We start from the raw sequence: 288,358 nt of genomic DNA, 5'->3' as shown, positions 1-288,358 counted from the left end.
GACTCCATCTCAAAAAAAAAAAAAAAAAAAAAAAAGAATATTTTTCACTTTAGTAAAAATTGGAAGTCATTGAAGGATTTAAAGCAAAGGAAAGACAACAAAAGTTGCATTTTTATATGCCTCTTTCAACTCCTGTGTTGGGATTGGTGGGGGATGAGAGACTGCACAAGAATATTCTGGGAAACCATTAGGAGTTTATAGCCATAGATCAGAGATTCAAGCAGCTTCAACTAGAGAGGTGGGAATGGAGAAGAAAAGAAGTAGGTATATTTGATAACACAATATTTAAGAAACAAGACTCATTTTCATGGTTGTTTGGATAGAGGACGTAAGGGAGGGAAAATGTCAAAAATTACTCCCAGTTTTTTCCCTGAGTGGATGTGGATGCCATTCATTCACCACAATAGCAAACCCTGGAGGAAGACTGGTTTGCCAGGGAGCAGCATGATGCTGTTGGGAGATGTTGATTCTGAGGTCCACTTTAAACATTCAAGAGGCAATGTTGAATAGGCAGTGTTATAAATAGTCTGGAGTTTTCAGCAAGGGCGAGAGATTATTATTATTTTTAGTTGGAGCATATAAACATTATTTGAAGCCATAGGTGTGGATGGGATTCCCTAGGTAGAAAAATTGGAGTGAGAAAGTAAAAAGGATAAGGTAGCATTTATCCCAAAGAAAGCCCACCTTTTAATTTTTATTTATTTATTTATTTATTTATTTGAGATAGAATCCCACTCTGTCGCCCAGGCTGGAGTGTAATGGCATGATGTCAGCTCACTGCAGCCTCCGCCTTCCCAGTTCAAGCAACTCTCCTGCCTCAGCCCTCAGAATAACTGTGATTACAGGCGCCCACCACCACACCCGGCTGATTTTTATAGTTTTAGGTTTCACCATATTAGCCAGGCTGATCTCGAACTCCTGGTCTCAAGTGATCCTCTCACCTTGGCTTCCCAAAATGCTGGGATTACAGGCATGATCCACTGCACCTGCCAAGAAAGCCCACTTTTAAATGCTGGGAGAGGAGAAGGAAACGAAGGACGGAATAAGAGAAGGTATTGACAGCAGAGAAAGAATGACAAGAGAACACAGAATGAAACCTAAGTGTGGCATTTCCTTACGAATAACATAGTCAGAAACTAGTGATAAATCCCTGTGATCATCTGATGTTTTCTTCCCTTGCCAAGTTAATGAGATCACTTACTGTCAAGCAAGATTTCAAAAACCCTTTGTTTATCAAGAACTCTATGTATTTTAAATTAACCCTGCTTAAATTGCCTTCAGAAACACCAAAGGAGTTGAACACCAATTTAAACACAAAAGGGGAAGAAAAGACTAACACCAAAAGCATAAAATCCCCTGTCCTGCATGCCACACCCAGCTACCCTCTGTCCTCCCCACCCCTGAGCAAACATATCCTTTTACCATTGGTGGCACAGCTTTTTATGCAGTTGCCTCTGAGTTTTACTAGTAAGTATGGGAATTTCAGCTGACTCCTCTTCAGCTGTTCCAAGAGTCAAAAGAGAATAATTATTTTCTTTGTGTCTCTGCTCAGTTCTCAGGAGACAGAACTAAAAATTTCTTGCCAGATGGCACCTGAGGATGTGCTTCTGAGGATTTTGCTGTTATCAAGTTATTATGGCGGGATGGCTGAGAAGTCAGTCATTGAATCAGGGCCAACTTTTGTCCATTTGTGGCCCTTGAAGATAAATATTTAGTCTAATTTTCACAAGGTCTCTAGCAAAGGCTTATTCTTTGGGCAAAAATAGATAAAAGTATTAGGGCAGACTTTTAGAGAGAAGTTTTCTTTGTCTCCAGAACATTAGAATAGGAGTCAGTAAACTTTTTCTGTAAAGGACCAGATGGTAAATATATTAGCTTTTGCTGGCTAACACAACAGTCTCAGTTGCAACTACTAGGGTGAAAGCAGCAATAGACAATACATGAATGCAACTGTGTTCCAATTAAACCTTATTTATAGCCATGGAAATTGGAGTTTCATATACTTTTCATGTGAAATTATAATTTTTTATGATTTTCATGTTGTTATTCTTTTGATTTACTCCCTATGCACTTAAAAAATGCATAAACCATTGGAACTTGTGGACTTCGTAAAAACAGATGGTGGATTGACCCCTGCCCTGGAGGAAGACCATCATGGCAGCTTTTCTCCTAAGTTGTCACCACCTGCTTCCCTCCCCTAATAAGTAATTCAGAAAATTCAATTCCAGTTGTTGAAAATGAAAATGTTAAACCTTAGGGGTAAAAAAATCCCTAGCCATATTGGAGTTCGGTTTCTCCAGCATTCTTATTTAAGGCAATCTTAGTAGTCTGCACCATCCGGAGATAGCCATTTGCTTGTGGTTGATAAGACATAATGGTGACAGCTCAGATAAGGCTCCCAACTACAAATTCTCACAACTCAAGCTGAGGTTGAATCAGAACTGTTGTCAGTAAAGATGGTGTCTGTCAATCTTTGGGCTGCAAAAACTAGGACAGAGCTGTGATTGTTGCTGCAGATGTTTGAAATGTAATTAAAAGCACTTAGAGCCATTTTGAGCGGGAATCTAACCCAAGAAGTTTTTCTTTTGGTATCAGCCTGTAAAATCAATATGAATTCTTGAAATTCATTTTGAATGCTCAGGAGCCCTTAGCCTGAAATGACCTTAGGCCAATAATGTCTAGTAGGATAGAATGTGGTACAACATTTTTACAGTTTTTTCATTCTCTGTATTTGTTCCTGGCTGCCTGTCATAAATTTAAATATTGGTGGGAATGCCTCAAGCCCTCATATTGAACAGGTAACCTCAACTTGCACCATCTACCAGAAACACAATCCTGGTAAAAATGTAAAGATAAGGATGAGAACCAGCTCCCTTGGGAGTCTTTCTTCATTGGCAAATGGATTTAATTCACATCTTAAAGTTTCATAACAGGAATATATTCCAACAAGAGTCTGCATGTTTTCAGAATTTTTAGAAGTTTTTCCTTGCAAACAGGCTGCCACCACCGTTATTGCTAAGAGATAGCACTAGGGCAATGATTTGTTCATCTCTGGTAATAGGGACACTCATTTTACCAGTAAAGTTATCCAAGATATTCAGCAAGTGCATTTAGTCACAAAAATTACATCATCTGTACCCTCTTTAATCCTCTGGAAAAATAGAGTGAGCCAACCAGCCAAACCACTTAGATTCACCTAGGAACGTTAACTGCCTACTCAGAGTCTTGACTTGAGCCCTGATGATCCCTCACTCCTGCCCCTACAGTCAACATTGATTATCCCCTTATGAAATAATTACTGGCAGGCCAGAGAGGATCTATAATCTTTTTGATTTTATAAGACTCTTATTTGATTCCATCCAATATATGTAAGTACTGCCAAGGTTTTATTAAATCCACTTTTGCTTATCACCAGCAGGTCAATTTTATCTTTCCCCTAGACATCCCACCATAGCCCTTACATGAATTTTAGGTGAGAGACCTAGTCTTCTGGAAAAAAACAACTCTGAATCCAGGTTGAAAGGACCTAACTCTGACCTCCTAACCACCAATACTGCTGCAAAGCTATAAAGACTACAACCTTGGATAGATTTAAACAACAAAACTGAAACTGATTTGACAATGGTATAAATTTGGACATTCCTCATTGCCCTGTGTAGTTATTTAAGAATAAGCTTATGGTTGTCTTAAACAAAATGAGGGAGGTGTGATAAGGTGTGATGGTTAATTTTATGTGTCAGTGTAACTGGGTTATGAATGTCCAAATTGCTGGTAAAGCAGTATTTCTGAGTATGTCTGTGAGGGTGTTTCCAGAAGAGGTTATCATTTGAACTGATAGATTAAGTAAAGAAGATCACCCTCACCCATGTTGGTGAATATCATCCAATTTTTTGAGGGCCCAAAGAGAACAAAAAAAGACAGAAGAAAGACAAATTTGCTCTCCCAACTTGAGCTGGGCCATCCATCTTCTCCTGCCCTCAGATACCTGGTTCTCAGGTCTTCAGGCTTGGATTGGAACTAAAACACCAGCTTTCCTGGATAATGTCACAGAAGGAGAACAGGTCTGGCTTGCAGAAAACATATCAAGGGACTTCTCAGCCTTCATAATGACATGAGACAACCCCACTAAATATCTCTTTTTGTCTCTCTTTCTTTCTCTCTTCTGTTCTATTCTATTGGTTCTGTTTCTTTGAGGAACCCTGACTAATACACAAGGCCAAATATGAGGGCAAACATACAACTTTTTCCCATTTTCTCAACCTGCTGACAAGGCCAGACATGTACCGTTCCCCTTTTCCCCTTAGCCAAGGGGAAAAAAAAGAAGAGACTCTTTGTCTCATGAGTGATTAGCTAAGATTAAAACTGTATTTGTCCTGAAATTGACCACAGAGATGAAAATTTCCTCTTTAGCTAATTAACTAAGCCTCTCCTGATTGCAAAACAATTTCAGCTGTAGGTTACTTGTACCTTGTCTATTACCACCATAAAAGCCTAAGGGAAAACCACCCTGCTGAGAAACTCTGATCTTAAGATCTAGGGTATACTCCCTATAGCAACAGTAAGAATAAAATCAATCTCCCTACTTGATCAGCTTGTGTCTTTGACAGATCTAAGGCAGGTAGAAAGGGACATTTCCATCTTCCTTTTGGAATTACTTTACTGGGTTTGGTCTCCAACAAGTCCAGTCATGTGAAAGAGTATATTTCTAGGTAATGAGAAGAATTACCTTAGCTTGATTGAAGCAGATCTGGAACTAGGTATGGAACTAGTAAGAAAGAAGTTCTACAAGGACCTCCCAGTAGATGATAAATAAATTATATAATTGCTGTGGATTGAATGTGTCCCCTCCAAAATTCATGTTGAAACTTAATCCCCTTTGTGGTAGTATTAACAGGTGGGCCCTTAGGGAAGTGATTAAGTCACAAGAGCTCTACTCTCATGAATATATTAGTGCCCTATAAAAGTGCTGGAGGGAACTAGCTCAGGACCCCTTTGCCTTCTGCCAGGTGAGGACAAAACATTAGTGCAGCATCCTGGAAGCAAAGACTGGATCCTCAGCAAATAACAAACCATGATCTTGGACTTTCCAACCCCCATCATAGTGAATACTGAAATTATGTGCTTTATCAATTACTCAGTTTCAGATATTTTGAGCACAAATGGACTAAGAAAATTGCATAAAATTGATCATTTTGTAGCAAGTTACTTTTGGTATGTCTTTCCCCTTTTGTACCTTTTAGCCTTCAGTACTCAGTAAATTACTTTCAATCTTTCAGTCTGCTTCCAGCTGCACCATGAAGAATTAAGAGAAGAGTCCTGTGTTCCTTCTCAGAAGAAAATGTCACGGAGGGAGCCACACCCTCTCTAGTTAGCAGAGAAAACTAATGAAAAATCTCTTAATACAGGACCAGGATCTTTGAGGTCTGACTATCTCTTTCACCAGATATTCTTCCTGAATTGACAATTTCTAAGCTGAAACACTAACAACCTAAAGAAAGCATAACATTTTCTCTCATTTCACAGGCAGGTAGAACATGTATTGTGTGAGCCTTCTTTTGAGTAGGGGTGAACACTAGCCATATAATGACATAAGATACAATGAAATAAGAAAGTATTATTGGAAATTTAACTCTTTGGTTTTTCCCCTCACTTATATAACTAGTACATTTCAATGATTTAGGACCTCCCAAATGTCTCTGTAATTCATCCTCTGCTGATAATATAAATACAGTGTAGACATATGGACTTAAAGCTAAGAAGCAGGCCAGGCGTGGTGGCTCACACCTGTAATCCCAGCACTTTGGGAGGCCAAGGTGGGTGGATCACAAGGTCAGGAGTTTGAGACCAGCTTGGTGAACATGGTGAAACCCCTCTCTACTAAAAATACAAAAATTAGCCAGGTGTGGTGGCACACACCTGTAATCGCAGCTACTTGGGAGGCTGAAGCAGGAGAATTGCCTGAACCCAGGAGGCAGAGGTTGCAGTGAGCTGAGATCACACCACTGCACTCCAGCCTGGGTAACATAGTGAGACTCTGTCCCAAAAATAAATAAATAATAAATAAATAAAATAAAGATAAAGATAAGAAGCAGAAGCATTAAACTCTAAGCCTTCTAAACTCTTGCTCTCAGGGAGGATGTTTAATAGTGTTAATATCCACAACTCATTTTAGGATTACTACAAAATACAGAGAAAGAAAAGAAATTCCTGAGTTCTAAGTAACTAGGAGTATGCATTATGTGGAAAGAAAAGATGAAAGACCTTCCATTTTTACTGGAGATGATGATGTGTCTGCATCAATAATGTAAACTTTGAACAATTACAGATGCAGAGACTGGAAATAATTCTCTACAAGACTGAAAGTTCTCTGCAGCTGGTAATAAGCCTCTGATTAAGGATGAGGAGAATGAAGTAGGGCCACACCTCAGAAGATACAAGAAAGAAGACTGGCAGAATTCAAAAATGAAGAAGAGAAAAGATATCCAATGGATCGTATTTAGAGACCCTTTTTTCTTTTCTTTCTTTTTCTTTTTCTTTTTCTTTTTTTTTTTTTTTTTTGAGATAGGGTCTGGCTCTGTCCCCCAGGTTGGAGTGCAGTGGTACAATCATGGTTCACTGCAGCCTTGACTTTCTGGGCTCAAGTGATCCTCTCACATCAGCCTCTGGAGTAGCTGGTACTATAGGCTCGGGCCATCACACCTGGCTACTTTTTTCCCCCTCTTTCTAAGAGATAGAATCACACTATGTTGCTCAGACGGGTCTTGTACTCCTGGATTCAAGTGATCCTCCCACCTCAGCCTCCTGAAGTGCTGGTATTACAGCATGAGCCCCCATGTCCGGCTCAGAGATGCTTTACTAGCATCTTAATCACAAACCTGCTGGACCAACTAAACACTGTCTATACTACATTACATTAAAAACAAATATATAGAGAGATTATCTATAAGCAGATGTATATACCTTGTCTATGTTATATAATTTATCTACCTATCTACAGCTTATTCAATGACAATCTTTCTGATTTGAATATGAAGGTCAAGAACTAAATCCACCTGCCCTCCCTCATGGCTTGGACACTGAGGAGCCGAAATGCCTGCTCCCCTCACTCCCCGACAATTAACTGTTTACCTTAACATGACTTTATTTTCCCATTGTCTTTATTGGTATGTCTTCATTCCCCAAATGCCCACCAATTCTTCACTGAAAATCATCAACAGATGGTTTGCACTCTATGATTCTTTGAATGTCTCACCTTGCTGCTTTCAGCAGTCCTGGGCTTTTGTATCTTAATCTTTACACAATTCTAACCAAGCTTCCTTGCACTGAAATACCTACCTTGAACTAAACTGATTCTCAATAAATTCTGACTTTGCTTCCCTACTGAGACATTACCAAAACTATGCAGAATGGTATTCTCCCTTAATATAGTGAACAATATACTTAGCTTCATCTTATCAAAAGGTTATGTTAAGTGATATGTGAATAGCTGGCTTTCTACAAGATCTTTTTTAGTTGTTTTGCATAGAGCAAAATTATACATCTGGCTTTCAAGAACATTTATAAATGGCCAATTTGTGCTGTCCTCTTTAAAATATAAATTGTAACTTCACTTAGAAGACAGCTTTCAACAGCAATCGCTCTATTATCATGGTAATCTTGAGAAGTATATAATGGTCTTAGTAACTTTGCTATAAAATCTTGCAAGGAGATATGGCAGGTGAAATATTTATTATTTTTGTTGGCACATCATGACTGAGGTTGTCTTCTTTCTTGCCCTCATGTCATTTATTACAGGGACTCTGTCTTATTCCTGGCACTCTGGGGATTTGCTGCCGGGTGAAGAATGGAGATCATGTGATACCACATGAGATGAACTGCTATGACAGTGCCTGAACTCCTTTCCTAATGGCTTTTGAACAGCATGTTCTCTTAAAGTGATCCTTCCTTTGACAGAAAATGTATTATACAATGCCATTCCTGCAAGCAGAGAATTAGTATAAATATCTGAGTTTGAGCCAGATTACGGGTTTGCCAGTACTGAAGAGTATGCAGCTTCTATGTACTCTTAGTACATGGGAACTCATATCCTATTGGTTTATGTGCCCTAACTCTGTGCTAAAAGGACCTGTAGTATTTAGTACTGAAACCATATATTGTCTGCAATTTATTTCAGACAGTCTGGTGGGGGTTAGGGGAAGATTTATAGATGAAACAAGATTAGCCTTGAAGGCTGGGTGTGGTGGCTCACGCCTGTAATCCCAGCACTTTGGGAGGCCAAGGCGGGTGGATCACGAGGTCAGGCGATCAAGACCATCCTGGCTAACACGGTGAAACCCCGTCTCTACTAAAAATACAAAAAATTAGCTGGGCATGGTAGCAGGCGCCTGTAGTCCCAGCTACTTGAGAGGCTGAGGCAGAAGAATGGCATGAACCTGGGAGTCGGAGCTTGCAGTGAGCTGAGATCGTGCCCCTGCACTCCAGCCTGGGTGACAGAGCGAGACTCCCTCTCAAAAAAAAAAAAAAACATTAGCCTTTAAGTAGATAATTTTGAAGCCAGATAATAGATGCACAGGGATTTAGTACATTGTTCACTCTACTTTTACATATGTTTGAAATTTTTCATAATATAAAGTGAAAAAAATGCCACATATTCAGTTGGGAAGTTGGTTCTAAGAGTTGTATTTGTTAGCAATTGTTTTGGTTCTTTCAAAGGGTCAAATCTGGTATAGTCAAGAGATACAGGCCAGGCGTGGGGGGTCACGCCTGTAATCCCAGCCCTTTGGGAGGCTGAGGCGGGGCAAATCTCTTGAGTCTAGGAGTTTGAGACCAGCCTGGGAAACACGGTAAAAACCCATTGCTACAAAAAGTTCCAAAAAAATTAACCAGGGACGGTAGTGCATGCCTGTATTCTCAGCTGATAGGGAGGCTGGAGTGGGAGGATCGTTTGAGCTCAGGAGGCAGAGGTTGCAGTGAGCCAAGATCACACCACTCCATTCTAGCCTGGTGACAAAGTGAGACTCTAAAACAAAACAAAACAAAACAAAACACCATTAAGGAGCTTGGAATGATTTGAAATCAGTGCTGAATGAAGCTCTAGGAAGAAAAGTAAGTAAAAAAAAGAGAACATTATGGGGCTATCAAAGTATTTTGCTAAATTTCAATTTGTGAAAAAGAAATGAGTATACCTCAAATATTTAAAGGTTTTATCTAGTCTCCCAGTGTTAGGCAAAGGACTAGTTTTGATTCATTTTTATAGCATGAGATAGAATCCCTCAAGATGTTCAAGTGAAAGAACATTACATAATGGTTTAGAGTAAAGCAGAGGTATGCAATTTTTTTCTGAAAAGGCCTAGGTAGTAAATATTTTCAGCTTTGCAAACCATATGGTTTCTGTTGCAAGTGCTCAATTCTTCCATTATAGCACAAAAGTAGCGATGGACAATAAGTATGTAAATGAGCCTGGCTGTGTTCCGATGAAACTGTATTCATAAAAATGGGCAACAAACCACATGAAGTTTTTCGGTTCTTTATCAGAGTACGAATTCTGGAATTAGACAGACCTGTGTTTGTATCCTGACTTTCCTATTTGTTAGCTATGTGACCTTAGGCAAGTCACTTGATCACTTTGAACTCTAGTTTTCTCACTTATAAAATGGGGAATTACAATATCTGCCTCATATGACTGGTGAGAGGAATATGTAAGATGATGCATGTGAAGCATTTAGCTAAGTGCTTGGTGCCAATAATTATTAACTATTATTAGTCAATGCTTTTTTGGGTACTATGTAATGTATTACTTATATAGTTACATGCATTTTACCATTTTCTTAGCAGGCAGCACTAAAAGCTTTTGACATTTAAGAAACTGAGATTCAAGTGTAAAATATCTAAGCAGAATTATCCCAATATACTAGTTTTATCACCATCACCATTGTTATTGTCACCTTGTTGAGGTTCTAGTTGATCTACCTGATAATACTTTTTTCTACTTCTCCCCACAAAATTGACCCCTAATAAAGACATAGAAGTCAGGCTTAGATGGAAATTAGTATATCGGCTTTACTCCTGATAAAACAGAACAGCAAAATGTGGTTTAATCCATGGTCACCAGGGTTTTCAGATATCCTCCTACATTAGATGATTTTACCTACTGAGTCATAGACAGTGTTGGACAACTGTGTTCCTCCCCTTTGCATGATTCAAATCTGACTTAATAAGCTTTGTGCTTGGCAAAAAAAGGTGAGGAGAATGCATGTATCCTTCCTGTAAGCTGGCTCCAAAAGAAAAGAGAAAAGAGTTTGAGCTGGACAGACCCAACTTTCTTCTCCCATGTTTACAAATAAGATAAATAAGAGGAGTAGGAAGAGAATTCATGCGTGTTACTATAGCTAAAGTCTCTCTCCAAGAGAATACAGAGATAGAGAAATGGAGGATTTCCACCAGTCTCTAATACTAAGTCAACCATGTGCTGGGGAACGGTACAAGGAGCACTGTTTTGATTAGCCTGTGGAATCTTTACAACAGCCCTTTGAGGCAGCCTTATGAATAAACAGCCTTAGAGAGGGAGTGATGTGTCTTCTCCAAGGAAGGAAGTAGTAGAGCCAGGATTCAAATCCATGTTCAGTTCCTCGACTCCAAAGCTGAGGGAGCTCTTGCTGCCAAACCTGTGCCTTCTGAAAATAAAACAGACAACAAACCAAATGCAAACCAACAGCAAAGGCAATAGTTCAATTTAGACCTTGTGTTTGTGAGCCCGCATTGATGCAGAACTATCAGTACTTCATTTTCCAGATGTTTACAATATATTTGCTTAATAGATCCTCTCTTGGATTTTGTCTGAGATCTACGGCTGTTGCTTTAAAAAAAACTTCTTTATTTTATTTTTTAAACAGAGCAACATAGAGCTACCTTTAATTTTCTGACTTCTACACTACTCTTCTCTTCATACCAAATAGCAGTGCTGAGATTCCATCTACAAATTCCTTCAGCTTTTGAGGATGTAATTTGCTTGGTCCTAGAGACTTAAATTCACTCAGAGTGACTAAGTTCCCTTTTTACTATCTTTTCAGCTATCTTGGGCTAGAATTCCTTTTTTTCTTTTCCCTAAATTGGACCTTTCTAACTTGAAGGAGACCAAATAGAAATATTTTAGTATTCTATCACCTGTTAACAATTTTTTTTTTTTTTTTTTTTTTTTTTTTTTTGTGAGACGGAGTCTCACTGTTGCCCAGGCTGGAGTGCAATGATGCAACCTAAGCTTTCTGTAACCTCTGCCTCCTGGGTTCAAGTGATTCTCCTGCCTCAGCCTCCGAGTATCTGGGATTACAGGTACCTGCCACCCTACCTGGCTTATTTTTTGTATTTTTAGTAGAGACGAGGTTTCACCATGTTGGCCAGGTGGGTCTCAAACTCCTGACCTCAGGTGATCCACCTGCCTCGCCCTCCCAAAGTGCTGGGATTATAGGCGTGAGCCACTGTGCTGGATCCATTGTTATCCTTGAAAAGTAGGCCTATCCCATCATTTATTTTCTTGCTCCAAACAGTTGAAAAATCCTTATCATCTTTAATGTCTTTAGATATCTAATTCACTTAGCTTTTTGCCTTTCTGGGTATTGTTAGAGGTTCCTATTACTCTCTTATATTCAGCTTCCAGTGTTAAGACATTACATCATAGCATGGATGCGACAGTAATTCCCCATAAGGTCGTATAGCGTACCTTTCAATCTGTTCTCAATACATAGTATTGGTATTGAAAGGCAATTTGAATCAAATTGTTAGGTTCCATTTAAAAAATGAGTAAGATATTCTGACATTTCGATAAAATTGTGTCCTTTAAGATAGTCATACATTTAAAATTTCTATTAAAACAACCAACAAGATTACCTTACAAGGTTTTTTTTTTGTTTTGTTTTGTTTTGTTTGTTTGTTTTTTGTACTTTTAATTCTCTTGTTTTCCCAATTGCTACAAACTTTTTTAAAATGTGAAATCTGTTGTATTGCTGGATAATGCTAGTTTTAGCGAAGACCAGTTATAAAAAATTTGGTGTGTTTTAGGGAATTTGGTTTGGATTGCCCTTCAAATACAAAATTGATGCTACTGACCTGCCATTAGTAGGATACAAAATTTGAGTTATTTCCCCTGTGCTGGTGATGGATTGTGCTGCCTGAGCCACTGGCACTCCCTTTCACATTAGCCATTGTGACTAATCACAGGCATTTGCAAGATGATTAGCCAAGATTAGGGGTACAGTCTGTGATTATGAAACAGATTTTTTTCTTTATGTGAAAAATTGCTAGTTTATAATACCATTAAATTATAATTTTGCTCCATATTCTAGTCCATGGTAGGTTGTTAATAGCAATTTATATTCTTATGACTATTTATGTGCTGTTTCTATGTTAGCTCCTGAGTAGAGCACTGTCTCATCCTTGTTTTTCTCTCCTTAAATGTTTACAACTGTCAAATGTTCCAATTTCGCTGCTAAAGAAACAGTAGTTCATTTATTCCACAAATGTTTATTGAACATTTACATGTTAAACTCTGTTCTAGCACCGGGGATACAGCAGCAAACACATCAGTCCTTTCCTTCCTTGGGCTTTTATTTCGTTAGGGGGAAAATAATACATATAATTACTTATAATATATATGTATATAGGTCAAGGAATAAGTAGATACATAGAGAGAAGAATATATTAGGGAAGGTAAAAGGGCCAGGGAGGAAAATTGTTTATACTTTATAAGGTGATTAGGGAAGGTCTTACTGATAAGGAGACATTTGAGCAGAGATCAAAAAGAGTGAAGGAGCAAACCATATGGTTATACAGAGAAAAGTTTTCAAGCAGATGAAAAAGCAAGAGCAAAGACTCTAAATAAGGTAGCATGCTTGTAGGTTCAAGAACCACCAAGAGGTCCTTGTGAAACAAAACACAAGAGTGAGAATCACAGGAGATAGTCAGAGAACTAATGGCGGCCTGATCAAATATGACCACAACGCCTAGCATAGGATTTTGGCTTTTACCCCAAGTAAGATTGAAAGCTATTGGTTGATTTTAGGTAGAGGAGCAGCTTGATCTGACTTTTACAGTCCTTTTGGCTGCATTTAAGGTTAGACTTCAGTGAGATACATTAGTTAACTATTATTGTGTAACAAATGGCATCAGCATTCAGCAACTTAACATAACACCCATTTTTGTGGGTCAGAAATTGAGCATGGCTTTGCTGGGTCATCTGCTTAAGGGTCTTCACAAATTTGTAATCAAGGTGTTGACTGGGGCCTCATAAATGCAAAGGTTCAACTGGGGCAGAATTTACCACCAACCTCATTCAGTTTTCAGCAGGGTTCAGTTCCTCAAGGGCTGTTGGACTGAGGGCCTTAGCTCCTTGTTGGCTAATGGCCAGAGGCCATTCTCAGTTCTTACTCAGTAGTCCTCTTCCTCAGGACAAGCAAGTATGAAGAGCCAGAGAGGAAATCTCAGTAAGATAAAAGTCAGAGTCTTTTGTAACCTAATCATAGAAGTAACATTCTGTCACTTCTACTGTGTTTGTTTCATTAAAAGCCAAGTATGGAAACAACTGAATTGTCCATTGATGGATTAATGAATAAAGAGGCTGTGGTATACATATACAATGGAATATTATCAGCCTTTAAAAAGAAGGAGGAGGCTGAGGCAGGAGAATCGCTTGAACCTGGGAGGCGGAGGTTGCCATGAGCTGAGATCATGCCGTTGCACTCCAGCCTGAGCAACAAGAATGAAACTCCATCTCAAAAAAATAAAAACAAAAATAAAATAAAAAATAAGGAGAAAAAATAATGCTATTATAGCTTTTGCAGCAATATAAATGGAACTGGAGGTCATTATTTTAAGTGAAACAACTCAGAAACATAAAGTCAAAAATCACATTTTCTCCCTTATATGTGGGAGCCAAATAATGTATATAATTGGACATAGAGTGCAATAATAGGCATTGCAGACTCTGAAGGATGAGAGGGTGAGGGGGTGGTGATGTATGAGAAATTAATTAATAGGTACAATGTACAGTATTCTGGTGATGATTACATTAAAAGCCCAGACTACATTACTACACAACATATCCACATAACAAAACTGCATTTGTACCCTTACATTTATACAAATAACATTTAGAAAAAAGAGAGAGAACAAGATTCTTCCATTTGCCACAACAGAAACTGGAGGATATTATACTAAGTGAATTAAGCCAGACACAGAAAGAAAAATACTGCATTATCTCACTTATACACAAAATCTAAAAAAAATGGGTCAAAACCACAGAGATAGAGTGTTTGCTAGGGGTGGTGGGAGTGATGGGGAGATATAGGTCAAAGGATAGAGTGTTGTAAATATATAGGGTAAGCAAATCCAGAAATCTAATGTACAACATGGGGACTATAGTTAATGTTGTATTTGGGATATTTGCTGTGTGGATTTTAGATGCTTATGACAGACACAAAGGGAATTAAACTATGTGAAATGATAGGTTAATTTGCTTGACTATAGCAGTCATTTTGCTGTACATGTATATGTATATATCAAAACATCATGTTATCCATCTTAAATATATGATTTTTTAAAACAAAAAGTAAGTCATTATGTCCAGCCTACATTCAAGGGGAAGAGATTATATAAAGGCATGGGTACCAGGAGGCAGAATTATTGGGATCCATGTCAGAAGCAAGGAGGCAAGGAAAGACAAGGAGACAATTTAGAGTGTTACTAATATATTGTTAGAGCTATTGATGTTTCCTTGGCTTTGTATATGTGGAATGCTAATGGCTAAATTGTTCCAAAAGCTCTGCTTCCTGTGCAGATTCTGGACATATTTTGAAGTTCAAACTAGTAATATTTAGTGAGGTATTGGATATAGATGTGAGAAGAAAAATAGAGGCAAGAGTAACTACAGCATTCGGGATAAGCCATTGGAAGAATGAAATTGCTGTTTTCTGAAATGACAAAGACTTGGAGGAAAATATTGTGTTAAGTATAGGAAGGAATCAAGTCTTAGGTTTTAACATGTTGACTTTGAGATACCTTTTTGATGCCCAAGCAGAAGAAATGACTTGGTGCTTGGATATATAAGCCTAAGTCTCAGGGAAAAGGTTTGGTTATAAATAAAAATTTGAGAATCATTATTACTTAAATTGCATTTAATGCCTTGATGCTAGATTGAATCACAGTGTATGCCAAAACTTCTAGAGACTGTGCTAAAATGAAAAAGAATATTTTTGTGAGAGATTCATGGATGAAGACCAGTTAACACTATATGGTTTAATTATGTCCCCTCCTGTATTAGTACATTTTCACACTGCTATAAAGACATACCTCAGACTGGGTAATTGATAAAGAAAAGAGGTTTAATTGACTCACAGTTCTGCATGGCTGGGGAGGCTTCAGGAAACTTCCAATCATGGTGGAAGGGGAAGAGACCCATCTTACATGGTGGCACATGAAAGAGAATGAGCAAAAGCTGGGAAACCTGCCTTATGAAACTCTCGGATCTTGTGAGAGCTCACCTACTATCACTAGAACAGCATGGGGGAACCACCCTCGTGATCCAATCACCTCCCATTTGGTCCCTCCCTTGACATGTGGGGATTATGGCGCTTTAGGTGGGTACACAGAGCCAAACCATATTATTCCACCCCTCATTTCTCCAAAAATTTATGTCCTCACATTTCAAAACACAATCATGTTTTCTCAACTGTCCTCCAAAGTCTTAACTCATTTCATCATGAACTCAAAAGTCCACAGTCCAAAGTCTCATCTGAGCTAAAGCAAGTCGTTTCTGCCTAGGAGTCTGTAAAATCAAAAGCAAGTTAGTTAATTCCAAGATACAGTGAGGGTATAGGCATTGGATAAATGCTCCCATTTCAAATCGGCGGAATTGTCTAAAACAAAGGGCCTGCAAGTCCCGTGCAAGTCCAGAATTCAGTGGCACAGTCATTAAATCTTAGAGCTCTTAAATATTGTCCTTTGAGTCCATGCCTCACATCCAGGTCATGTTGATGCAAGAGGTGGGTTCCCACAGTCTTGGGCAGCTCCACCCCTGCGGCTTTGCAGGGTACAGCCCTCTCTTGGCTGGTGTTGAGTGTCTCCAATTTTTCCAGGTGCATTCTGGGGTCTGGAGAACAGTGGCCCTCTTCTCACAGCTCCACTAGAAAGTGCCCCAGTGGGAACACTGTGTGGGTGCTCCAACCCCACATTTCCCTTCCATACTGCCCTAGCAGGGGTTCTCCATGAGGGCTCCACTCTTGCAGCAAACTTCTTCCTGGACATGCAGGCATTTCCATACATCCTCTGAAATCTAGGTGGAGGTTTCCAAACCTCAATTCTGACTTCTATGCACTGGCAGGCCTAACACTACATGGAAGCCACCAAGACTTGGGACTTTCACCCTCTGAAGTAATGGCCTGAACAGTAACTTGGCCCCTTTTAGTCATGGCTGGAATGCAGGGTGCCAAGTCCCAAGGCTGCACAGAGCAACATTGGGGCCCTGGGTCTGGGCCCATGAAACCATTTTTCCCTCCTAGGCTTCCAGGTCTGTGATGGGTGGGTCTGCTGTGAAGTTCTCTGATACACCCTCGAGACTTTTGCCCTGTTGTCTTGGTGATTAACATTCTGCTCCTCGTAACTTATGCAAATTTCTACAGCCAGCCTGAATTCCTCCTAGAAAATGTGTTTCTTGGCTGGGCGCGGTGGCTCAAGCCTGTAATCCCAGCACTTTGGGAGGCCGAGACGGGCGGATCACGAGGTCAGGAGATTGAGACCATCCTGGCTAACATGGTGAAACCCCGTCTCTACTAAAAAATACAAAAATCTAGCCGGGCGAGATGGCGGGCGCCTGTAGTCCCAGCTACTCGGGAAGCTGAGGCAGGAGAATGGCGTAAACCCGGGAGGCGGAGCTTGCAGTGAGCTGAGATCCGGCCACTGCACTCCAGCCTGGGCGACAGAGTGAGACTCCGTCTCAAAAAAAAAAAAAAAAAAAAGAAAGAAAGAAAATGTGTTTCTCTTTTCTATGACATTGTCGGGCTGCAAATATTTCAAACTTTTATCCTCCTCTTCCCTTTTAAACATAAGTTTAAATTTCAGATCTTCTCAATTTAAAGTTCCACAGATTTTTAGGGTAGGGGCAAAATGCAGCCAGTCTCTCTGCTGAAGAGAGTAAGAGTGACCTTTGCTCCATTCCCAACAAGTTCCTCACTGTGATCTGAGACCACCTCAGCCTTGACTTCACTGACTATATCACTATCAGCATTCTGGTCAAAACCATTCAACAACTCTCTAGGAAGTTCCAAACTTTCCCACATCTTCCTGTCTTTTTCTGAGCCCTCCAAACTTTTCCAACCTCTGCCTGTTACACAGTTCCAATGTCACTTCCACATTTTCACATATCTTTATAGCAGTACCCCACTCTTGGTACAAATTTACTGTATTAGTTCACTTTTACACTGCTACAAAGACGTACTCAAGACTGGGTAATTTATAAAGAAAATAGGCTTAATTGATGCACAGTTCTGTATTAGTTCATTTTTACACTGCTACAAAGACATACCCAAGACTGGGTAATTTATAAAGAAAATAGGCTTAATTGATGCACAGTTCTGCATGGCTGGAGAGGCTTCAGGAAACTTACAATCATGGCAGAAGGAGAAGAGGCATGTCTTACATGGTGACAGGCAAGAGAGAGCAAGCAACTCAGGGAAAACTCCCTTATAAAACCATCAGATTTCATGAGAACTCACTCAATATCACTAGAACAGCAAAGAGAAAACCACCCCCATGATCCAATCACCTCCCATCTGGTCCCTCCCTCCACACATGGGGATTGTGGGGATTATTATACAATTCAAGATGACATTTGGGTATTTGGGTGGGGACACAGAGCCAAACCATGTTGTCTCCCAAATTCAAATTCCAAATTCCGAGGTGATGATCTTGAAATGCGGGGCCTTTAGGAGGAGTTGAGATCATAAGAGTGGAGCCCTAATGAATGAGATCAGTGTTCTTATAAAAGAGACATGAGGGAGCTTGTTTGCCCCTTCCACCATGTGAAGACAGCAAAAAGACACCATCTATGAGGAAGCGATCCTCACAAGATACCTAATCTATTGGCACCTTAGTTTTTGATTTGCTAAGCCTCCAAAATTGTGAGAAATAAACTTCTGCTCTTTAAAAACTACCTAGTTTATGCTATTTTATTGTAGCACATAGAATAGACTAAGAGAGTAGTTATCTTTTTGTCTCTAACAAGAACAACTTTTTGCGTTATGCAAATCATTTTAGTTTCTTATAGTCCTGACCTTCCAGAACAAAATTTTGGCTCCATCTACAGGAGGACAAATCTTCAAATAATCTTGGCCAGCTCTGCTCTTTCCCCTCCTGCTTGCAATCTTGTGCAGAATATACTGAGAATGCAACATCCCGAGATAAGAAAAAAAACGTCTAGAACAACCTAGGCTGTGTTCTGATTCTTCCAGAATGGAGTGTTCTGCAATTCTTGTGCTCCATGATCCCCGTACTGCCCAGGGTATAAAACCCAGAGCACAGTGCTTGTGAGGATCCTCAGCTATAAAGACTCCATCCAACCCTATGCATCTTTCAGGAGCCTTGTGGAATGGGCTTGCCATAGATCCTAGGTTTCCGTTGATTCTTGTTGCCTATTTGTGAGAAATGCATTTTCTTTTCCTGACATGTGTGAGTATTCTGTCTCACTGGATTCATACCTTGGAAGCTGGGTTTATGCAAAATCTCTTGCCTGACTTAGGAGTCTTTGTAACACTGCCTTTCCATTTTTTTTCTAGTCAATATTTATCCAAATCAAGAATTTGGATTGCTCAAAGGCAAAAGCAAGGCTATGTTAATACAAAGTGAAAGTTTTCAATTACAGGTCTTTCTTAAAGGAACTTCACCCTCTTGTTGCCCAGGCTTGAGTGCAATGGTGTGATCTCAGCTCACAGCAACCTCCACCTCCCAGGTTCAAGTGATTCTCTTGCCTCAGCCTCCCGAATAGCTGAGATTACAGGCATGCACTACCACACCCAGCTAATTTTGTATTTTTAGTAGAGTTAGGGTTTCTCCATGTTGGTCAGGCTGGTCTCAAACCCCTGACATCAGGTGATCTGCCAGCCTCGTCCTCCAAAAGTGCTGGGATTACAGGTATGAGCCTCAGTGCCCAGCAGATAATTCATTTTTTAAAGGCAAGATTCACTGTCACACATGTTCAGTTCCTGAAATACATTTTTCTAGCTCTTTCTTCTCTCTTTGATGAATCTCATTCATTATTTTTACTTCAAAAGTCATTTGTATACTGACAAGCTCCAAAATCTATATTTTAAACCTCAGCCAGGCGCAGTGGCTCACACCTGTAATCCCAGCACTTTGGGAGGCTGAGGCAGGTGGATCACGAGGTCAGGAGATCAAGACCATCCTGGCTAACATGTTGAAACCCCGTCTCTACTAAAATTACAAAAAAAATTAGCCGGGTGTGGTGGCAGGCACCTGTTGTCCCAGCTACTCGGGAGGCTGAGGCAGGAGAATGGCGTGAACCCAGAAAGCGGAGCTTGCAGTGAGCCCAGATCCCACCACTGCACTCCAGCCTGGGTGACAGAGCGAGACTCCGTCTCAGAAGAAAAACAAAAAAACAAAAAAACAACCAAAAAAAACACCTCAAACTTCTTTCCACAAGTTTCTGTTCCTTATTTTTAACTGTCCTCTGGCCATCTTGACCTGGAGTCCTACAGAGATTAGAAGTGAATTCATGCTGATTTCCAAGAACCTATTCTGTCCCTTTAAGTTTATGGCCTCATCATCTATGTAGCTTCCTAAGTCAAAAATTTAGGGGGCCTTCCAAGATTTCCTTCTCTCTCATGCTCTGAATGTTAATGATAATAAAATTAATGACATAAAGAAGATTTATAAATATTGTATCTATCCTCATTGTATAGCTATGATTGTATCTTATTAATAAGAAGGGGGAAATAATTTGTCCAAGATCAAAAAGCAAATTAATGACGAAATCTAGAGTTGAGCTAACTACCCAGGCTGCAAATTCAGCACTCTTTCTACTTTTCAATGTTGTTTCTTCAATCATTCATTCATCTTGTCAGTTCTATATTCAGAAGCATCTCTGCATTTCAATCTCGCCTTTTCTAATGTGTTGTCAAGAACTTAATCCAGAACTTGATTATTTTTCACCTGGACTGTTAAAACCTTGTCCTATCCGGTCTCCATTCTTATTGTAGTTTGTAGTTAAAGGGTCATATCGGAGTCATCCTTCCAAAACACAAAAATGATTATACCACTCCATTTCTTTTTTTGTTTTGTTTTTCGAGATGCATTTAACTCTTGTTGCCCAGGCTGGAGTGCAATGGCAAGATCTCGGCTTACTGCAACCTCCACCTCCTGGGTTCAAGCGATTCTCCTGCCTCAGACTCCCAAGTAGCTAGGATTACAGGCATGCACCACCATGCCCAGCTAATTTTGTATTTTTAGTAGAGATGAGGTTTCTCCATGTTGGTCAGGCTGGTCTCAAACTCCTGACCTCAAGTGATCTGCCTGCCTCGGCCTCCCGAAGTTCTGGGATTACAGGCATGAGCCACCACGCATGGCCCATTCCATTTCTTATATAGCTTTTTTTTTTTTTTTTTTACTCTCACTAAATGCAAAATCGGGTGCAAGACTTAATTCAATGTTTTCACATTTAAGATCCTTTTCAAATTCCACTCAAATCCAAGTTCAGAAGCCACCATGCACCCTTTGTTCCAGAATTTCCAAACTTTCTTTTTTCATTGCCTGACTTTGATCTTTTTCCTAAAATGCCCTGCCCTCTCTTCTAACTATAAAAGCCTTTCTCGGCTTTAAGGTCTAATTTATTTTTTTATTTATTTTATTTTAGTTTTTGAGAGGAACTATCGCCCTGTCGCCCAGTTTGGAGTGCAGTGGCATGATCTTGGCTCACTGCAACCTCCACCTCCTGGGTCCAAGCAATTCTCCTGTCTCAGCCTCCTGAGTAGCTGGGATTACAGGCATGCGCCACCATGCTTGGCTAATTTTGTATTTTTAGTAGAGATGGGGTTTCACCATTTGGGCCAGGTTGGTCTCAAACTCCTGACCTTGGGTGATCCACCCACTTTGATCTCCCAAAGTGCTGAGATTACAGGCATGAACCATCACATTCAACCTAAGATCTAATTCAAATGGTTCCTCCTCTGTGTGGCTTCCATATTTTTAGGTAAAGCTAATTTCTCTTTCTCCTGGGCCCTCAGAACTAATTTCTGTTTACATCTCTCCCTCTCACAGTAGACTGAGAATATCCTTAAATACAATGACTATCTTGTTTATCTTTGTAGTCCCATTGCTAACCACATTAAGACATCCTGTAAATATCTGTTTTTACAAATAATATAATTATACTTGTACCTAGTTCAGATTTTAAAGAATACGCTGATACATTACTGGTATGCGAAAGGGTTACCTCTTGACTATACTTCGTGTATTTCAGTCACCCAGGTTTATGCACACCTTAGCTATATATATATATATATATATATTTTTTTTTTTTTTTTTTTTTTTTTTTTTTGAGACGGAGTCTTGCTCTGTCGCCCAGGCTGGAGTGCAGTGGCCGGATCGCAGCTCACTGCAAGCTCCGCCTCCCGGGTTCACGCCATTCTCCTGCCTCAGCCCCTCCCGAGTAGGTGGGACTACAGGTGCCCGCCACCACGCCCGGCTAGTTTTTTGTATTTTTTAGTAGAGACGGGGTTTCACTGTGTTAGCCAGGATGGTCTCGATCTCCTGACCTCATGATCCGCCCGTCTCGGCCTCCCAAAGTGCTGGGATTACAGGCTTGAGCCACCGCACCCGGCCACCTTAGCTATATTTAGAAACTTTTTATAAGATGGAAATCCTTTCTAATCTTCTCAATGTGAATGCATTACATAAGTTGAATAAGCATAACCCAATTAAGTTACATATTTTATACTGATGACTATCTAAAAGTTGTTAAATGTCATGTTATCTGCCTTAACTGGAAAATACTCATTTTTTGGAGTTTTACTAAAAACTCATTTTTTAGTAAATTCATTTGTTGGAAGCCAGATTTATTGAAAGTACTTAATGTTTAGAGCCAACTAACAAAGACCATATGAAGGTCTTGGGGCTACTTGCGTAATTTTTCTTGCCTTTTAACATACTGCAAACATGTCATTTGTGTGGGAGACAAAAAATATCTTTTTCTTTTACCCGTTTAGATTTTCAGCTGGAGCCCATGTTACAAAAGACAGATTAATAAGATAAAAAATACATACATGGGTGAAACTCAGGGGTGAGTAAATTCAAATAGGTGGCTAGAATTTGGGCTTAAATACCATTTTTAGGTAAAACAACGGAAAAAGGTGGTGAGAGAGGCAAGTTAAAGGAAGATGACCAGGAAAAGTATGATAACTAGAGTAAAGTTTGTTATGTAGATTTAAGTAAGTGCCCTCTCCATTGATAAGAATTTTTTTGTGATTTACAGTCATCTTCTCTTCCTGGTACAGAGAGAGAGACTGAGAGAGAGAAAGAGAGAGAGAGACCCTTAAAAATGGAAATTTTCTTTTACAAAAGGGTAACATTCTGTTTTCAGAGGTTTTCATGTGTATGCTGTTTCTCAAAATAATGAGCTCCAAATAATACTTACGGCAGAAGGCATATTTAGGGTCTCCTACAGTTGTATTTTGTGGTGATTTTTCTGGTCTCCTACACCTGCTACTTGCTTGTTCAAATCTGTTCAGTGGCTCACCTGAATCTAAACAACACTATCGTCTATTGAGTGTTTTAACTCATCTCTTGTGACCAGCTTATTTTTAGAAATGGCAAAATTGAGTTATTTTTGAAGTTGCTATAGGAAAATTTGTGGTTTGTATGTTGGGCTTACTCTTTTTAAATTACTTTATGTTTTTGATTGATAAATTTTAATGTATTTATTATATACAACATAATTTGTTTGTTTGTTTGTTTTTTATTTTTGAGACAGAGTTTCACTCTCATTGCCCAGTCTGGAGTGCAATGGTGCGATCTCAGCTCACCGCAACCTCTGCTTCCCGGGGTTCAAGTGATTTCCTGCCTCAGCCTCTCGAGTAGCTGGGATTACAGGCACCGGCCATCATCACGCCTGGCTAATTTTTGTATTTTTAGTAGAGATGGGGTTTCCCCATGTTGACCAGGCTGGTCTTGAACTTCTGACCTCAGGTGACTCACCCATCTCAGGCTCCTGAAGAGCTGGGATTACAGGCATGAGCCACTGCTCCCGTAGTGTGTGTCTGTGTGTGTGTGTGTGTGTGTGTGTGTGTGTGTGTGTGTGTGTGTATAAATGACTAAATCTAGCTAACTAACATATACATTACCTAATATAGTTATCATATCTGTGGTGAGGACACTTAACATTCACTCTTTTAGCATTTTTCAAGTATAAAATATATTGTTATTAACTATGTTCACTGTAAAAGGAAAATAAATTTTGGGACCCATAAATCACTAAGCTAAGGGGAAAAGTCAAGCTGGGAACTGCTTAGTGCAAACCTGCCTCCCACTCTGTTCCAAGTCATCTCTTTGCTCACTGAGATAAATGCTTATCTGATTGCTTCCTTTGGAAAAGCTAATCAGAAACTCCAAAGATCGCAACCGTTTGTCTCTTGTCTACCAATGACCTGGAAGACCCACCAAGCTTCAAGTTGTCCTGCCTTTCTGGACAGAACCAATGTACATCTTACACGTGTTGATTGATGTCTCATGTCTCCCTAAAATGTATAATACCAAGCTGTGCCTCAGACACCTTGGGCACATGTTGTCACAACCTCCTGAGGCTGTGTCATGGGTGTGTCCTTAACTTTGGCAAAATAAACTTCCCATATTGACTGAGACCTCTCAGATATTTGGTGTTCACATCACCATGCTGTACAATAGACTTCTTGAACTTATTTCTTCTAACTAAAATTGTGTACTTTTTTATCAACATCTCCCCAAGCCCTGATGCCAGTCCCTGGTAACCATTCTCCAGTTTTATCACTACCCCTGCTTCCTTTACCAATCTCTCTGATTTCCATTTGCATGAAATATCTTTTTCCATCCCTTTACTTTTAGTCTACAGGTTAAGAAAATCTCTTCTAAGTAGTATATATCTAGGTCTTAAAAAGTTAGTTTAGACACTCTATGTCTTTTGATTGGATAATTTAATTCATTTACATTCAAGGTAATTATTTGTAGGTAAGGGCTTACTACCACCTTTTTAAAATGTTTCATAGATCCTTGTTTCTTTCTTTCTCTTTTTCTATCTTCCTTTGTGGTTGAGTGATTTTCTTTAGTGGTATGTTTTGATTCCTTGATTTTTATTTTCTGTATATCAACTGTAGGTTCTGCTTTGTGGTTGCCTTGAGGCTTACAAAAAAGCATCTTACAGTTATGACAGGTTCTTTTAAATTGATAACCACTTAAATTTTATTCCAAAAAAACTCTACATTTTTACTCCATTCTTCCTTCAACATTTTGTATGTTTGATGTCACAATTTCCATCTTTTTATACTACATGTCCCTTAACAAATTATTGTACCTATTATTATTTTTAATAGTTCTGTCTTTTAACCATTATACTAAAGATTTAAGTGATTTACACACCACCATTGCAATATTAGAGTATTCTGAATTTCCCTGTTTACTTAGTTTCACCAATGAGTTTTACACTTTCAGACATTTTTATGTTACTTATTAGTATCCTTTTATTTCAGCTTCAAAAATTTCCTTTAGCATTTCTTGTAAGATGGGTGTGGTAATGATAAACTCCCTCGGCTTTTATTTTCTGGTAAAGTCTTTAAAACTCCTTCATTTCTAAAGGACAGCTTTGCTGGGTACAGTATTCTTGGCTGACAGGTTTTTTTTCTTTAGTGCTCTGAATATATAATCCCACTCTCTCCTGGCCTGTAAGGTTTCTGCTGTGAGCCATATTGAAACCCCCTTATATGTTATTTGCTTCTTTTTTCTTGTTGCATTCAGAATCCTCTCTTTTTCTTTGATTTTTGAAAGGTTAGTTTTGTTTGGATTGAATTTGATTAGTAACTTTCTATACCTAGATATTTACATCCTGGAAAGTTAATCCTCAGTTTGTCACCGCTCTGCAAGTACAGGAGACAAGGCCTAAAGTGGAGACAAATACAGGAGACAAGGCAGCGCAAAGTGAGGAAAATAATAGGAAACATTCTCCTTCAAAGCAAGGGTACCAAAAGAAAAAATATTCAATGATGCTTGTGAAAGCGTGGTAAGGCAGACTTTACTAAGGACCACTGTGAAAGACATAAGGTCCCCTGCAATGGGATTTTTCAGTGGAGGAGAGAGATTGGGTCCAATTCTGAAGACGGCCCAGGCAAGTGGGAATTTATAACCAAGGAGCAAGGTAAGGGTCAGTGGATGGAAAATTACTAAGAGAAAACATCAGGGATAAGGAGGATTCTGGCTAAACCCACCTGCCAGGATGTCTGTGGAAGGCTGTTCATGTGATGACATTACCCCAGGACGTGGGTGGAGGATGAGGCATATGATCAAGAATGATCGGATGTTGGGGGTGGGAGGGTTCTTGCTAAAATGACTTAGTAGGGTTCTTTGCTAAAACTAGATTTGATAAGAGAGTGCACAGACAGGCCTAAGAAAAAGTTCAGAAGTCTGACTGAAGTTTGGCCACACAAAGCATCTTTGCCAGGACTTGTCCTCAAAATAAGGGTATACTAGAAACAACACTTTCATTCTACACTCTCAGACATCTACAAGAAGAAGTAGCTGTCTGAAGTCTATCCTGTAACAAAGGGGGAAAAGTACTCTGAAGAAGTTTTAACACAACCAGTTCTCACACTGATCTGCAGCCTGACTTGGCAGAAACTGGGTGGCCCAAAAAACCTCAAGCAGAGAATTTTGTTTACAAATGTCCTCAAAATGGGCAGAAAGGTCAAAATGGCGGTAGTTGGAAGGAAAAGACTTCATAGTGACTTATATAACCACGGGTTGAGAGCAAAATATGGAAAGAGAAGAAACAACTATGTCATCAAAAGACAGAGGAAGAGTTAGAGAAGGATGAATTTGAGAGGCGGTCTATAAGCAGATGGAGAGTAGGATGGAGAGAGGCAAGAAAAGGAGGACCTTTCTACTGGCAGTCACAAAATTAACTGAGTGGTTTTTTAGTTCGAAGCTGTGGTCCTGAGGTTGCTTGTCCCTCATCTCCCAGATCTTTAAGATTATTTTGTGGCTCACACCTATAATCCCAACACTTTGGGAGGCCAAGGCAGGTGGATCACCTGAGGTCAGGAGTTCGAGACCAGCCTGACCAACATGGCGAAACCCCATCTTTGCTAAAAATACAAAAATTAGCCAGGCATGGTGGTGGGCACCTGTAATCCCAGCTACTCCAGAGGCTGAGGCAGGAGAAACGCTTGAACCCGCGAGGCAGAGGTTGCAGTGAGCCAAGATCGCGCCATTGCAGTGCAGCCTTGGTGACAAGAGTGAAACTCTGTTCTAAAAAAAAAAAAAAAAAAAAAAAAAAAAAAAAAAAAGATTATGTTGTGGACTTCCCTTAGGCAGTGGCTAATGCCCCAAGGCAATTGTGTTTTCCCATTTTAAATCTGAGGCTGCCAGAAAGTGGTAAAATCTAGGAATCCCTTTCTGAGCTTTTCTACTCTTCAGTGGTATCTGCAAATTACAGAAATCCCCCTTGCTTCCATGATTACTTTGATGTAGTTAAGGCCTAGAATTTGCAGGTCCCTGGTTAACATGCAGGAAGACTTAACAATGAGACAGGCACATACATAACAGTGATCTTAAGCATGGTTCAGCAAAGGGATTGAGAGAATTTCACAGGGCACAGCCCATCCAGATACAAGGCTGTTTTAGTCCAAAATTCCTTTACACAGACCATCTCCAGCTGGAAAGAATTCATTGGCGTAGAATATATTATTGAACTGGTAGCCCGTATGTATAGAGAAAAGGAAGTGTAGGCAGAACAAGTGTTTGTAAATGGCATTACCACGTTTTCTGCTTTGGAGAGAAACAGCCGGAATATAAGCTGGAAGCTCTCTGCATTGTTCCTGATTATTTCAGTGGCCTGAAGCCCCAGAATGCAGAATGACTTCTCACATGTATTGATCATTGGAAGATCTCAGCCACTTGCACCCTCATTCACTGAGAAATTACTTAGTGTTTCTTTAATGTCATAGTTTCCTCTCTTTACTTTGCCAGAGTCCTCAGAGTGGGAAAAAATACGAGGTTATTATTTGACATTTAGGATTTTAAACACATGTAGAAAGTATGTCCCATAATATCAGAACCTTGATCTGAGTCTGTGACCCCCTGAAAGAAATCTATTTCTAGAGCAATTTATTTTTGACACTAATACTACTTGGAAACCCTTAGCCATCCAAAGAGCAGATAAGGAACAACCAGGACATGGGCATAACCCCTTTGATGGAAAAGTCAGATACAGTTGACTCTTGAACAATGCAGGGGTTAGAAGAGCTAATCTCCCTCCCAGTTGAAAATCCACGTACAACTTTTGACTCCTCCAAAAACTTAATTCCTAATAGCTACTGTTGGCCTGAAGCCTTACTAATAACATAGTCGATTAACACATATTTTGTACATTATATGTATTATGTACTGTATTCTTACAATAAATTAATCTAGAGAAGAGAAAATGTTATTAAGAAAACCATAAGGAAGACAAAATATGTATACTATTCCTTAAGTGGAAGTGGATCGTCATAAACATTGATTGTCTTCACATTGAGTAGGCTGAAAGGAGAGGAGGAAGAGGAGGGCTTGGTCACGCTATATCAGATGTGGCGTAGGTGGAAGAAAATTCACGCGTAAGTGGATTCATGCAGTTCAAATCCGCATTGTTCAAAGGTCAACTGTGGTCATTTTCTAAATGAGTGCAGAACCCCTACCCACCCAATGGAGCCCTGTATAGTACTGGCCTCCCTGCTTTATAAATGTTATTGGAATGGGAGAGTTCTCTGATTCCCCTCAGAATTAGTCTGAGGGGTGTTGTCTGCTTGCTTTCCCCACAGCTCAAAACCCCAGGGAGAACATGCAGATGGGCAGGTGCAAGGCTGGCCCCACGGCAGCCTCTCAGAGTAGCTATCTGTGACTCCTGAAGCCCTTATGGGTGTGTGTTACCAAGTTCTTTTAGATTTTCCATCTGCAGATGACTTGTATGTTAATCAGCTCAATGGATCCTGTGCCTTACTGCAAGGGCAGGGGGCCAGGGTGACAGCCTTTTGTATCCCAAGTTCTTGCCCAGTGTACCAGAAGAATCAGATTACATGTGGGCTCGAAGGATGAGTGCAAGGTTTTATTGAGTGGTGGAGGTGGCTGTCATTGAGATGGATGGGGAGCCGGAAGGTGGGGAATGGAGTGGGAAGGTGGTTTTCCCATGGAGTCGGGCCTCCCAGCGGCCAGACTCTTCTCCAGTTGCCCCTGCCTGAACTCCCCTAGGTGTCCAGACATCCTTCCTCTTCTCTCTTTCTCTGCCATGCTGTTCTGTCATCACTGGTCTTCTAGTTCTGACATTCAGCTGCTTGTGCTTGTGTCTGTGCCCACTAAGGTCTCGGGTTTATATGGGCACAGGTTGGGGGGCATAGAGGACCAGAGCGGTCTTGAAAAATGCAACATTTGGGCATGAAAACAGGAGTCCCCATTCTCACCTAGGTCCATGGGGAAAAGGTCCAAGGGTGGAGCCCACTCCAGGGACCCCATTCTTCTCTACCCAGCACTTTTCTGCCCACCTCCCGTATCATTATAAATAGAAAAAATGGTCCGGGCACAGTGGCTCATGCCTGTAATCCCAGCATTTTGGGAGGCTGAGGTGAATCACCTGAGGTCAGAAGTTCGAGACCAGCCTGGCCAACATGGTGAAACACCATCTCTACTAGAAATACAAATATTAGCCGGGCATGTTGGCGCCTGCCTATAGCCCCAGCGACTGGGAGGCTGAGGCAGGAGAATCACTTGAACCTGGGAGGCAGAGGTTGCAGTGAGCTGAGGTAGTGCCACTGCACTCCAACCTGGGCAACAGAGCAAGACTCTGTCTCAAAAACAATAAAATAAATAAATAAATAGAAAAATGGAGCAGAACACATGATGAGATACTGTTATTTGAGAAAATCAAAGCACCCTGCTCTTATTGTTATTATTCTATTATACCCCAGTGTGTCACTTTATGAAATAACAAGACTAAGACAGGGAGCAGGGAATTAGGCCATGGGAAGTTTATCGGGATACAGCCGGAGCCTGTGAACAAGGAGACTAAATAGCCTACAGTGTTTAGGTGGCCTTTGAACACTCATATCTCCAATTTGTAGATCAGGTAGTGAGGTGTTGGGGAACAGAATAGGAGTGACAATAGGGAGGAGTGACACTTTGTGATGGAAGAACACTTAGCAGTTGGATCACCTCAAGAATTTGCCTTTTAAATACTACAATTGGCTAATACAGGAAATAAAATTTTCCTGGGTCTTCAATAATTCTTATACATTTAATGAGCAATGCTTGTAAAGAATGTAAACCTAATGTTTTCTTAGATGAGATAAAACTGTATATGATTACTTCTTAAAGTCATAAATTAAATACTGCATATTATTTAAATAGCCATTTTAAATTATTTAAAACTGTGACTCCACTGGCCAATAATATGTTTATCATTAGCATATACAATATCAACAAGGCAGAGCTTCCTTCTTAACATTTCTGTACTTAGTTATAAATATTCTCAGGTTGAAAAACATGCTAATTCATGTGAAGAAAACAATTCCCCTACCTGTTAGTTGATGTTATTGAGGGAAATTTACCTCACAAGGACATTATTTGTTGCTATGGTTGCTGAACCCAATTTTTGTTACACCAGTGATTTCAAAACTCTAAGAGGATCAGTTAGCCTACTTCCATGAATTCAGGTTATCTGTATGATCTAATTCTTTAGTCTCGTAAGAGTTCTTTCACTCAAGTTGGAAAACTTCAATTAATAGAAAGGTGATTCCTCTTCTAATTCTGAAGGTCTTTGCCCTTGATGGGCTCCTGAGAAATGTAACTTTAAGTCCTTTGGGCCTGATGACTCTTAAAATTATTTTATTCTTAGAACTATAAAACTATACAAAAAAGTGAAAAAGCAAAATTACTTTTGCACCAACTTAATGCATATATATCAGCATATGTACTAATATATTATTGGTAATTCATAATTATATATAATAATGACATATATCATATATATCATTATATATAAACATACATATCAAAATTACATATGTTTACATATAATGGTATATTACATATTAATATGATGGTATATATATGTTAATATGTCATGATATATTAATATATAAATATATTAATATAAGATATATTATCACAATATATTAATACATAATCATGATATATGAACATATATCAATATAATATATATCATTATATATCTATATAATGTATACTATTATATATAATACAGCAATATATAATATGTATCATTATATATTACCAATAATATATGAGAACATATGCTTATATATGTATTAAATTGGTGCAAAAGTAATTGTGGTTTTTGCCTTTTTTCTTTTAAATGGCAAAGTCCGCAATTACTTTTGCACCAACCTAATATGTCTATATACACAATCTAATTTGAATATTTTATGTCTGATTTAAGGTCACAACTTGTGGTATCATTCTACTCATATTCCCTTTGAGTCAGAAAATGCATTGAGCTGACACATTTACGCTTTTTGTTTCTACGCTATTTAGCCATACAATAAATTAGTTAATAACACAAACATGATTGAATAACAAGCCTCAACACTTCGTTTATTTTTTTCTCTTTTGCACATTATTATGAACTAATAGTTTTTCAGATTTACAGTGTGTCAACTGACAAAAACTATTATCCTCCTTTTGGTGCTCGAATTGTCTCAAGCACACCTTAAATTGGTTTCTGTGGTCTTTTGACATAACACCATTAATCTTCAAAAGCTTCCCTGCTTCCTGGCACAACCTGATAGTAGAGTTTCACATTGTACTTTCCAGCCCATATACGGAATCAACCATTTTCTAAGAGGTCCTGTGCTCTTGAACACTAGAGTAGATCACAGAATGACCTTGCCCTGGACCTTGTCAGTGCACAGGGCTATAACCAATGTTTTCCAGCCATGGAACACCACAATTTATATTAATCTTTCCAACAGTGCAGCTTTCCTATTTAAACTATTGATTCAGTTATTACATCTCCTTTTTCTTACACTGAAATTGTTGACTTGCAATGAAACAAATTACTTACTTGCTTTACCAACAATACAAAAAAAAAATTCTAAAGTAACAATTTAAAATTTAATCTAAACAAAAAATAGCTAGCAAAGTTCACATGCTTAGGCAGTTTCTTTTGTTTTTAGACTGCATTTCAGGAAGCATTTGAAGTCAAATTAATTTGTTCTAGATTTCTGTGGTTATATAAGCACTTATCTGATGGATAGTTTGGTTTGACTATTTTAGTTCACTTTCACTTTGAGAGTATTGGCATTAGAATGGCTATACTGGAACACTCTATACAAGTGGAGGCTTTCAAACACTCCCATTTTCTTGCAGATTGTTGGTAAAAGGAGAAAAAAGCTACTCTCTACTAGTCCACTGGGAAGTAATAGGAAACCTCAGCTCAGTTTCCAAACTTCTCATGTACAGAAATTTTGTTTCACCACTGGGTTACCCATCTAGAGGAAGTATGAAAGACCATCTATATAATTTATATACACACAAGATATAAATATATGTGTATAAATAATATATACAGGCATATAGTGAATGACCAGATTTTTTAAATTGTTTCTTCTATTTTTTTATTTTCTAGCAATAAGAAACCTACATATTTTCATATATTCATTTCATTTTTGTTAACTCTACAAATTCCTATCTTGGTCTTAAAGCTTTCAAATTTATTTTCTTTCCTTATCTGAGCAACAAGCTCTTCTTTGCTTTATGATATACCTCTTCCCCTTGCCAGTCATGCTATCAATTGTTATATCAAAGCTTAACAACATACAAATTCAAATAAGATTTCAACATTGAACCTCAACGGGAAGTAACTTTTTTGCCTGAGTAATACCCAAACATCTTTAAAAACAAATTCATAATGCTGAATTTATTCATTACTTCAAGATCATTGTGCTGAATTCAGTCATTACTATTGGTCCTATATTGGCTATTTCAGCTATTGCTAAATCCTGAAGGCTGTAAGTTGGCAACTCGTAGGCTGTTCCAGCTCACCAAAATGTTTGGTTCATGTGGTGTTAGCTTGCAAAATAATTGTTTAATAATGACAAAGCACATGTAACACAAAATTTACCCTCTAAATTATTTTTTATTTTATTATTTTATTTTATTTTTGAGACAGAGTCTCACTCTGTTGCCCAGGCTGGAGTGCAGTGGCGTGATCTCAGCTCATTGCACCCTCCACCTCCAAAGTTCAAGAGATTCTCATGCCTCAGTTTCCCAAATAGCTGGGATTATAGGCACCTGCCACCACGCCCAGCTAATTTTTGTATTTTTAATAGAGACAGGCTTTTGCCATGTTGGCCAGGCTGGTCTCGAACTCCTGATCTCAAGTGATCCATCTCCTTTGGCCTCCCACAGTGTTGAGATTATAAGCGTGAGCCATGGTGCCTGGCCATCTTAATCATTTGTAAGAGCACAGTTCAGTGGTATTAAGCACATTCATATTGCTGTGCAGCCGTCACCAGAACTTTTTATCTTACGAAACTGAAACTCTATATCCATTTAAAAATTCCTCATTTTCTCCTCCCCACCCCAGTCCCTGGCAACTACCATTTCACTTTTGGTCTCTATGAATTTCACTGCTCTAGGTACCTTATAGAAGCGAAACTATACGGTATTTATCTTTTTGTGAGTGGTTTATTCCACTTAGCTTAATGTCCTCGAGGTTCATTCATGTTGTAGCATGTGTCAGAATTTCCTTTCTTTTTACGGCAAAATAATGTTTTTATACATATAAATGTGCTATATGTATGTACTACATTTCGTTTAACCATCCATCTGCTGATAGAAAGTTGAGTGGCTTCTGGCTGCTTCTCTCTGGCTCAGGCCCGTCGCTCCGACAGGATGTGCAGGTGTCATGGACATCATACTGCTAGGAAGCTCCGTAGTCACTGACGAGACCAGAAGTGGCATGATAAACAGTACAAGAAAGCCCATTTGGGTACAGCCCTGAAGGCCAACCCTTTTGGAAGTGCTTCTCGTGCAAAAGGAATCGTGCTGGAAAAAGTAGGAGTTGACGCCCAACAGGCAAATTCTGCCATTAGGAAGTGCGTCAGGGTCCAGCTGATCAAGAATGGCAAGAAAATCACAGCTTTTGTACCCAACAGTGGTTGCTTGAACTTAATTCTGGAAAACGATGAAGTTCTGGTTGCTGGATTTGGTCACAAAGGTCATGCTGTTGGTGATATTCCTGGAGTCCGCTTTAAGGTTGTCAAAGTAGCCAGTGTGTCTCTTTTGGCCCTATACAAAGGCAAGAAGTAAAGACCAAGATCATAAATTTTAATGGTGAAAACACTGTAGTAATGAATTTTCATATGCCTAAAAAAAGAAACTTGAGTGGCTTCCACCTGTCGGCTGTTAGGAATAATACCGCTATGAACATAATTGTACAAATATCTCTTTGAGAATCTGGTTTTAATTATTTGGGGTTTATACCCAGAAGTAAAATTGCTTGATCATATGGTAATTCTAGTTTTGATTTTTAGGAGAACTGCCATATTATTTTCCATAGCAATTACACCATTTTATATTTTCACCAACAGACCACAAAAGTTCCAATTTCTCTATACCTTCACCATCACTTGTTACTTTCTTTTTTACATATATAATAGCCATGATAATGAATATGAGATGGTATCTCATTGTGATTTTGATTTGTACTTCCCTACTGATTAGTGATGTTGAATATCTTTTCATGTGCTCTTTGGTCATTTGTATATCTTCTTTGGAGAACTATCTACTCAAAACCACACAATATTTTAAATTGGTTTGAGCTAGGAATCCTAGAGTAGGCTTTGACCCCAGGGCTTCGAAGATTATCAATTCTGTCAGGTTATGAGGGAGAGAGGCATGTGAGGAACCCACTGAGGGCCATGAGCCACCCTCTACCCCAGGTGGTCTGCAAATTTGAAAGGATTACTGTCTCAACTACCCACCTCGCCCTGCACTGAACTTCATGTATATCAGCTCCATTCATTTTAAAAAACACTTTGGCCTAAGGCAAATGAGGACCTTGGAGAGCAGTTTGAGGATAATCTTTCAGAGCCCTGCCTAACCTAGAAGAAGCTATCAATGTCTACCACCACATTTCTTTACGTATATTTCCCTATTCCCTCCCACCAAGCTCAACCTCAATTCACTGGAGCTCAGTAGCATCTGCTCCTTTTGGAAGAGGCTTTTGTGCTCTACTTCAAGACTCTGTCCACCAGTCCCAAATGTATTCTCTACTGCTTGCCCTGTTATACTAAATTTGGTCCATGTATTAGTCTCCTTGGGCTGCCATAATAACATACAAAAGTCTGGGTGTCTTAAAAAAAATAGATATTATTTTCTCACAACTGTGGAGCCTAGAAGTTCATAGTCAAGGTGCTGACAAGCTCAGTTTCTGTTGAAGGCTCTCTTCCTGACTTGCAGACTGCCACCTCCTTGCTGTGTCTTCAATGTCACCTTTCTTCTTTTTATATGTAGATCTCTCTCTCTCTCTCTGTCTCTCTTCCTTATTCTATAAGGCTACTGGTCTTATCAGGTTAGGGTCCCATTCTTATAACTTTTTTCACCTAAGTTACCTCTTAAAGATACTATTTTCAAAACAGTCACATGGGAGGTTAAGGGGGTGAATTTTCAGGGAGCACAATTTAGTCCAGAACAGCCTGCATCCTAATTTATGTTTGCTGCCTAGCCTCTATAGGCTATTAACTTTATAACTTCTGAAACACAGAGTCCAATTTTACTATTTACATTACTATATATTATACTTATGAATCACCCATTTACTAGCTGTGACAACTTAATTTCTTTGCCTACCCATTCAGTTACCTTTTATCATTTGCTGCTGCTCATCAGTATCTATGATTCACTTTCTTTAGTCATCTTCCATATTTTCAATAATAAACTACTGGTTACATTTTCAATCTCTTCATTTCTGTTTAGGTGAATCTCTGAGAAAATCCTAAAAAGTTTAAGGATCTTTAGCCATAAACTCCAAAACTCAGCATACTCATCTTTATGTCCATCTATCCAGTTTCAATAAATGTGCTAATGCTTTTTTTTTTCCTAATATCTGATAAACATCCTTTAATCAGAATGAGATCTCTACCTTGGTCTTTGCACTCATGTCCTCATCTTGGAAAATATCTCAGTATTCCAGCACTTTTAGAACTAGAACTGTTTCCTTGTCTAAGTAACCAGTAGCTAGGGCCTTATTCCCTGTTAATAGACTTTCTGGAGCTCACCCTCTGCTTGCCCAACTCCTAAGCCCTACAAGGCCAGGAACTGCATTGTGTCTTCCCTCATTTCACTAGTGCTTCAGTCCCTGCAGTATAGTGGTCCTCAATATCAGTTTCATTAATTGCCTCTTGGATTTCTGAATATCACCAGTTTTTTATTCCCCTGTTGGGATACCTAGTTATTAAACAGTGAACTGCAGACCAACTAATGTGTAAAACCACCACCTGTTATCTGTTGGCTTACTTTCTGGTTATCATTACCTGTTCTATCTTCTGGATTCCCTACCAGCATCTGTAGCAATGATTCCTGGGTCTATTCCTGTTGGACAATTTCATTTGCAGAAACTGGGCTATTATTTACTGGATCCAAAGCATGACACTAGCCATAGTGTGATTGTAGCAATTTATTTGATCTCTCTACATCCTGGCTTCTTCATCTTTTGAGAGAAATTGTGAGACTAGGTGATCTCTATATTGCCTCCTCCTCTTCAATCTGGGCTCAAGGACTGTTTTGACTAATAGAATATGAGAAAGGTGACAATATGCAGACCTTTAGACCTAGAAGTTGGTAGCTTCCACTTCTGACTCTTGGAGCATTTACTCTTTGAGCCCTGAGTGATGATGTTAAGAAATACAATGATTCTGCTGGAGAGATCATAAAGGTGGGCTGTGAGACTATAGACAGATAGAACAAATCATCTGAGATCAGACTTCCAGCTGTCCCTGCCAAGGCACCAGAAATGTGAGTGAAACCCTCTTGGACCCTCCAAACCAGGCAAGCCTCCAGCTGAAAAACACAAGTGAACAAGCTGATACCATATAGAGCAGAAGAATTACTCAGCTGAGCCCTGTCCAAATTCTTTTTTTTTTTTTTATTTTTTTTTTATTTTTTTTTTTTTGAGACGGAGTCTCGCTCTGTTGCCCAGGCTGGAGTGCAGTGGCCGGATCTCAGCTCACTGCAAGCTCCGCCTCCCGGGTTTACGCCATTCTCCTGCCTCAGCCTCCCGAGTAGCTGGGACTACAGGCGCCCGCCAGCTCACCCGGCTAGTTTTTTTTTTTTGCATTTTTTAGTAGAGACGGGGTTTCACCATGTTAGCCAGGATGGTCTCGATCTCCTGACCTCGTGATCCGCCTGTCTCGGCCTCCCAAAGTGCTGGGATTACAGGCTTGAGCCACCGCGCCCGGCCGCCCTATCCAAATTCTTAACCCACAGATCATAAACATAATTAATTGATTGTTCTTACAAACCCTAAGTTTGTAATATTTGTTATGCAGAGATAGATAACCAGAAAAGGTGCTTAGAGTTTTAGAAATTTAAAATGGAAACTCTGCTTCTAGAAATATTATAGTCTACATATCCTCAAAACCTTTCCATTACAAAACACTTTAAAACACTGGATAAACATTTTTTCAAAATTATTTTAAATGCATAGTTAAGCTCACAAGAGAATAAGAAAGTATTCAGAAGTGAAGGATCCCAGAATGAATCTAGACTAGTAAGCAGGCGCTAAAGCTGGCAGCCACCCCAAGGGTGTTGGCTGACCTCCAAATAGCAAGAGACTTCGGTTTTAATAGCTGAAAGTCTTAGGCCTTCACAAAATATGGAATTGAAGTTGAAATGCTGAACAAAGCCAAGAGCCTAAAGGGCTACACTCTGAAAGGGAGACTGAATAGAAAAATATCAGCCTTGCTAAAGGATATAACTGGGAACTATTTTTGGCCTTGAGTGAAGAAAAATACAAAAAGAACATCTCCTCTGAGAATCTGTTAACAGAAGCAGTCCTCCCACAATGTATACACATATCAAAATATAACATTTTAACCTATAAATATATGCAATTATAGTTATTACTGTCAATTAAAAAAAACATAACAAAAAAGAAGCATTCCTCAAATAAATTTGTGGATCCAACTCAAAACTATCTACATGCTCCAAAAAAACTAAGAAATTAATATAAAGTGGCCTGACATTGGGAACAGTTCCAGGTGCTCAACAAAAGCAAAGGCAAATTCCCTATAAATAATTGATTCTCTTTTAGTAGTAGGATTTCTACATCCTACTAGTAGGATTTCTAGAGATAAAGGTTGTGGTGGGCTGGAGCTGTCTCATGCAGACTTACTTGAGAAAGCCAATTGTGTGTACCTCTTTTCAACTTCACATTCAGTGATGTCAAACTAGCAATACTAACTGGCAGACAGTATCAAAATTGACTATCATGGGAACATTTATACCATAGAAATTGGCTAACAAATTTGGCTTTTTATAATGGGAACCAGTTTATTAACACTACACTAGATAAAGGCCATATATATATATATATATATTATATATATATATAAAATAAGCTTACTACTGCAAACAACACAAAAAAGAGACATTAGAAAGATTTTTTTAAAACAGCATAATTAAACCCCTAAAGGATTCCTGTGTTAAAATATAAGATAAAGAATATAAAGTAGGAGGCTGGACATGGTGGCTCACGCCTATAATCCTAACACTTTGGGAGACCAAAGCAGGTGGATCACTTGAGGTCAGGAGTCTGAAACCAGCCTGGTCAACAGAAATGCAAAAAAGTTAGGCAGGTGTCATGGTGGGCACTTGTAATCCAGGCTACTTGGGAGGCTGAGGCAGGAGAATTGCTTGAACCCAGGAGGCAGAGGTTTCAGTGAGCCAAGATCATACCATTGCACTCCAGCTTGGGTGACAGAGCAAGACTGTAAAAAAAAAATGTGTGTGTGTGTGTGTGTGTGTGTGTGTGTGTATGTGTGTGTGTGTGTGTATGTGTGTGTGTATATATAATATATATATAGTAGTAATCTTAGATATGTTTACACAAAAGAGAAAAACATGGACAAAGAATAAGAGATGACATATAGTGGTACTCAAATACCTGTTTATTTGATCTGTTTATTTGGTACTTAAATATCTGTTCCAGAGAAGTGACTAGAAACACCTAAAGCAAGGAAGGAGAAGGAAGCAAGGCAGCCTGATCATCTGGGATCTGCTAGGAACCTAGGGAAGCTCCTTAATGCAGATAAAGAGTGAGTGGCCCTCAGTGATCCACATTCCCACCACAGACACCTGTAATCCTAGTCATAGGAGAGTTTCTAGATACTAGCAGGCCCAAAACTTACCTAGGCTGCTGCCTGGAGCCTGCATGAAGGCATTGTTCCTGAGAGGGAGCTCCTGCTGGGTCCCACACACCCCTGAGCCCTAAGCAGCTACAGTAAGACACCCTATTGAGAGCCCAGCCCCCACCAGACTACATCCCGGATAAAGAGCCCAACAGCTACTGCATCTCCACATTGCTGGAGCTCCATTGACATTCCTGGCCTGCAGCCATGGCCATGGCTGAAGTGTGAGCCACTGGCAATTCCCTGCTGCTCCCACAGCAAAACAACTGTGCATTTTACATGTACCAAGGAAATACTCCCCTACCAGCAGCAACTGCCACTGTGGCCTACGACCACCTTGAAAAAACAAGAGAAAAACAAGTATTCCCCGTGCACCTAAATATAGCTGCTACCACTGAAAGCAGTCCCAGTCTTGCAAGCAGCAGGACTAGAATACAATCACTGCCACTCAACCCAAGCATTTCTCTAGGGACCTGGAGATCTCCCCCTGACTACCACAGTCAGTGCCTGCACACACCATCATAGGGCTTAAGAACAATCTTCCTGGCCCAGCTTTGATTTTCCAGTGCCTAAGCACACCATTCAGGGGCCTGGGGACCACACAGATCAATCCATCACCATTAGCACCTGAGCATTCCTTTTGAAGGTCTGAAGTTTGTCCCACCCAACTTGCTGCTACCACCACAGCTGGCATCCACCCACACACACCACCAAGCCTGGGAATTGACTCACCCAGCCCATCAGAGTCACCACCAACACCAGCGCAAATTGCTTGGGAGCCAGATAATTATCCTGCCACTGCTACTAACATCACCAAGACCACGCCTGCTGTCCAGTGGTCCAAGAACCTGCCCACTCACCTAGCCCACGCCTGATACCACTGGCACCCAAGTAAGCCTCCTTGAGGAACAAGAATCAGTTTGAACTTGGAACACTAGTGGCAGTACACAACACACTTGGACCCAAAGACAAGAATGTGTGGCCTACTGCTACCACCACTGGGGCCCAAGGAGAGGCCCACCTGGTGTCCAAGTCCCCAGCAAAACTTCACCACAGCCTCCACTAACCACTGCACTCTAAGCCACCGAGGAAATTACAGACATTATTGATGCTTTTTACAACTAAGAAATTATATGGAGACTACATCACTCCACATATCCAGAATCAAAGCCAAGTACCCTACCCAATCAACACCAGAGATATATCTTCAGGAAAAAAGTCCTGCCCTATGATAGCAAAATCAGAAAATTGAAAGACGCAACTGTTACACCAAATGTGCAGATGTCAATGTAGGGACACAGGAAATATTTTTAAAACAAGGAAATATAACGCCTCCAAAGGAACACAATAATTCTTCAGCAACAGTACCCAATCAAAAACAATTTTGAAATCCCAGAAGAATTCAAAATAATATTAGAGAAGCTTAGTGAAATCCAAGATAATTCAGAAAAACAGTACAAAGAAATAAGAAAAATAATTCAGGAAATGGATGATAAAATTACCCAAAAGATGTATATTATTTTAAAAAACTAGGAAAAAATTGGAACTGAAGAATTTATTAAATGATATACAAAATACATTCAAAGTTCCAATAATAGGGTAAATCAAGCAGAAGAAAACATTTCAGAACTTGAAGACAGGTCTTCTGAAATAGCACAGTCAGATAAAAATTTTAAAAAACTAAAAAAAATGAACAAAGCCTATAGGAGATATGGGGTACCATAAAATAAGCAAATGTTCAAATTTCCAGTGTCCAAGAAGGCAAAAAGGAAACACAGAGGATGGAAAAAATTATTTAATGTGTTAATAGCTGAAAACTTTCTAAGTCTAGCAAAAAATTTGGATATCCAGATACAAGAAGCTCAGAGATCTCCAAACAGATACAATTCAAAAAGATCTTATTCAAGACTTGGCACATCATAGTCAAAGACAAGAGATTTCTAAAAACAGTAAGAGAAAGTTATCTACTTACTTATAAGGAAACTCCCATCAGACTAACAGCAGATTTCTCGGCAGAAACCTTACAAGCCAGGAGAAAATGGTGTGTTGTATTCAAAGTGCTGAAAGAAAAGAAAAGCTGTCAGTCAAGGATACTATACCCAGCAAAGTTATCATTTATGAATGAAGGAGAAATAAAATCTTTCTTTCCCAAAAAAGCAAATGCTGTAGGAATTCATTATCACTAGACCTGTCCTATAAAAAATGCTTAAGGGAGTTCTACACCTGTAAACAAAAATACAGTATCTATAATTGTGAAAACACACAAAAGTTAAAAACCCATCACAGAGCAAACACAAAAAGAGCAAGAGAAAGGACTCACATGCTACCAGTATGGAAAACCACCAAACAATATTAAACAATTGTCTGTAAAAGGATTTAAACACTATCACTACAGAATACCATCAGTCATAGTAAACAATAAACTCAAATTGTCCCTTTTTGCAGCTGACATAATCTTTTATCTAGAAAAAACTAAAGATCCAACCAAAAAACTCTTAGACCAAATACATAAACTTAGTAAGTTTTCAGGATACAAAATCAACATACAAAAATCAGTATTTCTATACACAAGTAATGAACTGACTGAGAAAGAAATTAAGAAGGCAGGCTGGGTGCAGTGACTCACGCCTGTAATCCCAACACTTTGGGAGGTCAAAGCAGGTGGATGACCTGAGGTCAGGAGTTTGAGACTAGCATGGCCAAAATAGTGAAACCCTGTCTTTACTAAAAATACAAAAAATTAGTCAGGCCTGGTGGCAAGTGTCTATAATCTCTGCTACTCAGGAGCCTGAGGCAGGAGAATTGCTTGAACCTGGGAGGTGGGGGTTCCAGTGAGCCAGGATTGTGCCACTGCACTCCAGCCTGGGGAACAAGAGCAAATATCTGTCTTAAAAAAAAAAAAAAAAAAAAAAAAAAAAAAAACCCAGAAATTAAAAGGGCAATGTTATTTATGATAATTATAAAAGTAAAAATAAAGTAACTGAGAATAAATTTAACCAAGGAGATGAAAGAACTTTCTACAAGGAAAACTACAAAATACTAATGAAAGAAATTGAACAGGACACAAACAAACGGAAAGACATGCCATACTCATGAATCAGAAGAGTTAAAATCATTAAAATGACCACACTACCCAAAGGAATTATTATATTTATCATTATTTTTCATAGAAATAGAAAAACCAATCCTGAAATTTGTATGGAACCACAAAAGAGCCCAAATAGTCGAAGCAATCCAGAGCATAAAGAACAAAGCTGAAGGCATCACACTATTTGGCTTATTATAAAAGGCTATAATAACCAAAACAGCATGGTATTGGTATAAAGACAGACACAGAGACCATGAAACAGAATAGAGAACCCAGAAATAAACCTACATATTTACAGCCAACAGATTTTCAACAAAAGTGCCAAGAACATATACTGAGGAAATGATACCTTTTCAATAAACGGTGCTGGGAGAGTTGGGTATCTATATGCAAAAGAATGAAACTCTACTCCCGTCTCTCACCATACACAAAAATCTACTGAAGATGGATTACATACTTAAATGTAAACCCCAAAACTTTAAGTCTATAAGAAGAAAGTATAGGAGAAACACTTGGTCTAGGTAACTATTTATAGCTAAAACTTCAAAAGCACAGGCAACAAAAGCAAAATAGGCAAATAGGACTATATAAAACTGAAAAACTTCTGCATAGCAAAGGGTATCCAGAATATACAAGGAACTCAACTCAACAGTAAATAATAATAATAATATTCCCATTAAAAAGTGAGCAAAGGACATGAATAGCTTATTGCTCATAGGCTATAAACCTGTGCAACATGTTACAGTACTAACCACTGTAAGCAATTATATTTCAATGATAACTATTTGTTTACCTAAACACAGCTAAACATAAAGGTATGACTTGAGCTATGATGTTATGACTGCTATGATATCTCACTAGGCAACAGTAATTTTTCATTTTCATTATTATTATTATTATTATTATTATTATTATTATTATTATTTGAGACGAAGTCTCGCTCTGTCGCCCAGGCTGGAGTGCAGTGGTATGATCTCAACTCACTGAAACCTGTGCCTCTCAGGTTCAAGCAATTCTCATCCTCAGCTTCCCGAGTTGCTAGGACTACAGGTGGCCTACCACCAGGCCTGGCTAATTTTTTGTATCTTTAGTAGAGATGGGGTTTCACTATGTTGGCCAGGCTGGTCTTGAACTCCTGACATTGGGAGCCACTCGCCTAAGCTTCCCAAAGTGCTGGGATTACAGGTGTAATCCTCAGATTCATTATATCTTATGAATCTGGCCTCAGATTCATTATTACCTTATGAGACCAGTATTATATATGCAGTCCACTGATCAAAATGTCATTATGCAGCACATGACTGTCTATGCATTGGAAATATTTTCTCCCAGTTCATGGCCTATCTTTTATTTTCTTAACGTTATCTTTCAAAGAAGAAAAGATTTCATTTTTATGAAGCCCAATTAATTTGCCAGGTATTTTTTCTTCTATAGTTCAGGATTTTTGTGGTCTACATAAAATATTTTGCCTATCCCAAGACCAGGAAGTTTTTCTCCTATGATTTTAGTTTTATAGTTTTATATGTAATGTTCACTTTATTTATATTGATAACTTTGTATTTTATGTTTCAAGTAAATTTTTGTGTATGGTATGATATAAAGGTTGTGTTTCATTTCTTTTCTTACGGATATCTGGTTATTCTAGCACCCTTTGTTGAGAAGATTATTCCTCCCCCTAATTCCTTGGCACCTCATTGAAAACTGATTAAATGTGTGTGTGTATGTGTGTTTACATATTTCTGAACTCTATTCGATTGATGTATTTTTACATTCTAATGTTAGAACCACATTGCCTTGATTACTATAGTAAATCTTGATATTGGATAATGTTAAGTCCTACAATGTTGTTCTTTCTCAAAATGCTTTTTGGCTATTCTAACTTCTTTCCAAACACACTTTTTTCTTTTTCTTTTCTTTTTTTGAGAAAGGATCTTATTCCATTGCCTAGGCTGGAGTGTAGTGGCACAATCTCAGCTCATTGTAGCCTCAACATCCTGGGCTTTAGTGATTTTCCCACCTCAGCCTCCTTAGTAACTGAGACTACAGGCATGTACCACCACATGCAGCTAATTTTTGGATTTTTTGTAGAGATGGGTTTTTGTCATGTTGTGCAGGCTGGTCTCAAACTCCCGAGCTCAAGTAATCCTCCTGCCTGCATCTCCCAAAGTGCTGGGATTATAGGCAGGAGTCACCATACCAGCCACAATTTTTAATACTTTTTTTTCATTTTGCTAAAAAATTTTTCTAATTTTGCTTGTGATTTATTATTTAACCCATGGGCTGAATTTCCATATTTGGGAATTTTCCCGATGTCTTCTGTTAGTGGCTTCTAATTTAATTTTGTGTAGTCAGGGAAGATAATATGTATGAACTCTTTTACTCACAATACTTCTAACACTGAATATCTGCCCCACACCAACCAATTCTCCAACACTCTAGACACCAACTAGGTATCCTACAATGGAATTCAATTCTGACTTTGTACACCCAGAGTTAAGGCAGACCCCACAAGACTGCCCCTATTTCAGACACCAGTTGAAATCCTGATCTTCCTATACTTTTGAGCAGCCAGCTATTAATCAGGGAGTCCTATGAACCCCTCTTTCGATTTGATAATTTATTTGAACAGCTCACAGACTTCAAGAAAACCCTTTACTTAGTATTACCAGTTTATCGTAAAGAATATAACTCAGAAAGGGCAAAATGGAAGACACGCATAGGACAATGTATAGAGGGTGTGTGCTGTGGCCCAGAGCTTCCATGCCCTCTCTGGGCATGCCACCATCCCAGCACCTGGATATGTTCACCAACCTAGATGCTCTCAAAACCACATCACTTAGGGGTTTTATGGAGGTTTCATTACGTAGGCATGATTGGTTAAATCATTGAATATTGGCGATTAACTCAACCTCCAGCCCATCTCCCTTCCTTGATGTCAGGGTGTGGAGCTGAAATTCCAAATCTCTAATCATGCCTTGGTCTTTCTGGTGACCCACCACAAACCTGGAGCTATCTGGATGTTCCCAACCACCAATCATCTCATTCACATACTAAAGACACTCTTACCATTCTAAAGATTCCAAGGATTTTAGGAGCTATGTTCCAGGAACTGAGGACAACCACAAATATTTATTTTCCATTATGTTACAATGTATAATTTCAGTTCTTTAAGATGTATTCACACCTGCTTTATGAACCAGTTTATGACGCATTTTAGTGAGTGTTTTGTGTGTATTCAAAAAACATTTGTGTTTTGATTTTGTTGGATGAAGTCTTCCACAAACGTCCACTAGTTTAATTTGGTCAACAGTAGTTAACAGTTGAAGTCTTCTCTATCCTTCCTGATTTTCTGCCTTCTTGCTCCATCAACTAGTGGAAGTAGATCCTTGGAACCTCCAGTTATAATTGTGGATTTGTCTATTTCTCCTTTCACTTCTGGTAGTTATTACTATATGAATTTTAAAGCTCCCTTATTGATATATATTCTTTGAGGATTTTTATGTCTTTTTTGATGGATGAATCCATGTATTATCATTATAAACGGTCACTCTTCATGCCTGGTAGTATTCCTCGCTCTGAAATCTATTTTATGTGATATTCACACACACGCTTCGGTTTTCTAATCTTAGTGTTTGCGTGGCATATCTTTTGTTCATCTGTTTCCTTTAAATTTATATATGTCTTCATATGGAAACTGAGGTTCTCATAGACTCCACATAATCAGGTCTTGTTTTCTTCATCTAGTCTGATAATTGATATCTTGTAATTGGAGTGTATTGAAGATTTACATATAATGTAAGTATTCATATGGTTTTGTTTATATTTACTACTTTGTTATTCGTGTTTTCTTTTATTCATCTTTTTTTACTCATTTTTTCCTTTTTCCCTAACTTCATTTGATATTGTGTATATTTTCTTTTTTTATTATGTACATATATTTTTTTCTTTATTTTTTCAAAAAAAAAAAAACAGGATACATGTGCAGAATGTGCAGGCTTGTTACATAGGTATATGTGTGCCATGATGGTTTGTTGTACCTATTGACTTGTCTTCTAAGTTCCTTCCCTTCACCCTCCACCCCCTCAACAGGCCCTGGTGTGTGCTATTCCCTTCTCTGTGCCCATGTGTTCTTAACGTTCAGCTCCCACTTATGAGTGAGAACATGTGGTGTTTGGTTTTCTGTTCCTGTGTTATTTTTCTGAGGATGATGACTTCCAGCTTCATCTATGTCCCTGCAAAGGACATGATCTCATTCCTTTTTATGGCTGCGTAGTATTCCATGGTGTATATGAACCACATTTTCTTTATCCGGTCTATCATTGATGGGCTTTTGGGTTGGTTCCACATCTTTGCTATTGTAAATAGTGCTGCAATAAACATACATGAGCATGTATCTTTATAGTAGAATAATTTATAATCCTTTGGGTATGTTCCTAGTAATGGGATTGCTTGGTCAAATGGTATTTCTGGTTGTAGATCCTTGAGGGATCACCATACTGTCTCCCACAATGGTTGAACTAATTTACATTCCCATGAAAAGTGTAAAAGTGTTCCTTGCCAGCATCTATTACTTCCTAACTTTTTAATAATCGCCAGTCTAACTGGTGTGAGATGGTATCTCATTGTGGTTTTGATTTGCATTTCTCTGATAATCAGTGTTGTTGAGCTTTTTTATATGTTTGTTGGCTGTGTAACTATCTTCTTTTGAGAAGTGTCTGTTCATATCCTTTGCCCACTTTTCGATGGGGTTGTTTGTTTTTTTCTCTTAAATATGTGTAAGTTTCATGTAAATTCTGGATATTAGACCTTTGTCAGATGGGTAGATTGTAAAAATTTTCTCCTATGTTTTCATATTCCATTTTATCTCCACTGTAGGCTTATTAATTAATAACTATCTCCTTGTTTTTATTTTTTAATGGTTGCTATAGGGTTTTAAATAAGCATGTTTATTGCAACTCAACTTCAAATAATACTATGTTACTCTCATGTATAGTGAAAGACTCTTATAACAATATACTTCTATTTCCCCATTTCTACATTTTGTGCTATTGTTGTCATACCTTAGTCATGTATTAAAATCTATATACATTTTTGAATGCTGTGCTATGTACAGAAAATAATTCTATATACACTCTATACTCCACAATATGTATTTACCCTTTAAATAGATTATATTTTACAGAAATTTTAAAATTTGAAAAAGTATTTGTTTACTTGCATATTTATCACTTTCAGTGCTGTTTATTTCTCTGTGTGGATCCTAATTTCTACCAGATACTATTGTTTTCTTTCACCCCCAAAAATGGGTAATTTAAGATTTCTTTTAGTGCAATTTGTTTGTAATGAATTCTTTCAGCTTTGTTTCTTCAAAAATAATCTTATTTGCCTTCACTTCAAAGAATATTTTCATTCAATATAGATTTCTAGTTTGAAACTTTCTGTCAATACTTTAAAGATGCCAATTTATTTTCTTCTACCTTGCATCGTTTCTGATGATAAAACTTTAATAACTCTTATTTTTGCTCTATTGAATAGACTGTGTCTTTTCTGCTTGTACTGCTTTTAGGATTTTCCCTTTACCACTAGTTTTCAGCAATTTGCCTATGATATGCCTTGGTATAAGGAGTTGATGGAGTGTTTTTATGTTTCTTGTGGTTCATTGAGTTTTTTGTAGCTGTGTGGTTATACTATTCATCATATTTAGACTATTTCAGCCATTCTTTCTTTATGTTTTCTGTCACCTCCTCCAAGATTCCAATTAATAAAGGTTAGACTGGTTGACCCTGTGCATTTATATATATATATATATAATATATATATATATATATATATATATATAATATATATATATATATATATATATATATAATATATATATATATATATATATATATAAAACCAGAATATTACAGTCACTTTCTTCAAGTGTCCCTGTATTAGTTTCCTAAGGCTGTCATAATAAAATACCATAGGCTAGATAGCTTAAACAACAGACATTTATTTTCTCACAGTTCTAGAGGCTAGAAATTCAAGACCAACATGTTAACAGGTTTCACCTGAGCATGATGGCCCACGCCTATAATCCCAGCACTTTGGGAGACCAAGGTGGGTGGATCACTTGAGGTCAGGATTTCAAGTCCAGTCTGACCAACATGGTAAAACTCCATCTCTACTAAAATATAAAAATTAGCCAGGCATGGTGGCAGGTGCCTGTAATCTCCTTGAACTCAGGAGGTGGAGGGGAGATCATGCCACTGCACTCCAGCCTGGACAACAGAGCAAGACTCCATCTTGAAAATAAATAAACAAAAACCTATTGGCAGGTTGGGTTTCTCCTAAGGCCTCTCTCCCTGGCTTGCAGATCACCACCTTCTCACTGTGTCCTCACATGGCTTTTTCTCTGTGTATACACGTATCTAGGACCTTTCTAAGACCATCAGTAATATTACATTAGGGCCCCAGCCTTATGATGTTATTGAACTGTAATTATCACTCTAACAGCGCTAACTCCAAATACAGTTCCACTGGAGTTCAGGACTTTAACATATAGAGATGGAAATCTAAGCTCAGAAAACTGAATTTATGATGCCAGAGAAAAACAAATTTCCGAACTAGTGGAAAAAATAGCCCCCCAAAAAATCCTTAGTTCAGATGTCAATGCTAGAGTAGCTAATTCTTGTTATATAAAAGAAAATATTGTGGCTCAAGCCTGTAATCCCAGCACTTTGGGAGGCCAAGACGGGCGGATCACGAGGTCAGGAGATCGAGACCATCCTGGCTAACACAGTGAAACCCCGTCTCTACTAAAAAATACAAAAAACTAGCCGGGCGACGTGGCGGGCGCCTGTAGTCCCAGCTACTCAGGAGGCTGAGGCAGGAGAATGGCGCGAACCCGGGAGGCGGAGCTTGCAGTGAGCTGAGATCCAGCCACTGCACTCCAGCCTGGGCGGCAGAGCGAGACTCCGTCTCAACCAAAAAAAAAAAAAAAAAAAAAAGAAAATATTATAAGCATACAATAAATATGCACTAAAAACTTAATGTTGGAGTCCATCAGAATATGTGAAAAGCATCCTTGCTCTATTTACAACATCGTGTTCTTATGCAGATGAAAAATAATCAGCTAATACATATTGAATATCGTATATCTTCCTTCATCTTTCATTCTCCAGCAAGAAGCACTGATTTCTAACTAGACACTCTGCCGTGCCTACAAGAAGAAAAAAAACGAAAAGAAAGAAAAATTAATGTCATGGTCTACAAGATTTATTGCACTAAAAATTTAAGTCAAATTGTAAGCTTAAAAAATTATAATAAGGTTCATAAACCTATTATTACCCTGAGTTATTGCCCTGAAGCCTCAAATTTTACTATCTAAAAATCTGTGAGGATGAGGAATATTTTCAAAAACAACCTTAATTTGTTTATAATTTTTTAATGTATATGTTGTATATATCCTAGATTTACTCGTTGTTTTATAAATTATCCACTTATGCATTCCCAATATGCTCATGCCCTGAAGACTGATATTAGCTCTCTGATCTTTACGAACTTCTGAAAGACTCATTTTCAATAGAGATTTTCTTCTGACTAAACGTATAATTTCTATTATGACCAGCCAGGTAATGCCACTGCTTAAGAATGACAAGATAAAAGCAACTCTTAATGTATCTATTAAAAGCAAAGCTTGGGAATACATTATTTCAAAGTCATTTCAAGAAGTTAGTAACTACAATTTTTAAATTAAGTAAATTTACATAGTCTAACATATATTTTCATTTCTTAAAAGAGTTGTATTTTAGAAATGGACTCTGGAGAATATTGGGCTTTGGACAACCATTTAAATTAATGTTCCATAAATCACAATTAATCTTATTTAGAAGATTAGCTCATATAATTAGTTTACATACACATTATTGGAACAATAAAAAGCTCTCAGTTATGTAGTTGTTCATAATTAGAATATTAAGTTACTGCCCTAGTTTTTTAAATTTCCAAACAAGTTGTCTAATAATTATTTGGTATTTACTCAGCTTATGTTTGTATTGCTAAACTTGGATTTCTACTGGCAAAGCTCAAACATGATTTGTTTAATGAGCGGAAGAAGATAAAACATTTAGGTAAATGTCAGTATAGTTGAATAAGTAAATTTTGGAAATAGATGCAAAAGATTTGAATCCTTCTGACAGCACCCTAAAACGTAAAATAGAAAAACTGTTGTATCATCTTAAAAGCTTTATCCATGCAGAACAGAGACTTATTAGAGTTTTGTTTGAATCTGACTTTAAAATCTATGGTAATTCTAAACCATTTGTCTCTGACAGTCATATCACCAGTGAAGAATTAATCTATCAGAGTTGCTGTCTCTTTCTCTTTTTTCTCTACTTTGTCTACTGCTCTTGTTCATTCTGTCTCTCCTACTTTTTCACTTTCCTTTCCTTTCCTTTTTCTTTCTTTCTCTCCCAATGCAACAAAAGTTTACTTACTCAAACCAGAGGTAGTACACCCGACATCCCCTAGAATTCCATTATTACAAGCTTTTTCTTCAAAGAATTATCAGTCCTAACCATAGCAAAGAATAATGGGTGTCAGAACATATGGCAGTTAGTTCTTATTCAGGCTGTTTCTAGTATCAAACAAAAAATTTCAAATATGCAAAAATTAGTATTTTACCTTATTTCGTGAACAAGAATTAAATACTGTGAATATGGAAATATCATTTTTAAGTTTGTTATTTTAAAGCTGCTTTCAAGGGTTTACCAGGAAGCTACAGAAAATAATTTGATTTACTTCTCAGAGGGTACCTGTTTGGGTTGAATTCATATGTTGAAGTCCTAAACTTGAGGAACTCAGAAAGTGGCCTTATTTGGAGATAGTCTTTATGGAGATAATCAAGTTAAAACAAATTCATTAAAGTGAGCTCTAATCCAACATCCACTGGTGTCCTCATAAAAAGGAGAATTTGGACACAGGAAATACCATGTGAAGCTGGAGGCGGATATCGGAGTGAAGCTTCTGTAAGCCAAAGAATACCAAAGATGGCCAGCAAACCACCAGCAGATAGTGCAGAGGCATGGAACAGACTCTTTCTCACAACCCTGAAAAGCAACCTACCCTGTTAACATCTTGATCTCAGACTTTTGGCCTCCAGAACTGTAAGACAATACATTTCTTTTGTGTAAGCCACTCAGTTTGTGGTATTTTGCTACAGCAGCCTTAGCAAACTAATGCAGTAGGCCAACTTTTGCATGATTTCTATTTTTAACTTTGGGGCTTATAATTCTCATCATGTTTTCTTTTGAGTTGAAAATTCATTGCTACATGAGTTAAAAAAGCAATGAAAATGAGAACACAAGTAGGAAAATAAATCTCAATTCACAGTTGGAATATTAAGGTATATCCCATCTTCAGATTGAAAAATCCCAAAAATCCAAGCATCATAGAATTGGTTCCACAATGTTATAACAAGCTATCTGGCATTATTAATATATTTCAGCATTATGTGTCAAAAGAACACTGACTCAGAATTTTACATCAAGATTTGCCTCAGAATGCAAAGTTAACAAAACATTCAGAAGTTAATTAATGTACTATACCATCCACATGGATAGAATAAAGGACAAGATTATCTCCACAGATGTAGGAAAAGCATTGACAAAACCAACAACATTTTGATAAAAAGTATCCACAAACTAGGAATAGAGAAAAACTTTCTCAACTTAAAGGGCATCTACAAAAAAACACAACTACCATCACACTTAGTGTTGGAAGATTGAATAATGCTCACACTCACACTTCCCAAATTCAAACCTACTACAAAGCTATAGTCATCAAGACAGTGTGGTAATATAACAATAGACACATAAGTTCTTGGAATAGAATAGAAAGTCCAGAAATAAATACCCATATTTATGGTCAATTGATTTTTGACAAGTGTGCCAAGACAATTCAATGGGCAATGAGAAGTCTCATGAATCAATGATGCTGGTAAAACTAGATATCTACATATAAAGAATAAAGTTGGAATCATTTCTCACAGTATACACAAAAATTAGTTCAAAAAGGACCATAATACTAATATAAGAGCTAAAACTATAAAACTCTTAGAAGAATAGGCATAAATGTTCATGACTGTGGGTTATGCAAAGCCTGTTAGATATGACACCAAAATTATAAATAACAAAAGAAAAAATAAGTTTTTTTTTTTTTTTTTTTTTTTTTTTTTTTTTTTTAGTGAATTGGCTGACTTAATTATGGAAGCTGAAGTTTCAAGATCTGCAGTCACCAAGCTGAAGACCCAGGAGAGTCACTGCTGTAAGTTCCAGTCTGAAAACCAGCAAGCTTGAGTCTTAAGAAAGCTGATGTTCCAATTCACATGCAAAGACAGGAAAAGGCCAACATTATTGCTCAATCAGCCAGGGAGGAGAGGTGGTCCTCTCTTAGAATCAGTCACTTTGCTTCAGTTTGGCCTTCAGCTGATTGAGTGAGGTCCCCCCACATTAGGGAGGGCAATCTGTTTTACTCGGTTTATCAATCCAAATATAAATCTCATCCAAAAACATTCTCACAGACACACCCAGAATAATGTTTGACCAAATAATGGCACCCTGCAACCCAGTAAAATTGACATATAAAACTAACCACCACATAAACTTTATCAAAATTAATAACTGTTGTGCCGGAAACATTATAATCAGGAAAGTGAAAGACAACCCACAGAATGGGAGAAAATATATCCAAATCATCCAGTAAAGAACTCTTAGAACTCAATAGTAAAAAGATAAATAACCCAATTTAAAGATAAGAAAAAGATCTGAATTGGCTTTTTTCCCAAGGAAGATATGCAAGTGGCCAATAAGCATATGAAAAAAATGATCATCATCTTAGCTTATTTTATGTTTCTATAATAAAATGCCACAGACTAGCTAATTTAAAAGGAAGAGAAATGTATTTGCTTCATAGTTCTGGAGGCTGAGAAGTCCAAGAGCATGGCACCAGCATCTGGTGAGGGCCTTTGTGCTGTATCATTCCATGGCAGAAGGTAGAAGAGCAAGAAAGTAAGAAAGCAAGAGGGGGCCAAACAAAGTAGGTTTTATAAAAACCTACTCTCACAATAAGAAACTCACTCCCATGATAAGGACAGAGCTCTCCTGGACTAATGGGGAGCTAATGGTCCCACCACTTAATACTATGACAAAGGCAATTAAATATCAACATGAGTTTTGAAGGGGACATTCAAATTGTATCATTCCGACCCTGGACCCCTAAAACTCATGTCTTTCTCATATAAAAAATACATTCATTGCATCACAATAACCCTAAAAGTCTTACCTTATTCAAGTATCAACTTAAAAATTCAAAATCTAGTGTCTCATCCAAATCAGATATGGATGAAACTCAAGACACAATTCATTCTGAGGCAGATTTCTCTTCAGCTATGAGCCTGTGAAATTAGTAATATTACATGTTTCCGAAATACAACGATGGGCCAGGTGTAGGACAGACATTCCAGTTGGAAAAGGAAGATATAGGCAATAAAAAAGGAATAACTGGAAGGCTGAGGCATTAGAATTGCTTGAACTGGGGAGGCAGAGGTTGCAGTGAGCCACGATTGCACCACTGCACTCCAGCCTGGGCAACAGAGTGAGACCCCATCTCAAAAAAAAAAAAAAAAGAAAGAAAGAAAAAAACAGGAGTAATAGGCCCCAAGTGAATTCCGAATCCCAATAAGGAAAACAGCATTAAACTTTAGAACTCCAGAATGAATTTTCTTGGACTCTGTGTCCTGCCTTCTGGGTTCATTAAGCTGAAAGTTGGGCCCCTATGGCCTCAAGCAACCATATCCCTATGGCTTTGTGCACAGTGCACCCAGCAGCTCCCACAGATTGGAGTCTCTGTCTGCAGCTCTCCCAGGCTAGTGCTGCATGGTGATAGCTCTACAGTTCTGTGGTCTTGGGGGCTGCCTTGGCACTGCTCCAAGGCTCCACTAGGCATTGTCCTACTGTGGGCTTTCTGCAGCAGTTCTATCTTTGTGGTACGTCTCTGCCTGGGCCCCCAAACTGTCCTTAATACTTTCTGAAATCTAGGTAGAGACTATCATGGTGCCACAGCTCATGAACTCTGTGTGTCTTCAGAGTCAGCACCATATGGACATTGCCAAGGCTTATAGCCTAAAGCCTTTGGAGCTGTGGCATGAGCCATACCTGGGCATGGTTGAGCCATCTCCAAACCAGCCCTGGGCAGCAAATGCTGAGGTCCAACCTGACCTCTCTGGAAACCTTGCCCTCAAGGTTCTAACCTGCCTCCAAGATCTCTAAAATGCCTTCGGAGTCATTTTTCTGTTGTTTTATGAATAGTACTTGGCTCTCTTCTATCCTTGCTAATCTCTTTAGCAAACAGTTGCTTGGCCACACCTTTGGTTTGCTCTCATAAACACACCTTTTTCCTCTTTACATGGCTAGGCTGTGAATTTTCCAAATCTTTCTGTTCTGCTTCTCTTTTAATTATAAATTTCATCTTTAAATAATTTTTCTCTGCTTGCATCTTACTATATGCAGTTAAAATGCATGCAGCACCCTCAATATTTTGCTTAAATATTTCCTCTGCCAGATATCCCAGTTTATCACTTTTTAATTCTGTCTACCATAAAGCCCTCAAGCATGGAAACAATTCAACCAAGTCCTATGAGACTTTATAATAAAGATAGCCTTTTTCAGTTTTCAATTCTTCATTTCTCTCTGAGACCTCATCAGCATGGCCTTTACTGTCCATATTTTTATCAATATTCTCATTATGACCACTTAACTGATCTTTAAAAAGTTTCAAATGTTTCCAAAGCCTTTCTCTTCCTCTAAGCCTATAACAGAATTGCTCTTAATGCTCCATTCATGGCAATCTCTGCTTTTTCTAGTATGCTCCTTCAAATTCTTTTCAGCTTCTACCCGTTTCCCAGTTCCGAAGCCCTTTCTCCATTTTGGGATATTTGTTATAGCAACGCCCACCCTTTGGTACCAACTTTCTGTCTCTGTCCGTTTTGTATTACTATAACAGAGTACTACAGATTGGGTAATTTATTTTTTTTTAATTACTTTTGACAGTTGTGAAAGAACTAAGAAGTCCAATATCAAGGTGCCAGCATGTGGTGAGAGCCTTCTTGCTGCATCATCCATGGCAGAAGGTTGAAAGGCAAAAGAGTGTGCAAGAGCAAGACAGAGCTGAACCTGGTTTTATAACAACCCACTCTCATAATAACAAACCCTCTCCCCCAATATTAACATTAACCCATTCACAGTCCTCAAACTCTAATCATCTCTTAAGAGTTCTACCTCTTAATACCTTCATAATGGCAATTAAATTTCAACATGAGTTTGGCGAAAATATTCAAACCATAGGAACATCATTAACCAATAGGAAAATGCTAATCAAAATCGTCTCATACACACAAAGATGGCTATAATAAAAATGAAAGGCAATAACAAGTGTTAGAGATGTGAAGATATTACTGTTGAGAATGCCTAATGGTGCCATTCCTTTAGAAAACAGTTTGGGGCCGGGCGCGGTGGCTCAAGCCTGTAATCCCAGCACTTTGGGAGGCCGAGACGGGCGGATCACGAGGTCAGGAGATCGAGACCATCCTGGCTAACACGGTGAAACCCCGTCTCTACTCAAAATACAAAAACTAGCCGGGCGAGGTGGCGGGCGCCTGTAGTCCCAGCTACTCGGGAGGCTGAGGCAGGAGAATGGCGTAAACCCGGGAGGCGGAGCTTGCAGTGAGCTGAGATCTGGCCACTGCACTCCAGTCCGGGCGACAGAGCGAGACTCCGCCTCAAAAAAAAAAAAAAAAAAAAAAAATAGAAAACAGTTTGGTACTCTTCAAAATTTTAAACATAGAGTTACCACATGACCAGCAGTTCTACTCTCTTGTACCTCCATACAAAAATTTGTACACAAGTGTTCATAGCAGTATTATTCATAATAGCCAGAAATGAACACAATAAAATTTATATCAACTGATGAATGTATAAATAAATGTATCCATACAATAGAATATTATTCAACAATAAATGGAAATGTATTTGTGCATGCTACAACATAGAGGAATCTTGTAAACATGTTGAGTGAAAGACACCAGACCCAAAAGGTCATGTATTGTCTAATTCTATTCATATGAAATGTCCAGAATAGATAAATCTATAAGGATAGAAAATGAAGTATGTTTTTAGGGCTCGGGTGAATTGCAGGGGGCAATGGGAAGTGACTGTTATTGGGTGAGGGTTTTCTTTTGGGGGCATTGAAATCATTGATAATATTTCAGAGTGCAGGAAGGATTTCAACAGTGGAAATACTTTATGAGCATCAACAAATTAATCTACCAGATCCTTTCTCTCAGGTAGCATAAATGCCACAGATTCATGCTTAAGTATCTTTTACTGTCAGCATGTCAAGATGTGGTTCAGGAGGTATTCAGGAATTAATTAGCATGATATTTAAAATAGTGCACATGGCAGTTGGTGGATATTTTGTAATAGTTATTAATATTATCTCAAATTTGTATTATGTTATCTTGGACATAACATGTGTGAAGCTTAATGACAACCTTTACATTAGCAATTTGGTGGATGAGGAATACAAATAATGTGAATAGTTTTATTTTTGTAAATGTATTTAAAACTAAATGAATTTCAGGTTTAATTAGTAATTTTGAGTTAAAATTTTGATGTCTGTTATTCATATTTATATTTTGAGTAATCCAGGACAGAAACAACTTTTTGAAAATAATTTTGACTTGCTGGTATCTTACATTTAATTTGCATTTTAATGAAAACATTGAAATGCTTTTATTTAGAATAAAATGGAAATTTTTACTCTTTTAGATAATTGCTATGAATAGAGTATAAAATGGGAAAATATTGATTATAACATAATTGTTGATACTGTTGACATAGGGAAAAGAAAATTTTAGAAATCATATACATAAAAATTTACAAATTTATATTTTATCACTCATCCAAGCATCATCACTTTATTAAGAAGACACTAAGGCATATGCAATTAATAATTAAATTGAGTCATGTTCATTATTTTGCTACCAATCATATAAAAACCATAGTGTTACACATATGTTTGTGTTTTGTATTGTGAAAGTGTATTTTCAAAGCAGACAATTAGTATATCTTTTATATAACAGTTTGTTAGTTTGTATTTATAACCTTCAGATATTTAGGCCTATGGTAAATAGACTTCCATTTGCACTTTTGCTCCAGAGCCCACAAAGGTTAGGGGTAAGCCTATTTCCTTCTAGTTTGGACAACTTGAAGGTCATATTTGATTTGTACCTTGTTTTGGTGTTGGTTGTAACGTAATTGGATTCATTGACCATGGGTCTTTGGCTCATTATGCAGAGCAGATATTCTATGAGCTGTGTTTATCTAAGGTCATGGGATGTTGTACCATACAGCTATGGAGGTTTATAGGCCGAGCCAGCTGGGTGCAAGGCAGGTATTTCATTGGAATTCCTTTACATAGACTCTGGTTGCAGATATATATAGATATAAAGTCTTATTGGCTACCCCACACCCATGATAAAAATGAACTTGGATTGGCAGTGCATCTTTGACAGTGACAACCACCTGTCTGCCAGGTGTTGGAGGGAAACAGTGGAAATATGAACTGCAAAATTCATGGCCCATCTAGTAATAATTTCCTATGTTCTAAGCCCCATAGTTCTTTGAATTACAGTTCCCATGTTCACTATGTTAAAAGAAAGTGCTTCAGTCCTCTTATAGTCTGTTTTCTTGCAAAGGTACCGTGGTACTTTCCTAAGGTTACTATAACAAATTAGCACAAATAGTGGCTTCAAACAACAGGAATTGATTATCTTTGATTTTACAGTCCTCTTTTGGGGGGCTAAAAATTCCTTTTAAATTTATAATATATAATATTTTCTTCTCATGTTAATAGTTCATGCTTTGGATTCTTATACTAAGATTTTTGGTATATAAACTTAAGTGATCCTTGGTTGTGGCCCAAATGTTTGTGTACCCTTTCACAAAATTCGTATGTTGAAATCCTGCATTTGGAGGTAGAGCCTTTGGGAGGTCATCAGGTCATGGGAGAAGAGACCTCATGATGAGGTTAGGATCCTTACAAAAGATTTCCCAGAGAGACTTTGGGGAACTAACAGAGCTAGAATTCACTTATTACCACAAGGGGACCTCACTCATGTGAGGTTGTTGTGAGAAGGTACTAACTATGAGCCAGGAAGTCAACCCTCACCTGAAGGCCGACAGTACCTTGGTCTGACAATACCTTGATCGTGGACTTCCCAGACTTCAGAACTGTAAAAAATAAATTTTGGTTGTTTATAAGCCACTCAGCCTAAGGTATTTTGTTACAGCAGTCCAAACAGACTAAGACATCCTCTTAATTAGTATCATCTTGCCCCAAGAACACTGTGCTAGATTTAAGTATTTCTAGAGGCTTCAATTCTTCTTTCTTTGAAAGTTGGAGTTTAATTCCCTTTTGCTTGTGCAAGCCTGAACTTAGTGACTAATTTTTAGCAAATAGAATACTATGGAATGATGTTGTATGACTTCCAAGACTAGACTACACTTTCAAGGCATTGTGGCTTTCTGCCTGCTCTGTCTTGGATCACTTGCTCTGAAGGATGTTAGCTGACATGTTGAGCTGATACTCAAGCAACTCTATGGAGAGGTTCACATGGCCCTGAGACCTCCTGCCATCGGCCGTGAAGAACAAGGCATCCAGCCAACAGCTTCTTGAGTGAGCTGTTTGGAAGTGGATCTTCCATCCTCTGTCAAACCTACAGATGACTGAAGGTCTGATATCTTAGCAGTGAAATGAGTAACTCTGAGACAAAACCACCCACCTAAGCTGATCTCAGATTTCTGACTCTCAGAAACTGTGTGAGATACCAAATGTTTGTTGTCTTTAGGCCTGATGTCTGGGGTAATTTGTTATGCAACCATAACTATTAAAACCAATTAAAATCTTCAAAATTTTCTGAGGGGAAATCAATGATGTACCTTGCATCTTATAATTGCATATGATTAACAGAAAACTATTCATGTAAATAAATGTGAGCTGTTAAGATTTTCCCCGAAATATTGTTTGACTCAGAATCAAATGTAAGACTTAATTTATATAATCAGTATCCTTATTTTAATTATAAATAAATCAAATATAGAATTAAGAAGCCACTTAATATACACAAATATTTATTATTTTCATGTCATATAAATTCATATTTGCCACTAAAATAATGTTATAATGTTATATAATATTAACCACACTATATCAGAACAAAACACAACTCCTCAGACATCATTGTTTCATTCAACAACATTTCGTTTTAACACAGATAAAAAAAAAATCTCTTCCTGGCCATGGCCACTGTCTATATGTAGTTTTCACATTCTTCCCATGTTTGTGGGTTTTCTCCAGTCACTCTGGTTTCCTCCCACATCCAAAGCTGTGAACACTGGGTAACTTGGCATGTCTAAATGGTTCCAGCCTGAGTGAGGGTAGATGTGGATGTGTGTGAGTGTGCCCTGTAATGGGATGGTGTCCTGTCCAGGGCTGGTTCCTGCCTTGTACTCTGACCTGCCTAGACAGGCTGCAAGCACCAGCAACCCTAATCTGAGATAAAAATTGGGTAAATAATAATCATACTTGTTTTTATTAATCTTTCTTAAGTATGTGGGTAGCACATACTTATTTTAATGTTTACTATTAGAAGTCTTTTGGTCTTTATTTAGAAGTTTGGTGATGTTTTTGTGACCAGAAATACACCATAAAAGCTTGATCACCTCGCCTATAGCAAAACTGGCTTTGTGATAAGGCATTTTGCTTAAAGTCACTGTTCCCAAGAACCCACGGATGACTTTAAGTGATTTACTATACAATTAAATTTTTGAAAACTGGATATTATGTGAGATATTATACTTTCATACAATCCTGTTATGTGCACCATTTTGCCCTACTCCTCCCCCAAGTTTCACCTGTTGAAGCATGAACTCCCAGTACTTCAGAATGTGACTGTATTTGGAGATATAGCTTTAAAGAGATAACGAAGGTAAAATGAGGTCATACGGGTGGGCCCTAATACTATCTGACCAATGTCCTTGTCTGAAGAGCAAATCTGGACATAAAAAAAGAGAAACCAGAGATGCATGTGCATAGAGGAAAGACGATATGAGGACATAGAGAGAATGCAGCTGTCTGCAAGCTGAGGAGAAAGGCCTCAGAAGAAACCAAACCTGCCAACTCTTTGATCTTGGACTTCCAGCCCCAGAACAGTGAGAAAATTAATTTCTGTTGTCTAAGCCACCCAGTTCATGGCATTTTGTTGTGGCAGCACCAACAAATTAGTATACCAAACCAAGAAAGATCAAGAGGATACATCTCTATACAGTATTCATTTTTCCAGATTACTTGGTTGCTGCCCAAATTATTCTACATAAGGAATTAATTTTAGGGCAAAGTTTTCAAACATTTCATGGACTCAAATATACAGTGTCCCAATACACAGCATCACATTTTGTAATAACTGTACTTACCACTGTAGAACTGATGAATTTCCCAACTTTTAAAATCACGTTTTGAAACATAAATGAATATTGTTCAAAAGAATCTCCCAATTTGGAATATTTGGTATGGAAAATGAATGAGATTGAAAAATGAGTCTTTCAACCAAGAGGAGAGAGGTTGTTAGTTTGGTTTAATTTTTCTCTTCTTACTGTGCCCCATTATCTTCATTCTAAAATCAGGGATTTTACTATCAAGCAAAGTTTTAAAGTTTAACTTTTTCTTTCCTTTTATGGCCCTCCCTTCAGGCCCAATCTTTTGTCAATTAATTGGCCTATGGTTTGTTCTTATCAGCCTAAAATTAAATGTATTATGTGAGTTTAAAATTCAGTAAGAAAAAAAAAGAATCTTGCTTCAAAAATAGTTTAATTCTTGTACTTTTTGGTAATACCGAGACACTGAGTATCACATCAAGTATGCACTCATCTTATATCCTGTAACTAGTTAACTGCTGCTATTCTCAGGTCTGGGTTGCTCTACATTTCATCAAAAGTACACCAGATTGTTGTAGGAAAAGGCAACAGGCTCAGTATGCAGTGTCAAAAGACAGAATTACAACAAATTTAAAGATCTTAGTTGGCTTTGTGATTCTATAATCGGGCAACACCTCATTCTATAAAATAGAATAAGTATTCCAATAAGCTGAGCAGAGGAGGTTGGTTTCATAGGCAGAAAACACTTAAGAAAGCAGAAACGCAGAACACAATGTAAATTGATCATCTCAAAGTTACTTTCTCTGTAAAGGTTAAAGCAGAGGGTACTTTCTTATTATGCCAGCTAAAACTGGACTGTTTGGGGATTTGGTTATTATCTCTTGCTCTCCTGATTTCTTGGAAGGTCAGATAAACCACTAAGTTCTGGCTTGGTGACATAGAACTTTAGCATGAGTGACTTCATTTTGGTTTGGTCTCTTAGGCCTGGCACAAGAGCTCATCCAAATCAATGGCCTCCTATAAATTTTATTTAATAGTAGTATATAAAAACAATATTGGAGGAAAAAATCCTTTTCACCAGACAGGGGTTGGACATCCCCCAATGTCCATGACACTCCAATTTAAATAATCAAAATTAAAAGCATTTTTTAGTACTCAGTGTACCCCAAAAATCCTATGCCCTTTAACATTTGACTTGTGCTCAGGAGAGAAGATCCTGTGACAGGAAAACTGAGTTATTGTGGCATTCAGCAAGGTATCGGGAAAGTAGGACTTATTGTGAGTTGGTAAACTTCACAACAACATTTAAAAAGCCATTCATAGGCCCGGTGCGGTGGCTCATGCCTATAATCCCATCACTTTGGGAGGCTGAGGTAGATATGTTACTTGAGGTCAGGAGTTCGAGACCAGCCTGGCCAATGTGGTGAAACCCCATCTCTGCTAAAAATATAAATATTAGCCCGGTGGGGTGGTGCATGCCTGTAATCCCAGCTACTTAGGAGTCTGAGGCAGGAGAATCGCTTGAACCCAGGAGGCGGAGGTTGCAGTGAGTCAGGATCGTACCACTGCACTCCAGCCTGGGCAGCAGAGCAAGACTCTGTCTCAAAAATAGAAAAAAGAACTATTGATGTCATATGAATTTGGAAGATTTTAAAAATGCACGTCAGGTATAACATTTAGGATCTAGAAAGTATTGCAGTATTTATCTTCAGAAATAAATTGTTGATAATCTATCAAACAGTCACATGGTTGTCCAGGGAGCCATCATTAGAGATCTCCTTATTCTTCTTTGGTATTTTTAAACTACAGAATATTTGGTATTTTAAACTACAGGATTCAATTAATGCCTTCATGCTGAAGGTCATCACACGTTAAAGTGCTCCTCTGCTCTCTGGGTTATCCACCTCTCTTTGATCTCTGGTCAGAGCATTACTTACTTTCTAGCCAGTCCTTTGATGCTTGTAAGATGACTTTTAAAAATGTTATTTTAATTATTATTATTGGTTTTCTTTTTTTTGAGACAGAGTATCACTCTGTCACTCAGGCTGGAGTGCAGTGGCTCACTGCAACCTCTGCCTCCTGGGTTCAAGCAATTCTCCTGCTTCAGTCCCTGAGAAGGTAGAACTACAGGCTTGCGCCACCACGCCTGGCTAATTTTTGTTTTCTTAGTAGAGACGGGGTTTCATCATGTTGGCCAGGCTGGTCTTGAACTTCTGACCTCAGGTGATCTACCCGTCTCGACCTCTCAAAGCGCTGGGAGTACAGGCATGAGCCACTGCACCCGGACTTATTTTGAACTTTTGTTGGTTTTAGTGGAAGGGTCAGTATGCAAACCCAGCCTACCGTATTACCAGAAATGGTTCATTACAAGATTTTGTAAAGTTGAACCAGACTCCTGTCTTATAAGAAACCCAAACTGGTTATGACCTATTTTCAGTGTTTTTTTTTTTTTTTTTTAACTCATTTCTGGTATTTGGTTTGCCATGATGATATCGTTTTGGGGGTTTTGAGTCTGTGCTCATATGTGAGATGTGTCTATAATTTTCTGTGCTTGTACTGTCCTTGTGGAGTATTTGTGTCAATGTTATATTAACCTTGGGAAATGACTTGGGAATTGTTTCCACACCTTTTATTCTTTCATAGAAATTGTATAATATTGAAATTACAATGTGGCAGATCACAACCATAAAATGAAAGTGGTGCTTTTTGGTGGAAATATTTAAAATGAGTGATTTTATGTCATTAATCATTTATGTTTTCTATTTCTTTTTGAGTCAGCTCCAGTAATTCAGTATTTTTCTAGGAGTTTGTCTTCTCATTTAAGTTTTAAAATTTATTGGCCAAGAGTTTTAAAAACCTTGTGGTGTTTTCATCCCTAATGCATCCTTAGTTGTGTTTCCTTTAAATTTCTAGTATTGTTTCATGTTTCTTTCTTTTTTTCTTGATCCATCTTTCCAGTGGTTCATAATTTTGTTAGTTTGGTTGCATATAACTTACATTTGGCTGGATTGAATGTCAGTATACTTGTTTTCTATTTTATTAATTTCATTTCCTATCTTTGCTATTTTCTTCTTTTTATCCTTTTGAACTTATCATAGTTCTTTCTTTACCTTCTTATTTTGGATGCTTAGAGCTTAATTTTCAAGTTCTTTGTTTTTCTAATACTGACTGAGTCTCTCTAATCTAAAAATTCGAAATCTGAAATGCTCAAAATCTGAAACTTTTTTGAGCACTGACATGACACTCAAAAAAAAAAATGCTCATTGGAGCATTTTGGATTTCAGATTTTTGGTTTAAGAATGCTCTATCAGTAAGTATATAATGCAAATATTCCCAAATGTGAAAAAAATTCTAATTCTGAACCAGTTCTGGTCCCAGGCATTTTGGATAAGGAATACTCAACCTGTATATATACATATTAGGCTATAAATTCCCCCTGTAACCATCACTTTAACTGTCTCTCACAATGTTTGTTACATAGTATTTTTATTGTGAACAGTTTTGCTTATTAATTTCAATTATAATTTATTTTTGTTCTTATGGGTTACTGAAATTTTTTTGTCATTGGTTTACATCTTAATTATATCAAGGAATGTGGTCTGTGTGATGCTTATTATTTAAAAATTGTGGGTATTTGCTTTATGGTCTAGTACACAGTGAAATGTTTATAAACGTTCAATGTCTTCTGTACTTGTCAAGTGCAGCGTTTTACATGTATTCCTTAGATCAAGTTTTCTAAGTGGATTGTTTAAACGCCCTCTATGTATACAGTTGTGTGTGTGTGTGTCTGTTTTAGCTGTCAATTGCTGAGAAGGAGTATGTTAAAATTTCTCACTGTGATGAGGTACTTAGTTGTAAATTTTCTTTTATCAAGTGATTTTACAAATATTCATTTTTTTCCAACTACAACAGCAATATATATTAGTTATAAAAATCTCAGTTATAGTTATAAAAACACAAAAATATATTAATGCTAAGACTGAATAGGCCTTGTATTTCCACAAAATAACCGTGAGCAATTTGGTATATAATTCTTCCACAATATGTTTTCTAGGTAGGGGTGTGGTGTGTGTATGCGTGTGTGTGTGTGTGTGTGTATTCCTAGAAAACGTTATGACAATAGTTTTTAAATTGGGAGACTACATTAGAATGACACTTTAAAAGGAACAGCTGTGACCACCATTTTACTAAGAAGAAGCCATTTTAACACCAAAAAAAAAAAAAAAAAAGTATCTCAGCTGTCAGCTGGATTCTTCCAATTCCTTGAGGACTGGGTAAATTTATCTTAATCTTGACTGAAATCTGTGTGGCAAACTCTATGACCTTATTCTAGGTTTGTTCGAATTCCCAGGTACCTTTATTCTCGTGGCTGCTTCTTCCTCTGAATTTATACTTTCTCTGTTTTGTGCACAAAGGTGACACTCAGCTTCTTGGAAAACAGTCACAACAATAACAATCCCCTCTCTCCATTCATGAATGTAGTAGGCAAAACTGAAGCCTGTGACTGGTGTAGGTAGGATGGTAATGAACGGTGTGTGTGTGTGTGTGGAAGGTGGAAGGAAACAGAGAAGAGTCTATTTGACTAAGAAGACAAAATTCAAATGGCATGTCAGACGGCATGACTCTAAGCAAGTCCTTCAGCTCCCCGAACCCAGCCTCGCTCTTCTCTAGAATTTTGTATCTTGCTGACTTCTCTCTTTTTCCCCTTGTTTCTCTGTCCCCAGTTTACTTCTCATTCCCTTGTTTTCCAAGACAATCAAATTTTTCTTTTTATTTTAGGTAGAATCATTTAACATTCAATTCTTTTGAGGTTTGGTCATGCTCTAATATCGCTTTGGTTCTTAACTTATTACAAGATGTTTTCCCAAAGAGTTTATTCACTAAGAGGGGTTCTGGAACTGTTAAGATAGCAAATCCTTTCCACTTTATATGAAATAATATACCCAGGAGTGGGATTGCTGGATCATATGGTAATTCTATTTTAATTTTTTGTTGAGGAAACTCCATACCATTTTCTGTAGTGGCTGAATGATTTTACATCCCATCAACAGTGCACAAGGGTTCCAATTTCTTTGTATCATGATTGATACTTGTTTTCTATTGATAGTGGCCATCCTACTGGGCTTGAGATAATATGTCATGGTGGTCTTGATTTGCCCACAAGACACTTTTTTTCTACTTGAATTGGAAGTCAGACATAAAGTAGAAGCCATCATCTTTTCCTGAAAGCCAATGCAGTTAGAATTGCCAATAAAATGCAGAATGCCTAATTAAGTTTGAATGGGGATAAACAAAAATAATTTTTTTAGTATAAGCATGTCCCAATACTGCATGACACATATTTATATTAAAAGAATATTTGTATGCAATATTTGGGACACATTTATACGTGCCTAAGAATTATTTGTGTCTTATCTCAAATCTAAATGTAACTGGACATTCTCTATTTTTATTTGCTGAAACTGGCAGCACTAAGTGCAGGGCACCAGGCACTGCTGTGGCTCACGCATGTTGCTGTGGATAAGTGGTTCATCTTTCAGCTCGGGGACGCAGCCAGATCTAGAACACCTCCAGCGATTGCCATATCCTTCAGCTTCAAAAGGTCTCCAGCATGGGCCAGGTGAGTGGGCCAGGCGTGTGTGTAGCTCTGTGATGGAGGGAGCAAGTTACCCAGCAGGTCACCCCTATCATTCATACTGGAGGCTGGGAGATAGTGAGACACCTACATGGCTTCCAGAACATTCTAGTTGATTCTGTTTAGCATTGCAGGTTACAATTTGTCCTTCATGTTCATCTCTTCTGGAGGGCTGGCCCTGATGACTTCAGGCTATAGCCCAACCTCAGCCTCACCTTGATGATCTAATTGGCTCTCACAACTGCATAAGATCAAATCTTTGGAATTAATCATACATAGAATCCTCTCTCTCCTCTCCCCTCTCCACTAATTCACCTTCTCAGAACAAATACTGAATGATACACGCTGGAATGTGCTCATATCCATTTTTATATGAGGACACTAGATCTCAAAGATATTAAGTAACTTGTCCAAGGTTATATAAATAGCAAGTGGCAGAAGGAAGCAATATCTGATCTTGGTCTATCTACCTCCAAAAGGCATGGTCAGATTAATCTGTCTTCAGAAATACAATGGGGTGATCACACATATGTGGAATATTAATTGATCAATGAGTGTCACATTCAAAACAAGCAAGGTAATTAATCTAATTCAGCACTAGTGATTAGGTCTCATTAATACTATATTTAGTAAGTGAGCATCTAATTTCTTTTAAGAGACATAGATAAATTGGAGGAATTTTTAGAAGACCAACCAACCAGAGAGGGATTTGGGAAGAGAAAACGTTAATGAAATAATGCAGGAAATGAAGTATATGGCAAAGAAGAGGAGTTCTAGTTAGAGCATAAGGGATTCAGCAACATGCCCAGAAGTGGGCAGAGAAAGACATAAAAGCCCAGGACACTAACAACAATTTTTTTTGTTGTTGTTGAGACAGAATCTCGCTGTGTCACCCAGTCTGGAGTGCAGTGGCCGGATCTCAGCTCACTATAAGCTCCGCCTCCCGGGTTCACACTGTTCTCCTGCCTCAGCCTCCTGAGTAGCTAGGACTACAGGTGCCCGCCACCTCGCCCGGCTAGTTTTTTGTATTTTTTAATAGAGGCGGGGTTTCACCGTGTTAGCCAGGATGGTCTCAATCTCCAGACCTCGTGATCCGCCCGTCTCGGCCTCCCAAAGTGCTGGGATTACAGGCTTGAGCCACCGTGCCCGGCCACTAACAACAATTTTTAAGACGAGCAAGTTCCTTGCACATCATCTGACATTCTAGAAAACTGTAAAAGGTGCATACAATTCCCAAACTACCAGTTAAATGTTTAAGTATCTTATATTATTTCAAATAAATGAAACTTCCCAACCCAAAGGCCTGGCCCCCACCACTTACTCCCATATTTCATCTGTTCTAAGATGTCCTTTTTTCCCCCACCTTTTTTACATAACAAATTAGATGCTTAAGTATGTCAAATTATTTCAAATAAATGAAACTTCCCAACTCAAAGGGCTAGCCCCCACCACTTACTCCCATATTTCATCTGTTCTAAGATGTCCTTTTTTTCCCCCACTTTTTTTACATAACAAATTAGGATGCATTTTTTTAAGTCTCATTGTTTTTCTTTCTTAGCAGTGTATAACGGTGCATATTATAATCGATGGTATTTTCTCATTTGTAAAATATAGTAACTTTGTGATCTTGGGCAAATTTGTCAATCTCTCTGTGCCATCATTTCCTTGTCTTTAAAGTGGGATGATAATACCTCTTGTATAGGCTGTCATGGGGAGTAAACGAGCAAACTAGATGATGTGTTTAGAGCAGAGCGACAGTTATCTGTTGACACGAGAATGCTGCATTACACGCCTCACCAAAACTTGTGGCTTAGAACCATAACCATTTATTATTTCAGCTTGGTGGTTCTGCTGAAATGTGCTGGGCTTCACAGGCCTTACTCATGCATCTCTGGCCAGCTGGGGTCCAGCTGGGAAGCTCTGCTAATCATGGTGAGGCTCTCTCCCATGTCTGGAGCTATGACTAGAAAAAGCCTCTGCTTCATGTGTTCTTTGATCTCTGGCAGGCTACCCTGGGCTTACTTTCATGGTGGTGGCAGAGTTCCAAAAGCAAGCATGGAGGCCCAGGCTCAGAGCTGGCACGCCATGATGCCCATGGCATCCTATTGACAAAAGCATGCCACAAGGCCAGCCCAGATTCAAAAGGTGGGGAGATAGAGTCCATCTTATAATTTGGAGAGCTGAAAAGAGCCTGGGTATTAAGTTGGGGGTTGGATAATTAGGATAATGACAAAATTTTGTTGGATAATTACAAAAACGTTGGTTTTAAAAGCAATGTACTGCAAATGCTGCCTGGCACATAGTGTGTGCTCAAGAAATCTTAACTGTCATGATCATCATCATTAATAATAAAGTCCCTCAGGAATTATAAATTGATTCAAGCTGGTTTAGTGCAAGTTGGTTAAAGGAAGGATAATAAGTTGACTCTGGGTATGAGGTGTGTTGGGTACACCCAATACACCTGATATGCACATCAAAGTCCCAGAAGCATTGAGTCTTCGAATGTAAAAGTTGGAAAAGCTGAGAGTCCAACTACTCTCAGTGCTTTACCTTATTGGGAAGAAAAATGAGTTCAAGGGAGGTGAAATGACCTGTTCAAATTCGCATAGCAGAAGTACCTGAATGCCCAATTTCCATGCGAACACTCTTTCTACCATAAAACGCTGCTTCTCTTCCAAGTATGACTGAGGGGAAAAAACGATTCTATTTCCTTTTAAGTCCACAGCAAAATAAAACCTCAAATGAATGCAAAATGTAATAAAATACGTTCTTAAATAAACAATCATAAGTACATGTTTATTCATTGTGCCACTTTAAATATAAGCTTTTAGTTTGTTGGAATTTATGAGTCCTTTTTAATGATGTCCAAATACTGTATAATATCAAAATAATTTTTAAATTTAATGAAAGTCATCTATTTCCAATTTTATATATGCATAGAATAAACAGATTTTTATTAGGCTTCGATAAGAATGGGCAGCACGTAAAATTTATATATACTTTTTAAGAAGCAGACAAGGATTTAATTTCTGTTGGTTTAGAGTTAGAATAAAAACAAACCACTTAGTTTTAAATACTTAGTAAACTTGATTTACTATTTCAAAGAACAAAGTCTGTAAGTAGACTTAGTAGAATAATTGGACATCAAAGACACTGAAAACAATGTTTATTTACAAATAAATTGATCTGAAATTCACAAATCGAAGGTAACATTAAAATGCTCAGCAAAATGCGTTTATTTTGTCTGCTAATAAGAACTACACACACTGCGTAAGATCAAATCCTTGGAATTAATTATATATATATGTGTGTATATATATATGTGTGTGTGTGTATATGTGTGTATATATAGTACTTATATTTGTATGATTGTGTAAGTGCTATTTGCTCCCATATACTCAAGGGTATGTTTATTAGAGTGCGATGGAGAGAACACCAGGTTTGAACTCAGAAGAACTGGGTATGAATTTGTCAGTTATACAGCCCTGGGTAGTCTTATAACTTACTTGCATAAAGGAGTGTTATATTTTAAATATTTATATGAAGAAGCTGTATAGATAAGAGACAAGAGAAATTCCTTGTATTTCCACAAAATACTTCCCTGCCTTAATTCTTTTTAAAATTATGATAAAATAAAATTTACTATCTTAACTTTTTTAAGTGTACTGTTTAACAGTGTGAGTGTTTAAGCACACTCACATTTTTGTGCTACCATCACTACTACTATCCACCCACAGAACTCTTCTTATCTATCTTGCAACACTGAGCCTCGATAGCCCTTAAACACTAAATAACTCTCTATTCCATATCCATTAAACATTAAATAACTCCTAATTTCCTGCTACCCCTAACCCTGGCAACCACCGTTCTACTCTCCTATCTCTATGAATTTTACTACTCTAGACCTCTAGACGCCTCATATAAGTGAATCACAGAGTATTTGTCCTTTTGTGACTGGCTAATTTCACTTAATGTAATGTCCTCAAGGTTCATCTATGCTGTAGAATGTGTCAGAATTTCCTCCTTTTTTCAAATGGAATTATATTCTATAGTATATGAGTTGTATATTGATATTGTATATAGATATATGTTGTATATGGATACATTGCATATAGATATACAATGGAATATGTATATACATACGATGGAATATGATTCCACCTGAAAAAGAAAGGATATTTCTGAAAAAGAAATGAATATTTTGCTTATCCATTCATCCACTGGTAGACATTTGGGTTGCTTCTATCTTTTTTGGCTATCGTGAACAATACTATTACAAACGTGGATGTGTTCCACAAAATATTTTTATTTTTGACATACTAAAAATACGCAAGTTGACTTCAGTGTTAGTCAATTGTATGGTTTAAATGTTTATGATCCCTTAAAATTTATATGTTGAAGTCCTAACATCTAAGGTGATGATATTAGAAGACAGAAGCTTGGGAGGTGATTAAGTCATGAGGGCAGAACCTTCATAAATGGAATTAGTGCCTTTTTGAAAGAGTCCTGGCTGGGCACGGTGGCTCACACCTGTAATGCCAGCACTTTGGGAGGCCGAAGCGGGTGGATAACAAGGTCAGGAGTTTGAGACCAGCCTGGTCAACGTGGTGAAAGCCCGTCTTTACTAAAAAAATACAAAAATTAGCTGAGCATGGTGGTGTGTGCGTATAATCCCAGCTACTCGGGAGGCTGAGGTAGGAGAATTGCTTGAACCTGGAAGGCATAGGTTGCAGTGAGCCGAGATTGCGCCACTGTACTCCAGCCCAGGCGACAGAGCAAGACTGTCTCAAAAAAAAAAAAAAAAAAAAAAAGAAAGAAAGGAAGAAAGAGCCCCAAGAGAGCTCATTTCCCTATTCTACGTTCTGAGAACACAGCTCAACAGCACCGTCTATGAATCAGAAGTCAGGTTCTCATCAGATACAAGCACTTTGATCTTGGACTTCCCAGCCGCAAGAGCTGTGAGAAATAAATTCCTGTTGACTCAGTTTATGTTACTTTGTTATAGCAGCCAGATGGACTATTCATTGCAACAAAATTTCCAATTCATTTTGGTGGATGTGGAGAGGCTTAAACAGCTCTTGAATTAAACCCTTTCCACTGTGGAGGGCATAATGGTTTACAGACCATAAAGTTAGGTATAAAAATACATATTTTTTTAACTTTTATTTCAAGTTCTGGGTACAAGTATAGGTTTGTTACTTACACAAACTTGTGTCATGGAGGGTTGTTGTACAGATTATTTGATCAGGTAAGTAATAAGCCTAGTACCCATTAGTTATTTTTCCTGATCCTCTCCCTTTTCCCAACCCAAACCCTCTGAAAGGCCCCAATGTGTGTTGTCGCCTCTATGTGTCCATGTGTTCTCATCATTTAGCTCCCATTTATAAGTGAGAACATGCGGTATTTAGTTTTCTGTTCCTGTGTTAGTTTACTATGGATAATGGCCTCCAGCTCCATCCATGTCCCTGCAAAGGATATGATCTCATTCTTTTTTATGGCTACATAGTATTCTATGGTGTGTATATATCACATTTTCTTTATCCAGTCTATCATTGATGGACATTTGGGTTGATTTCATGTCTTTGCCGTCATGAATAGTGCTGGAATGAACAGATGCATGCATGTGTCTTTATAACAGAATGATTTATATTCCTTTGGCCATATGCTCAATAATAGGATTGCTGTGTTGAACGGTATTTCTGTCTTGAGGAATCACCACATTGTCTTCCACAATGGTTGAACTAATTTACATTCCCACTAAGATGTTCCTTATTTCTTCACAAACTCAACAGTATCTGTTATTTTTTGACTTTTAATAGTTTTTCTGACTGGTGTTAGATGGTATCTCATTGTGGTTTTGATTTGCATTTCTGTAGTGATCAGAGATGTTGAGCTTTTTTTCTTTTTTTTTTTTTTTTTTATTTTTTTGAGGCGGAGTCTTGCTCTGTCGCCCGGACTGGAGTGCAGTGGCCAGATCTCAGCTCACTGCAAGCTCCGCCTCCCGGGTTTACGCCATTCTCCTGCCTCAGCCTCCCGAGTAGCTGGGACTACAGGCGCCCGCCACCTCGCCCGGCTAGTTTTTGTATTTTTAGTAGAAACGGGGTTTCACCGTGTTAGCCAGGATGGTCTCGATCTCCTGACCTCGTGATCCGCCCGTCTCGGCCTCCCAAAGTGCTGGGATTACAGGCTTGAGCCACCGCGCCCGGCCGAGCTTTTTTTCAATATGATTGTTGGCAACATAAAAAAAATTTTAAAGGAAAAAATGACATGTGTGAACACTGTCCTGAACTGCCATTCTACATGAAGAAAAATCTGTGTAGTTCTCCATCCTTGCTAGTAACAGATTAATGCACTTACCGAAGATCTGCTTAATCCAATGCAAGGTCTTTTCTGGTTTGGTGTCTCCTCTCATATACTTCCCTGATCCTCTCAGGATCATGACACACTTATGGATGTTTTTTTTTTCATGGTCCTTGGAGCTGACAAAAGCCTGAGTGTAGGCTTAGGTTCTCTCTGCCTGCATATATCATGCCACTGTTCCTGATACTGCTTCAGGGTATTGGTGCTGCCACTGGTTGTCCTGGTGACATCTTCTTAACACTCTCTACAAACTGTGTTTTATTGGCTGAAGCCCCACTGCTCTTGGATTTCTCCTAAACTCAGCATACTTCCTATTTACCTTCCCCTCATTGCTTACCACATCTCCTTAGAAATGCATACTTCTCTCAGAAGAAAACTGTCATTCAGTAATCCAGATTACATTTTGGTTCCTCAACTATTTAGTCCTTGGTCTTTTGTTTGGAGATACATTTTGTGACCCAATTCCTTTGAAGCTTGGCTTTGCAGACATAAAATCCAACTTTTTTTTTATATAAAGAGAGAGAAAAGGGAAACTAAAAAAAAGAAGAAAAAAAAAGAAAAACCCAGATGCCTATAAGTTAACTGCTAAAACAATTTTGGTACTCCAAAGCCAGTTAACTCATTGTTCTCTCTATTTGATATAATCCCTTCTCTCAAACAATGCCTATAGCTAATTGCACTGGGACAGAATTAAAGGGAAAAAGGATAATGAACTGTAGGTTTTTATTCAGGCCTGGGTGACCCAAAGATAACTATAGATGGGGAGAAGAGAAGTTGAGAAAAAGTGTAGCTTGGAGGATTTGATTTGTGTGACTGAGACTTGAGCATGGAGAGGGATGGCTTTCAACACTTGGATACCATGATTTTCTCTTCCATGCAATGAGGAAGTTAAGTGGGAAGGAGAGCTGATGGTGCTACAGGGGATGGGCAGGAAGGAAGGAGGAACTGACACCTGCCAGGTGTCACATTGGATGCATTATCTTATTGATCCACACATTGACAGAAGGCAGTAAGAATGTTGATTTCCAATTTTATAATAAGAAAAAAGTAGGACCTGGGGTTAGAATCTTAAAACCTTAATCAAGCATCGTATCTTTTATTAATATCATACAATTTCAACTCAAGATTATTTAGGAATAAACCAAGAAGAGCTCCTGATTCTTTAAACTCTGTTGATTGCTTCGCTCTATCTGCATCTCTATTTACCAAAGGGATAAACAAAAAGATAGGAAAGGGGAGAAGAAAAGGCTTGCAACCTTTTCGTAGGGCCTTGGATCATTTGGTGTTGACTGGAGAAACTGCTGCCCACTGAGGGTGACTATGGAATTAGAGACCAAAACCTGAGCTCTTGGTCTCCGGTCTGGATCCTACACTTAGTGGACTCCCATGTGCCTCCTCTCTCCAGCTTCTTGGTCCACTGGATCCCACCTTGCCATGTGGTTCTTTAAGTGGAAATCATTTCCTGGTCATTAGCTGAGCAGCTAATGCATGCTTGATGTTTTTAGCTAACATCGTTTCTTTTTTTGTTAGATTTTTGGTCTTCATATAAGGGAACTTACACTAAACTTAGAATATTTAAACACATAAACGTATATGTATATTTCTACCAGTGCAAATATCTTCCTACTTAGTAATTTTTATGTTCGATTTGTGCTTATTAAAAACCTTTTTATAGCACCCCTGAAAAACAAGTGAAGTCAGGTGGCTGGGTTCAAACTGGGGGAGAAGGGAGGGGAAAGTGAAGTAGTGAGGAGCAATTAAAAATCAAAGGTCACCAGCTACTTAGTGGGAAGACTCAACCTGTCTGTTCATACCTGTGCCCAAAGACCATGTATTCTGATATCAGTCCTGTAAATTTCTAAGTGACTATATACTGGTCCAGTGACCCTTGAGCAAATTATTCAATTAGAATTGTTTGTCAGTATGTAGTATCTAATACAGAGTATCTAACAATAGGACTGTGGTGAGATTAAGTAAGAAAACCTATGTAAAGTGCTAAAACAGGGCATGGTTTGATAAAGGATAATAAGGAAGTTAGGAACATGGATCCTGAAACCAGATTTTCTGGATTCAAATACTAGACATACTGTTTACCAGCTGGAAAGACATTTCGCTTCTCATAGAAATTTCTGAGGAGTAAATGAGTTAATCTATGTAAAATACTTAGCGAAGTGGCAAATAGAGGTGTCCAATAAATGTTAGCTACTAATATTCATACTGTGAGCATTGTAATCTATTCTCAAGATGCTTTCAGATTTTTTTTTTAGTATCTATAATTTATTGTAGTAGTTTGTTCTTGCATTGCTATAAAGAAATTACATGAGACTGGGTAACTTGTAAAAGAAAAGGTTTAATTGGCTCACCATTCTGCATGCTTTTCAGGAAGCATGGCTCTCTCTTCTACTTGGCTTCAGGGGAGGCCTCAGGAAACCTGTAATCATGGTGGGAGATGAAGGGGGAGCAGGTACATCACATGGTAAAAGCAGGATCAAGAGACGGGGGGATATGCCATACACTTTTAAACAACCAGATCTCAGGAGAACTCACTATCCTGAGGACAGAACCAAAAAGATGGGACTAAACCATTCATGAGAAATCTGCCCCCATGACCCAGTCACCTCCCACCAGGTCCCACCTCCAACACTGGGGATTACATTTGGGCGGGGCAATATCCCAACTCCATCATCTCTATTATATCATGCACATAACATTCATCACGTGCATGACCAAAGGTCATGTACCCTGCCCTGTACAGTGGGTTAAAGGAAAATCCTTGGCCAAATTAAATTTAACAGAGTTTAACTGAGCAAAGAACAATTTGCTAATTCGACAGCCTCCTTAACCAGAGTAGGCTCGGAGAGACTCCAGAACAGCCACATGGTGGAAGGAGATTCATGGACAGGAAAAAGAAAATGAGATAGAGAAAATGGAAGTGCGGTACAGAAACAGCTGGGTTGGTTACAGCTCAGCCATTGCCTTATTTGAATGCAGTTGGAACAGTTGGCCCCCTTTGCCCAAAACTCGGTGATTGGCGCAAGTGTGGGCTATAGTCGGCTTATGCCTTTATTTAGGTTATAGTTCACTACATACAGAGAAATCTTTAGGCTGAACTTAAAATATTGTAAGGAGACAGCTTTAGGCTAAACTTGATTTAACAAGTGAAAATATAGAATTAGGGAATACAATGTAATTAGAAGAATTCTTAGCATCTTTGTATGTTCATTTCTCTTTATTTAGTTCATTTCCTGCAATTAAACACATTTTAATCACAAGTCTGTCAGTCTCAAACCTGTCCTTTTGCTTTTGGTAAATGTCTGTTATTTCTAATAGATATTTGCATCATTTTATTATTTTTCCTATTTACTTTTCTAATATTCTTCATGAAATTAGTTGGTTTCTTGAAGTGCTCCCCAGAGTTTTATTAGTTGATAATTTCTTTGTTGATGATAGTAGCTTTTTTATCCTTGGAGAAAGTTTTCTACAATATTAATGGGAGTCTAAACTGATTTTCTAACCTTCCTAGATGCCTAGAAACAAGCTTTTTGTAGAAGGATAGTGATTATAGAACCTTTCTCAATTTTGCCAGTCAGACACCTTGAAGAAATCAATTAGTAGGCAAATTATTAACTAATTGAGCATTTAAAGTGTTCTTACTTTTGAAAAATCAATTAGGCCTTTGCCCTTAGTATTCAAGCATTATTTCATTACTAATTGTTTTCAACAGCAGTTCATCTGCTGTGGATCCAGATCAGCTGACAGTTGTTTTTTGTTTATATTCTGTGTTTAATTGATTAATACAATGAGCTGGAAACCTTTAACATCATTGATCATGTCATGGAATGCTGAGTAATTGGCTGGCAAAATGTGATTTTTAAAAATTAATGATTCAATGGTTCAAAGGTTCAATTCAGTAGCAGATTGCAGTCAGCAGAAAAAGAGGATCTTCAGTATTTCTTCAACATGGATGATCTGAATGATAGTTCCACCTCATTCTTGGGGCCAATATTATTTTTTTTATCTTCATTAGTGATAATTTCTTCTACTATATTAAGCACAGTAGGTCACATTTTTTATTTTAATGACACTTTTATTTCCACTGTGTAAACACAGAATTCAAATTTTCAATGAAAATTTGAAAAGATTGCCATTTGTTGTCAAACTGTTGTCAGAACTATAAAAAGAAAATTAAATTTATAGGATGCAGTTTCATGCTTTATAAGATCATCGAGTGGAAGCAATGGTGGGAACTGGATGGAACAGGAGTTAGAGGTCTTAGCTCAGGAATTTGCTCTTCTAAGAAACCTTTCCTGAACCTCGTCTCTGTAAGCTCTGAGTCCCTTTCTAGGCTCCCATGGCTCTTTAGATGTAGCTCTGTCCCTACAGTTGTCATAGTATTATTGGGTTTATTTGCATGGCTTGCTTGTCAATGAAACTAAAATTTCAGAGGTCATGGACTTACCTAAGCACTTTTGTATGTTTAGTATGTTTAGTATGGCACCTCTTTTTGGAACAGAACTGATGCTGAATAAATATTGGTTGACCAAATGAAAGGAAATGTGCACACACACACACGCGTGCGCGCACACACACACACAACATTTCATTTAGTCAGGAAAATGTATTTTGGTTATACATGTGAAAAATCCATTATCATTATGATTATGTACGTATGTATCTATCTGTCTATGTATCTAATTTACCTACCTTTCCTTAACATTTAAAATCAAAGTCCCTGAGTTTCCAAGCTATATCTGGCAATGAATGCAAACAATTTTACATATTTTTTCCTTTGGCGAAACCTCAGAGTTCAGCCAAGGTCTTAGGTCAACTGCTGAAAAGCGTTTTAATCCATGTTATCCCCGTGTTTTCAAACACTTCTCCAGCTAAAATTGTAAATCAGTGTTCTCCAACCTGATTTTGATAGAAAAAAGTAACTCAGGGTATTACTAACACAAGGATCAAATACATTTGATAAAACACAGTAAATCTGTCCCTTTTGGAAATGCACAATGTGCATCACAATATTAAAGTTTCTGAGATGTCCAGTCACAACTTTGCACATCCCAAATGTTTTTTACACTGAAATTCTTTTTTGTGAAAGTTTCACTAATATCTCTGGGAACTAATGGTCTATAGAGTCTACTTCGAAAATGCTGCTCTAACGACAAATAGGTCAGAGATTGTGAATTTTCCTGGACTTCAGGTATGGAAAAAATGTGATGAGGAAAATCCGGGTCTTACGGACTGCTCACAGGCGTTCTAGTCTATTAATATGGCAATTTTAACTCTTGCATTTTCCACGCATGTGTTGCTTTCTTTTTTAGTATTAGTTGTTTATTGCAGAAGCTTGAAAAACAGATAAGAGGAAAGAGGAAAAAGTCTTTCTGGCTGTTTTCTTTAAAAGGTAGCATGCTCAAATACATTTAGGAAGTGTGGGGTTAAACAAAGTTAGACTGTTTTATGCCTTTTCAGGACTTTAACATGGTCACTGATGTACCACTTGCTTCTCCACAGGGGCTATGGTATTCAGTTTTTCCCAATTTTGTGACCACAGGCTGCTCTTATTTCTAAGCATTTTGGGGAACAAGACTTGTGGGAACTCTGTGTATAATGAGAAGACATTTGGAAGGCCTCCATTGATTGCTACCCAGTATTACTCACTGGGAGGTCAAGATCTCCCAAGGTTACACAATCTGAGACCCTGGAAACCCATTTCAAGACCTGACAAGTTGTCACAGATATTTTTACCCAAGGACTGAGCTATGACTCAGGACACACAGACCCAGATGGAGAGAGCTAAAAATAATAAAATTAAAATTAATAGGCATTTGGGAAACAATTGCTCAGGCAAACCAACATGCACAGATAATGGATTCTGTCCGAAGCTTCATTTTCCAAACTGAAGAGCAATAATATGCATCTTAACCCAGGTGAATGTCTAAACAGATTCTTGGCAGCCTGTGATTAGATAAAGGAGCTCATGCATCCTGAATGCAATTTATGTAGTTAAAATTAAGCACCATCACAAAGGGACAAAGATGAGATGCAGTGAAGTTCAACTGATTGTTGCTTTCAAATTTTCTTTCTCACGTTCTTAATTCCAAGTAACTTTGAAGTTTAAACATAATTTTATATTCTTTCCAAAATGATTGTCTGAGTTTTACTTTAATTGTTGGGTGTTCAGGAGGCTGTGGTACAAGATGTTTATTTCTTAGAAACAAAATTGTTCACACAGCAGCTCAAGGAAACCTGCCTGTCTCTGTAGACTCCACCTCTGGGGACAGGGCACAGCTAAATAACAACAACAAAAAAAGCAGCAGAAACCTATGCAGACGCAAACGACTCTGTCTGACAGCTTTGAAGAGAGCAGTGGATCTCCCAACACGGAGGTTGAGATCTGAGAAGGGACAGACTGCGGGCTCAAGTGGGTCCCTGACCCCTGAGTAGCCTAGCTGGGAGACATCCCCCACTAGGGGCAGTCTGACACCCCACACCTCACAGGGTGGAGTACACCCCTGAGAGGAAGCTTCCAAAGTAAGAATCAGACAGGTACACTCGCTGTTCGGCAATATTCTATCTTCTGCGACCTCTGCTGCTGATACCCAGGCAAACAGGGTCTGGAGTGGACCTCAAGCAATCTCCAACAGACCTACAGCTGAGGGTCCTGACTGTTAGAAGGAAAACTATCAAACAGGAAGGACACCTATACCAAAACCCCATCAGTACGTCACCATCATCAAAGACCAGAGGCAGATAAAACCACAAAGATGGGGAAAAAGCAGGGCAGAAAAGCTGGAAATTCAAAAAATAAGAGCGCATCTCCCCCTGCAAAGGAGCGCAGCCCATTGCCAGGAACGGATCAAAGCTGGTCAGAGAATGACTTTGACGAGATGAGAGAAGAAGGCTTCAGTCTATCAGACTTCTCAGAGCTAAAGGAGGAATTACGTACCCAGCACAAAGAAACTAAAAATCTTGAAAAAAGAGTGGAAGAATTGACAGCTAGACTAATTAATGCAGAGAAGGTCATAAACAAAATGACAGAGATGAAAACCATGACACGAGAAATACGTGACAAATGCACAAGCTTCAGTAACCGACTCGATCAACTGGAAGTTGATCAAGTATCAGCGATTGAGGATCAAATGAATGAAATGAAGTGAGAAGAGAAACCAAAAGAAAAAAGAAGAAAAAGAAATGAACAAAGCCTGCAAGAAGTATGGGATTATGTAGAAAGACCAAATCTACATCTGATTGGGGTGCCTGAAAGTGAGGGGGAAAATGGAACCAAGTTGGAAAACACTCTTCAGGATATCATCCAGGAGAACTTCCCCAACCTAGTAGGGCAGGCCAACATTCAAATTCAGGAAATACAGAGAACGCCACAAAGATACTCCTCGAGAAGAGCAACTCCAAGACACATAATTGCCAGATTCACCAAAGTTGAAATGAAGGAAAAAATCTTAAGGGCAGCCAGAGAGAAAGGTCGGGTTACCCACAAAGGGAAGCCCATCAGACTAACAGCAGATCTTTTGGCAGAAACTCTACAAGCCAGAAGAGAGTGGGAGCCAATATTCAACGTTCTTAAAGAAAATAATTTTAAACCCAGAATTTCATATCCAGCCAAACTAAGTTTCATAAGTGAAGGAGAAATAAAATCCTTTACAGATAAGCAAATGCTTAGAGATTTTGTCACCACCAGGCCTGCCTTACAAAAGACCCTGAAAGAAGCCCTAAACATGGAAAGGAACAACTGGTACCAGCCATTGCAAAAACATGCCAAAATGTAAAGACCATCGAGGCTAGGAAGAAACTGCATCAACTAACGAGCAAAATAACCAGTTAATATCATAATGGCAGGATCAAGTTCACACATAACAATATTAACCTTAAATGTAAATGGAGTAAATGCTCCAATTAAAAGACACAGACTGGCAAACTGGATAAAGAGTCAAGACCCATCAGTCTGCTGTATTCAGGAAACCCATCTCACATGCAGAGACATACACAGGCTCAAAATAAAGGGATGGAGGAAGATCTACCAAGCAAATGGAGAGCAAAAAAAAGCAGGGGTTGTAATACTAGTCTCTGATAAAACAGACTTTAAACCATCAAAGATCAAAAGAGACAAGGCCATTACATAATGGTAAAGGGATCAATTCAACAAGAAGAGCTAACTATCCTAAATATATATGCACCCAATACAGGAGCACCCAGATTCATAAAGCAAGTCCTTAGAGACTTACAAAGAGACTTAGACTCCCATACAATAATAATGGGAGAGTTCAACACCCCACTGTCAACATTAGACAGATCAACGAGACAGAAAGTTAACAAGGATATCCAGGAATTGAACTCATCTCTGCACCAAGTGGACCTAATAGACATCTATAGAACTCTCCACACCAAATCAACAGAATATACATTCTTCTCAGCACCACATCGCACTTATTCCAAAATTGACCACATAATTGGAAGTAAAGCACTCCTCAGCAAATGTAAAAGAACAGAAATTATAACAAACTGTCTCTCAGACCACAGTGCAATCAAACTAGAACTCAGGACTAAGAAACTCAATCAAAACCGCTCAACTACATGGAAACTGAACAACCTGCTCCTGAATGACTACTGGGTACATAACGAAATGAAGGCAGAAATAAAGATGTTCTTTGAAACGAATGAGAACAAAGATACAACATACCAGAACCTCTGGGACACATTTAAAGCAGTGTGTAGAGGGAAATTTATAGCACTAAATGCCCACAAGAGAAAGCAGGAAAGATCTAAAATTGACACTCTAACATCACAATTAAAAGAACCAGAGAGGCAAGAGCAAACACATTCAAAAGCTAGCAGAAGGCAAGAAATGACTAAGATCAGAGCAGAACTGAAGGAGATAGAGACACAAAAAACCCTCCAAAAAATCAATGAATCCAGGAGTTGGTTTTTTGAAAAGATCAACAAAATTGACAGACTGCTAGCAAGAAGAAAAGAGAGAGGAATCAAATAGACGCAATAAAAAATGATAAAGGGGATATCACCACCGACCCCACAGAAATACAAACTACCATCAGAGAATACTATAAACACCTCTATGCAAATCAACTAGAAAATCTAGAAGAAATGGATAATTTCCTGGACACTTACACTCTTCCAAGACTAAACCAGGAAGAAGTTGAATCCCTGAATAGACCAATAGCAGGCTCTGAAATTGAGGCAATAATTAATAGCCTACCCACCAAAAAAAAGTCCAGGACCAGATGGATTCACAGCTGAATTCTACCAGAGGTACAAGGAGGAGCTAGTACCATTCCTTCTGAAACTATTCCAATCAATAGAAAAAGAGGGAATCCTCCCTAACTCATTTTATGAGGCCAACATCATCCTGATACCAAAGCCTGGCAGAGACACAACAAAAAAAGAGAATTTTAGACCAATATCCCTGATGAACATCAATGCAAAAATCCTCAATAAAATACTGGCAAACCGGATTCAGCAGCACATCAAAAAGCTTATCCACCATGACCAAGTGGGCTTCATCCCTGGGATGCAAGGCTGGTTCAACATTCGCAAATCAATAAACGTAATCCAGCATATAAACAGAACCAAAGACAAGAACCACATGATTATCTCAATAGATGCAGAAAAGGCTTTTGACAAAATTCAACAGCCCTTCATGCTAAAAACGCTCAATAAATTCGGTATTGATGGAACGTACCTCAAAATAATAAGAGCTATTTATGACAAACCCACAGCTAATATCATACGGAATGGGCAAAAACTGGAAAAATTCCCTTTGAAAACTGGCACAAGACAGGGATGCCGTCTCTCACCACTCCTATTCAACATAGTGTTGGAAGTTCTGGCTAGGGCAATCAGGCAAGAGAAAGAAATCAAGGGTATTCAGTTAGGAAAAGAAGAAGTCCAATTGTCCCTGTTTGCAGATGACATGATTGTATATTTAGAAAACCCCATTGTCTCAGCCCAGAATCTCCTTAAGCTGATAAGCAACTTCATGAAAGTCTCAGGATACAAAATTAATGTGCAAAAATTGCAAGCATTCTTATACACCAGTAACAGACAAACAGAGAGCCAAATCAGGAATGAACTTCCATTCACAATTGCTTCAAAGAGAATAAAATACCTAGGAATCCAACTTACAAGGGATGTAAAGGACCTCTTCAAGGAGAACTACAAACCTCTGCTCAGTGAAATAAAAGAGGACACAAACAAATGGAAGAACATACCATGCTCATGGATAGGAACAATCAATATTGTGAAAATGGCCATACTGCCCAAGATTATTTATAGATTCAATGCCATCCCCATCAAGCTACCAATGAGTTTCTTCACAGAATTGGAAAAAAACTGCTTTAAAGTTCATATGGAACCTAAAAAGAGCCCACATTGCGAAGACAATCCTAAGTCAAAAGGACAAAGCTGGAGGCGTCACGCTACCTGACTTCAAACTATACTACAAGGCTACAGTAACCAAAACAGCATGGTACTGGTACCAAAACAGATATAGACCAATGGAACAGAACAGAGTCCTCAGAAATAATACCACATATCTACAGCCACCTGATCTTTTACAAACCTGCGAGAAACAAGAAATGGGGAAAGGATTCCCTATTTAATAAATGGTGCTGGGAAAATTGGCTAGCCATAAGTAGAAAGCTGAAACTGGATCCTTTCCTTACTCCTTATATGAAAATTAATTCAAGATGGATTAGAGACTTAAATGTTAGACCTAATATCATAAAAACCCTAGAAGAAAATCTAGGTAGTACCATTCAGGACATAGGCATGGGCAAGGACTTCATGTCTAAAACACCAAAAGCAACAGCAACAAAAGCCAAAATTGACCAATGGGATCTAATTAAACTAAAGAGCTTCTGCACAGCAAAAGAAACTACCATCAGAGTGAACAGGCAACCTACAGAATGGGAGAAAATTTTTGCAATCTACTCATCTGACAAAGGGCTAATATCCAGAATCTACAAAGAACTCAAACAAATATACAAGAAAAAAACAAACAACCCCATCAAAAAGTGGGCAAAGGATATGAACAGACATTTCTCAAAAGAAGACATTCATACAGCCAACAGACACATGAAAAAATGCTCATCATCACTCGCCATCAGAGAAATGCAAATCAAAACCACAATGAGATACCATCTCACACGAGTTAGAATGGCAATCATTAAAATGTCAGGAAACAACAGGTGTTGGAGAGGATGTGGAGAAATAGGAACACTTTTACACTGTTGGTGGGATTGTAAACTAGTTCAACCATTATGGAAAACAGTATGGCAATTCCTCAAGGATCTAGAACTAGATGTCCCATATGACCCAGCCATCCCACTACTGGGTATATACCCAAAGGATTATAAATCATGCTGCTATAAAGACACATGCACACGTATGTTTATTGCGGCCCTATTCACAATAGCAAAGACTTGGAATCAACCCAAATGTCCATCTGTGACAGACTGGATTAAGAAAATGTGGCACATATACACCATGGAATACTATGCAGCCATAAAAAAGGATGAGTTTTCGTCCTTTGTAGGGACATGGATGCAGCTGGAAACCATCATTCTTAGCAAACTATCACAAGAAGAGAAAACCAAACACCGCATGTTCTCACTCATAGATGGGAACTGGACAATGAGATCACTTGGACTTGGGAAGGGGAACATCACACACCGGGGCCTATCATGGGGAGGGGGGAGGGGGGAGGGATTGCATTTGGAGTTATACCTGATATAAATGATGAATTGATGGGTGCTGACGAGTTGATGAGTGCAGCACACCAACATGGCACAAGTATACATATGTAACAAACCTGCAGGCTATGCACATGTACCCTAGAACTTGAAGTATAAAAAAAAAAAAAACAAAATTGTTAAGAATCTATAAAGAAACATCAATTATGTAACCTTTTTATGTTGTCAATAATTCATGGTTAAGGAAAAATTGTGGTTTAATACTTTTGTTGTTTGTAGATGTAGCAGCTGCTGATAAAATAAAATAGGAGGAAATTCCTTAAAAACAGTTTGCAAATGATAAAGATTTCATATTTAGAGAAGCTTGATTTCAAAGCACATTTAGTGTATAAAAGTCTGTTTCACTGAGGGAAGGAAAGGGTCCTTTTTATAAGCGCAAATTTAAAAGCAAGTGAATAGTAAAATTTAAAGGAATCATGGAAAAATGCTTACAAACATTTTATTAAGAAACACTGTTATATATTATAAGCATGGAAGTGAGGTATAAGTTTTAGAAAATTAAGATTATTTTTAATTGACAAATCATAAAGGTATACATTATGGAGTACAATATGGTGTTCTGGTGTATGTATATGATGTGGAAAAATTAAATCAAGCTAATTAAAATATCCATCACCTTACTTGTTTATTTATTTTTTTCTTTGGAGACAGAGTTTTGCTCCTGTTGCCCAGGCTGGAGTGCAGTGGGGTGATCTTGGCTCACTGCAACTTCTACCTCTTGGGTTCAAGCGACTCTTCTGCTTCAGCCTGCAGAGTGACTGGAATTACAGTTGCCCGCCACCATGCTGGGCTAATTTTTTGTATTTTTAGTAGAGATGGAGTGTCACCATGTTGGCCAGGCTGCTCTAGAACTCCTGACCTCAGGTGATCCACCCACCTCTGCTTCCCAAAGCGCTGGGATTACAGGCGTGAGCCAGCATGCCCAGCACAAAAAAAAAATAAGCATTTTTTTTGTGGTGAGACATTTGAAATTCACTTTCTTAGTTGTTTCAAAATATGCAAAGTATTATTATTGACTCTAGTCACCCTGCATGCAATAGATCTCAAAACTATTCCTCCTATCTGAAACTTTGTAACCTTTGACAAATAACTTCCCATTTCCTTGCTCCTCACTGCCCCTCCCCAGACCCTGGTAACCATCCTTCTACTCTGTGCTTCTATGAAATCAGCAATTTTAGATTCCACATATGAGTGAAGTCATATGGTATTTGTCTTTCTGTGTCTGTCTTATTTCACTTAGCATAATTTCTTCCAGGCTTATCTACATTGTTTCAAATAACAGAATTTTCTTCTTGTTAAAGGTTGGATTGTTTTCCGTCATGTATGTATACCACATTTTCTCTAAACTTTCATCCATTGATGGACACTTAGGTTGATGCCATACCTTGTCTATTGTGAATAATGCTTCAATGAACATGGGAGTACAGATATTTCTTTAACATACTGATTTCAATTCCTTTGGCTGTATACCCAGAAGTGGTAATGTCAGATCATATGGTAGTTCTATTTTTATTTATTTGAAGAACCTCCATACCATTTTCCATAATGACTGCACTAATTTACATTTCCATTAGCAATGCACAAATTTCCCTTTCTCTGCATCTTTGCTAGCACTTCTTTTCGGGTATCTTTTTTATAAAAACTGTTCTAATAGGCGTGAGGTGGTATCTCACTGTATTTTTGATGTGCATTTCCCTAATGATCAGTGATACTGTTGGTCATTTGTATGTCTTCTTTTGAGAAATGTTTGCGTAAGTGTTTTGTTTTTGTTTTTTTGAGAGAGAGAGAGAGAGAGAGTCTTTTCTGTTGTTCAGGCTGGAGTACTGGAGGGCAGTGGCTTAAACTCAGCTCACTGCAGACTTGACCTCCCAGGCTCAAGCGATTCTCCTATCTCAGCTTCCTGAGTAGCTGGGACCACAGCCACCAGCCACCACCACACTTGGCTAATTTTGTTTTTTTATTTTTTTGCAGAGATGGGGCCTCACCATGTTGCCCAGGCTGGTCTCAAACTCCTGGGCTCAAGCAATTCGCCCACCTCAGCCTCCCAAAATGTTGGGGTTACAAGCGTGAGCCATTGCGCCTGACTTCTTGCACATTTTTGAATTAGTTTTTTTTTTTTTTTTTTCAGTTTCTTGCTATTGAGTTGTTTGCATTTCTTATATATTTTGGATATTAACCCCTTATCAGATGTGTGGTTTGCAAATATTTTCTCCCGTTCCGTGGGTTATCTCTTCTCTATGTTAATTGTTAAAGTAAAAGTTTGAAAGAGAAATCAATAGATAGAAATGGTTAAAAAAAATTTTTTTTAGTCTGGTTTTGAAATAGATATAACCATTTGCTGAGCCCCAGCTCATAGGTGTACAGGCATTGACTGAATATTTTATGTGAATTATTTCACTGAGGCCTGTCATCTACCCAGAAAGAAGTATGCTTTTCACGCCTGTAATCCCAGCACTTTGGGAGGCTGAGGCGGGCGGATCACGAGGTCAAGAGATCCAGACCATCCTGGCAAACACGCTGAAACCCTGTCTCTAATAAAAATACAAAAAAAAAAAAAAAAAAAAAAAAAAAAAAAAAAATTAGCCGGGCGTGGTAGCGAGTGCCTGTAGTCCCAGCTTCTCGGAAGGCTGAGGCAGGAGAATGGCCTGAACCCGGGAGGCGGAGTTTGCAGTGAGCCGAGATTGTGCCACTGCGCTCCAGCCTGGGCAACAGAGCGAGACTCCGTCTCAAAAAAATAAAGAAGTATACTTTGCTCACTTTACTTTAAACCTGAAACGAGGTAAAGAATGCCTAGCACAGTAAAGAGGATTAGTATAGAACACAGTTAGTGACAAGTTCTCATCGATTTTGCAATGAAATGATCATAGTATCCCCAAATCACGTTGTTTTTTTCTTTTTGTCATGAAAGAATGAATCAGAATGCTGCATTTGATTCTCTTTATGGGTGGATTTTTCTTCAATTAGGAGCATTAATTTTTCATTTCTTATAAAAGATACATTTCATCACTTATAATTCTTCTCTTTACATCATCAATAAAAATCTGGATAAAATAAGCCTTTTTATTCTGTAGAATTATAATAATTATTATAATCATAATAATTCTTCCCATCTTTTACTGAATGTAGCCTAGGTAAATGAAGGTGAAAGAGCATTTTGTGTATAAAAACGCTATCAAGAACGCCACCTTCCAGGAAAGTAAATTGATACATGGAAGAAGAAAGGAGCCAGGTGTGATAGCTTCCAGCTGCAGTGGTAGTGGGTACAGAAGGAAGAGTATGTGCATATTTTTTTCTCTTAAAAAATTTCAAATAAGGAAATGAGAGAGAGAAAGGAGAGAGAAACTAACCCAAGGATAAAAAGCAGAAACTCTTTATGGAATTGTATTTAATATATCATCTTAATGTTATTGTAACTTTTTAGGGATTTTTTTAATAGAAGAGAAATAAAAAACTTGTGTGTATATGTGTGTGCATATATATATACACAAATAAACATGAAACTAACTGCATAAAAGAACTACAGATACCCTTCTTTTTGAAACTCATATTTTATTTTCGTGTTTATGCAAGTGAGGTTTAAAAACACAAAAGGCATTCAATTCAGAATTATAGTTTTCACAGAAATTGCAGCATAATTCTGTTTCACATTTATTCATGTTTTTGTAAAACATACGACAATTTCTAAAACCTCTGGGTATATATAATAACATATTTTAAAATGCCAACACAATTACCAGGCTGAAAAAGAGCACTAACTAGGTATCTTCTCAAAGAAAACCATTTCACACACCTACTCAGACTTACCTATTAAGCCAGAAATTTAATATTTCAAATACATAAAAGAACAAGTAATCTTTTCTTTGGGATTTGTAGCTTTGGATTTTAGACTTCTGTCTATTTAATATTTCAAATGGGGCACTGCATTTATGTAATTTCTGGGTGGGTATTGAATATATGAGCTTTGATGATAAACTGGCTGTCCTTCATTTCCTAGAAATCAACACAGAATTGAATACCTATTTTAATATGTGTTGGGCTTTCTGCATACAAACGAAGCATTACTAAACAATTCCAACTGTGTGTTTTAAGAAATCAGGCACAGTTCAATGTTTTCCTAATGCTCTGAGTCTGGGGAACATAAATAATCATTTTAATTCTCTGGTAGACACTGAATTACACAGTAAATTATCTCAAGCTTGGGAAAGCTCTATTTTTTAAAACTCACATATTCCTTTTATATGAAGAATCTGAGATATGAATTAACTCAAATGGTATTGAAAGTTTTGACTAAAATTAACTGTAGCACTTAAAATAATTCTTACTATTCTAAGGAAGAAGCTTTGGAGATCATTTGAAAAAAAAAATGATTTCATTGAAGAAGAAAAAGGCAGAGAGAAAGAAAGATAATTAATAGGATATACTAGAGATGAATAACGAAATGAAAATATACAGATTTGCCAGAGCCCCAAGCACTCAGTATAATATTAATCAAATCTTCCCGACTCTTAATTGAAATAATTAGAAAACATTCTTAGCCTGCTTGATCATGTTGGCATTTTAATTAAACTCTCTTGGATTCCAGAGAAAACAATATTTGTATATTTTTGGAACTCTTTTTGTTCAACTGTTACCAAAAATACTTTTGAAGGTAGTAACCAAGTAGTATAATTGGAGTTTGGATGTATAGGAACAAGACAGAGCACGTTACCATAGACTCAAAATGTTGGCTTTTCAGGAAGTTGTCTACAAATCTGCAGCTACAAGAAACCCAAACAATGGAATGTGGATTTAATTAGAACAAGCTTCCCACATTTTCGGAGATAATGCTATGGTTATTCTTCTATAGCATGTACCTAATAGAACAGTTCTGGTCTAGTGAAATAAAGATTTTCAATAAATAAAAAGCTCACAATTTAATATATATTTATATAGCATCCTAGATGCCAAAGGCAAGTTCTTGGTGCTACAGAAATATTAACTCATTTAATCTTCATAACCACCTTCTAATATTGATATCACTTTTATTTTCATTTTAATGATGAGGACAGGGAGGCACAGAGAGGTTAAACAATTTGTCCCAGATTGTGTAGCTAACTAGCTGCAGAGTGAGGATTTAAACTAGGTAATCTGATTTCAGAGTCTGTGTGTTCAGCCTCCACACTATGCCTCCTAATGCTCCTCAAATGCCTTTTGCATATTCAGCAGTCTGATTTGGTGGTACCCATATATCATCACATTTAATCTCCAGCATGGTTCTGCAAAGGAAGTATATCATCATCATTTTACAGATGGGAAAAATGAGACTCAAGGAAATTAAACACTTGATCAGGTATAGACGACCAGCAGAAAGGATGTAAGTCCATTTCTAGCTGACTCTAAAGTGCATGCTTTTATTGACCTCTTTCCAATATATTATTGTTTCTCAAAGATTCAGACATTTCATTTAGCTACCTTACATTGTAAATAAAATTAAGATATTATTTCAGGCAAATTGAACTTTAAGATATTATATCAGACAAATTGAAATTTTATTGAAATTTAATTGAAATGTATCTGATTGTGGAAGGTTATTCATTCTTGCACCCAACATTTACTAAGCATCCATTAAGAATGGATTTAAAACTTGCCCCCATTTTCTGGGGACAAAATTATCCTAATTTTGATGTCACTTGCAATAAAGCCTTCTTCCTTGGCAATACTTGTGAATTAGTCTGTTCTTACACTGCTGATAAAGACATACCCAAGACTGAGCAATTTACAAAAGAAAGATGTTTAATGGATTTATAGTTCCACATGGCTAGGAGGCCTCACAATCATGGAGGAAGGCAAGGAGGAGCAAGTCATGTCTTACATGGATGGCAGCAGGCAAAGAGAAAACTTGTAGCAGGGGAACTCCTCTTTATAAAACCATCAGATCTCATGAGACTCATTCACTATCATGAGAACAGCACAGGAAACACTTGTCCCCATGATTCAATTACTTTCTACCAGGTCCCTCCAACGATATGTGGGAATTCAAGATGAGATTTGGGTGGGGACACAGCTAAACCATATCAACTTGTTACCTCAGTGATTGGTTTTCTGTGCAGTGAGCAACAAGGCCTAGGCCAAAACCCTAGCATTTGGCAACAAAATTCTGGGAGGAATCTGGGTTTTATGGGGCCAGAACTGTATATATTATGGGAGACATTCTTTAAGATAAAGAATACAAATTATGCATGTAAAATTAGATATGTAAGCATTTAATAACTATTTGCTATGAATGACCAAAAATACAAATTATGAAACCATTATACCATGATGCAGTCTACTGCCCATGACCTTATCATGCTGGGTGGGTTTGCACAGTGGGCAAGAGTTCTTTCAGTGGGAAATTAGCAAGAGTTTAAGTATATTAATAGATGGCCAGGGCCTTCCCAGGCTTTTGAAATAGACATGGGTGTAAGCTTCATCAGCTCCCAGTAAATCCAGATTTGCAGTAGGTCATCTGGCAGGCACCCATTCTGTTCAAGGCAATGTTTTGCTCTACAAGAAATAGTGAATTTGCCAGCCTCAAGCAGTATTAGGCCAGCAGCAGGATTATGTGGATCTAGAGGGCTAGAAATGTGGGCAGCAAGAGAAAAACAAACAAACAAACAAACAAAAACAACTATGCTCTTTATTTTTGGTTGCGTTACACTAATCTGGAAAAATTGAACAAAATCCATAATGATTTATAAAAAGTGAGAAAATAAATCTCTGCACTGTCTCCCTACCCCCAAACTCACAAAGAACATTGGTAGGTAGAAACCTTGCCTAAAAATTTGATGCAGACTGAGATAGAAGAAAAAACAAATTTCTAAGCTTTTCTTGAGGCTATCCGGAATTAAGAATGATGAGCAAGAGTAAAGGGAAAGTCATTGTAAGGGTCCCAATTTCTTTTTCATTTTTAAGTTGACTAATAATAATTGTACATACTCATGAGCTACATAGTAATGTTTCGATACATATAATATATAGTGATAGATCAGGGTAATTAGCACTTCCATCATCTCAAACCTTGACCATTTCTTTGTGTTGGGAACAGTAATATCCTCCTTCTAGCTCTGAACCCTTCATTTGGGCTGGTGAAGGAAAAGAAAAAAATGAGAAGTGAAAGTCTGCATAATGATGGAAAGTGTTATCTCCATTCTGGGTTGGGAAACCTTTCGAGATTCACTTACTCTATAAGTAGTTATTGTTCTTATTATGCAATAATTTATTTGATTATTTGAGTAACAAAAGGGAGAAAGTGAATTAAAAAAATAAAAGTACTCCTCTTCTCAGCTCCATTTCCTTCTCCTCTCAGCAAGTATTTGCATTGGTCATGGGAGACCAGAAGCCTAAAGGAAGAATGAAGAGTTATCATTTCACCTTACACTAGTCTAGGGACAAGAAAGAGATCAAGGCCTCTCCAGTCAAAGCAAACACTAGATTGTTTCAGAGATTCTTTATCAAGGGATATTTGCAGCACAGAGGCTGATCTCTGGGTTACAGGCATATGAGAGTGTTCATCTTTTTTCCTTTACATGTGCAGAGCCTGGGGCACAAGAACAAACGGAGTCCCAAATGCCAATTGTCTAATTGTTTGAAAGTTATAAATCAAACAACAAATCATTAAATAAAACATGTAGTTATTTCCTACCTGGAAAAAATGTGCTTTCATAATGACAAAATGGAAAAATATGTGTAAAGCTGTGAATTTCAGATGACTGAAAGTTGGCCAAACGTATCAAAGATGATTGATTTTATTATTTTGCAAATGGCTAGATGTTCCATTGATGGATCAAAGATTTACATATAAATAATAAATATGTATGTAATATATACATTATATGTTTAGTTTATAAAATATGTCACCCGCATTTCAGCTGAATCACTAATTATATTGTCATCAAATTTTTACATAATTTGTGTTTTCTTGGCAGGAATAATGTAAAGTAGGGAATGGCAAACATCTTAAAGAAGCAGTTACTGAATATTTTAGGTTTTTCCAGCTATATTGTTTCTGTTACAACAAGTCAATTTTGACAGTATAGCACTAAAGCAGATACAGATAGTATGGAAACAAATGGATGTGACTATGTTCCAATAAGATTTTATTTTTACATGCCATAGTTTGTTAACCATAATCTAAAAGTTTTAAAAACAAATCAATATTTAGTTTTTGTGCACAATTAAATATATTCTCATTAAGAATGTAAAGTAAAGCAAATATTAAAAGAAACAGTTTTTCACATATAGTTATCCTTTAAAATATTTATGTAATTATTAAAATTAAAAGAAAAAATCAAATTATATTTATTAAATTATAATCAATGATATCAAATGTTTAAAACAAATTATTTAAATGAAGCTAAACTTTTAATTTAATCTTTCAAAGTTTAATTATGCTTTATTAAAAATGTTTGTATTAAATATGTTTGTTTCTTTTTCATTTTGGCATTCAATATTTTTTCAATTCTGTCATTTGGTGTCCATCTGGTTGTCAATGTAATGAATTAATAATAACCATTATGAATGTTACATCTAGACCTAGACCTATACAAATTTAAGTGTATTGTGATTGCTTAGCATTTTAGAATGATCTTTACTCCCCATTTGCAATGGTTGCAAAAATATATCTAATTCATAGTTGCTAATTTGCAACTATGAACTGAATCACAAAGACAAACAAGAATATTGAGAAATGGCATAAACTATACTTATATGCAAGAACCTATTGTATTCATGCTATGGAAGACAATGCCTTTTCAAGTTAATGAATTCTTATTTCCTCCTGCTGAATTTCCTCTCCTGCTCAAGTGATCTGCTTACTCTGGATCCCTATCTGTCTCTATCGTTGGCAGTGGCACAACCCACCAGCCCACAGCATTTGAACATCATTACTTTTTGTTTAGGTAAGATAGGTCGTGAATGAACATAGGTATTCCTCTGAGGACTGAATGGTGTTAGTCACAAAGGTGATGTTTAGCGATGTACGTACTACCTTGCTTGTTCTGAGAACCAGTTTTTTTTTTTTTTTTTTTTTTTTTTTTATACTTTAAGTTCTAGGGTACATGTGCATAACGTGCAGGTTTGTTACATATGTATACTTATGCCATGTTGGTGTGCTGCACCCATTAAACGACAGACACATTCATTGTTTTAGGAGAGAAAAAAATGTTTCTAATGGGACACATTTGGGTATGGGTATCTTTTTTTGGTAGATAATATTTCTTAATACAAAACTTTTAAAAAATTGTGATATAGTTTACTACAATAAAGTGTACAGATTTTAGATGTAAAATTAGATGAGTTTTGACAAATGTAAACAACTATTTAACCAACACCATAATCAAGATATTGAACATTCTGTCATTGCAGAATATCTTCTCTCTCTCTCTCTCTCTTTTTTTTTCCAGACAAGATCTCACTCTGTCACCCATGCTGCAGTATGCAGTGGTGCAATTGTTAACTCACTACAGCCTCCATCTCCTGAACTCAATTGATCTTCCTGCCTCAGCCTCCCAAGAAGCTGGGATTACAGGCTTGCACCACCACACCTGACTAATTTTTCTATTTTTTTTGTAGAGATGAGGTCTCACTATGCTGCCCAGACTGGTCTCGGACTCCTGGGCTCAAGTGATCCACCTGCCTTGGCCACCCAAACTGCTGTGATTACAGGCGTGAGCCACCAAGCCTGGCCTTGTCCGTCTCCTTCTAGTAAATCTCTATATCCAGTCAGAGGTAACCACTGTTCGAATTTCATTTTGCCTGTTTCAGCACCTCATATAAATGAGATCATACGGTATGTACTATTTTGTGTCTAGCTTCCTTTGGTTAATGCAGTGCAGTGTTTTCCAGATTAATCTATTTTTTATTTCAAGTAGTCTGTAGTTTTTATTGCTGAATACATATAACTTATGTAAATTTATATTTAAAATTCTTAGCATAATATATATTTATTATAATATATGTCTATTCATCCTTTCCCTTGTTAATGGACATTTGGTTGTGTCCAGTTTGGGCTATTATGAACAAAACAGATCCTTACATAATTTTTTGTGTGGACATATGTTTCTTTTTGCTAAATACCTAAGAGTAGAATTATTAAGTCATAGGGTAGAAACATGTTTAACTTTATTTAAAAACTTTCAAATAGTTTTCCAAAGTGGTTGTACCAGTTTTCATGGGAGTTCCCATTGCTCCTCATCTTTGCCAGCCCTTGAAATTACTTTAAAAAAAAGTTGGCCAATCTCCTAGGTATAAAGTAGTATTTTAATTTGGTCTTAGTGTTCGTTTCCATGACGATTACTGACACTGAGCACCTTACAATATGCTTTTTGGCCATTTGTATATCTTCTTTTGTGAAATATTTGTTCATACCTGTTGCCCATTTAAAAACAATTAGGCTATTTGTCATTTACTATAGATTCATAGGAATTCTTTATATATTTTGGTCATTATATAGATACACACAAATACATATAGACATATACATTATATATACACTTTATATATATGTACACATGTACATATATAATGCATATTTGCATATATGTATTATATATGTGTGTGTATATATATAATGCATATTTTCTCTTACTCTGACATGAGTTTTCATTTTTTAAATTCTGTTTTATGATAAAGATAAATTTAAAAATTTGATGACCCATGTGTTCTTTTACACATTGTTGTAAGGGTGAGTTTATGATATGAAGAGTTCCTGGAAAGTACTGGGTTCAGATTAGCAATCCCTCTTGCTGAGGTCTAAGCCTCTTCTAGCTCCTTTATTTTTTATCTGCTCTCAAGTGAGACTTAGAGTGTTGGAAATATTCCAAACCCTGTTCTCTCTGATATGTATTCTTGACATTCATTCTAAAGGGCCATGTTACAGTTGAGCCTTGAACACCATGGGTTTGAATTGCCCAGTTCCACTTGTACGCAGATTTCCTTCTTCCTCGGCCACCTCTGAGACAGTAAGACCAACCTCTCCTTTTCTCCTTCCTTCTCAGCTTTTGCAACATGAAGATGAAGATATAGGACTTTATGATGATTCACTTGTAATTAATGAATAGTAAATATATTCTCTCTTCCTTACAATTTTCTTAATAATATTTTCTTTCTCTAGCGTACCTTATTATGAGATTACAGTACGTAATATATGTATACATAAAAAACATACAAAATATATGTTAATTGACTGTTTATGCAATCAGTAAGGCTTCCAGTCTACTTTAACAGTAGACTATTAGTGGTTAAGTTTTTGGTGAGTCAAAAGTTATACCCAGACTTTTGATTGCATGGGGAGTGAGGACCCCTAACCCTGGGTTGTTCAAGGATCAAGTATATTTGATTAGCAAGAATAGGAGTGCAGAAGAAGATAGAGTCTTTCTTGCTGTGACATCTCCTTCAATACATTAGATGTATAGTTGAGACAAGTTGCTGCAGGTCTCAAACCTGCAGTATTACTTCTTTTGAAAGAACTTGCAATATGTTTTAGGCCCCAAATCTGAATCCTTTAAATAAATAGTTTATTTGCTTTCTCTGAAGCTGTTCTCTCCAGAAAGCTAGGCATGAGTCTAAGCGATGAGTTAAAGTAATCTGAGGTAGATACTTCACTGTCTTTTTTTGCCACCCTTATCCCCTAAAATGCGTGCTAGGGGACTTGGCTCATGTGCTCAGGATACACTAGCCACAAGTTCTTTCAACAGACCTAGACATAATTAAGACATGGGGGTTAGTTTTATATTTAAGATCAGTAAGTATGATTTGAACAAATAAATGGATAAGAATTAAAACAACTAGAATAATAAATCTTTGAACTCTTCTGCCACTTGCTTTCACACACTAATCTCATTGGATTTTTCCTTATTTCTAAACATGCCATCATTTCTCCTACCTCAAGATATATGTACTTTTCCCCCTTTTTCTAAAAATGTCTCTGTTTTTTTCTTTACTTGCCTAGCTAAACTGTTTCAGAAACTTCAAACAATTGCCCTTGGTTTTTATTTTAATTTATATAAAGTTGGCATAAATGCTGTGACATAATATAGTTTGAGGTGTTTTTTTTTTGTTTGTTTGTTTGTTTTTTTTTGAGACAGAGTCTCACGCTGTCGCCCAGGCTGGAGTGCAGTGGCCAGATCTCAGCTCACTGCAAGCTTCGCCTCCCGGGTTTATGCCATTCTCCTGCCTCAGCCTCCCGAGTAGCTGGGACTACAGGCGCCTGCCACCTCTCCCGGCTAGTTTTTTGTATTTTTTAGTAGAGACGGGGTTTCACTGTGTTAGCCAGGATGGTCTTGATCTTCTGATCTCGTGATCCACCCGTCTCGGCCTCCCAAAGTGCTGGGATTACAGGCTTGAGCCACCGCACCCGGCCGTGAGGTGGTATTTTATTGGGACTTCATTATACTGCCTCTTTAATTATCTGGCCCCCTGAAAAATTACTTGAGCCCAGACAATGTGTTTTGTTCATTAATAAACCCTGGTACCTAGCATCTTGCTGTGCTTGAATAGAGACCCTGAACTAAGCTTCCACTTTAACAATGACCCTCTGTAGTAGGAAAATACAGCTTCACAGTCATTTGACATTCCCTGTTTCATTGCAGTGTTCATGCCTCCACTAAAGCTTATAACCAGGGCTAGACTGGGGCTCTAAAAGAATCTCTCCTTCCATCTCCCAAGATGCCTGAGAGTTTCAGTATCTTTTCCATTCCTTAAGGATTTAGGGCACTGTTACTCTGGGGATGTTGAGCAATTAAATAAGATGTCTAGGCTAATTCATATTATAATCTACTGTTGAGAATATGGAAAGGCAAAGGGACACTGATATTAATAGAGGCTGAGTATTGGCAGATACAGTCTAGGAGCTTTACATAACTAGTTTCATTTATGATAGCTGATAGGACATTAAGTTTTTATGAGGAGATGGGGATAGGAATATTGATAACAAGTAATGATTAAAAGTGTGAATTCTGGAGTCAGGAGATTGGGGTTCAAATCTTTGCCCCACAACATGTAAGCTCTATTATAGTAGACAATTGGCTCAAAAGCTCTCTAAGCCTCAGTTTTCTCATCTTTAAAATGGGCATAAAAATTGTATGAGTCTGTTTTGTGACAACAACAACAACAAAAAAACCCATAGATTTGGTAGCTTATAAACAATAGAAATGTATTTCTCATAGTTCTGGAGGCTGGGAAGTCCAAGATCAAAATGCCAGCATATTTAGTGTCTGTGAGAGCTCACTTTCTCATTCATAGATGGCGTCTCTCACAGTGTCCTCGCATGGTAGTTGAGGACAAACAAGTTCCCTAGGGCCTCTTGTATAAGGGCACTAATCTCAACCATGGGGGCTGCAGCCTCATGACCTCATCATTTCCCCAAAGTTCCTACCTTTTAGCACCAGTACCTTGGGGGTTACAATTTCAACATATGAATTTGGGGGCACAAAAGCATTAAGACCATGGCAATTATAGTACGTACTTCATAGGATTGTTGAGTGATATGTGATTTAAAAGAGTAAAGAACCACAAGTGTAGTGCCTAATGCATAATAAATGTTCAATAAGCATTAGCTATTATTATTGTTGATATCAAGGATAAGACCTCCGGGGCATGAAAGCTCTCAAATTTAGGTGAGAGAAATGCTGGAAGGTGGGAGAGTTGGCAAGGAAAAAGTCTCTTGAATAATTTTGTATTGCCAAACACTATCAGTATGTGTATGTTTTGAAGGGAGTTGTAAAGGGCAGAAAATAATTAGGATGACCTGAAATTTGGCAAAGGAAGGGGTAGAGTAAAGCAAGGGTCCCCAACTCCTGGGCCAGAGACTGGTACCAGTCTGTGGCCTGTTAGGAACCCAGCTGCACAGCAGAAGGTGAGCGGGAAGCTCGCAAGCAAATCGTCAGCTGTATTTACAGCCACTTAAATCACTTGCATTACTGCTTTAGCTCTGCTTCCTGTCAGATCAGTGGCAGCATTAGATGCTCATAGGAACACGAACCCTATTGTGAACTGTGCATGCGAGAGATCTAGGTTGTGTGCTCCTTATGAGAATCTAATGCCTGATGATCTGTTGCTGTCTCCCATCACCCCCAGATGAGACTGTCTAGTTCTAGGAAAACAAGCTCATGGTTCCCACTGATTCTACATTATGGTGAGTTGTATAATTACTTCATCATATATTACAATGTAATAATAACAGAAATAAAGTGCACAATAAATGTAATACACTTGAATCATCCTGAAACCACCCCCCACTCCCTGGTCCATGGAAATACAGTCTTCCACGAAACCGGTCTTTGGTGCTGAAAAGATTAGAAAACATTGGAGTTAAGGAAGTAATTTATCTCACTTCTTTTGTGTCTGGTTCTTTGATCCCTAATCCCTTTTTGGGGGGTTTTATTAGGCAAAGAGTCATAAATTAATAAGCAACAAGGATTGCTGACATTCCCTCCATTCCACCTTCCTGGGAACTTCCAACAGTCTGCTGTCCTTCCAGTGCGTATCTACCCTACCCCACTCCATTCTTACATGGGTACTATTGTGTGCAGGGTTCACGTGTGTTAGATTGGGGCCAAGTAAACCCAGCTGAAACTCCTACTTATGCTGTCAGGAGACTGGCCTCTCCTCGAAGGACAAAAAGCAGTCTTCATGTTTTTTGCTTCTCTTTCTGCATCTTCCGTCAGTTCATACATGTGCATGTGGGGTATCTCACTCCTCTGTATCCCCAGCTTGCAGTTGTCAGAGCACGAGTGGCAGTGTGGGCCTTCTGCAACACGGAGCAGAATTTATACAGAACTTCATCAGGAGGATACGGGGAGAAAAGGTCTCCCATCACAGAAACCAGAAAAGGCAGAGGGAAACTTGCCTGGCAATGCAAACGGCATGTTGTTGCTCATCTAAACATCTTAGATATTTGGGAAAAATGAACACATGCGTGCAAGCTCCCACATGCATAAAAGGAATTCCATTCTTCATTAGCTATGTTTTCCAGCTTTTATCTCTCATTTCATTCCAGATTCTTTTATTCTCATAGCCGTGCTTTCCAGCAACCAATTAATGTTTTCTCTGATAGATGTTTCTTTTAAAGGGTAACCTGTCTTTGATGTTAAGCTCAATATTCTTCTTCTAACTTCTAAAGGAATAGAAGATACATAAAAGTAAAGAGCTGGGGAGAAGAATATAATATGTCAGCTCCAACCAGTTGGATTTAAATACTGTAATTTTTTCTGTCTTATTCATGACAGTACTCTCAGCTAGGATTTTATTATATGTCCATATAGGGTAAAAAAAGAGAAGGGACAAAATTCCAAATCCACATTCATATGTGGTTTTACCTAGCGAATAATGAACTTTTAGTTATGCTCAGTGTTTGCCAAGGAAATTTATATAACAAATATAAAAAGAGACCTGAGAGGACACAGCTCAAACTCTTGTGTTGTATTGATTAAAATTAGAGCAGGTTGCAGGAGAAACAGTGACATATAATACACGTAGAATTCAAAATAACTTACTGTTTTGTTAATTTTTGGAGATTGGGCTTGGTATTATCATGTTTCCACTTCTAATTCTTAAAAGAATGATTAAAGCAATTTCCTAAATAATTGTGAGATTTTCTCTTCTTTTCTTTATAAAAGTGCGTTTATTGTTTTGCCTGGTTTCCTTTGCAAAGCATATACTGGTAGCTATCAGGCTGTATTTTTAAAGTGCATAACTTGGTTCTGTGTGACCAATTATGAGAAACTTATTGGAGTTTTGTCATTGGAAATGACAATGATTCTACCTAGTCCACCAGTTTGTACTTGACAAAACAGAATGACATTCCCGATGTCCCTTCACGATATGCTACAGAAATTATGTAACTACTTTGTAAAAACCTATGTTCTTTCTTGCTTTTCATGAATATACTTCTGAAATCAAATTTTCAGTTTTCACGTACAAGTCTGACCTTAGAAACCCACAGAGTTAGACACATTTGCCAGCCCGTGGGACAATTTGAATATGTCAGATTTGGGCACAGAAGTGTTCAGTTCTTCCAGGACATATTTGATCATTCACATTCTGACTTCCATTACTTAATTACAGGTGTCATTGAAGAATTCCAGGATCTAATTCCTATAATATTGACTTGAATAAGGTGAGTCTTATGCATGATCTGGCAGCTGAGAGGTTATTCATACCCTTTTAAAATATTATCCAGGTGTTTACGTATTTACATATTTCCAAGCTAAAAAGAAGAAGAAGAAGAAGAAAAAACCTAGGTCGTCTTATTTTCCTTTTCATACTTTTGACTTTCAATTTTGTAGGCCCGAATTCAATTCTGTTTTTACATCTTCAATGATAGAAGCATTCAGGGCACCATGAAAAATAAAGGCCTTATTACTTCATAATATGTTTGAAATTGTGCATAATTACGTTTAGTTGATTAGTTGACTGTAGTAATTGCAAGACCGTGGAGTGACTGAAATTAGAAGTGGAAAAGACCCATTGGGTATCATTATCTTTCTTTCAGTCAAGACAAGATTGTTCTCTGAAGTGCAGTGTGTGTGTGTGTGTGTGTGTGTGTGTGTGTGTGTGTTTGTGTGTGTCTCAGCATTCTCCCTCAGCTACATACATAAGCAATTTGATACTCTTTTTTAGATAGAAATAATAGAATGCTGAGGAAAAGTGATCTAGTTTGGATGTTGCTCCACCAAAATCTCATGTTGAAATGTAAAATGTAATCCCCAGTGTTGGAGGTGGGACCTCATAGGAGGTGAGGCTTGGTAGGAGGTGACTTGCTCACAGGGATGGATTTCTTGTGAATGGTTTAGCATTATTCACTTGGTGCTGTTCTCATGATAGTAAGTAAGTTCTTGAGAGATCTGGTTGCCTAAAAGTGTGCAGTATTTGCCCCCTCACTCTCCCTCTTGCTCCTGCTTTTGCCATATGATCTGCCTGCTCCTACTTTACCTTCTGCCGTGAATAACAGCTCCCTGAGGCCTCTGCAGAAGCAGACAGCCTGCAGAACCATGAGCCAGTTAAACCTCTTTTCTTGGAAATCACACAGTCAGCTATTTGTAGCAATGCAAGAATGTCCTGTTACAAAAAGAATGGACAGAAAACTCTAACCACAATCATAAGAGTGGCAGTATTAGTATTAGTAGTAATAGTAATAGCAGTAGTAGTATTTACGGAACACTAACTATATGCCAAACACTATACTTACATATGTCCAGTATAAGCCTTGTTCCAATGATATTCAATCAGGTATTACTATCCCCATTTTTATACACAAGGAAATGAATATTTATGAAACAAGGGTAAATGATTTGCACAAGATCCTACAGCTATAAGTAGTGGATCCTAGACTTAAACCCTGATCTTCCTACCACCAAGCCCCAAGGATTTCCCTCACCATGAAGGTGAGAGGAACAGACTGCCCTTGGCTGCAATAGCTGTGGGGCAGTTTCACAACCTAATGCACAACAGAGTGGAAAAAGAGTGATGTCTACCTGAGAAAGACTTGTTCCTTGACCAAACTTGAGTCAAACTCCTCTGAGTCCTCTTTCTGACTAGGTTCAGAACCTGGGGGCTCTGCTTTTGGCCTGCTTAATCCAATTTCAGCAATAATCCTTTTTTTGGGTCAGTCTAGCAAGAATCCCCCTAGCCTTGATGTTTTCTCTTAGTAATTTTCCATCCACTGACTCCCCATCCTACTCCTTGGCCATAAGTCTCCATTTTTGTCTTTGAGTACTTATAGTCAAAGTTGAGCTCTATCCCTGTCTCAACTGCAAAATCCCCACTGCAATTGTCCCTCTTAACTAAAGTCTGTCTGCCTTTCCATCTTTAGCAAGTGTCTGATTAATTTTTTAACATACTTACAGTCCCACAGGGCTTGAGAACTGAAATCAAAATTGCACCCATCGGGCTAATGCTGTGGTTCTGAGAAGGAGGCATTGGCAAGTCCACTCTTGAGGGAGGGTCCATAAAGGTGTCCAGAAGGGCTAGGGCAGAGATTGGAAGCCACTAACAACTCAGTTCTCCCCTCTCTCTACAGAGTCAAACCTGGGGCCTGAGGTAGAAAAGTAGTCCCTTTGTGCCGAGCAGCAGCCCCAGGACTTGGTATGAATCACCCTTATTCTGCTCACAAATTGAGGCTGGGCCCAGCTCGCCCAGCCAGCAAAGGGGATTGTCGGTGGAGGAGTGCTGTTTAAGCTCAGAAGCAATCATTGCTGGAAGGTTTTTCTAGGTCACAAGAAGAGATGATCCTGAGAACTACAACAAAAATTCAGGTGGATTCCAAAGCACTCTCAGGAGTTGTCTATAAAAAAATTTGTTTTTGTAAAGCAGTCATTATACTAAAAAGATACTTGCAAACGCACGTTTATAGCAGCACAATTTGCAATTGCAAAAATGTGGAACCAACCGAAATGCCCATCAATTAACATGTGGATAAAGAAATGTGATATATATGATGGAGTACCACTGAGCCATAAAAAGGAATGAATTAATGGCATTCGCAGCAACCTGGATGAGATTGGAGACTATTACTCTAAATGAAGTAACTCAGGAATGGAAAACCAAACATCATATGTTCTCACTCATGAGTGGGAGCTAAGCTATGAGGATGCAAAGGCAAATGAATGACACAATGGACTTTGGAGATTCAGCGGGAAAGGGTGGAGGAGGGTAAGGGATAAAAGACTACAAACTGGGTGCAGTGTATACTGCTCAGATGATGGGTGCACCCAGATCTCACAAATCACCACTGAAGAACTTACTCATGTAACCAAACACCACCTGTTCCCCCAATAACCTGTGGAAATAAAAATTAAAAACAAATTGTTTATTTTTTTAAGTTAATCTAATATTGACATCAATTTCCTGTCCATCTGGTCTTAAAAGAAATTCAATCTCTTATCTCTCACATACCTGGGAAAAGAAGCTCCTGCTCTGGGCCTTGAGCTTTAGAAAGCCTCACTCTGATCTCCTTCCACTGTGTCTGAATATCTTTTTGGCATAGGGAAGATAGAAGTGGCTACCAAGTGTTGTGGGTTGAGATTCCCCCATCTGGATCCCAAGTTCTCCTTTTGTAGACAGGCTGCATACACAGAGGACCTCAGAGCTGCCAACTCTGGTTTGCTGGCTTGGCAGGTCTCTCCTCTCGATCAGTCTGCCTGATGGTAGGCTGTATACCCAGTGTACATTGTGGAATTAAACAAACACGAATCAAATGAGAAAAGCAAAAGCTCTTCTTCCAGAGCTTGCTATTACAAGGGAGTCAGCCACCATTACTTGTATTTTGGCAGAGACTTAAAGGCAGGCAGAGGTGTGGGAAAGCTTCACAGTGGCTAAAAGGGAAGGTTTCAGGTGTTTGCTGATGAAAGGCTATCGACCCGGGGAAGCTGAAGGCAGCTAAATAGAAGTGTGATCTTTTGTGATTGGTTAGGAGTGTGTATTTGGCTTTTTGTTCGTTGGCCTTAAGTTGGAAGCAGGGACAAAAATGAAGGAATCTGTCAGTTATTAATCAAATCCTGGACGTTTTGGACTGAGTGTTAAAGCAATTATTTGGCTTCCTGGATTTTCGCTAGAGGTAGTGATTGGCTTCCTGCAAGTCTGACTTAGAGGAGGCTGACTTCTTGAGTTGCTTTTTGTCAATAAGGAGGTTGATTTTCTGAAACGGCTGCTATAAGTTGTGTGTCAAAGTTCTACTGTTATACATGACCTAGCCATTGTCTGTTTTTATATCCAGTCTCTTCGTATTTAGGTCTATGGGAAGGCAAAGGATGGCTGTTTGATGGTGTAGATATGATATGGTTTGGCTGTGTCGCCACCCGAATCTCATCTTGAGTTGTAGCTTCCATAATTCCTACATTGTGGGAGGGAACTGGTGGAAGATAATTGAGTCATGCAGGCAGTTTCCTCCACACTGTTCTAGTAGTGAACAAGTCTCATGAGATCTGATGGTTTTATAAGGGGAAACCCCTTTCACTTGGCTCTCATTCTCTTTCTGCCCACCGCCATGTAAGACGTGCTTTTTGCCTTCTGCCATGATTGTGAGGCCCCCAGCCACGTGGAACTGTGAGTCCATTAAACCTCTTTTTCTTTATAAATTACCCAGTCTCAGGTATGCCTTTATCATCATTGCAAAAACAGACTAATACTAAATAGAGCTTGAATGTGTGGGCTCTGCTCTCTGCACATAGCATGAGGCCCATTTGGTATGGGATGAAGCAAGAGGTGGAGAGGAAGTGGGTGCATGGCACAGCTGGGGCTTGGGGATCAGGGGTGCCAATCCCCACAATTTCACATACTGAAACAGAATTCTAAGAAGTCTTAGACTTCTAAATTTGTGTCTGGCCTTCCAGTGGTAACATAGGAATAATTTTTTCAAGGTGAAAGAGCAGAACATATTTTATTTTATTTAAGAGTTTGTTAACATGACTTATACCTTCTGATATTCAGCCATATTGCATATGACTCTCCATTTTTGCTATTGTCCTGTACTCTACCAGTTTAGGGAGAAGGTCTGTGCATAAGTCCTAGGTCTTAGGTAAAAACCAAAATATTTGGACACCCTCTCTAATTATCAGTGTCTGACCTAACTTATCATATTGAAGCATCATTGTCTGAATCAAAATGTTCCCTTTGGGTTAAAGCCAACTACACATTTCTGGGATCTGGTGTAAAATGTAAATGTAAGACCTCTTTTGAAAAAGATGAAGAAAAGTATTAAAGATGCTTAAATATAAAGTTATTTTCTTTCTTCTACAGACTCTCAAACTTCCATGGTTCTTTAGTTGCCATGTCATGTCGTCATAACTTCAAAAAGTTAATTATTAGTATAGGCTTTATCATTTGTCTTTATATTGTGCAATGCCAATTTTAAATGCAACTATAAGAGCATTTAACTCACATGTGGAATCACCAAAATTATGTAATTTATATTTTATAGCTTATACATGTATATCAACAAAAGGAGTTGGACAATGAGAGGCAGAACATAGTTGATCCCATGAGACAATTTGGGCTGAGAGCTCAGTTTATGAACCCAGTGAGACACTCACATGGACTTCTAGAATCAGCTATTGAAGAGTTTACAGGAAGCAGGAAATCCCACAGAAACAGATAGCTCTAAAATTAGGAAATTTGCACCATCTGTTAGTATATCGTTTTTACCCATGGGATGATGAGCATTAAGGTAATCTGGGATAAACATAAAACAAAAGATGAGGTAATAATCACTTCCTTTTACTTCTGTGTAGATTCACCACCAAAGTGTGCATGAGAGACACCAAAGTTCAGTCTTGCTCACTTTTTAAACAAGGTTTGTGAATCTCTCTATTTTTAAAACGACTTTATTGAGGTAGAATTTACATATCATAAAATTCACACATGATCACTGCACAGTTCAGTAACTTTTAGTAAATTTACAAAGTTGCACAGCCAGCACCACAATCCAGTCTTGGAATCTTTCTGTCAACCCAAAGGGTTCCCTCGAAGGCAGTTACCACCCCCAATCCCAGCCCCAGGCAAGCATTGATCTGCTTTCTGTCTGTATGATTTGCTTTTCTGAAAATTCCACATAAATAATCTAATATTTGCAATCATTTGTTTTGGGCTTCTTTCACTGAGCATAATATTTTTGAGACCCACCCATGTTGTAGTGTGTAAAAAGTAATTCATTTCTTTTGGTTATTGACTTCTATCTCACTACATGGATAGATCACATTTTGTTTATCTTTTCACCAGTTTTTGGCTGTTTGAGTGACTTCCAGTTTTTTGGCTATTATAAATAATGCTGCCATGATCATTCACATCTTCGGTGGTCATTAGTTTTCATTCCTCTCAAGTAAATGCCTAGGACAGAATTGCTACGTTGTATGGTAAGTTTATGTTTACATTTTTAAGAAGTAGCCATATTGATTTCCAAAATTTCAAGGTGTTCTCCCATTAGCAAATCCTGGCCAATATTTGGTACTGTCATTCTTTTTGATATAGCTTTTCTAGTCGCTGTGTAGTGGTATTTCATTGTGATTTTAGTTTGATTTGTCTTGATGATGACTCATGTTGAACATCTTTTCATGAACTTCTCAATCATGTTTGCATTTTTCTTTATGTCTATTCAAATCTTTTGCTGTTTGTTAAAAAAATGGTTTGTTTGGCTTCTTACTAAGTTATAAAAAGTCTTTTTTTTTTACCATGAGTACAAGTCTTTTCTTAGTTATATATGTTGCAAATATTTTATCCCAGTCAGTGTCTTGCCTTTTCATTATTAAACTATATATTTTGAAGATAAAAAGATTTTAATTTTGATAAAACTTATTAAAGATATCCAATTTATCATTTTTTCATTTAATGCATTCTGCTTTTGGTGTCATATCTGAGAAATATTTGCTTAATCCAATGTCATGAGGATTATCTTCTATGTTTTTTTCTAAATGTTGAATAGTTTTAGCTCCAATATCTAAGTCTATAATCCATTTTTGAGTTAATTTTTATAGATGGTGTGAGGTCTGAATTAAAGTTTATATTTTCAGTGTATAAAAATCCAATTGTCTTGGCATTTGCCTTTCCTCAAAGATGACAAGCCATTGACATCTTTGACAAAAATCAATTGACTATAAATGTGAGGGTTAAGGTCTTTCTATGTTACATTTACCCTCCTTTTTCTGGTCTTAAGGATGCAGGGGATGATAGAATATCTCAAAATTACATGTATGCTCATCCCACATTATACACAGTGGTGTCAGAATAACAAGATTAATATTACCAGCACTGGCATAGTGGCTCATACCTTTAATCCTGGCACTTTGGGAGGCCGAGGTGGGAGGATCACTTGAGCTCAGGAGTTCTGGACCCACATGGGCAACATGTGAAACCTCATATCTACAAAAATTAGACGGGCACGGTGGCTAATTTTATGGTGTTCTTTTATGGTTCTCCCAGCTACTTGGGAGGCTAAGGTGGGAGGATCACTTGAGCCCAGGAAGCAGAGGCTGCAGTGAGTTGAGATCACACCACTGCACTACAGCTTAGTGACAGAGTGAGATCCTATCTCAATAATAATAATAATAATAGTAATAATAATACCAGCACCAATATAACTTTCCATTGTAAAGGAGAAAAGGAATTCTTTTTCTCAACCATCACAAGATTCAAGACTGACATTCCTCTAACAAAAGACAGATTAGCAAGAGAAAAGCATAACAAATTCATTTCATCAACATTTTACATGGCACAAGAGCCTTCAGAAAGGATCTAAAGACCCAGGGAACACTGAGTATTGTTATGGATCTGTGCAGAAGCGTGATTGGAGGACAAAAGGGGGTATGATCTAATAGATATAAACTGGTGGGAACTTAGCAAGGCCTATTTGTTCAGATTCTTCTTTGCCTCCAGGTATAAGGCAGAACCCCTCTGGAATGAGGGTCATATCAGGTCATACCACATACTTTCAGGGGAAGTAAGTCAGAGAATTCTTTTTATGACCTCAGGAGAGAAAGGTAGGAGAAATCAGAGAAAGAGAAGATCACAAAGACCTTTCTGCTTCTGCAATATTCTCAATTTCCTTCAGCTTAAAATACTCAATATTCCAAGGTGTCGTATTTTGGGGGTAGCATTTCCTTCACCCCATCCCATTTATTTTTAAAAGTGCTGCACTTTAATGCCGACTAGAAGCTCTGGGTAAGAACCTCTTGGGTTGGGGCTCCACTCTGGTGTGATGTGGCTGGGCGGTCATTGAGGAACCCTCAAATGCCATTATCCCTTGAATTTTCTTCTGTTTTCAGCTCCCCCATAAAGAGGTTCTCTAATCTTCAGTCAGTAGAGAGTTCTGGAAAGCAGGAAAAGAAAGAGGCTGCACCATAAATACAGTCACCCTTTTCATGCTGTAACCTCTTCTTAATTAAACCTTATGTCTCTGAGTCTTGTGTCTCTGACATTTCTTCAGAGAACAAGCAGCCATTCTTTGGTTGCAGAAAAAAAGGATAATTCCTCTACTGCTTAATAGGGTCAAACAAGAGGTGTGGTGGAGCTGACTTGAGCCAGCTCTCTGGAAGACATGTGCTCATGTCTTCCCAGTTCTGTGTTGAGTAATATTATATTGGTAGCTTGAAATTGGCCATGATGGGAATATTTACATCATGAAAATTGGCAAACAGGGCTTTTTATTGGGGGTGGGGTAGAGTAAGGAGTTGGTTACCAGCACAATATTGGATCTTATCTTGCTGCTTATAAGACACATTTTTGATAAATCCTTCATTGCTCAACCTTACCTACAATATCATTTTTAGATTTTGGAATTCCAAGGGCTAAGTCAGCTTGCCAGCTTGCTTCTGCACTGTCTCCTACTGGTAGCTTTGGTTTTGTTTTTCTCCGTTTTGCTAAATCTGTTAATACTTGTCCAATTGCTTTCCAATTTCTCACACTTTGTTATCTCTTCTCATTCTGTTTGTCAATTTATCCTTACATTGTTATTTTAAGATTATTAGAAAGAAAGATTGAACACAAAGTAAAGGAGTATTCATTTAACCATACTTAATTTTAAGTAGGCTTTAGCTTTAAAAAGTTTTCTTGGATTTTACACACATGAAAATACATAAAGATGCTATGCTCCATCTTTCTGCTCCCTCAGCTCTACTCTGCAGATATTAAAAATGGGTTTAAAATAGTCATTTTCTGTCTTACAGAAGAACGTTGTGAAGAATTATGTAATAAAAAGGAGTTCTCATGTTTAAAAGAACAAAACATAACACAGTGACTGATAGGATGTACTTCACGATGTTAAATGTTAATGAGCTCTGGGATTGTGATTCTTATTTTCTGATTTTTGTTTCTCTAATCTTTTTAACACATCTACAATAATTCTTCATTATTTCAGAAACAAAAAAGTAAAAGTTATTTTAAATGGAATACAATTTACATACAAACAAACCCAAAAGTATTATGATAGAATTATTTCGCAATTCTTAGGAGTTTACTGAGTTGAGAAAAGGAGATGTAACATTAGAACATAACCTAATTCTAATGTCTAATTCCAAGGCATGTTGTGTTTTTTGGCATATCTCTGCATTCCTCAAACACATATACACTTTGGGGTTTCTAAAAGTAGAATATTATTACATAGATCTTGGTGGGAAGTGGAAAGTTGCAAACTGTTGTCACTTTCAGTTTCACATTTCTTCCTGTAAATTGAGAAAGACATCGTTCTGCCTCACCAACTGAGATATTCTATAAATGTTCAGCACACATATGTGTACAATAACACGAAAGCTTTCATTCGTCTTATAAAATCCTTGCGTGGCAATACCACTATTTTTTTTTTTTTTAATCTATTGAGGTGTGGGCTTTTGAAATTTGAGACCTTGCTTCTTATCCTGAAGGAAAATTAGGAAGAGAAAAAAATTAAAAGTGCCCTCTACTTTCCTGGTAATTTCAATTTCTTATGCCTTGTCTTTCCTAGGGATTTCAAATATTTCAATTGTAGTAGACTTGTTGTGGCATTCCCTACTGGCTGCTGTTCTGCCAGTGGTCACCTTGACAGCTTTCTCCTTACTTAGCTAGTTTTAGGAGCACCAAGTGAGAGAATATTGGAACTGGCTAGAGAATGAGTGGCTAGGGCCCATTTTGAGTAAATCTGACAGCTTTCAAATTCTGCTGAAGATACAAAACCCAGACATAGAAACAGGTAGGATTTGTAAAGGTCAAGGAATGCGGATGTCAGCTGTTACCAGAGGACCCATCTCTGATATCTCCCTAGAAGACCAGTCTCTGACATCCTTTCTTGGCTACGCTCCTGAGGCCAAATGCCAGACCGTCAACTATAGGGTAGCACTGGCAGGAAAAGAAGTGTGTTTTGAATGATTTGACAGTCTGCTGAGGACTCCACAGGCAAGGAGCTTGATATATAGTGCTTCCTGGTTAAAAGTAATGATCTTTTAAGTAAGAGGTGGTTGAGGTAGTTATTTTGGCCTCAGCAATCTCTAAGGCGAGAAAAAAAAAATCAATTCACAGGATCTCGAGGGGCAGGACCAGGCTAATTTCATGTGCTAAGATTAGGACCTAAGCCCTTAGTGGCCCAGCAAGAGAAGGCAGGGAAGCTTGTATAATTAAACAGAGAAACTCTAGGCTTTGAAGTGAAACATGAAGCTTATTAGAATTGCAGCTAATATGGGTATGCTTGGCCTTGGACATGCTGAAAATGCATGCTTGTGATTGCTATTATAAAAGATGTCAATAAAAAGGCTTTGTGCTGTGTCAATGAGCAGTTGTCTTCTGCCATTTTGACATCTGATGGGGTCCTTTAATGGCTCCCAATCTTAATCTTTCTTTTCTTTTTCTCTGAGCTTTTCATATTTTCTCAAAAGTAAATCTTAATCGAATTTCTTAATCAGGTTAGCTTCTCTTCTTTGAAATTACTTCCCTTTGACAATATCTTAATAGTAACTAAGGCATCCATGCAGAAAATTGGAAACACATTGCCTGTCCACCGCCCATTATTATCTCCTATGCAGGAAGCTGGGAATGGTGAGTGGATGTGGTCGGCTGGAGCTCAAGGTTTTGTGAAGCAGGTAGATATCTTTAAGAAAGAGGAAGCTTTCTTACAGTCATTATACCATTCTTGGAATCCATCTACTTTCTTCTTCCTTCCATCCTCCTTCTTCCTTCCTCCTTCTTCCTTCTTCCTTTTTCCTCCTTCTTCCTTCCTCTTTCCTTCCTTCCTTCTTCTTTTCTTCCTTCCTGCTTCCCTCCTTTCCTTCCTTCCTTCTTTCCTTTCTTCCTTCCTCCCTTCCTTCTTTCCTTCCTTTCTTCCTCCCTCCCTCCCCCCACTTTCATTTCCTTCCTTTCTTCCTCCCTCCTTTCCTTCCTTCCTTCTTCCTTCCTTCCTTCCTTCCTTCCTTCCTTCCTTCCTTCCTTCCTTCCTTCCTTCCTTCCTTCCTCCTTCTTTCATTTCTTCTCCTCTTTTTCCTCCTCCTCCTTCTTCTCAAATATTTAGTAAGAAGTTACTATGCAAGAGGCTCTGCATAGTGTTAGGAAGAGATATGCAAATTAGAGCAATACACTGCTTCTGTTCTAAAGGAATACTCAAACTGCCAGAGAAGCTGCTAAGACACATAAATGAAAGATTCAGGACTTGGAGTCAGAAAAACTGAGTTCCAATCCTGCTCTTCTGTTTCCCGACTATAAGTCTTTGGGCAAATTATATGCCTTTACTTAACCTCTGTTTTCTTATCTGTAGTATGGAGTTAATAATAATGCCTTTCTCAGGTAGTTATTTTTGGAGGACTAAATGACATAGAACAGTGTGTAACATATATTAAGCACTTAAAACTGTTGGTTGTTTTTAGGGGAGATAGGATAGACTTACAAATCATGTAAAATAGTTTATATTAAATTAGTATTGTATCAGTAAAAATATTAAAAATGAAAGTGATACAAAGAATCAGTTATTTAAGAAAATTTTAAGGAAGATACCTAGTGGCATAAATTCTATGAAATGGGTAATTCTTACAGCTCATAAACTTTAAAACTAAATGATCTTTAAAGCTCTTTCAATGAGAGTAAAAAGTATGCTTCATTTCTCTATTTTTGACACCAAAACCCACTGTCACCTTTACTGCTGACATATTTGAAGTGAGTGAACAGGCACATGTCCAAGATAAAGTGGATGCTGAGAAAGACATGAGAACTTGAAGAGAGTGAAACATCTCAGAAAGGTGATGCTGTTAGGCTGTCAGAAGCATGCATGAGATAAACAAGAAGCAGTCAAGAGATGACTCATGGAAATGCCTTTGCTGTAAAACTGGGTGTTTAAATTGTGTACAAGATATATTGTAGCGTATAGAATGATGGAGAATCAGAAGATTCAGGCCACACAAAAAATAGCCCAGAGTAAGAATATGTTGTGTTTTCAGTTTTAAGCCAAGATAAATGGGCTTTTATTCTATCAGTAATTCTTCTTTCTTTCTTATTTAATTTAAAAATATTTGCTCTGCATACTGCATGCTTGTTGTAGGAAAGGAACATGCCTCATACTTCATCATCTTTTCATGGAATGCAGCAAGATGCTGAGCACCTTAGACCTTAAAGGAATCTTAGAGCTTTAGTGAACCCCAAAGCTCTTGTTTTACAAATGCCAAATTTCAGACTCTTAACTAATGTCTGTATGTTGGTTGTACGGATTGAGAAGAGTATTTAGGAAAAATAATCTCTAGAAGATAAAAATTCAACATTCTTTATTTTGACCCACAGAAGCCTGCTGAAGAATGCTTTGGTATCCTAGGTAGATTATCTGATTGCACAAAAATAAACTTAAATCATTCTTGTAGAGATATTTTCCATCACATTTCAAAAAGAGATGAAATCTCTTTTATCTGGATCCTGGAGTTAAATTTACAAAGACTTAGAGTATTAATGAAATCATATTGAACCATTACACAAATGATGAATTTATACATATGAAATAAACATGTATATAATCACTCATGATAATTATATATCAGAAATAGTTCTAAATGTTCCCTGTAAATGAAATAAGTTAATTGTAATAACTCTCAAAAATATGTACTATCTCTGTTTTGTAGTTGAAGAAATTGAAACATAGTTTGACTTTAAGTACTTACAGCTAGTGAGTATCAGAGCCTGAATTTCAACTCATGGAATAGAGCACATGCTTGTAACCAATACACCTTCCTGATTTTTGTTGTTATTGTTCAAGAGCAAGGATGTTTGGGGGACTTCGTTATGTTAAAAGAAAAAATTCACAAAATAAATTTAACAGAGTTTATTTTCACATACAAAATTCATGAATTGGGCAGCACTCAGAACTGGAAGAGGTTCAGAGAGCTTCACTTTAGCAGCATGAGGAGCAGGCTTTTACAGGCTAACCATAGAAATAAATAAAATACCTTATTAGCTGGGAACTGGATCTTAGAGTTGAAATAATCACATCAAGTCGACAGTAAAAATAATTCTTAATATTTGCATAGTGCTCTACAGTCTTCTCATTACTTCATTCATGAAACATTTATTTAGCATCTTCTATGTCCTACAATTAGCTACTGTAATTACTAATATAATAAATTATATTTTGAGAAGTTTCATTTTGCTAGTTTTTTTCCTGAGCTTATTTATACCTACCTGCTTCTTACGACAACCCACCCAATTTTAGTATATGCATATTACAGGTAGTAAAATTGAGACATAAAGAGATGAAGTACCTTGCTTACTGTTCTCACAGTTGGTAAGCCACAGAGCTGATTCAAACCCAGGTATTTATCAAGCTCCAAAGTTCTATGCTTCTTAGGAGAGCTACCTTCCAGAAGCCCATGGTCCAGAGAGAGCATCAATATAAAAGTAATTGTGATGTATTATGATAGGAATGAACACAGAGTCATGTGGATATATTTGTGGCTGATTTATTTCCTCAATTTTTCATGTGTTTTACTGACACATTCTCATGATTTTGTAAGCTATTGTAGTTTCTCTACTATGTTAAATTTTTGTCTCTCTCCTGCCTTAGTTTTTAATGGAGAGAATATGAGTTTAGAGTAGATTTAATCAAAATAATCAGATTGGTGAGTGGCTGAGCTAGGATTGAAATACAGCATTGTCATGTGTTAAAAAAAAAAAAATACAACTTCTTAGTTGAGTGTGGTGGTACGCACCTGTAGTCCTAGCTATAGGAAGCTGTGGCAAGAGGATCTCATGAAGCGAGGAGTTTGAGGCTGTGGTGTTCTCTAATTGCACCTGTGAATAGCCACTGCACTCCTGCCTGGGAAACATAGCAAGACCCTATCTCTCAAAATAAAACACACACACACACTCACACATACACAAAATTACTATACCTTCTTCTACTACTTGAAGTCATTTCAGTGTTATGATATGGTGGGGAGAATTGACTTCACCTGCCTATAGGAGTCCTGGCTGACAAGGTGGCACTTGGACTGAGGCTTGCAGGATAAGACGCTCACCAAGTGAATGAATAGATAGAGGGCATCACAGATTGTAGAGACAGAATATGCAAACACACCTGGGAGAGAACAGCAGAGTCGATTTGGGGAAGAGAGAGTCATTTGCTATGGTTCCTGACATGAAGTGACATGTCAGATGAGCTTTGATTTCACATAATATAAATAAAACACTAGTTCAGAGAGTGAAAAAAATAATGTTGACTCTAGGGAAATTAGATAGAATCTCATAGGAATGATGTTTGAAACTTGAAGGATGAGTAAGAATTGGACAAATGGAGATGGAGAAGAAAAAGTATTCCACACGGCAGAAACAACATTACAAAAGGAATAAATAAATATTCGGTCTGTGAATATAAATCATGAATAGTCATTCAGTTTGACCAGACTTAGGTATATAACTCTGAGAAAAGATGCTCTGCCAAATCTAGGAAAACTTTGACTTCCAGGCTAAGGAGTTTTGTTTTACTTGGAGGATTCCAAGTATGGTTATGACAGAACCATAATCAAAAGTGTGTTTTAAGAAGTTGGAAGTTGATATAGAATTAATTTATAACAGACTTTAATAAAAAGTATTGTTAGATTAATTTTTGTGAAAATCAACATTAAAACCAATAACCCAATTTTACCTTTGTATCATGTTTTTTTATAACAGGTTGTAAGATTCATATGATCCTTAAACAATAAAGGTGGCAGGCGGATGAGGAACGTTGAGAAATAAATCTTAGGGAATGCTCCCGAGCCCGCTTTGTTCCTAATGGTTATTCAGGTCTGACTCCGGGCTGGGAATTTTCTGAGTATCCTCATGGTTGGCCCTGGCATGTTTCAGGTTTTGGTCTGTTTTGTAGGAATAAAAGGCACTGAAGTAGTTTCGGCCTAATGGCCTCCCAATTAATTATTTTAACAGTTAATATAAATGCAAAATAAGTGACATTTTTAAGATAACAGAATTATTTCTGGGCTCGACTGGATATCTGTAACAATGCTTTGTAATAACAATCACAATGCAAATCTATACAGTGATTTATGTGAAAGTAATAATTCAAATTTACAGGCTTCCCAGTGGCTGTTAAGATGATCTTTGTAGCATTCTAATTCCTCTATGAGCACACTCCAGCCAACCTAGCATTGCTCATGTCTTAAGCAAGTAGAAAGTAATTAATTCTGGGACTGATTCCCATGGATCTTGTAACTGTCAACAGGTGTCTTAAATTTCTCGTTTATAAACTAAGGCAAGTGGAAATACTCTCTAAGAAACTTTCTGATCTTAAATAAAAACAACCAACTTTTTACCTTTCTTTGCTTTGTCTTCGTATAATTGCAGCAAAAGGTACCTCCACCCGCTGCTGTGATGCTTGCCATGGGTATCAGATGCAGCTGGTGGAACTGCTTTTTTTTTGGAGTGAGTTATAAATCATGAACAGGTCACAAATTGTGAACTATTAGGAACTGTGCTTGTTCACCAACAGAAAATTAACTTTTGCTGATGGAGTACATTTCAGCCACAAGTAAGTGATTGTCTATTCAATTTATGGATTTTAGAGAGATTAAGGGAAGTCTCAAGATGAGAAAGAATGATCAAGATGATTCATGGAAGATGGACATGTAAAGATGTGGCACAGCTGTAGAAAGCTGGGTTTGAGTCCATTTCTCTTCCTCCCTCCCTTCCCAACTACAAAAGGCGGAGACAAGAAGGAGCCTGGGAGGGAGGGAGGAGGAGGGCGGGGGGAGGAGGGAGGGAGGAGGCGGGGGAGGGAGGGAGGGAGTGAGGGAGGGGAGGAGGGGTCTTGGGTATGGGGTGGGAGGGGAGGGAGGGAGGGGGAGGGAGGGTCGGCGGGAGGGCGGAGGGAGGGAGGGAGGGGGGGGGCGGAGGGAGGAGAAGGGAGGAGGAAGGAGGAAGGGAGTAAGCAGGAAGGAGAAGTAAGAAGAAAAAAAGTCCCCGAGAATCCTCCTTCTTCTTCTTCTTCTTCTCTTCTTTTCTTCTCCTCCTCCTCCTCCTCCTCCTCCCCTCCCTCCCTCCCTCCCTTCCTTCCCTTTCTCTTTCTCTTTCTCTCTCTCTCTCTTTCTTTTTTTCAGCAAACCTTACTTTATTCCACTAATCCTTCCTTCCCTCCCTGCTTCCCTTATTCAATGAGAATCCTGGGAGGGCAAGGACAGGTTATTTGTATCACAATAGTTAACATAGAGCCCAAGTACCCAAGGATCTTAAAGTCTGCCTATGAAGGGAAACTGCAAGCCTCTTTTAGACAAAGGAAACAATCTGTTAGTATAAACTTTTAAATAAAGGTGGTAACAGTCTAGAAAGTCAGAAGTCAGAGCCCCAAACAAAGACGATTTATGCTTCCATGAGCATCCAAAAGAAAAGGATGGTTCTTGGGTTTTAATCTCCAGTGATTCCCACACAATAAAACCACAGTTCCCACATGCCAAATAACTTTCCTTTCACCTATTGATATAAATACACAATCTTACTTCCATGGAAAGCCTCTTCCTCCTCAGCCACATTTTGTTAGGAAAAGTCTGGATTTTGCCTAAATGGAAAACGATGATGTTTTTAAAAATTTAGCCTCACAAAAAGGCAGAATGGGTGGGGCTGCAATGGTTGTCCTCTTGCAGAGTGAAAAGCCAACATCTTCACACCCTCTTCACGCATTGGAGATTAGTTTTGAGTGTTTAGTGGTTTAAGGAAGAGTCATGATCTGTGCCAAAGCCAATAGATTTTACTGTCAAATAAATCCCTATTCCATTCCTTTCTAATTTGAATTCATCAGATTGTTTAGTCTTGATAAACTCCCATTTCTAAATCTGTGAAAAGAAAATAAGACTTCAAGCCTTTAGGACTGTTGTGAAGAGGAACTAAGTCAGCTTTGCAAAGTGGGTAGAATAATGCCTGGTTACACTTGATTCCCTTCCGCCTCCCTCATGAACACCTGGTTTCACTATGAAGCATGAGAAAAGCCTTAAGATAAACTGAAGTGGTCAAACCTGTCCCAGGCCTGGGCATTGTGAACCCAAGTTCCATACATATTGTCAACAGTTACTGAAAGAATGACATAGCTGCCTGCCAGTTTTTAGACCTCTCCTTCTTCCTCAAATCATCTGTAGTTTATCTATGAATTAGGTGTTAAAGAAAAAGAGATGTAAATGTTCAAGCCTTGGCTTGGAAAATCTACCCTATCTTTTATCCAAATCTGACCCTGTAGTGCAGGTCTCTAGACTCAAGCTGTGTTCTGGAATGTGACATTTAAGCTGAGGTGGAAAACTCAAGTGCTGGGGCTGACTTGAGCTGGTGTAGAGAAGCATGACTTTTTTCTGCCTGTTGTTGCATGACTGTTGTTGGCGCTCAGGAAGTGATACCCCAGAGTACAGCAGTTTGGTACACTGAGTACTTTGAACTAAAGCAGATTGGAAGGGTCTCAGAAGCAAAGTCTTTCTGCCTTTTTCCCATCCTCCTATCTCCTGTTTTTTTCTCCCTTGGAATTGATTCATAGAAAGCAATATTCTCTTCCCCTAAGGTGGGTCATACAAACTCATCTTCCCCCAAAGCAAGCCATAAAACCTAAATGAGTCACACTCCCTCTTTTCCTTTGAAGCAAATCATTTCCGATGGATCTTGTCCCATACCCAGGAGGAAGAAATGCTACATAGGGAGGCCAAGAAGTATCTGAATAGTCTGGCTTTGCTGGGTTTCCCACTATTACCATTAGATCATAGCCTTTTGTCCAATCATATTTCTACATGGCTGTCCATTCTTCATTTAATCTAAGCATTAAAAAAAGTCAGCTTTTCCTGGGTCTTTGGGTCTTTATATCTGAAGTTTCCTGTGTCACATAAAAGTCTGATTAAATAAATTTGTTATACTGTTATTAACCTCTCTTTTAAAATAAGCTTTTAAAATTGACACATAATATTTGTATGTATTTGAGGTACATAGTGATGTTTTGATAGGTGTAATGTATAGTGATCAGATGAGGGTAATTAACATATATATATTTATCTTTTTTTTTGTTTTGGGAACATTCAATATCCTCCTTCTAGCTATCTGAGACTGTATATTATCATTGTTAAGTGTAGTCATCCTACAGTTCTATAGAATACTAGAACTAATTTATCCTATCTAGCTAGAAATTTTTATTCTTTCTTTCTTTTTTTTTTTTTTTTTTGAGATGGAGTCTCACTCTGTCACCCAGGCTGGAGTACAGTGGTGCCATCTCAGCTCACTGCAACCTATGCCTCCTGGGTTCAAGTGATTCTCCTGCCTCAGCCTCCTGAGTAGCTGAGACTACAGGTGCGTGCCACCATGCCTGGCTAATTTTTGTATTTTTTAGTAGGAATGGGGGTCTCGCCATATTGGACAAGCTAGTCTTGAGCTCCTGACCTTGTGATCCACCCGCCTCGGCCTCCCAAAATGCTGGGATTACAGGCATAAGCCACCGTGCCCGGCTGAAATTTTTATTTTTTGACAGATCTCTCTCAATCCCCCATCTCTTCTTCCTACTCTTCCCAACCTCTAGGATCCTCTGTTCTTACTTCTGTGAGGTCAACTTTTTTTAGCTTCCACATGTGAGTAAGAACACACAGTGTTTACCTTTCTGTTTCTGGTTTAATTCACTTAACATAATGCCTCTCCAGTTCCATCCATTTAATCTGTCTTTTCTTATATGATTGTCAGTCATGACCCTTTGATGGGGTAGAAAAGGTATCATACAATTCCACACCTTGTCAAAGGCAAGCTATCTTCAAAAAGTATTATTCTAAGCTATGTAAATTAACCCAAGTAGATTATTTGTCTTCTTTTTATAAAATCTTTTAAATAATGGGAAATTTTTTAAAAAGCATTTTGGTAGTGTTCTCTTCTTTAAGTATAGTGCTGATCCAACAAAATGGAGTGCCAGAATTCTGGTAGTATGTTGACCCTGGCAAGAGATATTTGCCCAAAATGTGCTGTTCACTTGAAATCTCCCTCTTGATTTGGAAACCTGGTTTACTGTTTTCTAGTCAACATGCTACCAATTATTTTTGAGTGAACTACAATATCATGGGTTTTCTTCACTGTGGTTATTAAATCCACTGCCAAGCATATATCAACACATATTTCCAGAGTTGTTTCCCTCTTTGCTACTTTTACTTTTATACCAGAGAAAGAGAAAGAGTAGGGGCAGTAATTTCTCCTTTTCTTCTTCTTCTCCTTCTTTTCCTCCTCCTCTTCCTCCTCTTCCTCCTCCCCTCCCCCTCCTCCTCCTCCTCCTCTTCTTCTTTTCTTCTTCTTCTTCTTCTTCTTCTTCTTCTTCTTCTTCTTCTTCTTCTTCTTCTTCTTCTTCTTCTTCTTCTTCTTCTTCTTCCTCCTCCTCCTCCTCCTCCTCCTCCTCCTCCTTCTTCCTTCTTCTCCTTCTCCCTCTTCTTGGAATGGAGTGGGCTGGCACAGTGGCTCATGTCTGTAATCCCAGAACTTTGGGAGGCAACTGTGGGCAGAGGACCTGAGGTCAGGAGTTGGAGACCAGCCTGGCTAATATGGTGAAACCCCATCTCTATTAAAAGTACAAAAAAAATTCACTGGGCATGGTGGTACATGCCTATAGGTCAAGCTACTTGGGAGGCTGAGGCAGGAGAATCTTGAACCTGGGACGTGGATGTTGCAGTGAGCTGAGATCATGCCACTGCACTCTAGCCTGGGTGACAGAGTGAGACTTGGTCTCAAAAAAAAAAAAAAAAAAAAGGAATGGAGTGAACAGACTTTGGCCAGGAGTGGAATTTTTGTGCTCCTTTGGTTATTGTTGGAAATATGCCTATTGGAAAGTGGAACTACCAAGTGAATGTGTCTATAAAAAGGAATATAGAATTCTCTGAATGTCCCAGCATGCTAAAACATCAAAGTAAATTTGGACAAAGCTCTTCTGGTATATGAACTCTAAGGTAGAAATATGCTCTCTCTTCTAGAATAATAATAGACTCTGTCTTCGAATGGGGAATTAAAATGCTGGAAAGAAAGATAGGACTTGGAATGAAAAAAGTTGGACTTGAGTGCTGGCTTTGCTGACTTACTACAGAGCTCCTTCAGGCAGTTCTCTGGTTCTCTTCTTCCTTTATAAATGTTGTACCTTACTAAATTACCCTTAATATCATTTCCATCTCAAAAGACTCCATGACTCTAGCTGAGGACTCCTCTCCAAATTCCATGAACAGAGCCTTTTTAGTGCTATGTTTTATGATTCTGAATGAAAGTCTTCCTTTCCTTTGACAGGAAGGGAGAAAGAATCCTGCAGAAAAGGGAGAGAGAATCCTGGCAAGAGACTGTGGATAGTTAACCACTATGTCATATGGCACAAAGAACAGCCGCCCTACAAACATTTCCTCTTCCAAAATATATATATAAAACGATGTGCTGAAGTGCACAAAAAAAAGAGTAACTAGTAGAAGGGCAAGAGCTTCTGGAATGTTAGCTTTATTTAGCCCAAAATGACTGGCAACCAGTTGTGACTTTATTACTCAATGCATCTATGTTGCCATTCCAAACAGTTGTTGCAATTGCTCCAGAGAGAACAGTAAGCCTGTGTAGCTGTTTTTCTTCTCTCTTCTAGTTGGGTGAAGAGAAATGTACATATAACCTGCTTTGAAAAATATTAGTGGTTAGAATCAGGGTCTGTTGATGGTTCTGTAGAATTTATCTACTCTCATGTGGTCTTATTTCAAGAAAAACGTTTTCCTCTTACTGATATATAATGCCTACTTATTGTACGACATTTGTAAAAACACAAATGTAAATGAAAATAAATATTGTCATAACCTCAACACCAAGATATAACCACATTTTGGAAATATAGCTTGTAAAAAGCCAAAGGGGAAAGGGTGGTAGGAAACGAATACATATGAAAATTGAGACCTGGGGAAGTAACCTTTGCTGCATCTACGGATTCTTTATACTACAGCGCACTTCCTCAGGGGTTCAGCTAAGCATTTCAGAAGACTGAAAGTGTTGTTGACATTTAAAAGCTACAGCATGGGCTTGGGATAAGGCAATTTTGTTCTCTATTTCTTAGAGAAGAAAAGAATCACAGTGCACACCAGGAAAATAATTTTGGAAACTCAGTTAATTGTGAAGGTAAGGCTGAACCAGCTTGTGGTTAAAGCTACAAAGGAAATATTGTTCACTTCCCATAAATGATTTCCCACATGTAAAGTGGGGCCGATCCTAGCAGGTGACTTCAGAGACATGGAAACATTTAACCACAGATTAATAAATCTTGCAAACACATTTTTTAAAAATGCAAAGAGTAACCTTTAAAATAAAATCTGTGGCTGTCACACTTGGAGACTGAAAGTTCAAAAAGCGGGGTTTGTTTATACCAACCACAGAGGCTAGGGATCTGTGGTTTTATTGGATTTCTCATCCCAAGAAAATATTTACACTTGGAGGAGAAGATGCATTTTTAACTATAAAAGCCATACATAGCATATTTGTGGGCGATATTGCAAATAAAAATATCCTTTTTCCCTCAGCCTGACAAAACAGACAGTTCTGCTTAAGGCATCAAAAAATTAGGTAAAATAATCACAGTTCTTTTAAATATGTGAGGCTTTTTATATTTAGTGGAGATGTATATGGGTGGTTGCCATGAAGGAGAAAGATCTTTGGTGAGTGTCCTGCTTTCTGCTGCCACAAAATTCCAGTCACTAGAGTTTTTGAAAGTCTAGATCTGTGTGCATGAGAAGAGAAAAGAATACCACAGAGAGCTAGAAAGAAAAAATAGCATGGATGTAGCTCAATAGACCAGAGGTGAAATGAAATAACATTGTGGTGGAAAAAAAGACAATTTGGGGAAGTGTAATACTGTTTGTCATTTATTTTATATATACATATTTTAATATTTATTTATTTATTTATTTTTGAGATGAAGTCTCCCACTGTCACCCAGGCTGGAGTGCAGTGGTGTGATTTCAGCTCACTGCAACCTCTGCCTCCTGAGTTCAAATGATTCTCCTGTCTCAGCCTCCCAAGTAGTTGGGATTAGAGCTGCACATCACCATGCTCGGCTAATTTTTGTATTTTTAGTAGAGTCGAGTTTTCACCCTGTTGGCCAGGCTGGTCTTGGTCTCCTGACCTCAAGGGATACACCAGCCTCAGCCTCCCAAAGTGCTAGGATTACAGGCATGAGCCACTGCGCTTGGCCAACAATGTTTGTCATTTAATGATTGACAATCAAAATATTCTAAAAAACAATGATTTAGGGGTCAATTGGTTTGAGGGGGAAAAAGCCCTTCAAACTAAATATTAGCTTTATGCATGAGTATTTATGCCATAAAACAAAGTTTTCATTTTTAGTTGAAGCTTGGATGTTTCTGAGCAACAGAGGCAGAAATTTAAAAAAATCTGGCTGGGCACAGTAGCTCATGCCTGTAATCCCAGCATTTTGGGAGGCTGAGGTGGACGGATCACAAGGTCAGGAGTTCGAGACCAGCCTGACCTATATGTTGAAACGCCGTCTCTACTAAAAATACAACAATTGTCCAGACTCGGTGGCATGCGCCTGTAACCCCAGCTACTCAGGAGGCTGAGGCAGGAGAATCGCTTGAACCCGGGAGGCGGAGTTTGCAGTGAGCCGAGATCACGCGACAGCACTCCAGCCTGGGTGGCAGAGTGAGACTCTGTCTCAAAAATAAATAAATAAATAAATAAATAAATAAATAAATAAATAAATAAATAAACAAAATAAAACAAAAGCTGCCTTCAAGCTGGGGAAAGTGATCCAGAAGTAAGTGTGGCAACACAGACTGGTCTTTTGTCTTTCCAAAAATAATATCTGAATGCATTAGAATAGAAGGGGTCAGACCTCCTCCTGAATATCCCCTGTCTCCTCCCTCATTTTTATAGCTCAGATCACCTCACTGAAGGATATTAGGAAAACTCCATGACAAAGCCACATAAAGAACTTCTCAAACTGTACTGTAGGGCTGAAATTTAATTGCAGCAAGTGTAGGGCGGGGAGACAAAAGTTTACCTCTACTCCCGTAGGGTTCTGGCTGGGCCTGAGAATTAAATTGACATAAGATAGATTCACAGGAAGAAAACACGCAGATTTTTACATGTCCATGGAAGCCTCTGTAAGGAAACGAAGACCCAGAGATGTGGCAAAACCTGAGTGCTGATATACTAGGTTGAACAAAGAATGGCAATTGTGGAAAAGTAGCTAAAATGTATAGGGAGGCTGAAGGAAGGTATGAGTTATAGCAAGATCTGTTTGTACACATTTTTCTCAGCCTTGACTGCCTGTCTCTTGTGACAAAAATGTTTCTTCTCTCCTGGTATAAGGTAGGCATCTTTCACATGGACGTTCTCTGCTGTCTCCGGTGAAAAGAATATTTCCTTTTTCTCAGTACAGAGAGGGCAGATTGTCCTTTTCATTTCCGCTATTTTTTAAGTGCCTTTAGATCAAAATAATCCTTATGCCAAAGTGGCATACTATGGGGTGGCACATTCTGTCACCCTTCAGGGCAAATATTGTTTGGAATACGAAAACGAGTGACGACAAGTGTTGGGTGTCTTTTGTTTGCTTGTTTGTTTTAGGTTATGATGGAATTTCAGGACAATATTATTTCAAAATAGAACACCTTGGCATGTGAGAAAGCAGGAGATACAGGAAAAAGTCACTCTCACCTTCCCCTCACCCTTCTCCCCTAAAGCAGGTCACAAAATCTGGGAAGGCCGCTCTCTGACCTTTTCCTGCACTTCTTCCCTGAAGTAGGTCATAAGGCCCTCATGTGAGGGGCACCCTTCCAATACCAAGAGAAAAAAAAGAATCCTTGTCTCAGAAGACTCAGGAACATGGCGAAAGATATGAACAAAGAGAATTTGCTAATCTTCCCCTAGTTTATTACCATCCTATCACACCCTGTTGTCTGCTGGCTTATTTTAGCTGTTGTATTCCTAGGAAAAGAATCCCTGTTTAACCCAGGTTATACTCTCTTAAGAATCATCTGGGCCGGGCGCGGTGGCTCACGGTTGTAATCCCAGCACTTTGGGAGGCTGAGGTGGGCGGATCGCAAGGTCAGGGGATCGAGACCACAGTGAAACCCCATCTCTACTAAAAATACAAAAAATTAGCCAGGGATGGTGGCGGGCGCCTGTAGTCCCAGCTACTTGGGAGGCTGAGGCAGGAGAATAGCGTGAACCTGGGAGGCGGAGCTTGCAGTGAGCTGAGATCCGGCCACTGCACTCCATCCAGCCTGGGCGACAGAGCGAGACTCTGTCTCAAAAAAAAAAAAAAAAAAAAGAATCATCTGAAAGCCAAGCTACTACTTTGAGTAAATAGCAAGATCCTTCCTATGACTATTTTTGACAAGGTACCAACTGTGGGCCTGGCATTATGCTCAGGGATTCGCAGATTCGCATGTATCATCTCATTTAATCTCCATAACAATCCTGTGAATTAGGAATGATGATCACTGTTTTACAGACATAAACACCTTGGTTTAGGATGGTCGAGGAATGCGCCCAAGCTTAAGTCATACCTAGAAACCAACCAAACTGTGCCTTATGTCTGGCTTGTCAGTTGATACTCAAGCCTATGCCCCTATCCCTCATTATTCTAGAAAAGAAGTGTCACCTGTAATTTGAAAATACTAACTCAATATTCAAATCACTTTCCCAACTAAAAAACGATCAATCCTTCTTTCATGGTTTGAAACTTATGCAGTTTCTACCCACTTTTGCACAATCTTCAGGTCCTTCGAAAAGTTGTTCTTGGTGTTATGTTTTGAGTTTGTAATTGAAGTTGGCAACAGGGTAAATCTGCCATCATCAAGCTACTTTGCCATGACAAGAAACTCTAGAACTTTTGTTTTTATCCCGGTTATAATGTCTTTGTGTTTTCTCTTTTTGTTGGTGTGTGCAATGTCTGTCTTTTCAATGAACTGCTAATCACATGAGAGGCATGCCATAAAACAAAGCTTTCAAGGTAATCCGTGCTTGTCACAAGCTCCCTCCCACTGACTTTGACTGCCACTGCATATTTTATGACCTCACCTTGATTTCGAGAAGAATACAAGTATATGGCTTATGCTGTGTGAATTTTGATTATTGTATGTGGGCATTACAATGCACAAACTCATTAGTCAGAATGCAAACACAGACAACACACATGAGATGAGAATGTAATAATCTTTTATAATCACTTAAAATAAGCAGATTATATGGTAGCTCCAAATGTTATGGAAATGAAACGTTAAGTTCAGGGCTGTTATTGTGCCATGTACCATTGGGCAATTCAGAGTGAGTGTGAGTGAATGTGAGTTCAGTACAATGTTGTCTTACAGAAGATGGAGAGGAGAGACTTTCTGTTGGGTGCAGAGCCAGGAAGATGCCCCTCACCATCGGAACACCACACTGAATGGATGGAGCTTCACATCAGCTACACTAAGATTCCATTTTTGTGATGAAGTCCTCTGAGGAGCATCCTTGTCTTCCACCTGAGCCTAAATCCCGATTTCACTTCAGTCAGTGCTCTCGGAAGCTTCCTTTCCCCGTTAATGACCTCATGGACACAACAGAGCAAGGCAACATACCATAGTTTTTGGGATATTCTTCCCTCTGCCTCTCCGTTTCGTTTCTCTACTCTGAATCTATAAGGTATTGGGAGGAGGCGTTACCTCTAGGAAAACTAGAGGCAACTGTCTACTTACTCTTAGATTCTTCCCCAAGTAACAAGGAGTAAAAATGGGATGCTATTAAAACAAAGCTGGGGAACTTCAATCAGTAGATTGTAAGAGGACTTACATGTGGACCGTATGTTCAGGGACTAACCGGGTTGGCTTGGTTCACCATCATCTTCCTAGAGTTTAGTATGGTGCCTGGCTCATAGTACATTCTCCATATGTTTTTGGTGAATGAATTGATGAGAAAAAAGACCCAATGATTCTTTCATTCTTACCTTGCCTAATTAAGGCAATCCCTACTCTCAGAGAAGTTATGAATTAATGAGGAAGACAAGCAACTAAACAAAGGTTTAAAACAAAATGTTACATGAATGTTATGCAAAGAGGCATAAAAGGGACAATGGAAACACAGTGCTGGGGGACTTGGCTTGTCCTGGGGAATGTGTTCTTAAAAAAGTAGCTTTGAACCGGTCAATAGCCAAGAAAAGGGAGGGAAAAGTTCCAGACAAGGAAACATCGTTTGTGAAGAATCAGCCCCTAGAAAGAGCATGGATCATAGTAGATTTGAAAAGCTGAAAAATATTAAATACGCTTATGAGAGGAACATTGATGCTCACGTAAATAGAAAGAGACAGGAAACTGCTCATGCAGGTCTTGCTGATACCAAGAAGTTTGAACTTCAGGGACAGAGGCAATCACTGAAAAATTTGTGTTTTGGAAAGGACTCAGGCTGCAGGAGAGTATGTTGGATGTGAACAAAATTGGAAGTTGGGAGCCTATTTAAACCTTTCCATCCCTGAAGGGATTTCTTTTGACTCTGATAAGAGAAGAGGCCACAGAAATGAAGGTAAATTGACATACACAAGACATGTCAAGGAATCAGAGTCCACAGTGTTTGTAAGGGGGCTGCAGGTGGCAGGAAGCAGGAGGAGGATAAATGAAGGGTTCAGATGGCATCCAGGCTTGGCAGCAGTCTTTAATTATGGACCCAAGAGAGAAAGGTCTGGGCAGGTTCCCCCAGTTCTAAAGCTGTGCTGGCTTTCCAATCTAGTTGATCTGAAATAATTTTACTATCACCAAAATTCCTCTGTTTCACTCTGTTTTTATACTTTATTTGGCTTGATTTCATTCTTTTATGCTTCGTTTCCAGATCATGGGCTTCCAGTGCATTGCTTGATTTACCGTGGGAGGAAAGTGCTTTTGAAGCTCCAAATCCAATCCCTGAAGCAAGATTAGTAAACAAAGATCTTCTCCAGTGTGCAAATCCTCATGGGACTTAGGTGGATTAGCTACAGCCTAGACCCGAGGCATGTGGCACACCTGCGCATTGCCACAAATAGTTCAGAAATAACACCAGTTCATGTCTACAACAAGGCCTTTGAACTTGAGTATTCTCTTTCTGGTGTTCAATGCTGGAGCTGCAGTGAGAGCGTGCAGTTCCCCAAATTTTGCCCCTGAGGCGCCTTACTTGTCTCACCATAATCTAGTTCATTTGAACACTTCTCCAAATGCACTGTAGGAATACAATGGAGTTAGCTTGTTTCAAGGGAGAGTTTTTTTTATTGGGAAGATGACCTAATTGGCTAAGTTCAAGTTTGTGGAAACAACATATCTGAGGAATCCGAATCAGATCGATGAAATAGACAGAGTTTCTAGCAACTGTACTGTGAATAACGTCCTGAAAGATGCTGCTGCTGGAACTCGATTCCACAGCTATGGGCGTTTGTTGGAAGACACCCAAAAGGGATTACAAGGGCCCTGCCTCTACTGACTGCCATTTATTCTTAAAGCACTAGGCTCAGCAGTTGAGCTTTGTGTGGTATTGAGTGGGTTTTGTGATTACTTGTTTGCCATTGTTAGTGTCAGCCTGTCAACACCTTGAAGGGCAGAGCATTTTTTGTTTGTTTTGAAAATTACTCAATAGCAAATCCTTAATTATACAGCAGTATGGTTTTTTGAAAGGTTGAGTGATACACTGCTGTTGTTTTAGATTTCTTTCAGGCTAAATCTTATGGGGTGTATAGCCTTCAATAACTAAATGCAAATAATGCAGTTGAATCCCACTTGAGCCTGCCATTAATTATCTCACATATATCTTCATTTTCAGCCTAGTGATGTGGGCCAGCATTCAAGACAGCTAGAAAAAATATCCAGTAAAGGTTTTGAAGTTCCTTTATATGGATGGATTTATGATACATAGATACATGTGAACCATACACACATACATGCATGTATGCACACATCTACTTTGACATCTACATCTGCTTAATACCACATGCATGGATAGATGTAACACATGCACATATAAATGTGTCACACACATCTTTACATATATATGCACAACTTGCGTGTTTATTGTATTTGAATTTTTTGGTTGCAAGTAACAGGAAACCAAACTCAAATACGCCTAAACCATAAAAGGAATCCATAAGTGAGCAAAGGTTATTTCATTCCCTCTTTTCCCTATATCCTAAGGTTGATCCTCTTTATGTTTGTAAAATGGCTGCTAAAAACCTCCATATTGAGGTGTAGCAGGAAGAGTATGTCTTTTTGGATAGCTTCTTTGGAAAAGTGAGGAAGCTTTTTTCTCAGAAACCTTAACAGACATTCTCTCATTTTTTATTGTTGGAATTGGGTTTCAAGTCCATCACTAATTTAATCCCTGTAACCAATGAGATGAAATATGAAGATGACCTTAAATGAATCCCTGGTTATTACGTGGGACCCAGGGTCAGATTTTCCAGAAACATTTAGGCTGCATAGAGTAAAAGGCAGATACCCAACGGAAAATCAAACTCTGCTACCAAGAGTTAGGTTGCCCAAATCCTGGGTGGCTCATGTTAATAAATGTTCCTACTCCTGGCTCCTGCACATGTACACACACACAACACAGCTGTTAGAATTTCCACAACCAAAGATTCCCTTTGTTACTGAATTACTTTCTGCACCTCGTGTTTTGACAGATTCTGTCTACTAAGAAACTGGGAGCAATATGATCACTAATTCGTTTTTGCATTTTCATGCCTGAGAAGCTGGTATTACCACAATGAGCTTATGTGATTCCAGCCAATATTAAAGCAATACAGTTGATGTTTTAGGTAGCCTGGGAGACCTTATAGGAAGTAAATGTACAGTTGTAATTAGAATTATTGAAATCTTAAAAATAGCAGATTATTTGCAGGAGTCGGGGGCCTTTTTGAGAAGCAATTTTGTAAAATATGCCTTCTTAGGTCAAAATTTGGCTAGATAAATTTCTTGGTAAATGCAGGAAACCATGATGACTAATCCATTGCACAAATCACTGCAAGTAGATGTGCCCTTTGCACCTGCCCCTCCTTCATGTTCCCTTCCACTTCCTTTCTTCTCCAATGACACGATATCACTGAAGAGGCTCTCCTCTGCAAGAAAATACTTTGAAGTCATTTAACTATGTTAAAAAAAAAAAAAAGCTCAAGGAAGCAGTTTGTTTTCAGAGATTGTATTTATCAACAACTTTCCCCTCTCAGTAGTTTAGAAAAATAAAAGTTTATTTCTTATTTACACCATAGTTTAAAGTGGGCTGTTCGCAGGCTGTTACAGGGCTCTGCTCCATGCTGTGATGCAGAGAACCAGGCTCCTTCCATCTAAGAGTTCCTAGGGCCTTGGAGTCTTCCAGTGGAGCCTGTTTATCCAGTCAGTGGATGAAAGAAGGCTGATGATACATGCCTGAAACATGAATGATCATGTAGGCAGATTGTAGTGTCCCTGCCTGGCAGTGGTACACATTACTTCTGCCTACATTCCACTGGCTAGGATACATAGTGATGTGGCCACAACCATTTGCAAGGTTGCTGAAAAATGTAGTCAAAATGTGTGCCCAGATGGAAAGGGAAACAAGGGTGGCTAGAACACACAGGCATCTTTGCTGCCGATAGACAAACGTTCATTTAGAATCTTACTTTTTCTCATACACAGGTATGCGGAACATTTTGAATGCCAGAGTTTTTGAATTTCAGCAATTCACATTGGCTCAAGATCATGACTAATAGGGCTGAATTCTTGTTAAAGAACAGCTTGTTTTACAGTTAACAAATAAAGCTTTCTGCAAGATATCTTTTTCCTTTTTACCTACAGCTCACTGAATTATACAGTCTCTTTGTGATATGGTTTGGCTCTGTGTTCCTAACCAAATCTCATGTTGAATTATGATCTTCAGTGTTGGAGGAGGGACCTGGTGGAAGTTGATTAAATCATGGGGGTGGATTTCTGCCTTGCTGTTCTCATGATAGTGAGTGAGTTCTCATAAGATCTGGTTGTTTAAAAGTGTGTAGTCTCACACCTGTAATCCCAGCACTTTGAGAGGCTGAGGAGGGCGGATCATGAGGTCAAGAGTTCCAGACCAGCCTGACCAACATGGTGAAACCCCACCTCTACTAAAAATACAAAAAAATTAGTTGGATGTGGTGGTGCATGCCTGTAATCCCAGCTACACAGGAGGTTGAGGCAGGAGAATCACTTGAACCTGGGAGGCGGAGGTTGCAGTGAACCGGGATTGCGCCACTGCACTCCAGCCTGGGTGACAGAGCGAGACTCCGTCTCAAGAAAAAAAAAAAAAAAGTGTGTAGTCCCCCTTCACTTGCTCTCTCCTGCTGTCACATGAAGACATACTTACTTTCCCTTCATCCTTCCACCATGACTGAGGCCTCCCAGCCGTTTCCTGTATAGCCTGTGGAACTGTGAGTCAATTTAACCTCTTTCCTTCATAAATTAGCTAGTCTCAGGTAGTTCTTTAGAGCAGTGTGAAGATGGATTAATAAATATACTTAGCAGTCCCAGGACTTCTGGAAAGAGCACACCTGCAGACAAAACTGTAATGCAAGTAACTTATGTTTGCTTTCAGCTGGGGAGTGGACAGAGGTTGGTGGCTCTCGTGAATAAAAAGGTTTGTGTACTGTTCTGAGGCAGTACCTTCAGAAGGTGGCAGGACGTCAGAGGAACTACTGTGTGGCTGTGATGAGTGGCAGTTGAATACAGAACCTCAGAGCTTCTCCCTGGAGAAGGTTTGAGCCCCGAGAATTGGTGGACTTGAAGAGACCATAGTAGACCTGGAGAGTAGGCATCTTGGCATTAACTGGTACAGACCAACACTGGGAGGTAGGTGAATAGAAACACCAGGCATTACGAACAATTTTGATCTTCATAAGACCCAAATTTTCTTGTGTGGCCGTAAAATGAAGTGGAGGGAACCCAAATACAGTAATGACAAATTAAATTACCAGCCAATCTTCCTGGATGGGACCAGGAAGTCAGACGACTTTTTGTGTACAGAAAAATCTAAAATACAATAATTCTTTCTTACCCGAGATGATGGCTGCAAATTCATACCTTAGAGCCATTTGGGCCCTAGTGCAGGAGAGATGAGTGAAATGAGCTCTCAGAAACATGAGAAAGATACAAAGGGGTTCTGGGTTGCAATGGAAGGTCTTAGGAGAGGGGTGGAAAGTGAGTTCAAGGAGGGCTACGGTTATGAAAATGTGTTCTGTGGACTCCTTGAGGTCCTCAAGACCCATTTGGGTGTCCACCAGGTCAAAACTCTTTTTATAATGATGCTAAGATATGATCTGCCTTTTCCACTCTTGTCTGTTATTCTTCTATGAGTGTACAGTGGAGTTTTCTAGAGACAACAAATTGAATAAGAAACAGATAGGAGCATTAGCTGTCTTCTATTAAACTAGGCATACAAGAGATTTGCAAAAATGTAAAACAATGACACTCCTGTCACCAGATTTTTTTTTGTTTGGGGTTATATGGTTATTTTTCATAAAATATGTAACTTCTGTTAACATGCTCTTCACTACTGTTTTAAATGAAGTCAACAATAAATGTTTTTTAAAAATCTCGGTTTTAATTTCTAATACAGTAAATATTAATAAATATAACCCACAAAAAAGAAAAAAGTTCTTTAGGAACCACAATTATTTTTAAGAGTGTAAAGAGATCCTGACACCAAAAAGCGTGAGAATGTTGGATTAGAACAAAAACTCAATCAGTGTTGAGATAAATTAATTCTGCCACTTGTGGACTAATAACTTCAGAGTATGTGAAGCACTGAGAAGATAGATTGTTTCTTCTGGAGAAGTATCTTTAGAAGAGCAGTAGTAATTAGCCAGGGGCAACTGGTGTAGACAGCCATTAGTGAAATAACTGAATTTTAATAGCACTGAATACTGCAACTTGCAAACCTAAAAAAATTGCAATACTGCCATCTAGCGTTCTACCGTGAAAACATTTTAATATTTATTTTTTCCCTCAATTTACAATCGCGTCAGAACTGAATGACAACATAAGCCAAATTTAATAGTTTGCCATGCATTGTTCAGGCTATTTCACCACACATGTACCTTTAAATATCTTCGATGTCTTTTCCCATTTCTTTCTGTATATAATATCTTCTTTCTTCTTAGAGTTAGGATAACTGGAGAAGGTAGGATTTCAACCTACTTATACCTTGTTTCACACTTTATGTTCCTGTCATTACACAGTGTAGAATGATTTAGTGGGAATGCAGGGAAACCGAGTAAGTAACCTTCCTCACTTTGCTTATACCTACCTCCTCTTTCCGTGGTATTTTTTTTTTTTTTTTTCTGAGATGGAGTCTTACTCTGTTGCCCAGGCTGGAATACAACGGTGCAATCTCGGCTCACTGAAGCCTCTGCCTCCTGGATTCAAGCTATTCTCCTGCCTCAGCCTCCCGAGTAGGTGGGATTATAAGTGCCCACCACCATGCCCGGCTAATTTTTGTATTTTTAGTAGATACAGGGTTTTACCATGTTGGCCAGGCTGGTCTCGAACTCTTGGCCTCAAGTGATCTGCCTGCCTTGGTCTCCCAATCCATAGTCATTTTTTTTAAAAATAAACTTTTAATTTTGGATCAATTTGAGATTTACACAGAAGTTTCAAAGATAGTACAGAGAGTTCCCATGGCCTCTCATCCAGGTTTCCCTATGGTCAGCATCTACATTTCTGTAGAAACCCATACCCACTGGGTGCCTGGCACAATGGACGGAAGTTTCACACCAATGAACATGACTGAAATTTCGGAAATAGAAACTTGGGGGTTAGTGAGGGTGGGCTGGGGAAACAAAAATGTTTACATATAAAAGAACAGGACTTGGATTGTCATCAAACTTCTCAGTAGCCACACTGGAAGCTAGAAAACCAGGAACCAATGCCTTCAAAATTGTGAGTGAAAATTATTTTCATCATAAAATCCTGTACAAAACTGCATATTAAGAGCAATATTAGACTAAAGATAATTCCAGAACAACTACAGAGTTTTGAAATATTTATGTCCCATGCCCCCTTTATCAGACAGCTATTTGAGGATGTGCTTCTCTAAAGCGGGAAAAGAAACAAAGAGAGAAAGACTAGGGGAGAGGGGAAGGAGCCTGTCTGAATGATGTGAAGGAGATTGTGGGTCAAAGCTCCATGGTGTCCTAAAAAACAAACAGTGTAGAATGGTGCGGGAAGACAGAGTTATTTGAACAACTCAGAGATGTATTTTTCTGTCAGAGTGGGGATGAATTAGTAATAGGTATAAAGAAAATGAAATAAACATAAAGATCAGGCAGTGGATTAACCCCAGAGAAAATTAAAAGTTGCATGGAAGCATGGTATGTATACTACATGGCTCAGCTTTGAGCCATACAGACTCATAGTAATATAAACATTGAATTCATTTAAATGAAAAGGTAATTTTATCATGTTGGCTAGATGGGAAAAGGTGGAAGAGAAAGAGGGAGGGAGGATGAACAGAGAGGGAGAGAGAGAGAGAGAGTGAGAGAGAGAAAGCTAGATCCTCTGCCCTATACCCAGAAGTCAATAATTATCTAAAATTGAAAAAAGTAAGAAGCATCACCTATCATTTAAACAATATGGGATTAAATACCAGAAGAAATGGTTAAAAGTGGTTACCTCTACAGAGTACAGATCAGGAATTGGGATGATCCATGAACTAAGGGAAAATTCTAGTAGGATTATATGACTTTTTAAAACAATATTAATGTTACTTTAAAAGGCAAAACATCAGGTAAATGGGTGCCCTGCCAAATCAGGGACTTAGCACCCAGGGTTATCAACTCTGTTAAGAATCAGGGAGTGCTGGGGGAAGAAAGTATAATTGATGGCCTTGTACAAAGTGTCTTGGATTCTTATCAAGGCTGTGGCAGTCAAGTGTTCTTTGCCCCTGCTTCCTTCTTGTTTGCATAAATATTTGCATTCTGAGGCTCCAATCTGGGGTGAGAGCTCGTTTTCTGTTTGCACAATTGCCTGGCTCCTCTGGCCAAAGGGTGCTCTGCTTCTGGCAGCTGAGGATCCCAGTAGACAGTTTCTTAAACCATGGCTTTCCCTGTGGGATTTGGATGGGCAGCAGCCACTGCAGCTTATCAAATAGAAGGTAGGGGACACTCTCCCCTTCACTGGGGTGGGAATGCTTTATTTTTGGTGTGTTCTGTGTACCTGAGGAAGATGGTGGGGTAAGGAGGCAAAAAGAAAAGAAGCAAAGAATTGAACAGTCCACAATGTTATCAATGAATTTGTTTCCCTTTTCAAACATGTCGGGGGTAGGGGTTCACATTCTCTTGTCTCTTTCTTTAGGCACAAGGAAGGGTGGAGGGATGAAGAGGTGAAAACTAAGCTGTGGCTGGATTTTCAGTCAGTCCAAACTCAGCTGAGACATCAGTTTAGACCGGCTGACATTAGACCAGCTGCTTTTATAATTGATTTCTAGAACCCATTTGCTCCAACTCCTCTACAAAGGAGAATCATTTTTTCTACTGGCTGGAAAAATATTGGGTCGATTTTTTCAAAGAGCCCTTCATTAATTGGGAAAAGTTCCCTGTTCTATTCTCAGTGAGTGCCGAGCCAAGCCTAATCTTGTATGCCACCATATTTCCTGGGGCAGCTGAGAAGTGAATTGAAGCAAATGGCAAAGAGCACCCAGAGTGGCTGTGGAGCCCCAGTTCTAGACCTTATCCTACCACACACGAGTGTGTGAATTCTTTGTCCTCCTTGAGTCTCAGTTTCTTCATCTGTGAAACAGGAAGCTTAGCTTTACTTTTCTAAAACACGTATGTCCCCCTTCCCCCCTCTGCAGGGAATTAGAGATTGTTAATAGCTACCATGGAGAAAATATTTATTTGGTCAAGTAAGTATGTGAAACCCTACATTAAACAAAGCAAAGTGAGTTATTGTAGTAGCTTCCTAGGATTGCTGTAATAAAATACCATAAACTCTGGGGCTTAAACCACATAAATTTGTCGTCTTACAGTTCTAGAAGCCAGAACTGGCCACTGGAGGATGTAATTAGCCAAGTTAAGATGAGATCATATTGGAGTAGGGCAGATATGCAATCCAGTATGACTGGTGTCCTAAGAAGAAGGAAATTTGGACACTGGAAATTTGGAAATTTGAAAGAAGAAAATTTGGATAAAGAGACAAGGAGAGCACTACATGTGTGTGAGAGAGATTGGAATGTTACAGTAAGCTAAGGAGCAATAGTCGCCACCAAACTTAGAGGTAAGAGGGATTTACCTAGAGTCTCGGCGGGACATGAGCCTGCTGACACCTTGATTTTGGAACTCCAGCCTCTAGAACCGTGAGAGAATACATTTCTGTTGTTTAAGACTTTCATTTTGTGACACTTTGTTATAGCACCCCTAGAAAACTTATACACCAAGAAAAACAAGTCAATCAATCAATGAAATAATGACTGCTATGGTAAGTGCTATGGTGAGAATAGGATGTTGTGGGAAAGGGTCATGTGAAAACCAGTTCTTCAGGATGGGTCATCAAGGAGGATCTTTGTGAACTAGCATCATTTCATCTAAACTTAAGGTATGAGGAGGAGTGGGCCATTTGAATATGGGGAGATCTTTCTAGACAAAGACACAGAACAAGTTGATCCTGGTACAATCCATGCTGCGTGGGATTCCCAGCTTCAGTTGCTATTTCCTCATCCTCTAGAATGGGAAGGAGGAATCTCTACCACACAGTTGTGATAACTGTCACGTAGAAGACATCTCCCACTGGGGGATTATGTATATTATTGCACATATATGATCTGTGATACCAGGCTCTTTTAAAAAAAAGTCTGACAATGTCCTAGTTGGCTGAGATTCCATGCCACCTTTCCCGCTACATGGGATCTTTCATCTTCTTCCAGATAATTTCCACTTTGTCGTAGAGGGTGACCGAATAGGCTGATCCTCTAGGAATAAAAACAAAAGCAATGATCTTGGTTAGTTTCCTTCTCAAAAGAGAGGTCAGAAAAACAGAGAAAGCATGGAAGAGCACCAGAATGGCGTAAACAGAATCAGATGCTAGAAGCAACAAAGCATTGGTGATTATTAAGATGAGTTTTGGGGGAAGACTCTTTAGACTTGGATTCGATCTCTCCGTTTACTAGATTTGTGACTCTGACCAAACGACTCATCTTCTCTGTGCCTCCTCGCCTGTAAGACGGAGATTATTATGGTGTCTCCTGTGTAGCACAGCTACCAGGTTTAAATAAGATAATATATGTTAAGTGCTTGGCATTTAGTAATTACTCGATGCATGTTATTTGTATCTGGGAGGATCACAAAAGGATAACAAAGAATGATTCACTGTGGCACTCTACAGTTAACTTGACATAAACATGCAATTAGTTATACAAGACAATAGAGTGGGTTTCAACTACCAACTTTTAGTTCCTGCCCACTTAGGACCTGGAAGTAACTTTAACGGGCCCATTCGGAGCTCCTGTCTTCACATGATCTCATGTGAAGAGATCATGATACTGTTGCATCTCTTCTGTCTAGTTGGAGACAGTTTGTCTTATGTTCTTTTGACTTGGGCTTGCTTCTGCCATATTTTGAGGTCTTTATTTGTGGCCTCTAACCTGCTATTAACTTTCTATCTATAGTTTACTAGGTAGGGTACTTGATCCAGCATGCTCTGCCAAGAGCCATCCGTCTGCTCTCTTTGTCAACTCACAGAATAACTTTTGCATGTTTGCTTGTTTTCCACCCTAGGATCTCTTCCTGATCCTTTCGTGCTGTGTCTGAATTTTAGCTCAAGCACTTACCAGCAGAGTGACTTTGGGCAAATAATGTGTTTAAGCCTCTGTTTCCTTATTTGTGAAACTTGAAACATAGTCATACTCACTCTGTAGATTTGTTCTAGGGACTAAAGAGGTGAGCATATGTAACTGTGGTATAGGAGTGCCAGCATGTAGTGCTCACCAAATACTAATATTAATGCCAATACTATTATTATTTTTCTTTCTCCTGGCTGTATTCTCTTGCACTCTGAGAGAAGGAGAGTTACACTGTTGACTCCATTTAGTGGGAATGGTCATTTCTCGTTTTGACTGCTAGGTAGAATATGTTTCCTCCTTGCTCATGCTTGACTAGTTCACCATCAGTTGCCAGGAGAGTTACTCTTTAACCATTTCTCCCACCATTGACTGGATTACAGTGCAGGAAGTTCACTGGTGGCTTTATCAAATCAACATGGCTTGGATTGAAAAGCCAAGAACAGCCTGTCTCTTTTTGATTCTGATAATCTTTGCAGTTTTGTGCTGCCCTGGCCTCTGAAGGTGTGCAGATCCTTTGGAAGTCAGGAGACACTCAGCAGAACTGAGGACTGAGCCTGAATTGTATTTGTAAAAAAAAAAATCTAACACTTTGAATACTTGTTATAAAACATTACCATGTATCTCTTTCTACTGTCTCTCTTTCCACTGTATTCAAAATACAGTTGTCTGTACAGGTATATTTGTTTTCAGATATTCTCTTGAAATCCCTGAAGAATAACTAGCGTACCCTCCCTCACTCTCACTGCAAGAATGGAGATATTTTTTCTCCATATAGAAAATACTGTCAGGGTCTTTGCTGGTGGGGCCCACTGAGAGGGGCAGGGACTGGGCCTTATCACCAGGTCTCCTAACATATTGGCTACTTGGTTGCGTATGTTGCTGGAATCACGCCTTTCCTTTGTCCTGTCCCTGTTCAGATCCTTTCTTCCTCTCCTCTGGCTATTTCACTGTTTATGGTCCTAAGGAAGAGTTTAATGGTTATTATATTAGAGTTGACTGCATGGTGCCTTGAGCCTTTTGGAGGAAAGCATAATATAAATCCAATAAGTAAATAATAAATAAATGGTATAAGCAGGAGGAAAATTATGTGTTTTAGGTGAGTTGTAAAGAACCGTGTAAAACCTATAAAATGTATTTGTTAGACTAAGAGGCAGGGAAGAAAGTGCAAAAAATCATCATACATACAGAAGTGAGTCTCCTGCAATACTTTTAAGTAGAGAAAAATTCCCATGATTTTTAACTCCTCATGAAGCTGACTCTGTCCTCTGTGTTTGGCTGGAGGGAATGTGAGGCGCAAAAACATCAGGTAGCTCCATGGCACTTTATTTACTTCCATGATAGGCCACAGAGGAGCTATGAAAATGACACTGAGGACCCAATTCTACAGTTCTTAAGAGTTTCTAACTCCTGATGATTTCAGGGAAGGCTCTTAAGGAGTGAACGTGCTTTGCAAAATCCCACAAATCCTAAGCATATTCTAAACTACTGTGTTAATGCTTCCTAGTGGGATCTGAGTTTGTGGTTTTTAAGGAGTCAAAGGCCTCAGTTTTATGAATGCCATTGTAAATCCTTGATGTTAATCTAATACAACAGTTGATTTTAAGTTTGACTTTGGTTTTATGTTGTCAGAAATTAGGGGTTGCCTCAGACTTTGGCCATCTCTATTTGCCATGGTATGTTAAAGGTGGATTCTTGTAGTTAAGATATTTGTGTGTGTGTGTGTGTGTGTGCACTTAAAAATTGGAAAAAGAACATGACAACTGTAATTTTTGGTTTTGAGTTTATGGTATTTCTATATAGGCTGGTTTTTCTTTGATCCTTTAAAAAAAAAAAAACTCAACTGATTCATACAAACCTGAGCTGGAGACACACTTCATCTACTCATTGTAAATGTCAGCACAAGCCCCATATTTCTCTAAGACCACTTCCTGATTGTTTTTTTCACTCAACAGATTTTTAACTGTGTGTCTTCATCTCTATTTTCTCCTAAATCCCATGGATTAAGCATCTCAGTCTGAGACTTGATCTCTTGGCTGCCCTTGGTACTCTTCTAGAAGAGGAATATCCAGACAGATATGCTGCTTGTCTGGACCACCTAAGAAAGAAGGAAGGAGACTTAAAGCATGGTCATTTATTTCTTGGTATATAAGGAAACAGGGAGCAGAGATGTGGGCATTTACTCACAAAATTTATCATAGCTTAAAAGTTGACATGACAGAAACCATTCTTATTTCTTTCCCCCAGTTTCAAATTTGAAATTCACAAAAATATCAAATATTGCCCTCCTTTTTCATTGTACTATGAAATTAATTATGTAGGCATCGTTGGAAGAGTATAGGCTTAGAGAGGGATGATATTCAAATATTAATCAACAAATATACTCCCATGCTCATCAATCAGATGCCAACTGTAAACAGTAGGCATAGACTAGACTGATGTTTGGATTAGACTGGTCAGAGTGGACGTCAGCCACACACAACTACTGAGGCCACATTTAGATGTATTGATTGAATTTCAGCCTTGGACTTAGGAGGGGGGACACATCTAAAATATATTGGACTCCATTTATAGACTGCTAGAGAGTTTAATTGTTTAACTTCTCTAAGTCTCCAATTTCTCACTTGCAAATTACTAATGCTGATCTCTCTCTTTTTAAATAATTTCATTGGATGAATGTTGGAGACCTTTTTCTTACATTTTGTGCTGCTTTGGATCTAGGTTTATTTCTTCAACTTTTTCTTCCAAATGACAATACTTTAACTGTGTTTGGACTTTAGCTGAATTCATTCTATTTTTCAACTCCTCTATTGAATATTTATTTTTGGCAACCATATTTCTAATTTTAGGAATGAATTATTTAATTGCTTCTGTTTCAGGAAGTCATGTTTTATTTTCTGTATGTTGTCACCTCTCAAATCTCTTTAATAGTGCTAATTTTAAAAATTAAGTTCCTGATCCAGCAATCTCACATCTGGATATTTACCCCAAAGATTTGAATCAGTTTGTAAAAGAGAAGTCTGTATTTCCATATTCATGTCAGCAACACAATATCTATATTGGAATCCATCTAAGTGTCTATAAACAGATGAATGGATAAAGAATATGTGGAATACATACACAATGAAAAACTATTCAGCCTTAAAAAAAAAAAGGAAATTCTGTCCTTTGAGACAATGTGGATGAGCCTGGAGGACATTATGCTAAGTGAAATAACACAGGCACAGAAAGACAAATACTGCATGTGCTCACTTACATGTAGAATCTAAAACAATCAAACTCGTAGAAGCACAGAACAGAATAGTGGTGACATAGCTAGCAGGTGGGGGCAATCTTGGGGATAATGATCAGAGGGTAAAACACCTCAGTCAGAGAGGAGAAAAAAAATATTTTTGAGATCTATTGCATGGGGTAGTGAATATAGTTAATAACACAGTACATTTCAAAATTGTTAAGAAAGTAGATTTCAAATGATCCCACCATAAAAATGTTAAGTATTTGCGGTGATGGATATGTTAGCTAGCTTGATTTAATTTTTAAAATTCATATTCATAAATAATAACACCACTTCATACTGTGTAAATATACACAATTATGAATGACCAATTTACAATAAAAACTTTTAAAATTAATTTCTCTTTCTTTTTTGTGTGTATCAAATAAAGAATTTTGGTCCTTATCTTTTGGGTTACTTGTTTTTTGTCAAGTGCCTTATGATGTTTATGAATGAATGATTATGTTGATTAATATCAGTAACTGATTTAGGCTTCCTTTGAAGTTAGATAGTTCTATGAACTGAGTCAGGGATGGCTCTTTAAAAAACAGAGTTCTGTATAAGTCGGTGGGATCTATTGACAGTCAGTCATCTCACAAAAGACTATGGGCGTGAGTGGAGACAGCCAAAATTCAGACCTTGATAACTGCCATATAGCAGGGACTTTCAGGAAGAGTGTGCTTGATTTTAACTTTTGTGTTTCCTTTCTGCACAACCTTTCAAGTTCATATTTTTAGCTCTAGAGTCTGTTCTACTTTTTTTCTATGGCCTCAGTACCCATGATGGGAGTTCTCCCCAGTCGCACCTTTCACTTTTATGAAGCATTTCTTAGGACTTCAACATGGGGTAAAGACAGAACAAATGACCCTGTTTATAGAGAAGAAAAAAACCCATCAAGCCAGCTGTAAGATAGATAATCCTTTAATTACCATAATGATTGCTCTGAGGCCTGGTCTTCTCTCCGAATTGGTTGGCCCAGGAAAGTACTTTAGTAAATGTTTTGTTCTGTTGGGACCTTTTTTGGTTGTTTCTTTTCAGCTCAGTTGTGGATTCCTTCTCTTATTTACTGTTATTTCAATGAGATTGTGAGAAGAAAAGGAATTAAATATGTTCACTGTATTCCCCACCTTGAACTGGAAATCTTTATTAACACAAGTGGAGACTTTAATATAATATTAACTTATGTGGAAGTCTTTATTAACATGCATTAATATTTGAAAGTGCCTCCGCTGGGCGCAGTGGCTCACGCCTGTAATCCCAGCACTTTGGGAGGCCGAGGCGGGTGGATCACGAGGTCAGGAGATGGAGACCATCCTGGCTAACATGGTGAAACTCCGTCTCTACTAAAAATACAAAAAGTTAGCCGGGTGTGGTGGCAGCCACCTGTAGTCCCAGCTACTTGGGAGGCTGAGGCAGGAGAATGGTGTGAATCCATGAGGCACAGCTTGCAGTGAGCCGAGATCATGCCACTGCACTCCAGCCTGGGTGACAGAGCGAGACTTCGTCTCAGGGGGAAAAAAAAAAAAAAAAAAAAAAAGGAAGTGCGTCATAAATCATGAGGTACTATTCAAAGTTAATGAATGAATTTCCCCGCTTTTACCATTATCATCCTCCTTGTCATCACTAATATATCCAACTTCTTCTAGTCCTGTGTTTTTTAATAAAGAAGATGAGTGCTATAGGATAAATGTGTATGTTCCCCTCAAATTCATAAGTTGAAACCGTAATCCCCTTATGTGATGGTATTTGGAGGTGGGGCCTTTGGGGGGTGATTAATCAGTGATATGGTTTGGTTGTGTCCCCACCCAAATCTTATCTTGAATTGGAGATCCCATAATTTCCACATGTTGTGTGAGGGACCTGATAGGAGATAACTGAATCATGGGGGAGTTTCCCCCATACTGTTCTCATGGTAATGAATAAGTCTCACAAGATTGGTGGTTTGATAAGGAGTTTCCGTTTTCACTTGGTTCTCATTCTCTCTTGCCACCATGTAAGACGTGCCTTTCACCTTTTGTCATGATTGTGAGGCCTCCCCAGCCATGTAAAACTGTGAGTCCATTAAACTTCTTTTTCTTTATAAATTACCCAGTCTCGGGTATGTCTTTATCAGCAGCATGAAAGCAGACTAATACAGTCAGGAAGGCAGAGCCCTCACAAATGGGAATTCTGCCTCATATTAAATAAAAGAGATCCCAGGCATGTGGGAATGCAGAAAGAAGTCAGCCATCTATCAACCAGGAAGGCACCTTCACCAGAACTTGACTGTAGTGGCACCTTGATCTTAGACTTCCAGCCTCTAGAACTGTGAGTAATAAATTTATTTTCTTTTTTTAAAAATTTTACTTTAAGTTCTGGGATACATGTGCTTAATGTGCAGGTTTGTTACATAGCTATACATGCGCCATGGTGGTTTGCTGCAACTGTCAACCTGTCATCTAGGTTTTAAGCCCTGCATGCATTAGGTATTTGTCCTAATACTCTCCCTCCCCTGCCCCCACACCCCCCGACAGGCCCTGGTGTGTGATATTCCCCTCTCTGAAGACAGCATGGTGATTCCTGAAAGGATCTAGAACCAGAAATACCATTTAACCCAGCAATCCCGTTACTGGGTATATACCCAAGGGATTATAAATCATTCTACTGTAAAGACACATGCACATGTATGTTTATTGCAGCACTATTTACAAAAACAAAGTCTTGGAACCAACCCAAATGCCCACCAATGATAGACTGGATAAAGAAAATGTGGCACATACACACCATGGAATACTATGCAGCCACAACAAAGATGAGTTCATGTCCTTTTCAGGGACCTGGATGAAGCTGGAAACCATCATCCTCAGCAAACTAACACAGGAGCAAAAAACCAAACACCACATGTTCTCACTCATAAGTTGGAGTTGAAACATTTCTGTCCTTTATAAGCCGGTAAGCCTACAGCATTCTGTTACACCAGCCAGAATGGACTAAGAAAATGAGCTAATGTGGAATTGATGGAATTTCAGACAGTATACCAAGAGAAAGCAAAATATTCAGATACTGTGAGAAAAGTCATAGTAGGGGGAGGTGACTATGGCCGAGAAAGAACACATGTCTTGGCATCTGCTTTTGAGGTCAGCTGATCCAATCCATTTGCATTTTTCATAATTTATTACCTTCCTCAATTTCCGAATACACATTCTGCTACCAAGTTTTCCAGGACCTCAGTTGGCTTCATGGGCAGTGCTGAAAGGTATCTGCTGCCCTCTCTATGTGTCTATGTAAGTTGTTTATAAGAGTTGGTCTGCCTGTTTGTAGATTCTTCTTTTTTGAAAAATTTATTTATTTATTTTGAGATGGAGTCTCACTCTGCTGCCCAGGCTGGAGTGAAGTGGCACAATCTGGGTTCACCACAACCTCTGCCTCCCGGGTGAAAGTGAGTCTCCTGCGTAGCTGGGATTAAGGCACCCGCCACCAGGTCTGGCTAATTTTTGTATTTTTAGTAGAGACAAGATTTCACCGTGTTGGCCAGGCTGGTCTTGAACTCCTGACCTCAAGTGATCCACCTGCGTTGGCCTCCTAAAGTGCTGGGATTACAGGCGTGAGCCACTGCGTCTGGCTGTATATTCTTTTGTATCAGCAAGGTTCTGAGTAGAGTGGATGTTAATCACATATGTTTAGAAATGTTTTTTGGGGCCGGGCGCGGTGGCTCAAGCCTGTAATCCCAGCACTTTGGGAGGCCAAGACGGGCAGATCACGAGGTCAGGAGATCGAGACTATCCTGGCTAACACGGTGAAACCCCATCTCTACTAAAAGTACAAAAAACTAGCCGGGCGAGGTGGCAGGCGCCTGTAGTCCCAGCTACTCGGGAGGCTGAGGCAGGAGAATGGCGTAAACCTGGGAGGCGGAGCTTGCAGTGAGCTGAGATCCGGCCACCGCACTCCAGCCTGGGCGACAGAGCAAGACTCTGTCTCAAAAAAAAAAAAAAAAAAAAAAAAAAAAAAAAAAAAAAAAAGAAATGTTTTTTGTATTATGAAAGGAATACAAGATAATTTTAGAACATTTAAAAGATACAAACAAGCCAAAAATAAAATAATCAGCCAATAGATATTTAAAATTTTAGAATACGTATTTTCAGTATTTTCCTATGTATTCACAGACTTGCATGTACATATACACTTATTTCTCTGATAAGAGCATTCTGTAAATGGTTGTGGTTTTCTTAACACACTTAGAAATATCTTGATAAGCTATAACATTTCTCTGCATCGTTTCTCCTCTTCCTGTTCCCTCTCTCCCTTATCTGTCTTTCTACAGTGCACAAGGATGTTACACACAAAGCTAAATGTGAGTCAATATATTTAACCTCGAGAAACCAGATAAAAATAACTGTATCTTAATTATTTGTTTGGTGTATGGGTTCTATCTCTTGGACCACATAGTCATACATGAATTTTTTTGTTACTACTAAATTAGTCAGTTAAGAGAGGATATTTGTTTACTTTAACAAATATGTGCCAGCCTTGTACTGGAGGAAAAAAGGTGTTAGTTGTGCTATTCCTTCCTTGGCTTGCCCATCTGGTAGGGGTTGCTTGCTTCCTAGCTAAGTTCACTGATGCACAAGGTTAAATGAATCTTTAAAAATTATTAGACCGTCACACAAGTGCCCAACCAGGAATATGCTAGACTATTTCTCTTACTCATTCCTTTATTTTACCAATTACGTTTTATTCTATCTCCTCTAAACCTCTTGATTATACCCATCTTCTTCATTGCTACTACCTTTCCTTTACTTCTGGAACTTAGCATTTCTTAACTTCTTAAAGTCTCCTTCTCTCCTCTCCACTCTCCTCCAGTTTCTCCTGCATATTACTTCTAGCATGGTCTTTTACAATTCTTACCACATTATTCCATTTTCTGAGAGAGAGGATGAGCTCTGAAATCAAACAGACTAGATTTAAACCCTGACTCCACCACTTACCAATTAAATGATCTTGGAAGATACCTAAGCTTTGCAGGTCTCAGTTTCCTCATTTGTAAAATGAGAGTGGTGATAGTGCTTATCTTGGGATCATTGTAAATATAAATGTGTTCATAAGTATCAAATGGACAGAACAAAGGGGTGCAAATTTTAACTGTTCATAAATCACAACAACTATTTAAAAACTTGGAATGTCTTCTGACCTTCTACAGTATAATTTCTGAACTTCTTGCATAGCAGAAAAAACCCTGCAATTTTCTCTCTGACTACAACTCCAGTTTCACTCTTGCTTTTTCTCTATTTGTGTCCTACTTTCTGACCAAAATAAATCATATGTTATTTGCTAAATGTGCCATGACCTTGATGCCTCTGTACCTTTGCATATGCTGTTCCCTTTGCTTGAATATACATGACTATTGGCATCAACAGAGATCAAAAGGTGACAAAAATCCAGCCTTTCTCATTTCTAGGCTGGAGCTTGAGCTACTCCAGCACACTGTCTCTTTCATCTTTTATGCTACTCTCCCAAGTGTGTTACTGTGAACTCGGCAGTGGTAGTAAAGGACTTGGCGACTGATGGGGCAAAGGGAACCCCTAAAAGAGGTTTTTAGTATAGATGAACAAACATTCTATTAACAATTTGGAACAGCATGGATAATATGCCTTTTTACCTGGGGGCGTTTGAGCATAACTCCATGTATCTAAAGAGGACTAACATCATAAGAAGAGCTGATATGACTATTGGAGCGGTGTGTTTGTATTTTCCATGTCGTGGGTGGTGCCGTCAGCAGTAGCTGGGGCCCTGTTGTTTTCCTTCTGCTCCGCTATGTGGCCCTCTTCCTTGGGGCACCCTCAACCAGATAAACAGACCTGTATTGGCTTTGGATCTTTCTCAAGGTGCCTGCTGTTCCTTTCATTAGCGTGGCTAATCAGAATTTGATTGTAAAGTATGCCCAGGCCAAATACAAGGGCTTTTAAAATCGTCTGCTGTTTTAGATTATCCAGGCCACTGATCCCCCTTCCTTAGCGTGGATAATTGAGAGTGGACTGGGCTGAAGAATGTTAAGCAGAACCAATTGACAAAATAAATGAGATTTAAAAAATCCTTTACATTTTAATAATAGAAAAAAAATTTTTTTTAAATCTGAATGAGCTTATTTTATATTTCAAAACTGTAAATTTATTTGGCTTTAAATTACTTCAAAATAGGAAAATATTTCCTATGATGCACCCATTTAAAACCCATTTAAAATGTATATTAATCACAATATGCACTTAATGGAGTTAAAGGAAAAATGGAACATACAGACAAGAGGTTGGAAGTTTGGGATTCAATGTCAAATCTTCTCGTAATCATGTTTGTATTTCATCAAGGTAACAAAGAGAGGGTAGGAGCCACTCCCAAACTCTGAAAATCTCTCTCTTCATAGTGAAGGCTGCAATTCTTTGCTCCTAGCGAACAACAATCACTTAGAGACAGGCATTTAAAAACGTATGTATAAGATGAACAGAATTCCGATTGCTGGGAATGTATGATCAAATTCACCTCTCATTATTTCATATTTCTTCATGCCCCATGCCCCTCCAAATGCAGGTAGAATTGTGTTTGCATGCCACTTGACTGGGAACTGAGGGGACATTTTCCCAAATGGAACAATGCTGTAAATGGGGGTAGGTGTCACTAAATGCTCTTCAGGTGTGTAATGAGGATAAATAGATTTGGGGGCTGGTCTGGGAATTTGAAACATAATGTAAGAGGCAATGGTGAGTTTCTGGGCAGGTGACTCATAAGCAAGGTTTTTTGAAACATTACCCATTTTTACATTGGGAATTGCCAAGCTCAGCCTTAACGTCTCCCACAACACCTATGAGTAATCATTTAAATACAGGCTTTGAGACTTGGGGAAAAAAGCATATTATTTACTCTAAAGACAATAATCTTCCTTGGAGTCATTGTAGTCCATCATGCAGATGCATACTTGGGGATCTTTGGAAAAGCAACATTTTCTCTTGATGGTCCATTACTTCATTTATCTTGTAAGTTATTATCCAGGACTAGATTTCAGACCCAGTTTAGGGCTACATATCAGCCACTCTGCAACAGTGTGGGAGACTAAGGCTCTTTCACAGGGTGAAATATTACAAAGAGGCTTTGCTCATTCCCCTGTTGTGTTTGTGTGAAGAGCAGGATACAGTGATGGAGGTAATGGGGACTCTAGTGCATCTTTTGGTTCCTTATAGTGCTGAGAACTTGGCAAATGTAGGCACACATAAATTCTTGCTCCCAAGTGGTTTGATGAAGGGAGAACTGAGAGGTTCTCAGCATAGACATTATACAGCAGAGGCCAAATATTCCCCTAGGGTCATCCTCGTACTCTTTCCATGGCTGAAATAAAGACCAGATACAACCATACTAAAGCTTTGATGTGGTTGGCTCGTTGCTGATAATGACTTTTCTCATACTTGGTGAAAATTATGTAAGAAGATTCAGAAAAGTTCTACCCCAAAGATCTGCCTCTGTAAAGACGATCAAGATTGCAATGTCTGGATTAAGTTCTCTGGAATTTAAGGTGCTGTCTCATGTTGTATTTGGAGACCTGGCTTCCCTAGCATAAAATGAATAATTAAATTACATTTTATTTTTTATATAGCTAGTAGTTAATCCCAATTAGAAATTTATCTACTGCGGGTACTAGAGCCTGGGAGTATAAAGGTGAACAAAATGATCGCTTGAATTCAACATTCTGGGTGGGGAGAGAGGCAGGTACATGACTACAGCAGGATGTGACAGCTCCAACAGTAGAACAGACAAAAGGGTGTTTTGCAGCAAAGGTGGGCAGGATGGGGAAATAAGAATGAAGTGTGTGAGGCCAGAGGAGGTGGCTCACACCTATAATCCCAGCACTTTGGGAGGCTGAGGCAGGCAGATGACGAGGTCAGGAGTTCGAGACCAGTCTGTTTAACAGAGCGAAACCCCATCTCTATTAAAAATACAGAAAAAAATTAGCCAGGTATGGTGGTGTGCACCTGTAATCCCAGCTACTTGGGGGCCTGAGGCAGGAGAATCAAGTGAACCTGGGAGGTGGAGGTTGCAGCGAGCCAAGATCATGCCATTGCACTCCAGCCTCCAGCCTGGTCAACAGAGAGAGACTTTATCTCAAAAAAAAAAAAAAAAAAAAAAAGAATAAAGTGTGTGAGATTACTTGGGGTATCTAAGTTGGGTTTTATGAAGACATGTTTTCTGTTTTATTTTGTTTTGTTTTCAGGAAAAGAAACAAGAAAGGGCATATCAGCAGAAAAAATATTTTGACATGAGACATACAAGTATGACTATTTCTATTGTATTTTTGGAGTGGTGTAGTCACATACAGTTAAGTAGGTACATGGGTTAGAATTCTAATACTTTAGGACGTATTAGAATCACTTAGAGTTCTAGTTCTAGTTAAAATGTAGATTTGGGGGCCTCATATGAGACTATAATAATAGTATTAACAGGTGAGGGCCAGGAATTTATACTTTTTGTAAGTGCCTATATGATTGTTTTGTAGATTGCTCATGCTTTGATAAAGCCTGCCATAGGCTGTGTTTTCTGATGACAGGGTTAATGGCAGAACCTGAAGCTTTATGTTGTGATACACACAAAATACTAGGCTAAGGAATTAGTGTTAGTATCATGTGCATTAGCTATCTGACAACCATAAAATATACTTAGTCGAAGGGTGCAATACAGTCAGGTCTGTATATTTGAAAGAGTTTTGGTGGCAGTATGGAGAATAAACCGAAAGAAGGAGATATGGAGCTTGGGAAAAGTTGTCAGGTTATTGCCATAGATGAGGCAGATGATGATGAAGACCTGAATTTGGGTGGCAGGAACAGAATGGAGAAAAAAAGAGTAAAGAAACATTGAGGGAAAATCAAAAGGATATGTTCATGAATGCAATTTAGGGCATAAAAGAAACAGGAGGAAGACTAAGGTGACTTTTGTGATTATGGTTTTGGTAACTGGCTGACTGAGGATGCCATGAAGAGAAGTAAAACGCACTAGAGAAGGAGCAGACTTGGAGGTTGTGTGGTAGAAATTTAACAGCTTCAATTTGGATTTGAGATTCCTTAAGGTATTTATAGAAAATTGTCTGGGAGGCAACCGAAAATTTCTGTCTCCATTTCAGGTTGGATTTTCTGGGAGACAACCACAGCTGACGGTGAAAGTCATAATGAAAGATAATGCTTGAAAGAGGGTGGTAGAGGGAAACAAGAAGAGAAGCAAAGATGAGCAAGGTTGCAATGCCTGGATTAAGTTCTGTAGAAGAATTGAAAAGTCTCATGGGAAACCCACATAGAACTGACATTCTTACAGAACCTTAGAATGACTAGAAATAACTTTAGAACGTTTCTAATCTGGTGGTTTTTTTGTTTTGTTTTGTTTTTTTTTTTTTTTTTTTTTTTTTTGTTTTGTTTTTTTTGAGACGGAGTCTCACTCTGTCGCCCAGGCTGGAGTGCAGTGGCGCGATCTCGGCTCACTGCAAGCTCGGCCTCCCGGGTTTACGCCATTCTCCTGCCTCAGCCTCCCGAGTAGCTGGGACTACAGGCACCCGCCACCCCGCCCGGCTAATTTTTTGTATTTTTAGTAGAGATGGGGTTTCACTGTGTTAGCCAGGATGGTCTCGACCTCCTGACCTCGTGATCCGCCGCCTCGGCCTCCCAGTGCTGGGATTACAAGCGTGAGCCACCGCGCCCGGCCAATCTGGTGGTTTTTAAATGTATTTTGACATTGTAAAACCAGGTTTTCAAGCAAATCTAATTAGGTCTTCTCGATCATTGTGATGGAACCCTTCTTTATGTTGCCAATAGATACATAGCAGCAAACATATGTAGCTACCCTTATCAGTGTTTAGCATGAAAATTTCAGAAAACTGCATTCAGGGAGCCATGTTGATACAGCAGAAGAAATCTGCCAGGACTAAAGACTGACCCAATAATTCCCGAGGTACCTTCAGGAAAGTCAATTTATTTTTGAGTCAAAGGAACCTCAAAGTATCCTAAATGGCATTGCTGCCACCAGAGAGTTCTGTTCTAATTTAATAAGCTGCTACAAGTTCCAAGCCAATGTTCCTTCTTACAAATATGCTATGGGATGTAAATCTTTTTAAGTGCATTTCATTGTACCAATTGTTTCATTTTGAAAAAGCCCATTGGTTTATTATTAAGTCGTCTATTTAATAGTGTCAATAAATTCTAAAACTGGAGACTAGGCATTGTTATTTTAGATGCTTTAATGATCTCAATTGTCTAAGTTGCTTGGCCTTGGCTTATTTGCTTGACCTTTGTCTATTTTAATGGTCTGGAAAAAGTCCTCCAAACTATAGAGTTGATATAGTGGCTCTTGATATATGTGATACAAATCTGAAAATACTTTATTAGAATAAGTTTACTCATAGTATTTGAATGATTGCATTAGGTCTATAAAATCAAAGTGAAGTTGATAACTGCAAATTTTAGAAGAACCAAAAGCTTCAAGTAAAAATTCTATTTCTGGGACGTGGGGTGGGATAAGGGTTAAAAAATCACCTACTGGGTACAATCTTCGATATTTGGGTGATGGGTGCACTAGAAGCTCAACTCCCACCATTATCTGTGTAATACCCATGTAACCAAGAGGCAAAGATTTCCCCCAAATCTAAGGGAAAAAAAATTGACAAAACCCAAAATAAGATCACAGTTCAATTTCCTGGAAAATAGGCTTTACTTATTACTTCTGTCATTTTGAGTTAACTATAATTATAGAATAACTGTCCAGAAAAACGACCAGATGATTATACTGCAAAATACTAATACAGAGAGGTAATATAAAGTGGTGGTTTTTAGTACCAGTGATTCTACACTCTATTGAAAACCAAAATTTCAAACAAGAAAACCAAAATTTCAAATTTGACTGCTTATATTCAAAAGTAATATGGTCTTGTCCTTGTTTAGGGCTTACTTTTCTCAGGTGAATAACACCTATTGGAAATTTATTGCAGTTAATTGGCGGTGCAGCATAAAACAATTTAGGCAATCTCTTAACACAGGCCTTGGCTTTTAAAAACAGGATTTCAATAAATCATCACAATTTTTATCACCACTATTACCACCACCATTATTATCATCACCATCATCCTTCTCATCATCTTCATCATTATTGCCATCAGGTGGTATGTTAGTTTGGATCCTCTGAGAAATAGATACCAAGATGATATTGAATGTGCAAGACATTTATTCAGGAAAATGGCCGTGAGAGAAAATGGGAGGGGAGCCAGGAAAGGCTATCATGCATGTCTGACAAGTGAAGGAGAGAGTAAAGGAAGAAAGGGAGTTGGGGTGAACCATTTAGACTACAGTGCAATTCAATGGGAAGTTCATCAAGATCTTTGGAGAGTCCTTGATCCACAGTCACCTGTCAGAAGAGTCGCACATTCTCCAGGAACAGGCCTACTTTCTTAGCTTTGCCACGCTCAGCATTGACTGAGATCAGCCTGGGGAAATGTGGTGTCAGTAGAAATGCTGTGACATGTTTCAATGCTCAGTGGCTGGGGGCTCAGTCAGTTATGCTCCCTCAGCTTGGAGGTAGGTTTGTGTAGTGTGTTTCTATAGTTGTCACAGACAAAATTGTGGGTGATTTAAAAATATGCAATTTTTTGATATTTTATTAATTATCTATATTTAACCTGCATTATTTAATATTTGAGGGAAGAAGTAAAATAAACAATCAAAAATATTTCCTTTTGCTTGGGTAGCATGAACTCATTGAGACTTGCCCAAATCTCACAGTAACTGTTCAGCTTTCTCATTTGCTTGAATATTCCGGTACAGCTCTGCTCTTATGTCAACAGCACCTTTCCACGAAAAGTTTTATTTTCTTGTTCCAACTTTAATTTCTATTTAGAAACCCAATTTGACTAGAGTGTGAAAGTTTAAGTGTTTGAAACAGGATTCAATTAAACTAGGTCATTCTTGGGGCTCTGAAAATGGTAACTGGCCTTAGGCAAATGAGAACAAAAGTTATAAAATTCAGTTGGATGCATCACAACATTTAACATCTTTAAGGAAGACGTCTTGCCTAATAGATTCAATTTAGAAATATTTAGTGTAGGTCCTCAGCTTAAGCACCTAAAAAATGTGTGTATTTGTTTGTTTCTCTCTTGAGTTATAACTGGAATCGGGACACCTGGACTCTAATCTACTAAATAAACAATTTGTGCTAGGACCTTGAAGAAAGTCAATTAGTTTCCGTGACTTTACCAGGAGGTTAAAAAGGAGATTGTAATATTAGTGAATAATGTGCTTAGAGATGTTTGCATAAAAGATGCTTTGTCATTGTAAAGTATTATTGAATATTTATCGTCTACCAGACTGAGCCAAATGGCCCAGAGGAAAAAACAGTCAGATTTATGTAAACCTTGTTCAGTGTCCCAGGTACTTCAGGATGGGTGCTCTATATATGAATATATATGAATAAATAAATAAATGGCATAAATATTATTTTAAAATTTGAAGGTACACCAATATTATCTGGGGTGTTAGCCAATGTGCCTGACCTATGACATTGAAATGAAATGTCTGCCTCCAGGTAGCTATTTCAACCTCATAAATATTTTTAAAGCCAGAGGCATTGATGGCAAGTAATGTTTTCTCAGAGTTTTGTGTCTGCAAATAAAGGTAAATTATATCTTTACCTAAAATCTACAAGAAATGATTGTCTCTCATCCACAAGGTTGCTCTGAGAATTCCCAGTTCGAAATTGCATATGTTATACTTCTTTCCCTTTCTTCTAAAAAAGTGTTTTACTTACTCTTGCACAGTAGTTTTCTATCACATTATTGTGAGAGATCAGAGCCTCAAAGAAGAAAAAAATTAGCCGTAAACACTGCCCATGGACTTAATGGATCTTACTGAGCCACACCATGCAGATGTATTGGAACATAAATAGGTATAGGAGATAAGAGGCACAAAAGCAATTTGTTTGGATTGGGTCACTGCTTAATCCAAATGGGTTCAGCAAAAGAATTCATGAAACGTGACAGTGGGCCAAGAGGAACTTGCTGTGACATTTCGGATTCCCCTACCTCTTCTAATTAACCATTTCAAGTATAACAAAACTTATAGCACATACAAATCTAGTGCAACCCATCTGTATCAAGTGCAGACCTGTCGGTAGAGAATGGATGGCTCTGTTCTCAAGCAATGGACTATGACACAATAATGCCTCAAGTTGGGCTTTTAATTTCTATGATACATTGATTCTGAACAGCATTCTTCTAAAAGACAAAAACTATACCAGAGTTGCCTTGTGACATAGCCTGTCATTAAATGCATTTGGATCTATCACATGGATCGAAATATACTGCAAGTTTAATGAGATATTTGAAAACATAAAAACCGCATGTAGAAAAAGCTCGCCATCATGGTAATGATGAGAATAATAATAACAACAATAGCTGCCTTTAATAAAAAGCAACTCTTACTTGCCAGTCACTATGCTGGACATCGCACACATGTCCTTACAAAAACCTTGCAAGGTGGAGATAATTAATCTCTTTTTATAGAGGAGGACACAGAGTCAAAGAAGTAAAGTTGTCCAGGGTGAATTAGTGAGTGGAAGATGTAAAAATGTTTTTGGAATTACAGAAAAAACTCCACAAACCCACATTCCTGCTTAGCAAGTCAGGAATTCTTGCCTCGTTAGTTGATGGGTTTAGAATAATTTTTTCAGGTGCTAATATCAGGGTACAACCAATATCTCTTCAAAGTACAGTTTTTCCAGTCTACCTGCTCCCAGCCCTTCTTTCTTCTCTTGAGAAATAGAAACTAGGATTTAAACCTCAGAATTATACCTCAGTATCTGCAGCACTGTAGTGCTTCATAAATATTAGTTGAAATGATAAAAAATACAATTGCTCCTAATGCCTGTGATATTCATTAGTCAAGAGAGGACAGAATTAGCCCATTTCCACGATTGTAAAATTTACATGTGTATTCTAGAAAACATATATCAAAATGGAATTATTTTAAATAAGATGTTCATATCTAACTGACAATCAATCTACCATGCCTAATTATAGAATAGCTTCAGGGAGTCAATTTTTGTGCTTAATTGTTTGTACAAAGAAAATCTTTGACTTGTGAATGATCAGAAAATAGTGAAAATTGAGTTAGTGCTTATAAAATTCTTGAATTCTTTGGCTTTTGGAATCAAGCCAGGTGGATTCCTAGGAGTTGAGTTTCTTGGGGTATTTTATGTTTCAGATGACGTCACCAAGAAGTTATAGATCAATAGAACTTTGTAATGGTCATATAGCAGAGGGATGAAAGAGTTAAAGCATTTAAGTGTTGCAAAGGGTGCTTCTTCTGGGCAACAGAGGTTTGAATGTAGGGCACCTTTTGCATTTTAAACATTAATGTTTGAACTCTTGTCCTACAGTTATGTAATAAGACAATTTTATTTTATTTTTTTTAAAAAGAGAAACAGAAAAAAAAGTCTACTGAGAAAAATACTTGCTGCCCTTGGGGACAGATTTTGCAGTACATTTTTATACAGGAGCCATTCTCTCCTGTCCAAAAGCTCTGGAACAGGATGAATGTCCTTCTCAAGGTTCTTAGAGCCCAGAGTCATGACAGACTACACGCATCAGAAGAAACACAGAAATGTATGGGCAAGATTCAGTGGGCACACCCACGGGTCTGAGAGATCACTGAGGTGGTGAGGCATTGCACCCAGGCCACCAGCTAGTCTAGAAAAAGAAAACAGGACTGCAGTCTTTGGTAGGCTAGCTAGATAAGGGTGGGTTCCCTCAAGGACTAGTTACTCTGAGATCTATTCTAAGGGGAGGAAGCCCATGAGCAAATATGGCCTAGTGTAGAAGATATAAAAACTGTTAATTAACAATAACATTTATATACTGCCTCCCAGCTAGTCAGTTTTAAATTCAATAAATTTTCTCAATAACTTTGCCAAACAGGAAGACCAGGTGTTATTCTCATTCTCATTTTACATATGCGGAGGCTGAGGCACAGAGAGGTTGAGTGAATTTCCTTAGGTCACAGAGATAGTAAGCTACAGAGGTAAATTAATGTATAGAAAATATTGACTGAAAGGCTGGAGAGCACAGACTTTGTTCAGTCACATCTGACTTACAATTTTAGTTCTGCCAACTGCTAGATCTATGACCTACTCTAAATCCTTGAACTCAAGGAAACTTCACATTCCTTATATTTAAATGGAAGGGAGGGAACATGAGTAGTTATGAAGCATGTAAAGTGCTTAGCAAAGTGCTTACCCCATTATAAGGGCTCAATAAATGATAGCTACTATTACTATCATGATGTTTTCTTTCCACTATACCATTCCATCCTTCCAAATGGAGCTCAGATTACCAGAGTGACAATCAGAAGCTGAAACCAACATAGAGCGATGCAATGCTCTGATGGATGGAAAGAAGAGTCGAGGTTTTGTTGCAAAGACAGAGCAAAGTGTCTTTCACTAGATAGCATGATTCAATGCATAAAAGACTGAATGCAAAGAGGCTTAATTGAAAGATAAAAGAATAATTGCTGTAGAATAGCAGAGGCAAAGGCAGCTCTGACAAAAGCTGCCTGTCTCAAACAGAACGAAAATAAATGAAGAGGGAGTTTGAGAAGTCTTTGTAGCAAAAGATCATAAAAAAAAAAAAAAAAAAAAAAACACCAGTGCAAGGCTGGAGCCCAGAAGAACAAGTCCCAGAACCAAGATGGATATATTCCTGTAAGAATTTATCACTTCTCTAAATTACCAGGTCAGTAGTTAAATTATAATCACATTCTTTTATGTATTATACCAGTTCAGTCAACAAATGAGACTTTTAGGAAACACTTATAAAAGGAACTATGTTTCTGTTTCCCAATATCCCTTTATGCTTGCTTAGTGGGGATAACTCTTCCCTTCCATTTAGAAGAAAACGGAGGTAGGTTCTATTTCTCTGGTCATGTTAAATTTTATTTTGTACTGGATATTTTCTGTTAGGCAAACAGAAAATATGGATTTTCTGTTATGGATAGGCAATCCATATCCATTCTCGACTTGTCCTTGCTCTGGGCCAGCTCATGTGGGTTAGCATCAGTGGGTTCCCTTGCCCTTTGTCTTCCATTTGGACTTCATCAATGAGAAACATTAGCAAGAGATAGGAAGGTAAATGGGAGGAGAAAGAAACCAAAGTCTTATCCTGCTGGTTTCCTTCCTGCTGGACTGCAGTGGGTTGACTGTGTCCCTCCAACTAAGGCCTCCTCTCCTGGTAGGCAGCCTTTGGCAAACTGCTACTCTCTGCAGGTTTTGGAAATCAATTCTACCCCAGCCCCTTCATGGGCAGCAGTGACTTCCACTGTTTCAAGCCCTGAGGTACGGCACCATCCCTTGTTGCTTTCCTTGAACCCTGCTCACACCATCGTGAACAGTGTTTTTTTAAGCTTTCCTCAATGACCCAGTCTGAGTGCTGTCTGTTTCCTGCTGGGACCTTGGCTGATGCATACTTTTTGCAACACTTTAAGTTGCAAAATACTGTCTCATTTTGATGCTTATAATAGTCTGACTATGAAGTAGTTAAAATTCCAAATTGAATTTAGAATGAAGTCTTTCTTAGCTCTATTGGAAGAGGGAGCAAGGCCATGGTTCTTTCTCTGCCCCCTTTTATTTCTGCCTGCTTACCATGGTTTCTGACCTAGTTTCCGGAGAGGTAACAAAATGGAAAGTTCTTAAGGTGGCATTACACGCTCTGATTTTGGTAGATATTTAGAGTTGATTCTTTTTCTTTTCTTTCTTTCTTTCTTTTTATTTCTGAAACGGAGTTTCCCTCTTTTTGCCCAGGCTGGAGTGCAATGGCGTCATCTTGGCTCACTGCAACCTTTGCCTCCTGGGTTCAAGGGATTCTCCTGCCTCAGTCTCTCGAGTAGCTGGGACTACAGGCATGCACCACCACCCCAGCTAATTTTGTGTTTTTAGTAGAGATGGGGTTTCTCCATGTTGGCCAGGCTGGTCTCGAACTCCCGACCTCAAGTGATCCATCAGCCTCAGGCTCCCAAAGTGCTGGAATTACAGGTATGAGCCTGGCTAGAGTTGATTCTTTTTCTTACAGACATTTGTGTGGCCCACTGCTAAGAAATACTCTAGTATATTAGATGCAGGTGATGCTGTGTTCTTTAGTTCATTCAGTTTCTCTGTCCTGTAGGCATCTAGCCATTTACCCTAGCTTCCATTTGTTGAGGTCTGTAGTGGTTTGAACAGGGACCCCCACAAGATATGTCTGTCTTAACCCTTGGTCTCCATGAAAGTGACTTTCTTTGGAAATAGGAGTTTTGCAGATATAATTAAGATAAAGATCTTGAGATTAAATTAACCTGGATTTAGAAGGAGCCCTAAATTCAATAAGTATCCCTTATGAGACAAAGAAAAAAAAGAAGACACAGAAACACAAGGGGGAAGGACATCAGAAGACAACAGCAGAGAATGGAGTGACACATCAAGCAGCCAAGAAATGCCAAGAATTGCAGCACAGATGGAAAAGAGGCATGGGATAAATTCTTACTTCAGTGACTGCAGAAGTATCCAACCCCGCCAATATCCTGATTTCAGACTTCTGGGCTCTACAACTATGAAAGAATACATTTGAATTGTCTGTAGTCACCAAGTGTGTAGTGATTTTTTACGGCAGCATTAAGATATGAATACAAACTCTGTTTGCCTTTGCAGGCCTCCTTGGAGAGGTGCTAAGGCATCACTGTGCTTGCTCCCTCACCTGTGCTGTGTCTTGTCCGGGGAAACAAGCGCATCCTTTTCTCAGTCTCTAGGACTGCAGGAGGTTCCTCACCCAGCTTCAGTTTTCCTTTGCTTTTTCTTCCTTTCCTCTTCTTTGTTTCTTTCCTCTTGTTCTCTTCTTGGATTCTTGATTCATTTAGTAGAAGTTAAGACTCCATTTCATCATATTCCTTTAACTGAAGGGAACACAAACCATGACCTTTGAGTAGTTTGTTTGAGTTCTGAATTAGTCTTCTAGGGCTGCTCTAGCAAGATACCACGAACTGGGAATCTTAAGCAATTGAAATTTATTTTCTTACAGCTCTGGAGGCTGAAAGTCCAAGACCACGGCACTAGCAGGCTTGTTTTCTCAGAAGGCCTGTCTCTGTGGCTGGCAGACGTCCACCTTCTCGCTGTCCTCACATGGCCTTTGTCCAATGCCTGCATCCCTGCTGTCTCTTCCTCGTCTTACAAGTACACCACTCATATTTGATTAGTGCCCCATCCTAGTGGTCTCCTTTTAACTTAGTTCCCTCTCTAAAAGCCCTATCTTCAAATATAGTCATATTCTATTGTGGGTTAGAAATTCAACATATGAATTTTGGAGGAACACTATTCAGTTCATAGCAAGTGTCCTCTTTTAGGTTGAAGCGAAAGGAAAGTAATCATCCTCCCATTATCTTTGAGGCATGAAACTCACATTACACGGACAGTTCTGTTCAAGGAAAATACCTCTGGAAAATCCTTATTAATCTCCACCCCTGATGTGAGTGAGAGAGTCAGGTGTTGTGACCCCTGTTTGGGGAAAATGCACTTGTATTTGCAGCTTAGACCAGCACCCAAAACACTAATTGTTATCTTGGTGCTGTAGTTGATATTCTATTTTGTCATCGGTTACATGTATGTTGTACTAGTTATATCTATGCTTCTAGTTTATGTATTTAGTATTCCTTAGTATTATTCATCTTAGAGTTGTTTTGATTTATCTCAACTCAGTTTTCAAAATCTCATTTCAGAGTCTCACTTAAATACTGTTAAGTACTTAAGTGAATAAAATGGAGGAAAGAAAGAGAGAGGAAGAGAGAGAGAGAGGAAGAGAGAGAGAAAGAGAGTAAAGTCATTCAGTCTAATCTATACTTCTTTTAATGTCAGGAAACCAATTATTTAGATAATGCTTTAAATTAATAAATATTTATTTCAGTTTGGTCAGTTTTAGTGATCCTTTTTAAAAACAAACAGGTTGTAGCTATGTCTACAGAGGGAATATGGTGTGTGTGTGTGTGTGTGTGTGTGTGTGTGTGTGTGTGTGTGTATGTGTTAGCGAGGGTAGTGGGAGGGAATGTCCTGGTAGGCAGAACAGGCAAAGGCCAATCTTAAACAAATAGTTAGTCCATCAAGTCAATACTCAAAATATTTAAGATGATTTTAGACACTTATATCTCATGAAGTAACTATGTAAGTTGTCTAATTTCACAGACAGTCATCCAGTCACCCATACTTTGAAGAAATAATTAAACTTAGTGACAAAACTGAATTCCAGCTCCTTCCATATGTTAAGTTCCACAGTGAGGTAAAAGCAAGTATGACTAAGCTTGAGTCTTTTATCTGGCAATGTAATTTACTTCTCAAGTCCTACAGTTACTGGTCTTAGGAGGATGGGGGAGCTTTATTTCTTAGCAGAGAAATCTTGAGTTGTTTCATTTGTCTAGGACCATTCCTGGTGTAAATATTCTTGAAATGCTGAGTTGATTTTAGGGTTCACTGTGTGTTTGTGAATGAGATGACCGCACAGGCACAATATGCCTAATCAAACTCTTATCTGTTTCCTAAGGTAGAAATTTCTGAAAATCTGGACAGTAAACTCTCCAATTTGGGAAAGCCCATTTTAAAGCATTTGGCTGCATTAAAGATGTTCCTTTTCTTAAAATAATGTTAGTAACACATTTTTTCCTTAAAATTACTCTGCTTTTATTTCCTGCTTAATCTAAGATTTAGTTAGAATTTTAAAAAATTCCAAGCACATAGATTGGAGAAGGTGGTACGTTTATTTATTTTTTATTTTTTATTTTTTTGAGACGGAGTCTCGCTCTGTCGCCCATGCTGGAGTGCGGTGGCCGGATCTCAGCTCACTGCAAGCTCCGCCTCCCAGGTTCACGCCATTCTCCTGCCTCAGCCTCCTGGGTAGCTGGGACTACAGGCGCCTGCCGCCACGCCCGGCTAGTTTTCTTGCGTGTTTTTAGTAGAGACGGGGTTTCACCGCGTTAGCCAAGATGGTCTCCATCTTCTCACCTCGTGATCCGCCCGCCTTGGCCTCCCAAAGTGCTGGGATTACGTAGACTTATTTCTTTGTTAATCTTTCTTCCTCCTTTCTCCTTCCCTCCCTCTCTCCCGTCTCTCCTTCTTCCTACTTTTCTTTTGTTTCTTCTTCCTTCTCTTCTTTTGTTCCCTCTTTTCTGATTGGTTGTCAGATAATGTGGTCCGTATGAATTATATATGGGTGTTTGAAAGTAATTTTATTGTTATTGTTGAGTATGAATTTCTGCCTCTCTTATTCTTTCATATGTATGTATCATTTGTATGTGTGTATACACATACATACACATATAAACATACGTAGACATATATACACATATGTGTGTACCATACAATTTTACAATAATTTTGTTTTTGTTTATGGATTTCTGTCTCTCTCATTCTTTCAGATGTGTGTGTGTCATTTGTATATGTGTATATGCATACATACACATAGAAATGTACATAGACATATATACACATGTGTGTAGCCTGTATGAATTATATATGGGTGTTTGAAAATAATTTTATTGTTGAGTATGAATTCCTCTCTCATTCTTTCATACGTGTGGGTATATCATTTGTAAGTGTAAGTATACACATACATACACATATAAATATACATAGACATATATACATGTATGTGTATACCATAGAGAATAACTTTACAAACTATTTTAATCAAATTCTCTTTCTCCTTGTCAATTTCTGAGAGAGTCTCTCATTGTGTTAGTGGAGTTTTCAACATATTCCTGCATCTAGGGAGGGTTTTATCTGTAGATTTCAAAACTCAATGTTAGAAGCATAGAAGTTATTACTATATAATTTTAGTACATTGTAACTTTAAATATGAAAATATTACTATTCATTCAATTTAATGCTTTCTAATTGTGTTAATTTAAAATATTATCAATATTGCTAAATGTACTTTTAAAAAATATTTGCATGGTAAATATTTTTTTCTCTTAACCCTTACCTATGTTCAAAAAGGAATATTTAATGAATTGGTAATTTTTGTGCTTACCAATGTTTCAACTTCTTTCGGCCATATTATTATGGTATATTTTCTAATGCTATAGTTTCCTTTTGTATTTTCTTTCTCCTCTTCTGCCTTTCTCCCATCATTATGTTTTGCTTTACTCCTTTTCCCATCTAGTGCAGTGTTTCCTAGGAGAGGTGCTATTGACATTCAACATGGCCATTTCTTGTTCGTGTTGGCTGCTCTCCACTTTATTATTGCCTGTGCCCCTAAATAACAGTAGCATCCCAGTCACTGGGACAGCCAAACAACACTTGTTCCTTTCCACATGGCTCCCAGGGATGTCATACCACTCTGATGTGCAGATAGGTGCCCACTACTTTGGGATCTAAAAGTCTATGAGTTCTCTTCTCTTGTGGTTCTCTTTATTTTTCTAACTGAATGTTTAGTTTTGTCTCTGTAATATATGTGCATGGTTTAAAAATTGGAGTGGAACATTGAGAGTCATACCACCCAATAGCAAAGAATAATCTTTTTTATCACTCTACTTCTTATGCTCTTGAATGCCAACACTTTAATTGTATTTACTTCTATGTAAATATATGCATAGTTATTTGATTTTTCTAGTTGAAAACATGACATGCTGACTTCCTATTATATACGATGAATTTTTTTCTTTTTCTAGTCTGAATACAACATTATACAAAGTAAACTTTCCCTTCTCCATTTTTCTAATTTGGTTATTTAACAAATTTTGTTTAAATGGTGACTCAGTTCTTACATCATTTTTAATGTAAATATTGTGCACAACTGAGCCACTAATGTCCTAAGACTAATTTTTTTCGGTAGAGTTTTTGTTTGGTCTGAGTTAATAATTGCCTTTTTTGTTGTTGTTTTTCTTTTATTTGATCCTTTTCTTAATTTTTTTGCCCACTGTCTGCCAGAAATGTAAATTGTGTGTTGATTTACTTAAACACCTCAGATACTTCCTCAGTTTCTTTTTCTTTCCTTGGAGGAATCCTTCTGGTAACTTCCATCCTCCTGTGATATAATAATAATAATAATAATAATAATAATAATAAAATAATAATAAAATGTGTTTCCATGTGGTGTGGTGGTTTCCCTTGTGACTTCAGGGTCTCTTGTCCTGTCAGGTTTAGTTTAGGGCACAGAGTACTGCTTCTAGATAAAGGCATCTTTGCTTACCACCGCCTCAGAGCTTTCCATAGCGTACTTACGAATAATACACTTAATGAATGTTAATTGTAAAAATAAACAGAAGTTTCTTCTGAAAGAACACCACCTCACAACTTATACGCGCATTTACTTGAACTTGTAGTCACATTTTACCTTTCAAATAAAGAATTTTCAATTACTTACAAGCACGGTGAAGATAACTTCTGCACATGTCTGTGAAGCAATGAGACAGTAAACACCAATATTCCTATTTTATGTGAAGCACACCACACAAAAAAACATTTTACTGAGCATACACTATTTTAATACATGATTCTTACTATTGGAGGGACACAGACAGGTCAGTAAAACTTGGACCCTGCCTTGACAGAGCTCAACGTAAAGGAGGCCAAAGAAAAATGCTTTTAAAATGACTCGGCCAGGCGCGTTGGCTCACGCCTGTAATCCCAGAACTTTGGGAGGCCAAGGCAGGTGGATCACGAGGTCAGGAATTTGAGACCAGCCTGACCAACATGGTGAAACCCCATCTCTACCAAAAATACAAAAATACCCGGGTGTGGTGGTGTGTGCCTGTAATCCCAGCTACTCAGGAGACTGAGGCAGGAGAACCACTTGAACCTGGGAGGCAGAGGTTGCAGTGAACCGAGATCGTGCCACTGCATTCCAGCCTGGGTGACAGAGTGAGATTCCATCTCAAAAAAAAAAAAAAAAAAAAAAAAAAAAGACTCTAGCACTATGTGCTATTGCAGAGTGGATGTTCAGAGGAGGATGTGATGATGGTGGGGAGTCAGAAATGCTGCCAAAAGGAGGCCATGTGATGATGTCATTTTGGGGTTTGGAAGGAAGAATAAACAGACAGATACCCATACACATGTACCCCATTCCCCTTAGTTATTTATTTCTTACTTGACATGATTTCCTTTGTGCAGGGGTCTGTTAGGTCTGTGACCTCCCAAAGGCATTGTCATGGCAATTGTTAAAGTGATATGATACCATTTGTAATGATGTTTTCTAAATTAGGAAGCTGAGGGCCCTACAAGTCAAGTTATGCAAGCCAAGACATTGACTCTTAACCACAGGCAAGTATGCAGATATTAACAGTTAGAGTGGTTTCTACATGTGCATTCTGGCATCAATAGGGATACCACAAAGAGAAGAAAAAAACGGACAACAACTGGTTATTTGCATTGAGCCTAAGGGAGGAGAAAAGAACTAATACTTGTTGAGCACATATTATTAAATATCAGTCATGTACACTACTAAGCATTTTTGCTTTGGCTACTGGAACCCTATGAAGTAGATAGTATCTTCCTATTTTACACACATAGAAGTCATGTAAATACTAAGGGGTAGAGACAAGACATAAACTTACTTATACCTGCTTCCAGAGCCTATGCTCTTTTCATAATCCTTTGCAGCCTGGGAACTCTTTGATATTTGATAAAATATCAGTATTTTACATTTTTGTGGAAATCCCTTCTATGTTCTAATAGGATGAGAATTTCAAATACAATTTTATTTTCTTCCAAATTACTAAAAATAAAACACAGGATCTTATCATTTCTTGCCGAACATTTTGCAATATAGCTAACTGGTCTGGTTTGGGTCTCTGTGACTTCTGTCTCCAAGCACCCCAGCACAGCCACTGAATTATGCACTTGCTTTTCCCCTGATGAGAACTCTTACTCATCTTTGAACACCCTGGCTTAAAATGTTTTCATTTTGGCAAGGATACCTGACTCCCAACAACAGAATTAATTATTGAGTGCCTGTTCATTAATTTTCCCACGATGCTTTTTTTAAACAGGTTTTAATACAACTCTCAATGTAGTCCAGGAATGTCTTAGTAGAATATCAACTAGATTGTGAAACCCTTAATGAGACCTCACCTAAGTTGTAAGTATTAGTAATAGTCATCAAGGAGATGAAGCTGTTGGTGTTGATAAGGGGAATACTCTAAGGGTATCACGTTTTACTGTTCGGTTATCAGCTATGTGATCATGGGAAATCAGCTCAATATTTACATGCCTTGCTTTTTCCCTTTGTGCTTATTTGGAACAATCATAGTGCATTTTTGAAGGGTTAGAGTGAGGGAAACAATGGGATGGTTGAAGTAAGCTGTTGGTGTAGCGTTGACACAAAACTAGTGCTCAGTAAATGGCCTTTACTATGAATAATGAAATTATAAAATTGATTTTGTTAGATACACAATAGATAATATTTATAATGTCTGTATATAGTATTAAAAATGATATTCACATGCTCACCACATTTCCAGAACCTCCTCCAATATTATCTCTCCAGCCCTCTGCCCAGTGGGATCCATGAAAGTGAATTTTGCATTTATCAATTTTTTGCTTATATGGTCTTGCTGCATGAGCATGTATAGCTTGATAATTTATTATTTAATTTTACATGCTTTGGGACACTATGTAAATGGCAATGTATTATGTGTATTTTTTGCAACTCATTTTTCCCCCTCTCAATATCATATTTGGGAGATTTATGCACATTGATCTGTATGAGAAGTAGTTCAGTCTTACTCCTGTACAGTATTTCGTTATAGAAATATGCTATAGCTTATTGATTTATCATCCCAACAAAGGAAATTTGGGTTGTTTTCAATGGTTTTCATTTTTTCTTCTTCATTTTTTCCCCTGACTGTTGCATTCATGGATATACATGTCTCCTGGTCCATTGTAGAAACAGGGTATACAATGGTATGTGAATTACTGGTTTTGGTATATGTACTTCTTCAATTTTAGTAGATGTTTCCATACTGTTCTTGCACCAGCACTGTATACACATTCCTGCTGAGCAACAACCTCTCCTACGCTGGATACTGCCCAACTTTTAAATGTGTGCCAACTGTGTGGGTATAGAATGGTATCTCATTGTGGCTTTCATTTGCATTTTCCAAATTTTTAACACTCTCTTACCTTTTTAAAGAAATGTTTACTAGCCATGTGTTTTCCCTTCTGTGAATAAACTCTTCACGTCTTTTATCTATTTTTCTGTAGTCTCGTTGGCCTTTTTAATGGAAATATTCAAATATAATTATGGATTTCTTGCAGTTCTGTAAGTTTTTGATGCGTGTATGTTGAAACTCTGTTATTTTGTGGATAAACATTTAGGATTGTTAGGGCACTACTCTTATGTGAGTTCTGAGTACTGTCACCTCTAATCCTTTTGGTGATTTTTCCATCAAACCCAGATGGTTTCTTCACACATGTGCCTGGATCAGTATTCTGCATGCTCAGGTGCGACCTTCTACGGTTTTTGTTCTCTCTCTTTGGAACTCTTTCCTCTTTGGTGCTCTGCCCTGAGAATTCTAGACATCTAGGTCTCCCTGGGTCCTCAGCTCTGACTCCTCAGCTTAAGAAGTCTGCCAGACTCTGGGTTTCTCCTCTCTGCGCTGTGTCCTGGAAACTTCACAAGGTAACACGATGGAGCCATTGTAGAGCTCATTTGTTCCCTGGCTGTGGATAATCACCGTTCTTTGTTGTCTGAGGCCAAATGTCTTAAATTTCACTGTGTCCTATATTTTGTTTGGTTTTCAGTTGTTTTAGGTGAGAGAGTAAATCTAGACCCTGTTACTACATCTCGGCAGGGAGAAGACATTCAGGTCTTTTGTACTGATTTTTAGGAGTTCTTTATGTGTTCTAGATAAAAATTTATTATTAGTCATATATGTAGCAAATATATCCTCTCACTTTGTGCCTTGCATTTTAATTTCCTTAATGATTTCTTTTTGTAAATACGATTTCTTAATGTAGTTGAATTTCTGAGTTCTCCCCCTTTAGGTCTAATCTCTTTGAGTCTTTTAAAGATCTTATTCTCTAACCTGAGCTTACAAAAATATTCTATGTTGTCTTCTAAACATTTCAGAGTTTTCCTATTTAATCCACCTGTTTATTGTGTATAAGTGTAGTGAGGTGGGCATCCATTTTCACTAAAAAATATATAAATCAATTTTCCCAGCACTATTTACTGAAAAGTGCCTCATTGCTGACTGTAATGCCACCTCTTTTGTATATTGCGTTTGCATATGTGCATGGTATTATTCTGGGGTCTCTATTAAGTCCATTGATCTATTTATGTAGGCCTATGCCAGTGCCACACTAAGCTACTTATTATACATTTATGCTAAATCTTAGTATATTTTAAGATAAGTTTCATACAATATATTTTTCAGATATTTTAAATACTCTTGGCCCATTTATATTTCATACAAATTTTAAAATCAACTTACTAAGTTCCTTAGGAAAACTGTTAGGATGGGTTGGAATTGCATAGAATTTATAGATCACTATTAGGAGATTCAGAATCTGGATGACATTGAATCTTTGTATTCATAAACATGGTATTCCTTCATGTATTTAGATATTCTTCAAAGAAAATTTTACTTCATTTCTTATCTTTCAATAAAATTTTATAATTTTCTAGACAACATGCTTATACTTTATTTATTATATATACATTTCGGTATTTTTGCTGCTATTTATAGAAATGTTATATTTTATAACTGTTACTGTGTATAGAGAGCATTATCCTTTATTAATTTTTTATCAAGCAAGTTTACTGAGCTAAACTCTATAAATTTTATTCTATTTTAATTTATTTTACTTTAAGTTATGGGGTACATGTGCAGGATGTGCAGGTTTGCTACCTAGGTAAACATGTGCCATGGTGTTTTGCTGCACCTAACAATCCGTCATATAGGTATGAAGTCCCACATGCATTAGCTATTTTTCCTGATGGCTCTTCCTCCCCTCATATCCCCTGCCCCAGACAGGTCCCTGTGTGTGTTGTTTCCCTCCCTGTGTCTATATGTTCACATTGTTCTGCTCCCACTTATCAGTGAGAACATGTGGCATTGGTTTTCTGTTCCTATGTTAGTTTGCTGAGGATAATGCCTTCCAGTTCCATCCATGTTCCTGTAAAAGACAAAATCTCTTTTCTTTTTATGGCTGCATAGTATTCCATGGTGTGCATGTACCATATTTTCTTTATCCAGTCTGTCATTGATGTAAACTCTTATTCTTATAATTCATCCTTACTTTTTTTGGAGATTTTGCATAGGTAATCTTTCAGTTAACAAGTGATTTTTTTTTGTTTTTTGGTTTTTTTTTCCTCTCTAGGGCTTATATTATTTGGTTAGTTTTATTTCAGTGTACCTCTAATTAACAAACCTTATGCAATGTTGAAGAGAATTGATTAGAGCAGACATCCTTGACTTTTTCTTGATCTTAAAAAGAATGTTTTTTAGCATGTAGGTTTTTTTGGTAACTATTAGTTCCTATAATAGGGAGATTGCTTTTTATTTCCAATTTACTAACACTTTTATTCATGTATACATGTATGATTTTAACATTTGTATGTATTGAGATGACCACATGGGTTTCTATCCATTAATCAGTGTTTAATTACATTAATGAACTTTCTAATGATAAACTAGTCTTGCATACCTAGGCTATAACTCAGATTTGTAAAACATTCTTTTTTATACCTGCTCAATTTGGCAACCCATTATTTTGTTTAGCATGTTTGCAACTGTGTTCATGAGTGAGACTGGCTTATAATTTTTCCTTTATTGTAGTACCATTTTCTGGTTTGGTATCAAGATTATACTAGTCACATAAAATGAAGAAAATAATTTTTTCTTTTTCATTTTCTGTGAGAATTTGCACAAGAGTAGAATTGTTGTTTGCTTCATTTTTAAAATGATTGTTGGACTTGGTTGTAAAACCAACTGGTCTGGCATTTTCTTTGTGGAAGATTTTACTACCAATAATTAGTAACTACTGATTTAATTTCTTAAATTGTCCAAAATTTCGAGTATTTCATTTCTATTTGAGCCAATTTTGATGTTATAATTTTCTAGAATTTGTCATTTCTGTCTAAGTTTTCAAATGTATTTTATAAAGTTTTTTTTTTTTCTTTTTTTGAGATGGAGTCTTCCTCAGTCACCCACGCTGGAGTGCAGTGGGGCGATCCCGGCTCACTGCAAGCTCCGCCTCCCGGGTTCACGCCATTCTCCTGCCTCAGCCCCCCCGAGTTGCTGGGACTACAGGCGCCCACCACCACGCCCGGCCAATTTTTTTTTTTTGTATTTTTAGTAGAGACGGGGTTTCACCATGTTAGCCAGGATGGTCTCGATCTCCTGATCTCATGATCCACCTGCCTCTGTCTCCCAAAGTGCTGGGATTGCAGGTGTGAGCCACCGTGCCAGGCCTGACTTTTTAAAAATAACATACAGATGCTGTCAGATTAATCTCTGCAGCTTTAGCTACGTTCCCCTTTGCATTTCTAACATTTATTTTTACCTCCTCATTTTAAAAAATACACACCTCAGAGGACTTTCTATTTTCTTTTCTTTTTTTTTTTTTTTTTTTTTTGAGACAGAGTCTCGCTCTGTCACCCAGGCTGGAGTGCAGTGGCCGGATCTCAGCTCACTGCAAGCTCCGGCTCCCGGGTTCACACCATTCTCCTGCCTCAGCCTCCCAAGTAGCTGGGACTACAGGAGCCCGCCACCGCGCCCGGTTAGTTTTTCGTATTTTCTTAGTAGAGACGGGGTTTCACCATGTTAACCAGGATGGTCTCGGTCTCCTGACCTCGTGATCCGCCTGTCTCGGCCTCCCAAAGTGCTGGGATTACAGGCTTGAGCCACCGCGCCCAGCTGACTATTTTCTTAGACTTTTTTAAAAAATCATGTTTTGCTTCTGTTAATCTCTATCCTGGGTTTTTTTTTTCTATCTTATTATTTCTAATTTTACCTTAGTTTTTTTCTTTCTGTTTCTCAGTTTCTCCTTCTGTTTTCTGTACCATCTTTCTCTTCCTTCTTTTATTTTTCCTCTTCCTCCTCCTCTTTTATGTGATCAGCTCAATAACTTTGAGGTTTGCTTCTTTTCTAATACGTACATTAATGCTTTCTGTTTTTTAAGGGTTTCTATTTAAGTACCACTTAAACCAGATGACACAATGTTTCAATATTTTGTGTTATTTAGTTTTTATTTTTATTCTTTGGTGACTACTATTATTTACTCCTTTTTCCCTTAAGTTCTTCATATGTGCATTTTCATATTTCTGAACTTTTGGGGTTTCCTAATTATCTTTATTTATTGAATTCTAACTTAATTGGTCAGAAATCTTTATCTGTATTTCCCCCCAACTTGAAATTTACAAAGAGTTTATTTATGAAACAATTTGTGCGCAACTTTTATAGTGTTTTTTGTTTGCTTGAAGAGTATGTATTCTTCAATTATAGCGTTTGTTATTTTGCAATGTTATGTATATCGATTAGATCAAATCTGTTAATGTCTGACTCTTGCTTTTCGGTGGCTGAGAAAGGGGTTAGTTAAATCTTCCCATTTTGGAGGTGGCTTTGACAACTTTTTTTAGTTGTGTCAATTTTTGCTTCATATATTTTGAAGCCATATTCTTAGGTGCATGTACATTTAAAATAGTTTTATAATTATGTAGTGACCCGTGTTCTCTCTAGTAATGCTTTTTAAGTCTATTTTTTAATGCTGTTTTATTTGGGGGAGGGGCAGAGTATCATATTTTGATTTTCAATTTTCCTATATCTCCATGTTTTAAAAGTGTGAGTATAGTAAATAGCATATCATTGGATTTTAAAAATTTAGCTAACACCACATGTTCTCACTCATAAGTGGGAGCTGAACAATGAGAACACATGGACACAGAAAGGGGAACAGCACACGCCAGGGCCTGTTGGGGGCTGGGGAGTGAGGGGAGGGAACTTAGAGGACAGGTCAGTAGGTGTAGCAAACCACCATGGCACACGTATACCCATGTAACAAACTTGCATGTTCTGCACATGTATCACATTTTTTCTTTTTTTAGAAGAAATAAACAAAAACAAAAATAAAAAAATTACATATGGTACTAAAGCAAATAAAGCACTAATAGCTGAAAAAGTAATTTAGTCTGACAATGTTTTTTCACCGAGTTTACTTCATTGACTTACATTGTTAGAACGGATCACTTTTATTGTGTCCTACCATCTGACTTTATGCTTTTTCTTTTGCTAACTATGTTTTTTTTATTTTTTTATTTTCTTGCTCTTTTTTGATGTATTTAGTTTTCCCCAACTATCATGATGGTTAGGAGTATGAGCTCTGAGATCCAACTGTCTCAGTTAGAGTCTCAGCTTCAGCATTTACTAATCTGGGCAAGTTACTTAACCTATTTCTGTTTCTTTTTCTAAAAATGGAGATAAGGATGACAGTTACTTTATAATGTTGTTGTGAGGAGTTAATATATATAACCTGCTAGGATGGGGCCTGGCACAGAACTTGCTATAGATGTGTTTGGCTCTTCTTTAAAAACTACAAGTTTCATTTCTAAGAGTGCTTTACTATAAATTTTGACCTAAATACAAAATGTAACAAAGTGAAATGTTAATCAATATCTTTTTTCCTCTTCTTAACAATATAAATGCCTGAGAACGCTTTAACTCTGATATTTTACCATTTGATTTCTTTTTTTTTTTTTTTAGAGCCATTTACTTTGTTTTATTTATTTTTATATATGTTTGAAATAAGCTGATGAAATACAATATGCACAAAGGACCTTTTTTCTTCTTCCATTTTCTTCTTTGCTTCTCCAAATATCCATCACATTTATTACAGTAATTTACTTTGTCAATCTCAGCTTCCTGATCTTTCCTTTCTGCTCATTCCAGCTTACCATTTGATTTCTAGGGTTTTTCTTTTGTGCTATAGCATTTTAGTTTTATCTACTTGTTAAACTCTTTTTAATTCTCACAAAATAGAAATTTTATTATTGCTTTATATGTTAATAGTTTGTTTAGATTATCTACAAATTTACTATTTTTTTACTATTCTGTCTTTTCTAATGTTTAAATAATACATTTTCTTAATTTATTTTCATGCTAAATTTAATATAATAAAATGACTTAAAGAATCAAAACAAGATTGTTTCTGAAACCATCAATGTCTTGCCACTTTCATGTCCCCTTCTCTAGAGGGAAACTCTTTTAACTCTTTCAATCATCCTTTTACCATTGACTTCTGTATTTTAAATTAACATGCTAGTATTACTAGTTCTTGATGTTTTCTACTGTAGGCATAATCAGTTAACTTCTGATTGTGAAAGACGAGCATTTATCTCTTTGTTAGTCTCTTTTCCTTCTATCTTCCTCCTTCACTACTCTGTGAAGGATTCCAATACCATAAGCCTCCCCAAATAATCAGATTTTAATTGTATTTAGATTAGTGGTCAGGGTTTACCTCATTGTAACCACTGAAACTTATTTACACCTGAACCACATAGTATACTGTTATTATTTTAATTTTCCAGAACAACATTTTCACACAAAGTTAATACTTGTCTTCTATGTTTTAATTTTTTTCTGTGTGTTTATTGCTAATTAAATCTAATATTTTTTATTTCTATACATTTTCTCTCATTCTAACATACTAGATAGCCCTAGTGATTAGTGACGTAAGGAATCTTTCATGTGCTTATCACTACTAATCATTAGGGAAATGCAAATCAAGACCACAATGAGAGATTGCTTCATACATAATATGATGGCCATTATTAAGAAAAAAACCAAAAAATTTCAAGCGTCAGCTAGAGTGTGGAAAAATAGGACATCTTGCGCCCTGTTGGTGGGAATGTAAAATGGTGGAGATGCTATGGAAAACAGTATGGTGGGTCTTCAAAAAATTAAAAAGAGGATTACCAAATGATTTAGCCATTCCGCATCTGGGTATATACCTAATAGGTCTGAAAGCAGAGTCTTGAAGAGATATTTGCATATTATGTACATAGTAGCATTATTCAGAATAAATTGGAAATAACCCAGTGTCTGTTGACAAATGGTGGATCAACGAAATGTGGTACATACGTATGATGAAGTTTCACTAAGCCTTAAAAAGGAAGAAAATTCTGACCCGTGCTACAGCATGAATGAAACTTGAGGACATCATGCTGTGCAAAATAAATCAATTACAAAAAGACAAATACTGGGTAATTTCACTTTTTGAGGTAGCTAGAGTAGTCAAAACCAGAAAGTAGAATGGTGGTTACTAGGGGCTTGGAGGAGGAAGGAATGTTGAGTAATTGTTTAATTTTTGCAGTGTTTTAGTTTTGAATATTTAAAAAACTCTGCAGAAACGATAGTGTTGATGGTTGCTAAAAAATATGAATATATTTCATGTCACAGAACTATACACTTAAAAATGGTTAAGATGCAGGAGGCGGAGCTTGCAGTGAGCTGAGATCCGGCCACTGCACTCCAGCCTGGGCGACACAGCCAGACTCCGTCTCAAAAAAAAAAAAAAAAAAAGAAAAGAAAAAATATGGTTAAGATGGTAAATTTGATGTTGTGTATTTTACCACAATTAGAGCAATATTTTTGTTAGTTCAAGATGCACATTAAAATGATTACAGATTGAATGAGGAAGCTTTGGTGGATTCAGACAAAAAAGATTGGCAAAGTGTTGAAAACTGCTGCAGATGAGTGACAAGTACGTGGGGTTCATGCTATTCTACTTTTATGACTGTTGAAAGTCCCATGATAATTCATTTTTTAAAATAAAACTTACATAATGGTTAATTTTATGTGTCAACTTTACTGAGCTATGAGATGCCCACAGAGCAGGTAAAATACTATTTCTAAGTGTGTCTGTGAGGGTGTTTCTGAAATAGATTAGCACTGGAATTTGTAGACTGAGGAGAGAAGATCACTCTCATCAGTGTGGGTGGACATCACCTAATCAGTTGGTTTGAATAGAACAAAAGGCAAGGAAGGGAAAATTTGCTCTGAGCTGGACACTTATTTCTTGCCCTCATACTTTGGCACTCCTGATTCTTGTCCTTTCAGACTTAGATTCAGTTATACCACCAGCTTTTCTGGTTCTCCAGAATGCAGATAGAAGACTGTGGCACTTCTTGGTTTCCAAAATTGAGTGAGCCAATTACTATAGTAAAAATACATCTATACCTTATTGGTTTTGCTTTTCTGGAGAACCCAGACTAATACAACATACTAGATACTCTATTTGTATCATCTTCTTGAGGAAGTAGCTGTCACAGCCTGTCACCTGCTCAGACTGGGTACTCCCTGTGTCTGTTGCATAGCTATCATCCTGGAAGTTTCCCTTTGCCTTTATACTCCTGCATGAGTTTGCAGGACTGCCAAAACAAAATATCTTTTGTCTGTGTTCACACATTCCTGATCTCTCTCTTTTTATAAGGACACTAGACATTTGGATTAGACCCTCACCCTTATAACCTCATTTAACCATCATTACCTCCTTCAAGACCCTATCTCCAAATCCAGTCACATTGGGGGTTAAAGCTTTAATACATAAATTTTGAGGGGCCACAATTTAGTCCATATCTAATATCTTGAACTCTAGTTCCCATAGTCCCTACATGTCATGGAAGGGACCTGGTGGGAGGTAATTGAAACACAGGGGCAGTTACCTCCATGCTGTCCTCATGATAATGAGTGAGCTCATCTGCCTGAATTCACTCTGCACTTCTCCTTGATGCTGTCATGTGAAGAAGGGCATGTTTTCTTCCCCTTCTGCCATGATTGTGAATTTACTGAAGCCTCTCCAGCCCTGAGGTGTTGTGAGTCAATTTAACCTCTTTCCTTTATATGTCACCCAGTCTCAGGTATATCTTTATTAGCAGCATGAGAACAGAGTAATAAAATATCACTCAGTGATTTTCTTTGTCAATTTCTTCTCCTAAATTTCTTTTTCTCCTGGATCCTAGATCTTTATTTTCCTTGATTATATCATTGTTTTAGTAAAATTTATCCTCCAGTACTATCCAAAGAGAGGAAAATTTTTGAGACCTCATATATCTGAAAAACATCTTTTTCCCATTCTCACACTTAATGGTTTGATGGCTGAATTGTGGTTACAAATACTGAGGAGTAATTTCCCCTCTCCACCCAAGTTTGAATTAAGCTAATTTTTTTGTTCTTTCTTTCTGCAGGTCGGGTTTGTCTCTAGTTCTTGTGCAGGGTATGAAGTCCTTGCATACCAGCTTTTTGTGACCATCTCTATTAATACTTTTCATCTTTGGTGCATCTTAGACTTTGTCTCCTTTCTCCCTTTTTCCACAAGCCATTAAAATAAAAGCTAAGAAGGTCTGAACTTGGCAGACACTCCCAGTATAAAAGCCTGCATCACTACTCACTTATGCCTCTGAATTACCCCTCCCTCTTTGTTTTTGGAACACCTAACCTCTGCTAGATTAACAATGCATTTAAAAATGTATTTCCTACATGTAATCCAACAATCATAATTGCTTGGAGGATGACTCTGAGTATGCAGTCCACCTGGAAACAGTAGTCATCATAAAGTACACCATGCTTTTAGAATGTGGGCATAATTGCAATGGGAGAACATTTCTAATGGACAAATGAGTTATTAATATCATTCATATAGTAAGACTTACATTAAAAATAATAACAAATACTGGTCTTTATATGATTTTTATCCAATTTCAGTTATAATTGTTAGTTATCAATTTGAAGTTTAGTTTTTTGTAGAAACAATGTTGTTTAGTTCTGCTTTGTCTAGCTAGTACATGTGGAGAATGAGCGACTCCACCTCAGTACATGTTCCTGCTAAGTGACATTGACCTGTTAAAACTGTCAAACCTTGTTTCAGTTATGTTAGTTGTACTACTTTCCAAAATGTATAAATTATGTTTTGCACTTCTTAGTCTTGACAAATGAAGGAGTTTGGTCATCAGTTGACTTTTTATTTATTTATTTATTTATTTATTTATTTGAGACGGAGTCTTGCTCTGTCGCCCAGGCTGGAGTGAAGTGGCCAGATCTCAGCTCACTGCAAGCTCTGCCTCCCAGGTTTACGCCATTCTCCTGCCTCGGCCTCCCGAGTAGCTGGGACTACAGGCGCCCGCCACCTCGCCCAGCTAGATTTTTGTATTTTTTTTAGTAGAGATGGGGTTTTACCGTGTTAGCCAGTATGGTCTTGATCTCCTGACCTCGTGATCCGCCTGTCTCGGCCTCCCAAAGTGCTGGGATTACAGGCCTGAGCCACCGCGTCCGGCCTCAGTTGACTTTTTCTTCATCACTCTGTGTAATTATTACTAAGAGCAGCATGGGCCAATGGCAGAATCTTAGACTTCTAAGATCTGAATACAAATCTTAGCACTGTTACTTACTAATGGTGTGATCTTATTCAAGTTACTTGTAAGTGATGTAGTGAAGCTGGCTTGTGCTGGCTCATGAGAGCTTTTTGAGTTTGTGTGAGCTGATTCTTTAACAAGGACTTTATTAAAAATTATTCATATAAGCTTATAGGTAAATAATGTATATCAAAAACAAACTTAGCAAACACTTAAAATCATTACTTAACTAATTACCAAATTTCACTGTTTTCTATGGTCTTGAGGTAATTTAGATCTCTTGTATCTGCATAGGAGAAACACTGTAATATGGTGTGCTGCTACTGCCCATCTTTTCCCAGCTCTGCCTTCAGTGATATCATGGTTGCAGAAATTGGCTGGTACTAGAAGTCATTATTTGATTTATTGTTTTGTTAGTTGTCTAGACCTTAAAAAGTGATAGGAAACATGTTAATAATACAGATTCAACTTAAAAGTAAGTTATGTTTGTGACTGTGGCGTTGTGAGTAGCACCAAAAGTTGAGGAGAGCTTCCAGTGTTTGAAAACTGTTACCTGATTCAGCAGAGAAGTAGCTCATGTCACTGGTTAAAAGTGAAGTTTTGGTACATCTTTTGTGTTCTTTGCCTTCTGCCTGTGAATATAAGCAAAACTATTAACCAAAAGTCATATGATAACTACACACATTTGTCCAATTACAACTGTAGGTTGGCTACTGATATGGTTTGGCTCTGTGTGCCCCCAAATCTCATCTTGAATTGTAATCCCCATTTGTTGAGGGAGGGGTCTGTAATCCCCGCACATCAAGGAAGGGAGGTGATTGGATCATGGGGGTGGTTCCCCCATTGTTCTCATGATAGTGAATGAGTTCTCATGAAATCTGATGGATTTATAAGTGTTTGAAAGGAAGCACTCCTCCTTCACTACTTCTCTTTATTTTGTCACCTTGTGAAGAAAGTACCTGCTTCTTCTTCCCCCATGATTGTAAATTTCCTGAGGCCTCCCCAGCCATGCAGAGCTGTGAGTGAATTAAACTTCCTTTGTTTATAAATTACCCAGTCTCGGGTAGTATCTTTATAGCAGTGTGAGAACAGGCTAACACAGCTACCAATGTGACTTTGCCAAAAATCTAAAAGGGCATTCTATGAGAATCAGTTGGTTATATGGAGCTCATAGAAAAGAGGATTGCATAGTTTATTATTTGTAAATTGTGTATTATGCATGCTTTATATCAACAAAATTGATAATAAACATATATACATATAGGTCTATGCTTATTTTTTAACAGATAGTGAGTTATATATATACCAATACACCACTGCTTAAGCTGACATTAAGCTTTTTCATTTATTAAATGAATAATCCAAAACTATGAGCATCATACTTCAAAAATTTTAGTTTTGCATTTGTTCCTATTTCATTCTATGAATACCACTCTTCTTTTATCTCCATTCCTTCTAAACCCCCTATGTAGACATAACTTGAGAGTCACTGGAATGTGTAAAACTATTTGCTTCTATAATTACATGGCTCCAAAGTAAAATACTTTTGAATATTCATAGCTTTTTCTTTTTGTATAGGTATTTAGTATTCAACTTTGATATCAATGATCACTTTTGCTTTTGTCAGAGCTCCTTCTTTTGGCAGCCTCTTCTATATCCTCATGGGGCCGTCCATGATTTCTTATCACTCCTGCTGTCCTGAGGTTGGAACTGGAGACTATACCTAATCCTTTTAGATCTGTGCACAAAATATGAGTATGTAGATGCTCAATGAGGATGTGGAGGACCTTCCTGCAATTGTTTTCATCTACTTTACTCTAGCTGTGACCTCTTTTCTTGCATAATAATTATAAGATATTATACATTAGGCTTATAAAAAGGGATTGTGATATTATACATTAGGCTTATAAAAAGGGATTGAGAAAAATGTAATAAACAGCCCATCATATACCTTCTACCTTTTTAAATGAATGAAACATAAGAGATACATTTGGGGGCCCTGTAGACCCCTCTCGGGTTCCACTTCCTTCTCTTTTCCTCAAAGGTGATCACTCATCTGAATGGATCGTTCCCAGGCATGTGATACTTCTACCTCACATGTATATGCTCAGAACATACATGGATTGTTATACATAGTTTTAAATACATAAAACATGATAAACATACTGGATATGTTCTTTTTATTAAATTAATGGACTTTAGATTTTAGATCAGTGTTAGGGTTACCGGAAAATTGAGCAGAAGGAGACCTCCTCTGACTCCAGCCCACACTTGGATAAATGCCCTTCCCTGGTTTCTAAAAAATAAGGGGCCTTTACATTGGCTGTTATGTAAGTTCCCCAAACAGGAGACACAACATAGTTCACTCTGGTATTCCCTGGACTTGGTATCCTGCCTGACACACAGCGTTTGCTGAATCAAGGGTGATATGAATGAATGAATTTCAGATAGCAATATCATATCAACAGTGGTGGAAACCAGGGCTCCCTCCCCTCCAGAGATGGACTGGACCATCACAGCCTCCATTGTCAGAGAATAGGAGAACAGGGTTTAAATATCAAGGGCCATACATAAAGTCTCAAGATCCTGTCATGTATAAGGACAAGGCGTGTCAGTCATGGCCGGGGGGAATGTTTGCAAGGAGGAGATGTTTCAACTCAGATATTTATAAGCTGGGGCCTGCCTCTGTTTACCAGCTGGGAGATCTTCAGATAATGAACCATGAAAGCCTGCTATGCAGCGGCGCTATGCAATAATTTTTCATTTGCCACCAGTCAGCTTCAGGGATCAAGGACAGCTAAACACATAATCTGGTCATGCATGTTATTTTAAAGGCATATTTTAAAGTTGTAAATATGGTACATTGAGTTAATGAGGTATGTTCTTTTGGCGACAAATATTTACATTCCACATATGCCTCTTGATGTCAAGAGTGTAACTGTTTCATTTTCTTCTTTTTCTCAGGAGGCTGGGATGCAGATGGAAAAGGCCCTTGTGTCTGGGACACATTTACTCATCAGGGAGGAGAGAGAGTTTTCAAGAACCAGACTGGCGATGTAGCTTGTGGCAGCTACACTCTGTGGGAGGAAGATTTGAAATGTATCAAACAGCTTGGATTGACTCATTACCGCTTCTCTCTTTCCTGGTCACGTCTGTTACCTGATGGGACGACAGGTTTCATCAACCAGAAAGGCAAGTGTTTCTTAAAAATAGAAGGTTGCAGCTTTAATTCAAGGTTATTGCTGCAGTCTGGCATAATTAATCCAGTATGCTATTCTGCAATGTAGCTTTGAAATTGCAAGTTTTTAGAGTGATTATGGGATGAATTTTTTGAAATGGGTTTGCATTAGTTTTCACAGTAATATTTTGGTTTCCTTTGACTGTTGAGATCTTTCCTGGAGGTGGTGAGTGGGAGGGAGGTTAGAATAAGTGTTTTATTATATAACATGAGTGTTAATCTGAAGGTAAATTTTAAAAATTTGTATTAAACTATTTTCAGTTGTGTAACCCTGTGATGAGTTATGAGAAGTCCTTAAGAACTTGAGATGATTCTAAGCACCTCAATTAGGGCTGAATTAGTGGAGCTAATTAACTAGCACAGGGATTAGCATCAAGGCCCCTGGAGTTCACTTACTTAAGTCCAGCTACATCACTTGCTATCTGGGCAAACATCTCTTGGGCATCGTTCAGTGCCTCAGTTTCCCCATGAATAGAAAAGAATGCTGTAATAGTGACTAATTCAGAGAGTTATTGGAAGGTTAAATGAAATAATCTTTGTAAAGTGCTTAATGCAGTAGCTAACATTTCATAAGCATTTAGTAAGTGTTAGCTATTCTTCTTATTATGGCTTGTGAGTAAAAGGACTACTCATAGCTCTATTGAATGTCTGTTATTTAGGAGGCATTTTTCACCCATTTTCTTTAATTCTCACCACCAGTAGGGAAGACATAGTGATCATATTTTACAGAGGTGTATGTCCAAATCCACATATTTGGCAAATGGTAGATCTGTTATTTAAATCTAAGGTCTAGCTAGCTCTTTTTACAAAGCATGGTTGGAAAACAATGACCTGAAGGCCAAATGTGGCCTGTCACCTATTTTTGTAAATAAAATTTGATTGAAACATAGTCATGCCTGTTCATTATGCATCATCTACTGTTACTTTTCCACTTTAATGGCAGAACTGAGTAGTTGGGGCAGAGACCATATGGCCTGCAAAGCCTCAAATATTTGCTATCTGGTCCTTTACAGGAAAAGTTTGCCAACCCTTGCACTACAACATATGGTCTCTTAATGAAGATGCTTTATTACTACTTTGTCTTAGAAAAGATTTTACACTGTCCATAGGACTGGGACTAAGTGAAGCAATGAGGTGCCTAGGGCATAAAATTTAAGGAGAGCCTCTTCAATTTAAGGAGAGGCCTCACTTGTATGACTTAAGAGAACACCTGCCCGCCTCACCATACCTCCCATCCCAAGAACCTTCATTGATACAAAGGCATTATTCATGAGTAACTTATGTGATCCCGTATATAGAACAACCCTTGATGACAATTCCTAGATGGGTTTGTGCACTTGAAAAGCTCATTTTATTTAAGGTGGGGTAATCTTCACATCATGAAATAGAATTGCAACTCATGCACTCCCAGGTAGAATCAGCCTTAGAGTAGCTTCCCTCAAGTAGGGACAGTGCAGGATTAGCAGGTCCATTCATTCCCTGATTCTAAAGACATTGGCCTATGACCCGTTGCTCCTGTTGAGATGTCTACTTTCTTGCCATCACTGACTAGTTTTATTTATGTTGAACGGGAGGTAATTTGTTGTTCAGTTTAAAAGTGAACTCCTTCTCTTCAATCTTCCTAATCCAATGTCTGTATTCTCCCTTCTTTCTGGCACCACCATACTCCAAAGTCTAAAAAACAAAAGTAACCTTGGAATCCATTCTTGTGTTTTCTTCTTCCATCTAATGGGTTGCTGAATATGGTCCATTCTAATTATGACTTTTTAACTTATCTTCTAATCCCTCTTTTTGCCCCTGCCCTAGTTTAGGTGTTTATCATTCTTACAAGGACTTTTTGATATATTCTTGATGGATCTATGTGTTTTCCCCTTCTCTCTGTCCTTTACTTTCTATAAGATGCCATCATAGCAATTTTCCTAAAGCTCGACCCAAATCACACTGTTTTGATCATCTTCTGCTAAAAGTGAAGCAAGATGCACAGTGGCTCATGCCTATAATCCCAGCACTTTGGGAGGCTGCAGCAGGTGGATCACCTGAGCTTGGGAGTTCGAGACCAGCCTGACCAACATGGAGAAACCCCATCTCTACTAAGAATACAAAATTAGCTGGGTGTGGTGGTACGTGCTTGTAATCCCAGCTACTTGGGAGGCTGAGGCAGGAGAATCACTTGAACCTGGAAGGCGGAGGTTGCCATGAGCTAAGATCACACCATTGCACTCCAGCCTGGGTAATAAGAGTGAACTCGGTCTCAAATAATAGCAATAATAATAATAATAATAATAATAATAATAATAATTTAGTTACCTAAAGCCTCAATATGCAGTCCATACTCCTTCATATATCATTCCAGGCTCAATTTGACTTAGACTTAACACCTCCAAAACTTTGCAGGCTGAAATTACCCCATGCGTATGATCATGTAATATCCCAAACACACATTGGTACAGGTCTATACTCTTTTATCTGTAAGTATAAGTAACTCACTACTTATTAAACATACCATGCAGTTTTCCACCTTGTAGGAAGTTGCTTCAGCTTTTTCTTCTGCCTAGAGTGGGCTTTCTTTAACCTCAAGTATACCTACTGAAGGCCTGTCTTGCTGTTCAGGTCTAGCACAATTGCACTCTTCTTTAAAGTAGTTCTCTATTCTAAGCCAGAAAAATATCTTTCTCTCCTCTTTCTCTTTTTTTATTCTCATGGCACTTTGCAAAGCTCTTAAGATATTTCTCATATTCTTCATTGTTAACTGTTACTAAATCCCATGTTAGACTATCGGTGCCTTAAGTTTAATTCAATTCAATAAAAGTGTGCTGAATGTCTATTGTGTCAGGGACTGTGCTAAGTACTCATGACATTCATATTAGAGAATCCCTGGAATTGTTTACAGTGTAATGGGTAGATAATTCTGCCTTGTTACCCTTATAATCTAGTCCAGTACCATCCATAGAAGGGATTCAGTAAAAATTACTGAATTCAGTTGAATTAGGTCAATAACAATCATGAAAATGACTCTAAGGGCAGTAATGTTTGCCTTTCATTGACCATATAATATACAGAGCTCACCATGCAAACATTGCACGTATTTTTGTTGATTTAATGTTCATAACAGTCCTATGAGTAAGGGGCATCTGTAAGCAGAAGGAATAATGCTAACATGGGAAATAAAGTTAGGCATAAATTTGCCAAAATGACAAATTTAGTTAGGTTCAACCTAGACTTGTCTAACATAAAAAAATCTTCTATCTAGTCTAGGGCTCAGTCAGTCTGGCCAAACCACTTGAATTCTCTGTGCTACAGTTTCCCTGTTGGTTAAATAAAGTGGAAGTCTCATGGTACTAAAACTCCTTGCACTCATTCTAGGAGTTTGGAGTTTTTACTGAGCTTCCATTTGGATGGTAAACAACAGCAACCAAAACCAAAAACCCACCAACTTGTAGTATTGGTCCACAATGCCATATCTGAAGTTCTAAAATCCAAAAGGCTCTTATTACTAATCTTTCTAAAATTAAATTGGCAGCAAAAGCTAACTTGAATTGTTGCGAATATTTATTCTGTTTTTGAGAATATTTATTTATTTGACTGCAGGCATATTAAGAGATACTGACTCAGATTCACTGAGAGTGTTAATATACGGTATATGCTCCGTTTCCTTTCTAAAACTCACACATTCTGAACTCATATGCCCCTAAGATTTTCAGATACAAGATTATATACCTGTCCCAATATGTCAACATATTAAGCTTTGAAAACCAACTTGAGATACTCAGAAGTTCATAGAGGTACACACTGTAGATCAGCAATCCAAGAGCAAGGAAACCGAAACCACTGGAGAGTGGAGGTGGTGCTACCGGAGCCACGGAAACCACCCAAATATTGTGGAGAAATTGCTCATGCAGATCTCATGTGGGGATCACATGCCCGTAGCACTGAGCTTTTTGTGTTTGGCCCTAGCTTTGGTAAAACCATAGCTGATTAATATTACAGGCTTTGCTTTGAACAAGAGGGCACTGGAGGTGCATCCAGGAGGTGGCATTTCAATAAGCAGTTGCTCATTCTTGTGCAGTGATCTGTTGAAGCAGTTGGAATGGTTTTAACTTGGAAAGGCCATCTCTTTTTTCCCATTTAAATATTTTCTCAAAAAGCATGTGAAGAATTAGAAAGTCCCTGTCACTGTTCTTCCCAAGGAACCCCCTTTCTGTGTTTGACTATCCATTTCAAAGCTTGATTATGGGACATTTGGAAACTTGTAAAATTCTATGTCCCCAAACTAGAAGAATATTTTTATGAAGTGGAATTGTTACACAGACTGTCTCTTTCAAATGTCAGTTTTTCAAGGTTTAACAAGAAAAGATTGAGTTGGCAACTGAAATAATATATTCCTGTATTTCTCAACTGTTCAAGTACGTGTTCATATCTGCCACAAATGTAAATTTCAGGTGATTAGTGGGAAGCCCAAGTATTGGAAATAAAAAAAGGGGGTATACTTGTGCAGAATTTAGTGCTCACTTTAAGATTTAAAATATGAGTGCTCTTAGCAGGAATGGTTTAAATAAATTAACTAAACAAGCATGAATCTTGTATTCTATGTTGGGCACTATAATAGACTGAAAATGGCCCTCCAAAGGTGTTCATGCTCTGATTCTTAGGAATTGTGAGTATATTAGCTTGCATGGTAAAACAAACTTTACAGATGTGATTAAGGGAAGGATTTTGAGAGGAGGAGATTGTCCTGGACTATCTATGTGGTCCCAGTATAATTACATGGGTCCTTAAAAGAGAGAGGTAGAAAGATCAGAGTCAGAGAGAAGAGGTAAAAGAGATAATGATTACAGCAGAGGTCAAAGAGAAGAGATGAGGATGAAGATGGGAGAAGAAGCCATGAGGGAAGGAATGCAGGTGTCCTCTACCTCTTGGAAAAGGTAGAAAGATGGATTCCACCTGAGAGTCTCCAAAAGGAATGTAACCTTGCTGACATCTTGACTTTAGCCCAATAAGCACTGTTTTGGACCTCTGGTCCCCAGAACTGTAACATAATGCATTTGTCTTGGTCCTGCCATTAAGTTTGTAGTAATTTGTTTTAGCAGCAATAGAAAACTAATGCAGACAGTGTGGCAAGAGAACACAGGAGCAGTTAAAGAAATTGATGGGAGGTGCGGGATCACAAGGTCAGGAGATCAAGACCCTCCTGGCCAACATGGTGAAACCCTGTCTCTACTAAAAATACAAAAATTAGCTGGGTGTGGTGGCACGTGCCTGTAATCCCAGCTACTCAGGAGGCTGAGGCGGGGAATTGCTTGAACCAGGAAGTCATAAGTTGCAGTGAGTTGAGATTGCACTCTAGCCTGGGTGACAGAGCGAGATTCTGTCTAAAACAACAACAACAACAACAACAACAACAACAAAAAACCAAAAAAAAAAAAAAAAAAAAAAAAAAAAGAGAAAGAAAAGAAAAGAAACTGATGGTGGGAATGGTGTGAATCTAGAAAGGTGTGAACCAAAGAAAGGTGTAAACTTGATGCATGATGGTAAGCATGAGATCAATGTGAATTCTATGTTACTTTTTTTGTTGAAGGAGGATTCTAGATCAATTTTTTTTTTTTAAATTTGAGACATCATTTTTGCAAGTTCCAGCCATGCCCTCTTCTAAGGGAATTCCCCTATATCTTTGTTTTATATAATCTTGCTTGACTCCAGGTCACAGCTGACAGGACAAAGGAAAGACATTTTCCCTGGGATGTATAATGAGCTGTGACCTCATGGAAAATATGGCCAAACCAGTTGAATTCTCTGTGCTACAGTTTGCTCCATTATTTTCTTCCCTCAAGGATGTTCTGAATTGAGGTACTGAGAGGCTGAGTTGGTTGGTGGTTGGCACTGGGGCACAGAAGTAGCTTTGGCAGGTGGGATGGCCATTTTGAGACCATGACAGATTGAGTGTGTAAAGAAAACTGGTTCTTTCTTAAGTATATATTTTTTGGTTTTGTCTCTGCTGCTCGAATCAGAAGGGAAAGCTGTTTCTGAAAGAAGAAAAGAAATGGAGCAGATGTGTTGAGAGAAGCTGGGACGGAAGAGATCAGTTTTCCCTGAGAAGCAAAGATTTTCTCAGCTCCCAACTTCAATTCTTTTGACTTCCACTTACCGTTATTTTCTGTCATTGAGTCTCCGACCTATTTCTGTCATTTAAAATAATGTCCGCTGCATCTATCTCTACTACCCAATTGCCCCCAATGCCACCTTTGTATTTGAGTTCATCTGGGTTGGTTGGTTTTTCTTATATCCAAAAGACCTCTACCTCAAATGTGTTTCGTATTTTCTAAGATCAAATACGCAGAAATGAGCTTAATTAAAACAGAGAAGATAATACTGACTATGAAAGAAAACTATAGAAGTTTTAATCCTTAAAATGATCAATTCTGTCCTAACTACCCAGAAGCAGAACGGGATCCAAGTGACCTCTCAAAGTTTCAGAATCCCTAGATTGGTAACAGGTGATCATTTAAAAAATACACATTTATTCAGATAATTTGTTTATCAGTGACTTACACCATTCTGAAAAACAAAGTTAAGTAACCCTTTGACAAATTTATTCTCATTCAATACTCACATGCTCCTAAGGTAGCAGTATTAACATTCCCATTTTACAGATAGGATACTGAAGTGTAGAGAGACCAAGTGACTTGTCCAAGATCCTTTGACTGAGTTTTCTGGGTCTGGGGCTCTCCTCTTAAAAATCCCACTCTGGTGGGGCACAGTGGCTCAAGCCTATAATCCTAGCACTTTGGGAGGCCGAGGCGGGTGGATCACGAGGTCAGGAGATGGAGACCATCTGGCTAACACAGTGAAAACCCATCTCTACTAATAATACAAAAAATTAGCTGGGCGTGGTGGCGGGCACCTATAGTCCCAGCTACTCGGGAGGCTGAGGCAGGAGAATGGCGTGAACCTGGGAGGCAGAGTTCGCAGTGAGCTGAGATCGTGCCACTGCACTCCAGCCAGGGAGACAGAGCGAGATTCTGTCTCAAAAACAAAACAAAACAAAACAAAACAAAAACAAAAACAAAAACCAAAAAACAATCCCACTCCATTTCATGGAAAAGTTTCATTACAACATTGAATAAACTGTGTGATCGAGAAGTAAAGTGCTTAATTCTGGGATGGTGAATATTAATTATGCAATGCTCTGTTTCTCTGTTGTGCTGATGTGTGAGAAAAAAAATTTCTTAAAATGTACTTATCTTCATTTCAACGGACGGTTATCATGTGGTTTGAATTACATTGATTGTCCATCATTAATGACTTCTCCACAAAGGGGGGAAAAAGGAATTTGATATTGTGATCAGGTCTGAAGTAGGTGACCATGAAGGCTGGTAAAATAGAGTCACATGTTTCTGGTACAGGAACATTAGTAAACATGAGAAGTGGGATGTCATAGTGAGAACAGCTTAGTCTTTATAGTGAGACAGACTGGGATTAAATGTGGGCCACGCCATTTGTCAACACTGAGACTCTCTGAATCTCAGTTTTCTCATTTTTAAACGGGAATAAAAACACCCATCTCTAAAGCTTAGTGCTTGGATTTGGCAAAATGCATGACATCTGGTACATATAGTACGAGTTCAATAGATGAAAGCCAATATTATTTTCATGTTCAAAGTCAATGGAAAGGGTTGTCTATGAAAACCCTCTCACATACCAATACCCAGATTATTTTATCATATTATCTTTAGATATCTCATTTACAAATGTAGAAATGTGGGTTTACAGGGGCACAGGGGTGAGATGGTGAAATACTCTTTCATTGAGAGAAAAAAGGAAAGTTTATAAAATTTCATGAGTATATTAGTTTTTACTGCTACTATAACAAATGATCACATATTAGCTTCTTAAAGCAACACAAATTCATTGCCTTAGAGTTCTCTAAGTCAGAAGTCTGACATGGGTGTCTGTGAGGCTGAAATCAAGATACCTGTAGGGCTGTTTCTTTCTGAGGGATCTTTGGAACAGTCTGTCTCTTGGTGCAGTCAGGTTGGCAGAATTCAGTTCCTTGTGACTGTAGAACTGAAGTCTTTATTACCTTTCTGGCTATCAGCTAAGGACTGTTCTCAGCTTCCGAAGGCCATCTACATTCCTTGGCTCATGGTCCCCTGCCTCTATTTTCTTTTCTTTCCTTTCCTTTTTTTTTTTTTTAAATGAGACAGAGCCTCACTCTGTTGCCCAGGCTGGAGTGCAGTGGCCCAATCTTGGCTCATTGCAAGCTCCACTTCCCAGGTTCAAGTGATTTTCCTGCCTCAGCCTCCCGAGTAGTTGGGACTACAGGCACGCACCACTACACCCAGCTAATTCTTGTATTTTTTTTAGAGACAGGGTTTCACCATGTTGGTCAGGCTTGTCTCAAACCCCTGACCTCATGATCCACACGCCTCTGCCTCCCAAAGTGCTGGGATTACAGGCATGAGCCACCGCGTTCGGTCCCCTTCTTCCATTTTTAAAGCCAGCAATAGTGGGTTGAGTTTCTCTCAAGCTGCCAGTTCTCCTCTTCTTCCATTGTTGCGTCTCTCTGACCCACTGTTCTGTCTTACTCTTCCACTTCTAAAAACTCATGTCGTTATATTGTTTCCACCTGGACACTCTAGAAAACTCTTCCCAATTCAAAGTTCATACCTTAATTGCATCTGCCAAGTCCCTTTTGCCATGGAAGGTAACATGTTCACCGGTTTCATGGATTAGAGAATGGACATCTTTGGGGGGAGGATGAGTTTTTCTGCTACCAAGTGAGAAATAGCACAGAACTGTGTCTTCCAAATATGGAGTTGTTATGCATGATTCACAGTACATTCCAGTTTGCAAAATAAATGAGCTGGTGTCAAAAATACCCACTTACCCAGACAGAGAGAAAACACATGATTGTGCATAATTTGGCTTCTGCTTACCTTGCTCATCTCTCACCATTCTTATTCCTCTTTTGATACACTCTCCTTATACTGAACTTTTTATTCCCAGAAAGAGAGTGAATAGACAAACACTGGCCAGGTCATATCTGATAATAAAACTCTGACTGACAAAGGAAACCCAGAAAGTCAAACCACAGCCTCTGCAGCAAGCAGCCCAGAATAGTCACAGTGTGGTCAACTGATACCTTCTCTATTTTCTACTGCCTGCTCCCTGCTTCCAATTCAGGAGCAACCAGAGAAAACCAAATGTGCTCCCCAAACTAATCACAAAGGATGCCCTGCTTCTAGTTAGTGCTCCAACGCTTCCCAAGGCCAACAACCTTTAATCAGGGCACACCCAAGGGTTCTCTTTTTTCCACTCTAAAGCTTTTCCTCTGTCCTGACTGTATTTGAATACCTGCCAAATGCAAGTATTGGTGGCCGACTCTCTTGATATAGCAAACTCTGAGTAAATAGTCTGTTTTTCTCGTTTGAGTGGTCTTTATTTTAACATTTCCTTTGTGTTTTTTTGTTTCCTCTTTTTCTCTTCCTTGATCACATTTTTCTCCTCACTTTAAGTGATTAACCTGTATTCATATTTTAAATATCAGCTTAGGTGTCAGTAATAACAATAATAATTACTATTTTGGTGATCGCTAACCTGTACTGAGCCCTGACCATATGCCAAGAACTGTTCTAAACATGTTTATCTACTCATTAAACTCTCACAACAATTAATTGAAGAAGGTTTCTATTATAATCCATATTTCTCATACAGGAAAAGATAATTCAGAGAGATTAAGGATCTTGCCCAAGGTCGCAGAGCTAGTAGGTGAAAGAGTTAGTACTGAATTTAGGTGGTCTGGCACCATAATTAACTCTTGAAACAATTATGCTACATTGATTTCAGAATATTTTCAAATACCTTGAGTTTAGGATGGATATCTCTTTTCATAAATTAAATAGAACTCTGTACTTGTCCCTTAAATAGGAAGGACTCTACTTTATCTGTACTACCTTTTGTAGATAAAAAACAGGACTCTGCACTTTATCTACTACTCTATTGTAATTATTTATGAATTTCTCTGTAGTCTCTGCTAATAAGCTCCCTGAGAACAAGGGTGGTATTTGTTTTGCTTATGTTTGCATGTCAAGCATATAGTAGTTTCTCTATCAATGTGTATTAACGGAATTAACAAACAAATGATCTAATGAATGAAATACATACAAAAGTATGTTGTTATTTTTAAAAATTGAAGGCTCCTAGGTTAAGAAAAAAGAAAGGGACCTTTTCCTTAGGCAAACTTTCAATGCAACACACTTCTACATATGACTTCATAATCTTTATCCAGGAAACAACTTCTTAAAACAGGGCAGCTTCTCTTGTCTAAGCTTAGGTTGCCTCCATGTTTTTAAACATAAAACCACATGAAGTACTAACATCAGCCTCTCCAGAAAGCCTGTTCCAAGCTAAGCATCATCATTAAGCTAGATTCAGTGAATTCTTGACATAAATTCTGAGCCAGGCCATGTTCAATTTAGAAATTTTCTTCAGAACTCGGTAGCAAGCCTAAAAACTCTCTCTTACACACTTGCAGTCCTGGAAAAATCAGATGACAGCCAGAGGTGGCTGTGTATCCCCATGAACTATGTTAAGGTTTTAGAGCAAACCTCCAACCGGGTACTCTTAATGTCCCAAGCCTCTGGCTGTCTGCCCTTGTAACCCAGATTCTGGGGCTGATGCTGAGCTCTAGTTCATTCTCAGTAGGTCTGTTTTCCTAGACTTGTGAGACTAATAGACCTGGAAAAGCATTAAGGCAGTCATCTGGATCAATTCCTTTACTTTATACTTAATACCATTGGATCCATGCATTTATTAAACAAATATTTATTAACCTCTAAATTTCTGGTACTGTCCCAGGATTTGGAGATCCAGAGGTGAATTAAACAAGCCCCCTGCTATCATGGGGCTTGTATTCTAGTGGGGCTAAGGGACAAAAATGAGCATACGTAGAAATGCATGAAATCATTTGAATAAGCATGAAAATAACACAAAGTTAGATAACAGCGAACTGCCTAAATGTATCCATTTTAATACATTTATCTTTCAATCATGTCACCCCATTAAACTCCTACTTCTTGATCAACTACTCTTCTTTGGAATTCTCAGTATTTCCTCTCAGTCTGTCATTGATTATATTGAGGAAGTAATAAAACTTGTTTTGAATAAAAGTCATTCAGAAAATTATTTGATCTTCTCCCTTTTTAAAATTTTATTGCCAATATACTACAAATAACTTTTCTTCTTTGAACACTTTCTTTTTTCCTCCTAGGAATTGATTATTACAACAAGATCATTGATGATTTGTTAAAAAATGGGGTTACTCCCATCGTGACACTCTACCACTTTGATTTGCCTCAGGCTTTAGAAGACCAAGGAGGTTGGTTGTCAGAGTCTATCATTGAATCCTTTGACAAATATGCTCAGTTTTGCTTCAGTACCTTTGGGGATCGTGTCAAGCAATGGATCACCATAAATGAAGCTAATGTTCTTTCTGTGATGGCATATGACTTAGGTATGTTTCCTCCGGGTATCCCTCACTGTGGAACTGGAGGTTATCAGGCAGCTCATAATTTGATTAAGGCTCATGCCAGATCCTGGCACAGCTATGATTCCCTGTTTCGAAAAGAGCAGAAAGGTATGGTGTCCCTATCACTTTTTGCGGTCTGGTTGGAACCCACAGATCCCAACTCAGTGTCTGACCAGGAAGCTGCTAAAAGAGCCATCAAATTCCATCTGGATTTCTTTGCTAAACCCATATTCATCGATGGTGATTATCCTGAAGTTGTCAAGTCTCAGATTGCCTCCATGAGTCAAAAGCAAGGCTATTCATCATCGAGGCTTCCAGAATTCACTGAAGAAGAGAAGAAAATGATCAAAGGCACTGCTGATTTTTTTGCTGTGCAATATTATACAACTCGCTTAATCAAATACCAGGAGAACAAGAAAGGAGAATTAGGTATTCTTCAGGATGCGGAAATTGAATTTTTTCCAGATCCATCTTGGAAAAATGTGGATTGGATTTATGTGGTACCATGGGGAGTGCGTAAACTACTGAAGTATATTAAGGTAAATGCATGATTTTTTGTGTGTCCATGTACACCCAAATATGTGAAGGTGGGCGAGACAGGCATATGTATATGTATATATGGACCTAAAAAAGAATTACTTTAGGTAATAGCATATACATTTGCTGGCCTGGGAAGAGCAGATTAGGATTTGAGCTGATGAGGGGTAACTAGCTGGTAAAGGTTTCAAAAGCAGTGGTCAAAGTCTAGGATTTGTTGTTAAAGTTAGCTGTGGCTATAGAAGTAGTTTGGATGTATTTTTCAATCTGGTGTCACAATTATGACTATAAAAGACATTTTAAGGATTGAGAGAGCTGGATCCTTTTTTTGATTCTCAACTATATTGGATGACATCCAGTTAGCTAAAATTAAAATTTCAAGTACAGGTTTTCAGAACCCCTCCTGTGGGGGATGTCGAATGTAGCTGCTGGCAGGACTGAGGGGTTAAGGAGCAGTGACAGTCAACAGATGCTGATGGAAGAAAGATATTTCTGTCGTCTCATTATAATGAGAGTCATTTGACTGTCTTCATGAACATTTGCACAGTTGTGCGTTTCCATTGTTAGTTATAAAAGGTCAATGCATGGAAAATTAAGTTAATAGGGTCAGTGCAATTTGATGAAAACTAGTTTTGGGATTGTAGCTTACAGAAGATAGAGGGTAATGTACCTGATTTTATGAGCTTTCTTTTTTTAAAACATCTGTTTGGAATAAAATTTCTGTTCTCTTTTTCTAGGATACATATAATAACCCTGTAATTTATATCACTGAGAATGGGTTTCCCCAGCGTGACCCAGCGCCTCTTGATGACACTCAACGCTGGGAGCATTTCAGACAGACATTTCAGGAACTGTTCAAAGGTACCATTTGAAATGATGAGAGATCAATTGTGCAAACTTAATATAATTTTCCCATTTGCTTATTTGCATTCAGCAAAGACCAATAATTTTTGAAAGGTGAAATCCATGTAAATCAATGTAAAGCCATATAATTAGGAGAGGGGGGAAAAGTAGGAAAGAGGAAGTGGAGGATTTTGGCCTAGCTACAACCTCCTGAAATTGAATCAAGTAAAAAGTGACTGTCTTCAGCATTTTGTGACTCCCGGGTGAAGGTGACAAGAACAGAAGGAGTGGTGGCTGTTGGGAGAGAACATCAGTTATTACAAAAAAGATTAGCACTGATCAACTATAACATGCTTATTTGCATATTTTAATATCCCAGCTACCAAAAAAAATGAGATGACAGGATTTTTAAAGAACCCAAATTAAGCATCTGTGCAATAAACTTAAAAATGACACAAAAAAAGTTCTCCATCAATGTGTGTTGCATTTAAGCTGTAACCAAGCAGCCCAGTTAGACACATTTTTATTGTCGTATGGAAAATGTGAGTTGTGTTTTAAGATAATGTTGTTATTTTGGTACCTCTTTTCCCTCCATGGAATTCTTTACATATGAATTCTTATCATATTTGAAAACAGTCATGAAGGAATAATCTTTAATTGGTAACACAGATTTCTAGGCCAGTTAGCACCTCCTCTCCCATTATTTGTTGCTTCTTCCTTTTTTTTTGAGATGGAGTTTCGCTCTGTCGCCCAGGCCGGAGTGCAGTGGTGCTATCTCGGCTCACTGCAAGCTCTGCTTCCTGGGTTCAAGCCATTCTTCTGCCTCAGCCACCTAAGTAGCTAGGACTACAGGCTTCAGCCACCATGCCAGGCTAATTTTTTGTATTTTAACTAGAGATGGGGTTTCACCGTGTTAGCCAGGATGGTCTTGATCTCCTGACCTCGTCATCCACCAGCTTCGGCCTCCCAAAGTGCTGGGATTATGGACATGAGCCACTGTGTTCAGCCAATTCCTCCTCCTTAAAAAGGAATCATGTCATAGCAACAAAATCCAATGTACAATAAGACTTTAAATTTCCTTTTTTAAAAAAACCACGATAGCCACACTTAAATTTTATCATTCTGTTTGAGAGGTTCCGACATTATTCTTTCTAAAATTATTCAGTATTACACTGGTAATAACCAGAAGGAATTCTGGAAAGTGACACAAAGTGGTCTTTTTCCAAAATTTGAAATTTATTGACTGGATCCTTCACTCAGGCCTGGAGTTTATTGGCAGAGAGCAATTGGATTCTTGCAATTTGACCCAAGTGAAGAAATTATTTTGTATTACACACAAAATAGATTCTTCCGGGTAGGAGTTCATCTTCTGATAAGAGGGGGAAATCTGTAGTTTTCTGAGATTCCTCTCCACTTCTCCCTGTAGATGGGTCCTATTCATAGTTTGTCTATTGATATTCCCAGGCTTTATCCTGAAGAACAAATAGGCTAGTTACTATGATTTATGGATGGCTACAGGGAACACAAATGACTTGCCTAAAATTGCTCTGTGTATTTTTGGGAAAAGAGAGATAAAGAGAAATTGCTTTTTTTTTTTTTTTTTTTTTTCCATTCCCAGCCTGGTCCTCTGTTCAGCGCGAATCATATAGACGCATTTCATTGTTTTTTCAAATAGTTTCAAGTGCTTTACATCATCCTTTAGATCTTTAATACTAAACACTTAATGATTGACCCCAAACTAAGGTGATTTAAGGATAGAAAAGTAACAGAAGGTAAGAGTGCAAAATGAGAAAAGATTTGGGTTTCTAAGAGACAGGAGAGAATAGGGTTAGGACAAAAAAATAAGTTTTCCAATTTGTTGAACTTCTAATTTGTCTTCAGATTACTTGATGAGAAGTTTATTAGGCATATAAAATATTTACTATCTACAGCATCTATGTTCTCTTTTGAATCTTAACAGTAGGCTAGCTATATTCACTGTAATAGACACATACTATTTTTGTTTTGTCTTTTTAAAAACATGTAGACTTTTTAAATGTGTAGAAATGTATATATTGAGAAGAAAAACATATGCATAAATGTATTTATTCTGGACTGGGTATAGTGGTGTGGTAACTGTTTTTTTTTTTTTTGTTTGTTTGTTTGTTTTTTTTTGAGACGGAATCTTACTCTGTCACCCAGGCTGGAGTGCAGTGGCGCAATCTTGGCTCACTGAAAGCTCCGCCTCCCGGGTTCATGCCATTCTCCTGCCTCAGTCTCCTGAGTAGCTGGGACTACAGGTGCCCACTACCATGCCTGGCTAATTTTTTTGTATTTTTAGTAGAGATGGGGCTTCATCATGGCCAGGATGGTCTCGATCTCCTGACCTCATGATCTACCTGCCTCGGCCTCCCAAAGTGCTGGGATTACAGGCATGAGCCACCACGCCAGGCCGTGGTGTGGTAACTTTTTTATGTATTCTCATAGTGGACACCAATTATTTCTGCTGTGGTGCAAGTCTCTTTCCCCTTTCCTCTATAAAATATTCACCTCCCCATCTACTTGCTTACCACAGGGACATCCATGCAAGTGGAATACAATCCTCCTCCTTGAGCAGATAATTGACTGGTCCAAAATAGGCACAGGACGAGAGCTGGGACAATTTCAGTTCTTCCCTGGGACTTAGAATGTGGACCAATTAGTTTCTTAATCTCTTGGACTGGGTTGGGTGGATGTAGCTTTGTGAGCCACCAGTGGCTTGGTTCTACCCTGTAAGCTTAGGTACAGTGAGAAGGGAAGATATCCATGCATCGAAGGAAGGAAAAGTAAACATGAAGAACTTCCAGACAGTGCTGGAGCCTCTGCTTTTTGTTTTTCCTGAGATCTGTCTGCATGCAAGTTCTCGAGAGAACATTGCTTTCATCATAATAAAGTGCTCTTTGTGCTTAATCTTATTCTAATTGGGCTTCTATCTCTTGAATAAAAAGAGTTTTAATTGAAACCGTCATCTCGTTTCCTTCTTAAAACCTCAAATGACCTCAAAAAGTAATGAGATCATTACTCCTACTTTATAGATGAGGAAACTGAATTTCAAAGAGGCTACATTATTTGCTAAAGATCATAAAGTCACTAAGTAGTATTTTTTGGAACAAGGCTGAATGCATGTATATTGTTATTATTATTATTGTTAACTATTTGGTGTGAGATATAATCTGTGAGTTCAGAGCTCTCTGAGTTAGTGTTTATTTGTCCTCCCACACAGAAACTTTTCCTTCTATTTGGTTACTTTGGGCTTGCGTGTATTCTTTCAAAGTGCTTCAAGCTGTCTGTGAATGAGCCGACAGGTTCTGTGACCTTGAGCAAAGCTCAGATGCCCCATATCCTAGTTCTCATCAAAAGAGCAGAGCTGAACTTGCTAATCAATTTTCTGAGACTCCTCCAAGGTAATGCTGATGATCTTGGTTGGCAAGAACTTTACTAGTAAGAAGCACCCTGTGAGCAATTAAAAATAATAACAGGCCAAGGAAGATATTCCTGGGAAGTGCTGCAGGTGAGGACTCACCAAAACCCAGGGAGTCAGATGGATGATGGTTCTGTGATTCCCACGAACAAAGCCTTTCCTCCGACATCACACATACGGACAGGCACATAATGACACTATAGATGGATCAATGGGTCCGCTTGGAGGTCTTCCTGATCTCTTCAGGTCGATTTCCACAGCAATTAATCGAGCATTAAAAGGTATGCTAATGTTTCTGTTTCCTTTTGGGATATGAGAAAAGAAAAAGAGAAAAAAATATCATTTTAGAATAAAAAGACAGAAATCAGCTAGTGCCTTTTAAATCTTTGCATTGTTTAATCGTATGAAACACCTTTAAATAGGTTATATTTTAATTAATGTAGATGCAGGTAAGAGTAAAGGATGCCCAAAACTTTAAATAACATATAACTAGATTTGCATTCTAGATCTGCAAATTATTCAGTAAGGGCCTTTACCAAATCGCTCAAATCCTCAGTTTGTTTATCTATAAAAATGGGGATAATGTTTTCATTTTTTTTCTGGCAGGGTTGTTATATTGAGATTCCATTTCATGAGCTAATGTGTAAAATTCCCTTATCAACTGCCTGATCCATAGTAGCCCCTTAGCCAATAGTAACAATTATTATTATTACAAAATGTGCACTCTTAAAAACATATCAATTACCTCAAAGTTATTCTCCTTGTTATTAAAAAATGCCATTCCAAGACTCGTTATTTTTCTATCGCCCCACAAATTACAGCAGACTATTTCCCCACATTTGCGTGTTTCTTTTCCTTTTTGAGGAACTTCTGGATTGGTCCTCTGGCTTTTTCTAGTGTGAATTGCATGGAGGAGAAAGCAGCACTCCATTCATTATTTCCCTCTGCGAGGTGACCAGATTAGGTGAAAAGTCAAATCGTTGACAGCGGAAACTGCTGTCAAGCAACTGGGAATTGTTCTGCCACATGGATCTCTGTGTAAGTTTAGGATTCAATGATGTTCAAATAGTTAAAATGTTCTCGTATCATAGGAATTTTTATTATATTCATAACATTTACGCCACTCCTCGATACTCTAGAGCCAATGGGCAATTTTGGCTTCATATGTAGATGCACACAAATGGATATCTCTCTAGTCTAAATGCTTTCATGGAGATGAGGAAGGATGGGGAGCCAGGGGCCATTGCTCCAATGGCCGATACCATCCCCATCACCTAAATTCTCTTGAAAGGGGATCTGAGCGGTGCTCAACCTGTCTCTCATACCTACCCAGCACATGTGTGCTTTTAGCCTGGCTTGTGATCCTTCTTCCACCTGGAATGCCATACTGTTTGCTTTCTTCCTGGCCCCAGTTTTGTTTGAAGCAGATGAGCATGCTTGAAGTCGGAGAAAACATGGGTTTGAGACCCTGGTTCTGCCCATTATGAGCCCAAAACCTTTGGGAAAATTCTGAAGCAGGCAACCACTTCAGTCATCTAATCTCTAAAATGGGGATAATAAGAACATTGATCTTCTAAAGAGTGGTGAAAAATGGGCAAGATAATGCCTATGATGCCTAATAAAAGTCTGGCACATTTTGTAAGGATTCTGTAAATGGTGACTAATTTTTGGGCGGGGGGGAGTGGAGGGTGCTGTGAATTCTGAGAGTTGGAACTGTGTCTTTTTTTAATAATTATATCTTCAGCTCTAAGCACCGTGACTGTTATATAGCAGTGTTATACACATATTTATTGAATTTGGTTCTCTCATGGAAAGGCTAGATAGTGAATAATGAGAAATAAATGACTAAATGGTTGGGAGGCATATTTTCTTTCCCTGAAGAAATATACCCCACACATTAAAAAAAAAAAAAAATGCAGCCTTCTGAAAAGTTTCTGAGCCAGTCCAACTTTCCAGGCAGATCCATGCCTGAGTTAGCACAGCGGTAGATGATTGCAGAGAAGGTTTGTTAATGACCAGCTTTCAGCTTTTAATGACAAAACCCCTCAGCAAGATGTCATCGAAGTTATTGAAGACTTCACTGAAAGTGTTGAAGCTGATACATTGTAACAAGAAGGTTATAAATCTTGCAGCTTGGATATACCACCAAGACAAGATGCTGAGCACAGAATCACCCTGCTGTTGTCTGTCAGCAGACCTCCCCCTACGTCTTTCCTTTCCCACGGAGAGCAGGTAAAGGAGAAATGCATCTATTTCCCAAAGTAGTGCAGACCTGGCAGCCACCTGCCTATGCCAATTTCAGATCACAGAGGCCCATTTAACTGGACAAAATGTGTTAAGCACCTGTGTTTTTCTAAATGTACATTAGACAAAAATCCTAAGCATTAGGGAAAGAACTCAAAGGTTAATACAGCGACCTTTTAGAAACATCAGCCAATTAAAAATCCATTGTAAGCTCAGAATAGAGACCCAAATTCTTGAATATAGATTCTCACTCTGTATCTATTGTTTTATTGCTTCTCAGAGGACATCTTTTTCACCTTGGCCCCTAGGAAGCAGTTCATCTCATAACTCCTGTTAAATAAAACTGTATGGCTTTGGGGCCATGTGGGCTGGGATTTGGACTGAGTCAGCACTGCTAGCAAGGCTGCTCCTGGCTGCACTGGATGGCTGCCAGCCTCAAGGGGCCAGGTTAGAACACAGAGGAAGAACAAGGTTCGAAGGCTGGTCATGAGAATGGCTAGTGGGTGCTAGTATAGAGTGTGCAGGTTTTGTTTTTTAATTTTTTAAATTGGCAAAATGTGTATCTATTTATTGTGTACAGCATGTTGTTTTGAAACATGTGTACAATCTAAAATGCCTAAACACATGCATTACCTCACACACTATCATTTATTTATTTATTTATTTTTTGTGGTGGGAACACTTACCGTCTACTCTTTTAGTAATTTAAAAGAATATAACACATCGTTATTAATTACAATCACCATGTTGTGCAATAAATCTCTTGAATTTGTGCCTCCTATCCAACTGAAATGTTGTATCTTCTGAAACGGCATCTCGTGAATCCCCCAGACTCATAAACGAGATCATTTATGTCTACATATGCTCTGAATGCCTTAAAATGTTAGATGTTATTCTCACCATCTACTCTTGCTTCTTTTTTTTTTTTTTTTTTTGAGACGGAGTCTCGCTCTGTCGCCCGGGCTGGAGTGCAGTGGCCGGATCTCAGCTCACTGCAAGCTCCGCCTCCCGAGTTTACGCCATTCTCCTGCCTCAGCCTCCCGAGTAGCTGGGACTACAGGCGCCCGCCACCTCACCCGGCTAGTTTTTTGTATTTTTTAGTAGAGACGGGGTTTCACCATGTTAGCCAGGATGGTCTCGATCTTCTGACCTCGTGATCCGCCCGTCTCGGTCTCCCAAAGCGCTGGGATTACAGGCTTGAGCCACCGCGCCCGGCCTACTCTTTGCTTCTATGAGATCCACTTTTTTAGATTCCACATACAAGTGAGATCACGTGGTATTTGTCTTTCTGTGCCTGGTTTCTTTCACTTAACATAATGTCCTGTAAGTTCATCCGTGTTGTTGCAGATGACAGGATTTTATTCTTTTTAAGATCAAATCGTAGGACCATGCTATTTTGGTTACTGTAGCCTTGTAGCATAGTTTTAAGTTGGGTAATTTGATTTTTCCAGCCTCGCTCTTTTTGCTTAAGATTGCTTTGGCTACTCGGGCTCTTTTTTGGTTCCATATGAATTTTAGAATAATATTTTTCTAAATCTGTGAAAATGGCACTGTATTCCCATTTTCTTTATCCATTCATCCATTGTGGACCCTTAGGTTGATCCCACATCCCGGCTATTGTGAATAATGGTGCAGTGAACATGGGAATGCAGATATCTCTTTGACATACTGATTTCATTTCCTTTGGATACATGGTAGTTTTATTGGTGGAATTTGAAAACTCATGAAGTTAATAATTTCTTATGTTTGTGTCCCACTAGTCTACATATGTAGACCACACTTAGACTCAGATAGCCAGGGTTTACAGAGATAACCTTAAAGAGGAATATGCCATATGCCCTTCTCATTTACCACCTACTACTTCCACCCATGGCATGCTTGTCATTTGTCCTTCCTTCTCACTTGGAAGTATGGAAGAGTAGAATGCATCGAAGTAGAAAGTCTGCAGGCTTTGGAGAGGAAAGATGAACAGAATTCTGTGTTCTAGTGGTGTACCTTTGGGTAAGTCATCATTAGTACTCTCTAAATGTCAATTTCCTCATCCGTAAAATGGGACTAATGCTAACTGCTGTTCTGCCTAACCCAAGGTCAGTTGTGAAAATAAAATGATATCATTTATATCTACATATGCTCTGAACACCTTAGACTGTTAGATGTTATTCTCATATTTGATATATGTACTTTATGCGTCTGCTTAAGGACATCCATCGCTCTGGTCAAAATACATTATCTGGACCTCAACATTCTCCACTACCAAGGAAAGGGGTTGGTGCTCATTATTTGGGTCTTTTCAAAATCTAGATTCTCAGATTTTATTAATTTATTTTCCTGCACATTTCTGAGCTGCTGTAACAGTACAATCAATTTAAGTGTTTTTAGAGAACATGTACTATGAACTAGTGATTAACATAGTGCATAATAAAGTCCAGAATAACACACACACACAAATATCTATCTATCCATCTGTCTATCTATCTATCTATCTACCTACCTACCTACCTACCTACCTATCTATCTTTGTAAGTTTATGTAAGTTTGTTGATGAGCTATTTCACCACACTTGTCTGATGAGGCACATATTGATGTGATAAGAAACCTAAACCATTTATCAGGCACATTCTCTTAGAAACATAGAACCTGGCATACCTGCTTCACAAGAACAGGTTTCATGGAGTTGCCCATGTGAGAAGCAGCTCGATCACACATCAGAGACTCTTCCCTTGTGCTTTTTAACTGGAAACTATTATCTTCTCTGTCTGTAGTATTCCAATATCTATGCTGTGCCTCAGCTGATGGACATCGCTTTGGGCTTTTTAACTCAGTTTCAACTACTCTGAAGTGATAATTACTTAAGGTCTCCCACCATCTCAGGTCCAGTGAATTTTAAGAATACTGTAAAGCCTTCTAAAAAAAATCAGATGATTTCAAACTAACCTTTCTTTTTTTTCCATGAAAATGTAGAGTGTAACAGTAAGCAGAAGCTCAGTTTTTGTTTTCATAACTGTGAAAAAGACCAATAAGGAAAACAATTGAAGTGTAATTTATCTGAAAAAAATTAGCCTTTCCAATATGAAGAGTTGGCTGAATGGAAACTAGAAAAAGGGGAAGGGGGAGAAGAGAAATAATTCAATAATGATTTTTATTATTTATTGATTTATCTATTCTTTTCTATTCCCTAGATAGCTTCAGGGAGGATTCAATAATGACTTTTAAAAACTGTCCCAGGAGAGAGCCATGTTGGAATATTCAAGTGATCAGAGGGGTACTGGAATTGAAGCAAGGTGAATTTCTCAGGCTTCCTCCAGAGTGTAGATGAAGTGGTCCTTGAGCATCTGTCTACATTAGCTCTTATTCCCTGATCTCCAGAATAACCTGATTACTATATGCCTCTTAGTCATCTTGGGAGTGAAAAAGCACTGCCTTTGAATAAAGCCAGTAGAGTTTAATTTTAGTGTGATTCACAGGCATTGCCTGGATAACTGTGTTAAGGATTCTATTGGATAGCTATGGGCTCATGGAAAGAATCCACAGAAGTGGATGGTCAAGTGCTATCTATTTCTGCTCAGGAAACCTAACATGAGTTTTCCCATGCTTGGAAAGAGATATTCCTCATTGTAAATTAATACATTGACATTAGGTTTTGTAAATAAAAATCTTGTTCATTAGTAGGGATTAGCTCTGGGTGCAGTGAAAAAAAAATGAAATTGTGGATTTGCTATGCTGATTATCAGACCTTAGGCAATGCTGATCTCACCAGTTCTATAACCTTTCTCTCTGTAGTCTTCTCATCTTACCTTTTTAGAGCTTCAATGTTGCTTATATTGGTCAGTTGCTCTACAGTGATATAAATATTGTTCCTGCCAACTTTCACAGACTCCTATTTGTGTGAATTACTTGTTCACTACCTCCTATCTTATTTTTTTCAATAGTGAGCCTGATGCTATGTAGACAAAAGTCAGCAATATTGTGATTAAAAACATTAAAAATTGATGCCATGACCACTGCATGGGCTTCTAACAGCGACGTTGTAACAAATACTTGTTGAGTAAGACAATTGAATATATGAAACTTGAGAGATACTTTGATTCTTGAAGACAATATCCATGATAATCTTTGAAAAAAAAGACCATTTTCAGGAGAAAATGAAAGTTATTAAAAGGTATAAGAACTCATAGGCGGAAGAAGTGTACCTAAAGATTTTATTCACCATTTTTAAAGACAAAATTCTCACCAGAAAAAAATTTTGGAGTTTTGAGCAATATAGTCAGCATTCAGTAAGTGCTCAGTAAATGTTTAATAACTGGCGAGGAGATTGAGCTTAGATTAGCAGAAAAACTGAATTACTTCTGGGAATTTCAATGAAATATTAGACTTATACCACCATTGTGCTTTTTTGACTTCTAAAGAAGCAGCAGATTATTCTATTATAAACAATTTGTATGCATTGGAATATGCATGAATGCTAATTATATCCTTTTGATATTAAAATTCCGTTTGGGACAACAATAATTTAAATATATGATAGAGTTTTAAAGCTCTCATGTACAAATTCTCTTAAGTGCTCCGTGCCTCAGTTTCTTTAATTGAAAAATAACAGGGTTGAACTAGCTGATCTTTTGGAATACTGCCAGCCTAAGAATTTTGTGACCTTCTAGATAGTCCTTCTGCAGAAGTATGTCACAGATCACATTTTATTAGAACTCTTGATAATTTCTTAGGCTATAAAATTTAGTCCAAGGAATTATAATTAATGGTCTTTTTTATACAAAAAAAAACCCCACCTCTCTTCATTCTTCTTATCCAGCTACCTAATTTGAAATTTAACACCTTTCTTACATGGACATAAAATTAGACCTTGCTCTTCAATGCGCTGTTTCTATTGATATTGATTCAGGTTCCAGGTAACATTTTCTTGACCTTCAATCTGAGTGTTTCCTCTTCTATTCATTCACATTGAAAATGAACCTCACCTTTCTTTGCTTGAGAAAGTTTTCCCTCGGAGTTCATAGAGTCAGAAGGGCACTTCAGACTCAAGTTTAACAAAGTTGCTGTAGACAGCATAAAATCTCAGAGAGGAAACTGGATGAACCAACTCATTTCAAAGCATTAGTATAAAATCCCCAGCTGAACAACTTCACAGCAGTTACAATCACCAGCAGTAAAATCACCTTTCAAAACACGATTATGGCAAGAGGCACCGAATCTATTAAATTTTAAGATAGTTAAGTATGAGCTTTTGAACTTTACCATAAATGCATAATTTAATTCAATTAGATAGCATAGTAATTTTAACTTTACTTATGTTTAACTTGAACGCTAAACTTCTGTTTCTGGGCAAGATCCTGAATTAGAAGGAGGGATCATGTTGCAGCATTTTCAAAATTACAGTCTCATCATAAGTCTGTGCAGAGACTCCACATAGGCAAGTCTGTTTTTCTATTCTGACTTTTGAGCATAGAGCTTATTCCAATCAGTACTGCTTTTACCGCAAGTTACTGTTTAGGTAGCATTTTCTTCAATACAATGAAAATATCACCCTGGTGCTAGAGATGAAAATAGTTTCTTTTGGAAAGTAATTCTTAAGGCTTCTCTGAAAAGGCTATGTACAGAGTTTGGGGAGAGGGGCCCGTCTCACTGAATAGGGTCATCTCATCAACAGCAAAGTATTCTGTGTGTTGAGATTAGCTAATGCAACAGTATCATGGCCTGAGATTAGTTTGTGCTATCCTAAAGCTTGGCCACATTTCCCCCCTTGTTCGTGAAAGTCCATTATAGGAATCACTGCCTGCTTTAAAAGTAAGTGGAACTACTGTGGGTGCAGGAAGAAAAGGCATTTGAACCCTGAAGAATTTTAATTGGTGCTAGTGAGTGAAGGTGAACAAGAAGCCATTGATGTTTCAGGTGAAAACATTAATGAGTGGAGACTAAACAATAGATAATAGGAGTAGAGTAGGAGGAGGAATGTTTAACATTTGCTGATGAAATAACCTTTTTTACTCTCCTGGCAACAAGTAGAATTCATTTCTTTAATATTTAGACACAACCCAAAGTTTTAAATAATTTTAAATGACCATATTCTTTTATGAGTAATAGTCAAGTCAAATATGTTTCATAGTTGAAAATGAGCAGAATAATAAAACATTAGATCAGCACATAAAATATGAGTAAATGAGTCTATTTTAAGTGTATACATTTATTAGTAGATCATTTTTATGTGGTTGAGGCTCTGTGGATTTAGTCCCTTAAAACATTTTTTTTCCCAGAGATGTCCAGGATATGTTCTTGATACTCCGAATGAGCAGTTGGCCTTAAAAAAAAAAAGGAAGCTTCAAAAATATTTCATGCCCCAAGTTTGCTGCCCTCATGAATAGACGGTAACAATGTCAAGAATGGTTCAGAAAAAAATCCCTTAGCACTCCTAGAAAAACAAATAGCTTGACCCATTGCTTGTGCACAAGTTTTGTATAGTCAGGCAGAGAACTTCATTATGAATACTCTTAGGCCACAAGGGTTTGCTTGTTTGACATAGTGAAAGAGCATATTCTTTGATTGATTGATTGATTGATTGATTGACTGATTTAGATAGATTCAGCGGATACATATGCAGGATGCACATGGATATATTGTATAATGGCAAGATTTGGGCTTCTTGTGTACCCGTCACCCAAACAGTGAACATTATACCTAATAGGTAATTTTCAACCTTCATCCATCCTCCAACTCTCCCCACTTTAGTGTCTAGTGTCTGACTGTCTAGTGTCTATTTAATTTCCTTCTGTACATCCATGTGTACCATTAGTTTCCACTTATAAGTAAAGACATACAACATTTAATTTTCTGTTTCAGAGTGATTTCTCTTAGGAGAATGGCCTTCAGCTTCATCTCTGTTGCTGCAAAAGACATGGTTTCAGAAAGAGTATATTCTTTAAAGACAGATCCATGTTCAAAATCTGGCTCTGATACTCTTTCACGTTGTGAACCTTGGGCAAGTTATTCTAGCTCTATGAATATCAGTTCATCATCTCTGAAAATATATTTTTGGTGCAGATTAATGGCGTACTTCATATCCTAGAGAAATGCCTACCACATAAATCCTCCAAATGATAACTGTTGCAGTGAATTCTTTGTTAACAGCATCCAGTAACCAGGATTTTGGAAAAACCGTGACTTTCTGCGCAGTCATCAAGCACTGATAATTTATGCTTCTCTTAATGACCCCAGAATGCATTCTGAATAATTAGAGAAAGATTAAATTATAATCAGTTTAGTTTCAGTGTTAAGTGTATTTTAATTTATTCTCATTCTTTAAAAATTTGTAATCCTTCTGCATGTGGCAACAATTAACAAAAAACATTTGATTAGCTGGGGCACCACATTCCCTTACTATCAAGCTAATAAAGAGTTTTTGCAGGTTGTTGGAACTCAAACTTTTCCCTGTGCATAAACTGGGCATTTGCTGGATGGAGTCTCTTCACACTGGTCTTCTATCCTTTCTCAGAGCCAGTGTGTTGACTGTTGGATATCTTAGATTTAATCTTTATGTATCCTTGAACAACAGTCTTAGAACCTATACCAGGCCCTTTTTGTGTATTATTTTGACACAGGGTCCTAGTCCTGGCCATCACTTCTGATTTGGTGCAGATGAGGACCTAAGTCTTCTACCTTTGAGGTTGTTTGTTCTTTTCCTATGGATTTCTAGAGATGAACACCTCAGCTGACTTTAATAGTCAGTCTATCTTGGTGTTTCATCAACCTCTACTCTTATCCAATCATGTTTTGGACTTGTTCTCACTAGGCCTTTTAGGCTATATAACCTTCCTGATGAAAACTTCACTATGCATTTTATCATTTTTGTGGTTCTTTGAACTTTCCAATTTTTTTCCCCTTTGTCTTTTCCCCCCAACACACCAATGTTATATGTTGCTGTAAAAAGTGTCTTAACACTTGATTTGTGTTAAAGGACATCTCTTCAAAAATTCATTCATATTATTGTTCCTTTGTGATCTTGATTATGGTACATTTTCAGGCAAGCAGATTGATTTTTGTCGTTTGATGGGTCAACATAGGACATAGGATTCATCAGTTCCTTTTCGTCTCCCTTATTCTGCCTTCCTTTAAATATCTGCCCTACTCCAAAGTCCCTCTTTGCAACCTGACACGTTTCTTTTTCATAGTGTCCTTCACATCCCAGCTGACATCCCCAATACTTACTCAGTGAATGAAGTAAGGCAGAGACTGCTTGTTTCCCTTAAAGGGAGAGTGAGGCCAAGGGGAAAAACAGCTGATAAAGAAATAATTTTGCACACCAAGCCCAGGCCTGGTGTGAAGGGAAGATTGATTAGGATTCTCCTGTCAAAATGTAGAAGCCTTCTTTGGTCATGTGTGGATGGGTGTCCGTTGAGAATTGGAAGCCTGGGTGCCCAGCCAGGAAGCAACAATTGGCATTCTACTCTAATTCTGTGATTTCTCTGATATGGAGCTCACTGGGTAGCTGCAGTTCAGTTGGTCAGGCAGGTTGCCTGCTACTGCTACTCTGTGTAATTTCTCCCCAAAGTGATATTTCTCATTATATAGACATATATTAAAAGTCAGCAACTCAATGGTAAAGCAGTCCTTGTTCCTCGAGCCGTGGTACACCTCTATTTGGCTACTGCAAATACGTTTAATATTTGGCAAACCATATGTATATTATTGGGCTATTTTGAATTTTCTGGGAACTATGATTTTGAGCTTTGCTGTGTTTGAATGGTCAATTGCAATGCTTTGTTAAACAGACTTCTTTAAAAAATGTGACATTTTCATAAATACAGCATAAGATAACCTAATAGAACAAATGAATTTATGTTAATAGAAAGGGTGAAAATTTCAGAACACTCACAAAATTGAGGTTAAAGTATTTACACTATCTTTCTGTATGGATACATTGTTGGTCACAGGGATGCCATATTAGGCTGGGTGTGGTGTCTCGTGCCTGTAATCCCAGCACTCTGGGAGGCTGAAAGGGCTGCGGCGGGTGGCTGAGAGTTGGATCGCTTTAGGGCAGGAGTTTGAGACCAGCCTAGCCAACGTGGTGAAACCCTGTCTCTACTAAAAATACAAAAAATTTCCAAGGTGTGGTGGTAAGCACCAGTAATCCCAGCTGATTGGGAGGTTGAGGCATGAGAATTGCTTAAATCTGGGAGACAGAGGTTGCAGTGAGCCGAGATCACACCACTCCACTCCAGTCCGGGCAACAGAGTGAGACTTGACTCAAAAAAAAAAAAAAAAAAGAAAAAGAAAAAGGAAAAAATGCCATATTAATAACTCGTGCTGCAAAGAAGGAAACAACAGACACTGGGGTCTACTTGAGAAGAGAGTGGAGAAGGAGGGAGGGGAGCAGAAAAGATAACTATTAGGTACTGTGGTTAACACCTGGGTGATGTAATAACGTGTACAGCGAACCTCCGTGACTTGTGTTGTCGATGTAACAAACCTTCACACGTACCCTAAACCTAAAATAAAAATTGAAAAAAGAGAAAACCATTTCCATGGGATTCCAAATAACCTAGCTCATGGAGTATGGACAAAAAATATGTGTTGGATGGTAGCTGAAGGCCATTTATATACCATATTCTTTAAATTTTGACATTTCGTGTGCTGGATTCTCATGAATTTTTGTAACAACATTCACTGTAAATAATTTAGTGCTTTCTTTTATTTAAGGGGTATTTTATTTTGTTAAAAAAGTGTTCTTTTTGTATTTCTATTTAAAAAATCTTTTTTGGTTAACACAAACACAGTAGTTTCCCCTTAACCGTAGTTTCACTTTCTGTGGTTTCAGTTACCTGGGGTCAACCACCATGCAAAAATAATCAGTGGAAAATTCCAGAAATAAGCAATTCATAAGTTTTAAATTGTTCACCATTTTGAGTAGCTTGATGAAATCTCACACAGTCCTCCTCCCTCCTCCCGGGACATGAATCCTCCTTCTATTCAGCATATCCATGTTGTCAACTCTACCTGCCCATGAGTCACTTAGGAGTCACCTGGGTTATCAGATCCACTGTTGCAGTATCACAGTGCTTGTGTTGAAGTAACCCTTGTTTTACTTAATAATGGGCCCAAAATGCGAGTGTAGTGATGCTGGCAAGAAAAGCATAAAGTTCTTCCTTTAAGGGAAAAAGTGAAAGTTCTCAAATTAGTAAGGAAAGAAAAAAAATTATATGCTGACATTGCTCAGATCTACAGTAAGAATGAATCTTCTATCTGTGAAATTGTGAAGAAGGGAAAAGAAATTCATTCATAGTGTATATACATTTCGGTACTATCCGTGATTTTAGGCATTCACTGGGGGTCTTGGAACATATCCCCTGTGGCTAAGGGGAAGTACTGGAAAATCTTTGTGGTTCACAATAATTGTAGGGATGACAATTAAGAAATGTCAGATTAAATTGTTGAGAGGTATTAATTTTTGTGAATTATTGAAGACGGACCATTTTATTAATTCAGGTTCTTGATAAAAAGAAATACCAGCTCATAAATCAGTGGTAAGGAGGGAGGTGGGAGGATGTGAATATCCTAACCGTAGTTGTTGATATAAAGCTTGAACACTGGCTTGCAGCTTCCTGGCATTCAGGTCAAAAGGAATTCACCATTGGTTTTCAACCTGTGCTCTCTGGAGCTTTCTGATCTATGGAGACATCTTTGGGGACTGAGTTAGATACACAGAGGGAGGGAGGAAAAGCAGAGCTCCAGGACACTTCTGCTTTTATTGGTTGTGTATATTAGGAATCCATAAAAAATTTTATTTGAAAGGAAGACTCTGGTGCTAAAAAAAAAAGGAAAATTGGAAAACCACTGAATAATAGGGATCTCATTATCAGAGGGGAAGAAACATAGTAGCTCCTTTGGGGAAATAAAGCACAACTTTCTTTCTCTTTCACTTAAAAAATGAGTTATTTCAAACACATAGAAAAATACAGGTACCCATATAACTATGGCCCAGATTTAACAAATGCTAATATCTTGTCATACACATTATACATAAAAAGGGAAATTAAATATTATTGGCCCAGGGGAAGTCCCTTTATATCTTTCCTGTATCTCCTTTCTGTCTTCCTTCACTTGGGCTAACTCTGATCTTGAAGTGTGTGCACTACACATTTTGCTACAAACTTATACATCCATGGCCTATCTGTATAATGCTTTCTGCATTTTACTATTTACATAAATGGTGTCACGCTATAGATATATATGTATTTTCAACATTATGTTCTTTGAGATTTATTCATATTGATCCTTTTAGCTCTGACTCATTCTTTTTAGTGGATCTATAGCATTCTGATGTATGAAGAGACCACATTTATTTATCCCCTCTTCTGTTGATGGGTGTATGGGGGTCTTTCCTTTTTTTTTTTTTTTCATTTTTATAAACAGTGCTGAGTGAATATCCTTGAGTGGCTCATAGGCTGAAAATGCATTTCTTATATGGGAGTTTATAGGGAGCCCTACTGCTAGCCCACATGATATCTCTGTACCATTAGAATGAAGGTTTCCTTCCTCAAAAATGTTACTTTTTAAGAAAATGATTCCAAAGACTATACAAATCTACAATGACTTTATGTTAACAGTATTCTTTAAAGTTTTGATATTAAAAAAGAGCAATAGTTCTGTATGTAGGGGATGCTACTATAGAAACCTGTGAGAGTTTGGGCGAACTAATATGTTTAACAGGTTAGAGGCTAATCTAAATAAAAGACTGTGGTTAGCCTATATAAGAGGTTTTTCTAGCTAAATGCAGGGGCTGGGGAAATTGTTTTCTTCAGAAACAGTATGTTGCAAGTAAAGCACACAAGGAAAGTGTGTAAGGCTTTTGATTTTTTCCCAGATTACAAGGCCAATGGCAGGCCCGAAGCGATGTTGTAAGAGAGACCTTATCCATCAGTTTTCCCTTTTCTAGAATATAGCCCTCAAGACTGTCTATGTAGACATGTATACAGTGCAGGCTTCTAGCAGGCTCCATCTGCTAACACAATGAAGGCAAGTTGCCTAGGGAAGACAAATAAGCCTTGCTCCGGGAAGGAAAGTTTGAATTGTGTCCAGAGGAGGTAGTGAGTCTCCCAGGAAGACTGATGCTCTAAGTCCCAATACACTGAAATAAGTTCGTGTTCATCAAGTTTCCATTGGTCCTCACTAGATGGCTTTGCCTGGGGAGGGAAACAGCTGCACAGCAGGCAATGCAAAGTCTTCTCCACTCTTTATGAAAGTTAGTAGGGGAAAAATTCTTTCCTGCTTTGGAAACTTACTTTAGAAATTAAATTTGGAAGTACTCAAGAGTAGAAGCCTGGTGGAAATTGTTGGATATTCTTCCTAGAAGCAATTATATACATTGTGGTCATTAAAAATTTGTCTAAATTAAGATGTGGTAACATCACTCTCTGTTTATATGTGTAATACTATCTTCCATCCTGGGAATCATTGGGCATTAACATTAATATTCACAATCTAAATTATACCTAGAAGACAGGATCTAGGATGATTGTGTGTGTGGAGAAGCCTATTAACTTCTGTTAATTCTTTTAAGAACCATCAGGTAGAAGACTAAAAAAATTCGTTTTATGGTGTTGTCGAGGGCGGAACTCATGCCAGTGGGGGACCATTATACGAAGACAGGTTTTAGTTCAACATTAAGACAGAACTTCCCCACAATTAGAGTGGCTGAGTAAGAGAATGAGTGTCCTCAGGAGATCATTAGAGGCCTGTCAATAGATGGCAGAAAAGCAGATGCCAGATTCCTATCTGCCGAAGATGCTGTTGGGAGCATGTCTGCTCCATGTGGGAGGGTCATTCCACAAGTGCGTGAAATCACCTGCTATTTATTAAGTACCTACCGTGCACTTGCATTCAGTGGGGATAGGGAATGTTGCAGGCACAGCTGCTGTCTGGATGTGATCATCTTCCAATCCTAAATTCTGTGAATCCCAGGGAGTTTTAGCCAGGGCCCTGATGAAATTTTCACAAATTCCACATTAGAGCGGTCTGAAGTAATGAGGTCTCACAATGCGGCTAGCCGAGTGGTAATGCTTAACCTTACTCCCAGCAGGAAGGATATGACGCAGAACACCACTTCTTAGCTAAAACCTGCTTTTGTCCCTGGATTTCAGCTTTGGCTTGGCTTTTGTGACATGAAAGATCTCAGCATATTAAAGTCAGTTTCTTTTCTCTGGTTCACGTCTCTTCTGGTCTTGAAAGTTAATATAACTTCTGGGCTCCAGATGATGTGTGTCAGCTTTATTTAGTCAAACTCTGTCAAGATAAACATTTTTGCATTGGAATTGAATCTCTGTAATTTCCATTCATGACAAAAGCATGAATTACAAAGTGGAGACTTTATGGAATTATAACTAAATACACTTAATTCTTTAAAGTCAAGTCTGCCTCAATCACAAAGTGTTTGACTTGGAAACCTCCTTTAGTCCAGTAGAGAATATAAATAAATAAATAAATGTATGGAACAGTTTTGAGATTAGGTCTGGATATTATATTACGAACCTAACATTTTCGTCTGACTTCTCTGGCCTGTGCTGAAGACACGACCTTGGCTGCCTCATGGATATGGCCTCTCTGTCTTTGACACACTTTAGAAACTAGTGTGTTGGAGTCTCATTAATGCACATAATGGCTCCCGCAGTTCACTGATGCACATGCTATCACAGTGGCCTGAAGAGTTAAGGTGTCCACTCCTTAGGCTACTTAACATAACATTGAAGCCACTTTGACCCAGAGTAGACTAAAATCCCAGATATTCAATATTTGCTTTCATTAATATATTCATAAATGTACAAAATCCTTGAGTGGTCTTTTAAACTATTCCTTTGTTATATAGTCTGGGTCCCTAGCTATTTCTTCTATTGGCTGAAGTTTCTTTGTGTGGGTCAACTTTTCGTTTATGGACCCTGAAATTAATCCAGTTTAAAATTACGCTCTTCAAATGTAGTTCAGATAATTCTATTCTGAGGAAGAAACAGTACAGAGGGAGTCTTTCACGAAAACAACTTTCCCAAGCCATTGCTCTGGAGTTGCTAAGGGTGATCAGTCGGCAAAGCCCAAAGTGTTCATTTAGTATGACATGCAAGTATTTTAAAAGGATCTTAGCTGGAAAAGCAATATAGTTGGCAAATTAAAAATAGTAGAATGAAAGTTTGCACCTTCTGACTGGGGAGAAAACAGTGCCCTTACATTGTTCCTTTTTCTGTTGTGTTTTCTGCTCTGTGCACAGTAAAGATCTGTGGCACTGCTTCTTTTTTAAAAAATTTATTTTACTTTAAGTTCTGGGATACATGTGCAGAATGTACAGGTTTCTTACATAGGGTGTGCAGGTTTCTTACATAGGGTATTCTTACACATACATGTAAGGTTTCTTACATACATGTGCCGTGGTGGTTTGCTGCACCCATCAACCTGTCATCTAGGTTACAAGCCCTATATGCATTAGGTGTTTGTCCTAATGCTCTCCATCCCCTTGTCGCCACCCTCCAACAGGCCCTGGTGTCTGATGTTCCCCTCCCTGTGTCCATGTGTTCTCATTGTTCAACTCTCACTTATGAGTGAGAATATGTGGTGTTGGTTTTCTGTTCCTGTGTTAGTTTGCTGCGGATGATGGTTTCCAGCTTCATCCATGTCCCTGCAAAGGACATGAACTCGTTCTTTGTTATGGCTGCATTGTATTCCAAGATGTATATGTGCCACATTTTCTTTATCCAGTCTATCATTAATGGGCATTTGGGTTGATTCCAAGTCTTTGTTCTTGTAAATAGTGCTGCAATAAATGTACGTGTGCATGTGTCTTTGTCGTAGAATGATTTATAATCCTTTGGGTATATACCCAGTAATGGGATCACCGGGTCAAATGGTATTTTTGTTCTAGATCCTTGAGGAATCACCACACTGTTTCTACAATGGTTGAACAAATTTACATTCCCATGAACAGTGTAAAAGCATTCCTATTTCTTGACATCCTCTCCAGCATCTGTTGTTTCCTGACTTTTTAATGATCACCATTCTAACCAGCGTGAGATGGTATCTCATTGTGGAGCACTATCTCTTAATCTTGGCTGCACATTGTCATCACCCAGAAAGATTTAAAATATACTGTCATTTGGGTTTCCTCCCCAGCTGGACATTTAAATATCTTAATGTTTAGGGTGCTTTCTGAGCATTAGGAATTTTACAAGTTCTATGGGAGATTCTAATATACAGATAATGCAAAGAATCATTGATTTGAGGGCTTTGATCTCCTAATATTAAAAAGAAATCTAAAAACTTCTGTGTTATTATTTGTACAGCATCATTTGCATGGATCCTAGACTGCCTGTGAATGTAAGAGCTGAAAAAGGCTCAGTTTTTAAGAGATACTTCACTTGGTGTTTTCATTTATGTTGGGCCATTGTGAGATGGTAGATAACTTTTCTGAAAAAGACTTCAGGAAGAGTTTGTTATAGGTGCAATGTTTTCAGAGCATATCTGAAATGAATTGAGAATGCAATTCTGCTGTCTTTGCATATAAATAGCAATTTATATGTGTCTGAAATTCTTTTTCTTCTTCACCTCCTCCTCTTCTTTCTCTTCCTCACAGGAGGTCACAAAGATTTAAAAACAAGAGAAAAAATAAAAGACATGGAGAACAGATTCAGAAAATCCAAAACTCTGTGTAAAAATATACTTCTCTTCTTCCTCCTCCTTCTTTTGTTTCCTTGTAATTAAAGTTTTCCTACATTTTCTTCTGAACATTATTGTTGTGGAAGAGAAGTCTGTAGATAGACTGATTTTTATTTCTTTGTAAGTGATCAAGTGCCTTCATGAATGCTTATAAGAATATTTGTTTATCCTTGAAATACGTACAGATGATCTCTGTCTTTTCATTTACATAATCTGTCAGTATGCCATTCGCAACAATAGTTTCAGGTTTTTTGTAAGCTCAGGAAAAAATTATGCCATCATGTCTATAATAATTAGGTCGGCCTCATCTGTACCATGATCTCCAACTGAGAACTAATTTTTACATATAGATTATTGGATTTTTCTTTTCTAGTCTCCATGTCTATTTTTTCTTTTATATTTAAATCTTTTAACTTTTCTCTGAGATTTGAACAGATTTCCAATCCTGTCTTCAAATTTACTGATTTGATTTTCAGCTATGGCCAATTTTCTGATCTCTACCACCACCACAGTGATTTTTTAGTCCAGTAATTTATTTTCTCCACATGTTCTTTCCTAATCTTATGACTGTTTACTCTAGGTTCATAAATACAGTAAGAGTTCACATACTGTTGAGATAAAGGGGCAAAATTTTTCTAAACATGCGTACTTTTCCAGCAGTAAGTCCCTTTCAGAGTTGATATGGTTTGGCTGTGACCCCACCCAAATCTCATCCTGAGCTGTAACTCCCACAATTCCCACATGTCGTGGGGAGGTGATTGAATTATGAGGGCAGGTCTTTCCTGCGATGTTCTCTTGATAGTGAATAAGTCTCATGAGATCTGACGGTTTTAACAATGGGAATTTTCCTGCACAAGCTCTCTTCTCTTGTCTGCAGCCATGTGAGACATGCCTTTCATCTTCTGCCATGATTGTGGGGTCTACCTAGCCATGTGGAACTGTGAGTCCAATAAACCTCTTTCTTTTGTAAATCTCCCAGTCTTGGTTTTGTCTTTTATCAGTAGTGTGAAAACAAATTAATACAAGAGTCAATTATTTTCTGTAAGTTTTTGGAGTAGATTTTTTTTTTTGAGGGGCAGTAGCTTTTCAAGGGTCTAATTGTTTTTCTTTTCATTTGGGAGGGATCCAGGCTGTGATTTTCCTGCTGATGATGTCTACCTTTCATGTGAGTTTTCTCTACTTCCTGTCCATACTCCATTCTTCCTTCACCCTGGTGCCATCTACCCTCTCTCAAGCAGGACAAACCAGAAACTACAATTTTTTGGCAAATGGAACACATCTTTTATGGTTTTCAGAGGTATTACAGGTTTTACTTACTATATATTTTGAAATGTTCCATAGGAATATGGAAATTGGGGAAACTAGCTACTTGTGCTCACATTAACAGAATATCTAAAATCATGATAAATCTTTGGAGAATATTTTTTCGACCCAGCTTACATCTACATCCTCAGGATATAGTTCTATATGGAAAATTACTAAGTCAAAGAATATGCACTTTTATTTTTTATATTTTAATTTTATTTTTTAATTTTTAAAAATTTCAATAGCTTTTAGGGTACAGGTGGTTTTTGGTTACATGCATGGGTTATATACTGGTGAAGTCTGAGATTTTGGTGCACCCATCACCTGAGTAGTATACATTGTACCTAACATATGGTTTTTTTTTCTCTAATCTCCCTCCCTCCCTCCCTCCCTCCCTCCCTCTCCCTTCTGAGTCTCTAATGTCCATTATATCACTCTGTATGCCTTTGCATAATCATAGCTTAGCTCCCACTTATAAGTGAGAACATATGGCATTTAATTTTCCATTCCTGAGTTACTTTACTTAGAATAATGGTTTACAACTCCATCAAAGTTGCTACAAAATACATTATTTCATCATTTTTACTTCTGAGTAGTACTCCATGGTGTATATATACCACATTTAATTTATCCACTTATTGGTTGATGGGCACTTAAGTTGGTTCCATATCTTTGCAATTTGTGAATTGTGCTGCAATAAATATACGCATGCATGTGTCTTTTTCATATAAAGACTTCTTTTCCTTTGGGTTGATACCCAGTAGTAGAATTGCTGAATCAAATGGTAGATCTATTTTTAGTTCTTTAAGGAATCTCCATACTGTTTTTTACAGGGGTTATACTAATTTACATTCCCACCAGTGGTATACAGGCATTCCCTTTCATCACATCCACACCAACATGTATTGTTTTTTGACTTTTTAATAATGACCATTCTTAAGTAAGGTGGTATCTCATAGAGGTCTTAATTTGCATTTTTCTGATGATTAGTGATGTTGAGCAATTTTTTATATGTTTGTTGACTATTTGTATATTTTCTTTTGAGAAATGTCTGTTCATCTAATTTGTCCACTTTTGTTGGGATTATTTCTTTTATTTCTTGCTGATTTATTTCAGTTGCATGTAGATTTTAGATACTAGTCCTTTGTCAGATGCACAGTTTACAAATATTTGGTGCCATTCTGTGGATCGTCTGTTTCAAAGTGTATGCACTTTTAAAAGTACTTAGATATATATTATCAAGTTGATTTCTAGAAATTTTTCTCTTAACACTTGTTAGAATATTCATTTTGCCACATTGTGTTAGTCTGTTCTCACACTGCTAATAAAGACATACCCAAGACTGCATAATTTATGAAGTAAAGATGTTTAATTGACTCAAAGTTTCACATGGCTGGGGAGGCCTCACGATCATGGTAGAAGGTGAAGGAGGAGCCAAGGCACATCTTAGTCTTACATGGTGGTAGACAAAGAGCGCATATGCAGGGGAGCTCCCCTTTATAAAACCATCAGATCTCACGAGACTTACTCACTATCATGAGAACAGCATGGGAAAGACCTACCCCCATGATTCAGTTACCTCCCATTAGGTTCCTCCAATGACACATGGGAATTATAGAAGCTACAATTCAAGATGAAATTTGGGTGGGGACACAGTCAAACCATATCACACATTATCACCAATACTGAATGTTCTTTTTAAAACACACATGCACACAACACATACTTTGCTAATTTGACATGATACATATATTAAAAGTATATTTTTATTTTCATTTACATTAAATTACAGAGAAGGCAAAATATTTTATTTACTAGTTTATTTGAATCTCTTCTGTCGAGTTTCTGTCCATATTATTTGACCATTCTATCCTGGTTTTTGTGTTTAGCATGTATTTTTTAAAAAACAATAGCCATTATAATAAATGAATGCCATTTCACCTAGCAATACCCAGGAAGTTATTCAGAGACAATGATGATTCCAATATATGAAACAAAGTCTTCAATTTTTAAATATTTTAACATATTGAATCTATTCATTATAATCTTGGCTGCAGCTTTACATACTTTTTTAAAGCTTAAAATAATATTTTAAGATGCCATTATATGAAAGACATAATATGAAGACAGCTAAATGAGAAAGAAGTGAAGGAGAGGGGCTCGGAGTTCTGCCCTCTTGACTATAATACTCTTATAGTTTCATGAGGCACAATTTAAAAGCCAGAGTTTAGAGCTTTCTTTTCTGTTCATGTTAATCAAATACTTTGGTATTATTTTCCTGTAACTTCATTTATCTTCAGCTTCAGCAAATCAAATGGAATATTCCCATAGCTGCCTACTGCCTACATACATACTTACATGTTTATATATATATATATATGTATATATACATATATATGTATATATATATATGTGTGTATATATATATGTGTGTATATATATATATATATATTCTGGATATGTGTTATGAATTTAGCAATCATAATGAAAAGAAACAGGCTGCTTGTTGAATCCTAATTAAAACCAAAGTTGTTTTTTATGATTCTTTAAATCTAGGTCACACTTTAATTTCACCAACATATCCCAAAGAGAAGGCAAACATAAATACATTGTATTATATTTTTCTAGAGGTGCATGGTTTATGTTCTCTCTGGGTACAAATACGTTCATATGCTATTGCAATTGTGATAAATTGAAGGTGTGATATTATACATTGGAATCTGGAGTACAACAGACTGAAAATTAAAGTTTCTGTTAATGGAAAAGATATGTTTTCAGATGTCGTTGAACTTTGTAGTCAGCACTCAATATATCTCAGTATAAAAGATAGATATAAAAATTCTTCATTTCTTGGGAAAATGATTTTTTGAGGCTCATTTTAATTTTTCTTGCTGATTTTGTGATGGTGCCTTCCTTTCTTTGATATGACCTTTCCTTTTCTTCATTGACCCTTCTTTGTTCAGTTATTCTTTTATCTGTAATGCACCATTCAGTCTGACTTGGAATAGTTTTGTGTAAATAAGAGAATTGTGTTATATGCTATTCAATCTTAAGGGATAAAAATGATTTTTACTTTAGTGAAAAGAAGCAGCACCGCGTTTTAAAATTATAGGCTTTTAGAGCTGGAAGGAGCCATGGAAATCATAGAGTCCATCCTTCTTGTTTTATGGATTAAAAGTGAGCGTGCAATCATTCTGTCATAGGTAAACTGCTCCGTGTACTGTGGAAGCAGCTTACTTCATATATCCTGCCTACCTTATTTCAGATTAAGTTTAGCCAGAGTTAGGCTAAAGTATAATAGTTAAGAGCACAAGTTTGAGGTTAAACAGGTGTGGATGCAGACTGGTCCTCTATCTTTCAGCTCTTAAAGCTTGAATAAGCCACTTCACTGTCAAGCTTCAGTTTCTCATCTGTAAAACAGGGCTAAGTATATCTACCAAATTAAGACTTTATGAGAATTGAATTATATTATGTTTGCAAAATATTTAGTTCAGTGATGGTAAGTAATACTTACTAAATAAGTATTACGAAATAAGTGTCCAAGAAATAGCAATTTCTTTTACTGAGATACTTTTTTTTTTTTTTTTTTTTTTTTTTTTGAGACAGAGCCTCACTCTGTTGCCGGGTTGGTGTGTAGTGGCGTGATCTCAACTCACTGCAACCTCTGCTTCCTGGGTTCAGGTGATTCTCCTGTTTCAGCCTCCTGAGTAGCTGGGACTACAAGCATGTGCCACCACATCCAGCTATTTTTTTTTTTTTTTTTTTTTTTTTTTTTTTTTTAGTATTTTTAGTAGAGACAGGGTTTCACCATGTTGGTCAGGAAGGTCTTGATTTCTTGACCTCGTGATTCGCCCATCTTGGCCTCCCAAAGTGCTGGGATTACAGGCGTGAACTACCTCGCTTGGCCTTAGATTCTTTTACTTGTCCACCTCTCTTCCTAGACTGTGATTTCTCAGAGCCACCATGTCTTGGTAATCTCTAAATGGCCCTGTGTCTTTGCATAGCGTCTCATTCGATGACAGCTCCAAGCTTCCAATTACTTGAGTCCAAAATCTTGGAGTCATTTTTGTCTCTCTCTCTCTCTCTGTTTTTTTTTTTTTTTTTTTTTTTTTTTTTTTTTTTTTTAATACTCTCAGAAAATTAATCTGCAAACTCCTAGGTTCAAGCCACTATCATCTTTTTCTGGATTCATGAAATTTGCTCTTAACTGGTTTCTCATTTATCCATTTCGCAGCAGCCAGAGTTGTCCTCTTAAGGTATAAGTCATATCTTATAAATGTTCTGCTTAGAACTCTTCAGAGGCTATCCATCTCGCATAGAGTAATCTCAAACTCTTAACTGAACAACCCTGCACTGTCCCCTTATTATTCAAACTCTTTGACCTCATCTTCAGTTGCTCTCTCTCACACTCCACACCAGTCACACTTGCCTTTCTGCTATTCTTCCTGCAGTTCTTTCTCAACACTCCACCTATACAACTGCCCTGAGTGGGGAGTAGAGTCAGATTTTTAAAGAAAGGTAGTTTGTGGCAGGAACAGAAAAACAAAAACAAAAAAACCAAATACTGCATGTGCTCAGTTATAAGTGGGATCTAAACACTGAGCACACATGGACACAAACACGTTGTATTAGTCAGTGTTTTCTAGAGGGACAGAACTAACGGTATATATTTGTGTGTGTTTGTGTGTGTCTGTGCATATATATATATATGTATATGTAGTTTTGTCAATATTCTTAGAGAATATCTGTTTCTCCTGAAATAGACTCATATCCAGCGACTCTCAAGACAATGATACAGAAACCAAAATGCCAATTTATAAATTTATGATTTAAAATACAACTGTCAAGGACATTTATGTCAGTTAGGTGGCATATCTTTTTGGAAGACATCTACATGTGAGCAGAAGTCAAACTTAAAAAATGGCCAGATGATCACGGCAGGGCAAAGACTAAGAGCATTGTAATCTTGTAGTCAGATGCACCCATCTCTGTTTTATGGTTATTTCTACTTGGGGGCACAGAATATTGTACTAGTTGCCCAGGGCATCTAGTCCCTGGATGTGCTGGATACATATTGACAAATCACCCAATTTCCTGTTTGGATGGCGGAATGTCTCCTTTCTCTCGCTACATCCTGCCTTTAGGAGTAGTCATACCTTCACGTTGGCTCTGGTCAGCTCTGTCCTGTATTGGAAGAAAGTGCTGTTCGAGAGGATTTCTGCAGTTGTCTGCTCGCACTCATTTTTATGTGGGTGATGCTTTTCTAATTGACTGAGTTCTGAACATGCATTTTGTTCCCCTTGCGTGTGTTCCATCCACATCACACTGCATGATTCTCTCTACTGTATGTATGTATATTTTGGCAATAACAGAAGGAATTCTTCAGGATCTGCATGCCAAAACATGAGTTATCTCTCGGCCTAAATGCTGAGGGAGGGGATGGGAAATTAGATGGAAGGGGATGAAGGGAAGTCTGAGGGGAGTGGCTACTCCCAAAGACAGATAATTTGTCTTTGCTTTGTCCTTGCTGGGCTCAAACCTTGAAGGACGGGTGTTTGGTATTTAGTTAACACTTGCTGTAGGCTTGGACTCTCTTTTTGCAGACCTTGAATATTTACCCCCTCAGGGAAAACTTGATTCTCAAGAGTAAAATGAATTATCTATTTAGCTAATTAGCTAGAACATAGCAAAATTCTAAGGAGGATCATCCCATCTGAGGATTGCTATAATGTATGCTTATTTTTGCAGAGTCTATCTCTTTTCATTTTCTAGCCTGCCCATCCTACAGCTCAGGCTTCACAGAGAAGGGAAAATTGTCCAGTAAGCAAAAATCTCTTTTTCTTTCCTGCACTTTTCTGCCTTGCTCCTCTTGCTGTGCCTTGTAACTTCTGATGCTGATGGGCGACCTAAGACACTTGATCTTTGCATTTTCCTGCTCTATAGATTACTCACTTCAGGAGATGCAATATGTTCACCCCACAACACTCACCCAAACTAACATTCTCTGTACACTCTTCTTCTCAGATGCCACGATCTGCAATCAGTGAACATACCAGTATCTTGAAGAGCAGAAGAGTAGCTACCGGGGGCAGAGAGATGGAGTGGAGGTTGGAGATGTTGGTGAAAGGATACAAAATTAATTGGGAGAAATAAGTTAAAGAAATCTGTTGTATAACATGATGACTTAGCTAATGCATTGTGTTCTTGGAAATTGCTGAGAGTAGCTTTTAAGTGTTTTCATCATGAAAAATGAAAAGTGTGATGGAATGCATAGGTTAATCAGCTTGATTTAGCCATTCCACAATGTATACATATATCAAAATGTGTTGTATACCATAAATAGATGAAGTTTTTATTCATCAATTAAAAAAAGAGAAATAGTGTGCAAAACTGCACTACATGGGTCCTTCCTGATGCATTGTTTACTCAGAAAGTGGTATTTCTTTCTCTCCCCCAAAACAGCCAGAGACATAGCCTAGTGGAGTAGTTAAGAACATAAACTTAGAGTAACACTGCTTGGGTTCAACTCCTGGTCTCCCTACTTTGGGGCCAGTAAGTAAGGGCAAGGTAATTACTAATAATCCTTCTGTTCCCTCAGTTTCTTCATCTGTAAAGTAGAGACAATAATAGCATTTAGTCCTGGGGATTAACGAGGAAGAACAAGGACAAGAGGCAGGAGATGCTAAGAGCAGAGAGTGGAGGATTGGAGGTTAGGGGTTGGTTATACACATATCTGTGTATAACCAAAAGACCCACCTAGTAGGGGCCTTTTGAAGATAGACTTCAAAGAGCTGAGGGTACAGACATCTGAGGAAAAGCTTCCAGAAAGAGGGAAGCACCAGACAAAGGTCTCTGAGTTGGGATCTGGCTTGACATGCTCCAGGGACAGCAAGGGAGCCCCTGTGGCTCCAGTGGCATGGGCAAGGGGGAAGAGTATGAGTGAGCAGTTACAGGGCACCAGTGGGAGAAAGGGAACCTGGATGATGAGATTCCAGAAGACCAGGCAGACCTTTAACAACAATGGCCTCTACTTTGCAGCAGTAGCTTTTGGAGGGTTTTGTGCAGAGGAGGGACAGAATCTTCTGTGCCTTTTAAGTGGATCTCTGGCTGCTCCCTGGGAGGAGATTTGGGGAGTATGTTAGTTTGCTAGGGCTGCCATTGCAAAGTATGAGAGACTGGGTGGCTTAAACAAGAGAAATTAATTTTCTCACAGTGCTGGAGGTTGGAAGCTCAAGATCAAGGTGCTGGCAGGATTGGTGTCTGGTGAAGGCTCTCCCCTTGGCTTGCACAGAGGAAAGACTGTGTGTGGTTGCCTTCTCGCTGTGTCTTCCCACCGCGTTTCCGCTGTTCATGTGCATCCTGGTATCCCTTCATTTTGTAAGGACAGCAGTTTTAATAGGTTAGAGCCTCACTCTTTTTTTTTTTTTTTTTTTGAGATGGAGTCTTGCTGTGTCGCCCAGGCTGGAGTGCAGTGGTGTGACCTCTGCTCACTGCAAGCTCCGCCTCCTGGGTTCACGCCATTCTCCTGCCTCAGCCTCCCGAGTAGCTGGGACTACAGGCTCCCGCCACCACGCCCGGCTAATTTTTTGTATTTGTAGTAGAGACGGGGTTTCACCGTGTTAGCCAGGATGGTCTCGATCTCCTGACCTCGTGATCTGCCTGCCTCGGCCTCCCAGAGTGCTGGTATTACAGGCGTGAGTCACCGCGCCCAGCCCAGAGCCTCACTCTTAAGACCTTATTTCACCTTAGTTAACTCCTTAAAGGGCCTATCTCACAATATAATTACATTGGGTGTTAGGGTTTCAACCATATATATTTCTAGGAGATCCAGTTTAATCTACAACAGGTAGTATGATGGTTCATTTTATGTATCAGCTTGGCTTGGCTATGGTGTCTGGATGTTTGGTCAAACACTGGTGTAGATGTGGCTGTGAAGGTGTACTTTAAATGTGACTAACATTTAAATCAGTAGACTTTGAGTAAAGTAGGTGACCCTCCATAATGCAGATGGGAATTGCCCAGTCAGTTGAAGGCCTTAAGAGAAAAAGACTAAGGTCTCTAAAGGCATTCTGTCTCCAGGCTGGCTTTGGATTTGGGCTGCAACATCAACACTTCCCTGCAAATTTTGGACATAATCATGGGAATTGATTTCTTAAAAAAAACCTCTAATATTATGTCTAGATTTTTATTAAATGACCATAACATGTAGTTCTATATTAATTATAATATCACAGTGCACATATTATATTATAGATTGGGTTATTTACATCTGTCATAGAAGGTATTTATATTCTAAAAAGAACTGGGATCCCACATGAGAGAAACAAAATGGGCAATTTTTGTAAGCATGGCATATATAGGCTTATGTTTTGTTTTGAACTTGGTCCTTTCTGCAAGGTTTTAAAGGCACATAATATTCAGCAGACTGTGATTACAGCTGACCGAGAACCACACACTAGACTCATAGTAGCTTCTCAATGCATGTTTCATAAATACGTAAGTGTGAGGGCCATGGCTGGTTAGAAAGAAAGCTTTAGGGGCCCTCAGTATAATGAAAGCTGCCAATGAAGCGTCTTTAGCCCATTGCATGCTCTCTCCTTGGGGCAGTGGAGGATTTGCTTCTTTTATGGACACGTAGCCTAACTTCTTACACTGAATTTCTTCATTTGTAAAATGGGGATGACATAGAGACAGAATGCAAATTTGTTGTTGCCATGGGCTGGATGAAGGGATGAGTGAGCAGTTAAGAATTAGCTGCTTAATGGGTATGAGATTTCCTTTTGGGGCAATGAAAACATTTGGGAACTAGATAGAGGTAGTGGTTGTACAGCATTGTAAATACACAATTCACTTTAAAATGGTGAATTTTATGTCAGGTGATTTTCACCTCAATAGAAAAAAAATGTAGATGATAATAGTACTCAGTTTATAGGGTTATGAGACTTATGGATGTTAAATACTTAGCATATGCCTAATACTCAGAGCATGGTAACCAGTTGAAGAATGTTAAGTCTCCTCTTTCTCCTCCTCTTCTCCATTGCCACTGTTGTCATTGTCATAGCCATTGTACAACCAACTTCTTTTTAAATAAAAGTGCTGACCTGCATCTATTGTCACTCAAAGGGCAATACTGGGATAGAAGGCTGGAAATAAGGCTGGGACTAAGTTATGCCTACCTGAGAGAGGGAGAGAATGTATGTAGTACAGCAAGGGACCACTAAAGATGCATGCATAGAAGATCAAAGGGAATCAAGCTGTGATTTCAGCCAATTAGCCTGGCAGCCATGGGTCTAGTGGTTTGAAGTGGAAGAGGCTGAAAGAGGGGGACACAGTTAGCAGGTTACTCTCAATAGGGTCCTTAGATTTCCCTTTCTTATTTCCTCCTCAATCACCTTGGATTTGGCTGGCTACATAGCAAACGCTTAATAAATACTTGCAGATTAGTTATTTTACACTTGTTTAATGCCTTTCTTTGAAGTACTTCCAGTTGAGATTACTTCTACAAATCACATAATATAAGATAAAATACCCTATATATCTGTCAGTTTTCTCTGAGACTGTTTTCTAAGTATTATATGTGCTTGGTTCATGGACTGGGTATTCAGTTGCTGAAAAAATAGAAATCACTCCATCAGCCATGCCTCTGCAAATTTCACATTTTATATTCCAAGTTTGTGGTAGGTGATATTTAAAGTTTTTTTTTTTTTTCTTGCTATTGTATCACTACAACTGTATATTGCTTGTGGACATTTTGATCTCAGATCTCAAGAAAATGATGATGTTCCATTTGTTATCACTTTAAGGGAAGCACAAAAAGACCTTAAAGTGAAAAACACAGCTTAATTAGCACGTTGGTGATTTATATTACCCAGTGTGAAATCTCCATTAGTACCAAAAAAAGGATTTTAAAAAAGGCATCTTTTGGATTTTTAAATTATTTTTGGTCTTATTCAGAATTCACAATCTTATTTCCATGTCTCTGATCTGCAAATCCCAAAATGTAATATCATTGTCTCAAAGTTATTGCATTTCACAATATCATGCAAAGGAACAGAGTTGCTTACTGATTAATCACTGAGGACAAATGTCTTTTGTACCATTTTATATGCAGGTTTATACCTTGGTTTATGAAATGCAAAAGCTCTTAAACATCGTAGAGTTTTAGAATTTGAAGGGACTGCTAAAATTTTCTAGTTATTCCTATACTATATATTGTTGAGGAAATCCTAATGGAAACACTTAAAAATTTATATAAATTTATACTTTATTTAACACATTATCTACATATATTATAAATATTTGAACATCTTTGTACTAGACTGAAGAGTCAACCTATAGACTGTACATATCAGATATAGCTCTTTCAGTTACAAAAACTTAGAATTTGGTTTAAGAAACAGGGGAGTTTATTTGCTCAAGTGACTGAAAAGTTCAAGAACAATTCTTCAAATTAGCAGGACTCAAAGACTCCAAGGGATGTTTCATTTCCATCTCGTGGCTCAGCTTTTCTGTGAATTTTCGACTCCTGGGCTCTGTCTGTGTGACTGTTACGAGATCCTGGCTTATATCCTTCAAGTTCAAGACCAGAGAAAAGGGAAGAACTTCCTATCACTTCTCCAGCCAATCTTTGGCTTAGCTCTGATTAGACAATTTGAGTCAGGAGTCCATCTTTAGAGCAGCCACTGTAACTTTAGTTTTAGAAAAGAGTGATTGACCTGAAAAAGGGTTTGTGTCCATACTTGAACTCAGAACCCATTGAAATCATGTCTACTGAGTGTGAACAGAATGGTTTTTCCAGAGAATGTGGAGTGGCTGGTGGAAGATACGTGTAAGGTAGGCAAAACCAACGTATGCCTGTGAGAGAGTCACAGGTGGATTCCAGGATATCTTGTAATAACAGAATGGGAAGGAAAAGATGTAAGGAAGAATCCTCCCCCAAAAGACTGTCAGTCTATGGATTAGCACTCCTGTTTATATTTCAACTTTTTCATGAAGACGTAACCTCAGAAAAACTAAGTGGTATGCCCATGGAATCACAGTTAAAAAAGAAGAGGCAGGTTAACACCATTCTAATTATCCTCCAACAGACAAGGACATTTCTTAGGTTATTCATATATATGATTAAAAATAAATTGTAAATTTTTGAAAGTGATAGCTTTGCCTAATTTCAAGAATTTGGATAATTAAAAAAACAGAAAAATAAAGTAAGCAAATACTCTTATTCTCTCTATATGTGTGTGTGTGTTGGGAGGTCTGTGTGTGTGTGTACAATGAGAACTGTCATACAAATTGTGTTGAATTATTTTGATTCAATTCTGTAAAAGGAAAACATATACTATTCATATTTAATCAGAATCTCTGATAATGTCATTTTTTTCTTTTTTAAAATAATTTCAACTTTTATTTTTGATTCAGAGAGTACACGTGCAGATTTGTTGCATGGGTGTATTGTGTGACGCTAAGGTTTGAGGTATAAATGATTCTATCACCCAGCTACTGATAACTTAGTACCTGATAGGTAGTTTTTAAACCCTTGCCCCTCTCTCCCTTCCCTCTTCTAGTAGTCACCAACGACTATTGTTCCCATCTTTATGTCCATAAGTACTCAGTGTTTAGCTTGCAGTTATAAGTGAGAACATGTGGTATTTGGTTTTCTGCTTCTGTGTTAATTTGCTTAGGATGATGGCCTCCAGCTATTCATCCAACTTGCAGCAAAGGACATAATTTCATTATTTTTTATGGTTATGTAGCATTCATGGTGCATATGTACCACATTTTCTTTATTCAATACACTGTTGATGAGCACCTGGGTTGATTCTATGCCTTTACTATTGTGAGTGGTGCTGTGATGAACATATGAGTGCATGTGTCTTTTTGGTAGAATGATTTATTTTCTTTAGGGTACATCCTCCATAATGGGATTGCTGAGTTGAATGGTAGTTCTGTTTTCAGTTCTTTGTGAAACCTCTAAACTGCTTTCCACAGTTGCTGGACTAATTTATATTTCCACCAAGAGTGTATGAGTGTTCCCTTTTCCCCACAGCCTCACTAACCTCTGTTATTTATTATTATTATTATTATTATTATTATTATTATTATTTTTGAGACGGAGTCTCGCTGTATCACCCAGGCTGGAGTGCAGTGGCACAATCTCGGCCACTACAAGCTCCGCCTCTCAGGTTCACGCCATTCTCCTGCCTCAGCCTCCTGAGTACCTGGGACTACAGGCGCCCACTACCATGCCCAGCTAATTTTTTGTATTTTTAGTAGAGACGGTGTTTCACTGTGTTAGCCAGGATGGTCTCGATCTCCTAACCTCGTGATCCACCCGCCTCGGCCTCCCAGAGTACTGGGATTACAGGCGTGAGCCACCTCCTGGCCCCCAACTTCAGTTATTTTATGACTTTTTACTAATAGCCATTATGACTGTTGTGAGATGATATCTCATTGTGGTTTTGATTTGCATTTCTCTGATGATTAGTGACTTGGTTTGGCTGTGTCCCCACCCAAATCTCAGCTATAATTGTAGCTCCCATAACCCCCTTGTGTTGTGGGTAGGACTCAGTGGAAAATAATTGAATCATGGGGGTGGTTACCTCCATGCTGTTCTTGTGATAGTGAGTGAGTTCTCACGAGATCTGATGGTTTTATAAATGGTTTTTCTCCCCCACTTCCCTCTGTACTTCTCCTTGCTGCATTCATGTGGAGAAAAATGTGTTTGCTTCCCCTTCTACCATGATTGTAAATTTCCTGAGACCTCCCCACCTATGCTGAACTGTGAGTCAATTAAACCTCTTTCCTTTAGAAATTACCCAGTCTTGAGTATGTCTTTATTAGTAGTGTGAGAACAGTCTAATACAATTAGTGATATTGAGCATTTTTTGTATGTTCGTTGGCTTCCTTTATGTATTATTTTGTAGAGTGTCAGTTTATGTCCTTTGCCACTTTTTTTTTTTTTTTTTTTTTTTTTTTTTTTTTTTTTTTTTGTTGAGAGGGAGTCTTGCTCTGTCATTCAGGCTGGAGTGCAGTGACATGACCTCAGCTCACTGCAACCTCCGCCTCCTGGGTTCAAGAGATTCTCCTGCCTCAGTCTCCTGAGTAGCTGGGATTACAAGCATGTGCCACCATGCTTGGCTAATTTTTTGTATTTTTAGTAGAGACGGTGTTTCACCGTGTTAGCCAGGATGGTCTTGATCTCCTGACTTCGTGATCTGGCTGCGTTGGCCTCCCAAAGTGCTGGGATTACAGGCATAAGCCACCGCGCCCAGCTGTTTGCCCACTTTTTGTAGGGTCATTTGCTTTTTGCTTGTTGAGTTGTTTAAATTTCTTATAGATTCTGGATATTCGAACTTTGATGCATAGTTTGTGAATATTTCTCTCATTCTGTAAGTTGTCTGATTACTCTATTGAGTAAGCAGAGTTTTGCACATTGTTGTACAAAAGCCCTTTAGCTTAATTAGATCCAATTTGTCAATTTTTGTTTTATAGTCGCAATTGTTCATGAGGATTTAGTCATAAATTCTTCAGCAAAGCTCATGTCCAGAGTAGTATTTCCCAGAATGGTATTTCTTCTAGTATATTTAGAGTTCAAAGTCTTACATTTAAATCTCTAATTCATCTTGAGTTAATTTTTGTGTATTTTGAAAGGGTAAGGGTTCAGTTTCATTTTTCTGCATATGACTAGCCAGTTATCCCAGCACCATTTACTGACTAAAAAGCCCTTTCCCCTTTCTTATTTTTGTTTACTTTGTCAAAGATCAGCTAATTGTAGGTGTGCAGCTTTATTTCTGAGTTCTCTAATCTGTTCCATTGGTCTACGTATCTGTTTCTGTACTAGTGCCATGCTGTTTTGGTTACTGTAGACTACGGTTTGAAGTTGGATAATGTGATGCCTCTAGCTTTGTTCCTTTTTTTTAAGGATTCCTTTGGCTGTTTGGGTTCTTTTTTGGTTCCATAGGAATTTTGGAATAGTTTTTCCTAATTATGTGGAAAATGATGTTGGTAGTTTGAGAGGAATAGCATTGAATCTGTAGATTGCTTTGGAAAGTATGGTCATTTTTATGATATTAATTCTCTCAATTCATGAGCATGGAATGTTTTTCCATTTCTTCATATAATCTCCAACTTCTTTCAGCAGTGTTTTGTAGTTCTCTTTGTAGAGATCTTCCCCTTCATTGGTTAGATGTATTCCTAGGTATTTTATCCTTTTTGTGGCTATTTTATTTGAGATGATTTCCTTGATTCGGCTCTGAGCTTGAACATTATTGGTGTATAAAAATGCTACTGATTTTTTGTATGTTGATTTTTTTATCCTGGAACGTCATTGAAGTTGTTTATCAGTTCCAGGAGCCTTTTGGCAGAGTCTTTAGGGCTTTCAAGGTATAGAATCTTATCATCAGCAAAGAGAGATAATTTGACTTCTTCTTCTCATCTTATTTGGATGTCTTTTATTTCTTCTTCTTGCCTGATTGCTCTGGCTAAGACTTACAGAATTATGTTGCATAGATATGTTGAGAGTTGGCATCCTTGTCTTGTTCCAGTCCTTAAGGGGAACAGTTTCAGCTTATGTCCATTTAGTATGATGTTGGCTGTGGGGTTGTCATAGACAGTTTTTACGACTTTGAGGTCTGTTCCTTCAATGCCTAGTCTGCTGTGGGTTTTTATCCTGAAGGGATGTTGGATTTTATCAAACGCTTTCTCTTTGTCTACTGAGATGATCATATAGCTTTTTAAAATTTTGTTTATGTGGTGAATCACATTTATTGATTTGCATATGTTGAAGCAGCCTTGCATTCCAGAAATAAAGCCAACTTGATCACGGTGAAGCAACTTTTTGATGTGCTGCTGGATTTGGTTTGCTAATATTTTACTGAGGAGTTTTGCTTCTCTGTTAATCTGGGATATTGACCTGTAGTTGTCTTTTTTTGTTGTGCTTTTGCCAGGTTTTGGTATCAAAGTGATGCTGGCTTCATAGAATGAGTTAGGGAGGACGTGAAGAGGCCTCCGCCCCATGATGACATTTTTAATGCAGAAAATTTTCACTGGGTTGTTTTGACAATTTAGGCTGCATGTGTGGAAAGCTACATTTGCAAATTCTTTGATGATCTACAACCTGAATTACATTATTACATAAAATGCATTCGTTTTAGGGTAAGGGGCTTCTTGCAGGCTTTTCCAGAGCCCTGTAATTTGCTTCCCTTCACTGACTGACTGTCACTGTCACTCTTCTGTGTGGCAGGTTCCCAGTGGGCTGTCTCTTTTGGGTGCTCATAGTACAGCCCTCTTCACACTTGCCCTACACAGTCTGCTGGCCCAGAATCATAGCTTAGTTTTGACCTCGGCCTGCCAGCTTCAACCCACAGGTGGCAAGCCACCCACCCTGTCTCCCCTTGCTACAGGGTCCTCTCACTCATTGAGTGGCCCTTTTGGGAGTGCTTAAATCCATCTGTACACTGACATTTGATCTACATATAGGAAAATCTCCATATGCTTGCCGTGGTCAATTGTGGGGGTGCAGTCTGCCCCCATCACTGCCTGCCTTATATCTGCTGTCCAACTCATGCATTTGGTCCTACCTATTTGCAGCATTAAGGACTCTGAAGATCCCATTGCTCAGCCCTTCAGGCAAGAAATGATCACCAGTCCCTGACTTAGTGGAGGTGGGGGGAACATTTGGGTCCCCTCAATATTATAGAAGGGAGTGGTGGAAAAGTCTAAGAAGAAAGAATGTCCACTGCTCCAAAAAACTGTTATAAAGTGACCTCTCTATGTGTCTTATTCCAATTGGATCTACCTAGTTGGATGGAGGTTGAAGTGACAAGCTCTCAAATGAAGCAAGCTCTGTGGGGAAGTGACTGCCTTTGACTCCTGGCAGTTCTCTAAATTTAGGAAGTGGAGAAGTCAGTACCTTTTTGGTCTTAACCATGATTGCTGCAAAAAACAAGATTCCACCTTACCCCTAACCCCATCCTACCATACAAGCCCTGTGTAGATGAAGTGAGCAGGTCTAAAACCTCTTAAAGTGATGACAATTTTGTCAAATAAATTTTGTCGAATAAACTGAAAGATTTTACTCTCTGCCTGCCAAGTTTTCCCTTCAGAATTGTACCCGTTTGCCAATGTCTCCACAAATGTGGTATTTTAAGTGATGTTTCTCCTTCTGATTTAAAGCAGTAAATATCAATTTGTGTCTATAACCCATGAGCCAAGTGCTGGGCTAGGTTCTAGGGATTCAAATAACACAAAACAACATTAGGGCCCATCTGTTGGGCTTCCTCTCAGGCTTTGTATTCATGTTATATGAATATTATTGCTAATTCTTAAATCTGAACTGCAAGATGAGTATTTTTCATGTTTTTATGATGTGGCAATGGAAGCATAGAGAGGTTTTGTAACTTTCTGAAGGTTTTATATCCAACGAATTTGGAAGTCAGAGCCTATTTCCAGTATATTTGCTATAATATTTCTTCAGAAATAGGAATAAAGACATAGCTCTTGCCTTCAAGGGGTTCACCATCTAGTAAATTTATTGGTGAGTACCCAACAAACAATAACAGAAGCCTGATTGTGATGCTGTAGTCCTCAAAGTGCTTTACAAAGGAAATGAAAGGCTAAGAGATTCCAGCTCAGTTGTCAAGGGTAGTTTCCCAGGGGGGTCTCGAATAGGAGTGTTTATTCTGTCTTTGCTTTCCTAGATGATGAATCTGAGAACAGAATTGAGTGTATGTGATAGATAGGCTGGATGTGTAGATGCAAGCTGAAATGGGTGGTTGCTTCACTACAGCCCCACTTAGGAGTGGCCCTAGAAGAAGTCATGTGGAGGCAGGGAAATCCATCCAACTGGCAGAACTTTGGGTGGTCTACCTGGTCATCACAGGCTCATGAGCAGTGATAAAGGGGTTGGTTGGTTAGTCAGGCATCTGGAAGGAGAAGGCTTTGCCTCTGCTGGAAGTCAAAGGGTCCCTTCGTTCCTGAAATATCACAGCCTCTTTTCCAAAGAATTTTGTCTCAAGATGCAGTCTCAGACTCATCTTCCTTTTCTTGTTACTATTTCAAGGATTATCATGAAACTTTAGTATTTCAGTCTCAGGCTAATCCCAGTGGTAGGTCAGCTTGGCTTGCTACTTTTTTTTATTCTTCCTGCTGCTCTAATTCTGACTCTATTTGTATGGCCTTACTGTTGGCATCTTGGACTAAGTTCTGGGCATTCCAATCTGTGTCCTGAGAACTCCCATAATGGCCATCACAGTTCCTACAGCCACTTCTTTCTGCTCAGTTCTCCTTTGTGTATATGAGAGAGTGTGGGTGTGTTCTTCGTATCTCCTTTGAAGCTAGCAATGCAATGTGTGTCCAAGAATTTATCAGTTCCAGGTTAATCATGATGTGGGAACCTTCTTCAAAACACTTAGATATTCATAGTTATGCCCTACTCTGTTTTTGAACCCATTCTATAGGCCCTTTGCACCCGCTACTCCAATAAAGCATCTTTTAGAGGAAAACGAATGACCTCTAATTGCCCAATAAAATGGTGATTCCTGAGTCCTCATCTTACTTTATCTGCAGGCAGCAACTGACATAGTTATTCCCCTTTTCCTTGAAATACTTTCTTCCTTTGGCCTCTAAGGCACAATTTATTCTCTCTTAGTTCTCCTCCTACTTCACAGGCAGCTCCTTCTCAGCTTCTTCAGTGTATCTTTCTCTTCTTCTTGACCTTCAAACACTGAACTACATCAGGATTCAATCTCCAGAAATTTTCTTTATCCATGTTCACGCCCAAGAGAATCTCAGCCAGTCTCATGACTTTAGGTAACTCTATAAGCTAATGATCCTCATTTCTATAACTCCATCAAAAACTCTCCCCTGAACTCCAGACTTGTACATTCAACTTCCTACCCAACGTTCACACTTGGAGTCCTAATAAACATCTCAAATTGTAACATGTTCTCAAGGAATTTGAAGAACTGTCTCATAGTCTTCTCTGCTCAAATAAGTGATACTTCTAGTTGCTCAGGCTAAGAATCTCAGAGCTATTATTGACTCTTCACTTTATATCATACTTCACATCAGTTTCTCCTAAATCTGTCCGGAATCTTGACTATCTACATTAGTACTACACTTCCACTTCACTATCATCTTTTGTTTGGACTACTGAAGTAGCATCCTAACTAATCTACCTGCTCTATATTTGCTTCCTATTTGTCCAGTCTTTGTATGGCAGCCAAGTTAGATCATGTTATTTCTCTTCTCACAACACTTCTAATGACTTTTCATTGCACTCTCAGAATCAGATCCAAAATCATTGCTGTGGCCTACAAGACCTTAACTGATCTAGTCCTCACTACCTCTCTCCCACCTGCTCTTTCATTCTTTCTCTGTTCATTTAGATCTAACCTGGGATTCCTGTTGTTCTTGTACACGTCAAAAATGCTTCTTACCTGAGGGCCTTTGCATTTTCTGTTTCCTCTGCCTGGAATGCTCTTACCACATATTCTCAGGATTTGTTCCTTTTATTTTTATGTTTTATAACTTTTATCTCAAATGTCACTTTATCAGCAAGGTCTTTCTTGAACATTTCATATAAAGTAACATCTTCTGACAATCTTAGTTCTTACCCCAATTTCTTTTTCTTTATATCATCTATCACCACCTGATATATATGTATCTGTACTTGTTTATTGACAGCTTTCTCCCAGGGACTTTTCATGTTTGGTTAATTGCTATACTCCTGCAGTCAGGGCGACGCCTGACAATTGGTAGCTCTTAGTAAATACTTGTTGACTTAATAAGTGAATGACAGACGAATAAATTAAGGGTGGATATAGTAACGTTGAGACAAAACAAAGAAACTTATTTCAAAGTTCCAGTTGACTGGTTTTAACCAAATGCAAATTTCAAATCCCCGACAGAAAAGCCAGCTCTTCTCTTAATTGTGACACAATAGTTTTGACTGTTTCCATTTTCGTAAGGAATAACTAGAGAGCTGCACAAATGGTGAGAAGCCCTGTGGGAATTTGGCACCATACAGTCATTTCTTCTTTGCCGGTGGGGCTGTTATCGCATTCCACATTTTTACTCCCACATGCTCATGTGATGGAAGCTACAAGACCTGACTGAGTAACTGGTAAGATCTCCTTTTGCTCTAAAATGTATACCCTGTGCATTTCTTTTCCTTCCATTCCACTCTGTGTGCATTTAGTGCAGACATTGTTCCTTTTCTCCTCATCTGTATTGTTTGCCTGCTCATAACTTGCAGATAAAGCTATTGTGGGACATGATTTGGAAGACTGATCTTGACTATGTCTTTCAAATGTGAGTTAATGGTGGCTGTAGAGGCTGCTCATTTAGGAATATGATTCAGGTAGTGTGGATGATGCACCTATTGTTCAGACTAAGGTTCTACTTGAGGCTATCAGTTTTCATCTGTAGAGCTGTGTGGAGTTTAGGGCTCCGAAGGCCATTAAAAATGGCTTCTTTCCCTTTAGTCAAGGAGATCTGCAGAGGTGATTTTTCGGTTAGTCTCTGAGGTTGTTGACAGGAAACAAGGGGACATGGCTGTTTCTGTAAATATTTCTCACCAGAATTTTTAGGCTCTCATTCCTGGCATAAGATTTTTGTTACACTTTTGCCTAAAATCAGTACACTTTGTCTGGGTCTAAGAGAATTATGTGTGTGTTGGTGTTTGTGTGTGTGTGTGTATGTGCTGTTTTTCCTCTTTTAATTTATGTAGCGTGGGAGAAAGAAGATTTTTATGGCTGAGATGACAGAATGTTTGGGTTGAGCACATTTCCAGCAAAGAAAAGGAAAGAAAACAAAATAAAAGCCCTAAGTTGGAAGGAGAAGGTTTATTTAGAACTAGAATTAACCTGTCTTGAACATGATAAATGCCATACTTTTCAAAGGTTTGTTATAGAATTGATTTCTTTCCATATGTTTCTAGTGGTTTAATGTGATTGGCAGAAGAAAACGGTGCCATTTGATGTGGGAGAAGTTATTTTTAATGCACAGGGCTGTAGGTGTAAATTTTATTTGTGTTAATAATGTTGAATAAACAGCATTTATGTATTGGTTTTATTTCTGGATACTGTGCTACTACGTAATTTGATTGTTCAGTTTTCAGACATGGTTTTAAATCTTTACGCAGCTGGGAATTAGCTAGTCACATTGTATTTGCTTCTGCTTGTGGAATCAGGAAAATGACCAAACTAAAGAAGAGGAGCTATTTCAAGGTTTTCTTATCTTTTTTTAAAGTACAAAAATATTTTCTGTAGGAACTTCTCAATGAGAAGCAACTTACCTCTTTCCAGAAATGTGTTTGAATAACAAATCTGAAGGTATCCACTTCTGACTTTTCTGTTAAATTGCTACATATTGCTAAACAGAAGATGTAACATGTTTTCTATATTTTCTTTAAACAAACTTATCTTTATTCTTTTAAAAGAGATTAAATATACATTAAAAGTTGGCTTTTATTACATTATAAAACTATTATCTTCAATATTTACCCTGATAATTATAATTTCCAATTAATGATCTTCAAGTACTCAAACTTGTGAAATGGTTACAGGGGTAATGCTGTTTCAATAATACTAAATGTGTAGTATTCTTATATACTAAAATAGACTTAAATTTTAGACCCTAAAATTATTTGATCAAGTTGCACAGCTTCAGTTACAAGTCCAGTTAATTCTGGCAGGATTTTAATTTACTTTCCAGAGTCTGTTCTACTTCTTAGGCTAACTGTTGCCCAACTCCAGTGGAGTTAAGACCATGAGGCTTTAGTATACATATACTTTGATTTTGATTTGAAGTCCTCATAAAATAAGCCACCTTTGGCTCAGGAGTAAGGTAGGCTTTTTTCCTGGCTTATTTTATTACTAATTTGTTCTATGGATCTGTTAGTGTTTAAATGTATGTGTCTCCCCAACATTCATACATTGGAATCTAAGACCCAATGTGATGGTATTAAGAAGTGGGCCTTTAGGAGGTGATTAAGGTAGGAGGGCTCCACCCTCATGAATGGGGTTAACAACCTTTCAAAAGGGCTGAAGGGAACTACCTAGACCTTTTTTTTTTTTTTTCTTACCAGTCATTTCTTCTACTGTGTGAGGACACAGCAAGAAAGCCTTTGCTAGACAACAACTACTGGCACCTAGATCTTAGACTTCCCAGATCCAGAATTATAGGAAAAAAAGTTCTGTTTTCTTTAACGTACCTAGTTTTAGGTATTTTGCTATAGCTGCATGAATGGACTAAGATAGGATATGGCTGCATGTTTGTCTAATTGGGTACCAAAACATGACTAGAGCTTAAATGGTTGGAATCATTCAATCTCAAAGAGTTAGCACTCATGGATAGTAGAGCTAACTCATCAATATTCAGTCCAGCTGATTCTCATCAGGAATGACAAAAATTTAATCAAGAATGTCAATCAACAAACAAATATCTATTGAGTGGATGATCCTGGTGGGTATGAAAGTAAACATGAAATCTATCTTCAAGGAGCATAAAATTAAATTGATGAGAAAATTATATCTAATACCTAATGCTCAAGCATATGAAAAGTTACTTAGCTACATAGTAATACAAATTAGTAAAATATAAGTAATTGCCAATTGATGGATATAGGGGATACAACAAATGTCCTGAGTAAATTTGATTTTCAAACCTGAGTAAATTTATTCTCTCCCCTGACTTTTTTCTTGGGTTAAGGTGGGTTGTTGCATATAAATAAACAAGAACAGTAAATAGTATCAGTTCACATTTACTGAATGATTCCTATATGTGGGGTGCAGGTTTATTACCTCATTTGAGACCGCTGAATCTCATGAAATCATCCCCATTTCACAGATGAGGAAACTGAGAATAGAATATCTTGTTGAAGGCTGCACCTCTGGCAAGCCCAGGACTGAGATTTGAATCTAGGCAATCCAGGCTTAGCACCAGTGGTCTTTGTCACCACTCCATCCTGCCCATCCAGCACGCCTGATCCCGTGGTGTATCAGAGATGGAAATCTGACCACAGAGAGCCAGCTTCTTTCTTGCTGCAAGTTTATTTTCACAGGGCTCCAATTAGTACCCTGAAAGAGCTCATTTACTAAACGGGCTCTGAGTAATTGGCTAATGGGCTTGGGGTGAGTGGTGTCCTCCAGAGGGCTATTTCCTCGGGCTGACATATTGGGCAGTCAAGCCTGCAGTTGTTTATCCCACTCCAGGATCACACAGCCAAAGCACATTAATGCTGCTGGAAAATGATTCTCTATTTAAAACTCAAACTGGATGAACAGAGCATGGCTCTAGCTTTCTTTCTTTTTTTCTTTTTTTTCCAACTTTTATTTTAGGTTCAAGGGGTTCATGTGCACGTTTGTCACATTGGTAGATTGTGTGTCATGAGGTCTGGGGTAGGAATGATCCCGTCATCCAGGTAGCGAGCATGGTGGTTAATAGGTAGTTTTTCAACTCAGCACACGGAAGGTGGTCCTGGGTGTACTAGGGTATAAGCTTTTAAGCTGGGAGTGGGGTGGGGGAAATAGTTCTCACCTTTCACTTATGGGTTAAAACAATGGGGGCTTGTGTCTGGGTTTTCCCTCACTTCACATGCTCTGAAAGAAGCATGACCGTCTGTGAAAGGGGCCAACTTACTCAGCTTTACCACTCTGTTGTTCTACTCACCATTATCCTAGATCCTGCCCAAAGGGGAAACTGTAACATGAGGATCATTTGTCCCAAGTGACAGAGTTTATTGCTGTCATCTCTTTGTACCCCACGTGTGTCTTCTATAAAATGGGGCTAACAATAATACCCAATAATACCTGTCCTATGGGGTTGTCGCGAGTGTTAAGAGTTGATAAAAATAAGGTACTTAGAAGAATGACCAGGCCACAGTAGGCATTCAACACATGTTAGCCATCTCATTATTATTTTGCTACTATTATTCTTTGTATCAGATTGTGCAGTGGAAAAAAAATGGGCTTTGAAAAGAGTTCAGGTTCTGATTATTCCATTTACTATGATTGGGAGCTTGGGCAAGTCACTTACCACTTCAGCTTAGTGTTCTCATCCAAAGTGAGAAAAACACCAACTTCATAGGGCTGTTTAAAGGAATAGTCACAAAATCATTAACATCTATCAGTTTCATTTACAAACTGTAAAGCTTCATGTTCATTATCATCATTAATTCCCCAAACCTGGTTCTTCCATTGAATTCTCTTTTGTATTAACCTAGTGACACAGCTATTAAACTAGGAGGCATCTTAAGATCTTTTTTCCAATTAGTTGGCCTATAAGATTTGTTGATATCTCTAGCATCTGGTCAGTTCTTCCTATTCCATTGCAACTTCCTTAAGATAGGGCTTTAGCAGCCTCCTAATTGGCCTCCTGCCTCCTGTCTCTAGTCTGCGGGGAGGACGATTTTTCAAAAGTACAAATTCTGTCTTGCCATTCTCTTTCTTAAAACTCCCTAGTGGTTCCTCATTGCCTTCAGTATAAAGTTCCGATTTCTTAGCATGGCAAGCAAGGCCTTCCATGCCATGTCTTCCATTAACTTCCTTAGGGTCACTGTTACCTTTTTGCCTTTGTCACACCAAATTAAACGTGGCTCCCAGAATGTATCTGTGATTATTCACTTCAAGTGTCCACTTGACTAGGCTATGAGATGCCCAGATATTTTGTTAATGTTATTCTGGGTGTGTCTGTGAGTGTGTTTCTAGACAAGATTCACATTTGAATTGTGGACTGAGTCTAGCAGATTGCCTCTCCAATGTGGGTGGACCTCATCTAATTTGTCCAAGGCACCAATAGAATAAAAAGGCTGAGTAAGGGAGAAATTGCTCTTTCCGTCTTACTGTCTGAGTTGGCAACATCCATCTTCTCCTGCCTTTGCATTCAGGCTAGACCTTTCCCATCGGCTCCCTCCGGTCTGCAGCTTGCTGACTGCAGATCTTGTGATTTCTCAGCCTCTACAATCACATGAGCAAATTCCTTATTAAACCTCTCTCTCTCCCTCATATATATTTCCTATTGGTTTCATTTCTCTGGAGAACCCTGCTAATACAGTGTCCTTGTCTCTCTCTTGTGCTTTCTGGCCTTTTCCTTCCTATCCTCTTCTACTTACCCTTCGAGATTACTCTAGCACCTTACATCTAGCACCTACTACAAAGCAACCTTCTTTGGCAGTCCCTTTCAACACCCTGGCTGAGTTAAATGTCCCTCCTCTTTGCTCCCATTGCACCCAGTATTTACTCTGATCTGATCACATGGTACCACAGCTGCTCCTCTGTGCTTCTTCCCTTTTATGGAGGAAACCTTCAGGATTCTACTTATTTCTGGATTCCTAGTGGGTTGGGCAAAAAACAATAAACATTGATTGAATGAAAAAAAAAACATTATGATTAATAAAAAATAAGATGATGTAGCTGCCTTTCAAGAACTATGTCCAAATTGCCAATTTGCTCTACTCAACAAGAAGAAACCCTATGTGAGATTTATTACTAAATAAATGACTTTGAGCAAATGACACAGCCTCTCTCTGCATACATTTTCTCAACCTGTAAAATGGGACTATTAACCGTATTTGCCTTATAGGACAGAATCTGCCTTCCTTATTTTTGGAAAGCCTAAAAGAAATATGCATATTAAACTTTTAAAGCAGTGCTTTGGTGCTTAGTATCCTGTAAACACCCAGTGAATGCGAATTTCTACTGTTTTATTAGCTCTAAAATCGGAGTAAACTTACTCTTTCATTCAAGATAGTTGCTATTAGAGGTGGTCAATGAAATTGGTGGTAGAGCTGGTCTATGGATTCCCCTGACCCCACTGAAGTAGCTCATAAAAGAATACATTTACTAAACTCCAACAAAGTAAATATAAGGTAAAACAATGGAACTCACAGACTTAAAGAGTCCTGGCATGACCCAGAGGGAAAAAAAAATGTTGATCTCCTCTCCCTTTGTCTGATGGTTTTCTCTGCCCTGCAGTTCACAGGGAAATACAAGATTTTTACTTCCCATGCACATTCTCTAATCTTTCTCCCTTTCTGCTGATGCCTTTTAGGAATATTTTTGTCTTTTTAATATTCAAAACCAGAAAAGAATAACTGATATATGAAAGACAGGGAGGTCAAATAAGGAGAGATGCTAGTTGGCATGTCACTGTCAGTCACATGCTTAGTGCAAGGCACCTGTCTAGAGCTCCTGTGTCACCTCATTTGCCATGGCCACCTGCAGTGCTGTGATCAACAGTCTTTCAAAGCATAAGTATAATAAATAAAATACCAGTGATCCTTTACATCTAAAACTGGGACATGAACGCTGATGAAGATTAATCAGCAAAAGGGCAAGATAGGGTTTTGGAAAGAGCATGGATTTTGGAGGCAGACTGGATTTCAATCCTTTCTCTACCGTTTTTGTTTTTTTTTTTGTTTTTTTTTTTTTTTGGTTTTTTTTTTTTGAGAGGGAGTCTCAGTCCATTGCCCAGGCTGGAGTGCAGTGGTGCGACCTTAGCTCACTGCAACCTCTGCCTCCCAGGTTCAAGCGATTCTTCCACCTCAGCCTCCCCAGCAGCTGAGACTACAGGCATGCGCCACCACACCTGGCTAATTTTTGTATTTTTAGTAGAGGTGGGGTTTCATCATATTAGCCAGGCTGGTCTTGAACTCCTGACCTTGTGATCCATCTGGCTCGGCCTCCCAAAGTGCTGGGATTACAGGCGTGAGCCACTGTGCCCAGCCTCATTTTTCTTAATTACTTTGAACATATTTATTTACTTTCTTTGAACTTCATTTTCTATGTCCATATAATGGATTTAACAGCATCACTCTTTAAGGGTTGTTGTGAATAGCATGGGTTTTAGCAATAAATAAGAGCTGTTCTTTCTTCTATGTGCAAGGGAAGTATCAGGTACCATCTTTGTCAATCTTCTGATGTTCTCCTTGAATCTGAAAAGCATTGAAAGATAATATCATGGCTACATATTTGTTGCGAGCTTAGAGATAAAAAGAGTTTAGAAATACTGTTGATTGTGTAAGTAAATGTTTCTCCCTGCCTCCAAACTTTCCCTCCTTGCTCCCTTCTTCCCTGCCTCCCTGCCTCCCTCCTTCCCTGCCTTCCTTCCTTCCCCTCAATATGTTTCCCAAATAACAACCTTTAGTCAAAGAAGCTCATCTTTTTGCATGTTATTGATGCCATCATCAATACCTCTAAGAAGCAACAGTTACTTCTTTTATGTGTCTCCAGGTCCACCATGTAATTTTGTAGTAAAATCTTCATTTCATCTATCGCTATTGGTTCTACATCCTTCATTTTATAGTACAAGTATGATATCCTTCTATGACACAAGTCAAAGGCTCTTTTGATGTTGAACAAGGGGTTTGGGGGAAAAAGATAGAATCTTAGCAGGCAAGACTCAGCCATTCTATCATTGTGCATAATGATTAGTCTAAGCCATCTTATGTAAAATCCATTCTTAAAACCCTATCAGGTACCACTGTACACTGTTTTGGGGTAGATAAATAAAAGGATTTCCATTTTTATGTAGACTCTTAGTTTGGGAAGAGATTTGAGTGCAGTGGATCTATAATAATCATCCATTCCAAACCAGTCGTTTAATCACGTGAACACTCACAGACATGCACATCTTGTTCATGGATAGGCTAATTAAAGACAGAGGTGGAAACAGCACTTGGGGCTTCAAAGTGGATCATGCTGCCCAGGGCCTTGGGAGAGGTCAGTGAAAATGACACATGAACATAGTTTCAACCCCAGTGTAACTCATACCTGCTCTTTAATGACTAGCTGGCAGACCTTCATTTACTTTTCAAGTTTCTATTGAAATCCCCTTTCCTTTGGAAAGTTGTCCATGAACTTCCCAGAAGGGCTAAGTGATTCCCTCCTTTGTATCTGGAGTTATTTATTCATTTATTTATTTATTTAAGATGGAGTCTCGCTCTGTTGCCCAGGCTGGAGTCAGTGGCACATTCTCAGCTCACTGCAACATCTGCCTCTTGAGTTCAAGAGATTCTCCTGCCTCAGCCTCCTGAGTAGTTGGGACTACAGGTGCGCACCACCACCCCCAACTAATTTTTGTATTTTTAGTAGAGACGGGGATTCACCATATTGGCCAGGCTGGTCTTGAACTCCTGACCTTGTGATCTGCCTGCCTTGGCCTCCCAAAGTGCTGGGATTAGAGGTGTGAGCCACTACACCCGGCCTGTACCTCAAGTTCTTTTATAACTCTTGTTTCTCTGTGTTTCCATACCAGTTCTTTTGGATCTGCTTTTCCAATGAGCCCATTTATAGCTGAGGGCAGAAACTACGTGCTATTTATCTCTAAATCATCACCCTTAGCCTGTAGTCTGGTACGTAATAACTGCTCAATGGATATTTGTGGAGTGATAATGAACAAACTGTACTTCTCATATATTTGGACCAGATGTGGAGTCACAGGGCTCACTTGTGAAGGAAAGCTGCTCATATCCCCTCTGCCCCTGACATTCCTGATGAATGATGTCCAGCCTAAATTTATGTCAAATGCTCTCCTGTCTTTGCAGGGATGCACAGTTGCATTCCTTCTTTTTCTTTCTCAGGAAGACTGGAGGGTTTTGTATGCAATGTTGGAGTCTCCAAAGTTTAGGAGGAGAGATATATATCATGGCTCTCATTCTGAGGCCTATAAGGAGTTTTATTTTCTGAATAAGTATTGATCATAGCTTACAAAATACTGCAAACCCATATAATTAAAAATAATGAGACCAGTCATTGGTGGGCAGTGCATGGCTAAGTATAAGAGAAGACAAATTCTTCAGGTGCCTGCGATTTTATAATTGTACTTGGCTGGGAAGCTTATTAAAGCCTTGCAGGTGCAATGTTTCATCACAGAGTGGTGAACCTTTGAAAGATATGCATAATAAACAGAGTTTGAAATATGTTTTTATTCCAGGCCATATGGTCCTGTCTGGAGCTTTCCTGGATCGTTGGGTCAGTTCATTGTTGAAAGATGGGCTTGCAAGGACCCACCTCTCGGAGCAGCTGTCAGAGCCCTATCAGAACGAATCTCCTTTTGCATGATTATTTATTTTATGTGGCTCTCTGAAATGAGCCCAGCCCTGCTCAGTAGCTGAAATGTGCTGAGCAAAGTCTCTTCCCTGAACAGCTTGTGGCCATATCACCAAGCAGTGTCCTTCCTTGTCCTTAAAAAGCAGACTAGCGAGACTTGTACCTTAGGTCAGGATGGACAGTCTGGGTGAGGTGTGCCCACCTGGGCTTGAACTTGGTGCCAGCAATATGAAAACTTACATGGTAGCATTTTAAAGAGGTGTCCTTGCTCTTTCTTCTCAACTGCACTCATTTTCCTATCTCTCTCAACTCTAGGCAATTACTGGGACTGCTGTCCATAAGCATTTGAGGTGTTTATGTGGTGTAGTGATGAAAACAATGCTAACACGGGCTCTCATTTTGTAACAGAGGGTGGCATTGACTCCTCTGAGAATGTCTTTTTAGGGGTATTTCATATAATTTATTTAGCGTTTATTATATATATATATATATATATATATATATATATATATAGCAGTTATTGACAAGAGACATGGTTTTGAAGTCCAGTGATCACAAGAAGATGCTCTGTTTCTTAACATAGAAAATGGGCAGCGAGTTGATCAGAATGGAAGAAGATTAAACCTCATATCTCTTTATGGTTATTTGAAAAAGTTGAAGTTGAATTTTGTTATCTTGGTCAAGGGAAAAATCTTGCCATTTTAGGAACTGTCTTTTCTCTAAGCTTATATTGCTGACATTATATTCAATGTCATATATATTTGTAGCCATTTGTTCATTTGGACTATATTCATTAAGCACCTGTCCTTCATCAGGCTCTGTGCTAAGACTTGAGAATGCAAGATCCCCAGGATTCTTGCCCTCCTGGAACTTAGAATCTGAAGTAGAAAACAGACATTGAACATAATTAAGACATTAATTATATGTCTTACATATGTTACAAAAAGAAAGTGAAAGGTATTGAATGAATGTACATAGCAAGAAAATCTATGTGTGGTGTTTGTATTCTACTTGCGTTAAAGGAAAAGTCTATATCAGATTTTTTTCCTCCTATATAGGAATCCCTCTGCCTGAAACAATAATTTATGTATAGTACTAGATGCTTGTTTCAGTCCATTTTCTGCTGTTATAACAGAATATCTCAAACTGGTTAATGTATAAAGAATAGAGACTTATTTCTTAAAATTCTGGTAGATGGGAAGTCCAAGATAGAGGACTTTCTTGCTATGTCATAACATGGCAGAAGCCATCATGTAGTGAGATAGAGAGTGGGAGAGTGGGGATGGGGGGAAGAGAGAGAGAGGAGAGAGAGAGAGAGAGAGAGAGAGAGAGAGAGAGAGAGAGAGAGAGAGAGAATGATATAAATACCTTCCATTAGGCCCCATCTCCTAATACTGAGGCATTGGGGGTCAAGTTTCCAACAAATGCTTTTTGGAGAACATGTGAAAACCATAGCATTACTTAATAAAAATTTGTGGATGTAATGGAGGAATGAAAGTAAGAAGAAGAAAGTGTTAAGATTATTTCATTAATTCAGGCTACAGTTTAATAAATTATAATTTGAAAGCCCTAAATTAGTTTTACAGTTAAACTACATATTTTTCTTTTGCCCCCCACATTCAGTGTTGCCATTTTAAAATTTACCCATAGTAACTATTTTTCCATTTCTGGAGTCATAGAACCTAGAACTTAACCTTTTATTGAGTGCAGAAATATGAGACTCTGATCTTTCTCTCCAGGGTGTCAGCTACTTTCTTTGGGGGATATTCTTAGGTATCTTTGGTTGGTAGAAATGAACTATTTCTCTCTCTTTTTTCTTTCTCTTTCTCTTTCTTTCTTTTTTCTTTCTTTCTTTCTCTCTTTCTCTCTTTCTTTCTTTCTCTTTCTCTTTCTCTTTCTCTTTCTCTCTTTTTCTTTCTTTCCTTCTTTCTTTCTTTCTTTCTTTCTTTCTTTCTTTCTTTCTTTCTTTCTTTCTTTCTTTCTTTCTTTCTTTCTTTCTTTCTTTCTTTCTTTCTTTCTTTCTTTCTTTCTTTCTTTCTTTCTTTCTTTCTTTCTTTCTTTCTTTCTTTCTTTCTTTCTTTCTTTCTTTCTTTCTTCTTCTTCTTCTTCTTCTTCTTCTTCTTCTTCTTCTTCTTCTTCTTCTTCTTCTTCTTCTTCTTTTTTTGATGGAGTCTCACTCTGTCGCCCAGGCTGGAATGCAGTGACTTGATCTTGACTCACTACAACCTCCGCCTCCCAGGTACAAGCAATTCTCCTGCCTCACCCTCACGAGTAGCTGGGACTACAGGTGCATGCCACTACACCTGGCTAATTTTTTATTTTTAGTAGAGGTGGGGTTTCACCATGTTAGCCAGGCTGGTCTCAAACTCCCGACCTCAGGTGATCCATCTGCCTTGGCCTCCCAAAGTGCTGAGATTACAGGCATGAGCCACTGTGCCCTGCCAAAATGAACTATTTCTATATACAAGTAGATCAATATTCTTATGGACTAAAAAGTGGTAGCTATTTCAAAGTGTATGTCTTAGGCCTAGGGATAAAATCATACAATGGAAAATGTTTTCTTCCATCTGGACTATGGTAACATAAGGGACTCCCAGGACCAGGGAGACACCATTCAGGTTTCATGCTGTGCCCCAGGAGAGTGTGGTGCTATTATCCCAGAATATCTGAAGCTTTCAGGGTTAACAGATCATCAAGAGGAAAACACTCAAGAGGACTGCCCAGAAATGCAGCCAAGTTCCAAATAGAGAGTTATTGAGAAGCATTGGGGATCAGAGTTGGAAGTGTGGTAGCAGCCACCGAGACAGTGGAGGAGCTTTTAGGCAGTGTCACAAAGTAGGACAGTGGAAAGTGATGGGGAATAACTGGTCTGAATGGATGGAGAGTTGAAATCATCAGGTTGGGACTGGAAGCAGTGGCTGGTTGTGATGGGAGACAAGGACTACTGGCAATGGTAGTCCATCTTAATCCAGAGATTAAGATGCTGGATAAGGACTTGAAATCCATGACCACTGAAGCCTTTGTTGTTCAGTCTGGAGATGCTGTGATTCCACCACCCAGATGGGAATAGTGAGACCAGAGTCCTATTAAAGTCATGTTAAGATGATCCCTCTTTGCTCCTTCCCTTTTTTCCTCCCTCCCTCCTTCTTTCATTCCTTCTCCTCTCATATCTCTTTCCCTCCCTCTCCCACTTGTTCCTTCAGCAAGTGTTTGCTTAGCCTCTACTATGTGCTACTTATTGTTCTCAAGGTGAGGTATATTAAAAAGAATAGATGAACATGGTCTCTTTTTCTCATGAGCCTTTCAATCTTCTGGGGGTAAATAATACAAAATGAGTAAATACATGAAGAAAACACTTTATTTTAATGGTAAGGGCCACAAAGAAAACAATACATGATGATATGAGAGAGAATGGGTTGGTTGGGAATGGAATTTTAAACTGGAGAGTTAGAAAAGACTAAATAAGGTCAAATTGGAACTAAGACCTTAGTGGCAATGAAGAATCATAAAGTGATTGATCCAGAATGATCCAATCAGATGGAAAAGCTAGTGTAAAGGCCATGAGGTGGTCAAGAGCTAGCACATTCCAAGAAGATAAAGAATCTCAGTGTGCCTGGCAAATGGCAAGTAAAGAGCAGGGCCTCATCATGTAGGACCTTGAAGGTCATAGAAGGATTTTTGTTATTAGGGGTCTGGTGTTCCACGTGTGTCTCCCACTTCCACCCACTTCATGCTCTCCACATGGTCTAGCATTACTCTTCCCATAGTGGCTTTGACTCTTGCTTGTCACTTCTATTCCTTGTGTTCTAGATTTGCAATCTTCCAGTGCTAGCCATATGGAAAGATCATGGGCTTTGGAATCAGACAGCCTTTGGTTCTATCCTCAGGTTCTCCTTGTATTGGCTGTGTGACTTCTGTAAAATCACATCCACAGAAAGCATCTCTTGTGATTTTATCAGCTTAAGGGTCTGGGGGTATTTCTGGCCCTCTTTCTCTGTCTCCCTTTTCCAGCCTGCCTTTAAAACCTGGAATGCAGTAAGGCTTGTATCAAAGTCTTGTTTTCTTATTCTCTAAATTCTATTCAACATCCATGATTTCAATTACCATCTCCCCATTGTTATCCAAAGTTTCCATCTCCATCTCGGAATCTTCTTTGAGCTCTTTATCTGTCTATGCAATTAACACTTCAACTCTTTCTTTGGAGGTCAAAAAAGGCAACGTAAAGTCATCATAACCAAAGTTTCATTCATTATCTTCCCTGCCACGCCCCTAAAACTTATCTATGTCCAATATTTTCTAATTCAGACATTGACAACATTCATTAAATTGTGCTAACTTTGCTTTCTTATCTCCTTCTGCACTGATAGCCGGTGAATTGCTAAATCTTGTTGATTTTTATCTGCATATCTCCTCTGTTGAATCCATCTGGTTTTCTTCATCTTCACTTAGGCCATCCAAGACCATCCTCTCATCAACTCCCTTGTGATTTACTGCAATTACTCCTAAATGCTCTTTTTGATTCCGTTCTTGCTACACTCAAATCTATTTTCCACAGAGGTCACAGTAATCTTTTAAAAATACAAATTAGCTAAAGTGACTCCCCTGCTTAAAACCCTTCGATTTTTTTGTTGTCGTTGCTGTTGGGATAAAGATCAAAATTTTTAAAATCTTTAAAGGGAGCCGAATGTCTTAGGCACTACTTTGTGACTTTCTCCCCAAACATTTTTCTTTAACCAACTAGCTCTGTGGTGTGCTTCTGAGCACTGATCCTGAGAGCTTTATTTGAGCCTGTTTTATCAGCCCAATCCCTTCTATGCTTCAATAGCGAACTTTAGCTTCTGTTGCTTACAACCGAGAAATAGCCCTGTTGGTTAGTGCTAGGTAACTCCGACTCATTCGTGGGCATTGGGCTCTAGTTTACTCCAGGAAACTGCTCCATTAGCCTTCTTCTCCCACTTTTGCTGATTAGGGCAGATCTTCCAGTCTTGTGTGCTGTCAAGACTCAGTGTGGCATGGTGGCTTCTCCTTCTGCTGCTGTTGTTACCCTGCATATGTTCCTATCTCAACTCTCCTACTTATTCGATGTATGAATTTTGCAAAGCTTACCTAACCACTCTGTGTATCAATTACCTTACCTATAAAATAGGGGCACTGATAATAACTATCTAACTCATAGGTTGACTGTAAAGACTAAATGGATGAATGCATACATGAAATCCTTAAAGTGGTAACTAAACATTCAATAAATGTTAACTAAAATGTTCTCTCATTACCCACTTCTTTCATTTCATACTACTTTTCACAGACAATAATTCGATATTTACAGAGTGATAATTTGATTTAGATATGCCTTCCACATAAGCTGTAAATGAAAGGCTACTTATTTTGTTCATCATTGTATTCCCAGTTCCTAGCACAACATATATTTACTTAATGGATGTAGGATGGATGTTGCAGTATCCTGAAAACCTTGAGTAATGTCATCCCAATCTCCCAGCGCACTAAAGCAGGGGAGCTTCAACAGTATCCAGTGTCCCTAGTAGAATCACCCCAAGCTCTTTGTTTTTGCTGATTATTTTTCATGACCCACAACTGACCTGTTCTCACAGAATGCAAACCCTGTCCCAGATGCTGAACTTTCCGTCTATGCCCTGATTTCTCTGCTTCTCAGCACTGATCATTTTGTGCTGACTGTATACCCTCTGAAAGCTGTTTGAAGCCAGATGGGAGAAAGAGATGAAACAGATTTCATTCATTGCCCTCCCAGACTCTGAGAGAAATAAAAACAATAACAACAGCAAGGTAGTTTATATTGGGTGTTTACTAGGCATTATTCATTATTTAATCCTACCACAATCCTATGAAAAAGATACTATCACCCCATTTTGCAGAAGAGGAAAGTAAGTCCCAGAGGGGAAAAACAAAAAAAGAAAGGAAAGTAAAGAGAACGGGAGGGAACGGGGTAAAGAAGGCAGCTTTTCCAATAGAAGAGAAATTCCCTTTTTGAGAAGAAATTTCGTTCCCTTAAAAAAACCTTCTGTACTGGAGGATAAGATACTGTAAAAATAATATTGATAGAGAAGTTATAGAAGATGACCCAGAACATGAACCTAGCCTCAGATCAGCTTTAATATTTAGATTTTTAAAAATATAATTCCTTTCAACTACTTGCTATTTGCAGCCTTTTCCCTCCAAAGTCTAATGTAAGTAGTAGGAATAATACTGATAATTAAGAAATCTGTGCAGTTTTTTTCTGGTTAATTGGCATTTTCCTATAAAATATTTAAAAATTAGCTTTTGGTTTTCAAAGATTCTCTTTTCAGAAAGTCATTGTCTTTGCTATTAAGAGTTCCCATCTGCAGGTGGGTTTCCTGCACTGGGATTATTTGGGCATTTTCACAGATGTTGTCCAGCCACTGATATTCAGCTGGAGTTGGAGCGGGGGGTGTATGATGCATTTTCTATGTTTAGATCTTCCTGACGTTGTTTTATTTTATTTTTCCAGTGAAAGGGAAAACAGCCAACATGCCAGTTTTCTTACAAAAACTGTTATCCAGCTAGAGATGCCCTCCAATTGTAATGCTTTTGTGCATTTCAACCAAACTCAAAGAAACACACTTTCAAAGTGAGTGTGGGTGCAATTGCCAGAAAATTGGCTTCAAGCTGGGTCCCTGGAAGGCTTTCTTTCTCCAGCTTTGACAGGCCTTGAGAAAGGTTCTCATAAGCCCCTAGGAAGATCAGGTGGGTGGTTTGGGACTCAGAGCCCAGTTGGCAACCACTCTAAAAGAGCATGGTGCATTAGCTTCCCGTGGCTGCTGTAAGAAATTACCACAAATATGGTGGCTTAAAACAACAGAAATTTATTCTCTCACAGTTGTGGAGGCCAGAAGTCTAAAATTACGGTGTCAGCAGGACTGGTCCCTTCTGGAGGCTCTAAGGGATAATTTATTCCATGCTTCTATACTGGCTTCTGGTGGCTTCTGGCAACCCTTGGTGTTCCTTGGCTTGCAGATATTTCACTCCAATCTCTGCCTCTGTCTCCACATTGTCTTCTTTCCTACATGTCTTTGCCCTTTCTCTTATCATCTAAGAACACTTGTCGTTGGATTTAGGGCACACTGTCTTCCAGGATGATCTCATCTTGAGATCCTTAATTGGATTACATTCTCAAAGACCCTTTTACCAAATAAGGCCACATTCACAAGTTCTGGGTAGACACACTTATTCTTTGCAGGGGCCACCATTAACCCACACATATGGTGAATTGAGAGAACTTTTCCTGATCCACTGGGGATGAAGCTGGATTTCAACTAAGCAGTGAGCTAAAAAGGCATTTGGCCCTGCTGAGCCAAAGCATCTTCTTAGTTTCTCAGTTATCGCCATAGATTTCTGGAAGGAGATACGGCATTTGTCAGCAGAGGATAACTTCTCGCTGTGTCTTCACATGGACTTTCCTCTGTCCAGGTGCCTTGCTGGTGTTTATTTTACCTTGGGTTCTGCTTTCCTTATTATTTCATTTACTCTTTTTAACATCACTAGGAGTAGATAATAGTGTCTCCATTGTATTCATGAGAAATGAGAGGCTCCTTCCAGCTAGCAGCTGGTGCAGCTGGGATTAAAATGTAAGCCTGTAGAGTTCCCTTTCCAAACATGTCACCTCAGCTTTTCTGGGTTCCTAACCTTGAAGATATTTCAAGTTTGTCTCTTTTCCTTAAGCATGGTAAGTGTGGTTATTGTACAGGCTGCATGACAGTTCTAACAACTGAGTGCTTTGTGGGTTTGTTTCTGTTGTCTGTTGACTGTGGTTATTTCTTTTTCTTTATGTCATAATTTTCCATGTCTTTCTCATTATATTTGATTATGTGCTGATGATTATACTTAAAATATTATAATAACAATTGGAGTTTTAGAATATACAGGTCACTCTTTTCAAAAATAATTTGAATGTCCATCTGCCAGGTACTTGGGGAATCTATCAGTATGCCATCACCTCAAACCAAGACCCAGACTTTACACTTGTTGAACCACCAGGGGTTAAACTCAAGACTTTCCAACGACTAGTTTGTGTCTGGCACTCTCTCACCATTACACTGAATGTTTTGTCTTTTGAGTTTGTAGTCTTCTCTGGGTGGGGTCTCATACTAGACTTCTCACCTGCTATAACTCTGAGTTTTGACATCTAGCTTTATCCCAGGAAATAGAAAAAGATTTAGATTTTCTAAGATTGGAAAATTCCATCAGGCAAAAGTAGCTCCTGTATCTACCAACCTCAAATTCCGCTTTCTTTTGTTAATTCTCTACTAACTTTTCACCTTTCCATTGTTTTGAAGAAGACTTATTTTTAAAAACTCTATTCAGCATTCTTTATTTATTTTCCTTAGGAAGGTTTCCTTGAATATTATATCTCGCCATTAGCTGAACACAAAAATCTAGAGTCCTATATATTTTTTTCTCCCTGCTCATTCCTGGCACTTTATTCCTCTCTCTCTCTCTCTTTTTTTTTTTTCCTTTGTGAGGCGGCTGCTTTTTACACTGCCCTGAATTTTTCCATTGATTCTTGACATGGTAGCTTGGGTCTATGGATGAGTGTTTTTTTTTTTTTTTTTTTTTTTTTGATAGCTTGATAGTTTTGTCACATCCACGGGTATCTTATATAAGCCCTAGACCATCCTGAAAACAAAGACTACCTCTGTTTATAAATTGCAGAAAAATAAATTCCACTGATGTTGGGCTTCCAATTTCTAGAGTTTTGTAATGTGACAAACACAAGCATAATTAGGATGTTTCATAAACCAGTAATTTAAAAAGATTCTGTCTCTTATCATAAAATAATGAGTTTCTAAAATAACGTCTCTATGTATGTGAGTGTACACACACGTAGTGAAGAATTAAATTTTGCCCAAAGAGTGGTTTGGTTTTTGCACTCAGCTTCTAAGAGGCCATCTATGTCATAATTGATAAATATCTCTTTGTTTAGGTTGGGAGCTCATCACATCAGGAAGACCAATCACATTTAACATGGGGGCTTTAGGTTCCTGGCATCAGGTAACCAGGAAACTGAGTTAATCCACTTGGGTCATCAATTGATTAATCCTCCTTTGTAATAAAGCCCTTGTGATGGTTAATACTGAGTGTCAACTTGATTGAATTGAAAAATGCAATATTGATCCGGGGTGTGTCTGTGAGGGTGTTGCCAAAGGAGATTAACTTTTGAGTCAGTGGGCTGGGGAAGGCAGACCCACCCTTAATTGGGTGGGCACCATCTAATCAGCTGCCAGCAAATGTAAAACAAGCAGAAAAACGTGAAGAGACAAGACAGGCCTGGCCTCCCAGCCTATGTCTTTCTCCCATGTTGGATGCTTCCTGCGCTCAAACATTGGACTCCAAGTTCTTCAGTTTTGGGACTCAGACAGCCACTCTTTGCTCCTTAGCTTGCAGACAGGCTATTGTGAGACCTTGTGATTGTGTAAGTTAATACTTTATATATAAAGCATAGTTTATATACATATATATCCTATTAGTTCTGTCCCTCTAAGAGAACCCTGACCAATACAGCCCCCCATAAAAACTCTGGACACTGAAGCTCAGGTGTGCTTTTCTGGTTGGCAATTCTCTATGTGTATCATGCATGCTAATACCAGGAAGACAATGCATCTAACTCCCAGGGGAGAGGATATGGAAACTTCATGTTTGGAACCCCTCAGATCCTGTGCTATGCATTTCTTTCTTTAGCCAGTCTCTCTCTCTTACTGTAACAAATCAGAACTGTGAATATAACAGGTTTTTGTGAATTTCGTGGGTCTTTTTAGCAAATTACCAAAACTGAGGGAGGTTTTGGCAAACCATTGATCTTGTGGTTGGTATCACAGTGAGGACAGTCTTATGGTTGATGTTATGCCCTCAACCTTTTCAGTCTGGCTAACTGGGAAGTGTGCTTATGTGTGTGTGTGTGTGTGTGTGTGTGTGTGTGCACGCGTGTGCACATGTGTAGAGTACAACAGTAGCATAGGGTTTTTTTTGTTTTTTTTTTGACAGTCTCACTCAGTCACCCACACTGCCTCCTGGGTTCGAGCAAGTCTCCTGCCTTAGCCTCCCATGTAGATGGGACTACAGGCACATGACACCATGCCCAGCTAATTTTTGTGTTTTTAGTAGAGACGAGGTTTCACCATGTTGGCCAGGCTGGTCTCGATCTCCTGACCTCAGGTGATCTGCCCATTTTGGCCTCCCAAAGTGCTAGGATTACAGGCATGAGCAACCGCACCTAGCCTGCATAGGGTATTTATAATTAGAACAGCCTGAGAGAAGCTATAACATATTAGCAAGGCTTAGATACTTCTCTTACATTTTTATTTCCAACCTGCTTACTGTGAGATGTTTTCCACTGGTCTTGTAGTCTAAACCCACACCCTGACTTTGTGATATATGTCGTTTTTATCCTAGTGTACTCCATACTCACCCAAAGCTCCTGTGTTTATTTTGACTCCAACTCTGGAAACAGAAAGTGAACTCATAGAAGTGATTTTTTTTTTTCTTGGCAAGATTTAGGACCTCGTAAATCATAGTGGCAAGAAATGTAATGATGGTCTCTTTCGGTTCTTGAGGAGATTGGAAGAGGAGAGGCGTGCAGGTTCCAATGTGATTTTATAATTTTTTCCCAGTGGTAGCACAGTGAGGAAGATTCCAGCAGACTAGTTCCTCGGTCCTAACTAGGTAGTAATTCTCTACTTGAATGTTCTTGCAATGAAAATACACAGACATTCACCAGTGTCACTCGGGCAGGGCAGTTTAGTGCCTGCTGTGGAACTCCTGGCAGTTAAAAATGAAATTGTCAAGATTTCCTTTTTGTTCCCTTCCAAGCAGACAAGGCATCATTTTTGTCCCATGGTTTAGCACATGAATCAATCCTTTTGTGTGTGTTCAGTGGGACCATGTGTGTTTTCAGAAACTGTCTGGCTTTATACCTGGCAGGATTTCTTGTTGGGCAGTAGTTCTGCAAATGAGAAAGAAAATATGCAGATTCTCACATGTCCCCAGATTGAATTACAAGGCAAAAGAGACTATTGTTTTCTGGCCTGGTATTTGGCTTTGATATATATATATAATTTTTTTTTTTTTTGAGTTCCACTCTGTTGCCCAGGCTGGAGTGCAGTGGCATGATGTTGGCTCACTGCAACCTCTGCCTCCCAGGTAAAAGTGATTTTCCTGCCTCAGCCCCTCAAGTAGCTGGGACCACAGGTGCCCGCTACCACGCCCAGCTAATTTTTGTAATTTTGGTAGAGACAGGGTTTCACCATGTTGGCCAGGCTGGTCTCAAATTCCTGACCTCAGGTGATCCAGCCACCTCAGCCTCCCAAAGTGCTGGGATTAAAGGCATAAATCACCGCACCTGGCCAGATCATTTTGATTCTTAGAGATATGCCATCCAGTACTAAACCTGGGTTCTTACAAAATAAATTATATAAAACATTGATATTTTCCAGATTATAACTGGCAGAGGGAGGAGGAGACACACATAGCAAATGTGGACAGGTAGGAGAAAAAGGGATATCTAGTAATGCTTTTATTCCTGCACAGCTTAATGTACTTATTGCTATATTTCTTATTTCTCAACAATATTTATTTAAGAAGAGCTAATATGTAAATTCGTACAACCAGTATGGAGTACAGTGTAGAGGTTCCTCAAAAAACTAAGAATAGAGCCACCATCCAGCCATCCCACTGCTGGGTATGTACCCCAAAGAAAGGAAATCAGTGTACGCCCATGTTTGTTACAGCACTATTCACAATAGCCAAGATTTGGAAGCAACCTATGTGTTCAACAATCAATGAATGGATAAAGAAAATGTGATACATATACACAATGGAGTACTATTTGGCCATAAAAGGAGTGAGATACTGTTATTTGCAACAACACGGATGGAACTGGAGGACATTATGTTAAGTGAAATAAGCCAGGCACTGAAAGACAAACTTCACATGTTCTCACTTATTTGTGGGAGCTAAAATTTAAAACTATTGAACTCATGCAGACAGAGAGTAGAATGATAGTTACCAGAGACTGGGAAGGGTAGTGGAGGGTTTGTAGGAGGGGGCAAAGTGGGAATGGTTAATGGGTATAAAAAATAGAAAGAATAAAGTCTAGTTGTTGATAGCACAACAGGGTGACTACAGTCAATAATAATAAAATTGTACATTTAAAAATAATTAAAAGTATAATTGGATTGTTTGTAACATGAAGGATAATGCTTAAGGAGATGGATACATGAGACACTTTGATATAGACATGCAATGTATAATAATAACATCATGGTAAATCACATCAGTTACCATGTGGTCGTGGTTGGTATCACAGTGAGGACAGTCTTATGGTTGACGTTGTGCCCTGTGCCATTTGCCATGATGTGGTTCTTACACATTGCATGGCTATATCAAAATATCTCAGGTACCCCATGAATATATACACCTACTATGCACTCACAAAAATTGAAAATTAAAAATAAATTTAAAGGAGTCAATCGAGCTTGGCTTAATTCCTGCCTCAAGGCTATTTATAAAAAACTCTCTAAGCAAAGCAGATCTTACACCTCCATGCACAAATCTTGAGGGGGTTATATGTCAAACTCTTGGGGGTCTTTTGTCTACAGAATATCCATAGAAAAAAATTCCAAGAATGTTTGGAGACCAACATATGTGTAGTGGAATATAGATATAGTGCTTTTAAGAGACTTGAAAGACAAAATGGACACCAATGAAAAAATTAAAGGTTAGGTATTGCCCTGCTGAATATTTAACTAGAGGGGTCATTTTGGTTGAAAGCAATCTCTGAAACAATTAAAATATGATTCAGTATATGAATGTTTATTCTCACCCAGCTTATTTAGAAATATATCCACCTTATAAGGCAACTGGCCTTTTCATTTAATTTCTCTACTGAAAAATGGATATTTGGTGTTTTAGGAAGCTTATCCCATAGGTTGGGTTTATTTATTCTGGTTTTAAAAAAGAAAATGCGCAATGCAAGGACTCACAAGACCTCAGAGTTTTGCCAAACTAGCCGGGCGCGGTGGCGGGCGCCTGTAGTCCCAGCTACTCGGGAGGCTGAGGCAGGAGAATGGCGGGAATCCGGGAGGCGGAGCTTGCAGTGAGCTGAGATCCGGCCACTGCACTCCAGCCTGGGCGACAGAGCGAGACTCTGTCTCAAAAATAAAAATAAAAATAAAAATAAATAAATAAATAAATAAGTAATAAATAAATAAAAAGAAAATGTAAGCTAAATTCCCTGAATAAAGTGATGGAAATCAGTGTGAAACTATGTGGAGAAGAGTTATATGCATTGAATCTACATTTTGATGTCTTAACATGGAGTCTGTGGATGGGCTTCTGGGCATCCACAAATAAAATTACATCAAGTATTTATGTATGTATACACTTAGTGGAGAGATGCTCCATTGCTTTGGTTCTTAAAGGGCTTAAGCACCATTTTGAGTTTAGGTGTGGGGCAAAGGGGATGTGCTGTAGATGGAAAGTTTTGTCCCCTGCAACCCCCCAACAAATTCATATTGACATCTTAGCTCCCAGTATCCCAAAGGTGGGGCCTCTGGGTGGTGATTAAGTCATGTGGATGGAGCCCTCATAAATGGGATAAGTGTCCTTATAAGAAGAGATACGAGAGAGTTCCCTGGCCCCTTCTGCCATATGAGGACACAGCAAGAAGACACTCATCTATGAAGAGGATACAGTCCCACACAAGACACCAAATCTGTTGCCACCTTGATCTTGGATTTCCCAGCCTTCAGAACTGTGAGAAATACATTTTTTCTCTTTAGAAGTCACCCAGTATATGGTGTGCTGTTATGGCCACCCTATCAGACTAAGAAAGGATGCCATAGCATTTCTGTACTCCCTCAGTCTAGGATATAGTCATGGCTAAAGCTGCGTACTGACCCTTGACTCTTTTCATTTTGGACGCTCTCTCTCTTCAGAATTATAAGACATGTCTCAGTTTGACCATTGGGACAGCAGGTAACCTCTGAGGCTTCCTCAGGCATGCTACTGTTATCTCTTCCAATTTTCTAGTGGACTCTCTGGAATATCTGGAGGCTGTACTTAGAAACGGAAAAGTGTCTTTATTGGGTACCCTTCTAGGTACCAGAGAGGACCTTGTGTGTATGTCCTTGTGCCTGAAAAGTGGTAGGTACTGAAAAACTGTTCATTGAGTAAATGAATGAATAAAGCAAATTTGAAACGAATGAATAGCCAAATAATTAGAATAATATATAACAACTTATTTAATTAAGCCCCTGCTTGATTCAAGCAGAAAACTGGAAAAGGGGATTTTTAAAATAGACAAATAAAAATGGGATGTATTTAAGATGTACAACATGATGCTTTGGTATATGTACAGCATTGTAGAATGACTAAATCAAGCTAATTAGCACACATTACCTTACATACTTACCTCTTTTTTTGGAAAAGAGGAATAGAGAACAGGTTTTGTCTTCTCCCACTGTGATCTCCTGCAAAGACAGAGAAAGAGATCCAGACTGTTCATGAGTGATTTTGTCTGTGTTCTCATAAGGCCTTCCCAGAAATGATGATTTTCTTTTTTTTAAATTTCAGCTATCCAACTTGATAAAGTCAATCTTCAAGTATATTGTGCGTGGTCTCTTCTGGATAACTTTGAGTGGAACCAGGGATACAGCAGCCGGTTTGGTCTCTTCCACGTTGATTTTGAAGACCCAGCTAGACCCCGAGTTCCTTACACATCGGCCAAGGAATATGCCAAGATCATCCGAAACAATGGCCTTGAAGCACATCTGTAGGCAACATGGCTGAGAGATACAGGAGAGGCCTCTGCTTTTGAAAAGGAGATCTGCTTTGGTGATAATCTTTCAGGCAATCTCAACTTACTTCTGTAATCAACATCTAATATCAGTGGATCTGTGATTATAAAGTCTGAATATGTAATGCCTCATGAAGTATTTAATAATGGCCTTTATTTGTATTCGGATCAATTCGGTTTTTAAAAAAAGTAGAAGAGAAAACCACTAACCTTGATTTTTATATTACAAAATCAGATAGACCTGGAAATGTAAATTTAAATCCTTAGATATTTTTCTAGAAAAAAAAATGCAAAGTTTATAAAGATAATATACCCATGATTTGCAACTGTAACAGGTGAGCATTTATTATAAGAGTACCTGTTTGTAAACTTAATCATTCCAGTTCCATAAGCTATTTTTGCTTAGGAGATCCACTGTCATGTGATCCATAATTTTTCTACATAAAAAATCAAAGTTAAAAGTTAGTCACATTATACAGTTATGCATTCATTTCAACAAAATAGTGAATTGATAATCCATTTGTTAATATATTCGGCACATATTTTGTGTGTTTGGACAAGTACATCTCCCTTTTGCCTAATGAACTTTTGAAAAGTAATAAAATAATAGAATAAATTAGACTTTCAATGGCAGAAAAAGTATTTGAGTGTTGATGTTCAGTAAAAAACAGATTCCTACTGCAGAGTGGTGCCAAATTAAAAGCCAGGTGATAAGCGGGGCATAATTTCCACTTTGGAATATTTCTTTAAAGTTTAGAACCTTAAGAACCTCATGAAAAATAACATGAAGTGAATGACCAACCTCAGTGTAAGCAAAGGTGGGGTGGGGATTTATTACCCTGGTAATTGAAATGTCTGAGATTGGTATGGGGTTGACTGGAGATGGACATTTTGCTGAACTTCCTAAGGTAGGGGTCAGGAGCAGAGTCAGGGCTCCTTCTGGACTCCATGTCTCCCCTCCAGCAAACCCTTCACATATCTGGAGCTTGATCTTTCACATCCATATTTCAGTAGAGTTTACTAAGCACCTAGTTACCTATTAGACTTGAAGCTAAGAGGTTTAACTATGATCATCCCCATTTTGCAGACTGAGAAACTGAGGCCATACTGTTGTGCATCTTTCTCAAGGCATTTGGGTTCTGATTAACTGAACTTGACACTTCCTTGACATCAGCCCTATTCTCACATTGTGGCAAACTGTAGTTTGAGGTACCATGGAAGTCTTCCCTGCATTTTCTGAAGACAGGAACAAAGAAATAGAGGTGTGGAGTTGCCTTATGCAGGAGGAAGGGAAAATGGTTTTTTGCATTCAACCCCTGCTTCCCTGAAGAAACGGCACATGCTTTTGGCATTCTCCTAAGGCTTTTGGCCCTGAGAAGATGCTCTGTCATTTTTTTTTTTTCTTTCATAAACTGTGGTCAATTTCTGGATCGTTCTCATGTTCATAATCAGGGAATTATTTACAGCAAAGAAACACACTCCCAGTAACTTTGGACAGAGTGAGAAAGAAATGGTTGTAGTAGTTCAATAAACATGGATGCACTGGGGAAAATTACATTAAGATTAAAATGGTATACAGAGGAAATTCTATTACATCTTTGCCACTGGTTTGTTATTTTTATTGTTCAATGAGACATTATCTCACAATTTGTGTTCATTTAAGAAGCACATTTCCAAATCTTATTTCATTCCTCTCCTATCCAGCCTGTCTTTTTCATTTTTACCATGTATCTTATTTACAATTTAGGTGCCCTTTTATATTATCTTGCAAGACAACTGAGTTTTCCTTTTAATTAGGATGTTGCTTTGAATATTACTTATCCTACAGGGCATATTTACAAGTTTTACAACAATACAAATGAGCACTGTATTTTCGTGACCAAAACCAAAAAATTAATATTCACACTATAAATAAGACGATCTGTCATGTTTGGTCTACCAGGTGAAATAAAGATTCTAGCTGCTGGCACCCAAGCTTACTCACAGCTCTGTGGCCCTCTGCAGTTCTTTGCTAGGTTTTAAAGGCCAGCTCTTTATCCTAGAGATGGATCATACAAAGGGTGCTTCCTTAATTGGTCCTGTAAATTAGTATAGCCACAAGGTTAAGACGAAGGAAAAAAAAAAAACAAAAAAACAAAAAAAACTCACCATCTAAAAACCTAACAGCCCCTGCAGTATTTCAATTAATGTTATTTTTAATTACTTGTATTAGCATTCGAGAACAAGATTGATTGGCTTTTGCCTGTTAAGGAAACAGAACGAAAACTCTTTAAATAGAAAAACAAGAGTTGTTAATTGTACTTAAAAATCCATAGATACTGTACCTAGATGTCTTGAAGGTCATCTGAGACTTGTAAAGCACATGCTTTATGTCTGTTTTATCTAAGGAGAAACCTAGATATCACAATGATGAATTGGATCTATTTGTATTTCCTTCTCTATTATTTCCCTCTTTTCTTTTTTAGAAGAGTATGAACACATGTTATTTACATTCTAGGAATCACTTTTAAGAAATTTTTTTGACAGTTTTTATTTTAGGGCAAGTCATTTCTGAATTTCTAAAAACATATATAAAATAACAGTAGCCCAGTTTCATTTTAGATATGTAGAGTTTTAGTTTTGTAACTCCTGGTTATATCAGGAATTATACTAGGAACACCAGGAGGAATTGTCCACCTAAGCCCTTTATCGAAAGAGAAGGTAGAAGTTCTCATTAAGAAACCCATAAACTCAGAAGCTGGCAACCTTGGTATTTGGCAGTGGGACGCCAGTCAGGTTTTCGTGTTCTGGGAATTTGTGTTTGGCCTGTAGCTTTTAATTATTTTTATGAACTAGGGAATAATGAATACATTTGTAATATATTGAAAAAAACCTCTAACACTCGCTGACCGAAAAGTAGATTTATATGATAATTCTTAAACACCAATTCTATTACTCAGTGCTAGGCAGAATGAAAATGGAATACTGAGCCTTATTACTGAGAGAGCAGAGTATAATCAAAGCTGGTAGAATTAATACTGTTTAATTATTAGCAATACGCCTCACCCGGAGAACACATATTCATCACTAATCAGAATATTTTAGGCTCTTGTCCTAGGAGGGACATGGTAGAGAGTACAAAACATGCTGAGCCCTAAAGAATGAAATTAGGAGAAGTGTGACATAGAGACATTTGACGATGGTCTTTCATAACATGGGTTATAGTGATGTGAAGGGAGAATAAACCTTATTAACTGTGGCAGTAGGTAAGATGGGGAGGTGGGGGTTGAGGTGCCAAGGTAGAGCCGGCCACAGGAAAGAACAACCCCCAACTGTGTGAGCTGCTGAGTGTGTCTTGAAGAGAGTAGTAGACAAGGCCTGTGATCCCAGGCTTTCCCAGTGTCTGAGTGTGATACCTGAGCAACGACCGACCTAGATGACCTTGCCGGAGTGGTTGGTTGTATCTGGTATCAGGCAAATGTAACGTCATCATTAAGAGTGCGGGCTCCTGAGTCAACTCACCTGGATTCACATCCGGGCTATGATGTTTATTATCCAAGTGACATTAAGTAACTTACTCAAGTTTCCCATGCTTCAGTTTCCCTATCTGTAAAATGGAGATCAACTTCCTTATAAGACTGTTGTGAGAGTTAGTGAAGCTGATAGATATAACATGTTTATATTCTGAAGCATGGTAAAGGCACAGTGAGTGTCGAGCTATTATTTTAAACTCTCAAACTTGTCCACACTGAGCCCCCAGCAATTCATCAATTATAGTTTGGCTTTTCCTGTTCTGGGACTATCTTCCCGCAGAAGTATCTGTTCATGAGTTTCTGTCCTGTTAAATTGGGATTCATGTTTTGCCCGTCTGTGTCTCTAATTTTAGTGTCAGTGGTTTTTCCTATGACCTTAATTCTCTGATGACTCTAGAAAGAGATGTTAATTTTCTGTTTGGCTTTTTGCTTGTGTTAGGATGGGAGTGAAAAGTTCTGAGCTCCTTAAATGATGAGAGTGACAACTTCCAAGCTCCTTAAGTGCTGGACTGGACATCCAGAGATTACATTATATATATCATTAGAGTTGAAGGTGTCCAGCTGCTTAATCAGTACATATTGATTAAACTAAACTGTGCAATACTTTATAGAGATGCAATACTGCAGGCAAGACAGTTCTCCAAAGAAGTTCATGAACTGGTTGGGGAACTAGGATAGAGACTAAAATGATAGCAAACAATGCTGGGTGAATTTTCAGAGAATCAGAGTTGTACAGCTATGTTTCACATAACAACGTTTCGGTCAGTGACAAACCACATACACGATGATGGTCCCATAAAATTATAAGAGAGCTGAAAAATCCCTATCACCTTGTGACATCATAGCCGTCATGAAATCTTAGCACAACGCATTGTGCTAAGATGTTTTTGTGGTGATGCTGGTGTAAACAAACCTACTGTGGTACCAGTTGCATAAAAGTCTAGGATATATGAGTGTGTGTGATACATAGTATTTGATAATGATCATAACAGGTTGATACTGTTTTATGTGTTTGCTATACTTGTAACCATTCTTTTAAAGTGTTCTCATTCTACTAATGAAAAAATGTTAACTGTAAAATAACCTCAGGCGGATTCTTCAGGAAGTCTTCCAGAAGAAGGCATTGTTATCATAGGAGAAGACAGCTCCATGCCTGTTATGGCCCCTGAAAACCTGCCAGTGGGACAGTGTGGAGGTGGAAGACTGACATTGATGATCCTGACCCTGTGTAGACCTAGGACAATGGAGTGTGTTTATATCATAGTTTTCAATAAAAAAAAATGAAAAGTAAAATAAAATAAATAGAAATAGGAAAAAGCTTGTAGAAAAAGGATATAAAAATATTTTTGCACATCTGTAAAATGTGTTTGTGTTTTAAGCTATGGTGTTACCAAGGAGTCAAAAATTAAGGAAATTAAAAGTTTATAAAGTAAAAAGGTTATTTTAAGCTAAGATTAATTTATCATCAAAGAAAGAAAATTTCTTTTTATAAATTTAGTATAACCAGAGTATACAGTGTTTGTAAAGTCTTCGTGTACAGTAATGCCCTAGGCCTTCACATTCACTCACTACTCACTCACTGGCTCACCCAGAACAACTTCCAGTCTCGAAAGCTCTATTTATGGTAAGTGCCCTATCATTTTTAACCTTTTAAGAAACCTTTTATACTGTATTTTTCCCTCATCTTTTCAGTGCTTAGATATGTTTAGCTACACAAAACCTGGTCTTGTGCTACAATTGCCGGCAGTGTTCAGTACAGTCAGATGCTATACAGGTTTGTAGTCTAGGAGCAATTGGCTCTCCCATATAGCTTAGGTATGTAGTAGGCTACACCACCTAGATCTGCGTAAGTGCACTCTACGATGTTTGCACGATGATGACATTGCCTAACAATGCATTTCTCAGAATATATCCCTGTCATTAAGGGATGCATGTCTGTGTATAAGCAGAGGAGCATGAGGTGGGTGGGGATGGCTTTCACGGGCAAGGGAAAATAATACAATTAAAAAATAACCTGAGTGATAATACAAATAATATAGGTAAAAATATGGAAGTAGAAAGCATAAAGCCTGTGGGCTGTTGGGGGCAGTGATCAGGCCAGTTCACCTCAGGGAAGAGAGCAGGCAGGCTGGGACTTGGAAGTGGAGAGTCTCTAATGTTCTCCAAAGACCCTTCGGTTTTCTCTCAGAGTAAGGTTGAAGGTTTCTGAGCAGGATGGTGGTGATTTATAGGTAACACTTTGAGGAATAGTAAAGGAAATGGGGTATAGGAACCAGATTGAAAGCTTCTTATGGTATAGTTGATGTGTTAAGAGCCCTGTGTGAGGTGGGAAGTACATACATGGAAAGTTAATTTATAATTGTAATTAATGTATCTAAAGTACATGGGAACTGAAATGCAAGATGGGTTTTTGGATTAGATCCTGGAACAGAAGAAAGAACATTAGTGGAAAAACTGGGAAATCCAAATAAAGCCTGCAGTTTGATTAATACTGTTTTATCAGTGTTAACTCATTAGTTTTGATAAATATACGACAATTACCATTAGGAAATGCTTGGTGCAGAATATATAGAAGTCTGTGTACTCTCTTGAAACTCTCCTGTAAACACAAAATTATTTCAAAATGAAAAATTAAAAATGTATATGAAAGAGTTAATAATATATTCATGTAATAGATATAGGGCACATATTGCAACCTCTCCCTCTCTATATATATACATACACACACACACAAAAAGAGAACAGATGGAAAGAAATAACCACTATGAATATCTAAATTTTTTTCTAGGTTGTGGTGTTATAGCTAATTTTTCTCTCTTCTTTATAATTTATTCCCATGTTTTTCATACTTAGCTTCTTTTCCTTTTATTATTGCAAAAATACATTTAAAGATAAAGACAAACTTCAGCAGTCAAGATAATTCATTGGATATTTGGACAATGGAAATGGGTAGGTCAGCAATGGCTCCGGATACGAACAATGGTTCAATTGATAGACTTTGGCCAATATATACAATACTCCATCTAGGCGCACATTAAGACAACAGATATTTTTCCATGGTAATAATTTTTAAATTGATATGTAATAATTGTAATTTTTTTAGTATATGTGATGTTTTGATACCCATATACAATGTGCAATGACCAAATTCAGGCCACTGGGGTATCCTTTACCTCAAATATTTATCTTTTCTTAGTAACATATTTTTAAAGTACTTGTTAAAGTTTTGAGATACTTAAAAATTAACTGCTTCCTCTAGTCTATAATTACTAATTTATATCTCTGTCACACATAATTTTTTTTTCACCAACATCTCCCCAACCCCTTTGTACTCCCACCCCTAGTCCCTGGTAACCACCATTTTACTCTCTACTTCTATGAGACCCACTTGTCTAGATTTAACATATAAGCGAGGTAACTCAGTATTTGTGTTTCTGTGCCTGACATATTTCACTTAACATAGTACTTTCCAGGCTCATTCGTGTTGCTCCAAATGACAGAATTTTGTTCTTCTTAAAGGCTGAATAGTATTCTATTGTGTGGATTTGTATGTATATACATATATTAGTTTATATGTAGTCTATCCACATATATATATCCATATGTACGTATGTGTCTATGTCTCCCACATTTTCTTTATCTGTTCATCTGTTTATAGACACAGGTTGATTCCATGTCTTGACTATTGTGAATAATGCTGTAAGGAACATGGGAGTGCATGTTTTCTTTTGAGCTTCTGATTTCATTTCCTTTGGATATATGTCCAGTAGTGAGATTGCTGGATCATATAGCAGTTCTATTTTTAATTTTTTTGTTGTACTTTGAGTTCTGGGGTACATGTGCAGAACGTGCAGGTTTGTTACATAGGTATACATATGCCATGGTGGTTTGCTGCACCAATCAATCCATCATCTACATTAGGTATTTCTCCTAATGCTATCCGTCCCCTAGCCCCCCACCCACTGACAGGCCTAAGTGTGTGATGTTCCCCTCCCTGTGTCCATGTGTTCTCATTGTTCAACTCCCACTTGTGAGTGAGAACATGTGGTGTTTGGTTTTCTGTTTTTGTGTTAGTTTGCTTAGAATGATGGTTTCTAGCATCATCCATGTTCCTGCATAGGACATGAACTCACTCCTTTTTATGGCTGCAAAGTATTCCATGGTGTATATGTGCCATATTTTCTTCATCCAGTCTGTCATTGATGGGCATTTATTTGGATTGATTCCAAGTCTTTGCTATTGTGAACAGTGCTGCAATAAACATACATGTGCATGTGTCTTTACAGTAGAATGATTTTTAATTCATTGGGTATATACCCAGTAATGAGATTGCTGGGTCAAATGGTATTTCTAGTTCCAGATCCTTGAGGAATCACCACACTGTCTTCCACAATGGCTGAAATAATTTACACTTTCACCAACAGTGTAAAAGTGTTCCTATTTCTCCACATCGTCTCTAGCCTCTGCTGTTTCCTGACTTTTTAATGATCGCCATTCCAACTGGCATGAGATGGTATCTCACTGTGGTTTTGATTTGCATTTCTCTGATGACCAGTGATGATGAGCTTTTTTTCATATGTTTGTCATTTTTCAGAAATCCCCATGCCATTTTCCAGAATAGCTATACTAACTTACCTTCCCAACAACGGTGTGCAAGGATTTCCTTCCCTTCATATCCTCGCCAGCACGTATGTTTTGTCTTTTTGATAATAACCATTCTCACAGGTGTAGTATGATACACACATAATGTTTTCAATGTTTTGGTGGTTGTGAGCTACTTTGTCCTTTCAAATGGTGAACAACTTGAAATCGTATTCCCATTGTATTTCCAGTATTTATCACAATATCTGGCATAACTAAGTAATTTATAAACGCATATTAAGTCACTGATGGAATAGATATTAAGTAGTCAAGTTCTTATTTGCAATGAAAACTTAAGATGTGAATTGACTCACTTAATCCTCACAAAAACTTTATAACATACATTCTATGATCATTTTCCCGATTTTATAGATGAGTTAGTTGAGGCAGAGCAGAGATCAGTAACTTGTGTTAACGATGGAGCTGGGAAGTGGTGAAGCCAATATTGAGACTCATACACTCTGACTGTAGACCTTAATATGCTGCCTTCTATTCTTTTCCCACAAGGTTGTAGCAGAACCAGGCCTGGCACCAGGGCTTGACTGCTGGTTATTTTCAATGGGCTTCCCTGACACAGCCACACCACAACCTTTCATCGTAAGATGTTCTATGTCTCTAAAACTTCAGCCAATTTTCCATACCTCACAGCTAGCCATTTCACAGCGTAGTGGAGGTACAATTTCTTTTTTTTTTAAGATTATGATTGTCCATGTCAAAAATTATTTTCTTTGTTTCTACATTCACCCAGGCCATTTTGTTTTTGAATACTGGCTTCTAATAAGCTTGTTACTCTTCCCAGCAATGACATTGACCAAACTAAAATTATTCCCACGGTTAAAGTTTTGCACATCCAGTCACCAGTTGAACAGATGTGATGGTTAAACATGAGAATAGTGTCACATAACCCAGTGTGTGATTGTAGCTCCACATTTTATGGAATGTGTGACATCAAGCGACTTACTCATATCTTTGCTTTTTATTTTAACCATTTGTAAAGTGAAAATTAAGGAAAAATACTTTATAAAACTTCAGTGAGACTTAAATGAGATGATATACACAAACTAACTTAGAATGTTGTCCACTAAGTTCTCATTATAATGCCTATTGAGTGGTAGCTATTATTATTTCCCATTAATTTTATTGTAAAGACTCTAATATTATGGAAATAATTACAGACAACCAGCTCTTGCTACATGCACACCTTACTTTCTTACTCATTGCATCTATACAAGAGCAATTGATTCCAGTGAAGGGCATTCACTGGTGGCTCCTTGAAAGTATCTTATTCTTCTTGCAGTGTGAGCTTATTCTTCCCTGGACTAGAGTTTCTCAGTTTCGTTGCTACTTTTCCAGATCCATTATGCCCAGAAGATGGAAGGTTGCCTTCCAGAAGAGTGGCCACCTCCCAAAGCTACTGCCTATAGAGTGATGATTTAAGAGCTGTCCTGAGTGAAGTATAATTCTGTAGTGGGCTCCATGTACCTTTTGTGGGTTCGAGTTCCATGTCGTGCAAAAGTGAAAACAGTTTATTTAGCATTTGTATAGCAATGAAGATGACTGGAGAAATCACACTGTGTTCTTCCTTTTCCTGCAAATGTCTTTCTCTCTTTTTACCTCCCTATAACTGCAATACACAGTTCTTGTTACTTAAATAAACTGAGATATGGTCTGGCTCTATGTACCCACCCAAATCTAATCTTTAATTGTAATCCCCATGTGTTGGGAGAGGGACCTTGTAGGAGGTGCTTAGATAATCGGGGCAGTACCCCATATTATTCCCTTGATAGTGAGTGAGTTTTTCACAAGATCTGATGGTTTTACAAGGGGGTTTTTCCCCCTTTTCTTTGCACTTCTCTCTCCTGCTGCCACGTGAAGAAGGACGTGTTTGCTTCCCCTTCCACTATGATTGCAAGTTTCCTGAGGCCTCCAAGCCATGTTTAACTGTGAGTCAATTAAACCTCTTTCCTTTATAAATGACCCAGTCTTTGGTATTTCTTCATAGCAGCATGGATAATGGATTAATACAGACCGCGAATGGATTTGTGTGCAAAAGGGAACTGGCGAAAAATTTGGCTGAGAATGAACATTTTTTCCCCCTCTGTGTTTCAATTTTTTTAACAATAGAATGCATCCCTGAAAACCTTCCAAATTCTCTACCTTCTGATCATACTGTCTATTATAATTCTGCCTGATGGCAAACTTCTCCTTATTGACTCTGAATTACATTTAATCCTGTTAGGATCACTTCTTATTGAAAGGCATGTGTTGTGATGGCATTGACGGGAATCGAGAAGCTGTGATGCCCAAGCAGAAGAAAATAAACTCTTGGAGCTTTCTAATGCTTGTCATTTTCATGCTGGGTCCAGCTGTGTAGTCTCCTGAAGGATGTAGAGGATTGGGGTGCTCAGTGCAGATAATAGTGGGCTCCCAGGTAGTGTGGAGAGCTCTCCACCACAAGAAAATAATCTTTTGAGCCCAGTGGACTAAGAACCAAAGGCCATTTTCAGCTTAGACAGTATAATTCTATTAGTGAAAAGCCCTTGCAGAAGGAAATTGCCTGTGTTAAAATCTGTGCACAATTTAAAATAACAGGGCTAAGGGGGAAAATATCTCTATAAAAGGCTTTATGACTCCAGTGGATAATAATATCCTTGTCACATTAGGATCTGGGGACCTAAAGATATAAGGCTTTTTTCATCGTCATTGTTGTTGTTTTCACAGCATATGAGCCTTCTTTTCTCCACTTCAGCCTGTGGAATAAATTTATTCTTGGCTGCTTATTTTATGAATTTGGATGCTATGTCAAAGCATTGTATTGTTTCTTATCAAGAAAGTAGAAAATAAGGTCTGCATCATTGTCATTTATTGGCACCTTATAAGATTGATATCATCTAAAAGCTCCATTTTGGCTCAATGTATCAAATGTGTAAGTTCCCTATAATTTGTGTGGGATTTGGTAGGCACAAGTTAATATAACTGTTTTGATATAGCATGTAAAAAGTATTTAAATACATATCTCAGTTTAGAATAGATTCATTAGAAAGGGCTGAATAGGGAAAAGAAGCTGTCAGCACAACTGATGTTCATTTTCTAGGGTGACAGAATACAGAAGTTCCAAGGACTGTAACTGCTGGATAGCTAATGCCACATATCACAGCCCTATCCACAAAGCAGGCCCTACTCATTCATTGGATGTCAGTTGCAAGTTTAAGACTTAGGCTACATTTTCCTAATTCCATGAAAAAGGCAACATGAGCAATGGGCTGTCATGTATTTGAAAGTTATGCCATGTAAGTAAAGACACAGTTCATAATTCCACAAAAAGATGATGGCAACATTTATTCCAGAATTAAGCAATAATGACATAGATGATTCTTTGAGGTCTAGCAATGAACCAGGGAGTTTAAGACCAACACATCTCTCTCCTAACCTATAGCAAAATTAAGATAGTAACCAACTGGTTTATTTTCTTCTGCCTTTCCTCGCTCCCTCCTTCTTTCCCTTTCTCTCTCCTCTCTTTTTCTTCTCTCTCCCTTTCTTCTCCATTAATCTTTTTTACTAATTCTATTTCTCTCTATCCACTCACTCACCCACCCACTCATTTATTCTTTAATCAGACATTTATTTAAGAACCCATCTTGATTCAGGCATTGTGCTGGCTCTGAGAATACATTGTGACTAAGACTGAAATAGTTTTGGTCCTCATGAAACTTACAATTTCTGTGAAAACATTGCTGGATTGTCCATTAGGAAGACCAAGCCTGTGCTTACAGTAATAGCCGAAAAGGAGCCATCCTTCTCTCATCTGTTAAAAATTAAGTTTGAAGATGTGAGCAAGAGGGTCCACTAGAAGCTCCTAGTAGTGCTCTCCCTTCTCCCCTTCCCTCACTGCCAGAAAAACAAACAACAAACAAAAAACTACATTTTGACCAAAATAACTGAAAGAGAGCATCGGAGAACAGCAAGAAGGCAGCAGAAATCCTGTAGACCACAGAAACCCAGGATGGCTGCACGGAGAAGAGGAGGACGCACCATGCCTCTCCCACTTCATTCCCCTAATTAAGGTCAGCTCAGAACCAGGGGGAACTTCTCCCTGTGGAGGGAATGTAAAAAAGAGGACCCTAGCAGCCCCCATTGCCGCTGTGGACACCTGCAGTCTTTGCTACTGGAGAATCCTACAGTCCTCAGAGACTTGGAGTCCACCTGAGAGAGCCGTCTTGAGTCAACATGCTGAGCTACCCCTAGAGAAGGGGCCGAGCCTGTGCCTCACATGCTTGTGGCCCATGTGGTTGCTGCTCTGTACCACCTCGCAACAGAAGCCACTGATACAGTGTGTCCTGCCTGAGGGTGAGTACCCATTGCATCCCTCCATCCACGCCTGAGATGCAGTCACTGTCTCACTACACCCACCCAAACACATCATTTCCAAGGAGAGCTACTGCTATACCCTATACCCTGGAGCTACTTCATTTTCCCATCACAGTCACTAGTGCACCCTCCCTGTAGGGTCGAGCTGTAGCAGTGCCCTGCTCACAGGGATCCAGAGCCTCAAACTACTGGAACAGCGAGGCCCCTGGTGACACAGCCTTGTAACACCTTGTTCCCCCACCCCTTCAGGGCTCTGATATTCTGGCACCCTGAAGCAGTTACACTTCTTTAACACTAAAGCTTACATGATGCCCCACACCCAGGGATCCAGAGGCTCTGCTGACCCGTGTAGCTGCACATTGTGTGGTCAAACAGATGCAGTGTCTCATATCCCAGGAAATCAGAGACTTGGGTAAGTTGTGCTACCCTGGCCTCCAGGCCAAACAGCCATGCTCCTTGTCTATCTGGAACTAAACTAGTCCCCTGCAGCCCAAGCTACTGAAGCACCTGCCTTTCAGGATTTGAGTCATTGCTGCACTGCTTTCTGCTCCTTGGGGTCCAAGCAACAGTGGGATCATGCTATTTCTGGTTCTTTGCTGCTGTTGCAGCTAGTCTCACAGAACCCAGACAACTTCTGCATCCCATTATCCCAGAGTCCAGAGTCACCACTACATGGTACATCATTCCCTGGAGCCTGAGCTGCTATTGTGCCCTGTTGGTTTTGGGTACTGAATTGCAGTTGTGCTCTACTCCCTGAAACTTGAACTTCTGGAAAACTCTTATGCCCAGGAGTCATGCCAGTGATGTGTCCTGACCCCAGAGTTATATCCACAGATGCATTCTAGCCTCCCTGGGTCTGAGCTGCTTCAGTGTGCCTTAGAGCAACATACTCTATCTTAGTGGCTCAATTATACCCATTTATGCCTTGGAAAGTTCAACTATGCTTCAAGTCCCAGGTACAACAATAGTTTCAGAAGACCCTGAGTCCAGGAAGCTGGCCCTGCAGCTGCTTAGAGCACTTGTGTCCTGGATCCTGGTACTGGTGTAGCTTCCTATGAGCTGTATCAGACTCAATACAAAGAGAGATATCATCAGTTAATATGCCTCACTGTGAGAAAACAAAAACAAAAGGATCCTTAAAGCTCTTACCCTAATAACCTATGTAGCTACTGTCACTGCCACAAGTTCCTACAGTCTAGATCACTGACACTCCCAGTCATGACTAATGTTGATTCCAGTGGAAGAAGCTGTATAGAGACCACACCACTATGCCCACATAGAACCAGAGCCACTGCACCTTGCCTGATCAGCACCCTCAGGCTAATCTTCAGGGGAGTCTTATTCTGTGAAAGTCACTCTGTAAAGTTTGAAAGAGGTGACCACACCACCAGATGTACAGACATTAATACAAGGACACAAGAAAAATAAAAATGGAAGGAAACATAATGACACCAAAAGAATAAAATAATTCTCTAGTAACTGACCTCAAAAAAAGGAACTTTATGAATTGCCTGAAGAGAAATTCAAAATAATAATCTTGAGGAAACTTAGTGAGACACAAGAGTACGAATGGACAATTCAGTAAAGTTAGAAAAACAATTCATGATCTGACTGGAATTCAACAGAGAAGTGAGTATCATTAAAAAGAAACAAAAAAGTCTTAGAACTGAATAATTCAATTAGCTAAATAAAAAGAGAACTTCAACAGACTAGATCAAACAGATTAAATGATATGTGAACTTGAAGACAGGTCTTTTAAAATGATTCAGTTAGAAGATAAAAAAGAAAAAAGGGATGAAAAAGAATGAAGACACCCTACAGTACTTATGAAACACCATTAATCAAACAAATATTGCATTATAATTATTTTATGAGGAGAAGAGACAGAGAAATTCACAAATAGCTTATTTAGTAAAATAATTACTGAAAACTTCTTAGGTTTAGGGACAGATATGAAGACCTAGACACATGAAGTTTGTAAGTCTCCAAATAGATTCAAACCAAAGAGATCCTCTCTGAGGTACATTTTAATCAAACTGTCCAAAGGCAAAGGCAAAGAGAATCTTTAAAGAAGTAAAAGTATTAAGTTACATATAAGGGAATCTCCATTACACTGTTAGCAGATTTTTCAGTAAAAACCTTGTAGGCCACTAGAGAATGTGATAATATACTCAAAATGCTGAAAGAAGAAAACTACCAATCAAGAATACTATATCCAGTAAAGCTGTACCTCAGAAATTAAAGTGAAATAAAGTAAAAAAACAACTTAATAACAAACAACAAAATGGCAGAGTAAGTCCTTATCTATCAATAATAAACTTGAATGTAAATGCATTTAATTATTTAATCAAAAGACATAGAGTGGCTAAATGAACAAAAACACAAGATCTAATTGTATGCTTCCTACAAGAGATTCAGTTAAGCTGTAAGGGCACACACAGAATTAAAGTGAAGGGATGGAAGAAGATACTCTGTGCAAATGATAACCAAAAAAGAGTAGGAATGACTATAATTATATATGATAAGATAGACTTTAAGTCAAAAACTTTCACAAGAGACAAAGAAGGTCATTATTTGATGATAAAAGGGTCAAGGCATCAAGGGAGAATAATCATTGTAAATATGTATGCACCCAACATTAGTGTACCAAAATACATCAAGAAATACTAATGGAATGAAGGGAGAAATAGCAATGCAGTAATAACAGGAGACTTCAATACTCCACTGTCAACAATGCATAGATCAACTAGAGAGAACATTAATAAGAAAACACAGAACTTAAATTTCACTTTTGACCAAATGGACCTAACAGATATATAAAAAATATTTTCATTCAATAGCAGTAGAAGGAACATTTTTCTCCAGTCCACATGGAACATTCTTCAGAATAGACCACATGCTAGTCCACAACACAAGTCTTAACAAATTTAAGAAAATTGAAACCATACCTAGTATTGCTTCAAACAACAGTATTATGGAAATAAATAGTAGGAGGAATCTTGAAAAGTTTACAAATATGTGAAAATTATACAACATGCATCTAAACAATGAATGGATTAAAAAATCAGAGGGAAATTAAAAAATAACTTGAGACAAATAACAATGAATAAAAACTTACAGAATGCAGCAATAGGAGTTCCAAGAGGACCGTTAATTGCAATTAATGCCTACATTAGAAAATAATGAAAATTCCTAATAAATAGTCTAACATCATGCCTCAAGAAAATGTAAAAGAAAATTAAACCAAAAATTAGCAGAAGGAAGGAAATAATAAACATTAGAACAGAAACAAATCAAATAATGGAAAAACTATAGGCAGAATTAATAAAACTTAGTTGTTTCTTTAAAATAAGTAAACAAAATTGACAAACCTTCAGTTATCCTAAGAAAAAAAGAGTGAAGACCCAAATAAATAAAACAAAAATGAAAACGAAGATGTTACAATAGACACCTGAGGAATAAGGAGATTATGAGGGACTATTATAAATAAGTATATGCCAACAAATTGGCTAAACAAAAGAAAATGGATAAATTCCTAGAAAAATACAACCTACCAAGATTAAGTCAGAAATAAATAGAAAGCCTGAAGAGACCAATAATAAGTAAAAGAGAGTAAAGAAGTAGTAAAATATCTCCCCAAAATGAAAAGCTCAGGATCAGATGGCTTCTCAGTTGAATTCTATCAAATATTCAAATAATTAACACCAATACTCAAACTCTTCTGAAAAATAGAACTAGAGAAAAGACTTCTAAACACAATTTACAAAGTCAGTATCACCTTGATGCCTGTATTAGTCCATTCTTGGATGGCGATAAAGAAATACCTGAGACTGGGTAATTTATCAATAAAAGAGGTGAAATTGATTCATGGTTTAGTAGGCCGTACAGGAAGCATGGTGCTGGCATCTGCTCAACTTCTGGTTAAGCCTTAGAAAACTTTCAATCCTGGCAGAAGGCAGAGAGGAAACAGGCATGTCACATGGCAAAAGCATGAACAAGACAGAGAGAGAGGAGAGGAGGTGTCATACACTTCTAAATGACCAGATCTTGTGAGAACTCACTATCTTGAAGACAACACCAAGCCCTAAGAGATCCACTCCCATGATCCAAACATCACCCAACAGGGCCCACCTCCAGCACTGGGGATTACAATTCAACATGAGATTTGGGTGGGCACAAATATCCAAACTATATCAATGCTTAAGACAGACAAAGATATCATAAGAAAAGAAAACCATAGTCCAATTTCTTTAATGAACATTGATGTGAAAATTCTCAGTAAAGTATTACAAACTGAATCCAACAACACATTAAAAAGATTACACATCACGACCAAATGAGATTCATCCCTGGCATTCAAAGCTGTTTAATATACATGAATAAATCAGTATGATGCATCACATGAATAGAATATTAAAAATCACTTATCATTCCAATCAATGCAGAAAAAGCATTAGACAAAGCCCATCACCCATTCTTGATAAAAATTCTCAACAGTTTAGGTATAGAAGAAAAGTTCCTCAACATAAGAAAGGTCATTTATGAAAAAATCCACAGCAAATATTAAAATAAATGGAGAGAAATTGAAAACTTTTCCACTAAGATCTGGCACAAGGGAAGTATACCCACTCTCACTATTTCTATTCAACGTAGTACTGGAAGTAGACAGTTGACTTTTGAACAATATGGAGGTTATGGGCACTGATTCCCATACAGTCGAAAATCCATGTATAACTTTTGACTTCCCCCGTACTTAACTAATAATAGCTCGCTGTTGACTGGAAGCTTTATAGATAATGTAAATAGTTGATTAACATATATTTTGTATATTATATATATTATACCCATAAGCTAGAGAAAAGAATATGTTATTGAGAAAATCGTAAGGAAGAGAAAGTATATTTAGTACATATTAATCGAAATATATCACCATAAAAGTATTCTTGTCATCTTCCATAGCGTAAGCTGAGGAGGAGGAGAAAGAGGAGAGGTTGATCTTATTGTCTCAGGGGTGACAGAAGCAGGAAACCCACATGTAAATGGACCTGTGCAGTTCAAACCTGTGTTGTTCAGGTGTCAACTATACTCACTAAAGCAATCACAAAAGAAAAAGAAATAAAAGGCATCCCAGTTGGAAAGGAAGAAGTGAAATTACCTCTATTTGCAGATGACATGATTCCACATGCAAGAACCCTAAATGTTCCACAAAAAATTTTATAACTAATAAATAAATTCTGTAAATAGTAGGACATATGATCATCAGTAGCATTTTAATACAAAAATATCTAACTGAAAAAGAAATCAAAAAAGCAATCTCATTTATAATAGTATCAAACACACACACACACACACACACACACACACACACACACACACACACCTGGGAATAAATTTAACCAAAGAGGTGAAAAATCTGTGCATTGAGCACAATAAATGGATGGAAAACATCAAAGAAGAAACAGATAAATGGAAAAATATTCATGCCTTATGGATCAGAATTGTTATTTTTAAAATGTTTATATGCCCAAAGCAGTATACAGATTCAATACAATCTCTATCAAAATCCAAATAGCATTCTTCACAAAAATATTAAAAAAATGCTAAATTTGTATGGCAGCATAAAACACCATAAATAGCCAAAATAATTTTGAGAAAGAAAAACAAAGTAGAAGTCATCACACTTCTTGATTTAAAATTACATTGCAAAGCTATAGTAATTAAAACAGAATGGTTGTGGCATAAAAACAGACACATGGACTGGTGGAACAGAATGGAGAACTCCAAAATAAATGTGTTAATTAATTTTTGACAAAGGTACAAAATGGACACAATGGGGAAAGATAGTCTCTTCAATGGATGGTGCTGGGAAAACTGGATTTTCACAAGGAAAAGAATGAAACTGGACCCTTACCTTATACCATACACAAAAAATAACTGAAAAATGAAAAAAAGACCTAAATTTAATAACAAAGACTATAAAACTCCTGCTACTGGACATTAGCCTTGGCAATGATATTTTGGATGTCATTACAAAAAGCTCAGGCCACAAAAACAAAAATAAATAAATGGGACTATATTAAACCAAAAAGCTTCTGCACAGCAAAAGAAACCATTAACAAAATAAAACAATAGCCTATGATTTGAAAAAATGTATTTGCAAATCATGTATCTGATAAGGGGTTAACATTCAAAATTTATCAAGAACTCATACAACCCAACCCAATAGTCAAGAAACAAATAATGTGGATACAAAATGGGTAAAAGACCTGAATAGACTTTTCTACCAAGAAGACATGCAAATGACCAACATATATAAAAAGATATTGTGGGCCGGGCGCGGTGGCTCAAGCCTGTAATCCCAGCACTTTGGGAGGCCGAGACGGGCGGATCACGAGGTCAGGAGATCGAGACCATCCTGGCTAACATGGTGAAACCCCGTCTCTACTAAAAATAATACAAAAAAAAAAAGACTAGCTGGGCGAGGTGGCGGGCGCCTGTAGTCCCAGCTACTTGGGAGGCTGAGGCGAGAGAATGGCGTAAACCTGGGAGGCGGAGCTTGCAGTGAGCTGAGATCCGGCCACTGCACTCCAGCCTGGGTGACAGAGCGAGACTCCGTCTCAAAAAAAAAAAAAAAAAAAAAGATATTGTGCATCATATCATCAGGGAAATGCAAGTCAAAAAACACTATGAAATACAACCTCACACTCTTTAGAATGGCTACTAGCAAAAAGTCAAAAGATAATAAATGTTGGTGACAGTATAGAGAAAGGGGAACTCTTACATACTGTCTGTGGGAATGTAGATTGTTATAGACATTATGGAAAATAGTATGGACTAAATAAATTAAAAATAGAATGACCTTATGATCCAGTAATCCCTATTCTGGGAATATACCCAAAAGAAATGAAATCACCCCTTCACAAAAATATCTACACTCTCATATTTATTGTAGCATCATTCATAATAACCAAGATACAGAAAAAACCTAAGTGTCTGCCAATAGACAAATGGATAAAGAAACTGTAGTACAAATATGCATAATGGAATATTATTCAAGCCTTAAAAATAGAATCTTACTATTTTCCACAACGTGGATAAGCCTGGAGGGCATTTTGCTGCGTGAAATAACCTAGACCCAGAAATAAAAAGATTGCATGATATCAAATTTATATGTGAAATCTAAAAAAAAAGAAAAATTAGTTACTAGGAGTGAAGAGGTGAGGGAAAGGGAAGAAATGGAGAGATGTAGATCAGAGGATATAAAGTAGCAGTCACGTAGTACAAACAAGTCTAGAAATCTAATATGCAGCATGGGGACCACAGATAATAAAATTGTATCACATATGGGATTCACACTAAATGAGTAGGCTTTAGCTGCTCTTTGCCATAAAATTTTTAAAATGGGTAACTGTGTGAGATGATGGACATGTTAATTTGCTTCACTATAGTAACCTTTTCAGTACCTATATGTAGCCCATAACACAATGTTATATATCTTAATTATACACACTAAATTTTATTTAAAACATTAAAATAAAGTTTAGTATATGATATTTGGAGTAAAGCAGAGAAGCACTCACAATGGGTAAAATTGAAACCTTATTGGATTTATTAAACTTATTTTAAAGTCTTGTTTCAAAAAAAATTTCAAAATCCATCTGGTGTTGGAAGAGACACACCATTATCTTGTCAGAGCTTAGGGCCTCTAAAGTCTTAATAGAGAACATGCAGGGAACAAGTAAGTAGACAGTGAGTGACATTGAACGACTAATTAGAATGGTGATGAGTACTGTAAAGGAGAAATACAGAGTGCTAAGGAACACATGACAAGGGGACCCTAACATTCCTTTTCTTTTCTGTAGGAAGTCCAAGACATATACATTTTCAAATGTAATGCAAGAAATCTCTTGAAAGAGTTGGTGTTCAGAAGCCTGATAGGCGCGAGGGGTTGGGGGTGGGAATCACCCCATCTGGCTGCCCACGAACTGAACAAAAAATTGATAGCCTTGAAACAGGACTTGGATAGGGTAAAGATATGTTACTCTAACAAAATTGAATAGTTGGACAATCTTGATTTTTAGAAGGGGAAATTATTTCCTTTACCTTCCCTTGATAGGAATATAGGGAAGAGAAGCTGCAAGCAATGGCCACTTCACATTGTATGAATAAGCTTGAAACATTTTACTCCTTGTGACTTTCAGGTCTTTGGAGCCATGATTATCGGAACCTTTTTTATGATAGCGTCATGGTACCAAAGCAGGAAGATATTCGATGGTCCCTAAAAAGTCTGATATAAAACTGTGTGTCAATCACAGTATGATCTAAGCTACTACATTTAGCATATGCCATGGTCTTCAGTTTCAGTGGGCATCAGTGTCACCTGGAGGGCTTGTTAAAACATGGGTCACTGGGCCCTATCCTGGAGTTTTTGATTCACAAGGTCTGGTGTGGGGCCAGAGGATTTGCATTTCTAATAAGTTCCCAGGTGCTGCTGCTGCTTCTGCCCATTTGAGTATGCCAATGAGTCAGCTAACCCTAATGATGGGAGGTGAAAGAGGATTGCCCTAAAAATCTGAAGACCTGAGTAGAGCTTTAAGCTCCACCATATAAATGTCTTGATAATCTTAATCTTGTCATTAAATTTCTCCAAATGTCTTCCTTCAACCGTGGGATGCATGTTTTATAATAACATTGTCATAGAGCTAAATTATACAATATATCTGAAGGTGTTTTGTTAACTGAAAAAAAAATCTGAGATTTTTTTTTAATCCTTTTTCTTGGCTCTCATCATAATCATATATGTTTGGATAGTGTCTCTGATGAAAAATTTTCCAAAATTGGGGGTGTCCTAGAGGGCTGCAAGAGCAAATCTCTGACCTCCAACAGGCATGGTGGGAGGAAGAATGCAGTGACTGTTGATACGCTACAAATTAGACATTCCTGAAACATTTACTTGTGACCAATTGTGCGGTGCTTCTGGAAGCTCCTGTCATTGTTGCCTTTGGAAATATGTCAGTTATTTTAGAAATCAGAGCTGTCTGATCCAATTTTGGGTGAACGGATGAAGCCTCCTGGACAAGTATGATTGAACATCCCTCAAGAGTGATAGGGTATCAAGAAAGAATAGTATTAAGTATTAAATAAGTAAAAACAAAAACAAATAGCAAGCTATTTTGGCTTTGTGAAGCAACTCACTTTTACTGATGAGCTTTAAAAATCATTGTCATTCTTATTCTCTGGTATATTTACCTACTGAATAGTTACTTTTATCCAAATGTATTAGGGTTTTGAAAAAAAATTAAACTGCAAACAAAAACCTTTCTATTATTATCAGCTGAAATCAAGGTCCCATATTTTATTGACTGTCAACTATCTAATGTGCATTATCTCTAGTCTCAGCTGGGCCCTCCCTGACCTGAGCTGTTATAGGAGAAATGGGCAACTCTGAATGCTGGTGAAAACTGGAACATCAATGTGTCCTCAAAACAAATCTGTGAAATGCCCTGGGAGAATTGCAAAATTGAGAATCCCTTCCGTGGGGTATCCTGAGATCTTTTATTTGGCCGTTAAACTGTTCATAAAACTTATCATCTCAAGTGGTGACAGAAAATCATTGAGAAAGCTTCCTTCTGTCCAGCAATGACAAAGAAAACATCCCTGCATATTGGTTGTCCTGGTCATGGTTGTTCGGAGCCCTGGGTGCATGCCAAATGACTGGCCAGGTAGCCCTCAAGGTTTGACTTGAAATATGGTTTTTCCTTAAGCTTTGGGGGTACCTGCTTTCTTGTGTTTTCATAATTATAGCTGGAAGATTTCCCATAGGAGTTTGAATTGTTGTTCAATAGCATTTCTAGGGGTGAATAACAGATAAGGGAAGAAAACATATTTAAAAGAGTAAAGGAACGAAGGATTAACAGGAAATCCTTGAGAACAGTCTCTAGATCTTAGAAGACCGGCCTATCAGCAGCTGTAAGTTGCAAGTCTAAATCAATAGCTGGGACTCTAGAGTCAGACAGGCGGGGCTGAATTATTTGTTCTGTCACTCTCTAGTTCTCTGACCGTGAGTAAATAAGCTTCCAGAGCCTCAGTTTCCTGCTTCGCAAAATTAGTCTAAAATATTTCCTTCCTCACATATGTATGGTGAAGATTAATGGGATAATATCTGTTAGTTTCAACTAGATTATTTGTTCCTTTAAAGAAGAGAACAGGCCAGGCACAGTGACTCACGTCTGTAATCCCAGCACTTTGGAAGGCCAAGGTAGGTGGATCACCTGAGGTTGAGAATTCGAGACCAGGCTGACCAACATGGAGAAACCCTGTCTCTACTAAAAATACAAAATTAGCCAGGTGTGGTGGTGCATGCCTGTAATCCCAGCTACTTGGGAGGCTGAGGCAGGAGAATCGCTTGAACCCAGGAGGCGGAAGTTGCAGTGAGCAGAGATGGCACCGTTGTACTCCAACTTGGGCAACAAGAGTGAAACTCCATCTCAAAAAAAAAAAAAAAAAAAGAGAGAGAGAGAGAGAACAAGGTCTCTGTCCATTTTTTAATACATACTGTTTGGAGAAGCTACAATGTACTGGAGACTGGGGCTATCTGCCTCCAGCTGCCTACTCCATCCCAGTATGAATAACTCAATGGTCAGCATGCAGTCGGTGCTTACATATACTTGATTAATTAAGTAAATAAACACTTCTCATTTAGCTTCTTTAAAATAAAATGATACAGTGTGGGTCAACTCCTTTATTCACGTCTCATCCTCCCCTAAAATACGTGCAACCTTTAATTTGGACATCCTATTATTTAAAAAATAAAATGGCGAAATTTCTTCACAGGTTTTCCATGTCTTAGTATTTCCTGGGGACATAGTTGATTAAAACTTGACATGAGCAAAGTTTTTATTTTATACAGGATGAAATATATGCAAAGGACCATGGCTATGTCACGATCATAGTTTACATTCTTGAAGTTTGGATCTAATTTTTGATTTAGGCACTTTGCCCCCAATGAAATATTATGTATTATAATGTAGTAGTTAATAAGATCTGATACAGTAACTTCAAATTGAATTTCATTAAAAAATAAGAGCATAAAATGTCTTCCTAATAGTCTTAATTAGGGAAAATGGAAAACCATAGTATTTCTATATTAATGCACTAACTAAGATAATTGGGATAATATAAAATACATAGAAAAATAGGAAGTCTGGAAGCCGAAGGAAAAATAACCCACTGTTTTCCAGTTCTTAGTATTTTTGTTTCTAGACTGAGGAGTCTCACCAGATGTCAGGCATAACGTCTTTAAGCAATTATTCTCTTTCATGTGTATAAGTCAGTATTGTCCTGTTTTGTGGTGACCGTAGCCCTTGTTTTGTAGTGACTGCTTCCCTGGGAAAGGCATTGTTCTGAATCTTACTGCTTCATAACAACTGCCACTTGTCCTCCTGATTAGGGTATTGTATGAAAACAGTACATTCATTGCCAGGCTCTCACTAATCTCTCTCCTTTCATCCAGTGCCTCCCCATTTCTCAGAGAGCTCTGCCTTTGCATTTTTAATTGAATACTCCTAAAAGTTTATATTCATGTATTCTGCTTGCCAGAAATCTCTGTTCATACCATACTATGAAGGTCTTATCTTTCTCTTTTATATTTCAGTCTGGTCGGGGAGTGAAATTAAGCTTGATTCCCTAATTGGGAGCCACATGGGGCATCCGCGTGATGATAACTGTACCAGAACTCAATAGCTACCCAGCACTCTGAAACAGAAGGTCGCCATTTTGTAAAACCAGAGAAAATGCTACTGGGCATTTTGCAGAATTGTCAATCAGGACAGAATGGACACTAATTGCTTCTCCCACAGCTGTTAACATTTCTCTTCAGTAGCCAAGCAACCCTTAAGACAGATAGAAACTCTCTAAGACATCTGAAAATTTTCTGCAGACCTAAGTATAGGCTTCCAAGGTGACATCTGTGATGAGTCATCCATTGATTAATATAAATGAAGAGCTAACACTTCCGAACAAATAAAACATTTCAGACAAAGAGATCTGACTCTATTGGAAGGATATAGTAATCAGATAAATAAAATTATCCTATATTTACAATTTTTGGGAGTGTTGATATTGTTGTAATTTTATGTGTCTCTCTCTCACAGTGTTCTCCAAAGTAAATGTGGCCACATCTGGAGATGGACAATGCAATTTAGTGGGTATGAGAATAAGTTATTAAAACTTCTCTCCATATTCATTTTTATTTAATAATTAAGAAAATCTATAAGTAACTTATATAACTCAATAGCAGAAAAAAATTTAATTAAAATATGGGGAAATGACTTAAACAGACTTTTTAAAATAAAGATACACCAATGCCCAACAGGTGTATGCAAAAGTGCTCAACATTACTAATCATTAGTGAAATGCAAATTAAAACCACAATGACATAACACCTTATACCTGTTAGAATGGCTATTATCAAAACGACAAGAGATAACAAGTGTTGGCAAGGATGTGGTGAAAAGGGAACCCTTTGCATTGCTGGCAAAAATGCAAATTGGTAAAGCATTATGCAAAAATGTATGGCAGTTCCTCAAAATATTAAAAATATGACTGCCAGATGATTCATTAATCCCACTTCTGGGTATATATCCAAAGGAAACAAGACATTGAGATGTGGATGAATCTTGAGGACATTATGCTAAGTGAAGTGACGTAGAGAACATCAAATACTTCACAGTAAGCGATTATATATGTGGAATATAAGAAAGTGAAACTCACAGAAACAGAGCAGAATCGTGGTTTTCATGGCACGGGGTTGGGGGAAATGGGTGCAAATTTAGTTACAAGACTGAAAAAGTCCTGGGGATCTATTGTACAGCATTAATGACTATAGTCACAATATTGTGTGCTTGAAATTTGCTAAAAGAGTACATCTGAAATGTTCTTAATGCGTGCGCACGCACACACACACACACACACAATGGTAATTAAATTAAGTAATAGATGTGATAATTTTATGGTGGTAATCATTTCACAATATATACATATATTGAATGATCACATTGTACACTTTAGATTTATGCAATTTTATTTTCCAATTGTGCATTTATAGAGTTGAACAAAATAAGATTAAGAAAAGATGCAATCTTTACTAATATTTAGTTTGAATATTTAGCACATATTTAATTCATAAATATATATATGTAAATAGTATATAAAGAGAGACAGAAAGAAGGAGGGAGAATGCATGCTCCAAAAATGTTTACTATTGGGAATATGTATTAGTTATCTACTGCTGTACAACAATTACTGCCCCACCACCCCCTGACTCCAAATAGCAGCTTACAAAAGCAGTTATTATCTCACAGTTTCTATGGGTCAAGACTCTGAGTGCAGTTTAGTTGGCTGCCTCCAGCTCAAGGTTTCTCATATGATCCTGGCCAGGGCTGTGGTCACACTGAAGGCTCGATTGGGGAGAATCTGTTTCAAGCTCACCCACCTGGTTGTTGATGATAGACTGAGAACCTCAGTTCTTCACTGGCTATTGACTGGAGGCCTTCCTCCTTTCCTTGCGTTTTTATAGGGCCTCTCACAATAAGGCAGCTGCTGGCTTCCTTCAGAGTGGGTAAGAGAGAGGAGAGAGAGAGAGAAAGAGAGAGAGAGAGATAAAATGAGAGAAAGTATCCAACTCAGAAGCCAAAATCTTTTAATAACTAATCTTAGAAGAGGCATACATCAGTTTTGCCATATTCTATTCAGCAGAATAAAATAGAAGCATTTCGAATAGAAATGATAGGATAGGATAGGATAGGATAGGATAGAATAGGTGTGCCACTAAGTCCAGTCCATGCTCAAGGGGAGTGGATTATACGAGGGTGTGAATAAAAGGATGCGTTCATCTTTGTTTTTTGGTTTTGTTTTGAGACAGGATCTCACTCTGTCACCCAGGCTGGTGTGCCATGGCATGATCTCAGCTAACCACAACTTCCAAGTCTAGAATTCAAGTGATTTTCATGCCTCAGCCTCCTGAGTATCTAGGACCACAGGCACACACCACCACATCTGGCTAATTTTTGTATTTTTAGTAAAGACAGGGTTTTGCCATGTTGGCCAGGCTGGTCTGGAACTCCTGACCTCAAGTGATTCTCCTGCCTCAGCTTCCCAAAGTGCTGGCATTACAGGCATGAGCTGCTGCACCCAGCCTCATCTTTGTATTGATGAGTATCTTTGAGGCTGCTCACCACATAGCACATAATCAAAAAGTCTGGAGACCCCTTCCCTAGAGCAGAAATTGGCCATCTCTTTTCTGTAAAGGTCCACATTATAAATATTTTAAGCTTGATGGGACACATGTGGTCTCTGTTGAATATTTTCTTTAACAACCTGTAAAAAAATATAAAAATCATTCTTAGCTTGAAAGCCATACAAAAATAGGCAACAGACCAGATTTTATACAGAGACCATAGCTTGGCAATACCTGTTCTAGTGGACTGTGAGGCAGGTTTTAGCTCAGAATTCAAAAGCCTAACAATTAAGGCCATCCAATGATGGAACCAGTTTGCCCCCAAAATAAAGTGATTAAATTATCCATAGGATGATTTAAGCAGAATTATCTAGTTCTCTCATACTGGATGAGGATAGTTGGAATTGAGAGATAAAGCAAGAAGAAATGGACCAGTTGAACTCCTACCAGAAAATGAGTTTCAAAAGATATGATTCAATAAATGTACCTTCTGGATAAATAAAGTTGGAAAATGTATTTACTATATTTCATTTTGAGAGAAACACAAACTATTAGCATATCAAAGTCTCTAAGAAGTAAGAAAACTTGTTTGATTTTGTTTTCTCCAAAATTATTTGAGCAAGGAATCTCCCATTCCCTTTGGTTGTGGTAACACCCCTTACTTTTGTTCCATTGCACAAAGTTAGGAAACAACAGATTAACTGATATGTAAGATCTGTTCTGACTTGAGTCTAGGCATGTAAGATGGTATTTGGTTGCATTAACAGTTAATATTTTCCTGTATATCTATCTCCCTACAACGTTTAGTTCATTTTAACAAACATTTACCAAGTACATGCACTAGGCTAGGCCCTGTTGCTAGGCATGGAAAGGTAAAGATGATATAGCTCATTTCCTCAAAAAGCATATGAATTGCTTCTAGGCTCTGAGCTTTAGCACAGTGCTTCTCACACAGAAGGTATTCAGGATAGGTCTATTGAATGAATGAAGAACAAATAAAATGGAACTGTTTGAATCCTTTGAACCATTTGGGATTATGGACACAGAGGAGAATTCTCTGTCCTCTGTCTCTGTCTCTGTCTCTGTCTGTCTCGCTCTCTCTCTCTCTCATGGGGAGAGAAAAATTCCCTCTGTGTTTATAATCCCAAATATATATGAAGAGAGAGACAGAGTGAATCAATGAATTCTGGATGAAAAGTAACAATGCAATCAGTTTTCCCAATGTGGCCATAAATCTAGATATATGTTCCTGAGCAATCAAACTAAGTTTATCACCATTATAAATTAAGAAGATTAAACTAGAATTGTGCTTCTGAAATTCAGATTTATATTAGTGTCTCCCACTTTAAAAATAACCCTTGCAGATTCAAGTTGATGTCTTTCCACTAGATGGTTTGATATGACTGTAGCTTTCATCTTTGTATAATAGAGTATTATCTGGTTACAACATATAATTCAATTAACATTATCCTTTAAATTTCTCCATCCTTTGTTGAAATGCTTAAATTTATTCCTCTTTTATCCTTGCCTCTCCTTTTTCAATCTTGGAGACTACTGTCATTAATCTATATCTTTTGAGGTTATCATTTCACTTTAGCTAGGAAGCATTTCATTCTTATCAGCATCCACAGTGCATCATCTGGGCTGTTCTTCTCTATATTGTGTATTGTCATCAATATTCCATCCTTATATATTTTTAATCTCTGCCAAGAATGTTGTATCATCTTCATTTCTGGTCAGATAAAATAAATGTTTCATTGAATATGTAAATGATCCTGTAAGCTAGATGAATTTAGGAGGTTTTGCTTTCAGTGTTGAAATAAGATCTTTATCTTTAAATCAGACAGTATGGAAACAAATGCAACGTTACATGCCGACATATTTTTAAATGCTATTATTTTAACCTCCCCATGAAGAAAAAAATGACATCTGTGACATAGGATTTGCTTTGGAAAATGAAGTCTTTTCATTTATTTACAAAAAAAGGAGGATCGAGAGCACTTAAGGAAGCTTTAATTCTTTGTCTATTGCTCCAGCTGTCAAGTCGTAATAGCATTGGCCTCTGCTTGCCTGGGCTGGAAGCAAATGATGCCCTGCAAAGCAACCTGGGAAATAAAATCCAGAATATTTTAACTGGAAGGAACCTAAAATGATGTCTGGCCCGGCTCTCTGTTTCTAGAGTTGAACATACTAGGATTTAAAGAGATTAAATAAAATTAAAAGCTACATGGCTCTCAATACTTGCTAGAGGCCAGATTTCCTGATTCCCAGCTCCATGCTCTTTCCAACTCATCACGTTGTGGTGCCTCTTCTTGTTTAAATTTTCCTGAATAGGCCAGTGAGAACTTTGTGAACAGATCACAGTTCTTAGTAACAGATGCCCATTAGGAACCCCGGTAGGAATATTCAAGCAAAGAAGACCTTAAGATAATGAAATAAATATTTTTGGCCCACAACTTGTAGGTAGGTCTGCTATAGTAAAGTCAGAGATATGAGCATGCGGGATAGTGGTGACGAAGTCCTCCATGGCGTTGACACGAGTGGTGGCATTAAGACAAAAAAGGTCCACAGAAAGGGAAAGCATAAATAAGAAGTGGGATGTTTGAAGATTTTCAGTCCTTGGATGCCCCTGTTCAGAAGTCTAACCTATTTTTTTAATTGCATTTTACAAAGATATTCAAGATGTTTTGGAATGTTTAAAGAAACAAAAAACAAGTTATTTGTATTTAGATACATCTAAAGGGTACTGTCTTTCTGTTATTTTAAAATTCATTTTTAAAGATCCGAGAAAAAAAAAGCAGATCATGGAATGCAAAACAAAAGCCATGAAAATCAGTGATTAAAGGAATCAATAGAAATCATTCTGATATTGAGAAGCAAATGTCACAAAAAATTCAGATTACAACAAATGCAATAACTTCCATTATGATTAGGCGTCCATGAAAACTAAATCTGCTGTTTATGATTTTGTATGTTTGACGACTGGAAGAATTCTTTACAGACTAGCTTCTGGTTTCTAACATTTCAAACCCTGTTTATTTTCTCATACCTACACACTTTCAGTTATGGGAGTCTCAGCTCATGTTGCCATGTGACCCTTGGACCTGTACGTTTTATGTCATAAAGTCAGATTAGTCAGCGCTTTAGGTGGCAGGAGTTCCTTAAAGCCATTTCTATATCCAGACAGCTATCAGTAACTTAACTATCGATAGAAGTGACTATGAATAGAGATACTAAATCTATCCCCCTAACCGCAGACTAATTGTGTCCCCCAAAGACTTTTCAATTTATAAAGAAAAGCAGAGACCCAGGGCAGATAAGTTATGTGGCTTTCTTCATCAGCTGGTTAGCAATAGGGCTAAGACTAGAATCCAAATCTGCAGCTTCTATTTAGGTGGCTTTTTACCGTCTTTCGTTCTTGGATTTTTCCTGGATATCTTTACTATACTTTCCTCTGGGCACTGAGAAGAGGACTTAGAAATTTTCCCAGTTTTCCAAATGGGTGATTGGCCTGACACCAACGTTTCCTTAATTTTTTTTTTTTTTTTTTTTTTTTTTTTTTTTTTTTTTTTTTTTTTTTGAGATGGAGTTTTGCTCTTGTTGCCCAGGCTGGAGGACAATGGCGCCATCTCGGCTCAACCTTCGCCTCCCGCCACCTCCCGGGTTCAAGTGATTCTCCTGCCTCAGCCTCCCGAGTAGCTGAGATTACAGGCATGCGCCACTACGCCTGGCTAATTTTTTGTGTTTTTAGTAGAGATGGGTTTCACCATGCTGGCCAGGCTGGTCTCAAACTCCTGACCTCAGGTGATCCACCCGCCTCGGCCTCCCAAAGTGCTGGGATTACAGGCATGAGCCACCGCGCCCAGTCCCAATTTTTTTTTCTTAATCATGCTTTCTAGATGTAAGATTTTTCAATGGATTCCCGTAATTTTGATGGCACAATTGCAGAAAGGTCCTTAAGTATGGAAATTTCACTTTTTCGCAGTCTGGTTCCTGCCAGGTTCACCTGTCTTCTCTCTTGCCCATCTCCTAGGTGCACATACTGTTTCCTTAGGAATTTGTACAGTTCTTTGACTTTTTTTTCTCTGTTCTTTTAAAATCGTTTCTTTTCTATGTTGAATCCCCTCCTGCTTCATTTCTGCTTGGCTAATTATTTCTAGTTTCAGCTGGGGAAATAGATGAAGAAGTTGTACATCTCTTACCAATTTTTCAGTTTCCAACAGTGCCCAAATAAATTGTATGCAGCACCATGAGCCTACAAAATTACCTTAAAGTACGGCAAATGATTGCATTAAAATATCACCTTTTATTCCTAGGAGGAGACTATGCAAATATTCAAAAGCGATGGTTTGTAGTTAGCAGGCAGTACAGTGCAAGCCAGCTCTTGTTTTTAAA

General features: G+C 38.2%; 1 protein-coding gene and 1 pseudogene across 2 annotated transcripts; both read left to right on the top strand.

Moving 5' to 3' along the window:
* Positions 1-33,180: 33,180 nt before the first annotated feature.
* On the top strand, positions 33,181-33,612 carry LOC104673240 (annotated as a pseudogene).
* A 100,366-nt stretch (positions 33,613-133,978) lies between these two features.
* LOC104673241 (cytosolic beta-glucosidase) lies at positions 133,979-257,845 on the top strand. 2 transcript variants are annotated; one of them, XM_010377215.2, is made up of 5 exons: positions 133,979-134,138; positions 178,454-178,681; positions 189,994-190,790; positions 191,526-191,649; positions 256,984-257,845. In XM_010377215.2, the coding sequence occupies exons 1-5, from the start codon at positions 134,081-134,083 to the stop codon at positions 257,184-257,186; spliced, it is 1,410 nt and encodes a 469-aa protein (XP_010375517.2). In that variant the 5' UTR covers positions 133,979-134,080; the 3' UTR covers positions 257,187-257,845. The 2 variants fall into 2 exon arrangements, with proteins under 2 accessions (XP_010375517.2, XP_010375518.1); XM_010377216.2 differs by lacking the exons at positions 189,994-190,790; positions 191,526-191,649.
* The last annotated feature ends 30,513 nt before the right edge of the window (positions 257,846-288,358 follow it).

The sequence above is a fragment of the Rhinopithecus roxellana genome, chromosome 2 (assembly GCF_007565055.1).
Source record: "Rhinopithecus roxellana isolate Shanxi Qingling chromosome 2, ASM756505v1, whole genome shotgun sequence".
NCBI classification, from domain to species: domain Eukaryota; kingdom Metazoa; phylum Chordata; class Mammalia; order Primates; family Cercopithecidae; genus Rhinopithecus; species Rhinopithecus roxellana.
Note: the sequence above shows the minus strand (reverse complement) of the source record. Positions and strands in the feature narration are given on the sequence as shown.

What these genes read in the sequence shown, in the direction of transcription:
- LOC104673241 (XM_010377215.2), top strand. Translation starts at nt 134,081, where the DNA reads ATGGCTTTCCCTGTGGGATTTGGATGGGCAGCAGCCACTGCAGCTTAT. An exon ending in AGGTTTCATCAACCAGAAAG is followed by an intron (nt 178,682 to 189,993) that starts GCAAGTGTTTCT and finishes TTTTCCTCCTAG; the next exon opens with GAATTGATTATTACAACAAG. An exon ending in AACTACTGAAGTATATTAAG is followed by an intron (nt 190,791 to 191,525) that starts GTAAATGCATGA and finishes CTCTTTTTCTAG; the next exon opens with GATACATATAATAACCCTGT.